Raw genomic sequence first — 288,358 nt, 5'->3', positions numbered from 1 at the left:
GGTTAAGGAAGACGACAGCAGACAGTTTGTACTGAAGTTGTATAAGCATCGATAAGCAGCGGGAGCAAATTGTTTGAAAAGAGAGGCGTCTAAAGCAGATGGTTAAAAGCTCTGTAGAGCAGCCTGGGCAGACTTTGTCATACCTAAAAGGTGACTGAGAACTGTGGATGATTACTGAGACGCTAGTAGAAAGCAAGTTGTTTCAGGGAATACTAGTCATGAAAGAAGGAACGTGCTGTGAATCACACTGAAGGACAGGAATACATAGAGCTTTCAAGGTGTTGTAAAGGCTGACACTGAATACAGCAGTAGAGCCAGCTAAAGGATACTTGGAAAAGGAGACTGACATCCATCAAGGAAATGGGAAAGGCCTTGGCTGCATTTTTGCATGGCTTTCAGAAAAGAATGGGGGATCTGAAAAGCCAGAAGCTGTTCCAGTTACTAAAGCTGAGGATAATGAGTCCAAACAAGGAGCTTAGAGGTAATGACACAAAGGAAATAAATGAATTCCAGAAATAATTAAGGAGCAAGTAATTCAGGCTTTGAATTCGGTATGGGTATGAAAAACACAGGAAGAGGAGGCTAAGCCTTCAGGAAAATGTTGTTGGGGTGCAGTGTAATGATACAGTTAATTTGATCTAACTGCTGTACTTCATTGGCCCTGGTGCTTGTCTGGTGGTGCTGGAATCTGGTTCAGAAAGCTAAATAGGTAGAAAATGAATGCTATGAGAAAAAAAAAGCATGGTTTCCTGCTGGTTTTGCGTCCTCAACTGACTCAGCGCAGAGTCAGCAGCAAGAGCCTGAGAGAGCAGGCCCACAGCTTTTAGCTGAATTTGGCCATTACTACAAGCGCAGGGCTGGTGGGGGAGAAATGCATTGTCAACAGTGAACCCAGGAGGAAGTAGAATGAAGTTTGAAAGACAAGATTAAGAGATCTGTTTCGACCCTGACAGCTTTTGCTGATGGTAAGATAACAAAAAATAGATAGATGGAGACGAACTGATCAAGATGAATGCTTATTAACAGATTCTGAGATCTGGGGATTGAGTTGAGGTGACAGTTATGCAGAAGAGAACAACAAAAGAAGAACTTACAAGAAATCTTGCATAAAATTAAATGAGCTAAGAGGATTATCCAGTAGCTAGATGTAAAGGGAGAAGAGCAAGGAATCAAATACAGTTTCAGAGAATCCTTAAAGAGAAATTGAGGGGCACCCAAAAAAGGACAAAAGGCAGAGAGGAGTATCTCAAAAACCTAGTGAGACCACCATATCAAGAAACCCTAGAAGAAAGCGTACAAAAGTAGTAAAGATAAAAAATATAGAGGCTGTGATGCAAAGTGGCTGTGAATGTGGTTATGAACTGAAAGTAGTTTTGCATATTGAGAAGTCTGAAACAGTCTTTTCTGAAGCTGACAGTTAAAAGTGAATATTGGAGAATGTAGTTTGATATCCTATGTAGCGCAGGCCATTAAAAGTTGTTTATTTAACCGTGTACTGAGCCCCGTAATTTGTGTTCGACTAAAGCACATCTTCTTGAAGAGCATCTGCCATTGCTTAGAGATTTCAGTATCAGTTCTTTTTCAGTAAGTTATACTATGTGTGATTATCCTGAACGTTTAGTACGTGGTACCCAAATTCTAATTTGAATTTTTCTGGCTTCAGCTTACACCCACTTGTTTTTTGTATGCTCTTATCTACCAAAGGAGATTACGCAGTGGCTGTACACAGCTGGATCAAGAAGTTTAAGATATGAACTGTCTGGTCTATTTGCCCCATTGCCATGAGGCGGCCAGCAGAACATATGATCGCAGCTAATTTCCCTTCACTCATCAGTACTTTGGGATGAAAAAAGATACGTGCACAACAGCAAGGCTATGTAAATGTCCTAAATGATAGACAATAAATGGGTTTCCATTCGTTTTTCTCATGTGAGTTATCTGTCTAAGAGAAGTAAAAATGAAGAAGCAACAAAAAAGCGGTAGCATGCAAGGGAAGTGTAGGCATCAGACAGGAAAGTATCTTCCTTTCTAAATTATATTAGGGTATTTTTATATTTTGAATCACTGTTCAACGAGTATGTGAAGACTGTTAAGCTGAAAAATCTTACTCTCATTTCCACAGAAAACAAACCTCCAATAGTTCATTCCATAAAGATCCTTTTTTTTTTTTTCCTTTTTAGTATGAGCATAAAGAAAATTTCAGCTAAAAATGCACTTTCATGAAAGTTATTCCTTTTAGGAACTCTACCAAATAACAAGCTTGACACAGAGTCTAGGGGGGGGGAGAAAAAAAAATAAAAATCAATACAAAGACTCCTAATGACTTCACTGAGCTATTGCTCGGGCCTTAAAACCATTAGAGAAACACACGAGAGGAGTTATAATAATGGTGTACAGACAAGTGCTGCTGGCAATATATATTACCAGTATATACATATATGTTATATATAAATACACAAAGCTCTCCCAGCCTCCAGAAGGAAAAAATTTATGAGGTGAAAAAAAGTATAGCAGTAGTTCAGTTAACTAAGTTTGAAGTTTATAACAGATTTTAACTGAAAATAATAGAAGACTTATTTAATGTTTTATTTTTTGGTTCACCTGAGTGCTAATAGAAAACACTTCCCTGATACTGCTGTATCTGAGTTTCTCAAAGATGCTTTCAGATTTGAAATGTTTAATCACTTCGGAATGAACTAAGTCTATATGCACACAAAGAACAAATGCATCTCCTCACTACTGGGTTGGGATTCGAATGCCTGCTTTTACGGCTATGTTAAGATCCCATTTACTTGTCTCTGACATTACTACAAGTGTCTCAAGGGGCTCTGGTGAACTCCAGGAAGTATAGTGAAAGTGGAAACAAGTATTTCAAAGTTCTCTTAGTCTTTTACTGATTAAGAAAACTTCACAAAAAAGCCTGAAAGGAACAGTAGCGGGTTCGGGGGGGGGGGGGGGGGGGGGGAAGGGGACAGGCAAAGTAGAAGAGATGCTTCAAGTAAAAGCGATGAGATGACTGATGGGATTTATTGTCTTTTTTCAAAGATTATGTTTGATCAGTAGGTAAGGTTCATCCACAGTGTAACCCCGTTAGCTTCAATGGACTTCACAAAGCTACTTGCTTAAATCCTGATTCAGCAGTATCCTAGAATGAGTGTTTGTGTTTATTCAGCTAAGATCTTCCCTGGCTCATGATACCATGTAGACATGAGGAGTAATTACACATGCTTATCTTCTTTTAAAATTCAGAAGTTAGTATCAGTCACCCAAATGATACTATTCCTGACAAAACAGTAAATAAAATCTAAGCTACTTCAAATTTTCCCTAAGATTACTGAAGTAAATCTTTGTACCAGGCTGAGGAAAGGGATTTTTAAGTTATTTGCTTTCCATTAATACCTGGCTTCCACATAGAGGGAGATCATAACTAACTTTATGGCAGCATGTCTTCCTTCTTTTCACCTGTACTCTGTACAGAGTATTTTCTGGGCAGACCAGCATCTGTGCTACAGAAGCAGCTGCAGGCTGGACACACAAATGAAGAAGTGGATATACTAGGTAATGGGACGAGGAAAGCATAGTTTCTTTCTAAGAAAATTCTGAATGCAGCCATAACTACCACCAGACCATCACAATCCAGGCTTTGCTCTGAATAACACAGTTCAGTCCTTATATAATGTCCCAGATAAGAAAACACATATTCTCAAATTTCTTTAAAAATACAAATACATAAGGAAGTCATTTCCATGCAAACATGAATGCTTGGAGAACTTTGTAATAGAAAGAGACATTAAGTGTCTGGCAGCATGCTTAACATTTCCCTTCACCATGTTTCCCATGCCTTAATGCTCTAGTGCACTCAGTAAACTTGGGTAGCGTTCTCAAAAATATACGAAAGTCACGGGAAAAGACTTCATTTTCCTGTAAACCTGAACTGTTCAATAGACAACATTTTTCCTTGTCCACCTGTCTTCAGAGTGCCTATGCCAAATTTGAGAACAGAGCATGGACTCTTGAGTAGCCCAGCTCAAATGCGTTTGTGTTAAATGGTGACAAGAATTGCACGAGATGCCTGCTCTTGTGGTCTTCTCTTCTGCTTCTGGGAATCTTGTGATGTACTTACGTGATACAGAGTCTGAGGCCTGTTCAAGCAGGAGAAGACCCAGGCAAACTAAGAACTAAGCAAAATGCTGTTCTGAGCTTTTTTTAAGACTGTGGACATTCACGAGCTACGTGAAATTTTATGGATCTGCTCCATTATTGAACAGTCATGATAAATTTTGGAATCTCTGGTGGTGATTATTGTCGTTATGGAGTGCAAATTAGCACAAATCTAGAATGATGGCTAAACCTAAGCCTGAATGCATGGGGATCTTCTTAAAGTCTCACACTCTAAATCTGCTGGAGAATTTAGGATCTGTACCAACTTGCAGTTTAACCTTATTTCCAGTATCACTATACTGGTAAGTTTCCCTATCTGTAAGGGTTTTTTGGCTCATTGTGATCTGGGCTATAACCTGGACCTACCACCACTATTCTGTCTTGCTGCACCAAGTGAAAGCACATTAAACTCTGACTTTCTTAACCTGATCAAATAAGGGTTTCATGCTTCAGTTACCTTGTTATTCAACCTCACAAATTACAGGAAGGTACAGATGGATTTAATCAAATAGTACCTGGCTGCAAGATCTATATAAACACAGAACTATGTGGATTCTTGTAAAGAGCACAGCAAAACACACAGAAAATTACAATAGATTGCCGTTTTTATTGAGGCCTTTGAAACAAATTAAAATTGCCAAAGCTAATAATCAGTACAGATGTATTGCAGCTACTTAATGATAATATGAACATACCTGTAAATAAAATGTTCCCTTAGGTTGGGCATATAGCATTAAAAAGCTATAATCCAAATTCTGTTTAGTTCTCCACCTAAACATAAGCAGCAAATTCTCATAAGCTTTTTGAGGGGGTTGCAAGAGTTATTTCTATAATAAAAGCATTTCTAATGCTCTGCAGTTTTTTCTCTACAGTAAAATTGTAAGGTTGCATATTCTAACTCATTGTTAAGTGAATAAAAATTCCTCTATAATCAGTGTAAACATTTGTAAATAATTTGACTTTCCTATAAAAGTTAATATTAACTAAGCAAAAAAATTTGATCTCTATCAATGCAGCCTGAAACAAAATGTTTAACAAGTATATTCATGTCAAATGACTTAAAGATTCTACTCATTGTATTATGAACAGTACAGATCAACACACAATGATTATTTAAAGATCAAAAATTAAGTGCTTTTACTGATGAACAGCACAGAAGCAGGTTGATAAACTTCATTTTCAGGTTTAAATGTAAACATGGATTTTTCTCTACAAAGTACAGTCTCTTATTTTACCAGAAGGTGAAGCTGATGTTTGATAATCAATGTTAAAAGACTAGAGAGTAATTTATCAGTATTTAATTAACATAAAAGTGTATCTGATTCAAATCTAATCATATCTGAAACTTAAGTATAAGTATGTAAACATGTTCATGCTCTGAAAAATATAAGGTTTATCTATAAACCCAATATACATGCATACATACACTTGCTGATTTCCTCCAACCTAAGCTCTCATACTGCAGCTCTCTTGCTGCATTGTTGGGGTAGCTTCTGATACATTAGTTACTGTTGATCGAAAGAAAATTACTTTCCTCCAATAAATCAATTTTGTGAGGTTATAGTCTCTGTCTCAGTGAATTTGGAGCACACGAGCGACTGAAATCACCAGTTAGGATATATTATTAACAGTAGTATAAAAAGTCCATGATCACCAGAAGTTACGTCATTAATTAAACCCACAGTAGTTGTTACTAGTTAGCTAAGGGGCCACATGGGGTTTCCTCTGTGTGTTCACAGAGCCTCTCCCTTATCTGTCACATAAATGATTTTCCTATTTTTTCCTTTACGACCAGATCATCTAGCCTATCACCTCTTGCCATTATCCATCTGGTTTAAAACCTGTGGGATGCCTAGAGTCAAGACCCAAAGGAGAAGCCTTGGCTCTCACCCTGAAGCTGATGTGCAGCATAGCTTCTCTCAAGATCCCCCTGTGCAATAATTTTTTTAAAAAGTACACTTGAAGTCCATTAGCTCTGAAATACAAAAACATTATCAGCTCAAACAATGTTGATTTTTGCAGCATTTTCCATTTTATACTCTCAGCAAAAGTTCTTAGGTTCTATACAGCTATCTTACCTTATTCTGTCCTCCGAATCCCCAAGTGTTTTCTTCAGGTTGGAAAGATCTGGATAATAAGAAGCAGGAGGAGAAATAACCTCCAGGACTCCAGACTGGATTTCTCTGGGGAAGCTGTGAAGAGAAGCTTAGTGAGACCCCATTCCTCAAAAAGACTTTTGAGGGCAACCATGGACAGCCGCTCCCCAGAGTTAGGTCTGCTCCTCCATAAGCGGAATTCACAACTCTAGCAAAGAAACCAAGTCACATAGATTGTAAACTAGGAACCAAGAAGGGGTCTTTGACAACCGTCAGAACAGGCAGGACTGTAACTCATCAAAGTCACAGAAAACACTGAAGAGAAGTGTGTCTCAGAAATCCTGCCCCTCCTGCATCTATAGATGCTTACTCGTAATCCTGAGATAGTTGCCAAAATGCAGCAGTGATTCACAATCACATCCACCAGCTAGAACTACACACAACTGTTTCCCCTTGCATGAGAGCTCCTAGCTTCCTTACACTTGCTCTAACTCTAATTCCACATTCTAGCCAAAATAATGCTGTCCTGGAGTGGGGGTTTGGTATGGGGAGTCAGGGTCTAGTCTCTGCTCCAAGGATTAAATTTTCCATTTAAAAAGTCATTGAAAAAATATGCAATCGACTTTGGGAGCCAAACCTGGAAGTCAAATCTCCCCCTTCCTCCAGAATATGGTGTAAAAAAAAAAAAAAAAAAAAAAAAAAAGAATTCTTCAGTTTTTAATAGGTAGGATCACTGAAATAAGGAGTTTTCAGAACTGAGTTCCCCATTTCCTATGATTAATGAAAAAAAGCTAACATTAAAAATTAAGCACATCACAGTACAAGCATGCTTATGCAAAAGAATCTCAATCTTACTGTGTAACGCTGACAAAGTAATTTTTTCAAAAACCATAAAGAAATCATAAAAATTATCTAAGTGCTTAAGTGGCTGTACATATTGTACCTTGGTGGTGCTCGACAGTACCGAGGAGGCTGCCTCTTCACCTTGTTCTAGCTGCAGTACTCCCAACTGAGCTAAACCCTCTGGAGGCAGGAAGCTATTGCTATTACTTAGCTAGCAGGCTTAGCTTGGGGAGCCTTCTGGGGGAAACCTGCACCCTAAACACAGTCTGGGAAACCCCTGAGTGGAGCAGAATGTGCAGAAAAGCCTCAAAAGTGAAGGAAAAGGGCAACCTCTCCAGGGATCTTGTTCAATTTTTTTTTTGTGTTTGTTTTTGGGTTGTTTTGTTTTGGGTGGGTGTCCATCTCTTTTCCCAAGTAACAAGTGATAGGACAAGAGGAAACAGCCTCAAGTTGTGCCACAGGAGGTTTAGATTGGGTATTAGGAAAAATTTCTTCACTGAAAGGCTTATCAAGCATTGGAACAGGCTCCCCAGGGAAGCGGTTAGGTCACCATCCCTGGAGGTATTTAAAAGACACGTAGATATGGCACTTAGGGACATGATTTAGTGGTGGACTTGGCAGTGTTAGCTTAATGGTTGGACTTGATGATCTTAAGGGTCTTTTCCAACCTAAATGATTCTATAATTCTAATAAAACATTGATACAACGATCGAGAACTCTCTTGTAGTCATTTTAAAGAAGGAGAGAGGGGAAAGTTTGTTTCACTTCAAATACTGGCCAAAGCAGGGTTCTGTCAGAGTAACTAATTCACGAATAAGCTTGTGCGTCAAATAAACCAGCAACACCAGTACTGCAGCACAATGCAGATTTCATCTCTTGCTTCTTTCAGTCAGCTGCACTTCAGGGCCTTTAGCCTTACCTGTTTTGTGACTGTTAGCTACACTATACCATTTCTTAGAAAGCAGCTTTTGTAGGACAGATCTACCAATGAGTGTATTTTTTTGCCCAAACATTTTAATTTAGTAGTTGTTCCTCTCAAGCTGCTCTAAGGTTTTTAACATGCATGTGATGCTGTAAACGTCTATGGGAAAGAATGATAAGAGCAAGCAAAACTGCAGCGGGAACCAAGCCTTCATTTGATAGCTCTTCCATTAACCTGGAATGGCAAACAATACCCATCTCACGTTACCCATCATATAATAGTATTTAACATTATAAATAGAATCTCATTGCTGTCCAAAGTCCATTGCCTTCATGAAGAAGAGGCAAACGAGGAAACAAAGACACCTAGAAAACATGAAAGACATCAGAATACGTTGCAGGGCTGTGAAGTCAGTGGGGACATAATACATGTAGCCTCGGGTGCCTTGAATTGCATCATTAATTTCATGGGGAAAAGACTTAGGTTCAAGTAAATATTTATCAGAGGCTTAAGCTGAGACCTTGCCTGATTAGTTAAAGCATATTTATGAAATAAGAAAAGGAAAATAAACTGATATACATCCTTCTGTTCTGAATTGCACAGTGTGTTATGATATACATACTAAGAGTGCCCCTTTGCTCATTTCTTAGCAGTTCCGTTTCAGTATGGTAGAGTTGTAATTTATTGCTGAAATGCTCTAATTCTTTCCATAAAAGCTCAAAATGTATTCACTAGCTGTTGAGTGTCACACTCGATAGGACTTACCTGGCTTTAACACTTTCTGCAACACTGTTAACATACTCTGCATTCACCTAAAGAAAAGAACGGGGGTTTCATTTCAAGTCACCCATTTTTGTATTAAGCAACATTTTGTAGGGAATATTAATATGCAAACACTTCATTTTTATTCTCTAATTCTTGTCATTCCAAACAAAAGCAATATGTTATAGCAGCATTTCTACTAAAGGACAGTATGGGGTTTTCAAGCCAACTGAACTTTCAATGTAGTTGAAACTAGAACTGAACTATCTCCAGCTACCGTTTCTGCATTTTGTTTTTTCACTGCGTCTGCAGGAGGCCAAGCCATTTTCTGCATAAAATTCTGTTCTACAGCTTTCAGTTATGCCAGAAAAGCACAGTCATATAACTGTCAGTAAGAAGAGCCGTTTCAGGTTAATCATCCAAAAATCACAAAAGAGGCCTGAGGCTGTTGAGAAAAGTCACCTAAGCAAAATTTTCTAAAGCTAGCAATACTTAAAATTTTTATTTAGAGTTTCTTCTGAATATAACAAACTTATGGGTCTTAGTCTGGAAATTTTGAGGACATACTTATTCATTGCTGCTGTTTCATAAAAGTAACAGTTTTAGTGTGCAAAACACATCTGTTAACTATATTAAAGAGAGCTAAGTTTTATGGATGTGATTTCCAAAGCAATACCTGTCTTAGCAGTTCAGATTTTTTTTTAAATACACAAATAATCGTTATGAGCTATATATTAACTTTGTAATAAGTAAAAATGATGTGAAGTGGTAAGTGAAGAACTGTGATAAGAAGAAAGTACCAACAACTTTGCAACTCCCTTTCAGTCAATAAGTTACTCTGACTTAACCCACGATGTAAACATTTAACTTGATCTTCTGTAACTTTCTGGGAAAAAGGAAGGTGTGGATTCATGATCAGTGAACACACCTGCCCTCCTCTCATAATTAAATGTTCTTATCACCTCTCGTATCAGCACGATCAACCTGCTCTAATTTACTGCATGGCTGAAAAATGGAAGCTGCAAGAACATGACTTTGGGGGCGGGAGAAAGGGGAGAGACTGATTCTTACAACGGCAGTTTAATCCTACATAGGCTGAAACGGACTATTACTACAACCAAAGCTACTGTTTGGTAGAAGTGCCACCTTAGGACTGGCCACAGTGGGAAACTGTACTATTCAGAATTTAACCTTTAAAAACTCAAAGAACTCTCTGAACCCCTGTAACAGAAGGTTTATCTGAATTGCAGCTAGGCAAAGCTCGTCATTGCCAGGGCTCTTCACTGGGAAACAGCAACTGTAAAATAAGTTCATCTCCTGAAAATTACGCTGAAGAGGAACTACAGCCAGTAAAGTTGGGCCTATCTACTTATTGTTGTGATCCAAACAGAAAAGTGGAAGTCATGACCTAACTTAATAAAGTGAACTATGTTCTGTTTGACAGTATTACAGTTGCAAAAGCTGCTCTAAGTGGTGACTGAACTAAAAAAACAAACTTTAACTGTTAATGAATACATGTATGAAATTTAATGTTGTTTATGGAAGGACAAAGCAATATGAAGAATAAATATGAAGTCTGAATAATTGCACAGTCTTTTTACCTGCAAGTAACTATCACTAGCTAATTCCCTTCTGTAGCTTTTTTCCAATGTGATCAAGACATTTTGGAACAAGAAAAAAAAATTCATTTGCACCCAATATTTTACCTTGAGCACTGTTTACTTTCCCAAACATGGAACCATTCAAGTCTCTGAACAGTTTTCTTTTTCACAAGAAGCGCCAATACACATGCAGAGGGCAAAGCTCCAGCATGTCAAGGTACTTTGCAAGATATGTGATATCAAAACAGCAGATAAATAATCTGAACTTTGTTAGACTGAGTATGTTTACTTTTTTCAGGTTCTACGGAACTTTTCTGTGGAGGATTTACATTTCATTCTTGAAGTAGAATACTTTCAGAGATAAATGATGAGTTCTTATGGTTTTATTCAAAAAGCTGACTACAACTGTGTTTGTAAATGTAGTATGACTTTTTACCCTTCGAACATGAGTTACAGGGTTTTTTCCACATACGAACACTGAGGCACTAACTGCTCACTATATCCTCCAGCGCTGAAGAAATCCCTCCCAAAGGCCTAGCTAACAGTATTTTGCAGCCTCTCTTACACTATTACACTAAGACATAAATCTCCATACTGTCTTTCTATCAGCATACTGCACCTTGCCATGCAAACTTACCTCTGCTACAAAGATGATTATTACGCAGTCGTTCTTTTGCTCTTCAGAAAGTTCGTACAGTAGGGAATGCAGTGTATTAATCAGATAATGTTGTTTTTCCCTTTTCACAGTAGGAATACCCATCACCAGTGAGACTGCAAAGAAAGAAGTCCACAAGCCACCTAATTTTAAGTCAGGTAAAGGGAAACTGAAATTACATTTTAATTTTGATTTGATGTGACCACGAGACTTGGTGACAGTTAATATTGCTATAGCACTGCGACAGCATTTGCTTTACTACCTGGAAGGAGAGATAACCTCCAGCTAAGTTTAGGTTAGAGATACCTCTGTCTGTGTTACAAGCACCAGGTCTACACTGTATAGACTGTCAACATTTGAGAACTTGGAGATATTACTACCTCTGGCAAACACATAGGTATCTGCTATTGAGTTTCAAAAGTGGGTATTGCAAAGTAAATGCTAGCTCTTGGTATGGAGTTGGAGATCTGACTAGTAAGAGTTAAACCAACACTGCTTTAGTGAACGAGTTCTCACAGGAGGTGAGCGCTGTGCATCTCAGAAAGGAATCCAACTCAAAAATCTTTCTGAGCAGCTTAATTGATATGACTCAATGGCTTTGACATAATCAATAATAAGAAGAAAGGAACTTAGATGTTATCGTTATTCAGAAGAAACAAAGTGAAATTGTCTCTGGCAAAGACTCCACGAGTAGCAAACCTGTGCTGTATTACATCATTAGATTGTAAGCAGGACATCTCTTTTTTCATTGGTATGGGCATTACCTAAATCAGTGACCTAATATACCTCAGTAAAGCTGTGGAATTCTTAGTCCTTGTAGACGATTCCTATTCACCAAAACCTCGTGAGGCTGGTAAGGAAGCAGCAGATTTTCATGGAAAGGAGTTGGTGCAGTTAGTGACTTGCTCCAGACTTCATCATTCATGCCAGTGTCAGCTCAAAAAAGGCGAAGTTCCAGCGTTCCTTCCCAGCACATAACCTGCTAAACTGTTGGGGTTTTGTTTGGTTTTACATGCTGAAGGTCAACCTGCACTTGTTAAACTGCGGTCTTGCTATTGTGATTTTCGTGTACAAACAGATGAAAATTAAACATGGAGCATTCTTTTATTACTTTTCTTCCTTTTATTTTTTTCCTCGCTTGTGAATGTATCTGGTTTTCTGAGGGTCTTTTGCAAATCATTTTGCTGACAACCCCTGGTCTTTGCAAAAGACTATGGGCACTATGATCTATGGGCACTCCAGTGAGAACTACAGCACTAGATCACACTGCTACAACTACACCTACTACTGAGAAGACTGTAGAAAGTTATCCATTGTCATGGGCATGGCCGAGTTGTTTTTTTAGTTAAAGCAAAAGTGCTGCCAATGTTTCTTTATATAAAATCACCCTAGAGAAAAGTCAAAATTTCAACAAAATACAAAACCCAGCAACATGGTTGACTAGTTCCTTGTTTGCTTACTGCTTTTGAATGTTCTTTTTTACCTATCACATGACAGTTAGGGGAAGATGTAACTTGATAGTTTGTATTCTAGTTCACTGGAATTCATTATGACTGTGCAAGTGTCAGCTGATTTCTCATGTGGATGAAAAAGTTACACTGAAGATTTATTAATATCCTTCAAATGATCACATCACCTTTCCATTTGCTTCTAACTTAGCAAACTGTGTGAATTTTAAATTGTCCCTGGCTTCCTTACTCATACTAATTTTGTGGGGGAAAAAACGTCAGCTAATGCATCTTTGCCACATGAATCCATGACTAAGAACAAAAATAATACTGCTTTTCAGTTATGACTATTTTTTGTTGATATTTGAAAAGGTTTATCAGAATACTTTGGGGAAGACTTGAAATTGGGATGGGAGTGGTAAAAGTGCTTTTGCCATCCCCATTAAAATTTATTCAGTTTGGCAACACTATACAGTTTAGGGAGAAAACCCCCTCCGAACTTTGAGTATGCTTCATTGCTAGAACTTAATATAAAATATAAACATATAGAAAATATAAGCCAAACTTTATTTCCTACCTCCAGTTCTCTGTTGCCCAAAAATAACATTTGGGAAAATGGCATCTTCATATTCTCGAAGGTGAGGTAGATAGTAGTACATGTTTATAAGATGCACGGGGAGTCTTCTGCTGAGGTTTAGCACTTTCCACTTCATATCATCTTAAAGAAACAACAAACCCACATATACACATAAAATAAAAAGCCAGCAGTAAAGCTTATTATTTCAACTGTTTTCCTCAACTGAATACTGGCAGATTCCCACACACAAGGTTATTCAATCAGAACTATTCCTCAGAAGTGATTATATGTCATATATATTACCCTCCTGCGGTAACAAACTGAGAATCACCCAGTACAACCCCCCCACCCAGGCGATGGTGCAGAGCTCCAAGCCTGAACAACCTGGGAGCTCCGCTTGCATTCCCCTGTGCCTGAACAGTTGCAGGACTGAGCTGTCTTAAAACACAATAAACAGTTGTTTTAAAAGCAGCAGGAAAAAAACCTGGTTTGTTTTTCGCACAGTTGGCAAGCAACTTTTTAAATTAAAACAAACACAGATTCTGATTAACAACTTTCTTAATTACTTAACAAACTTAAATGCTTTCCCCAAAATGTAACACATGGTGGTTTTCAGGGCTCAAATGGAAGTTCTCAGGTTATAAAAAGTCCTGTGGCAAAAAAGGACAACCAGATCCAGGCCTTTAGAAATTATTCGAGAAACAAAAGACTGTAGTAGTTAAGAAACAAGTAGGGAATATTTATTTTTTCTTTACTAGTTTAAAATAAAGATGAAAATAATTAGCATATTTATTCATGTTGAAATAACTCAAGTGTGACCTTACAAAAATAATCCTATTTTTTTTAAATAAGCCGTATAAAAACCAGATACCATTAAGTTACTAATTTATATTCCTTGATATAAACATTCGTGAATGTTCCAGTGGTGGTAAAAATTCTTTAAAATAAATTTAATAAAAACTTGAACAACTTAATTCTAAAATCATTATAAAATCAATCATAAGCTTGCAAAAAAAAATTGTGCTTAATGTAAGGTACCCATGGACGCAGAGACGATATGCACCATACAATTTTTAAAAAGGTATTTGAATGAATTAAAATGAAGATTATATTTACAAATAATAGCAAATGGTCTTTCCAATATTTAAGAAAACTGCTTGGAAACAAAACTGAAGATCACTCCAGACTTTATTTACCAGTTGTCTAAAGGCTTAAATCTTGCTTTCCTGACACAGGCAGCACATGGCTCTCATACTTGAATTTTGTCTGTCATTCTCTGTTGCTGAATTTTTCTATACCCTACTAGCTACCTACAACGTGTATATCTTTTTGCCCTGAAAGAAAAATAAAGCTCCTATGAATTTATCTAAGGTAATTCATGCTTCAGTGGGTGCCTCCTCCAGACACTTTATCAGTTGTGCGAAGAGGCTGGTGCTAGGACACTTCGTGATATCAGAACACCACATCAATTAGTTTTAGCCAATAAAATCACGTTAACAGCCTTCCAAGCTGCAGAAAACTTGAAAACTCAGTTTCACAATCAGCAAAGCAACAGAAGTTTTATTGACTTAGATGGAAAGTTATTTTTCCTAAGAAACGCATCTAAGATCACTCCCCAAAATTACCACCCTTCAAAGTTACTTAAAACAAGTCTTAGAAACGACCATCATCAGCTTTATTCACTCAGCTTAGATCAATGAATACAGAGGCTTACTAAATGGGCAATATTTGTTTGAAGCTTTTCAACTTCCAAAAGATATTCCCACTGAAAATTAGGACTTGACAGAGATTCCCCACTCTACAGAAAACAGTTCTTAAAAAAAACCCAAACAAACCCCCATATATGTTTGTACGTCCAGACATTTGTGTATGAGACCCGTAACTCCTCCCACTCTGCTTTGCCATTAAATATACTGGTATTTTGCTGCACAGAAACTTTTTTTTTTTTTAAACCACCTTCATAACTTTTCAAGGACTTTCCATTTTTATTTGGAAATAGTACCTATCAGGGGTTGGGCAAGCGACTTTAGTTTTATTGCGTACAATAAACCTTTTCATTTTTGTTGTACAATAAAACTTGGCTGGAATGGGAAGCAGAAGAGTAAGTAAAAATAAAAGGAAAACTATTCAGTGATTTTAAGAAATTTCTGCTTTGAATCCTGTGAATTGACAGCTTTAATACTTTCTGATATTCAGCTGGCTCCAATAAGAATGAAGAGCAGAGGGAAGGGGAACTTGCACTCTCCTCTCCTGCTATTATGTGCATTAGGCAATAACTCTTTGTTCACAGTATGTGGGGCTACTGGTAGCTGACAACATGGTCTCTATTCTAAAGCTTGTAAGGCCACAACCCTGCCAACACTCACGCATTTGTTTAAATGCATCTGAACAGTCCCACTGAATTAATATTGAATAAACAGACAAAAAGAGGCAGGGAAGAACAGGGTAAGAAATGAAGCTGACTACACAAAGCAGGAAGGCACCTTGCTCCTTCTTCCCCTGTAACAGTCCTGGTTAACTCCCTATTTTAATCTGATACCAGCCCGCTGTACTGAATGCAAATAAGGATTTTTAAAAAGTAGTTTTCAGTAGCATCCAGACTCTTTTTGAAGTCAGGGTGTGTTGTGGAATGCCTCCAGCGCAGAGATGTCCCTTCTAGTTTTCCTTCTCTCTCCCCGCGGCAGAGAGAAGTAGCTCCTCCAATCTGAACAGGGAGGAAGGCAGATCCTACACTACTACATCATTTCTTTTAGGGGACAGAATCAAACTGTCTAATCTATTGTATGCCACTACAGTGTGCAGATACATGGGGATCTACAACAGTCTGTAAGGCACGGATCTAATATATTTTTAAATAAATAAGTAGTTTAATTAAACAATCGGAAGAAGCCAGATCACCAGAGTAAACTTAATTGCACGTTGGTGTCCCTCAAAAAAAAAAAAAAAAAAAAAAAGGCAGAGGAAACCCCCCTCAAAGGTTTTCTTTTAATTGTCATCACTTACAAGCATTCACATTTCCTTCAGATTATTAACAAACTACTTGCAAGACAAAAATAAATTATAGAGGGAACATTCTTAGGCTGTATCCAGCCAGCAAGACCTCACGGGCCTTCTCAGCTCCTGGGTTCAGGCAAGCACCCAGCTGCACGTGGTCTGCCTGCTGAGATGAGACTGCGTGCTCACCACGCACACCTCGGTGCCTGGGGTCCGCTGGCAGAGCACTCGTGGCCAAAAAGTCCCCCCAAAAAGTCACTCCACCTGGACAGGAGCGGGACCAGGACTGTGGAACATCTGAGGAGGCGTACCTGCCTTCCAGGTTAGACACAGTCCTAGTATTTATCAGGGTGTAGTGGCATAGTAAAAGCTGGTAAAAATAGCTTATTCAGTGCTCTGTAGCAGGCACCAAGAGAGGGATAAGCACTGTAAGAAACTCGATTAGCAATATGTACAGCTTTGCCACTATGACACCACTGCAGTCTGTTGTGTCCCCTTTTTTTCCTCTCCTTATTTGTTTAGTTACTAACCCATCCTATTTAAAGAGGGGCTACAGGTTACTTCCCCACCCTTTTTTTAAAGTAGAAACTTCTACCTAATGCTAATATAATCAAATCAATGATTTTTCTCCCCACACCAGTCATAAAGAAACATGAGCACACAAAACTTTGAACCATTAACACAGTACATTTTTGTACATACAAACCTGTATGATCTATTGTCAAGTTCATTCTTTGTGCAACCACACGTTTAATTTCATCTAGGGCACTGCTCAGTTCGTGTGATCTTTTTTTATTTTCCTTTTCAGCATACAATAGTCTTTGCCGAAGTTCCAGAAGCTGCCTTTGGTACACTTCTAAGTCATTTCCTGCAATGAGGACATAATTTCTTTTCAAAGAGGTGAATTATATGATGGAATAAAGAGAAAGTTTGAGAATAGGAGACGGTCCAGAAGAAGACATGACCAGAAGTGTATAAACAATAATAAAAGAGGCTGCTCAAAGTTTATTCATGGAATGAAGAAGTCTCGAAGAGTATTAAGAAGCAGAATTTAGGGAGCACAGCTGGGTAAAGGCTTGCAATTGAAAACAAGAATATGACATCAATAATAACGAAAAAGTCAGTGAAAGACTATGAGTTGCAGAGGAAGGTGCTATCCAGTAAAGCCAACAACATTTTTCACTAAGTGACAAATCGTTATGACCCTTGTCACATTGAAGAGTGTAATTATGCAATGGCTTGTCTTTTGTATAAAACACTATTAAGATTAAAATACAGATATTAAGGGACTCAGTCTTCTTCTACGAGTTAAAAAATGCCTGGAGTATATAAAGAACTATTAGTAAAGATGGTTATTTGAACTCCTGGATATATTTAATTAGATAACAACTGAAACTGTGCTCTGGATTGGAGGATACCTTCATAATATACAGCCCACCTTTGATGAAATACTCTACAATCATATCGATATCAGAAACACTGTACTCTCAGTCATGGTTATCAGACACCTCTGCTGTTCTGCACAGTATTTTAAGATGATGTCCATGTTATGTTTACAGAAGATCCACTTTCCTAAGAAGCAAGTACTGTCAGAACTTCTCAGTTATCACAGATGATATACAAGACTCATACCTGTCAGTGCCTCCACTGCCTCATTGCCACATGAATAAAGATTGTTAGACTTACTAAAATTAATATAAGGCAACACTTCAATAATGTCACTCACTTTGCAATAGGAAGTAAAGAAAGTAGAGGGCAGAAGGGGACTTCTACTGCATTTAAAAATGCTTTGTAATGCTGCCTTTTTTTTTTTTTTTTAGTTAAATGCTGTTATTTAGACACTTCTCCCATTCTATTTGTGGACAGTGCTGAGTCCCATCCTTGGCAGAACTCATTTTCTAGGACCCACCATTGTCTCTCAGCAAAACTGAATTCCTGGGGATTCTAGCCTGTGAAAGACTAAGAGCAAAATGCGCAGGTAATACAAATCTGTGAGGATTTGCAGAGGCATTTCAAATTGGAATTAATTTGCATTTTTGATAAACGGGTTTTTTTATTTGCAGTAAACACAAGTCCTTAATTTAATCAATAAACGTATGATTGGAAGACCCCAAAGTTTAAAACATCTAGGAAGAAAGTAGTTAGAAAAAAGAAGTAAACATGTGATCTGTATTATTATTATTGGTCTCATTAAAAATTTAAAGTATTTTTAGTAAAATGCCCATAAAATGAATGCTTCCTAAAATTTTCTGACAGCCTTAAAAATGTTTTGACTTGCAAGAAAGGCATTCATATCTAGGAGTATTCTGTACTATGCAGCTACGAATGTAAATTTAGCGTTGTTGAAGGGAGGGGAAAACTGGATTATTTCAGCTGCGTGCAACAAGAAAGTTCTACCTTACTGAAGTAGGATTCCCGAAAAAATAATCGGAGAATAAATAAATAAACAAACAAGTGGAAGGTCAAATGAGGAAACAGATGGAGAGTCCATCTTTTAACAACTGCAGGGGAAAGCTTAAAATAGATTTCCAATACGAATCTGTCGTGAGACATCAGGCTACAGAACTGGAACCCCAAACGAGCTAAGCTATTGGAGCACCTAAGGAAGATCCCTTTCATCAACTACTATGTAGGAACACACTTTCGTGTTTTATGCTTTTCTTTGCAGCTGTGTTTCCAATGCCATAATCCAACCGTTAGCTTTTTGCTTTAGAATGTATACAAACAAACAGAAACAGAAGGTTTGAGCTGATTTAGGTGACTGACAGACATTAACCATACTGTTTTCATAGCACGATAGTGATTCCAAATAGAGCATCAATACATGGAAACACGGTAGAGATTTATCTTGCAATTCCAAGACAAATTCAGAGGTATAAACTAAAGATACGGTAATGGATGTGCATTTTTCTTTAAATTCCAATTGCCTTTATTAGGAGTTAGATAGCATCAAGCGCCAAGAAAAAGTGAAGGTTTAACCTGCAGTAAAGTTCCACGTGCTCCTGGGAAGATGCAAACAACAAAAAGCAAGCCCACAATCTTAGGATAAATAGACGTTATCACAGGATGCAACTTACTGCTTCTGAAAAGGGACTACATCATTTCGTAATGGAGATGTATCGTAATTAAATGCTGGAAAGTGTTGTTCCATTGACATTTCCAGTGCTGTAATAGCATAAGATTCTGCTAAACCAAATGAAAATTCCCCTCAGTACAACTATATTATAGGAGGAATCAGTAAAGAAATTGCAGATGAATAATAACATTGTAGTCCCTCTCTTTACAATTCTTTCAGCTATCCAGTGTCAGTGTAACTCAAAACTACTGATGTCACTACCGGGCTGACATTTTGGCAAGCACCAAGTAATTGTGGTTTTATCTGCTTACTTACAGGTGAGCCTACCAAAATGTCATAGATGCCTCTGGCAAATAAAAGGTCAATACTCAGCTATCACTGAGTGCACCCAAAGAAGCTGGCATTTGTAATTGGCCTTATCTGTTTCTTCAGGCCAGAAGAGGGAAACCACATTTTTGAGTCTTTCAGAATTGAAGCCTCTGCTCAGTTAGTAGAACAAGACTCTTAGTAATTGCTTATCTCATTTGATTTTGACTGCTGGGGAAGCAAGAGTTTGACAAAAGGAACGTAGTATTCACTCACCCTTAGCAAAGAATGAGTTTGTTATTATAAACATACAAAGTTCAAAATAGAACATGAAATGTTCTAAGTGTTATTAGAGCATATGTAAATGAGCAATATTAACTATTAGTAAACCTTTGGCAAAAAATGTGTTTGGAAAGCAGTACTGAACTTTTTGTATTTTGCTGTGCAGTAAGGTACTGTCATGAACAGTATTTATTACTGATGTAATTGTAGCAAGCTAAGAAGATAAAATTAGAAGCATTATGAAGCTAAACACTCTATTTAAACGGTCATTAAGTTTAAATGGATTTTAGTGTGTGTGTGTGTGGAAGGCGTTGCTCTTTAAATATCTAAGGATCTACACAGAACTAAAACAGCTGCTTGCAGTAGCTTGCGTGGAAAGAAGCAGACAGGGCATTTTCACAAACATAGCTCACTCTGGCAAGGAGGGCCAAGAGAAAGGAGCTCCAGCTGTATCACGAAACACTGTCTGTCCCCAGCAATAGCCTGACTTGGCAACACCTTGTCTACCAATGGTTCTATCGGCAACGGGGAGTGTCAGGATAAAACCGGGAAATAGCAAGATGAGGACCTATGGCAAAACTACAAAAAGTAAATGAAGGTAAAGGCTTCTTTTCCCTTTGGTGAGCTGAAGATGAATCACTCTGCTGGGCTAAGGAAACCCTACTAGGAAATTTCAGAGGGGTTACGCTGGCTACAAGCCAGCGGAGAAAAAAACCAAACCAAACCAACCAACCAGACGCAGTGATAGCACTCAAAGCTTTTGCAACGCATTTTCAGCTCTATTACAGCATTTCCTCTGACTGTTTACTACACATTGTGTCATATACTTGTGGCTACTGTAATTCTAAGATGGCAATACTTAAAATGGTTTTAAATGCAATCTTGTGCTATCTCCCAACAGATACATATACATAACTTTCTGCAGCAGAAACTGAAAACTGTTTAGAAACAATACTAATCTCTAAAGCAAATACTTATTCTGAAAGTCAACCAAATATTTCTCTTAGCTCCACACACACATACTTCCTATTATCATAAATGCTTCCAGTTTAATTAACAATTGATTTCTGGCAATATCTAAGAGCTGTGGAACAATTCATCACTATCTCCTCCTAGCATTCAAAGAAAAAAGAAAATAAAAGGAAAATTGGGATTGGCAGAAAGGAGGGAAGAAAACACCCCATGGTCTAGCAGTGACTCGTTCCTATTTCTTGATTACAAGCTACGCTGCTTAGCGTACCTGAAGACACTTTCATTTAGAAACTGAATTTTGGTTAATGCCCTCTTTAAAAGAAAACTATATAAGCACACTAACTGCAAAAGATCTTGTCATACTCCACACTTGGAACCACTGCTCGCTGTTCAGGTTAACGAAGCATATTAAACCACTGAGGCATGCATAGCACTAATAACTGTGGCAGTTGGTTATCTTCCTGTAACTGATCTAAAATAGAGAGACCTTTCTAAATCCTGTTACATGCTTTGCAAGCTTGGGTTTTGTTCTCTCAGAGTAAAGAGGGAAAAAAAAATCTCCCAAACAATGCGTTTGTCTTAGTTCGGAACAGCCAGTTCTTACACAAACAAATTCAACAATGTGCTAACGTCTAAGGGTATTTAAGCACCTTTCCAGGTAAGGACGCCTTCCTGAATTTGTGCACGAACTTTAAATATTTTGTTTATAGCATTACGGCACAGAACTATTTGTGTCTCCCAACAGGTTAGAGACAGCCAAGAAAAACTACCATAAAGTCAGAAGCCACTTCACCTGCGCTGGGTACTTTCACCCATTATGTTTAATGTTTGTCAGAACTAGGGTAGCTTCGATTGTTGAGCTTTAAGCATAGGACACAGCATGTCTTAATGCGTATCTTAAATCTTCAGGAGCCTCTGAAGGCAGTCAGTGCTGAGGTTGGTTTATTTTACACAGTTGAAAAGGGAAGGTTAAGTGAGCAGGTTAAGAAGGTTCTAATTGTTTCCACTCATCTGTCCTGTCCATGCTCTGATGGCAACTGGGCTATTGCTATGGTGGATGATGGAGGCTACCAGTAGGAGGAGAAAGATTAAATCCAGCCAGGCACAATTCTCAGGCAACTGGCTGAAACCTTTGCCCGGCTGTGATGCAGCAGTATCAAATGTGCAGGCTTGGTAAACCAAAGCACGGGGCTTAACATGCAGCAAGGACTCTCTCACCATGGTTTTATAGCTCTCTATGCAGGCGTCTAAGCAAGCAGAGGAACCAGGCAGCAGTATGTTCTGCCAGTGCATCTACTCCTCTTTGACAGTATCCACATCAGGAGCTTCAAGACAGCGGAGGCCAGCGGAGGGACGCTGCATTAACCCAGTGACATCAAAGAAAAGCAGTGTGCCAGCAATTTCAGGGGGAAGTTAGGGTTCCTCTGTGCCCATACAGAGGATACACTAGGAAGAGAATCAGAATCGCTTTCCAGTATTAAAATGAACAAACAAACACCTTACAAAGTTAAAGGCAAATCAAAGCTAATAACTGAATTTTAAAAACACATTCAATTGTATAATGAACATGGACTTGCTATTGGGTTTGGCACAGAATACTTTTTACTGAACCATTTACATACTGTATCTAACTGAAAATAGATAAGCAAACTTGTTTCAAAGAAAATATAACTTAAGTTCTAATAATATTTTCTTACATGTTGGCAAACAATCATCATTTTAGATCTGAGTCTTTTCCTACATTAGAATGTAGTGAAAAGTGATCTTAAAACATTCAGTCAGAATATCACTATATAGGAAAGCAATAGTATTAAAATAAGTGGAAAAATATGAATGGATATTGCATGGGTTTTGCTCATAAGCGGTATACTTTGGTTTTAACATAGTAATGTTAGTAACACGATACAGGTTCTTAATAGCAGTGGAAAATTCTGATTTGAATATGGCCTTTATCAGATAAAGTGCTCATTCACTTCAAGCAATGGTTATTGCTTCACTCTGGTTAGTATTTTAAATATTTTTACTGTTCTGCCTGATGTAGCAACAATCACTCATTTATACACACATTTAATTAAATGCCTAGCCACTAACTAAAGTATTTCTGGATACAACTGTGTTCTCCAAGACTCAGTGTGCAACATCAGGAAAGCGTGAAGGTTGTATGTTTACACTTGTTTAAGTACAGGTTGTGATGAGACACTGCACAGCAAACAAAGAGAGGTCTGAAATGTTCCCTATCCTTTTCTCTATGAAAACCAACAGTAACTAGTCTCATTTTGTACCTGAATCTTTATAGGATTTATGACTCAGTTCCTCTACTTTTGAGGACAAGGCAGCCACTATTCTGCCTGAAGTAACTGCAAGAAGCAGCAGACTCTTAGTTCAGTAAATTACACATTTAGAAGCCAGTAAAACTATACAGCTTTTGTAAGTCTTGGATATGAATTTTGATATAAAATTTGGGATCAGTAAATACTAAGTCTTAAGTCCCATTTGAGGTTGTTGTATGGGGTTTTTTTTAATACCTACAAGCAGAACTATGCAAAGAAACTGAATAAGCAATCAGTGGACCGGAGAAACTCTTCCCTTACCGCACTGTGCATTTCAGCCACGTCCTGACTCCATGTTGGGGCAAAACCTGGATGTGCAATAACCTCTGTATGCTCTCAATTCCACTGGAAGGAAACATATGCATGAAGGCAAGGAGGGGAGATGCAGGCTACCAGTCAGCTGGGACAACTGGGGAAAATGGTTAAACACAGCCTAACAGGCCTAGAGAAGGCAGGAAAATTGGCTTCTGCACGTTCATAAATCTGGATAAGCTGTATTGGCTGAAATGAGAATGGTGTAATTCAAGACTCCTTATCAAATCTGTCAATTTGCCACTATTTAATTGAAGCTTTGAGCCAGAGTATGCCAGTTGGGTCTGGACAGGAAACCTGCAAAGAACCCCATCACATATGACAGAATCTCCTGGGGACCTGCACGTGGGTGCACAGCAGGACCAGGGGCTGGCCAGCCAAAGCAAAGCATCACACCGTGGGCAGAAGATTACTGGAAATAAAAGAAATGTGTAATCAGCTGTTTGGGCTAGCACATACATTACTATATTTCAACTGCAAAAAAATTACTTTCATCAGAAATACCTTTTTAACCCTTTGTACCCCTTTTCCTGGAGAAAAGTTTTCTGAAATAATGAAAAATGCAATACATTAAACAATTTGATGAACCTTAAGTATACTTCTGTGAATGCAATTAAGTACAGTTTCTCTCTTCTTCACCCCACCTGAAAGGAATAACTAAAGAAATCCAGGTTTCACAATGTTTCACCCAACATGTATATATTAACATGCTTAGGTCCTTGTGACATCGTATTTTAGCATCACTTTTTCCTAACTTCCAGACAAAGCTTAGTTTTAATTTACTTGGATAAAGTATCCCACAAATTTAGGTGAAGAGGGCAGCAACATATTACAAATCAATTCAAAGAGATCTAATCTTGTAACCCTTGTATGAAGAAGCGCTGCCATGTGAGATGATCTGATTTACCTCATTGCTGTGACTTCTAAAAAATTCATTGTTATTCAGCCGAGACACCAAAGTTTCTTTTTATTCAGGAATAGTCTTTCCTCTGAAGAAACTTTAAGTAAGTTCATAATGAGTTTAAAATGCATTCTTGCCTTCTCCTTTACTGTTTTTCAAGGGGGGGGGGGGGGGGGAGGGAGAAGATTTGCTACCTCCTTACGGTTTTTGTATACGTGTGATATTTCTTGTTGATTAATATTTACATGGAAAACAGCAGCTACAACTGTGTGAGAAAATCACTACATATATTGTAAGTTGTATACCGCTTTCCATAACTACAAATCTATATGAAGAATATTTATATGAGAGCAAATACTTTTGGTCAGGTGAATTAACAAGTGGATTGTAACTCGGTTTCACAACAGTAGGAACATCTGCATCATCCTGACAGCAGCCTTTCCTATCCTCAGATGCAACCTGTTTGCTTCAGACAGGTTTTGCTTGGGGCCTGGGGAGGGACCAAAAGCTCACAGCAAAACCATGCAGGACGTGGAACAGGTATTGCTACAGCAGTCCATCTGATTACTCGCTAATAGCAGCCTGTGTTCGCAAGCACTCTAGAGGATGTTGAAGGAATCACCGTGCAAGTTTAGACAGACAGTATCAGGTTTTGCTGAAGATCTGGTGATTACCAACTGTCTCCGTAATTACATTTATCTCTTTTTTTTTGGCCACAAAAATATCAGCCTATTTAAAATGAAACCTCTGTTTATATTTATAAAGCAATGGAAAAAATGACTATGAAAACATCTTTCTAAGGATAGTTAAAATGTATATAATACTATCCACAATAGCTGAAGTCCAGTGACTTTGGTAGATTCTGAACTTTCATTTTTAAGTACATGAGTGATGCAGGAGCATGTTCCCTGCCATGGCAGTTCAAGCTACCCGTACTCGAGTTAAGTCTCACAACTGCTAGGTAACACTCAGGCTGCACTGAGTAGTTTGAAGCCGTACCAAAAATTCAATTATTTACTGCTGTCATTGACAGCAAACACATTTCAACTCAAATCTCTCAAGCTAGCTAGCTAGCCCCTTAGTTCAAGGCATTTAAAGGTCGCTGGCTTAAGCTATTGATTTTTTTTTGCACAGAAATCGGGACAGGGCCAATACCCGATTTACACTTCCAGCTAATACCTAAGGGCTGAAAGGCTTTGAGACTGCAGACAAACGGAACAATATTTTATAGGGCTATTATACACTTCTCATATTATGTAAGTACTTAAGACCACTAGTCTTGAGCTAGGATGCCCTGTCCTAGTTGTACAACAAACAGAAAAGATTATTTGCTATCCCAACATCACTACAATCCAAGAAACAACAACTGGATAGAAACCGGAGGTAATACTACAGACTACTACTGCTTAGTGCGATATGCTGTAGTCAAAGAGCAAGAGCAGCCTAAACGTTTTAATGGGCAAAGCAGAGAAGGAAACTGAAGTAAGTGGAGAAAACATGTGGAAGAAAATGAGCCAGAGAAGAACATTTGACAAATGAGTGAAAGAGATGGGAGCTGACAAGCTGAGACAGTACTTGACCTCTCAGTAACAGGCGGGATAAGTGAAAAGGGCATTAGAAAAGAAAACAAACATCACAGTTTGAGATGCGAGAAAAGCGGGAACTCCTGTATTGCTCTAGGCATGTCAGTGGAGAGGCAAGTTCAGCAGCATGGAAGGGAAGAAGAGAGGTTTACAATATCTAAGCAGAGGTATCTGCCTGTTTTCAGAGAAAAAGATTGATTTAAACCACCTTCTTAAATAGATACTCTGTGATGACAACAGAGCATTAGTTGGTTTGCTCCCAATGCTTCTCCCTCTATAGAAAAAGGTAATAACATATGGCTGTTCTTGGGGTTTTTTGATGGGTAGAAGGCTTCTGTCTTCTAATACCACTCAGGAGCGAAGACTATCTTTCCAGCAAAATAAACTTAATACAAAGTCATTCACCACCTGCTGTTACCTCCTCCTTTAGTTACTAGTATCTACTCTTTTATTTACACATTTGTGAGATTTACCAAGCTTAAGAAAGAATGTGTCTCTGAACACTACACATTTGTATTTGTAATGGTTAAAAGTTTGTTAAGAAAACAGGTGCTAATAATAATTAGGAAAATGATACCATCTGAGGGGAATTAGTTACTCTGTTTACTGTGGAGGAGGATTCAACTGTAGAAAGAGAAAAGTTAAAACAACACATATACATATATACCACAACACATATTACCCCTCCCCCCCCCCCCAAAACGCAACAAAAAAACCCCAAAGCAAAACACCCCAGCACGGAATGCCAGCAGAGAAAGCCCCAAAAGAAAGCAGAATGAAAATGGAATTTCAATAACGAGGAGTCACAAAATATGAGGCACAAGATAACACGGTGACGGGGTTCGTAACTGCAGATGGGACAAAATGCTCTCATTCTATCATCTCTTGGATCTTAGTTTCTTAAGACACACCCTGCTTTTACTTCTGTTTCTCCTTCCCCACTCCTAGCAGGACTGCCGCTGAGAAAAGTGTCAAGTGTTGTAAGATAAACACCCATACAGTTGACAAGAAATGATAAAGGCAGGAGGATCAGCACTGCCTCGACTCTATTCCATATTCTGTTGTGGGGCCAAGATCTCTACTGCCACTTCTATTTGTTACAGAAACAATTAATATAAATAAATGAACAGCTAGTCGGAGTTCTGTGTTCATCCCAGAAATTACTAATTGGCTTATTCTAATTCTTCTGCATCTATAAAACCAGACCTTTTGTAAAGGTGTATATAGGAAAATCCATTCTCTCTGCCTCACGCCGAACAAACTGTCACATAACAAGCCACGACTGCAGGTCTCAGAGGTACTATTTGGAGAGATCTTCTAATGTATTTTCAGAAAATGCCATCAGTTTTATGTTTCCTATGTAGGCTCAGAGAATCTTAGACATGGCTTTCTGTAGATCTATCCAACATGTGCCACCTACATAATCTATTAAAAAGACATTATGTAATTTTAAAGTTTATAAATAAGAATATAAAAACTCAGGTGTTTTTTGTCTGGATTCAACATTGTGTTCTGGTGCTAGAAACATGCACATGGAAAAGTGACTGTACATGAGGCACAAATACAACTGCAGAATGGATAACGCTACTTTGTCCTCCCTGAGTAACAGTCAAAACAAAAACACTTAAAAAGTGACATCCACGGCAATCACCTTTAGACTTGCTCTTTCCATCCTAATGCAGGATGCTTGTTAGTAACTTTTATTAAAATTTTTAAATTTGGGGTTTTTTTTAATCGGACAGGTTTGACCCAAGGATCCAGTCCTGGAAGCTGTTACGCAAGCTTGTAACTCGGTGCGCCTAAGCCATGACCCTAGGGAACAGGCGAGACCTGCACGCTTAACCTTACGCGGGGCCGAGCCTCCCAGTCGCGCCCGGTTACTCTTTTCCCCAACACACCCGCTGCCATGAGAGCCGAGCGGGGCGCCGAGCCGAGGGCCGGTGGGGCGCTTGCGGAGCGGGCTGTGGGGCAGCCCCCCCATCCCAGACTAACGTCCCGACCCGGGAGGCTGAGCCGCGGAGCGCGGGCACCGGCTCTGCAACCCACGACGGCAGCGCAGCTGCTACCGGTCCTGCTTCCGCGGGGGGGCCGGAGCTCCGGGAGGGGACGGGACGGGAGGGGGCGACCCGACGCTTCCCGCGCCCCGACCTCCTCGCTGCGCCCCCACCGCCGGCCCTGCCCTCACTCGCTGCCGCTCGCCGGGACGGCCCCGCTCCCCGCGGAGCCGCCGCCCCGCCGTCAGGCGGCCGTTACCGGCGGGCGGACCCCGGCCTTCGGGCGCAGCGGGGGAAGAGAGCCCAGCGCCGCGGTGGCCCCGACGGCCCGGCGAGAGGGAGTCAGCAGGTGCCGCCGGGCCGGCCGCCCTTCGCGCTCCGGCGGCCCTCGCCTCGCCTCACCCGCCGCGGCCGGTGCCCGCTCTCACCTTGGCTCCCCTGCCACGCCGCGTACCACAGCAGGGGGAAGGCGGCGCCGAGGCACAGCGCCGTCAGGAGCGGGCCCTGCCGCAGCCGCATCTCCCGGCGGGGCGCTGCCCGCACGCCCCCCGCGGCGCCTCCTCGCCCAGCCGCGACTTCGCCGCCCGGGCAACTGCCGGCCGGGCGTGTCCGCGCCGCGCTAACCTGCTCGCCCGCCCCCTGCGCGGAAAGGGGCCGGGGCAGCGTGGGGAGGGCATGCCCCGGCCTCCCCCCGCCACCGCACCCCACTTCCCCGCGAGGCAGAACCGCCGTGCCCGCCCGCTTCACAGCGGCGTTGCCCGGGGAGCGGGCGCCCGTCGGGAGGGACTCGCAGGGTGCAGCGGTGGCACCCGCTCCTCCCGCCGCCGGGCGTTCCCACTGGAGACATGAGTCTCGTGAACGAGTGCCCACGCAGATTCCCGGTGCAAAGCCGACAGCGTGGGCAGAGCCCTCCCCTGACGCTAGCCCTCCCGATGCTAGGACCCAAACTGAAAAAACCTCCCGACTGCGGCAAGTATAGGCTGTATTTTTACAGCAAAAACCCCCTCGGCTCGGCACTTTGGCAGGTACTGTTGCGCCAAGTCACAACATCCTAATGGTTATCAGTATTTTGTTCATTTAAAGCCAATGGCGCGTTTGTTTGCATATTGCTTCTAAGATTGTATCAGGAAGCCAAGCTGCAGTGTACAATTAATACATGCGTTTAGCACAGTCAGATAAAGAAACAAAGCTTTTTCAGTTCATCTTTAAAGAAAAAGTAGGGAAAGCAGCTGCAAAATCTAACCTGATGAAATTCTAACGTGCACTGGTAAAGGTACTTCACTTCGGCCATCGTTCCCTGCTTCACACATCTGCCTTCCCATTATGGCAGGCACACACCTCGCTTCCTTTTTAGGTCCTCAGCAATCCATAAGCAAACGAAAGATTAGTCACTGTTTAGAATACATCTTCTATAACATAGTTTATAAAGGGAAGGGGTACCTTATTTACCAGGCTTCCCAGAAGCTGTTACAGTGACACAGTTCTAACAGAACCACCTATGTTTCATAAGAAAAAAGGCCCTCCTTTTTATACCTGATCAGCGGGTAGTCGGGGGCTTTCACTTTGACATGTTCTCCACCTGCTCACAAATCTACCCCCCATTCCACACCTACAACAAAGAAAATACAGTTTCCCGTTCTGTGTCTCAAAGATCTAAAGAACAACTTCAGAAATCATACCGGACTTTGTCAGCTGATAAAAGCAGTAAGCTGTTTGCTATCTAATCTGTTACCTACTTCCTTATTACTAGCATATATAATTTATTACCTTATTTACCCAAAGGATATAGTATTTTATATAATTTGGTTTATAACAATATGCTTGTATTAATACAATATCTCTTCCCCCCTTTTCGCTATTTGTTTACTTAACGACTGCATCTAATCTTACACCAAAACCCCAAATCATTTGGAATAGCGTTGTGTAAAGCGAACCAAAAACCTACACCGCTGGTGTCCAGACGCAAGCATGCTGGAGTCCTAGTGTGAATGCTGCCTTTATGTGCCACTCTCTATACTCCCAGCAGTGTAACTACATCCTTTTTTGAAAGTTAATCTTAGACTCCCCAAATTGTACATTGCTGCTCTTGCGAGGTTAGTGTAACCTTCCTGTGTTTGAATGATGATATGGATGGGTTTACTTCTCTGTTTACCAATTACTTTGAATTATAAATGTTATTACTCATTAATAATGCAGGAGACTGCTAGTAGCCTGCATCAGTATACAAATGGAGAACTAAAAATCTGAATATGGCTCCATGAATCACTGTGCAACCTCGAGTTAGACCTCACTATGCCCGATCTGTACTCATTCACCCTAAACTTCCCTCTTCCTTCTGTTTCTGACTGTATCTTTTGTTATTTTTACTGACGAATCTTCTTTAAGCTACACTTTGAATATGTATTTTTAATTGTTCATATTAACCAATGTGATTACGACTCAATCCTCTTATGCTATTGCCTCCCCATCACCATGTCCCTCTCCAAGTTAACAAACTAAAAGCTCAAGGTACTACTTTTAATGGAGGATCAACGTAGATTTTGGCACATTTGCAGTAAAACAGATTTAGAACTAAGAGGAACGAATAAACACTAAATATGTCACATGTAATGACTAAAATGCCTTTTAATTGACTGGCTGGTGTTTTATCTGTTACAAAGCCAAAGTGAACATGTAAATGATGTGGTCAAGCAGGACGGCTACTGAAGATAAGAATAACAGAAATCTAACACACACTTAATTTTAGCTTATTTTCAGAGCCAGTAAGGAAAAAAAAAACCCCATCACATATTTCCAGAAACTAATAACAAACCTACACACTGTACAAGGAACATCTGTGGAGACTGCCACTGAATGCATTAGATGTTATTTATTAAGGCTGACTCTAAAGCAGACGCAGTTACTGAGCCATGCCGAGCTGTGGTGATCATTTACTTAATACTGACTTCTTAGACTAGCGCATTAACTTACGATGAGGTAGTGCATTAACTGTTCCTCAAAAAAAATCAAAATACCTAATCACCGAAAATGTCATGAACTTCCACTGCCTTGGGACCTACTTGCAAATAGGCCCTCTTACTTGCTTCATGCTTTCCCAGTATCTCCCTCCCAGCGCTCTCTTCATATGCAATTTCATATGCTCAAGAACTATGTACAACTGGAATAAGATGCGCAGGTTGGGGGGGGGGGGAGGTTAAATGTTTCAGACCAGTTTTACCTCCCAGCAGCAGACTTTCTGCATTTTTGGCAAACTGATCGTCTTTAAAAATACTGTATAGAACATGTTGCTGAGTAACCTCTAATGCTTACACTAAGCAAGTCATTCAATGGACTAGTTCCATTGAGGTGGCTTACCTGCAAGAAAGAGTTTCTAGGCTTGTCCTCATGCTTTGTAACTGTCTTTTCTTGCGAAGATGATTGTCTCACATTTTCGATACCGTTTTCACACATCTGTGTGTAAGCAAGAGTAGAGATAAGAACGATTAAAATAAATATTTGACAAAATACAGGCTCATGGGTGAAAAAAGTAATGGATTATTTTGCATGTGGGTTGCAGCTGTCCTTCATCTACAACGGTACACGAACAAAGAATAACTACCAGTAACTATAGGTAATAGTTGTGACATGGAAAATTTTCTGACTGCGTAGAGATCCAACTGATATTGCTGGTTAAAGTCCCCTTTTATTTGCCCTGCTGTCACCTAAGAAATGTGATTTTAAAAGGTAAACAGTAGGTCATTGTCTTTCCTTCAGCCAAAGTCTCTGTGAAGGTAACAATGGAAGGCAACGATGGAACACAGAAAGAGGAAGCTAGAACTTTTTTTCTTCAGCTACCGCGTTATATTTTTGACTGTCCTAATATAATTTATGAATTGACTGGACATGATGATACAGAAGCATCTTGCATGATTCAAGTACTAACATTTGTGTAAAATCAAACATGCTCACTGCTGGATCACTCGGTTCTGTAAAGAACCCCATGAAGCTCTAAGTCAAGTGTTTACCAAGTTTGGTATAATCACCTTTATCTCCTGCCTTATTTACAGTAGATAAACTCTATATCTTTTTACTAACAAGTTATAAAAAGCTGTGAAAAAACTGTCAAAAATGCATGCTTTAATATTTTTAAATAAATAAATGTAATTGGTTACAGATTTTACTTTAAAATACAGATTGAAATAAAGAAAACATTGTATGAGAAAAAAAAAGTATAGGCTAGATTAAAACTTGCATCTTTTAAACTCTTACATTTCAGAAGTGCTTTAAAACAAGACCTTAAAAATTTTCAAGCTTACCTCAACAAGTCTAATTATAACACAGAGAAGTATGGTGCAATGTATTGTCAACACCGGATACTCTACACATCAGTCCTGGAGACTGGAAGCAAAGAGCACTGACTGAGAAAACAACAATCACGTACTGTGTGTATTTATTGTTACAGTAAAGTGTAAGACTGTCATAAATCAAAATAGGAAGTGGAACAAATTCCAAAACCTGCAGTAGAAGAAGTTGCTTTGGTTCTTAACAATCCATACAAAAAGGAATTTCTATTTAAGTATAAATATCAGAAAAAAATATTCATATTGATATGAAGCTATTTAATCCATTAAAAGACACAATGGAAAGTGACTCTTGAAGCAGTTGGAAGGTTTTATTTTGGTATACATCAACAAAAGTCTCATCAGCTACAAATTTCTCTCAGTGTTGTTTGCACAGACCCACACTTTAAGGGTGCACCTGCTGGACTTTCTAAGTAATTCCGATAGCTCATGCTCCTCATGAGCTACCTCAGAGCAATCCATGCGTGGGCATAAAGACTGACAGTAAGGACCTGACCACCCTTCCATTCCTTCATGTTGTTACAACTCCTCCGCCTTCCCAACATCAAACTGTTACACCCCACTGCTGCTGAAGCCAGGATTCTCCTGACGACAAGCTTTCAGCCTAGCTGTGTTTAAATACCGCAGCAGCAGCGCTCTGCCAAACCGTCAGATGGGAGGTGCAGCGCAATCTTTTTTTCCTAACCTGGATTATTTGCTCGCAGTTGTTTCCCATACAAGCTAGGTGCGAGCTGTAAGTTACCCAGGTCCTGCAATGCAGACAAATTTCTTTCTTCCACTTTCATTTATCAGTTCTTAGGCATTGGATCTCTGATATTTTTTCAAGATATTTTCTGGTTTTTGGCTACCTTGGACCAACTTATGTGTAGGTAATGTGATAGAACCATCATGCCATCCTGTCAGCAAGTAAGAATACTTTGTAATAGAGAGAAAGATTTTTTAGTTTATTTTTGTCCAGTAGCACTCCAATGCTTTAAAAGTCAGATTACTCTCTTAAGAAGTTACACTGAAAAAAAATGACCACCTGCTGCCTCTTAACATGCACCATCTCTCCTCATAGTTTTTAAGAGTAGGAATCAGATCTGCAAACAATTGAAGTTCACATAGCAATGATTACCCCATATGAAGCACCCCTACGAGTGGAAAAATCCAAAGGGAGGATGCCAAATGCGTTGGTCCACCCTCTGAAATCCTCTGTGGGACACAGGCCACCAGACCTGCTGTGTGGCTTTTGATTCTGTGTAAAAGGTACTTCAATTTCCTCACATGAAAAAATATATCAGAATGTGGTCAAGCTAGTCTGTCGGCTCTCTTTCAACCCTCCAAATTTTGCATACAATTTAGAGGAACAGGAATTCCTTCTGCTATCCTCAAGGGAACTGTTCAACCCATGTTTACTGAAATACTCCTTAATTATAATACAATGGAAGTACTGACCGGAACTAAATGAGACACTTAGGCTGAAACTCCGTTCAGCAAAGGCAAAGCAGGATCCATGGCAAAGCACCCCTCCTTAAAAGCATCCAGCCCAACTAAATTCGTAACATCTGATTAGCGTTGCCTTCAGCTATAGCGGAGGCAAGCAACATGTCCTCGAGCACAGTTTCGTAAACACTTAAACAAGGACAAGCGATCCCCAACTGTATTTTGTAAGGCATCACGAACGAGTTGAAGGTGTTAACCAGCGAGGCGGTGCCCTGATTTTTGGCCCAGGTACGAGCTGGGCTGCCCGTGCCAATTTCCCGGTTGGTGCTGGGGTCAGCCCTGAAGCCAGAGTGGTGTGTCCCGGCTGGCAGGCCTTACGCAGGGCATAACTGATGCACTAACATGTCGGGCGAGGGCTTCTGCGCCACGACCTAGGGAGGCACGCCCGTCACCTCGGCCTGCGCCTCTGACACCGGACTAGCAGCCAAAGCCTCTGGCCTCTTGGGGCAGGAGGTCGATTTACCCGAGCTAGGCCGCCCGCTCGCACACGGCGCAGCTCTTGGCTGCCTGCGCTCCGATCGCCCTTTGCCCGGAGCCAAGCGCGCCTGGAAAGGAAAGGCGCTTGCAGCTACACCCGCCAGCGGCTGCCCCGTCCGGGGCTCCCTCCGGCTCCCAGCGGGGCAGGCAGCCGCGCCGTGAGGGGAAGTGCTCCTCCGCCCCGGAGCGGCGGCAGCGGGCTGCGCCGGCGGGGCCGGAGCCTCAGCCGCCAAGGCGGGGCAGCGGGCGGCGGCCGCCGCCGGCTGAGGGAGTAGAACCGGGCGTCCGGCGCCCCGTGCCCTCCGAAGAGCGCGCAGCACGGCCGGTAACGGCCAGCGGGACGGGGAAGGACCCTGCCAGCCGACACTTCCGCCCCGTCCGTCCCCCGCGATCAACTTCCAGGTCGGGGAAGGCGGGAGGCGGCTTCCGGCGGGAGGATGTGGGGGCCGGCCGGGCGCCGCTAGGTCGCCGCCACGGTGGGCGCGGGGCGCTGACCGTTAACGGCTCATGAGGGCGGCGCGGGGCTGAGGGAGACCCGGCCTGGGGTGGGTGGTGATGGTGCCGGGGCGTGGGGGAGAAGCTGCCCGCCGGAGGGAGGGTGTTTTCGGCCGGCGATGGCGGCCGGCGGTGTCGGGGCGGGGAGGCCGGTCGGTCGCGCAAGGGGGCTGCCGTCGCCGTGAGCCTCCCCTGCTAACGCGGGGCTTTCTTCACGCAGAAGATGTTGGTGTACTTCTGGGGGTTCCTGTACAGCAACTACTTTCGGTTCTGGCTGAAGTGGATCTTGCGGCTGCTGACTCGGAAATGCGAATTGCAGCGTGTCTTTGATGGCTCGAAGGCAGGTGCGCAGCGGACGCTGAGCATAGGTAATGAAGGATGCCAGACCAGGGGACTGCTTTGGATCTTTAGAAACGTCGTGAAAAGCAGTACTTGGAAACCAGTAGCTGTCCCGAGTGCAGTGGGCATCCCCTGGATCATGTTTTCACTGTTCCCTTCTTCCTCATTCTTCCATGAGAATTTTAAGTCAGAATGCCAGATCTAGTTTCTTTGCCTGCTTGCTGAGGTAATGCCAGTTAGCTTCAAAAAGTGAATCAGAAATCATATATTTTTCCCCAGAGTCTTCCCATCAGTATGTTTTTACCTTCCTGTTATTAAAAAAGCCACACAGAAGAGACATGAATGCATTTGGGAGGGGGGAGGAAGAGTGATTAGATGCACAATTCTGCTTGATGCAGAATTTTGATCTAAAAATAGTAGTTTAAGAAACTACTTATGATTTTTGCCATTTTAAAAGTAGCTCAAGGAAATGACTTTGCTTCCTTATTCTTCAGTAATAAACAGAAAAACATTTCTAAGTATGGAAAAATATAAAGAGACATATTTTTGTCTTGACACATTTTCCAATTTGACTTTGTTTTTGTACATGTAATTGATCGATGTTTTAAAAAATCTGAGTCTGTTTTCAGCATTGTACTTGAGGATTATAAAAAAAAAATCTATGTAAATTAAGACTTGCAGTTACCTGATACCTGTTGATTTTAAAATTGAGTAATTTTTGATTAATTACATGTGTAAAAGGGATGCAAAATTTTATAATAGTTACATGCCACAAGAACACCTATTGTCAATTATGTAAAACAATTCAGTTCAATTTAACTGTGACATTTACTTCTTTTGTATTGCAGAACATTCACTGGAATCATCAAAGAATAAGGTAAAAGATACTAGAGATTAAACTGTAATAAAACCTTCTTTCAGAGACAAATCCCAGAAAAGAACATGTGCATTTACTTCTTGAGCGTGGAGGAAAGTAGAGGAATAAAAGGCAGAGAGGAGAGAACAGTGTTTTGGGTTCTGTATGCTAGGGTTAGTCAAGGATTCTCAAAAATGACCCCATGTCCCTTCAAATGTTTGTTTCCGTCTCTCTGAAAGATTACCTGCTCTTCAGTAGCAAGTCAGACAAGTCGTTACACAGCGCTTCTGTTCTTGGAGAGGGTCAGTTCTCCCTGTCACAACGATCTCTTTTGCTGTTTTTGTAGAAACCAGAAGTGTGATATAGGTAAATGATACGGATAAAGCAATTAAATGCAGTGTATACAGTAGTGTCTTGAATTCTTGAAAAAAACATAATGCAAGGTTGCAGGTAGATGTTTAACTGACAAGCTCATTCCAATTGTTCTGTGGCAGTTAGACATAAGCTAACGCTTTAAACCCTCAAATTTGTATATCTTGAACAAAACTTTTCCTCTTTAGGCAGTGAGGTGACTGCATTCTCCCTTTTTCTAGCTGATCGCTGCAGTGTGATGTTGAGAGAGAATTAGTAACTGCCACAAGCATCTTTGTTGCAGTAGAGCACGGTATGGGCGGGTCTTTTAGCATCTCTTAACTAAATGATTATATCAAATATATTAATGTTCAGTTTTAAAAGAGTTAACCTTTTGCTTTACTGAAATGAAGCTGCTTTGGTGTTAGCATGAATTGTATTAAAGAATGCATTGTGACCATAAAAAGTTTAGAAGGTGAAGTTAAATAGTTGTGAAGTGATTTTAGGTGGGCAGTGTGTAAGTATCATTACTAGTATTCGCCTTTTACTCTAGAAGACTGCAGTATCTTACATTAAGTTCTTTTGTTTCACCCCAGCATTGAAACCTCAACTTCATTAGTTCACTGTCTCCTAATTCAGAAGCATTATTTCCTTATTGGAGTTTTATCACTTGCTCCTCGATAGCTGCGTTTGTTTCAATTGGATTAGGAAGAACATGTCACAGTTTAGCATTTGAAAGCAAACGAGAACCTAGACTAAGCAACTCTTGAGCTTTTTATTTATTCTTTATGGGACTCCTGTGTAAACATTGTTTACAGTCTGACAAAGTTTCAGATTATGCTTTTATGTAATTATTGCAGATCTTTTCTATGCAATTTGAGCCCATTTATTGTAAACATTTGCAATAAATTGACTGTTCTCCTTTTATAGTAAAGAATATGTACATGGTAGGTATACAGAAGCTGAGAAATAAGAATAAAATAGATGATAGATTTCTGCATTCCTCATGAAGTCTTTTACTGTGTTAACTTCCTAGGTTTTAAGAAATGCTGTACATGTTGAGGAAGCTGAAGTGGAGAAGTGTGTCAGAGATGTAATGAAAGAAAAGAAAATTGAACAGAAGGATACAGGGTACGTTTGGAACCCCAACATAAGTTCTTCACGGCAGATAATTCTGACTTCTTGGCGTGTTCTTGCAGTTGCTTAGTCTGATACAATATTTAGGCCATGCAGTGCAAATCTTTAGAATGAAATTAGAAAATAAGGTATGGTTATGTCTTCTTCAGTTCTAGAAAATAAATTGCAAAGTTTTAATTGACATGGATTTGGGATGACTGCATCTCTGTCTTGCAAGTCCCTTCTGTTACTCCTTACTTCTAAGTAATATGATTATTGCATAGGTGGATTACATGAACTATGTAGTTGCTTAGATATATTTGAGAAAGTATAGTGATGCCTGATTAATGTTTGCATTCATCTGCATAAGTAATTATGAGCGATTGAGAGGAAAAATTATGAATAGTCAAAATTTTAAAGTTTAATGAAATGCTTATTTGAAGCTATAAGTATTTCTGACAATGTTTCACTTTAAGACTTACAGAAGGTTTGGGGGTAGGTGAAGGTACAGGAGTCAGGATGATTATGTAGAGTTTTCTTGTGTCATCACAGATTTTAGCTAAGTTATTTTTTTCTTCCGTAATTTAAGTGAATAGAGCCTGACTCCGCAGCACTGGAATTGGCTAGGTTTTTTTAAGTAGAAATAAGATCCGTATAGCAGTATAATTAACCAATGTACTGTAGTTTGAAAGATAAACATAAAGCACTTCATGATTCTAGTGTTTACATTGTATTAACATAAGAAAGGTCTTATCTGGTAGTTCAAGCAAGAATTTATGGCTAACTATGCCTCTAATAGCTTCTGTGTCGTGTTTTATTATTATTTCAGGTTTAAGACAAATCTGCATATAGCCTTATTGCAGATATCAGGTTATAAAAAACTTTATTTGAATGTGGAAGATCTGAGGAAGGTTCCGTATGATTCAGATAACGAAGAACATGAGGAACAGTTAATTGAGGTGAAAATAATCTTTTAAATACAAAAGGTGTTTGTTTTTTCCTTCCAAGTCCAACAGCTTGAATGAACTTAATTTATTGTTAGTATTCCTACCAGCTGGCCTATTTAAAGCTCTTTTCTACTTGTGAACTGTTAAGCCATTATAGAAGTGACACATGAAAATACAACATCAAAACAAATTAGTAAACTAGAGTTACTTGCCCTGGGATTATTTTGTGTGAAATCACACATAACAACAACACATAAGTAGCAAAATAATTTTGTAACGGGTCACTGAAGGATCGTAACTAAAAAGATATTTAACGTTATGCACATGTCTAACTTTGTAAACCAATAATTAATAAATAAAAAAGACACGAGTGTTTTCTTATTACGGCATCCCAGTAGTTTAATGCCGGAAGATAAAAACCATCAGTAAGGTATTTTAGGTAACAATAAGTAATAGCAAGCAAGTAATATAATACTGCTTGAGGCTTTTTAAAATAACTTCTACTGTGCAAATACATTAGCATGTCATTTTCTTAGCATGTCATAATTATCTCAACTTGCTATGCAAGTTCCAACTTTGACGTGTTAAGTAAGCATTCATTGAGAATTTGTATTTCAGTTTATAGCTGTCCTGTCAGAAAATGATGCATAAATTAATTTTGAAAGTGAAACAAGTCTTTGTTTCTTTAGTATTGATACAGTGGCTTTGTCTGTGAAGGGAAATTACCGCATTTAATGTTAAATGTAATCATTTTCATAATTGCTGAAATAAGCCATTGTAGCATGACTCCAGATTGCCACTAACAGAAAAGAACAGCATGCAGATTGTGTCCTATTCCTTGGTGAATGGTTTCTAATGTGCAGCAGCAAGTGTTCTGAATTATGTGACTTGGAATACTTTAGCAGCTGTGCATAACATGGAAGCATATTTGTGCAGCTTTGGAATTTGCTGATGCCTCATGAGAATCTGAAGGCCAGAATCACCAAGCAGTGGTGTGACATTGGCTTCCAAGGTGATGATCCCAAAACAGACTTCAGAGGAATGGGCCTGCTGGGGTTAGTGAATCTGGTGTAAGTGAAAAGAAGTATTTAATTTCTGTTGTAACTAAGTTTCAATATCTATGTATTTTCTCTACTTAGTGCTATTTCTAATAAAGACTGAATAGCAGCAAATAGAAATGGTGGCTTCTGTACAGTGAAAAACAGTATTTTCTAAATAAGTCAACGTTTCTAGCGGCTGCACATCTGTAAACGTGTGGTTGGGTAGAGGCCAATGAGTGAGGGGAGGAACAGAAAGTTGCCCAAGACACCTTATTTTTTTTGTTGTCATATGATAGATTTGATGGGTTATAACTTAGAAAGTAACTTGTCAAAAGCTTTTAAAATTCCTGAATTAATTACTGTAATGAAAAATAAACAGGTTTGCATAACATTGCTGTGCTAACTTGTGGACTTGGGTGAACTTCATATTTGATGTTCGGATCACAATGATTTTTTTACTGTATTAGTTCATGCTGAATATAATTTAATTTGCTACCTTTTCCTTGGTTTTCATTTTGTGCCATTTTTCAGTACAGAGTAGTATTCAGCTTTAGTTTAAAGCTACATATTTTGATGTTGAACACATTAATATTGTTTTATATGAACTTAAAAATAATGGAAGATCCTGTTTTACACTAACAGGTATTTTAGTAAGCATTACACCGACGAAGCTCGTCAGATCCTTTCTCGTTCAAATCACCCAAAGCTGGGGTAAGTCACTATATGACTTTTTCTGGCTTGTTCTGTGTAAGAGCTCACGTGAAGACTGCCAAGTATGTGTCCCGAAAATATAGAGGAAAATATTTGTGTTTTTTTCCATTAAAGGATGGAAAAAGGGCCAAAGGCGTGAGAAACCAAACACAGAAACCAATTTCAGGCTGGGAACTATATGCAGCTTTTTTTTTTTTTTTTTCAGAATGGACTTGTTGGGACAAAAATGTTGCAAAACGCTGGCTTTGGTTAGCACAGTGAACACCTTTAACATCACAGTTAGCCTTATTTGTAATAGGCTTAGATTAGATTTAGAAATGAGTACTTATTTTTCGCCTTCTTACTGATCCTGCATTGGGATGGTATAGATTATTTCTTAAGGTCCCTTTTTTTGCTAGGTTTCTGTTCTGTAGTAAGTATACACAAATAGATGTTTTGTTGTTGTTCAACTTTAACTTCATTTTTGAAAAATGTGCATATTAAAACATTTAGCTCATTTTACAGGGAAATATACTCTAAAACCAGTTAGATACAGAGGAAAGCTGGTAAACCTGTGCATATGATCTGATCCATCTAGTCCCCTGTTAACTCAATCACCTACCAAGAATAGGAGGCTTTCATGACTTCAGTTGTAAATAATATTACCTTGTGGAACTAGGTCATGAATAGGATATTCAAGACATTTAGATCAATTAAATACCCATATCATTGACACAAATTAATCTTTTTTTTTTTTTTTCCTTCCCCCAGAAACACCTGTTTTAACAGTCCTTTAAGAATTTCTGTTGTGGTGCTTTCTATACCATGCAACAGAAAACCAGATATTTTTCAGCTTGAAGAACAGATTGAGATAGCCATTCCATTTATACCGTAACAACATTTTTGATGTCTTATTTTTAATATTCCAACAGATTTAATGATTTCAAATGAGCAAATTGAGGTCAGTGTTGATTAGCCTTACCATCTCATTATTGCCTAATGGAGGCATTTGCCATACTATTGTATAGGAAACTAGCATTTTTAAATAACTTTTACACGGTTGGATGCACCAGGGAATGGAAAGAGTGGTCTGTAGGCCGGAGTCAGCTTGTCAACAAGTATCGTAGGAAAAATTGACTCTTACAATTATCCTAATGCAGACTGTTTCAAGGAAGCTTTTAAGTCCTTCGATCTATAAGGTAAAATGTGACCTATGATTGGTGTTGCAGATACTCTTATGCAATAGTTGGAATCAATCTGACAGAAATGGCATACAGCTTACTTAAGAATGGTGCTTTAAAGTCTCATCTGTACAACATAGTCTCTGGATTGCCACAGATGGAGCACTTCCATCAGTTTTACTGTAAGTATCTGTAGCTTCTTTAGTACAGACTACCGGGGGTAGGCCTACAACAGAGTTTAGGTTTTCTGGAGTGCGTTTCCACTCTTCTCATTAGCCAGAGCAAACTGTTTATCTTCTGGATCAGGTGTTGGAAATGCACTTGATGCTTAAACATTGTGCTACAGAAATGTACATTTAAGAGATAAATTTTGGGTGGCTTTCTATATATTAGACTGCAGCCTGAAAACTCAGTATTTGCAGATTTATTTTTTTATTCATTATTACAGTGTCCAAAAGCTTGCTGTTGACCAGGATGGGACAGTCCCTATTTTAAGGGACTGAATAGAGTCTAAAGGATCATTCTAGGTCTAGCTAGATCAAGGCAGAAAATTGTGGAGGCCATTTTTGCAGATCTGTATTTTATTTTCTTCACAGGTTATCTGGTTTATGAGTTTGACAAGTTCTGGTTTGAAGAAGAACCAGAAAGCATTATGCACTTCAACCAGTACAGAGAGAAATTCCATGAAAAAATTAAGGGACTTCTACTGGATTGTGATGCGATACTAACCTTACAAAATACAAAGAAACCTTAACTCCTCTGCAGTCTATGAGGTTCTGCATCAAAAATGGAATTATGCATTTGGATGGAGGTTTTGCATGTTTCACCAAAAACTGTTTAACAATAGAACTTTTTTTTTATGTTTAAAAAAAAAATCAAAATTCAGTTAAGAAAGCTTGGACAATCAATCAACCTCTGTTTACAGGTCTTTATATGCTATTCTCCAAAGGACAGCTTTAAAAAAAAAAAAAAAAACAACAAAAAACAACCAACAAACCAACACAAAAACCAACCCACAAATCTCAAGAGCCTCTGGATCACTTGCTTTCATAATTTCTTTTATACTTCTTGGTGCAGGAACATGAAGCAGGTATTTATGCTGCATCGTGTTTTCCATGAATAGGTTTGATTGTTAATTGTCTTTTAAAAACTTCTTTTAGTTGAAATTACTCTGGTTTTAGACTTTTTATGTTCTTGTTCTGTAGATGTCGATCATTCACTCATCAATGTTAAATTTCTCTGTGATGAAGAGGTCCACAAAGGGGATGTATTAGTCGCTTATGATTTTGGAGAAGAGGCTTAATCCATCAACATACTGACGTACTTACTAGAAATGACTTCTGGCTAAGGAAGTTTTTTTATCTGTGGATTTGTACCAGCAGATTTCTATGCTTGGAAAAAGCTTAGTTTGCAAACAAACAAAAAGAACCAGAAATCATCAGTGTGAGCATCAGATCCTCAGACTAAAGCTACTCCTACTAAAAATATTCCTACTGTAAAAATTTTCAGTTCTTTCTAATCTGACTTCAGCTGCTCAGGCTGCTTGACTTTGTATGTTGTCAGCCCTTTCTTTTAGCAGCTAATGGGGTATTCTCAGTGGGAAGTACAAGAGAGTTAGTTTAGCCCTTTTATAAAGTTCACTCATTAAAAACCTTTATTGCAGCTGCAGTCCCTATTTTGTGAAAATAAATTCACACCTGAGTACAAGTCTCTAACAAAGATATATTTTCCATGGAAGGGACGCAACCGCGACGTGTTCCTTAATCTTGGCATCCTCAGACAATCTAGTCAATAAGACTTCATGTCTATATTGTGACTAATTATTGCTTAAAGCAACTTTAAACAGATTTGGTATGACCATCACTTCATTTTCTAAAACCTACTATTAAATAAGTGCCTTCTGCTTTATTCAATCAGTGTTTTATTTTGATTCTGTAACCAGATCATAGCCTTAGAAACTTGAGTTATTTGGGAAAGACTCTTTCAGTATATACCTAAATAGCACACAGTGGCACAAAATTTGTATGCTAATAGAAGCTTTCATGCCTTTTTTTTTTTTTTTTTTTTTTTTTAAATCATCTCAGGTAAATTAGTTAACTTCTAGTCAATGACTAATCATGAAGCGATTCCTGAAGAATACAAATATTGAACACGAGAAGAAAAAAAAAAAAGACAACCCCCTTTTTGTAATAAGTGATGTTACACTACATAAGTATTAGATGTATTATATTATAATATGTAACACTACATCTCCTTGGAGATAATCAAAACCTAACTGGACATGGTCCTAAGCAGCCTGCTTTAGGTGACCCTGCTTTGGGCAGGGGGGTTGGACTAGGTGATCTCCAGAGGTGCCTTCCCACCTCAGTAATTCCGTGAGTCTGTATTGTGTAACTAGTGACTTCTTGCACTACATCCACCCAATTGCTCTTGATCCCTTAAATGTTGGTGATCTCTTACTTGTGGGAAAGCTCCTGATCAGGGTAGACAGTATGTATGTAGGAGGTAACGCAGTTCTGTTTTCTTTTTATGATACCTTAGGTATAGACAAGAGTTAAACAATTCTCAAGTTTAACATGTGCAGGGTGGAGAAGGGTTCATCTCATCTGTGTTGGGTTGATGCTATTCTACTAAAAAAAAAAAAGTAATGTGAAGATGCTTGTAGGGAGAGTATTTATGGTTATGCCATGGCTTGTAAGCTGAACAGCTGTTCAGCTGACTAGAACTGACTAGATGGGATACAAAACTGACGGCAGGAAGCCTAGTTCTTTTGCTGCTCCCAGGTACTTGGGTCCTGTAATTCTCGCCACTGAAAAAGCTGAGATCCTGTGGAGTGTGTGCCGGGATTCAAGTCCTGCGGTGGAGCTCTGTTTCTCTGACCCTTGTAGATACTGGACATTGCTAAAATCTGAGGAGGGAAGTGGAAAGCGGACTCTTTCGCAGTGGCTGAGAGGTTAATTGTCTGTTACTTTCTAGCCCCAGCTTCTGTCGTGTTTGTCTTCATGAATAATTTTTGCTATTGCTTGTAGATCTCCTTTGCAAGCAACACGAGACTGACTTTTTGAATTTCAGAAGTGACGCCAATATGTTTAGCAGCAGCGGGAAAGGAGATACCATTCTTTATTTTCATCTGCTGCTTGCTAGCAAGTAACAAAATTGCTTGAGCCATCGCTCTAAAACACTCCCCTGTGCTAGAGTCTGCAGCCTTTTTTTTCCTTTTGGCAACAGCTGCAAAAATAATCTACACCCTTTCCAGCCTTGAAACTTTCACTCAGGTCCTTGTTCACTAGGAGACTGACATTTAACTACTGCTGAGGCTTTTAAAGCCCAGCCATCAAGTTTCAGACTTCCTACCATCACACACCCAAGACATTTTGGTGTAGAATGTAGGCTGAGCCTGATGTGAGATGCAGCTTCATTAGCCTTTTTTTTTTTTTTAAATCAAAGTGTGAGCTGGGAGTAAACTGTGGCAGTATACAAGGGAAAAAAGTAAACCCAACCATCATCAAATGAGTGAGATATATGGGAATGCATTAGTTTGCATGTAGTAATAAAGGTGAATGTTTATGTTAGGCTCCAATACACCTTCCCAGTGAACAGTTAGAATTTGCATGTAGTTTTGCACGATCACGTAGCCCAGTCCTTCCGTCTAGGAGCCGCTCACTATATGTAGACTAGTACTGGGTGTCCCTGTTTTGCACCAGTGGTAGGCTAATTGTATTATGGTGGTAGCTAGAAAATATACGGAAAAAGGTAAAATTGTGTGTAGGGAAGGGAAGAACAATGTGTTACTAGTCAGTGGTATTTTATACTAACTCAGTTGTAGGGTGACAATCCTAAGGTTATGGGAGATTGAAAATGGAGGTAGGCCACCTTTCTGCAAGTTGATATAATCAATTTGTTTAACACCAGAATTTGTTGCTCATGGTTTATTCTAAGAGTCTTAAAACCTTGGTAAATTCTCTTGTTATTTATTAACTGTCATGTTTTAAAGTATGTATTATCTTATTAGAATTTGCAAGTACTGTTAGTTTTCTAACTTGCTGCCTCTTTAAAGCATTCACTATGTGAAAGCTTATATGCAATAGTAATTTTAGAAGAAAAATCTAAAACTGAAGACAACAAGGTGGTTCTCTAAATTTTTTTGTTATTCCTGTAGCAACTGTTTAACAAACTACCTCCACTTTTGTTGTTTAGTGTATGCTTGAAACATGGTGCCACTCCATGAACAAATGAATCTGAAGATAAGTAGAAGTTTACCACAAGCAGAAGTAAAATCTAGGCTTTCAATAAGTAAACACATTGCTTCGTAAGTAACCAATTTGATTGGAAAGCGATTTGAGGACAGTGGTACTTAGGAAGAAAGAAACTGAGAATGTTTTTAAACTGGTTGTGCTTCTGTCATCCGATACAGCGGTGTAAAGAATAGGGCATTTTGTCCTGAAGGACAAGAGGAAAAGGGGCCAATTTAAGCACCTCAGATAAATAGTGAAAATCCAAAACTCTTTGAAAAACAGAACAACAAAAAAATGCAAACAAAAAATTAAACACACGCAAAGCCCCAAGCATTCATTTTGCAGATTTTCCATCCTAGTTTAAATAACAAACGTTTTAAAAAAAAAAAAAATATTGGTTAGCCTTGTTTTAAGAATTATAGTGATGAAAAAGTTTGTATTTAGTTAGGTGGGAGTTCAGCAGTCAGTATTCTTGAAAATACTGCTAGTGAATGCGTGGTAGAGATTGTAACCTGCTGTTTCTTTCTGTCATACTTGTTTTGTGTTGCTGTAGTACAATGGTGATCCATCTTTGGACTGATGTTTCTTGTGCCAGTCTATATATATTGTCTTTCTCTAGGGAAGAAGAAAAAAACCAAACAGCCCAAGACAGCTTGTGGGCAGTTTCTTCTTATCACACTGTGCTTTGGTAGCTGCATACTAATAGAAATTTCTGTTTACCACAATATAAAAGCAATAATGTAAACTGTGATGTCTGTGTAATAGAAAGAGATGTTTACAACGGTAGCAAATAAAGAACGAGTTATTCCAAAACATTGTCAACATTAGTGTGTTATGGCCTGCTAGAAAACGTAACACTTTCCAGTTAGCCATCCTCTCAGTTCGTGCACTGTGATATGAGAGAAAGCTTTATCTTCTCTTTTTGTGGGTTTTTTGGGTTTGTGGGTTTTTTTTTTTCCCCTCCAACTCCAAGAACTTGTTTAGAGGTCTCTGTGGTGCTTGTAGTGGGGCTTGTGTTTGTGCCTAGGAAAGGCATTATTAGGAAATACCCCTCTAGCACAAACTGTTGAAACGGTAGGCAGCAGAACATCTGTATGTATGGAAGCTGAGTGGGAAAACACAACAACAGCTGGAACAAAGGCTAGCTGGCTTACATACGTTTTCTAGTTTTTAAATCATCATCCAAGATAAGGTACCTTAAACACCAGAAGAAAGGAATAAGATTTAAATCTGACTCTGAGAGCCATACAAAAAGTGTTTGTTTTTAACTCTCAAGATCAGTCCTATACCATAGAAAAACATGCTTACGTGCAAGTCCACTCGAAGTATTCTATCTGTTGTAACAGGAAATTGTGCAATGGGAAAGTCCGAGTTCGACACGCATTATGAATTTGGGTGTATTACGGCCCTCAACACTCCCTCGACCTTCGTCAGCCTGTTACTCCGAACCGAAGGCAGAGCGAGGGTGCATTGCCCAGACCGATGGCGTTAGCGCGAGGTGAGAGGGAAGGCTTCCTGCTTTGCTAGCCGAGGGGCTCCTCCAGCCATCGCCTCGCTTTGTTCTACACCTGACCTGAAAGGTGGCGGCATCCCTTTTTTCAAATTCTTTTGGTCCGTACCACAGAAAGTAGACCTCACTTCCTTGACGTATAACATATAGGAAAAGCGTATTGGGTTGGAAGGAGGCAGAGAGCAGCTGTGCTGAGGTTCTTTCGCTAGAGCACTACACTGCTCTCTTTAGGGATGCACCAGAATTTTGAGTATGGGATGTAAAAGACTATTACACAGGTAGGCTGCCATACTCTGCTGCAAGTGGTAGAGATTTATTACTGCTTTATTTCAGTTGCTCTTGAAATCCTCACTTTAAAAGAAGCTCTGTTTTAAGCTTTAAAAAAACCCACCCAAACCAACACAAAAAACCAACCAAACCCAAACCAAACCTAACCCAACCAAAACCCAGAAAACCACAACAAGGATTTTGTTTGAAGGACCTGGAAGTTAACTCTTGGAGTTAACTCGAAGCGCAAGTGTTTTTGTTCAGGAGAGCAAAACTCCAGGAACAAAACTGAGAGTTGGAGAAGAACTCTGGAGAACTTTTCTGGAGAAAGAAATGTTTTATGGAGAAAGAATATGTTTTAATGTCTTTTTTTTTTTTTTTTAAAAACAAGAAAGTATTTTGACCTCTGTATCTTCCACCATGCCTTCATCTCCATACAAGCTACGTTAAATAATTTACTTGGTTTTTCAGTTCCATTTGTATTTCTCAGGTAGCCTTTGTTTCTACTCCAGAATTTTGGAGACCAAACGCTTCTATTAACATACTGAAGTGCCACTACCTGAGAACTACAAGATCTCACCTGTAGCAATTTTTATTTCTTCAGAAGCATAGAACAGGCCCTGCACTATAGAAACATCCCATTCCTCAAACCCCAGGTGTCAGGTTGGTCAGTGTCGTGGTTTAACCCCAGCCAGCAACCAAGCACCACGCAGCTGCTCCCCCCTCCCAGTGGGATGGGGAGGAGAATCAGGGGAAAAAAGTAAAACTCTTGGATTGAGATAAGAACGGTTTAATAACTAAAATAAAATAAAATGTAATACCAACAATAATAATAAAAAAATATAATAATAATAGTAATGAAAGGGAATATAAAAAAAAAAAGAGAAATAAAACCCAAGAAAAGACAAGTGATGCACAATGCAATTGCTCACCACCCGCTGACCGATGCCTGAGCAGCGATCCGCCCCTCCCAGCCATCTGCCCCCCATTTATATACTGGGCATGACGTTCTATGGTATGGAATATATCCCTTTGGCTAGTTCGGGTCAGCTGCCCTGGCCATGCTCCCTCCCAGCTTCTTGCACACCTGCTTGCTGGCAGAGCATGGGAAACTGAAAAGTCCTTGGCTTAAGATAAGCGCTACTTAGCAACAACTAAAACAGTGCGTTATCAACATCATTCTCACACTGAATCCAAAACACAGCACTGTACCAGCTAATAAGAAGAGAATTAACTCTATCCCCGCCGAAACCAGGACAGTCAGTTATGCAAATACCACTTATTTTAGAAAATGGAATGAGGAAGCGGCTATTCAGGAAATTTAAATTGAGATATCGAGTACTGCAGAAAAGAGAAGAACCAGACTTAAATTATCTTCTGATGTGACATGCTTTGAGACGTTATCTGCCACCATTTATTGGGAGCATCTTGCACTGCAGTTAAGGCTAACTTCCTGTACTTCATCCCTTGTATTCCCAGCACTGAAACACTCTTATCCAGCAACGCTGCTGATACCAGCATGTGTCACACATTTCTATTATTAGCCATATTCCAATGTAATGTTCACTGCCACAGTTTTGTTCTAATTATTTGCTGGCAGGCTAATTTATGTTTTCACTATTGAATAAATCAGCATTTTAAATAAGCATTAAAAGTCACAATTGCCACTTGAAGTACATAACATTGGACTCAAGACTATCTTCTAGTGGAAAGAAATAGAAATAGCATAAATGTTTTATTCCAACCAGAGGATAAGGCTTCAGTAATAGATGCGACTGCTTCTCTTTCATTCTTGCTATAGCGTTACGCCTCGGCACATGTCTAAACTGGTGAGCTCTAGTCACGGACCAGCCTTCTCCCACAGGATCAGATGTTGATGCCAAGGTCTGAAGGAAGGCCCCGGGCGCTGGAAGCTCATGCTCTAGCTAAGCAAAAGGCCAGGATACTAAGGCACGCTCCACCATAGGCTGAGCTAACCTACCCACCCGTACGCTGTTCCTCAGGATTTTCTCATTTTTTCCAGATGTTTTAGTCTAAGCCTGACCAGTCAATTTTTCTTACAAAAATGGATACAACAGCATCAAGTAGGTTTTTTTACAGTTAATATTTCATTTCTGATAAACGGCATCTTCTAGCTACAGCACACCTCATTATTACTGAATTACCAAGAACTGGAACAGACAAGAGATTACGGTTAAGTCACTCACAGGGATGCCAGAAGTTTGGAGAGTAAACAGCACCGGAACTGATCAACGTGGACACAGCCCAAATTGGCGGGGACTTGGCGAGCCCTGCTCCCTACCTGTAATGCACTGGTGCAGCCACAGGTGCCTTCTCTGACCTATCGCTTTTCCACTCAGGCAGGTTGTAGGCTTACAGTGCTGACGCACCAGCTTCCTTTTGTTGCTCTAAGTATCCTGATGGAATTCAGACTCTTCCCAACAGTTTCTTGTTGGTTTCTGTATCGCACCTACTGTCGAGAGACCCAATTACCACAGTTTCAAAGCGCTGCTGCGAGATTAAAGATTAGCAATGAAGACCCTGTGACAGGAGGGATCCGGAAGCTCGGAGAGTACCCAGCTGAGGAACCAGACCCAGCTGCGCAGCTTTCCAAGCAAAAGCACCATCTCTTTGCTTCACCAACTGCTTTAAGGCTATTCCCTTTCTCTCCCACAGCCCCCTTACATACCACACCATTATATACCATACCAGCCTCTGCCATCTTAATTTATGATGTGACATATGACATATACTATAACAGAAGCTCCAGCATCACTGTATAAGAACCCCTACGGTGCTTTTCTCTTTACAACAGTTTTGATGTCAAATTTTCAGTAGGTTTAATACATCACATAACGAGCTTTCTGTCTGCTTGCCCAAAACTCACGTAACACAAACCTTTACAAGTCTCAAAACACAACCCTCAGCTCCAACGTCTAGAATTCAAGAGCCGTAAGATGCTACAATGAAGGAAATAAGTACCATTGAACTTTCATACGCTATCAGCATCTGGGTAAGTTGAAAGACAGATTGGAAGAAAACTTGAGAAGAATGTTTCTTTGTGGCTTTTTTTTTTTTAATATAGAGAAAGCTCTAGACAATAACCTCCCACTCCTCCATCATCTGCTGTCTGTCCCTTAGCAGGCAGGCAGGCAGCACCCTGTTGCCACAGGCTCCTACCAAGCTAGAAGAGCTGCACATGCCAGTGTCCAGTCACGGATTTCAGCTCTGAAGAGGAAAAAGATCTTCCTTTTTTTTTCCCCCAGCTGTGAGTCTAACAGCCCTAACTAAACTCCACAGTTCACAGATTCAAGAGACTCTATCTTAAAGTATACAAAGCACAAGACATAGGCACTTCTAAAGCCATACCAACTTGCTTGTGTTGCATGCCTACGCATACGGATAAGACTTCAAAAATATTCACTCACGTTTTCTCCAAGGTTTCACATCACTGTATGCTGGTCAGTTGAACTCTTCTGTAGCTTTCCTCTCATCAGCTCCCACTCAGCTACTAAAGAACAGGTCACAGCAGATCGTGTCATCAAATAGGCAACTGCTGGGTGGCCATTTGGTGTGGCCCTAATCAGGTGAGCAGCCTCATCCAAAAAAATCTGGAGAAAATCAGCTCACCTGGCTGCTACCTATAGCAAGGCCATCCTTAAAGATGACCTAGCTTACACTTAGGAGCTTTGTTGACATGATAAGGAAGGCAAGGAAGGCTACTGGAGCAAAACAAAAAGAAGTTGCCTTGTAAAACGGCTCCTGTTACACCAGAGATCCGCTTGTGGATGCCTCCTCTTCTTACAGGAGTTGTAAGAACAAAATAATTTTCACGATACGTCGTACCCCCAGCCCTGTGGGTGGGGTGTGGAGCAAAGCTGGCAAGCCCTTTTAAGATGAAGAAATGTTTTTCATGTGTGGTCTGTGCATCTCTAGGGGTGTGTGGAAGATTGCCGATAGGCTTTAAATTCACTTTACCATGACAGACACCTAAAAGAGAAATATTTTAGGGATCTGCAAACTTAAAAAGGTCAACAGTCTGCTTAAGGATGTTAACCCTTAGTGCTGAAGACTTCTGTGATAACTTATTCAGCTGCCAGGCATTACGATAAAGCACTCTGCTCTGGCCTTGGCATCTTAAGTTAAAACAAAATCATATTCTTCAAAATGGTGATTATGGATTCAAATTAATATCATTATTTGATACACATGTAAACCAATCCGCATAGTCTCATATGCAGAAAGACCATATTGCTTTTTCATACAGTTATATGTAGTCTACCTATGGCTAAATTATAAAAGAGAGAACTCTACTCCCAACAAAAGAAAAAAAAAAATCAACAGTAAACTGACTGAGACAAGGGATATATGAGCAGTGCTCAGAAATTTACAGCTGTGTTTTGCAAATTAACTTTATATACACACAAATAGATGGTAAGTTTCAAAAATATAATTCATTGAACAGAGCACATCCATGTCTGTTCTGTCACTGCCATGGTTTTGAGGCTGACATCTCAGCTTACCAGTACCCTGTAAAAAACATTCTAATATTTAAAGCCTTAAAAGCATGCCTAGTGAGCTACAGCAAAGCATAGATGGGTCATAAAATATCTGGGGGTCTTAAAAAGTAGTAACAACTGTTGTCACCAAATGTGAGCATAGCAGGGAAAACTGTTTAATGAAATTGGGTAGTGTGAGAGAAGCTTGCATGGGTTGCTTGTTGCAGATGGAATTAAACACATTCAAGTGTTAAACAAAACCAGGCACAGAAACAACAAATGTTTTTGTCCTGAAACCTGGTGTTGAAGATCCAAACTCATTTGTCTGTGTAATAAAACACAATCAACCTACTCTTCCCTCTAGCATGACTTTAATAGTTAAAAATCAAATCTGTGCAGAGTGTACTTTATTTGTTCACATTACCTATTTGTGGTTAAAAACCACTTCATCTGACAATTTAAAAGCATTGTTTTAAAACAAAAGAATTAAACATAGCTTCTGCTAAAAAATCTTCAAGTTACATGGATGCAATATACAGGAGTATAAAAAAATCAACAGTATTCTACAGAAAATATTCTCAAAACAGCAAATAAAGATTAGGCATGTAGGCATGATCCTGAACAAATACGAATTAAAAAACAGCTAACAAAATTTAAAAAAAAATCCTGAATATCTGTATAAAAGAAGCAAGGATTCAAAGTGCAGGTGCTCCAGTTTTCATTTTAACATATTATTCAGTAAGTTGATACAGGATACTATTCATTTTATATAAAGTGTTCTCAGTAAGACTTAAACATTCAGTTACATTATCTTGCAGATTTTTTTTCATTACTGCTACTTTACACTGTTGTAAATGAAGACTTATGCAATACAGGTTTTTATTTTCTTAATCTAACAAGGATATAATAGGTTGGTGGTAAAGGTTAGTTTTAAGAGCTAAGCTACATATGCTGTAGATCCAGCCTTAGAAGTATATATATTTTTTTTTTTTTTAACTTTTAAAAACAGCTTTCAATTTTTAAAAAGAGACTCTACCAATCTGTTCTGGGATCTGCATACACTGTCTTTGGAGCACACCAGCAAAGCTTCCAAGTCCACTGGTTAGGAATACAGCTCCAGGCAGGGTCACGCCGGAGATCTTTCCTTGGTGGCCGCAGCTGGGAAAGGGCTTTCTCTCTGCTGGGTTAGGCTGCTGAACCCAGGGAAAGGCAAATGGGCTCTGCCTTCTGTCGGAGCAGAAATCATCACGTTTAACCGCATTCGCCTGACGTGCCAGCTAGGCTTGGGATGGTTCTCTCACTTTTATTTGAGCGTGCCAGTCTCAAGCAGAGGAAGTTAGGAGCCAGGCAGGTGTCACTGAAGTGATCTTTCATATAGTCAAAAAGATAAAATTGAAGCACGCGTTAAAACCCACTATCCTCTTTGAAAAAAAAGTTATATGAAATAAAATTATCCTTCAGGGATGTTGCCTGGAACTTAATTTCACCTGAGGTCCTATTCAGGTTGACAGTGTCCCTTTAAATTTTAGATACTTCCTGTTTTGTTCATTTTTTTCCCCAAGAATCAGATCTCTATATATGTCTATTTTAAAAATGCACATAAATATCGGCATTAAGTTTACATTTAGAAATTAAAAACTAATCTTTACCATTTTATATTGACAGCAAGGTTAATAATACACACACTTCACTGACAACTGCTATTTTTTTTCTGTATTTTGAATAAAATTTGCATTTGTGTAACATTTCCCACAGAAAGAGTGATTATACTTCAAGATAGTTAAGTTTGCACCCCAACATTTTCACATTAGTGAAAACAATCATGTTTTGAAAATACCAGGGCCTGTGCCAGGTACTAATAAATACAGAATAAAAAAAATAAATAAAAAACCCGACTGCCTTTTATCCCGACATAGTAGAGATTTCATAGTCACTGGCTGAGGTTATTGGTTTACCCATCATCCTTACGTTTTTAGCATTAGTAATCCTAGCCATCATGGACACAGGCTTGTCAAAGTACCTAACCAGCGCTGGCTCAGTCAAAAGGGAGGCTAAAAATTGTTCAAAGGTAATGGCCCAGTCTCTGTCAATGCTAGTGCTTCTACGAAGAGAAGTGGCGTGGTTGCTCCGTACCAAAACGGTGTCTTCACTGATGTCCTCGCAGTGCAGCTTTTCTTCTTCATGCGAACCTGCACTCAGTACTGAGTAGGAGGACATGGAACTATCATCTTTTGTGTCATCATCGGAAATGAGCATGGAAGAACAGGCTCCGTTGTCCCTGGGAGAAGAGTCTTCGAGCTTTATGTCTTCCATCTGCATGCCCAGGCTGCTGTCGGTGCAAACGGCCTCCTCATCGTTGGTGACAAGGCTGCTTTGGAACGGCTTGTGCTGTTCGAGGGGGTACTGCTGGTGCTCTTTCTTCTGAAACAGCTCGCTCTGAATAGTTTTGCTGCAATTGTTACTGCTGCCGTCTGTCTCTTTTGTGGGCTGCACACTGAAGAGCTTACCAACCTCACCTATCTCCAAAAGCAAGCTTGTCACAGCAGCCGTAGCGTGGTACAGATCTTGCTCGTTGGGGTCTTCACTGAACATATTGTACATCGTCTTGCACAGTTCAATGAACTGTCCCTAAACACAGAGGGAGGAAACATTAATGAGAGAGCAGGAAACAAATCAGACTGAGATCTACTAAATCAGTTTAAAAAGTCTGGAATGGAGGTATGACACAATAGTTTATGTGATTAAACTGAAATTGGAAATAATCTAGGTGCAGTCTAGAAAGCATTTTCTATGACTGGGCAGCCAGATGTGTTGCCTCTCTCAAAGCTATTTCGAATAAACTGTTGGATGTTTCTTCCAACATATGACAAATTTATTTCTCTGCAGCCACAGGAGGGCAACAGAGGGTGAGCAGTGACACACTTAGCATTCATTTTGGTGGATTTTCTTGTAGGAATGATGCTAAGTATAACTAGGGGTCTGATAAAACTAATGAGAAGTAATGAAAAATGAAATAAGAGACCGGCAGCACTCTTCTAAGTGACAGTGGTAACTTAGTTGGATGCGAGCCTTTCGGAATTCAAAACTCACAAATAGGAAGGAGATTTGCTTAGGGCTACCTGAAGTAAGAAGCATTGTTCTACATGGAATAAACCTTCCCTATATGCTCCGGAGGAAACAGCTGTCCCAATGGGTCTCCTCCTCCTTAGCAGCTATGGATATAAGGGGAATGAGACTGACAGTATAAATTACAAAACACAAAATGCTTCTTTCAGGTAATGTGTATTGGACATTATGAGCTAGCTGGTGATATTCAGTGTCATACCATCCTTTGTCTAGAGATCAAAATAATATGTTACCATTCCTATATGTATGTATCTCATTTTTAGGACGTTTTGGGAGCTGAATGCCAGTTACAGTATGTTGAAAACAACTAACTTCTGTAATCAGCTGACTGCTGCTCTGGTAAAAAAGTATCTGCCTCAAAATAAAACCTTTATTCAGTGTTAATGTATCGAATATTTATAGGTATGCGAATAAAGTTTAAAGTTAATGAAACATAAGTAAGTGTCAGCAGAAGTACCTGATTCAGTTTGGGCAAGTCTTTTGTGTTTTTTGCTTTGGATTTATTCTCTTGGCTCCACATTCTCAGATAATTTCGATTCTCTTGCGAGCTCTTCTTGCCTATTGTCAACAAATTACCCAGAGACGCAGGAAAAGTCCATGAAGAAACCTTAAATTAATACTTTTTTTTCCATTTTCAAAAGGAGCATCTTTACAAGAAATGAAAGACGTAATTCAAATGGAGACACGATGCATACCTTTGTCTGTTTTCAGACTCACTGTAACGAACCCATCATCTACTCCTTGTTTGTTCCTGCTGTCTAGGCCAACAACTGGGAAGTGGAGGGGCAGGGGGAGAGAGAGATCAGTGTGGTTTTAGATACATACATACTTTTCCTGTGTACAGTGCAAAGTAAAGAAAATGTTTGCACTGCAGAAAATGCAGAGTAAAAACATAGGACTAAATGATGATTTTTGCTTATTCTTAAATCTGCTGACAAATTCCATATAATTAATAATATAAATACTAAGACAGGGACTATCTTAGGTTTTGTTTGTGTAGTACAACGATTAGCCTGTGTTACCACAACACATACAGCTTCTAGCATGATATATGTTTGGTGATTATATTAGTGCATCCTCTACATCAAATATCTCAAGAAGGAGAATGCCATTTAAGACAACAGCGATGAGACCCAGGTTCTCATTAGGGCACAAAAAGATTTCAAAATGCTGAACTACATTTTGATATATCTTTTGGCTTCAGTTTTTTAGAATATTTTAAATTCTGATCCAAATGTATTTTGAAAGCCAATATATTTATTCTTATTCTCCATCAAGGCATATATGGTGCACTTATCACAAAATTACTTCTATTGCAACACACTGATGACATTATTCTGAGAGTACTTCTGCAACGCACAATCCAGGGAAGTTCTTAGTGTACACACGCCTGTACCTCTAAGGATATCAAAAGATATACAAAGACTACATACTTCTTTTTACAGAGAATACTTCACTTACAAAGTTTAATCCAATAAAAAACTAGGTTCCTAAAAAGACATGTTGTTTGAAATGCATTACCTCATCTTTTCATGCCCGAGACAAAAGATGCCTACCGTGTGTACATTCTGGTGTGATGTCTTCAAAAAAGTACTGAGTAGCTTCAAAAGCAGAGTCTGGCTCTTCTTGCTCAGGGGATGGATCTAAGCAATATAATAAAATTCTTTCATTAAAAATTCCATCCTTTAATTAAAAGCTAGAACTTATTTCCATTGATAAATTTAGAATGTCAGTTTCTAGAAGTAAAAGTGTGAGGATGTGATGGGTTAGGAATCATCTCTCTTCAGTTCACAGGAGATGAACAACTGGCCCTGTACTGTCTCCTCCCCGATCTCCAATACTGTCTGACAAACAAGTAGCTGTTTGCCTTCAGAGGCTGGCTTGCCCATCTTCCCATGTCTACTTCTATTACTTTCTTCTGTGCAGCTCAGCATGTCCCAAGCAGGGTATGAACCCTCTCCTAGCTGGAAGTCTGTCATGATTTGGTATGAGCTCACCAGTCCCCGAATACCAGAAGCTGCATTCTTAAAAATTGATCTCTTTGCTATAGTTCAATAAAACTGTATTTTTTTCCAGTTAAATTACTGAATCACTCAAGCCTACCTCTGGCAAAGCCAGCTGGGAGCAATCAGGGACACATGTTCAAAGCACACGAAGGTGAATGTCCTCTAAAAGCTTATAGATATCTTTACCAGAGGATGTAAACGAGCACAAGAATTAAACTACCCACACAGCTGCAACATACTTAAATCGCAGATTCAGTGAGGATAGCAATAGGCTCTTTATAGCACACGTGTGACAAGCCAGAGAGGATATAGTTCCAGGACATCATTTTCTTCAGGGGCAAAACTGTTTTGAGATGTTTCCATCCCCTCTCCTCCCTAAACTGCCTTTCTCACTTAGCCGAGTCCAACAGTTTGTACAGCCCCCTGGAAAACACATCTATGAAATGATATGGAGCTTCCCTCTGCAAACAGTTGTATCAGCCCAGAGGGGAAACCAAGAAACAAGCCTGGGGACAGAAATGAGTAGCCAGGGCATGCAGGAACATTTTAAACTAGATTCACTGTTAAACAGAGTACATTATGGTAACAAATGCTGAAGAACACTGTATTTGTTATGCAGGGGGGAAGTCACCAACCCCAGCCAAACAGGCAAGAGACACATATAAATGGCCTCTTTGTGGCCGGAGCAATAGAGGGCTGCATGGGTGCTTTCAGACTTTCCAAATCCATGTCTGGTTATGGTAGAAGCTCTTATTTTACTGCTATATAAACAGCTACAATAATTCCCATGAACGAATTTTTAATTGGGAAAGCTAGTCATAAACAACTCTGCTCCAAATTTCTGTTCTCAACAAGACAACAGCTATTTTAACATCATTTACTTACCAGGCAAAACATGCATTTTATACAGTAGCTTCAGCTTCTCTGTAAGATCTCCATGGCATGCTGCACCTAAACAGCATTATATACAGTATGTTAATACTCAGCATTGAATGCCATTCTATTTACTATCGCTACAATATTTTGTTTTAGAAGCTGCTACATTCACTCTGGGAAGCACTGTACTCCCTTTACAGCCTGAGATCATAAGGCAGTCACTTGACCTCTAAGATCATATGGTCTGCAGCAGAAATAGCAAGAGAACACAGACCACCTTACCCTGAATTTTGTACTTCAACCTTGGGTCCTTCATTAAATGTCTATTTTATAATGCTCAAAAATAATCTATGATCATCACATCACCACTCAGAAAGGCCTCCAGCTGAAAGTTAAGAAGACCTGTGTGGACTTCAAACTTTCTGATCTGAGGATCCAATAATAACATCACATGATTTAGAACAATAAGATATTTCCCAAAAAAAGAGAGAGAAATTCAAGTAAACAGCATTTATCACAGCTTAGCCACGGGCTAAACTGATGTTCAGGCAACACTTTCTAGTGATTTATCCACCTCAACCCCTATTTCTTTCTGGTCGACGCTACAATTAGCTGTATGAAATCCAAGTGGTCTACTGTAGCCCCTCCTTCCAATTAATTAAATGGATATTAGTTAAAGTACTGAAATAACTGATAATCAGACGTCTTCATAAATCTTACTTTTTATGACATGTAATTCATAAATAAATTAATTAACCTTCATTAATTAGGTTACACACAGATTTATTTTACCTTAGAGGCTACCATGTCAACTTACCTCTGCTATGCAAACTACAAAGTGTGGTTTGGCAAATACTAACAATCACAGTCTACTGTAGAGCTTAAGACTACAATAAATACAGATGTTAGGCCAAAGAACTGAGTATAGATGTACATTAGCCATTCTGCTTTCAACTTGGTCCTTGTTAAGCACAAAACCTCCTTATGTTCCTATCTGGTGTACCACACTGTGTAGATAATGCTTTCTCTTCTGGTGAAACTATGTCTTACGTTACGCACCCAGGTACCACGTGAAGTGCCCCACTGCTAAAGGCAACATGAAGTAACCACAGCACAGAATGGGCTGCAGTTCTGCATCCTGCAGCAATGGCTAGGGATGCATTCACCAAAATAGGACTCAGGGCACAGGACATCTGGTGACACACGTAGGCTTGTTCCTCTCCCTGTCCCCAGACGTGAAGAGAACTGAAAAAACTCAGCTGCTACTGCTTTTTGCCCGAGATGAATCTGTGTGTGCTTCCTAATGCCAGGCCCTTTTTCCCCTGAAAATGAATGAAGACAACACAATGCGGGACAAGTCTACCAAAGATGTTATCTGGACTCTCTCAGAGACAACCCTCTGGGTCTCCCCCAGGAGAGGTCAGAAAGTTTTACAAAGGGAAGAACTGCCTACTGGTAATTTGCAGGAACTGCCTGACAGTTAGGTGCAGTGGGCTACCCAAGATCTGAGGACTGATGCTGTATTAAACAATAAAAAAAAATTAGGCTACATTCATAAAGACAACAGAAGAGGAATGGACCTCTGGTAGATGTGCCCCTATTATGGAGAGTTAGGGGAGACCTTTGTATGGGTGGATACCTCAGCTCAGGCCACCATTTTGACCTGCATGCTGCCGTACAGGGATAATTTCACAGGAGAGACCAGAGAATTCAGTGGCCTCCTGCACGGCCCCTGCATCCCTGAACAGCAAAGTAGATGACTCTGCTGAGGGCCTGTGAACAGCACTGGGGAGGTGGTAAGACCATTCTTAGTCCCAAACAGAAATACTTCCTTCCTGGCACTCTGGAGTCACAGGTCTTAAAGCCTTCAACAACTTTCAACAAGTCTTGTCTTTTTGCAGTACAAGTCTCAGATGATGCATCACCAGTTTTTATCCAGAAGTTTTAAATTTACGTTGTGGTGAGAGAAGAAACTGTGCTTGGAAGAGAGCATGACTACACTCTTTGAACATTTCTGCCTGAAACAGCAACAGTGAAAGCTGTCACCTTCACACTGCAACCAATGTCCTCACACACACCTGCTCTTACCCCTCTCAGGGCTTGACTACCTCACCCCTTTTCATGGCATGACTAGGAACAACCTTCACTGAGTCCCCTTTCTGACTGTTCTCCTTCTGTCAACACTGCAGGCATCAAGTCTTTTCTGGGCATAATGTCCTATGTGCACAGTTTTCCCCCTGCCTTCTTTGAGGCCATTTACAAAGTAATTAAACAGGTTAGAACTTTATTCTGTTAATATAAAACTTAGTAGCAACATAAAAGTGTTGGCTTCAGTTGCCCCTCTCTTGAACACAGGTGGTTGGGTGCAGAGTGTTTGTACAGCATTTGGCTCCCTGAAAGGATCAGAGGAGTGGTGAGGTTAAGACTCTGCTTTCTGAACATACTCCTGCAACCTGTGCTTGGAGAAAAGCTGTTTTCAGAAAAAAAAAACCCCAAACCACTCAGGTACTCCTTGAGACACAGTTTTCATGGTGCCGACTTTTGCACGAAGCTGTGGCGAGTGCTGCAGTCACCAGCAGTCACTGGAGAGGTGGAAGAGCTGCATGCTCTGAGAAGGGAGTATTGCAAAAACACGATGGGAGGCAGGGGGCCACTTTGAGTGTATGTGGAAATCTCTGTAGCTTACTAGGATCCTGAGTCAGCTACTGACATGCTCTAATCCAGCGTGGTACGGGGGTGCAGGTGAGCTTCTTCACGAGTGAATACCCCAAATAGCTCATAATGAAGGCTGACAACCCTTTCTGAGAAGCACAACTCCTAGATCAAACTAATCAAGATCATCCCTTTATTTGAACTTGCAGTAACACGACACAGAGTAAATGTACAGAAGAATATGCCAGGTTGTCCCATCTTTGCTCAGCTGAGGCCCTAGAGCCACCTGAAGTAGGAGGTTCTTGAGCTATTTGCTGCAGGGGCTATGAAAAGGAAATGGAGACTCCCAGTTGCAATTACAGTGCTCTCATATCCCAAGGATTTCATGCTGACACAGAAGAAAGGGCCATGAGCCCATGCTGGGACACACAGCACCCCTTTTTACCTCCTCTTCATGGAGCTCCTAGAAGGAGTCAGTGGCATCAGAGAGAGGCTTCGAGGGAACAAATCCTTATGGCTCCATGGAATAAGGCCATTGAAAGAGAGAGTTGTGAAAGGGAAATGCTTCAGGTGCCATGGCTGCTTCAGCCGTCAACAAGCACCCTCTGAGATGGGCCATGCCTAGGAAGTACTTGAATAGGATGCTTCCTTTAGGAAAGACAGACTTGAGTAACCAGGGCCAGAGTCCAATACTGCTGTTTGGACACAGTAAGGAGAGAGAGGATGGTGCCCACAGGTCACCTCCAGAATGCCCATCCTCTGACCATGCTTTCCGGGACAGCCACAAGGAAAAGGTGATAGCCCCCTGTTGGGCAAATGTGTCTTGCTCCAACAGAAGACATTCCTCGTTTTCCTAGCCAAGGCATACTGGGTTGGTGAGGCAGACTGAAGCAGTTTTGTTTGTGGAAGTTTTAAAAGTCCTGGGGCATGGTGAAATATGCTCAAACAAATTCCATGTTGTTTTTGTTGACTGTGTTGTCCTTGCTACCATTCATGTACTACTAAAACAAAAAAGGGGTCATGGCGGTTGACTTTTAAAAAAAAAAAGTTTTCAAGCTATGCCACATTGGGCTTAGTTTCTGAAAAAATGTGGTTTTGCAGAATGAGCAGTTTTGATTCTTTAGCCCATTTAGTTCAGTCATGTTGGCTTATAGCCACACTTGTGCATTTTCCATTCATTTCTGTTCACAGTGCTCAACACTGTTCCCTGTTCTTATTACTCACTGTTGGTTCTAAAAAATGCTGTCTCAACCAATAACTGGTTGATTGTTATTAACAGCATCCTGTAAGCAGCAAGAATAGTTAACCCATGGGTCATGTCTCAAAAGGCCATTAAGTGTTACCTGGCAAACAGTCCCTCAAATACAATTGAGAACTGCATCGTAGGAAGCACTGGTTTTTTGGGTGGTGTGAAGGGGAGGTGTGCAGTCAGTTTTACTGTCACATAGCTATTTTGCACCTGCGAGAGAACAGGTGTTACCATTGCCGTACAGAGGTTTTAATGCAAGGCTGCATTTGGAGCCCTAATGCTTAAAAATACTATTACAAAGAGTTGCTGAAAGCTAGATTGGGAAACCTTTTCTCTCTCAAAAAGGATCAAAATGTAAAGCTGGAGGAAATGTCAGGTTGCCATGAAATAACACGATAGGTGGTGAAGTGTTGGTCACTTACAGAGAATAATTCCTGCTGTATTCAAAAAAGGGTGGCCAGCTCCTGCCTCATCTTTGCTTCTTCATGTCAATCCTGGGGCTTGCACGTTCTCTTTGTTGCAATATTGACTTTCATGTCTTTAACTCTTGCTTCTTCAAGACTTGCATGGGCTGTAATTTCCATTAATGACATTCAGCCTCCCTATCTGATCTGCACCTCCACTTTCTCCTTTTCAGGTGACTTCCATCCTGCTCTCTCTCTCTGTCTGCAGTCTTGGTTATTGATTTCAGAAGTAATATAGGTAGTACCTCTCACTGCATATACTGTGAGGTGCAATACCTTCCCCTCACACAGGGACACATGTATGTGGGGTGTCAGCAGACTTCTAAAGAGAAGCACTTCTATTCAAGGGCAAACAAAACTAGCATCCTCACTCTATCCTTCCCCTACCCCTTAATATGTGCACATAAATTTCTCAAAAGTCTTCTTCCTGAACAACCAAGGGAGCAAATGCTGCCTCTCTCCCCTTTCCAGAGCTGGTAGCACTGACAAAAGGTATAAATTCCCCACTTTCAGGGAAAGTTTAAGGAGCAGATAACACAATGCAGTACCACTGAGAGAGGAACACTGCAGAAGAACATATAAAAGACTTTCCCAAAGGAAATACTTTGATTAGAAGTAATCACACCATTAAGCACACAAGTTGCAGGTCATTTCCGTGTTGAGAGTTAGCGGTCAGGGAAATCCTCAGACCCTAAAGGACGTGTAGTTCATGCGTGGTCCTTCTCCCATTGTGATACACCACTGGCTAATGTAGATGCACCTACTGAGACCAGCCTAAACCCCAGTGGGAACCACTGTCACAGGCATGATAAAATGAACTGAACAGTAGCATGAACAGCTCTTAAAACAAAGGTGACATACAAATTGGCATACGTCAAACAAACTCGTTATCTGATAGCTAATATAACATCTGTGTTTCTGAAGGACTGGATTCCCTTTAGAAACAAACTGTTTTGGTTGGATTATTTTGAGAGTGTTGTGAATTCTCCTTACTTAGCCCAGAGACAAATTCACGGAAGTTGATGAGCAAGTCTCCATTTTCATCAAGAAGCCTGAATAAGCGCGCAGCTAATACATCTGAATGAGTTCCACATGCCCAAGGAAAGAGGAGAGCGAACATCCCCTTGAACTGCTCAAAGTCAATCCGGTACTGCTCCAGATAAGGCAGGCTGGGATCATGCCGGTCAATAGCATTGCTGTTTCCTCCCCAGTAGCAGCTAGTCAGATGTTCTGCCTGAACAGAAGGCAAATGCTGTGAGATCGTCATCACCTCTGTAAACAACTCATCGCGACCAATGATAAAAAAAAAAAATCCAAACAACTCATACACACACATTCTTAAAATAACACAAGACCAGCAGATACATTTCATCTACCTAGCCCTTGCACTTCTGCAAGAGGTTTCTCCTCTAACCAGCACAAAAAGACATCCCTCTACAAAAAAAGATGATAAAGCAAAACTTTTTCTGCCTCCCAGGCAGATGAAACATGAAATACCTGTTTTGAACAGAGCAGTAAGCAGCTGTGACTTGCATATATACACAGGCTTGTTGTGCTTAGTCACCCCCTTCAACCTCACCACACAGTCAAGTCAGAAAGCGGATGCTCATGAAATCTTTAATTTCAGAGCATATGAAAATAGCTGTTTATTTGAAATACTTTTTGTTGAACTGTATCGTCTCAAAAATACTGTATAAAGTCCTGCTTTTTCAGTCTCACTGAAGTCAGTGAAAGTTCTGGTGCTGATTTTGGTGGAATCTAATTCAAAATGATTCAGAAGCTTAGAGAAAGAGATCCTAGCACTGCACAGTGATCAACGGGGGTGGACTGTCTGACTTGGTCTCACTGATTCCATGGAAGACTGAAAGAAGGCACTGCAGGATTTGGACAAATTGTAAGACCTAACATTACAGATGGGAAATTGAAAGGAAAGAAATTCTTCATGGTATACCAAAAAAATCTCTGTTATAACAAAACAGAGAAAGAAAGTATCTTGTTTTAAGACACTGTGTATGAAGGTGAAGCTAAAGCATTTTAACTGCTCACCTTTAAATTTGTGGATCTAATGGTATTGCTGTACAATCACCTTACAAAGACACATCACTTTGTGACACTAAATTTCCATGTAATACAGTATACATTAAAGCATTAACAATGGCAAAAATCAGCTATTGTGATATGGAAGTATTAACTGTTGAGATAATAGAATAAAGGTATTTCTGTGCTAAATTCCAAAACTTAGGTCAGGTAAAGAGAGAGAGACCTAAGTTTCTAAAGACTGATCAAAAGCCTCTATCTATTCACTTTTTCATTATAATAGTTTTCACCAGTATATTCATTTTTTCCACGGACAAATCATTTAGTGAATTACTTATTTCCTGAGCTTTTAAAAACTGATTGGGTTTTTTTGTATATTCAATAATACAGCAGCTAATTCAAGTTTGTATTAAGATACCTGATAGTAAGTAACTCACAGACTCAACCTAGTCTTTAGAAAAGACACAGTTCCATATCAAAAATAAACGTTTGCATTTCCTGCAGGCACATGATCTTATCTTTGCTTAGCTTTACCTTGAAAAGAGCATACAGTTCCTCCAGTTCATCGATAGTAAAAGAAGTCTCTGTCACAATAGTTCGTACCTTTTGAAACATAACATTAACAGTTACGGATCTGAAATCCATGTCTCATTGAAAAGCTGATTTAAATTTCAGAAACTGACTGACCTTAATCTTTGCAAAGAACATTATTTCAGTACTTACCACATTGCGCTTTGTAGTATCTTCAAGGGTTTGGATAACTTTCAGCCTTTGTTTGAATCTCATTTGTTCAATTAAATCTGCTCGGATACTTCCAAATTTCTTAAAAGAGAAAAAGTAGTACAGGATAGTCTGTGTATTAATATTCGGAATACTTAGCTTGCCTTTAATGTATTTGAGAAATTAATTTAATTATGTGATATACCACAAATGGTATATTTAAAAAAACTGCTGTTAAGGCATTTTTCTAACACATGACAAAGTTACGAAGACTTTAGGAATACATTTTTCCCAATAACTTATTTTCATTTAATTTGAAAAGGTCTTTATTAAATTACAAATCCTCACATTTCAAACCATAATCTCAGTAGTTAGAAAGTTCTTGCTTGGCAAATCTCTATGAATAGATTGTTTCGTAACTCCTTCTGCAGGGTTTTATTTCAGTTTGTCCTGGAATACCTCTTAATTGCTACAGAGAGAGAAGATATTTAGACTAACTGGATCTCTAATGGCCGAGACAGTATAGCAGTCCTTATGTCCATGAGGATCTGAAACCAAGCATCAAGAATGCAACTTCCATTAGGAAGAAGATTCTCTAAAGTACCCAAGTCTTATTTTCAGAAGTTTTTTTCACAGTGGACTTAACAGTCTCAGGGAGCCCCTGCATATACTACAGAAGCATCCTCGAGAAAAACCTATTAGGAATAATATTCCATGTTTTCATATGTAGAGGAATGCCTAATCCCTAAGAATTATTTTTTGTGAACTATAAGTAGAAGTTTTTGCCATCAAGAACACTTGTAACGTACTTAGAAATGCACAGATGACCAGCAGGAACAATAATGCCAGACATCGAGTATGCCACATGTAAAACTAAAAGGGGGTGACGATACGCTTTCATACAGGATGGATTTGTATTTCCAGTGCCAGTGCATCTACATAAGCAGATCATAATTTGCTAGCCCATTCTTGTGTGATCAAATTAATGCTAAAGCTGCGTTTATCTGTGAAGCTGTGCACCTTTATCATGTACCTTGGGAGTAAAAAGATATTTCATGGACTTGGAGTATTCTGCCAATAAAGAAGTCTTTTGAGAAAATGGAATCTAAATAAACATCCATGAACATCAAGCATCACAGAGGTCACAAAACCTTGAAAAGAGAGGTCTTTTGTGGCTCTGAGGCCACCTCTATTCCAGTAATCAGGGCTTATTCTCTGGGCTGGAGGCCAAATGAGATGGTCTGTTCACATCCATACAACTAAAACTCATGTAGCCTACAAGGAAGGTTGCATGCAATTACCTTCTGCGAATGGTCCCTTGCCCATGTTAACTTTCAAATCATACAAGGAATTGTTGGAAGCATGTCACTTGTTCTAGGTCAAAACTGTACCAAACCTTTCAACAGCATAAACCTTTGAGTGTCAGTTGTTTAGTTAAAATGGCCAAGATCCAGATACTACTATAGATGTAGCTTAAGTGTTTAAGGTCTACTTTTTTCCAAATTAACTAACACACAAATCAAAGGAGTTAAGCACATAACAGCTCTGAATATCTGAGTCTACACTCCATTGAGCTATGCAAAGGCTTTTAAAGCTGTAGTGATTATGCATTATTTCAGTCACTTCTATTGTAATTATTATAATGCCATGCTCTATGGCTTCTGAATTAATTGCAAAATTGAATGAAAAGATAAGAGATTTCTCACTAAAAAGTATTTTCAGTAAATGAAAAAATTACTGGCAGGGTAAAATGTACTTGTTATGTATACTCTCTTATTTCAAGAATGTTTCTCTTTTAAAAGTAGAAAGTCAGTTCAATATCATCACGAAGAGCGGTGCTAGTCACTTAATTACCAAAAAATTCTTCCACATCACTTTAGTTTTCACTGGAGACTTCTCATATATGCACCTGACATGATTACCTAAGAGCTGGACAGGATCAGAGCATGATGGAAAGTAGCTCTTCATAAAACAATCCAAATATTGTGCTTTTGCCAGTGCTACACCTTCACCAAGTTCTCAGACTCATCACGCTCCCATGACAAATATCATAGGACACTCTGCAAGGGACAAGGTTTTCCCCGACTTAGAGGTGGCATGTGTTTGAGGGAGGGCAAAGGACTCCAAGAAAAAGCATTTTTTTCAGTTGTAGGTCTTCCTATTTTTTCGTAAACAATAAATGTCTAGAAGATTAAGGATAGATGGTTACCCAACAAGTACTTTTAACAGCTTAAATTCTAAAAATAGCAAAGGTATGCTCATTTACTTGATGTTTCACTTTTTGTAGCTGCAACAAAGCTAACAGTGAGGTCCCAGCCCTGACTGCACACAACTAATCGAGGAACGTAACAGTCATTGAGTAACAGATGCCTTGAAGTTTTTTTATCTTGATAGTTTACAGTTTATCAGTTAAACTTTATCAGTTTTATCTTGATAGAATTGTTGGGGTTTTTTTAATAATCAAATCAACCAACAACAACTCTCCTGAAACTAATTCTCCCTTTGCAACCAACTCCTGCTTTCCTCACAGTTCTTCACTCCCCATGCTATTTGTTTTTCCTAATTATACTGGGGTACAGCTGGTTCTTTATCTAGAAGGAGCTACAAGGTTCTGTGCTGCATAAGCCCCAAAAAGACAGACTGGCTCTGCATGGAGTCAGGTTATTCATCTAAAAGCAGCTTGCATTGGCTTAACTGTCTTCATGATGAGGAAATCAGAAAAATACAAGGGAAACAGAATTTCAGGAAAAAAGGAAATTAAGGAGAATAACTCTTTAAAGTTATTCTTTAATTTTTATAAAAAATTAATATGTCAGTGTAATCATCAGGGGTATTTTAACTGATGGCTTATTTTTAAAATCTAAGGACAATGAAACTGGCTTGCAAATTTTAGCTTTTTTGCAGGCTTTGTCCTGTGCTTTACAGATATTAGTTACTACCAGCTCCTTTCACTTGAAATTTCTTTAGCTTTGGTGATAATACAGAAGCTAGTGGCCCATGGTCATAACCAGCACTTGCTGGAAAAAAAGGTAAAAGAAACAAAGTTCCACTGATAATAGAAAGGTCTTCTGAAATCATACAGATTTCACTAATATTTCAGTTTGGAAAAGCATGGAAAAGCTTAGATGAGAATTAACCTTTTTTGAATTACAAGTTCAGCCTTTTGTTTGTAAATTACTTTTTGGTTGTGGGCTGCTCTCCTTTGATGCTGCAGGCTTCTATGCAAAACAGCTCCAATTAAAAGTTTTGGTTAAAAGAAAAAGAAAGACTAACCCCTCTCCCCAGCCCCATTTCTTTTATGTTCTTTGCGTTCCAAGCAAAGACAAACTATAGAGTATCAAATTCCTCTGTAAAGCAGAACTAGTGTGGGTTGGCAAGTTCCTGTTAAGAAATCCTATCCTACCTCATAGGAACACCTGATTAGTCTGAAGATATCCACCTCAGGATAAGGCTCTACATCATCACTGAGCAGTGAGTGAAGATGAGGAATAGGTGGAAGAGTGCTGTCCTTATTAGTTACGCTGTCCAAATATCTGGTGGGGGGAAAAAGAAAAAAAAAAAAAAAAGAAATGAGAAACCCAAGATTCATTTGTACTCTCTCCCTTCTGAGGGTTAATAGAATAAGGGTTACATATAGATTATTAAATGTAAAAATGATCAAGCCACTCTCTACTAATGAACTACATGATTTTTGACATCAGTAATTTGGCAAATCCTAACACTGCTTTTTCTCAAAGAGAGCTAAGGTAACCCTGGTAATTCATTATCCTTATCAATAAATAGCTCAAATATAGCTAGTCACAAACAAGTGGCTTACTGAACAGGTTTGTTGCTTCTGGCTGTTTAAATATGCTAAGGGAATTATGACACCATGGGAACAAGGGTCAGCGTGCTTCAGTCTGCATACCCGCCCTGTCCTACTACTGCCCAACCTCACTGCAAGGGGCTTTAAGGGCTTCTTCCTCCCACCGGTGCAGCTGCTGTCGATCATCTGTCTTCTACCCTGCAGCTGCAGAACGCTTAAATCCTCAGCAAGCACTGGGGTTTACTTCAGAGAAAACACAACCACAGTTGTCTTTAATCCCAAAGAAATTAAAAACAGACTTCAGTAAGGCTATACTAATGAAACTTATTAGGAAAAAAAATTGCAAAGTTTCAGCAGCATCTTGAAAACTAAATGCTACTACCAAACACGAGGAAATCAGAGGTTACACTCAGCAGCACTAGTTTGTATTAAATGACTCAATCCAGTCTATTTATCAGCCTCCTGTTTCACTGAAATCTATTCATTCAAGAGCCTACCTAATTCTTCTGAGTTCTGTTTAGTCCATTCCCAAAACAATTTCCTTTGAGATCAAGGCTTTTTCCTAGCAGCATTTAAAAGGTAGCAGGCAAAAGACAAAGTAACAAAACCCGTGTAATCAACTAAAATAATCAACCAAAATAAGTTTCTATAATCAGGTTTGGGAAGTTTATTTGAATGCCTTGAAAGAAGAATTTATATCTTATTGGTCACTTAATATTATTTTAAGATAATATAAAGAGTACCTTATATGCATGAAAGGGGACTATAAGTGTGTAAAGGATTTACATATATCGTACTAGTTTAAATTGAGTATTTCAACATAGAAGAACACAAATCATAAAAGTAAGCAAAAAGAAAAATAAAATGAAGAGACTTTATTTTCTGTAATAAATACCTGCCCAAGACTGTCATGGCTTCTCCATCATCTTTACAGTTAAGCAGCTTGTCTACATTAGCATCGAGGACAGCAAGCGCTAACTGAAATATCACCTTTATTCCTTCACAGAAGAAACAATCCACAACCACCACCGCACTTTCAAATGGCATTACACTGAGGAAAAGAGTGAGGAACCAGGACAGGGAAATGGTGGATATTACACCCAAGTCCTGCATGCAGTCATAAAGCTGTGGAACATAGTCACGAGCCAACTCTTCAAAGACACCCTGATCCACCAATGCTCCTGTTGAAAATAAGGTTGGATGTCCATTAATTCGGGAGCAACTGACCACATCAACATTTAGGGGAGAAAAATATATATACATGTATTCTATATCTATAAATACAAAACCTAAGAATATTCTACATGATGCTTACAGATATTTTCTCACTTTCAGATAAATAACAGATTCTATTCCACTACTGAGCTGTACATACAAATTGAACTGTAATAAATTTTTTTTTGTTTTAATTATATACTTTATAAGAGCTAACAAAGGATCATTTGGTGTAGCACCTACAGAAGATATATAATGGCTTAATACTTACCATTACTCATTAGAATAAGACTTCTCAGCATCACCTGTTGGAGGGCCAGGGTGACTGTCTGTGAGGGTTTGGATTTATTTCAAGAGAACCCTGTGTTATATGTATCTATGTCGTAACATCAGTGTCTTAAGCAGGCCAGGAAGAATCATTTCTAAGGCTGAATGAGTATCTCAAGCATTTGTGAGCTACAGTAAAGACAGTTTCCATGATAAACTGAAAAGCCATTCACTTCCACATACACAAGGAAACTGTCATCTGACAACAATAGCTTTCAGATACTTGTGCCCTTTCAATCAGAGGTAAACAGGCACAAAGACTTCTACTGTAAATTGCCAAAGCTCCTGTTTCCACCTTACCTTAATTAGATAACTGGATCATCTAAAATTCAAATTTTAGCCTCCCATCTCTTTTTAGTTTACTTTCTTTAAGCCCACTTTAGAATGCCATCTAATCCTAGGTAAGTGAAAAACAATAATTAGCTATCACAGTATCTGTTTAGGGAATTGCTTCTATGCTCCTGAGCAAGCTGTCTTGCCACTAGCATTCACAGTTGTACCTATGCTACACATACATCTACACATATGCTTGTTTCAGTACAAATAATAGCAATTAATTTGGTTAATTTTTGTACTGTCATTTTAGAAATTTTTCCCATAACATACCAACAACTCTTGTGTTGTAGTAGTCAGGTAGCATACGTTCACACAGAGCCACCAGCAGCCAGAAAGCTTCCTCCTCTTTTGCATAAAGGAGGAGTACTGATGTGACAATATTCATAGCCTAAAAGAAAGAAAAATACGAATTGCTAGACCCATTTATTCAATATCTAGCACAGTAACTAGGCAGATAAGTGGTTACTATGGTTTGGAAGTCAGCTACATCTTCCCCTGGAGACCCCAAACTTTTCAAGTATTTTCCTGCAAAACCAGCAGGCAGTGTTTTCCCAGTGCTCAAAGGAAGGCTTAAGAAAGCCTCAAATAAACCACAAAAAACTGTTAGGTTTTTTTTAAGAAAAAAATAAATCAAGATTTCTTTTCATAATCAAGGGCCTACTCAGGTCTGCAAGCATCCAGCTACACTGCCACTGATATTCTGCCAATAGGTGCTCTTGGGGAATCTGGGTTTGATGCAGACAAAATGCCTCCTACAGGACTAACGATGGCCGCTGCTGTACCACTCCTTGCAGAGGCAGTCTGCACTCCCCGTGCTTTCTGCTCCTATGAAAAGGTCAAGACACAGCATCTGTGAGCTGAGGCAAATGCCTGCAATAGTGTCAGTCCTGAACAACCAGAGCATAGTGAAACAAAAGTCTCTTGCTGTTGCTCACTCTCCATGTTTGAATGTGTACACAGCAGTTTTTTATGGCCTGTTTCACTCCATTTCAAATATCACAGCATTGTACAATGACCTCTGAATCGTTTGCTTACAGCCTTTGACTAGACTTCTGTTAGTCTGAAGAAATGAAGTCTTTCGGTACCATTTTCTTCTCAGTTTGCCTCCTAAGGAATTAGCTGCTCATTTCAGATCCTGCAACATTTTAAGACTCCAGCTTGACCACTACCTGTTTGAAACAGCAACTAAGGTTTCAACTGAAACTCAGAACAATGTTACAACTCTGTCAAAGTCTATGCTATTCCTTTTTATCTTGTCTACCATGTATGAAATACTTCAGTGCCTGAATTCTCACTGTAACTGTGAATCAGCATTCTGAATGCCATGGACCAAGTCCCAAGGCTATTAACAATTACTGTGACAGCTTTAGAAACCAGAATCACAGTGTCTTTCTACTGTTCCTCTGTTAAACAAGCTTTACAAAAAGTTATTGTAGCTATTACTCAGTATTATATTTGTTATTAAATAATTTAGGATGGTATCTGTTAGAATTGCTTGCACTTTCACTTAACTTGTGTTGTACCTAGGAGTCTTAACAGTCAGACATTAATTAGGCTTCTTAATACTCATGAATTCAAGTTTCCTTTTTGCAAAAATAGGTAGGAAGGCAAAAAAAGGGGCCAGGTGATAAGTCAAAGTTACATAGCAAAAAAGAATGATTTGGGACCAGAAACTAAAGTGACCTGAATCACAGGCATAAGAACTCCAAAACCATGCACTGGTCAGCATTAACTCTACCAACACATGGTTGTGATGCACAGTGATAAGATATCTTCTAGGGTGCTTTATTTTTGGGGTTTTTTTTAGTTTTGTTTTGAATGATTGAATGGCATCATTGAAGAAAAAGTAAAGGAGGTTCTGGAGAATTATTACAACTAATACATTGAATAAGCAGGTAAAAATTTAAGGCTGAACAATTAAAGTTTGGTTGTTTTTTTTTCCTGCTTAAAAGAAAAGAACCCTTCTTCAGGGTCCATTTGTCATTTTCTGTAGATGCACTTCAGGACAGCTCTGTTGTTATCCTCTGTCCAGTCTCTAGATTTATGGCCAGAAAATATGCTTACAGAAAACTATGCATGTCTCTCAGCATGCGCTGCTAATACTTCTGTTGAGTAGGTCCTTGTGTCAAATCCCTCTGACCTCAGCATTACTGTAATTCTTCAGCATTGAGGCTTTACCTCACAGCATTATACATGTATTGGTGTACTTTACACAGCCAAACACTCGTGTAGATGACTGAAGAAATAGGAGTATAAGGAAATAACTGGAATTCCAGAAATTGAAGGAGTGCCAAGGTATTTAAATTACCTGACAATATCCTATGTTTGGATTTCTAAAAGCATAAGCTGTCAAGACTCTCCTTAGAGCAGCAATACCCATCTCATTCTGGAATGCAGGGTGTTCCGGAAGGGAGCGGTGCAGATCCCTCTCTATCTCTTCTGTAGCAAGATTATACTTCCCCATCGATTTCTCCACTAGGTCCTCATAATAGCCAGGATGAGTGGCCATTTCATTAATGGCTCCTGGGAGTGGGACAACAGTATTAAAACCAGAAGAAAAAAGCAAGGGTTAGCAGATACAGTATCCCAACACGATGATCTTCCGCTACCCTTTCATCTTGAATGTCACCAACAAGCACTTTGAAAGCAAATATGAAATATTATTTTTGTAAAGGTGATTAAAAAAAAAAAAAAAAAGGATGTGCTCAGGTGATTGAGGTATCACCCCCTCCTGTCTTCTCCTCTAGAGGCATTTTGTAATGAAGTTAAAAAAAAAAAAAAAAAAAAGGAAGATGATAAAGCCTCTCTCTTTCAGCCAGGATGAAACAGGAGGCTTGAAGAACAAACGAGCTCTGCAGTCACCTGGTGTCATGAGCTCTCTCTGCAGCTGGCTGTGGGTTTGATTATCCTAAATAACTTAAAACATGCCTCTGAGAAAGCTACTTGCCCTGAGGAGGGAGCAGATTAATGCTTGGTTGCAGAAAGTGTGATATATCAGCCAAAAGCAAGAGACAGGAACTCCTGAGCTCTATTCCTGCTTCTGAAAATGACTCTGTCATCTTGGGCAGGGCACTTAGCCTGTCTTAGGGATACTATCGCATGCTCACAGAGTTGCCATGAGATTTCACTGCTGACTTTAAAACTCCTCTGGAAATTAAAATCTCAGCAGCAAAGGAAATCAAGCATCACTAGCACAAAGTAATGCACATGGAAAATACTAATTATATATACGCCATGAAAATTGGTCCAAACTAGCTATTAATCAGACACAGGACAGATCTGTGCATTCCTGTGTATATTTTCTGAAAACATTTGTTTAATGCTCAGCAGCAAAGAGAAGATGTACAAGATTAAGCATTATTAGGGAAGAAATAGAAAACAAACCAGAAAGCATCATTAGGTCATCATATAAAGTCCCTGGTGTGCTCATATCCTAAATGGTGTGGGTAGCTGTAGTAACTATCTCAGGGAGGGGCAGAGCTAGAGAAGGCATACAGTAAGTGAAAGGTTACGAAGAAAGCCTGCGGTATGGACTAATTTCCATATAACTAGTAATAAAATGAATAAAATTCTTCAACTTTGAAAAAAGCCTAAGAGGACACAGATCTAGAGAAACCTTGATGGCACAGAAGATGGACAGAAATATTTTCTCACCATTTTTCACATACTGGGGGCACCTAATAAAGTGATAAAGTAACTTTTTTTAATTATTTTAAAAAAAAAAAAAGATAGTGGTTCCATGCAACATGCTTAAACTTTGGAATCCCTTGCAACAACTTGCTGTAAAGGCCAAAAGCCTAATTGGATTCAGAAATGATTAAACAAATGGGAAGTAGGCCTGCTGATGGTTGTTGAACATCTAGAAGCCCCTAGACTGTTGGCTTCTGGTAACAGAGTGTGCATTCTGCTTTTTTATATTCTTCCCTAATTATTGGAGCCTGTTTGAGAAAGGGTATTTACTGGTCTAAACGGAACTCTTGTCTAAACCAGTCTGGCGCCTGCTAACAATCACAGCCTTACTTGCTCCAAATATTTTTAGATGCTTCATATCTGCACCTTTAAACGTCTTTGAAATCCTTTCTTCCCTCATGCTTTTGCTTATATCCCACAGTCACGTTCAAATGAATACCTACCTGAAAATAGTAGCCAAAGTTCCCCTCTCATGCTTTCTGGAATGCCCTTCAGCACAAGGTCTCTGGTTTTCTCTGTACGATACATACAGACTCCTTGGCCATATTCAGCAAAGTGAATCTTCCAGGCCTGTTCCTTCAAAAACTCTTTAGCCTAAAAGCAAAGAAAGGCAGGCATAAAGATGCAGCTCCTCTTTCTAACACTCCGCCCCACTGAAATGCTAAGTGCTAAAAAGCCTGCAACGTCCTAACTTTCCAAGTGAGCAAGAAATAACTTGGCTGCAGTCCAATCCTCTTCTTAATGGGCTGCCTCCTCTTGTTTCTTAAGTTTCTGTCCCGGTAGACCTTGCTGTTAAAAGAATATTATTGAAGCAGTTGTACTTAAGAGCAGGCATACAACCTCTCCTTGATTTACATCCAACTTTGCTTTTTTATGTAGTGAAGTTGTTTGTATTGGTAAAATGACAGCATGTTCAACGCTTTATTTCTGTGAAAAATACTGCTTCTTAACTGTCTGTGGTAGAATGAAACTATTCTGGGTCAGAAACACGGATTTTAAAGAAAACATAATTTAACAGCTTTTTCAGTCAGGTACAGCACTCCAAGGTGTATTTTACCAGCTTGGGGTTGAACTCCTCAGGTGACCTCCGCCGATACATTGTCATTAAAGCTTGAGTTGCTGTGGGAATGCCATTGTCATTGAGATTGAACTGTCGCTCTCCTTCGGACTCAGAGCTGAGGCTTTTATGAGGGCTGGCAGAAATTAAACTACTTGATCTTGTAAACACCTGTAGAAAGCAGTCACAAGCAATACAGACATGGGGCTGAGCCAGAGTATGGACTTTTTACCTCATTTTACTTCAAAATTTATACACACTAACAGCTAACAAAAACTGAGTAAATTAAATCACCCAGGTACATTCACAGGCTGAGCATATGACAGCAGAAATTAAACCAGTATAGAATAATGAAATTGTTTCCAGTTTCTCAAGAGCTCCCCCCTCTGAAAAGTAATCAAATCCTACAATTAGAATTGCTAAGGTAGTGTTAACTTTAAGTAGCCCTGGGCAATTAAACCAGCTCCCTTGGTCTCCTGCCAAGATCACAGGACTGTTGACTCCCCAGGTGGCTCCTTGACTGTCCAGAATGTAAGATTTATATATAACATATATTTATATGTGTGTGTACACATACACACACGTTTATATCTGTATATATGTTTATATGGACATACACAAAATAAATTATTTTGTTCCCCTCACTTAAAAAAAAGAAGTTCTACAGAAAATTCAACACTGTCAGATTGTGATTTGGAAGTAAAGTATTTTGAAGGAAAAGGATTTTCTGACTTCTCAAACAGCTTTGAAAATTTATCAGTGAGATCTCATATAGCAGTTCACACCAAACACCTGAAATTGAAATTCATAGTCATGCATTTCTACATATGTAGTCATATTACTAAATGTAATAATAATGCTTGCAATCATTAATTTGTGTTTATAATTCAGTAGGTAAAATATGTAGATCCATTTAGGGCAAAATGCAAGACAAAGTTTCAGCATTATACATATATGCATATGTGCTCTGGTATACAACTACAACACCACACTAATTATACTTCACCATCAACAAAGCAAGTAAAAAACTGACTTCTAAGATTTACATGGCAAACAGTGTAGGGCTACTCAGCGCAATACTAAGGTATGGCTTAGTACAGACTTGGAATGTGAGATCTACCTACATAACACCAAAATGATATACCACAAAAACCTTTTATGCTTTGAGATCTGAACCGCTAAACTTTGCTGGGTTTAACAGATCTGATAAGGTTGTGATATGAAGCACCTAAATTTCATACATAAAACCTAGGAATTCAGCAGAAGCCTTGATATTCAAAGTGCCCGAGAAAAGCTTATCTAATCATATCTTTTAAGAACCATTTACTTTGCATAGGTAAATAGGGCTGTGGTTCAGAATAGGGCTGTCTGATGTCCAGGACAGGATTTGGGTTTTGTTTGTTTTTTTGTTTTTTTTGTTTTTTTTTTTTGTTAGTTCAAATGTTCCAAAGTTCACTAGCAGTGCACATGCAAACTTGCTCAGCTCAGACATCATTTTCTGAAGAATGAAAGGATGAGATTCAGCAGCTAAAGTCTTGAATAAAAAGTTCCATATAAACTGATCTCTTCAAATTATTAAAATTCCACAATTACATTTTGACTTGGACAAGTCGATACTAAATACTAATAGTAATTGAATACTAAACAGTAGTATTCAATTAACCAGTTAGTTAACTATGACACTTTCCAACAAGATACACTGTAATTTCAGATTGTGGCAGCAGGAGTTAGAGTAGCTCTTCCACAGCAATGGTGATTTCTCTTAGGTCTAACATGAAAAAAATAGATACCCTAATCGTAACATTTTAACTGTTCAGCTTAAGGAAGCTAAAGGCATTAACATAAAAGAGGTAACATTTCTGTGTACAAAGGTTTAGCTTTACAAAAACGTAAAGGTTTTTCCCGGCTTCTCTCTCCCCACACCAGTTAAAATCCCCTTCTTCTAGTAAACGATTCATGTTCCTCCACATACCTCATCATCTGAGCTGATATAGCTTCCAGAAATATTTTTTTCCAAGTATATTTTTGAAGTGGTTTGTTGCAGAAAGTCCGAGATCCTCTGTACAAGAAAGTCTCTGTCTTTCAAGTTGGCAAAGAGGAATGTCATTCTGTTTTTCGTGCTGATTGATAATGGGCTGGGCAACACACTGGAGCTGTCTGCCTTTTCCACTATGGTCACCTAGGGAGAAACAGTAGCTACAGCTTAAGATCTTGAATTAATCAAGTTGCTTGGTCTAAGAAACCATCTTAATACAATAAACCCATGCCCCTTCCCCCCTTATATCGAATCACTGTGGACATCCCTCTGCAGGAAAACAGGATTTGGATACAAGGACTTACAAGTCTGAAAGATGAAGACTGTCATCCCTCAAACAACTGGCTTCAGTACATTTGCCAGCAAAACTCCTTTGCATTGCTTAGTTTATTTTCCTCAGGCTTTATTTTAAAAGAGTCAGCAAAACAAAATTTCTTCTGTGGGATGCAGATCTATGGGCTTTTTTGTAGGACCTCCGAATCCCTCTCCCGCTCCCCAACACCAGTACAGGCTGAATCAATAGAGACTTTTTCTTACTTTTTATTGCCAATATATGTGAATAAGCCATTTTTGGGATAACACTCCTGTTCTTCTGTATTATAGTTGCATACTGTGATAACAACTGTTATTGCAACTGTGTTTTCATGGTACACAGAAACCTGCAACAAAGGGAAACTAACCCCATGTCTTCCCTTACAAAGGAAAACATCTAACCCTGTGAGGTAGAGGCTTCTGTTTGGCCTTCCATTGTTAGTGAAATGGTCACTAGTCTAACTGAACTCCAACCTGTAAACAGTACTGACACCACAATCTACTGAGTACAGGGCACTAGTTCCCTGAGCTTTCGGTAAAGCATGTTAACACAAAGAAATCTCAGGGATAAGTCATACGCTGTGGATAAATTACGTAACAGCTGTGTGTTCTAAACATTACCAATTATTAGCCTTCAAAACAAATAAACCAATCAATCAAGTTTGTGCAGTTCATACATTGAACAAAACACAAATCACAATTGTAAGTACTTTTAACCACTACTTTTATGACTTTAAACAATTTCCTAGGTAATGAAAACTGTCTTACTGCCTTCAGAATAGAAGCAGGCACATTTCACTTTACTAGGACCTTTACTTTTGCTCTTTTTTTAACCTTTTTTAAAATAGAGATCAATGGTAAGCCATTAGTGCTATAATATTAATATCTTTACAGCTAAAAGGATAGGATAACCATTTTTCACACAATGTTTCTTTGAAGATGTATTTAAAGACTGCAATGCACAGCTCAGGTGCTAAATCACTTCTCTATCCTTCCAACTTCCTTTTATTTTTCTGTTAACTACAAATCTATTAGTTATTCATTAACTTAAAGGACCTTCACTAATAGCATATTGAAATTAGCTAAAAAGCGTTCCTATGTCATTTTTGTGTTCCGCTTAAAAACTGTTTGAACGTAATCACCACAAAAGACAGGCAAGTTCTAGAGGCACAGGACAGACATTATAGCAAGCATGCTCTGCTACAATGAGAGCCGATACCCACTTATTTCCTATTCATGTAGACACACACACATATCTGAAGTCCTGATCTTGGAGACTGCACCTACTGAGTGCAGCGAGCAGTACAGTCAGCCACTGAAAATCATCTTTCCTGATCATCATTTCTGAATCAATGCTTTGTTATTGCCTCCTCTGTCAAAACATCTCCACGGTATCACAGAATACTAGAATTAGGTTAGGGTCTGACCCAAAGCTTTAATTAGATAGAAAGCTTCCCTTTAATTATTAAGGGTACTGATCAGTTGTTCTGAGGACTGGCACTACCCAGTGTGTTACTGTTCTCCTTGCTGGTGCCAAGACTTAACCTGTTCAAACAAAAGCACTTAGTCCTTCAGCTATTTCTTTCTCTTAAAGCTTTACAGCTGCTTTGAATCCCATGCTGCTGCAGCTGTGGTTATCAAAAGCAGTTGCTGAATCTGCATCCAGGAAAAGAGGTCCTGTTAAATGCAGACTTTGTTCTCCTCCTCCACCACTTTACCTCAAGGACCGTTGTTCCCTTGGAGTTCCAGACAAACAGTGCAACCATAATCGAATGTCTCTTCTCAAATAACCAAAGTCATTGCAACACACTGTGGAGAAGCTGTACTTCAAAGTTTCCAAACAAATACCATTTGTTTTTACTCTTAATGATTTGTGGGGGAAAACAGTGCCTTGAAATATTCCATGGTTCTTCAGTCAAGCCAAGCTGTCCTTGGTTACATCACCTTTGCTACTATTTCTAAGACTTACTTTACACATTTTTCCATTAACCCACAAATCAAATCAATCATGAAAAACATCCCCAACAATTTTTTTTATTGCATCAAACTTAAATTCTTTTTGCTGAACATCTGCTTTAAGCAGCCACCTTTAAAAAGGGAAGCACACCAATGTGTAAAATGCTGACGTATTTTCCATATACAGGAATAAATGATCGCAAGTCTGTGTGAAGAGACAATTGAAATCTTTAGGGTTATGAATCTTTTTACATCTGACAAAAGCAAATCTTATCTGACAGATTCTTTAATAGAAGTTCCACTCATCAATCTAGGAAGTTTTATCGTCCGTCCCTCCCTATGAGGCACAAAAAATGTACTGTGGTGCTGTAAATCAAAATATAAATTATGGGAGAGGAAGGACTCACGAGGGTTGTAAAAACTGACAGAGAAAACTCCCTGTGAATTTTAGTAGTAGGAACTTTGAACTAAGATACACAGTCATTAAATAGTACTTAGAACACATCAGAATAGTATGCTCACAAGAAATTAACAGGATGAAGAGAGGTTTTTCTCCAATAATGAAAAAAACATAAAGCTAGGATGCAATTTCCAACAGGGTATTGCTTTATTATTTGCCCTATAAATTTACATATACAAGTATTTACCTCTCGAAGAGGGATGATAAGGCTGCACAAGTTCTCTTCTTTACTAGTAAAGCAAATGTAGTTTGTAGAAACAAACATCTGACCCAAAATATGCATTTTGTTGAATGGAGTCCAGAGAGTACAGTCTGTGTGTCCATCTAATTTCTCATCCTTGGGAAGTCGGAACAATGCACGGTATCTCTCACTTTTTGCTCTGGCATCGAGATCCCTAAAAAAAAAAAAACCACAGAAAGCTTTTTTTGTTTTAAGAAATACATAATACATTAAGATATATTTTCTACAAATCATTGCAAGTTACCTGCAACATACAACTCAGTTAAGCACTGAGTGTACAGCAAAACAGTGGAAATAGTTTGCATATGGGGGATGTATAGTCTCTGCTGCTGGAAGATTCTAAAACTACATGAAAAAAAAATTCTGCCATGAATGACTTAGATACATTGATCCTGACTTCTCAGAGGGGACAGGCTGGGTGATCTTTTCACATTCAGCCCTACTTTCTGAGAATATATACAGTGAATCCATTTATTGTTAAATAACATGTGACCCCATGTAATATTCACCAAAAATGCTTCTTTGAGGCTTATTTATTAACATGATGGAATCCTTAGGGCTAGAGTTTGCTAACGATTTCAAGACTTAGTCTTGATAATGCATTCAGTGCAAAACACTGAATAGTTAGAAAGACAAACTTAAGTGATACAATGCATGTCAGATGTCACTAAGTAATGAGAAATATAAACAAGCACTGGTTACAATTGTGTATGGTTCACTAACATGATCAACATATAAAATAATGAAAAGATTAACAAGAAACTACCAAATTGCAGTATGCTATCTATAAATGCAGCAGAAATATTTTCCAGATAATTTTTCATCCCTTAGAATTTTATGTCATTTTTTAATCTCTGTTACCTAAAATAAGTTCTAGATAGAATTCATCATCTAGAGTCATTTTCCAATTCCAGTTATAGGACCAAGTATGAATGTTAGGCACATTTCTTAATAACACTTAAATTGCTTTATTTCCTGGTAACATAGAAGGGCCTTACAACAGATACCTAACACAGCCAGTGTCAAGAGATACGTTAAAGAGCTTCTGAACAAACGAGAATTTGGCTCAAATATGTTGCTTTTATTTTTGCAACATGTTCATATTCAAATGTTTCCCCTTTCCTATTTCAACAGGAGACCAAGGAATTATATTTAAATAATCATTCACATTTTGCCACTGCTGGAATCAATCATTCCTTTTGGAGTAACAGTAAATGGCAGCAACATTAGAAAACTTTTGGACAAAATGCTGCAAGTAAAAGGATTGAGGAGAAACAAATGACTAAGAGCCAGTGCTACCTACCGTTTTAGTGCAGATACTTTTTTGGGGGATTTCTTTTTCAGTTTGGGTAATGACCTGTCTTGTTCAAATCCTTCGTTGTCCAAAAGCTGTCGCATAGCTATATTGGCAAGCTGTTCCATTAGTTTAAATGTCTCACTGATATTAAGGAATACTGAGAAGAAATGTTCACTTGACCTTGTGCTCACTTTGATCATATCAGGGAAGAGTAGTGTAGCATTTTTCTCAAGTTGAGTGATATCAACCCAGCGGATAACTAACTTTGCTGAACAGAAGCAAACAAAAAAATGATTCAGTACAAAAATCAACATATTCAAAAGCATTTCTCTTCCTATAAAATATATTCAGCTGAAATTTTCTAGCATCTTGAGAAGTTGGGACGACAGCAAAAATAGACCCAGCTTGTACAAACAATGATCACCTGACAAACAGCAGATAAAAGAGTTTAAATATCATTTACTTCTGTACAGAACACCACACAAAAGCATTACAAAGATAGGTGGGCTAACATAATTTATCATTGTCACAGCACTTGCTCAGACTCTGATGTCCTCTTTTCCTATGGAAGCAAAGAAACGTAATCTAAACGCATCAGACAGCCTTGTGTTATTTTTATACATTAAAAAGTTTTAAATATTACAGTAATGATAGATCCTTGGCTTTTCTTCCAACACCGCTACAGGTTAGGATATTGTCCTTAAAACAGGGACTAAATCTACATTTATTTTTGTCAAAAAAAAAAAAAAAAAAAAAAATCCAGTCATTCACTAGGGTATGTCTACACAGCTAAAGAGAAAGACTTGGGACTGATCCAGTGCCCATAACCAAGTACTGCAGACGTGCTCACCTCCACACTGCTTAGAATTAATTCCCTATAGAGCAGACTGGTTGCATCCACACTATGTAGTTCTCGATCCTGGGTCTCCTCTGAGCCCTTTGTGATGCTCTGGTGTTGTACAAAAGTAAATGTGGCATTTGAGGTTGCAAAGTCTGCCAGAGTAGTACTGGAGGACTGTATTAGAGCAGAAGGAGCCAAAACTGGTGTGATCTCCTCCCTATTCCCTTTTAGGCACAGTTCCTGAAGTGACCCATGCCTCTAAACGATGCCCAGGTATTGTTTTACAGAGAACTACTTTGAGAAATACAAAACAAACAAGGGAACAAGCGCACAGTTAAGCAATGTGACAATCAGGGAATTGCTCCCTGCTCCTCTTTTCCTCAGCAGTGTCTTTGCACCCCCAGCGGTTCAGCAGGCGAACAGTAACAAACTACAGAAGATTCCCTAACAATTCTTAGATGCCCAAACCACCGTTCCACTGTAATACATACCTTCCCTGCCCATGAGGAAAGAGTAAAAGCAAAGGTGATTAATGCTGAGATATACCCAGCCCTGTCGGGGAACCTTCCCCTTCCAGTAACTGCAGGAGTAATAGTTCACTAATTTCTCTTCTTCCGGCATCCCAAATAGCTTGTGAAATTTCACTATGGCTTCCTTAAATTTTTCTGTATCGTCATCCTCCTTGATGCCATTGATTTTGTTGTATTCAGCGATGATGCCCTAGTAGGGAGTGAAAGAAGTACGTAGCATGTTAGTTGCCATGGGGTATCAGATATCCTTATTACCATTGCTGTCTGGGCCAGAGGCCACAACAGTTACTGCAATGTCAAGAAAGTCTTTTGGTTATCTCTTATTCTTTTGCATATATAGTTATTTACTTTATTGAAAGCTGTCTTTCTGATGACCTTGCTCCCTACCATGCCTATGTCAAAAGCAACCGAATACCAACAACTTGCCTATACCCTGGTTTAAACTAACCAACCTATCTCAAATACTCCTAACAACTCTGTAAAGCACCTATGATTTGTAGTATTTTCCCCTTCCACGTAAATAAGCTCCTTGAGGAGACAGGGATAGGATTTCACCAGAAAATTTCCTTCTAAAAAGAAGGAAAAAAGTAAAAGGAAAAAAGGATCTGTTATTCATTAGGTAAAATATCAAACGACTTTTATGACCCCTCTTAGTGGACCTTGAGCAAAAGCAAAGAGTAAGAGGAAAAAAAGAAATATCTCCTATTAGATTAACTGGCAGGATGGAAAAATCATTCAGACTTTCAGGTGCAGAAGACCTTCATCAAATTTGAAGTGCCAACAGTCTGGTGGAAAGCTGCTTTTTGATACCTCAAAGACTATGGGTCCTTCTGTTCTATACTGAAGTTCCGGTCTATTCACTTATTTTCTCAATCTCTTTTACAAATCTTCTCTATCGCCGTCTATATTAAAGTTATAAAAAGGAAAGTGACTTCTGGCCTTCAAATTGCTCCATATTTACATGGAAAGCAGAGTATAAGACAGTGAGCCATCATTCACATTTAATATTTGTCCAACTCTAAAAAGTAACAATTTCCTTAAAGAATTATATTTCACAAGACAGATGTCTTCTCGCATAAGGTGCTTCCATGATCATCTGTAGCCCTCATACCCGATTCACTAGTAAAACACAAACAACTAGGGGATTCTTAAGACAGTTGACTTACTACATGAAATATTAAAAGAGGAATGAGACAAAGCTAATGCTTAGAATACACACCAAGTACAGTAATTTTGCTTACAATCAATCTTTTACCAAAATATTTATTTTTAGATAATTCTTAGCATTGATAAAGTACTTTTTACCAGTATAGCTACTATCTCTCTTATAAGGAGAAAAAGAAATTCTGGTAAAACCAACAAAAAAAAATCCCCCAAAACAAACAAACAACAAACAAAAATCAATCAACCAGCAACCTCTAACACCTATACAAAGTGTACATGCCAACACTACAGGATTTAACTACACAGAAGAGGGCAAAGAGACATACAATGAGTGCATGAAAAAAAATTTAAGACTTTGCACTGGAAAAGCAGTTACCTAGAAAACTGTCAAAGTTTAAGACAGAAGCAGCAGTGCAATTAATTTTAGAACATACAATGTTTGAAGCCCTGTCTATATATTTATACATTTTTTTTTTTAATCATACTGATGTGCGCTAATCCCAGTTTCCCTAATTTTTACACACATGTTGCTACTTAGAATCTGGTTTTCCTTCAAAAAGGTGGAGCAGCCTGGGGAATACCAGGTCAAATTTGTTTAGGATTCACATCAGTTTTCCTTCCACAGTCACATTTATCATTAACAACATTTATAATAATATATTTAACTACCTGTATTTTTCCTCTGACAAATGTATTTATGTCATTCTCATTTTCAAAGATTGAAAGAGTTTGCAACAAATTCTGTTCAAGCCATTCCCAGTGTTCAGTGATTTCCTTCCTTGAGCAACCTGTATATTAAAAAAAAAAAAAAACAACCCCAAAGAGTCACAAAATAAATAATTCACCAATGTCAATGTCCTCCTAATCATAAACAAAAGACTGTAATAAAACTCGCCAGTAACTGGAGATACAATATTTCACCAGATACTGTGTCCCTGGAAATTCCAAAATTTTCTCCCATAGTCTTTAATTTCGTAATAAATAGGTAGCAATCTTGAAGATTATTCTGAGAAGCACAAGCTACTTATGTCAGTATAACGAGCAAAACCCCCCTATACTTAGAATTCTAACCACAATAACGACACCAAGCTGCCCAACATCACATTACAGAGTTAGCAAAGGTATTACCCACATCTGTTAGGAACCGACAAAAAACCCCAACAGTTGTATATTCTACCATTGGTTCCTAATTCTTCACCGTTATATATATCTATAAATGATGAAACAATGATAACATTTCAAGAGTAAAAGCTGAAAAGGATCATTTTCCTGACAAGTCTATTACAATGTCTCTTCCTCAAAAGAATAGTGCTGAAAGACCTCTACGAAAGCTGTATCTTTTTAGGCAAAGAGGGTTGTCAGAGGTGGTTTACTTTTAACGATGAAAGAATAAACTAAACTTCGATGACCCTAGTTTGCTTACGAGACCAAAAGGGGTCAAGTGAGATAGGTCAAATGAGATATCTTTGATACTGAGGAATCAGCATACATGTAGTCTGTAAAGTAGTACAGAACAGGGATGAAAAAGCTTCTTGTATGAACTAGAGTTTATATATGCAAATTTTTGCTTCTATTTTACTTGAGATGGATTGTAATAAATATAACTTCCATTTTGACCCCGTTCTCAACATCTTGCACAATAAACTTGTTGGTGCTCTTCAGGATCTCTCTGTGCCCACCCTGAAGGAAGAATAAATTCAAGCACTCACAAAAAAAATTGTTCCCCCAAAAAAGGACATTGAGGGAATTATGTCAAAACCAGGACTTTTAAGTAAGTATTCTCAGAAAACAAACATTACATGTTCACATGGGAACATCTGTACCTGAAGCTTAATTAAAAGTATCTCAATCCAGGTAGGAAATAGCATCAATACTATGTAATCTTTTTGTTCAAATCACAGATTTGGCTCATTTTACTCAGAACTAGGAAGTAAATGTACCTACCTGCTAACTAATGCCTACAGAACCCAACAAAGTGAAGGAGCTCATGTGAAGTAACCATTAGAAAGAGGTTCAATTACAACAAGCTGTTGCTAATAACTTCTTCAGTTTCACTACAGGGACAAATTGTCACGTCTGCGCATAAGCGTTTTCATGGTTTGTAGAAGAACTCAATGCAGCCATCCTGAATACATACCAAACAATCGTTTTCCTTGTTGTTCAGCAACAAATGATGGGGAAAAATATTCTTTTTATGGTATACAATCAGAGCTTCACACAGAACGCAACATTCTGTGCAACTTTAGGGGAATCTCACAATTCTAGTTGCAATACGGATACATAAATCATGTTGCAGAATAGCCTGCATGTGTAACCAATGTTTCAGAACCACAAGTGATGGTCGCTGCTGCTTCTCCTTAAAACTACTGGATGCAACCAGACCTTTCTGGAACTCAGGAGGTGCTCTGAAGAGCAATTTATTTCTTCTTGTCTTTTACACTGCTGTACAAAGCAATGATGAAATACATAAGCTATGTATATAAAACTAGACTGTCATCAGAAAAATCACTCATCTCTTGAAGAGCAGTGACAAGCAGTGCAGACACACTATCATGATGAACTATTTCTTAAAGCTCTCTATTTCTTGTTTGCGGTTCATCAATTATTTTTCATCACTTCTTATGAATCAGCTTTGGTTAATTATTCTCAACCTGTAACAACCCATCTCATTGTTTCCACTGCTTTTTATCTCCACTATCTTACTGTTTACTCTCCCAATCTCATCTACAGTAGATCATGCAATCAGGCCAAAACCCACACCCCAGTTCTCATCAATTTATCGTCACAGTCTAGATCTTTCTCTTTGCTTTGTTCACTCAGGATTAAAAAACACTTTTGCTGTGATGTTTTAAACTACAGGTCTATTTTAACTCTGCTACTGGCAAGTCTTTGCCTATCTTAGCATATTAGACACATTCACCATTTATGCCATCATTGGTCTTTTAGGTAAATTAAGCAATATCTCTAATTCTCAGGGAAGGCAAAAAAAAAATCATTTAACAGTTAAACCACTGCACTTTGGAATACAGAGCCCTCAGACTGGCAGGAAGTAAAACGGAAAATAGCTACAACGCATACAGTAGGCTACTAATCACTCCTACCCCTCCTCTAAATGGTACGCTCAGCTTATGTCGTGCTCCATGGCTGAAATGGTGTAATGTTGGCCAGCATCTCTGGTAGACTGAGCCATTCTCCTCAGTCTTCAGGGAGGAAACTAATAAGTGTGTTAAACAGAAGTTGGACAGCTAAGGGAGGTCCAGACCAGACGAGGCAGATGGAGGAAGGATGCATGGAGAGAGGATGAGAAGGGGCAATTGCCTGGCAGGTGGGGATGAGCAAAATGGGAACATCTCTGGGTGTCGGGGTTAGGTTTCTAGCATCTACGTTGGTTTGTCTAAGGTAAGAGGTGAAGGTACAGAGGGAATGTGACTGAGTTCAGGACTGAGAAGAAAATTAACAAGTCATATAAACATGCTTTCAAACACACTCAGAAGTATAAACTCAGCATTGTTTCAGTTGGTGACTGAGGAATAGGAATGGCTTAACTTGAGACAGCTGATGAGGCTGTCATGTCCGGTCTTCTCTTCCAACTTGACACTTACCTGAGATGCTTATTAGTCAACCTGAACTGCTGCCATTAACAGAATGCACTGCCTGTAACACTTCAGGGAGCCTAAAATTGTTCTTGCCAGTAATGGCAGGTTCAGGAGTGGACTGGCAAAACCTCAATTTGCACAGAGATGGAGGAGAAAATAGTTACGGCTGGTGAACTCAACAGCACTCTAACTAAAACTTTGATAACCAAAGCATGTGGGCTTTTCTGAAAACCTTTTCCAAGGCATGTAATAAAATTCCAAGGTTGGTGCTTTTAAATAATCCGTAATTCTTTTTTTTCACATGTGAAATGCAGATTTAGAAACTTCTATGGAAATGCATATAATACCTTTACCACAAAAAACCTACAGCAATGGTTCTATACCTGAAAAATACCCAAAGCCATAGTAAGAATGACTGATTTTATAGGTGGAAAAGATTCTAAAAAAGTTGTTCATTTCCAAACAGAGTTTACATATACCATCATTTTTCCCCCTAAATTGAGCTCTAGCAGACTGGGGAGGGACACTGACACGGGACACAGAAGGGCTATTACAATATGCGAGGCTGATCACGTACAACATTTTGGATTTCTAGACCATTACAAAATTAATATGCTTAAAACTGTTCTTGAAAAGTTACTAATAACATCTTTCCACTATAGTTCAACAGACAGAACTCTAATCCATGACATCTTCAACACAACACTGCACCAGAGAAAGTGCTGTTAACAAGCCTCCTTTACAGAGCTATAAAGCCTTAGATCTACTAGCCAGCATTCTCATACAGCCTAGATCAGTAGAGTTAATACCCACGAAAATTCACATCCAAAATGAATTATAAACAAATCTAGGGTCTAAACATAACTTAAATAGTCATTTTAGAGCAAACAAACTCCCTTGGATTATTTTTTACCCTCGGAATAGTCTTGTACAGAACAAGACCAAATGTCATGCAGCATGAATGAACCAGGAAACAATCACATTTCTTCCAGTCACTCTGTATAGCTACTTACTGAAGATGGAGATTATTGCTTTACGGAAGGCAGAGGAGAATATGACAAATTTCTGTAAAAATAAGAGATTACAAGTACCAAACAACCAGCAGTCTACCCCTAGGCAACAGGGAGGGACAGCTGTACAATGCAGGACAAATCAGAGTTGCATAGCCAAATGCAGCCAAACCCCTTAGCAACCTGTATAATGGTAACAGCCCTTGATCAGTTCAGAAGGAATTGCTTTAGTTGCAAATTCATAAAACAACCACAGTGCAGAGCCTTAGGCAACACTGGGCTGCTCAGCTTCAACGTTGCGTAGATAAATAATTTGCTCTCTGTAAAATTTTACCTCCCTGTAAGAGTCACACTATTCCCCTCAGGTGACGAGACTAAGCTAGTACAGCCTTATAATTTAACAAAAATAACTAGGCCAATCAACCAGTTAGATATTAGGAGACTAAAAATTCAAGCAACACTCCACAAAATGGAAGCACAGATATATACATTAACTACTTCAGCTTTTTTAGCAATTTCAATTAGGGTTAAGATTCATAATTGAAAAGCATGTTTATTAAAACTAGCTTAAATGTAAACAGAGTACCGTATTTCTACATAAATCTGCAATATCTGTCACAGAAGAGAAACAAAACCCTCACAGTTCAGCAGCAGCATAAATTTCTACATTATGGTACATTTGCTTATTCTGGGGCCATAACTCATCTGCCTTCAATTTTGTGCCCCTGCTTATCTGAGGACATACACTGCAGGTATAAAATTATAGTAATTACCTATAGATGTCATGCAAAAAACCTGCAAATGCACTTAAACAAAAGTCCCATGGCCTCTTTCCAAAGTCTTAAAAATTCATTTCTGAATATGTGCACAGTACGAGTGTCTATGAAGAAACACTATTTTGTTGAGAGCTTTGTGATACATTATTTTCTTTGGAAGGGAGTCTGCAAACAGCAAGAAAATTTGTGCCCTCAGTTGCTCCCTTTCAAGTTTATGGGACAGAGGTGCTTACTAATTGCTGCGCACTGACATTTGGATGAAGGGAAGAAGGGATTGTATGTGCACTTGCAACTACCTCTGCTTGTGCACAAATAGTGTGAATAAACATACTGGCAAGTACTTTTACCCTTCTTTCTCATGACTGAGATCCATGGAAAGGACATGCAAGGTCCCATTACTTACGGTCACAGCAGAGTAGCTGACAGTACAAAGCAAGCAGTCAAATGAAGATTTGGAAACGACTTTCATAATACTGACCATTTAATTAATATCTGTTTTTACTATTAGCTGTCACTAAAGGTAAATTATGTTACATGAATTTTAAAATCTTCAGCGAGTTGGTACTAACAGGTGTAGAGGGAAAAACGGCTGTTTAAATCGATGCCTTCTTTCAGGTCTGATACCACCAAAAGTAGCAAGAAATACTTGTGCTAAGATAAGCTATTAAAAAACTTCCCACTGGATTCAGAACATGACACAGCTTTGATATCACCTTTGCCAGACACACAGATCATATGCTCATAAGAATAAAGCCTTCTTTGAACTGCTAAAATTATTAGATCTATGGCAAACCTTCACCCGTTCCTCCTCCTCTTCCCTTCCCAAGACAAAGGATTTGTCTGGAGGAAAAGTCATCCAAATAATCTAAATGTCAGATTTTATTGGGAGAACGGGCACAGATGAGAGGGCACTGTTAGGCCAGAAGTTGTCTACAGCTTCATTAACTAGTATTTTTGAATGTCACGCAGCATTGGGGGTGCTGGAAGTTACCAGTCTGTTAAAGAGATGATAGGCATGTATGCACTTCTCATTTGTCCTCTTTCTCCATTTTCTTTCAAATGAACAGAGTCCTGGCTGCTGCCTAAAACAGTGTTTGAAACCTTAGAGCTAGAGGAGTTGCATTCAAAAGTTTCCGTTTGCTAAGACTGAAAAGCAATACTATCAAACTGAGGATCTGACCTTACAAGCTTGGCCAATCAAAGCTAATAACCTCGACCTTCTGCATTCAGCTTCAGACACTATTTTCAGAGCTGGCAAACAGAACCAGAGACTAACTACATACTGCTTTATGCTACTTGCAATACGTACCTGACCACAGAAATAAGCATTTACTATTTACAGGATCTGATGCATGCAAAATTCCTATTTAATGTACCAAAATATCAACTTCATCGATTTCACCAACTACTATAATGACAGAATAAACAGTCTCACAGTTAGATCTGTTGAAGTTTGAGCCTTAAAGACTAAAACTCCTAAGAGTTGATGCATCTATGTAAGAACATACACTTCTGTATTTAACTCTAAGCTAGCTACCATCTTGCTGAATTTCTAAGTACATCATATTTAAAAGGACAACACACTGTCTGAAATAAACATCCAGGAGGTGGGCATCCCTGGGATCTAGATGGTATTTATCCTGGAGGAGACTGAGCTCACTATCCAGGAAATGCCATACTGATATTCAGTACTCAGGTGAGAGCTAGGGTTGCACTATCTTCCCAGTTTCCATTTCAAGGGAAGCCAGGTGCCCTGTCTTTGCCAAACGTCTAATTTGGGGGCTATAACCCAGGTACTCCTCCTACCATACCCTTTAGAGATACCCTATCACCCAGGAATGATGCACTTTAGAAGTGCTGCAGGAGTGAGCCATGGGCATGCAGAAGAACATGCAAGGAGGAGGGATGGATACTAGACTGTTTGTCTGGGAACATCTTTGGGAGATGAAGGGTGGGAAATAACAGAGGCTTCTGTCCCTGCTCCATGGCCTTTTCTGGTTTTACTCAGTCACTATGTGTAACACATACACACATGCTGGCATTCAAAGTCTGAATATTAGAAGCTCTGGAGCTTCTTAATTTAACCACTAGAGCAGGTTTTCATCCTGACCCATTTATTTGTCCTGAAATGACTGTGCTCAGCAGGCAGGATGCTCTATTAGCTATGTGGCACAGTATCCAGGAAGAATAAAAATCCACATGTCAGTATGTGTGTCCTTACCACAGGCAATAGTCCAATAGACCAAGGAGTCTGGTGCTTGGTAGAGGATTCGATATGGTGCCACTCTGGCACTGGAGTCCAACACGACATCAAGAGTACCCACAAGGAGACCTACGGAACAGGAAATTCTGATGAATACACAGTGATGGATCATCCAAGATCCCACAGGAGGGGGCTCCGCAGCCCGCCCCCCCCCCCCTTCCATTTCACCCTCCACAGCAAAATGCAGACATATGTGTTCATCTCCACACTTGTTGCCTCACATTGTAAAGAGGGAAAGTGACTCAACAGGGAAAAATCTTCAGTTTCAACAAGACTTTATCTTTTAAAAATACATCGATTCTAGCATAAAGGCAGATGAACTGAAGCAAAGCAGAAGGTAGCTGTTTTATAAACCATGTTATTTAGTTCTTTCCTGTGTTTCATATACTGTTGGAGCCCTGGGGGGAAAAAAAAAACCACCAAAAACACAACAAAAAACCCCCACCACAACACCAACAAAAACCCCCAGACAATACAGCCTAGAAGGGTTCAAAACTGAAATGTCAGCTAGGAAAAACTAAGACTTCCAGCAAAAATAATTATGCTACTTAATGGTCTGATTCTTTAGGGTAGAAAGGATCAAAATGCCTAACAGTCAAGCTGTTTTTCAGCTGAAAGGATACTGATGAAAGACAAAGCCATACTGTTTTCCTGAAGTAGTTTTGAAAATTCTTTGCTACTGGGGGGGGAGGGGGGGGCATCAACAGTTGTATACCAAATGCTACCAATAATTCGTAACTATATTTCCACAAATTCTAGATCGTATTTTAATAAGAAATTACATACAAAACTCTAACCCCCCAAAGCCTCTCGCACAAGAAGCCCTATTTATTTTTAAGAGATGTAAAAGTTTTCCCCCTTTTCACCTCCACAAAGAATTTTCACCTCCCCTGCAGAGAGATGTCAGACTTAAATTCTCATGTTGAAGTTCTCAGCAAATTCACATATTGAAAACAGATGGATGAACTTTCAAACATTTTTTTTCTGCGAATATTTATTGGAGTAGAAATTAGGGGTTTTTTTTAAACAGCTGAAATAAACTGCATGCACCAAAAAAACATTCTAAAACACTCCTGCTAAAATCCTCTTCTCCTTTCAAGTGGCTGTTTTCATCTTTTACTGTCATTAGTTCCTCATTCTGCACTGTCATAACTGGTACAGAAGTATGCTTCCCTCGCTCTTCTTCTTTCAGATTTGCTTTATGCATCACAAACATATAAAAGCACTACCCATTTTCCATCTTAGTAGATCCCTTAAATCCGAACTGAAACTGATATTTGGAAATACCCCACCCATCAGTGATTTCGTATTCCCCCATTCTATAGTTTTTATTCATATTTTGTTTTATACAGATCTTCACAGGTGTGGTGGGTTAACCCTAGCTGGATGCCAGGCACCCACCAAAGCCGCTCTGTCATTCCCCTCCTCAGCTGGACAGGGGAGAGAAAAGATAACGAAAGGCTTGTGGGTCGAGATGAGGACTGGGAGAGATCACTCACCAATTACCGTCACGGGCAAAACAGACTCAACTTGGGGAAAAAAATTAATTTAATTAATGACTAGTCAAATCAGAGTAGGATAATGAGAAATGAAACCAAATCTTAAAAAAAAACACCTTCCCCCCACCATTCCCTTCTTCCCAGCCTTAACTTTACTCCCGAATGCTCTACACCTCCTCCCCCCTAGCAGCACAGGGGGATGGGGAATGGGGATTTGGGTCAGTTCATCACACGCTGTTTCTGCCACTCCTTCCTCCTCAGGGGGAGGACTCCTCACACTCTTCCCCTGCTCCAGCGTGGGGTCCCTCCCACGGGAGACAGTCCTCCACAAACTTCTCCAACATGAGTCCTTCCCACGGGCTACAGTTCTTCACAAACTGCTCCAGCGTGGGTCCCTTCCACGGGGCGCAGTCCTTCAGGAACAGACTGCTCCAGCGTGGGTCCCCCACAGGGTCACAAGTCCTGCCAGCAAACCTGCTCCCGTGTGGGCTCCTCTCTCCACGGGGCCACAGGTCCTGCCAGGAGCCTGCTCCAGCACAGGCTTCCCGCAGGGTCACAGCCTCCTTCGGGCATCCACCTGCTCTGGCATAGGGTCCTCCACGGGCTGCAGGTGGATATCTGCTCCACCATTAACCTCCATGGGCTGCAGGGGGACAGCCTGCCTCACCATGGTCTTCACCACGGGCTGCAGGGGAATCTCTGCTCCGGCGCCTGGAGCACCTCCTCCCCCTCCTTCTTCCCTGACCTTGGTGTCTGCAGAGTTGTTCCTCTCACATATTCTCACTCCTCTCTCTGGCTGCTTTTTCACAGAGGTTTTTTTCCCCCTTTTTAAATATGTTATCCCAGAGGTGCTACCACCATCACTGATGGGCTCGGCCTTGGCCAGCAGTGGGTCCATCTTGGAGCTGGCTGGCATTGGCACTATCGGACATAGGGGAAGCTTCTAGCAGCTTCTCACAGAACCCACCCCTGTAGCCCCCCTGCTACCAAAACCTTGCCACACAAACCCAATACAACAGGCCAGATCAAATGTAATCTCTTCCTGCCCGATGCATTAATATCCACCACTTTTTAATCCAAGAATTCTGAAATACACGAGAAACAAGCCTGAACACAACATCAGGTCATTAGTAAGCAGCGTTAGAGGGCTATCTGCTGATTATAGGATATGAACACAAAATATTAATGTAAAATATCCCAATGTTCATTAGTCTAAATAGCTTTAGTTGTTCCTATTGCCATCTTAACCCCTCATCTCTCATATATTTTGATTACTGGTGTACACTGACAAGCTGTCTCTGACCCATCCTCCACCAGCCCCCCTAGATATACCTTGACTCCTTTGAAACTCAGGAGACTGAAGTAGGTTATAATGTTCCTTTAAACTTTTTTTTTTTCCTGTTAAATGTACTCTCCATTCTAGCTTCACAAAAATCAGTATAGCCCTGGTCCAGAAAGCACATGTGTGCTTCAGCCATGGGCAAAGATCCCCAAATGCTTAAAGCTGCCAGTGAGCTCAAGAGTATTGTTCAACTGGAGTGCAGACCAAGCCAGACACTACACTACGTTAATCATCTGGGTTTGCTGCAAACATGTAGCAGGGCTTATGTCAAAGATTCTTCATGCTTTGCAGCTTCACATGTCTACTGACAGTACTAAATATGCAATAGGCATGATGTAATATCTAAATAAAGTTGTATGCTGGCCAAATGTAATCTTCTCTGAGGTACAGATATACTGTTAAGTCCCTGTAATCTTTAAAAATATGCTTATTTCTTTCCTCCTGCTGTATTTCCAAATCTGTTGGTGTGTGGGTGGTCCTGTCAACCAATTCTGCCACTAGTTCTAGGAGGGCCCTGCAGCTGTAAAAACTGGGATACACAGGTAAGGTCAGGGAGCCAGAACAAATCTACTGACTTGTGCAGCAACATCAAGCTAAGAGGAGCTTCCCATCCTACCTCCTTCTCCCTGAGATATGTGAGATAGGAGAGGAACATCCCCCTGTCCCACCAAACAGAAATAATGTAAGATAGAGCAGTGTATTCAAGAAACAATAATATTCAATAATAATACATAATAATATTCAATTAAAAAAACAAAACCAAAAGAGACTAGCCAGCACTGAAACAACAGACAGGAGGTACGTAAGGAAAAGAAAAGAAAGAATACTTTCCACTGGTTCAGTAAGTGGGAGTTGCCCAGTGCCTTTTCAGCAGTGGAAACAAGTTGTAGATATATCCATGCAGTGAGATTAAAGGAAGAAAATTCACAGAACTCCAGAAGACCCCATGGAAATTCAAAGTCTAGCTTACCAAGATAACTGCAACAGACAGTTTATCAGTAAAATTTTACTTATATAATGAAATAGCCGTTTTGATAGATGATACATGTGATATTTAAAAAATAATTGATGTGTTCTTATATACATTAAAGCCAATTAATATTTACTCTTGCAATCATGCAACTACCCCTGATTGCTGTCCTTCAGGAACTGTTCCATTTTGCATTGTAGGTCAGCGTTGGTTTTTTGGGTTTGGGTGTTTGTTGGTTTTTTTTTTGTAATGCAGACATGTGATGCAACCAGAATGAAATCACAACAGTTCAAACTGATAATCTCTCTGAGGAATTTCTACATAAAGTGATCATAATAAATAAATTAAAAAAAAGAACAACAATTTATTTTAACACTGTTCATTAATTCTTCATATAGCAAGTACCTTTTGAGACATGATTAAGAAATAAGTAACCGAAAGTTTCTATAGAAACAGAACAGGCAACAAAGAATCATGTTGCTTAGATTAGACTGGTCCTTGGGCAAGAGCCAGTGAATTATGCAGGCATCAAATCACGTGACTATACCGATTGCAAATTTTTTTCCCATTATTTCATCAGGTTTCTGACTACATAGTGAAATAAGGGAAGGAATTCCCCATGTAAGAATACTGAATCTGCAAGCCCTTGTTCACGAGCAAAGTTTTAAAGCACGTGTTAAAGTTTGTGGGATTAGCGTCTAGCTAACTGATGACAGCCCCAATACTGAAGGCACTCAAGCACAAGCAACCTTATATCGAGGAACAGTCCCATCAAACACACGTACCAAACATCTAGAGCAATCATACCTATATATGTGGGCAGGAGGGGAAAAGGGAAGGATAATGCCATCATTTTGTTTGATACAACTTTTTGCATAAAGTCAGCTTCCTCTTTTGCAAGCTTGAATTCTAAAGCAAAGGTCCAGAAAATTGTTCAATATTTTCTTTCTTTTCTGTAAAATATAGGTATTAGCAGAGGAAAAGCAGTGAAATGTAGTACTTGAAACCAGGGAATACAAAGCCACAACTGGCTAGGGAGCCTGGGCAATTGCTCTTGCATCATGTTACTGGAAGGACATACAATGCACTACAGGGTATTAACCTCCAGTACGGGGTTCCGTTACCTGATACAATTTCTGCTGAAGGAAGAAATCATACTACATTTTACTTATCTGACCACTGTGCCTCACATTTAGTTGTAAACTGGAGAGGGAGCCTATAATCATTGCACAAAGTATACAGATTAATAGTCTGTATTCATGCATTAAATTATGATGTACTGTACTTGTATCCTTACACTAGCAACCAATGTTCAGACTAGTTTTTTGCTAGAAGGGATTATGACCACATGAAGCCTGACCTCCTGCATAACACAGACCCCCTTTAAGCCAAATAATTTCTATCTGACCAAAGGATATTTTCCAGAAAGGTAGGTCATCTTGATTTGAAAACTAAGCCAATTGATTCAGCCAATTAAGACTCTTCCAAGCACCCCTGCACTCTCTGCTCTTTGGAGACCAGCATTCCAGATGGCTTACAGTCCAGACTGATTACAAATTGCCCACAAACAGTACTGAAATCAAGGGATGACCTGCAGTACAATCAACTTGGTACATAGTAAGTTACCACCACTGAAAACACACACACTTTAGAGTATATGGACTCAAATACCTGTAATAAGTCACAGTGTGTTCAGCTGTTTGGATATCCGTAGCACAGATCTTTGCTGCAGGAATATTTCTCCCTCTTTCTTTTCTTTCTTTTAAAATATAACTACTGACTTTTTTTTTTTAATCTTCCATAAGAATTTGCAAGTTTCTTTGCAAAACACCAATTACTGGTGTTTTTAAAGGAAAAGCAAGTTTATGCACCTTACACATGAACAATCTTTTTTTATTACAAAAGGATTTTCTTACTGACAAACAGTAACCCTCGTTCACAAAAAGTCACGCTTTGATTTAGAACACACACAAAGATCAAGTAGTCTTTATCACCTTTCTATAGTCCCCCTGACAGCAATCTTATAATTATGTTTGTGAGCCTGCAGTGTTTCTACCTGCTAAAATAGACAGGGTTCTCAAACTAAATTGGATTACATATTCAAGAGTGAAGACCTGGATTATATATTACCTCTAGTGCACCTTATTAAAACACCGAAGCCAATTTATTTACTGTTTATGAATGATATCAGACCTTAAAAATTACCAGCAGCCGTGGCTTTGTTACACAGGAAACACTATCAAAAAGCTCAGGATAAAATCAGAGAGTGACACTTCCCATTCAGCTTTAACCACGCAGTCCTCAGACACGAGGTGCTTTCAGCACAACCAGTGACCTGTGATACATCCATTCTTCGCTGTCACAGGAAACTTGCATCAGACCTTGCCTAGAGCTGGAAGGAGGTCACTCCGCAGTTGGTGCCCCTGTTGTGCCTGATACTGCCACCCAGGGACACCCTCCCCTCCTCCCGTTTGCCAGACAACAAGCATGTGTTTTTTACCTGGCTCCTGAAAGCGGAGCCCTGCCCTGCCCCATCCTTCTCCCAGCTCTACACTAATATAAGCTACAGCCTGACAGTCTCTCAAGACACCTTCTGTTAAGAGATTTTTATCTTTAAAATGCCTAAACAAACAGCATACATCTTTTTAGCGTGTAGAGCAAATACAGAAGTATATCTGCCAAAAGAGCTAAGATTTAATACAGGTCAGACTGTGACTCTTGGAGTCATGCTCATGAGCTATCACTCAAATAGTCCCATGGATGTCAGCAGCCTATTTGTGTATGAGCTCAACACTGCAACTAGGAAAACTTGCCATGTCACATGTGTCATTAGTAAGAATTTTTCAAAACAGACATCGTGACATTCCAACACTGAATGAAACGCATGCTGCTTAAACGGTTCCCAATATTTAGAGTGTGCTGATGACCCCTTCTCTTTCCACTAAAGTAATATGGACACATAATGAGCTCTGCTCATAAACCTGAAACATCCAAGCAACCTATTTGGATTGTACACGTCAGCTGATTTCTGAGAAAGCCTCAATCAATAGGGTTGACTTAAGTCATATTTGCATCTTGAGCATTCAGTTTTATATTGATTTCATGGACAATGAATAAACTCTTCCTAAAGTTTAAGTGTTTACTTCCTGGACTATAAAAACAATAACTCATAACAACACACAGCTAAAATGTGCAGTGCAAGCTACTGTTTTTCCTAGCAACTATAATGACTCACTACTCTTCCATTCTTTCTCAAGGCAGTCCATGTGTTTATGTGATTAGCTCTCTCATTTGTTATTAAAGAATGAGGTCATCCGATTGCTTGTCTGTCAAAACTCAACGTAGAGCAACAATCTGAACTCCATGGGTAATACTATGGGCAAATCCTTTTAAAGGGGAGGGTCAATGCTATTTGATTTCATTTCATGGGAGAGCCTAAATGAACAGTAAATATTATACACCACTCAAAAATAATTACAATGTTAAACTTCCAATCCTGGTAATAGTATCCACAAAAGTATGAAAATAACCTCTTCATTGTGAACACCGCCCTCGGAACTTTATGAAGGGTTATACAGTTTTGTTTTATAGGTGTTCATTCATATAAATGAAAGCAAAATAACCTCTACTTATTTGACAACTGTCTTCCCATGTGGGTTATATAGCATTGGCTTATATCAACATGTAATGTGGTATCAAGAAAAACAAATTCTTCCTCTGATATTAAGGCCTAAGATTTGTTAAGTCTTCCCCAATGCCTGCCTTTGTTGCTCTCTCTTTCTACTAATGCAGTTTTAGAAAGCACTGATTTGCCCAGCCACCGTTTCCTTTGCACACAAGTTTTCAAACATGTTCAGTGAAACTGACTTTGAGGATGTACTGTCACTCTACTGACATTTAACAAGACAAGCAGCAAAAACAGTACTTGCTTTTTCTGTCTTCAGGCTGCTGAATACAAATGAGAGAAGATTGAAAACCTAACCACTAATCTTTAAAAAAAAGCTCAGGAAGGGCCAATGTGATGATCTGGCTTGACTACTGCAGGATAAAGTAGTAACAAAGGATAAAGCTTTCATCCGCCCTTCAAGTTTAACAATTGTGATTGAATTAGATTATCTTCCAAATATCTTAATTTAAAAACGATCAGGAATTGAATGTCTACTACAGTACTTGTCAAGGTGTCCAAACAACTCATGACCAGCCCCGTAAAAAGCTGTATCTTAACTTGAACCTAAATCTGTCTGGGTTTAGATTTTCAGCTTTTAGAACTTCTTGTAACTTTGTCTGCTAAGCTGAAGGGCCCTAATCGTTGTAAGATGTAACCACATTTGTCAGTGTTATCTACTAAGCAACATTTAAAATAGTTTAGGGTTGTAAAACTTTGCTGTTTTTCCTCTTCAACAGAGAGGAAACCAGAATGTGCATTACAATCTATATCTATCGCTACATATAGACATACACACACAGCAAAAGAATTGCTTTTATTTCCGCTGAGGCCCAGTTTGCACATGATGAAACGTCCAGGCAAAGAAACTCACACAGTAATACATCCAAACAATAAGTTCCCAGAAAGAAACCCACTAGACTTGACCTGAAACAAAAACCTAACAGAAGAAGAAAAAGGCTGAGTAGAGAGATGAGCACTGACAGGACATGCTAGACAGTTACAGGTATGTGAAGGCTTACAACACAGAGGAAATTGGTATTTGGACAAACCCCCAAACAAATAACCTCATACATCTGAAGAAAATAAATTCTATACTACATGTCAATCACACCAGACTATATGAAATGATGGAGAAACAATGAGAAGAATACAGATAGCATTAACAAATACCTTCAAGGTACGATATAAATATTTACTCATAAGTTTGTAAGAAAAACACTTGGGAAAAGCATGATCAAGTACCACTGACCAAACCAGCAGGGAAGTCACTGAATTTCATTCAAAACAATTCTTTTTTAAGTATCCCATTCTCTCAGAGTAACATAAGCAAATTAAACAGATTTCATCCAAGAGCAAAATTTAAATCAACTACATCTGCACCAACATAAGATTCATATAAACTATATAAGATTAAAGAACAAATCAAGTGAAGAAAAACAAAACAAAACCCAACAAAAGTTTTTGAAGAGAAGCAATAGTTTCAGAAAAAAATTATTCACATTCTAACTGTTCTGACTGAATACCTGCAGACAGATCAGATTTCAATAAGCTATCAGAGGAGGCACTTTGCCAGGGAAAGGAACGATGCTGAACAGAAAATCCCAAGAACTCTGGCTGATAAAATACTGGAAAACGCAGAGGGGAAGCACAAGACAGGACCATGAGGAAAGAACCAAAAACACATTAAGAGCTTACTAGCTGAAACCAAGACTGCTGCTGTAGTAGGAATTCATACACCCCTATCTGGAAACTGCAGAAAAAAGAAAAAAAGAAAATCAGAAATCGGGCCTAGAAAACACTTACAACCTTTCTTTTGAAAAGAAAACAAATGGAAAGATTTTGAAGTCGTCCTCCAGAACCTTAGCCCACCTCAACACCAGATTTAAAGGCAAAATGCAAATGCAGATTACTGAATATCAACATTGATCAGACATCAGAAGTATGATTAGCGATCAAAGAGCAAAAGAAAAGCAAGATTTCAGTCAAATGCGTACAGCCCTTTAAGCACCTTGTATCGTCATACTTTAGCAAAGTTAGTGGCAGCAACAACTCCTGCCTATTACAGGAAAAAGTATCACACTGTGTATGGCTATGAAGGATAAAAAAAAGTAAAGGTCGCAAATCTTAGGGAAGAACAGAGCAAGCTGAATGGATTCTGCCTATACCAAATATTTACAAGAAGAACAATCATATGAGAATACATATTTTTTAATTATCTTTCAAAAGCATTTGAGGGTATATACTGGCATACCTTGTGGAACCTTTTTTAATTCTACAGAACTCTAACTGAAACTGTCAAGGGCCCAAACCTCTGTGAAATATGATATATTCTTCCAAGGATGCGTAATGGGACAGTGGAGTGATGGAAATAGGGAAACTGATGTGAAGAAGTGCTGCTTTCTCTATACCTTTCAGTGTGGGACCAGAGAGTAATACCAAGAACCCTGCAGGCAATACAAACTTTGGTATAATGCAGAAAATTACTAAGAAGCCTAGACATTTATTGCTTACTATATTGTGATCCTCTGTGACATTTCCAATAGGGTTTCATACAAACAGAGATCTCAGGAGAAATAGCAGGCCATCCTTGAATTCTGTGTGTCAAGCAATAACGTTATGTCAGAAGGCAAAAATGGCAAATGACAGCTCAGCTCAGAGGCCTTGATGGGTCACACTACTCAAAGTGTGAAAGATGAAGTAACATCAAGGAAAATCTTTGACCAAGAAGCATTACAGTACAGAAACCAGAGCTACACAAAGCCACATCTCAGGCACTGTATCTGTGCAAACAGTGCATCGCCTGTAAGAACCGGAGATCAAGAAAAGCATTAGGCAGGAAATGAGACACCTTCCAATTAAGCACCCGTGAAAGCATCTGGGAATTCAACAGAAAGACTGGTGAGTCAATCTGGAGAATCAAACAGCAGTTCAACCCTAGACATCTGCATGTCCTCTTGAAGTGGAAATCCACTAGTGTGAAGAAGCACACACACCCACAGCAGATCCTAACGAGAAGCTCAGCAGCATCGGAGCAGATTTGGTATAACACCAAATGACAGAGCTGAGCAGAAGAGACTGTTTTCCACCCCATGAGCCAAAACGAACACGGAAAGCTGATGGATAGGCTGACCACTCATGTCAGTTATACTAATTGCATGCATTTTGATAAGTGCTATATTTCAAGTATCAGAAAGCACATGCTTTCTATTCAAGTGTACTAAGTTTGACAAGCAAAATCCTAACTGCTTGAGTCAACAAGGGCAGAAAGTGTCAAGTTTGTTAAAGCATGTACCATCCTTTCATCAAGCAGATGATATACTGGCCAAAAGCTTTTCTAAATCTTACATATAAACAGGTTTTCAAGCAACCTCTTCCCCAACCCTCTGAATCGAGAGGTTGAGAGCAAGATAGAATGTTATCTCCAAATTTGAGCTACTAATTGTGTTGTCCAGCAGAAAAATGTTCTGAGTTAGAACACTGTCACAGTAATAAAAATTGTTTTAGATTTGACATTGAAGGCTTGCATGAGCCAGCCAAGCTCAGAACCTCTCCTTTCTGCCTTTCCAATGTGGAAATTACATGATAACCCCTTCTGCAAAAATATCTGGGGAGAAAGACAGTACTTCATCAACTTCTTTTATCACCAGAAGTCAGCAAATTTCCATCTGCTCTCTTCTGCTTAAGCATTTGAATCATCTTTGGCAACATCTCATGGGCTTACAAACTCGTACTGAACCTCTCACACATGCACTGTCCCAGCTGTAAGCATAAATACCCTAAATGCAAAATAATTCACTCCTAAAAACAGTTCTTGCAAACTAAGAACAATTTATTTGCCTTGGGATTCAAAGAGATCTTACAATAACATTTTAAACAAAACTACTTAGAATTTCATCTCCACTTCACACACAAATGTACACACGCAAGAGGAGCACAACAGTCACAAGCTAATCGTACCACACCCTCAATCTCTCTTCCTGTAAGCTCTAAGTGAATACATTGCTCTGCCATCAACTATTAGTCGCACTAACTCCTTGCAATATTGTTTCCAAACAAAAGACTTTAGCAAGCATTACCACAGTATAGCAGAAAGCAGTTGGAGACATTTTTTAACCTATTTGTTGCATCAGAACGCAAGATATACTTAATAACACAAAACCACAAGCTTTTTAGTTATTTATAAACTATATGACATGTTCATGATCCTTACAGCCATGAAAGTAGTATGGTCATACAGGGCACAGTGCCCAAATGATGGGAGAGATCTGGGTTCATGTTCTCTCCAAATGCCTCTGCTTCAGCTGATGTGGGTTGCTGTGTAACACACAGGATCCCGCTGGAGAAGGAAGTATTTCATACAGGCCAAACTACCAGGCTGCCCAGGGAAGGGAGCTGACAAGCAGGAAGCAGAATAGGTGTGAAGGAGAGAGGGTTGAAAGCATCCAGCACCCCTGCAAAAACTAATAAGAGGAAAGAAAATACTTTTTCCCCTGTTGGTGAACAAAAGGAAGATGAAACTCTTGAGTGAGGGTCACACAGAAGCAAAATACAGGCGTGGCATTATCTGCAAGGCACGAAACAATTTCATTATGGAGAAAGCTCATCAACCCTCAAATACTTTTAAAGCAGAAAACTACTTTTTTTGGTCTTGCATGCAGTGATGCAAGATAATGTGAGTTTGCAGAACAGCTATGAAAATCCAATTTAAAATCCAATTTACAAGTCTTTCCCATTTTTCTTTTGTTGAAAAGGAAAACAAAACCCAAACAACCCTTCAATTAAGGCATGCTTACAAAGGGAAGTTGCATTGATGTGACTGGTACTGACATAGACACAATCATTTAAGAGTCCAGGACTGAATTCAGTATAAAAATGGATCCACATTGCTCAGTAGAAAAGCAGTATTTCTTAAGTAAACTATAAATCAGATACATTTTGTTAGCAGAGATGACTTCTAGGGACTCACTAATTAGGCACTGCCCTAACACATAACAACAAGATCATCATGCTTCTAACTTGTTACAATCCAATATCAAAATAAGTGCAGAAAATGTCTCCAACGTCCAAATGAGTATTTAAATAAGAGGGTTTTCTCTGTTCAACTAAGTTACATAAATCGAGGCCAAGAGAAGACAATCAGTGCAGAAAGGGCTGATTTTTCACCCCTTCCCCCAAAGTGACTGATACTCCTTTTCCTGCAAAGGGTTGCTGCACTCAGAGTGGATCCACGAGAACAGGTAACACGAGTACTGCTCTTCTGCTTCAACATAAAGCCACCGAGCATTACATTCACCCACCCCCAAGGCTATATAAACTACTTGGTTTTAGACAAAGAAGATTTGCTTCTTTGTCTGGACTTTGCTCTGGTGATGGTAACCTCCGACCACAGGACGGTAGTAAGCAAGCGATGGAGGACAGGTAACACGGAGACCCTGGCAGCCACTTCAAGGGTAATCATCAGCCTTCAGCCACGTTTTCACAGTCACAGCATCCAGCCACAGTGCTGTCTGAAGAGGTCTGTCCCCAGCCTTCCCCCCTCATTCCCATTCACCCACGGGAAAGCACTCTACCTCTTCCTTCAGCCATGCCAACACAACCGCATTACAGTGCGGACCCAACTAAAGTTCTTCAAAGTCTGATGTGTTTGCAGATGGAGAGAAGGGCATTACGCTTAACCCTGATCAGTTTGCTGACTGGTTAGTTTCACAGCAAACCTAGATTCGAGGGCAATGCCAGAGAATCAATGCTTCTCATTGTCCAACTACTGCTTAAGTTACATAGTAAAGCCATCTCGTGTCATCAAGCCCATAGTCTCATCAATTTGAAAGTCAATTGTCATTTTACAATTTAAGACAAATGACTTCAAGAGTCAATAATGAGGAAGTACAAGTCAGCAGAAGTTAGATCACAAAAAAAAGTGACAGCTGTATTTACATCCTCTCTGGCATATATAAATTCAGACCACTCCCACCACAGTGAAAAATCTTGCATACAATATTTCTAGTCAACTACAAGGACACAGAATCTGGTTCCCCACAGAGCAACCAGGCCAAATTTTATACCACATTCATAGGTGGATAACTTTTTAGATTATATCTGAGCAAATTTCAGCATTATGTCACTACAGAAAGGGCAATTAAGGAAAAAAAACCCCAAACCGAAACCGAAAAAACCACAAAAGGTTTTTTTTTGTTTCTTTACTTTCGACCAGATAACCTCCACCTCTGTCACGAGAGCTGTATCATTATCACCTACAGAACTTCCACAGGGTCATCCTAAAGGCTATCATTATTGCAAATGAGGTACCCTGTTGACCGTTTCAGCAGATTTATTTATTCTGAACCCTCAGGATCAGCTACGTCCCTCAATACCTTGCTTTTAACCAGTCTTACCTACCAAGAATAATCCATTGGCCTCCTTCACCCGCCTTGGCCCTCAACGGGCAGACCACAGCTGTTAGAACTACTGGTGTAAAATTCCTGTATTTCCAGGAAAAACAATTAATCATAAGTTCCACTTACTACTGTGCCTACCAAGCTGGGAGTGGCCTGGACACTCTACATCTCTTTCTTTCTTTCTTCCTCTCCCACCTTTTGTTGACCACTGTGTCAAAAACCCATGTGCTAAAATGGCAAGGTCTGACAAGTTCCCATATAGCCCTTTAAATACTGCCAGCACTAATAACTTTCTGCATCCTAGTAATGGGTGTTCAGTTACGGTTCTGGCAACACACTGAAAAAAACTACAACTTTTTTCCAGCCCTTCCCCATACAAACAAACAAAACCCCTAGAAATTGTTTAGCTACTTGTTGCTACTACCTCAATGCCACAGCAGCTGCAATTCCAGGCAAAGCACAGACACTAATAAAAGCTACATGGAAAGCAGTTTTCAAAATACACACAGAACTTTTGCATTCTAAATCATATGCACTATACAGACTGCATTCACATACTTAAATAATGGATACAGTGCACAAAAACTTAAATTCCAAGGGGTAAAAAAAAAATATATGCAGAAACAAAGACACAACTATTTCTGTATTATGAACTCCTACCAAATGCTGCTGGCTTATCTGACCTTCACAAAGAAAGGAGTGCACATTTATGCATCCTGCTCCCACTCAAGGCCTAAATCTTCAAAAGCGATCTCTCCATCTGTACAGTGGTATCATCAATCAGACTGTTATACATACAACTGCAAGAAGGCTTAGATATACACGCACTGCGCAAAAAGGTTGAAGAGAAAACCCCAAATTCTCAAAATGTTTCCCCAATAACTGAGAAATATTTGGAAAATTGACTGGGTATTTCAAACGCACTCTAATTCAAAGATGATAAAGTCAGAAAGGTACAAGAATGCCTTGTCAGACCACCTACAGTAAGACAGGGGAAGAAATCCTTAAGAGGCCAGGGGGTAATCCATGAAAGGAGAGTCTGCAAAGAATTTCTCAGTAAATACAGCAGGGGTGAACTTTTGAGGCAAGACATGCTTTTTATGGATTTGCCAACACTGTCCATAATTCAAAAGATTAAAAAAAAAAAATAAAAAAAAAATCTACAGCCAATGTGGAGTGGCTGCTGGTCACTTTCCATGCAAGAATGAGGTGGTTTATCAACATACAACACTGAAGAAGACTGAAGCTCTCAAGAGCCTACACGAAAACACACTTTACAGTGGTGTGTTAGTTTAGATTAGAAATTGTTTACAAGTCCATAGACCATTCAAAGGCTGAAGAAACACTTAATCTCCTAGTAAATACGCACAGGACCTTGAACCAAACATAGATGTAGTCCATATGTTTATTTTTATTAGCCTGAAGAACTGGCTGCAATGCAAGCGGGTAAGGAAGACACCACAGCTTTTCAGAGAACGAGTTTGACTATTTTGTGCCAATTCGAGAAGGACCAGTGGTAACACCATCAGGTTCTGCATCTCCAATTTCATAGAAATGCATATACGTTGCCTAAAAATGATGAAAGGTCTTGACAAGTGTATATGCACAGTATTATAGAGGCCAAGATATGTATGACCCAAACATTCACAAAAGTGTCTCCATTTGCCAGCAGTCACAAACAAAGCATTCAGGGAACATACTTTACAAGGACGTCCCGAAGAATACGGAGAAGCCGAAGCAAACCTGTTCTCATAGTACGCGTTTGTGAATTACAGCTTGGTCTTATTTTAAACAACACGTACTAGAGGCTCAAAAAGAAAATCCTCCGAGAACCCGGGCAAGTCACACCTTGATGCATGAAGGCATCGGACACCGGTGATCACCCGCACAAACCTTCACAGCGCGTAGATCCTCAGGGAAACCTCGGCGTGTTCCACACGGCCGAGCACCTGAACGCCAACAAGGCGCCCAAGGCCCCCGCCGCCTTCCAGCGGCGTGCGAGGCACCAGCCGCCGCCCTCAGCCGCGGCAGGGACCCCGGGTTTCCCCCGGCACGGCGCGGGGGCCCCGCACCGCCCGGGAAGGTGGCGAGGAGCGGGGAGGGTCCCCTGCAGCCCCGCACGGCGACGCCTCGCCCCACGGCGGCTGCGCGGGTGTCGCTCCCCGAGGGCCGTTATCCCGCCCGGCCGGCGGGGACCCACCGCCACCCCCGGGGGAGCCGCTGAGGGAGACGGCGCGAAACGCGGCCCCGCCCTGCCCTCCCCGGGACACCGGCCGCCGCCGCCGCCGCCCTTACCCGCCAGTCCCCCGCCGCCGCCGCCATCGCCTCCGTGCCCCTTCCTCCTCTGGAGGATGAAGTAGGGGTTGGCCCGCTCCGTCACCCACAGGGCGTTCGCCAGCAGCACCTCCTCGGGGTTCACCCACATGCTCCCAGCGCAGACAAAGGCCGGCCCGGCCGGCTGGCTGGCTGCGGGGCGCGGTGACTCACGCACGCACCGTCCGCATCAGACGCCACCATGCCCGGCCGCCGCGGCGGACGGCGCAGCCCCGCGGGCACCGGCGGGCGCAGGGCGGACGGGCGGCAGCCGCATGCCCCCGCCGCCTACCCGCCCACCGCCGGGCGCGGAGGGGCGGCCGCAGCGGCCAGGGGCGGCGGCGGCGGCAGCACCCGCCGCAGCGCCGAGGGCAGCAGTGACATCAGCGGCCGGCCCGGCCCCGGCCCCGGCCCCGCCGCCCGCTCGCCTAGCCCGCACAAAGCCGGCGGGAGCCGCCGGGCACCCCCGCCGCCGCCGCCGTCGCCCCCGGCTCTGCCTGTCGGGTCGGGGGGCGCGCTCCGCGCTCGCCGCACCTGCGCGCACGGTGGGGCGGGGCCGCCGCGCGCCAGGGAGGGGGGCGGGGCTGCGGCGTGCGCGCGGCGGCGGCCGTTTAGCGGCGCGGAGGCCGTTTCTCTCAGTGCGGCCGTTTTCCCTCAGCCGGTCCTGCGGGCGGATGGCGGGGGCACGGCCGCCCCGCGTCGCCTCCTTCCCCCCGCATGCCTCGGGGCGCCCAAGGGACATTAAACTGCAGGGTCACTAAACTGCAGGGTCACTGCGGAGGAGATAGCCACCTCCCGTTCTCAAGTGCCTGCCTTGAAAGATTTGGCCTTTTCATCCCGTGGCTCAGGGAAGTTTGTAAAATTGGGTGGCGACAGGAAGAGAGGGCTCTGCCCTCCACTGAAGGAAGCCATCCACAGGAGGCGATGGGCCTGCCCTCTTGCTGCAGGCCCTGTTGACGTACCCCGTCTCTGCCATGCCCAACGCCACATTTGAAGTTCACCTCTGCTGCGGAAGACCACACTGTGCCTGCTGCCTAAGATTGGGTGGAATTTTTGAGGGCCTGAAAAGCCCTAAAATAAACCAGTATATTTGGCAGGTATGCCAAGCACACTCGGAGGGTGTAGTAGTATATATAGATAACATACATTTTGTACCCTTGCAGCTCTGAACACTATTTCATTTCCAAGTTGTCAGGAAAGGACTAGACTCGCTGGCCTCCCTTTAGTCAGAAAACTGTTACTATCCAATCAGATACTTATCTTTGGTTTATTAAAGATGCTGAGAAGAGTAAATTGAACCCCAAAGAAAATCTTAAAACCGTGTTCCAAGCACCAACTTTTCATGCGCAGGCCGTAGCTTTACAGCAGAGCGTAGCCTTTCATCAACTGGTGCTGGCATGGAGCTGGTACCCAGCGCGCATCATGTGGAGATGGACACATGGTCATGGGAGAAATGACTCCTCGTCTGAGGTAGCAGTCATGCGGCTCTTACTGTGTAGGTAAAAAGTTCAGGAGAAGGAAGTGACCGTCTCTGATGAACGCTTAAAAATTGACGGTACTGCTGTTGGTCCCGCTGCACCATGGGGAACATTTGTCATTGTCACTAAGGTGGGCAACTGCAATCCGAATGGGAATGCACAAGAGCTTCTTCACCCTTTCCAATTTTATCACAGAATGAGATTATGTTGAATTTTAGTATTGTTGAAATGACCTCGCCCTTTTAACTGGAAGGGGTTTTTTAGGGGTAGTATTTTTAAAGAAAAATTCTGAACAAGCAAGTTTCTTATAGCTTTGAGAAGAAATTTCAGGGTTTTGGTTTTTGGTTTGTTTTGGGGGTTTTGTTGTTTTGGTTTTTTTTTTTTCTAACCAGCTCTAGTTAAAACCTACTTGCCAAGTAGCTCGAAAGTTAAATTCTAGCCTGGCTAAAAGTAGTGGCAAAAATTCCTAGTAACTTCCTTTAGTAAAGGCAGGATGTCACACACACAAGGCTCGTCAATGCTCCTGTGTTGTCATAGGAGTACTGATGGCATTACATACTAGTCATGTCATCACTGCCAACAACCTGCAGTAGAACTACTAAAGCCACACCGGCATTTTAGGAAAGAATAACCAAATGATACTCTGCTGCAGTCGGAGCCGGTGGTGAAGTTAATTTTCTTTGTGAACAGTGCAGTCGACCTCAAGAAGGAAAAGAGCATTATCAGAGGCTGGGAACTCCTCCTGCTTCCCATTCCTAACTTGGTTTTCAACAGTGGGCGCAGACAGTTACGCATGCAAAACTGTAAGCACTGGAAACAGCTGCCAGGCCTTATTAGTGCCAATTAGTCAGTTTTAGATGCAAGTAGGGTGACATATATTACTGACATAAAGAACACCAAAAGTGTAATTTCTAACATCCTTCCCATTTATTTTCCATTAAGCGTTCTAGAACATTTGAATAAAACTGGAAAGAAATGAAGTATCATCACTCAAGTAAATGGCATTTAAAATGAGATTATATTGTGTCCTTTTGCTGCTGCGTTGTAGATAGAATCAAGGCATTTTTAAGTGGAAACCTGATCTGCTTTCACAGTAATGAAAAATAGGTGTTGTGCTATCATGGCTGACCTTTTTGTTGAAGCCATTGCAAATATTTTCTCCTGCATGCCCGTCACATATTTTTATCCCTCATGTAAAATGCTTCTCTATGTGTATTTTTTTCAGATCTTAATGCTCCATTATAAAGTTTCAAAAGTTTCTTTTTCATCATGTGGTTTCGGAACAAAATACAGAACTTCTGGCCCCTCCTGTGAATTATAATAGGAATTTTAAAAAATCTGAAATGGAAATAAAGGAATAATTGCCCCAGCTTGTTTTGTAATATTTTGTTGAAAAAACTGTATCAGGTTGGAACCTCAGTGTGGTTTTAAAACTGAATGGGACTGTTTAAAGATCTCTATGCCATTAGATTTAAAACTTCAGCATATGCCATTCAATTTTGAAAAATGAATTAAAGAAATCAAGAGCAGATATCAATACAAACTAATGAGTTATTTCTTGTAATGCTATATTATAAACCTCTCAGGGTAGACAATAAACATGATTCTAGAAGGACAACCATTCTGTGCAGTGTCATCAGACTAATGGACAATAACTGTACTCAAGCAGGAAAAAGATTAAATAAAGCAGACATTTTACCATATATTCCCTGAAAGACCTTCTTACAACGGACCTCTGTTTTAGATGCAGGCAACTAGCATTTTCTAGTGGTTCAGGACAGCCATTCAGTTGGCTAGGAGCAAAGATAAAAGATCAGGATGTCAACAATTGTCTTTGAGAAGTGCACACATTGTTCAGGTTGGAGCAGTAGCTGTATAGGTCCTATGTGAGGACTTACCTTAGCATGGAGAAGCACCTAGCCATCATTATCTAGAAGCTTAGAGCCTTCAACTGCTATAAATCAATACCTTATTTGTACATGGAGAGGTAGGTGTTTAGATTTTTGGGAGAACTGTTTTATTTCATAGACAGTACTAAAGCTTTAAAAGACTGGAGGACATTGCTTTAGGTGTGATGTGGGATGAAACAGAAAGTGGGGGGAAAAAAAGTATCTGAGATTTCTTAGTGTGTGGTCAACTCAAGTGCCACAAACCTTAGTGTTTATATGCCCATGACACCCTGTATTGAAGAAACTCAAAGCATTCAAAAATAATGTCACTTTTATCATGCTCCTGCAAGTACGTGTCGTGAGCGCTTTTACAGATGAGCAAACCGAATCATACAAAGTAATTCGTGCTTTGGGTCGTCCAGCAAGCCTGCGAGTAAAAGTAATCAAATCACAGCATCCGCTACCCGCAATTCCCCACTTCCCAGCTGTGATCACAGTATCCTTTGAAGGCAGGACCAGAGTTAGTCACTCTCAAGCCCTTTATCATCCCAGAATAATTTTATACGCCTTGGGTCTAGTCTCAAAAGCCGTTAATGGATTGGTTGCATACATGAGTCCCGTTTGTGTCAAGTGCCTGCTGTAAGATGTACATTTTGTATGAAGTATAAGATTCAACGCGTGACAAGTCTTTACTCCAAAGTGGAACACGACCTGCCTGATAGGAAGGAGTTAATTTCTGTAGGATTGAGGCAGCTGTTCAGTGCCAGGCCACCAGAAATATCATTTACTATCCCAGGAGGACAATGTCAAAATGTCTCCCAAGGGAATCTGGAAACAAAATATTTCAAGGTCAAGGAGCGAGAAGGAATCAGAAAGGATCCCAAACAAGCCCCAGGAGTTTGCAACAGGAGGTGGGGGCATGTTTGCCAGTATGAAAGCAATTTGAGAGGACAAAGTGTGCCCTAACTGCATAGGCTAGATAAGCATCTGCACCTCATTAAAAGGATGCTGACAAAAGATTTTTGGATTTGCTGCTTTGCAGAAGAACAAACCTCACTTTTTTTTTTTTTACCATTTTCCTTTCTGTAACCTTTCTTGCCTGTCTTGTATGCCATAAATGAAAACATTCATTGGCTTCTGCATTAATTTAGCTCGAGTGAAAGGTGATTTCCAAATAACAGGCTAGCAGCACGGCATCCTGTTCCTATCGATGTGGTGATTCTTAGAAGGGAAATGTCCGGCATTTCTTCCAGGTACCTATGGAGCAGCAGGGTGGATCTTCACGGAGCTGTAGCGGCTCATTTTGGAGCTTGGCACACCAGAGGTGGCACAGAAGAGCAGTGTTTGAATGGTCTCAGGCATGCAGCAATGCAGCAGGGAGAGCACTTGACCCTCTGGCAGGAGCTTTCGACAGTGACTCTCTAATTTACCCATATTCAACAAGAGGCTTTTACTAAAGCTACCTACCTACCGGGAGGTCTGGTACAGCTGAATTCTTTTATGTTTGCATATCTGACAGGAAACATCAACTTTAAAGATGATACCCAATTGTCTGTTTCTCCTCCCAGAACATTTTTGTTGCCTGGGAAGACTGTCAAATTCAGGACAAGCAAACGGACTGCAAGCTTTCAGTCTGGATGAGGAACCTACATTTCCAAGGAAGGTTAAATAAAACAGTTTCATATTCTGCGATGCATTTTTTGCACTTCCCTGTAATTATGACAGCTCTTCTTAAATATGCCACGTACTACTTTTTCTCTCATTGTGAATGACAGCTTTTTTAGGCCAGGCTTTGGTGAGATTCTGCCAGTCTCCCATGGCAAAGGGACAACTTGTTGCAAGTTGATAAAAAGCGGTTCCCTACTTTCTGGCAAGACGTTATATTTAACTACCCTTAGGTATCATAATGACTACTCTTGATAAAGCACTGTTGGTGTACCAGGCTCTCCACAGGTAAGGCAGCTGCCTGCCCACAAGCCACACATCCGTTCGTGGCCTACCTTGCTTCATGAGGTGTGTCAGATAAGACTCACAATTTCCAGCTCTCCTGTCATGTCTATACTATCCTTTGAACTTTGATAATTCCTGAAGTGTAGGTATCAGAATTGGACACAGTATTTTAGCAGAGCTTTACAAATTTTTGTTTTGTTTTGTTTAGACAGAAGCAAGGTCTTTGCTACTTTGGAGACATTCTGTCTGAATCATCCTTTTTTGACACAGCACTGCACTGGGAACACATGGAGCACTTTATCCAATATCTTCATGCAGGAAGAGCTTTCCAAAGCAGCCACCCGTATTTTGGATATAACTGGCACTCTTTGCCTTGTATCTGGTTTATGGACATAAGCACTGGGCTGTAGTAGAATGATCTGCGTCCTGATACAGCAGTGACCTTACATCACTATTTATTATCTTGTCGATCCCTATGTCATTTAGAAACATTGTCATTAAAGATCCTTTAGCACAGTATTGATCATGTAGAATATTAAAATTATATATGGGCTGCTACAATCCATCCCAGTCACTATTACCCCCTTGTTCTGAAATGTCTCTGTGGGTTTGTTTTGTACCCAGCTGTTATGACCAAGGTAATTCCGTATATGATCCGTCTTTACAATTAAAATTGCTTTGGCAAAGTCCAGACATATGATACCAACTCAACTATCTCTACTGATCAAAGCTTTCACCCTGCCAAAAAAGAAACAAGCTCTGTTTGACAGGACCTACTTCCATGAGACCCTATATTGACTGTTCAATATAAAATACAATTATATTCTCGTCTTGGAACTATTTGTTAACATTGTGGTGGATTAATCATTCTGTTATTGTAACAAAGTTCAGCAATAGACTAACTAGTCCATAGTTTGTTAGGTCTAACTAACTGATTAACAAAGCTTGTTGTTTTTAAATGTGGGAACAGTATAAAGATGAATGTATAAAAATTTCAACATCTGCTATCTTCCAGTGGAATGAAAATAGAAAAAGCTTAAGAATTAAAACTCCAGAGAAGTTACTTAAATTTCCTACAACAAAACAAAGCTGACATAATCATAAAACTGAGAAGAAAAACAACAGCCCTTTGAATGTGCCTTAGGAGGCTACACACAGCTGAGCTAATGTTACTAACATAAGTGGAAAGCCAACAAACATTTGATGGCAGCTGATATTTTAAATGCAACAGTGCCCTGAAAAAGGCACTGTTATCATACTTCAGCAAGACGGTAGGAAAAAAGGGAGGTATACCTCTTGGTATACAGCACGATCTGCCCCTTTCTCTCAGATTCAGTGATCCAACTTCATCTTGCACCTTCCTGTTAGCGCCTTCAGGAGCCACCAGCAATCAGACAGATGAGAAGTCACTGAACCAGTTCAGCAAGCAGCTTCATTGGCACTGCTTCTCCAGCATGACAGGAGGGAGAAAGTTTAAAGAAAAACGCTGGCAAGGAACGAGGTTTCTTTTAAAGATTTTGATGGTTTCATTACATGCTCTTATAATTAATAACTTGAACCAGTTGGTGATGATAGATTTCTTGAGGGACAACATAAATTATGTTGGACAACAGAGAAATGCTGGACTTAATTTGGCTTTAAGAGTGTTAATACTCAGTAATTACTTACCCCAGAACCTCTTCATTAATTACTTATGCTAAGTACCTAAATTTAAATACTTTATTATGTGTCATAAGACTTAGTTAACTTTGCCTATTCATAAACTGGTTAGGTTTGTTTATCCTTAAATTCAGAATAAATTTTGTTTAGCCTCCGATGACATTCCTTACTTTTCTATGCATTGTTTTTGTTATTTGTGTTATGCTAAAACAGAGTGCACGTCTGATCTGAAATTATTTAGAGAAACAACTTTCCATTGAAGATGAGGAACAAACTTACATTAGACCTATGGAGACACAGGGAAAAGCCAGGGTACTGGTCTGTCTGTTTACTCATTTGTGTATTGAATGATTTACAAAGTTAGTTTAATTTGCAGTTGGTTTACTGTAGTGCTTTCCTCACCGTTAGTCTGGGGTCTCCAGCAACGTTGCTGGTTGCTGAAACCAGAAACCTGAAAACTGGTTCAGAAATCTCCAAAGCATAACTGGGCAGGTAGACATCATGAAACAGAATACAGAATTTTCCTCCCTGGTTTGGCTTACAAACTCAGTTAATAAATAAGAGTCATAGTAATGCATTATAATAATTGCAATTTTTCTGTTTAATTGTGATGTCCCTTACCTTTTACCAAATAATCCAATGCAATTATGGAGGGAGTTGACAAAGATGTTGATTTGGCAAGTGCTGGCGTAGAGATGGTAACATAATTTGTGGGTGTGGACGTGTCTGTTCAGATAGAGTCTCTAAGTGGGAGTGGGGTTTTGTTTATTTGTGGTGGGGGTTTTTTTGGTGTTTTTTTTTTTTTTAATAAAGAAGAAGTTAATAAAAATCTGTGCTTTGGGTTCTACTAATGTCTCTTTTGTTGTACAGGCTCTTCAGAAAACCAATTATCTTTGATACTTGTTTCTGATGCAGTGCCACAGGTACGATAGTCTTTTGAACATGGGTCAAACTGGGGGCATCATTTTTAGATTAAACTCCTTGATGATCCTACCAGGGCCCTTTTTAAAAAAACAGTTGGGGCAAATAGGGTATAGTTGAGCAATCACTACCTTAAGTACTTCACAAATTATTGTGCAGTGTATTTTTGTTTCATTTTACCTTTTTTATTTTTGTCTTTAAGTGTCTCTGAGATGTCCTCTACTTACTTACAAAATGTAAGAATATGTGGCATGCACCAAATAAATTCCTAATACAACTCCAGTGCAATCAGTGAAGACACATCAAGAAGGAATCTTGCTTTATGTGACCAAATGCTTAAAAATTTATTATGTGGCAGCTGGTATCTGAATTGCTACTTAAAAATTTCTATTATGTGTTCTTGAAGGAACTAGATGATTCCTGAAATGCTGGTAAAATATGCTTGATTTGACATCTAAATGATGGATAATAAACTGTTTACCAGTTACTTGCCTGCTTATTGAAAATACCATAGACAATGCCAAGATGAGTTAAGATACTGAAATTTGAAGAGCTGACTTTCTTTGAAAACATCACATTCGTTCCAGTTGAACACATTAAAATCCCCCGTAAATAATGTCATCGTACTTGGTGTAACCCAGGAGGCCAGGTTTGCCATAGCAGTTGGTCCACATAGCCTCGCACAACCAAATACATGAATTGGTTTGTGCTAATTTTCTGAATGAACCACGTAAAGAAACACCGACCTGGATAACGTTGAGATATTTTTCAGTTTCTTAGAGCACTGTTGCCTGTATGTAATCATGGGCTTACAAGGCTACGGTGTGTGTTTAGCTCTCTGAAACCTAAAAGAAGAAGAAAGCATGCAAGTTTTTATCATTGTTATTATTATTATTGGCTTTGTAACTCGAAAAAGAAAACATACATTTCAGTGTTCACCAAAAAGGCATGGCCAAAGGAGGCTTTGAAATGCATGCCTGTAACTTTGGGATAAGGTGGTCCTCAGTGTAAGACAATGTGATGCCAACTGGACTCTTAATAAATCTTTAATTCTTAGGAAATTTGGAAGAGGATATCTAGGTGGAGGGAGATAAGTTTTTCAGTACCACAGGAAGAGAAAAGGTCTGAGACAATTTTGTGAAGAAGCATGGAAGGCCTACTCTGAGTCCTCTCCAAACAAACAAACAAACAAACCCAACTGCCCCCCTTCACTTGCCTGGAGTTCAGACCTACCCCAGCTCCATTCAACGACTGGATTTAACCTCCCTCCCTCCAAGGCAGGAGCTGAGGGGAAATGAGTTGAGATACGCCTGGCCACAGGCATGATGCTTCAGCAACTTAGCACCGGCAGCTGGCTCCTGAGCTATCTGGAGTTGCAGAGGTCACTACAGGGGGCCGTTAGCACGCTTCGGTGAATGTTAGGGAGGGGATCTACTCACGACTCACCCCTCAGCCTTTTTGTTTAATCTGGTCATTCTCACCTCTCTAGTCCCAGCCTGGAAAATTTGGTATTTCTTCCTTAGGATCCTCTTTACTTTCTTCCAACCACCTCTTCTCCCTGTAGGCAGAAGAGAGTGGCAGTTTATTTTGGTATTACAATACATCCATAGCGAACAGGTCAAATAAGGGTGTCTACCCAAATGCATGTAGAAACCAGCACAGTTGATGCCATTTCTGCACAGCTCCCTGCTGGCCAAGGAACACATTGCCAGCATGCGCATTTCGTTGTGCAAGTTATGGAGAAATACAGAAGTTGATTGCTTGAAAATAAAAATGCAAAACTAGTGGTATATTGCAGAATGCAACAACTCACAGCCCCCCTCCCCCCCCGGAAGAAATTGCTGTTGTGGGCTGGGCGATTACGTCATGTGTTTGCTCGTGATGATGTCTTGCCCTAATGGCTCCTATGGAAGGAGCTGCTCTCTACTCCCTGTGCTGATGGAGCTGTATGGGAAGAATTTGGAGTGAGGGAATAAGGGCCCAGTAGGTGCTGGTAAGAATAAGCTGCCCCTCAGGAATACTTAAAAATGATTCTCCAGTCATTTATAACAATTTCCCTTCCATGCCACTGCCTAGGAAAAACTGTCTACAATAAATCAAATGTTGTAGTTGACTGCGTGTATTAGCAGTAGCTTTCTCTAGAAAAGTACAGTTCGGATTGTTTTCAGGTGAATATTCCCAGTGGTGCAGACCTCAAACACCAAGAAGTGGAATTTCTTCAAGTTTTCCTCTTTTGCTTGAAAACAGCCACTGAGAGCAGTCGTGGAAAAGATCAGCTCTAAAAGAAATCGGTTGAGAAAGTCACACATCTGACAAGTCATGAACATGCAGAGCTATGGCAATTGGATTACAACCTGAACGACAACATGGACTACGCCAAGAGCTTTCAGTACAATCAATATTTTATTTTGCCGTTCATTTGATTTGCAATCCACATGGACTGTTATGTCCAAGATGGTCTTGACAACAGCATTCGTAGTGATTTGTGTAGTTTTGTTAAATGTCCTGTAGTAATTCTGACATCTTTTTTACTCTTCTCTGCTCACTTACCCTGATGTAGCAGAAAGGATATATAGAAGTTGATCTGTATCAGAAATGAAACTTCTATCTGTTAAACATGTCAGAAGTTTTAAAATTGTTTTTGTTCCAAAAACCCAGTACATTTTTACTATAGTTTAGACAGTGACATATAAGAGAGATGTTAGAAATCAGTAGTCAGGAAGAAGTATGTCTGTATGAAGAACCTTCCAGTTTTTTGGGGGTGGAAATTTGTGTTAGAGAAGGCCTTTAGGACATCATAGAAATTAAATCTGCTGTGGCAGAGAGGATCATGCCTGTGCTTTCTACCACACATACCCAAATCTGTTCTTAACCCTTTCAGAAATCTAGTACTCTCAGCTAAACTGCCAGCCTGCTTGCCACTGCAAGTTAAGCTATATCTGTAGAACCTTACATATTGATTTAAACTTTAATTTTACACATTACACTTCGGGGGGGGGGGACGGGGGACACCCCCAAACAGCCCTGTTTGCGGTAAGGATTTTGAGCTCATAAAAATTGTAATAACTTATGCAAAGGAAAAACCACTGAAATAATGTGAATATTTGTAAATATATAGATACACATTTTATTAATCTATATGCCTGTATTTATATATAATGTATAAGATGCATTTGCCAATAATAAAGAGTGGCAGTCAATATCTAGTGAATCATTTGCTATTTTTATTTTCAAAGGAGTTTGTCAGTATACATACTACGGTCACATTCCCATGACAGAATTTCCAACAGTCCTGAATTGCAACACTTTGGAGAAACTTGCAGTTTTAGATGTCTCAGAAAACTGAGACAAACAGGAAGGTCAAAGTTCAGATGTAAGAAAGAAAGAATTGGGAGACTTCTGAGCCACGTATGGTACTGATGTAGCTGAGGTACCTCCAAGGTAAAATTAAAGCTCTCATTTTAAGGTAATATTCAATTAAAAGGCTAATATCTGTCATTTAGTTCTGCTTATAACCAGCACAGCTTTAGTCTTTGCTACCTTACCCTGCCACCCCAGGAAAAAACGGCTCCCGCTATTGTTTCTCATGATGGAGAGGGCCTGTTGATGCGGCCCAGCTGCTGCATGGTGAAAGCTACAGGGAGCTCGTCTTCGTTTGGGTTTCTTTGTTAATTAAGCCACAGTAAGTCACACACAATTTTAGCAGTGCAGACAAAAGCAGCTCTTTGGCAGGCTCCTGGCTGCTGCTTTCCCTCCGTCCCGCTCCTCCTGGCTGCCCACCAAGCAGCTGCTGAGAATCTGGGATCAGGGTTCCTGTCTCCGCACAAAATGCCTACTTTTACTGGCTGCAGTGCTAGCCCGGGTGCTCGGCCAGCTTCTCCACCAGTCTCCTCACCATCACACAGCCAGCCTCTGGTACAAGAGGTGTTCTGAGCTAGAGCTAGCCTAGCCTAAGTGGCTGTAAGCTGCATAGGCTCCAGGTTACTTCAGCTCAGTACTTGCCTGCTTTCCAGGCATCCATAAGGGTCCTAATGTCTTCCCACAGTTCCCCCCCCGAGGCAAAGACAGGCTTTCCCTTATTTGTGGCACTGGATCAAAACACATTAGTATCAAGCACCAGGGTACCTACTCTCATACATGTATGCAGAAACAGCAAAAGCACCGTTAAAGCCAACAAAAATGTGCTTGATGGAGGCTCATACCCTGTCTGGCTGCAAGTATGCAAAATATTTGCTGTCACTGGTGACATCCTCATAAGTCGTTGCTTGGTAACATCAGAGCTCAGGGCAAAACTGTGCCTTTGAGCCATTCGGGTAATCTCTGCTAGGGGCTGAGAGGGGAAAAGGCATCATTCTTCAATCCATTCTTGGCTATTGTCAAACGGAAGTGAAAGAAAAGGATGAGAGAAATGGAAGAAGGAGAATGCAGAAGGAAAAGGTTTAAGGTTGAAGGAAAAAAGAAGAGAAAATGATCTGTAAATATAGAAATAAAAAGCGGAGAAAGAGAAAAGCAACTAATAAAAGTGTATGGAAGAAGGGGTGGAGAAGAACTGAAAGACAAAAAGGAGGAAATAAAAGTAAGGACTGAGGCAGCACGTCAAACTATCACAGTGTTTTAACATTGGCAGATTCTTTCAGTGCTTTGGTACCTGCTTTCTTGCATCACGGGAGAATTCAGTCAACAAAAACATCATGGCAATTCATGCCAAGGTGTATGCGAAGCCAACTCTGCCGGATCCTGGCAAGCGCTACCAGAGCGATGTGCCCTGTGCTTTGCAGTGCTAGTGCCTCACTCTCTGCTCAAACTGTCTCCTTTTCTAGCTCCTCTAGGCAACTCCCTTTTGTCAAGGGGTGGTTTCTTTCCAGTTGAAGGCAAATCTCTTGGTACTTTGGCTGGTGATCGCATAGGCCCACAGCATCCTAGGAGTGCTACTGTCTTCTCAATCACTGCATTCTTTTCCACCTTCTCCATCACGATTGGATGTGTACACGCACAAACAGGAACAAAAAGGAATTAAAACTCTTCACGTAACTCATTAACTTGTTTTTTTAGTTTGCAATGCATGTATCAGTTAACCCTCTAATGAAGGCACGGAAGCAAACCATGTACCCATAGCATCTCGAACAACACTTCTGCACACAAAATTAAAAGACATGCAAATTAAGAGATTTTCTCAGTTTTCTGGGCCAATTTACTCTTGCTCCTGCATGAGTATGCACGGCATAGCCTGACCTCGCTTTGCCTTCCTATACAACTAGAAGACATTGAAACAGCACTCAGAAGCATCAAAAATCCTCTGCCCAGTTCAGGAGCTGTTTCTCCACGTGGCAGACTGGGGGGCTGTACCCCATGGAAACCCAACGCTGTTCACAGGCAGCTACCTCCATGCGGAGCATCTTTTGCGAAGATGGAGCTTGCAATTAATGTGAGCCTAACCCAGGAGCTGCACTCGCCAGATCAGTAATTCTGGGTCCAGCACTACCAACCCACCCAGCGATATCAGTCTGATCCACACCAGATCACATTGCCATCAAATTAGTCAGAGCATGGTAGTAATGCCAGGCCTGTGCTGGCTCCAAAGAACTAAATATGTGATCCAGCCCCAAGCCTGTCACAAAGTTAATCAGTCACAGCTTTTGGACAAGATTTGAAGAATCAGATGTTCCAAAGGATCTGATCCAGTACAGAGCCCTAAGTTACAAGTACCATATTGTTGAACCGCATCCCCAAAGACAGCATTTACTTGTGGTTATTTGAGGTGATGAATGGGGATTCTGAAAATTGCCTATGGAGACACAAGTGCGACAAACTTCACCTGTGGTCCTGGTTTTGGACACCTTTTCATATAGGGGCTGGAGGTAATGTGGAAAGGAGTGTTAAGTAATAAGAAAAATAGTAATTTATCATAGAAAAATCATAAAACAATGTGTTTGTTCTTAGACAAGGTTCCTGTTGATGCCAATACAGCTGTGGATCACCCAACTTTGTTTTGTGCCTGTACAAGCCATGTACCAGTCCTAGGTAAGTATGAGGGCTGAATTATCTGGATTTATACCAGCGAGGTATCCAAATACTGTACTGTCCTGGGAGTGCCACCGAAATCAGGGGCACAGCCTCTGATATAAGCTGGCTGCTCAGCTGCCTGTTAAGCAGGGTCAGGCTCACTCCACCACAGCAGAATTAAATTGCCTACTTTTCATGCACAATTGCAAGGTAAAAAAAAGAAAACCAAAAAACCCCAAACAGCTTCTGAGGAGAGATCACTTCACACAAAGAAAGCCTTATCCCCATTAATCCTGCTGCTTAGCATCAGCCCAATTTGAGCAGCATAATCATTTACCCATTACAGAGAAAAGAATAAGAGACATGCTACTGGCTGAGGGAAAAGCAAACCAACCCACCAAGAACGGTAAAACCAATGTGATGAGAACATAAACAATTCAGAAGTTGAAGGAGGAGTCATTGGATTAAAGTGGGAAAGGAAAATAGATTAGATGAAGGCTTAAGTATGACTGAACGTGGTGATGAGGCACCAGAAGAACAAAGAATTAAAGGAACCAGTGCAGAAAGGGTTTCATATCAGGAGGGACAAAAGTATCGCTAGAAAGAAAAGAGGAAAACAGTTAACAGACCAAAGAAGACAGAGAATAAATGAAAGATGACAACAACAACGAAAAAGGAAGGGAATAAAATATGCCGGTACCTAAGATTGATAGTGGAAGAATTTACTTAGACTCATGGAGAAAAGTCATTATCTCACAGCTAGTAAGTATATCAACATGCACACCATGGCTGTCTTACTGAAATTAATTATTCTTGAAATCTCTATCTTGTCATGTAAAGAAAAAAAAAAAGAAAAAGGAGGGATGTGTTGAATGAATCTTTCAAAATAATTTGTCAAGAAATACACATTTAAAGCAGTATTATATGCTCCATTAAAACACAAAAAAGGCTGCTTCTGTGTTTGTTTTTTTTTTTTCTTCTATGCAGCATCCTGGAAGCAGAGTTGTTAGTGGCACATAACCACAACAGGAAACCACTTTCATTAATTTTTGTAGGTATGACTAAGTATGAAATTGTTTCACAACAGGTAGAGCACCAGAGGCATTACTTAGTCTTCAGCTATGCTGAGTAGTTAAGTGTATTTTTTAAAATACAACATCTTTTTTGGAAACACTATCCCATAAAATATCAGCTGTGAATTATACAGAGCAGTCCATAAACATATCAACATACAAAAATATAAAACTCTTTCCTAAGTAACTCATAATCTATCTTAAACCAATTCCAAGGCTGAAACAAGTTTAGGTACAAAACATTAAAATTTGCTATTAACAACAGCCCACAGCCTTTTAACGAGTGAACATGTTTACCAGTTAGAAACTCTGAAATAACTCTCTATACTATTCTAAAGGTCTCCCACTGATAAACTCCATTAGTTTCTCTGTAGAATTAATTTATTATGTATTATTATATATATTGTATGCATATACATTATTAACAGCTTTGTAAACCCATGCTAATGACTTTGGTATTGTCCCCTTCCAGAAGCTGCCAAACGCCAATGAAATACCTGATGACCTGTGGATTCCTCCCCGCCCCCCCCCCCCCAAAAAAAAGAACTTATGCAATCCTTTAGCTAGAAGCAGTGGATAACCTGGAGGAGTTCCTGTCCCCTTCTTCTATATGCTGGGAGTGAAAGGGCAGGTGGTGTCACCAGGAGGACGGTGACACTGCCCGTACCGCACACGGATGATCCCTGGAGCCCGCGGGAGGGCTGGGAGGCCGCAGCACGCTGCCCTTTGCACGCTTGCTGGTAAGGATGGAAGGTCGGCCTCTGCACCCCCAGCTGGTGGGACTTGCGTGGCTGGCTCAGTCTATTCTCCTGTGATAAAAAAAAGAAGGCATCACTCGGATGCATGTTTTAAAATAAAAACAAAAGATGATACTAAAAAAACCCAAAAAGTCACAAACATGACTAATGCACAACGCCTGCATTCAGTTTTCTTTCTAAAGCATTTTTGTTGTCTGTGACTCCGATCCTCAGAGCTGTTGGTGGTGCTGCTTATATCTCAGCCTGTGTAATGAGCCTGGTGTTTGTGTGGGCAGGGAAGTGGACAACACCTCTCTTCCCCGCTCAAAAGCATTCACGTGCAGCAACTATCTCAAAAATCCACAGCTCGTAGCTCTTTACAAATCATCAACTGCAGGCAACAGAAAATTAGGGTTGAAATTAATGACCATAAAATACTGTGCTTTTTTTTCCCCCCCTATGGAAGAACAGATGGTTTCCACATAAAGATCAAAGTCTGTGTCATTGCATATATCGGTTTTGTGGTGTGGGATGGAGGCTTGAGCATTCAATCTCCAAAATTTCATGACAAGTAATTTAGAAGAAATAACTATTTTTTATCTCAGAACTCAGTTGTTCTGACAGCTTATCTATGCACAGAAGTGATATTTCTGTAGCCATGAAAACCAGTTGTGGGAAACCAAGCAAGTTAGTCAGACAACTTTGGGTTGAAAAGTATTGAAGGTAATCTGGCACAACAACTTCAGAAAATAAAAGGTTGATTCCATTTTACATAAAATAATCATTAAAGTAGTTACAGTCCAAACATATTTCAAAATGCATGTGTGTATATATATACACACAGAATCGGAAAACCTCAGAAGTCAATTTGTTGAAATCTGACAGAGAAGCAGCCATGAATACTTCTCATTCTCTGTACAGCTTCATGACTTACTTTATTTGTGGTTTGCTCTGAAAAGATGAAGTGTAATTGCTCTGAAGGCAAGAGCAGACACAGAGCTTTTCAGAGACTGGAAAGTCATGTGTGGCTTGATCAGACTGATTATTTTTTTTTTCTTCCTTAAAAAAGCAAGGAAAAAAAAAAAGGAAGCAAACTCTTGAGACAGAAGGAAATTGCTATAGAAGATGAAGACAGGCTCACACAAACGCGTACACAGATGAATTTTGGGTAACCGAAGGTGCTGTTGTTGCATGCATGTTTCAGCAAAGCAGTCACGGGCTTTCTTGCCTATTTACATTTTTATAGTGTTTTCTTCTCATTCGGATTGTTTTTGTAAAAACTGATGATGTAGTCAAAAATGCCTTTTGGAGCCAACCCTGCAAGTTTCAACAGTTTAGCTGTCTGTAACACTAAATGCACTATCTGTTGAACATGGCTTTGCCACTTGCTTTAGAACCCAACACTCCGATTGTGCCTGCAAAAGTATGTGACACCCTTGGTTCAAATCTGTGAGAGTGTTAAGTGTCCCCAAAAATATAAAGGGAACTTCTCACGTCTTCAGACATCAAACACAAACCAGGGCAAGAACAATGCTGAAGGGATCTATGAATTACCACCACCCTCGATAGTAATTTCCCATAATAGGTGATCATCACAAGGTAAATTCTGTTCAAACTTAGAGGTGTCTCTTGCTTGGCTCAGAAGATGCAGAAATGTGCCTTCCTAATGCAGAAGGACCTCAAGAGCGCTCTTCTGTGCAGGCCCTCATCAGGATAACGAGAGGGTAAATGTCCCGGTTTTGGCTGAGACAAAAGACTCTGAGAAGAGACTCTGAGAAGAGTTAATTCTCTTCTTCGTAGCTGGTACACTGCTGTGTTTTGGATTTAGTGTGAGAATACTGTTGATAACACGCTGATGTTTTAGTTGTTGCTGAGTAGCGCTTATCTTAAGCCAAGGACTTTTCAGTTTCCCATGCTCTGCCAGCAAGCAGGTGTGCACAAGAAGCTGGGAGGGAGCATGGCCAGGGCAGCTGACCTGAACTAGCCAAAGGGGTATTCCATACCATAAGACGTCATGCTCAGTATATAAATGGGGAGGAGTTGGCCGGGAGGGGCGGATTGCAGCTCGGGCATTGGTCAACGGGTGGTGAGCAACTGCATTGTGCATCCCTGGGTTTGGGTTTTTTTGTTTTTTTTTTTTCTTCCCTTTTCCCCCCCCCCTTCTTTTGTTACATTCCTTTTCATTACTATTATTATATTTCATTATTATTATTGTTAGTACTATATTTTACTTTAGTTATTAAACCGTTCTTATCTCAACCCATGAGTTTTACCTTCTTTCCCGATTCTCCTCCCCATCCCACTGGGAGCGGGGTGGGGGAGTGAGGGAGCGGCTGTGCGGTGCTTGGCTGCTGCCTGGGGTTAAACCACGATAGTAACATAGTCAGTCCCTGACTTCTAACGTATGCAAGAAACAGGCGGTCCAGTTATAGGTGGAGAACATACAAAAGAGTTACACACCTGTTTCCTCTACCTTTCCGGTAAAAAACCCCAAAAACAAAAAAACAAAAAACCACCCAACCCAGCTGATTTGTAGAGAGGCGTTTACCCTCAGGTAGTCTTGATAATAAAGTGCCAGTACTAGTTTCAAAAAGGAGGAAATAAACAGTGCTAAAGAAAAATTGTTCTGAGCTGGTGAGGTTTTCATGGGCTGGCTGCCAGCTGTAAGTCAGTCTCTCAGCATTTCCCGTGTGCTCTTTAGTAGCTGAGTATCGAAGTAATTGGAGAAGGAGGAGGAGAAAAATAGGTGGTGGTGGTGGGAAATTAAATCAGTGGAATCTGGGTAATCTGTTCAAAGAAAAAAACTCCAATGTAATGAATAACCTGTGTAATCATTCCAAAATAACTCCATGTTCAGACACATTTATTTAAGAATAATTTTGCTTTCATCAAGCATAAGTCTGAAAGTGGATTATACTGATCTGGATTAAGGGACTCCTTTTTTTTTTCCCCCCAGAATAAGATTATGCTCCAAGGAATCATCCAGATACAAATATTGCAGTGTAAATCCACAACCTCCCATAACCTACATTAATTTTCATATGTAGACCTGTGCTTTGTGGAAGGACAAAATTAAAAGTGATCGCTATATAAATATTTTCAAATGATGCTTTAGTGGCTGCATCTCAGTTAATGAACATGGCAGCGGGGATAATTTGGAGGCTTGGGGATTTTCCATCGATTGCCAGTCGTCGCTTAGTTCACCAGACCCAGACCAGGGTGAAACTGGAGTGACACCGTGGGGAAGACTACAGCGGCTTTCACCTGGTGCAAATCAACATGTCAACAGACTTATGCCGATGTATTTCGGATATGTCTCTGGACTATCGGGATCTATATTTAATGACCTTGGTATTTTGTTTCCCTGCATCCCAACTTGGCCAATCACCCTTTATGCTGATGGCCTGGGTAGCCAGGGGTGCCCACATGTTTGTTTCCAGGTGTTCACCCACATGTTCAGCTAGAAGGTGGTCTGGTAATGGCCAGAATAGCGAGGCCCATCATGGCGATTTTCTTTCCCCCTGCCTCTCTCCGCTTTATTATTTGTGCCCCTGAAATATTTATTTGATAAAGCTGCACTGCCTGCTTACGCAATCACATCTTTCAAACTTATTTATGAGGGATGACAGATGGGGTTACAGTGCAGGGGAAGACTGATAGATGGTGAGAGCATATTAGCACATCAAGATGGCATGAAAAGTTATTCTTTGATTATTGAGAAGGAAGAGGCTCTCCTAGCATAGATAAACATACCCCGCTGTCTGCTGCTCCTCCGTTGTCCTCGGTGCAAGAGGAAGGACTGCCAAATCAGGGAAAGATTATTGCTAATTTGCATTTATTCAGCTTATAAAAGTGCATCTGCTAAAGCTCAGAGGTCATGGAAGAATACTTATTTACAAGTCACTTGGCAGAAATATTTTCTTTTTCTTAGCATACATTTCAGTAGTAAGCAGCATCAGTGAAAGATTTAAACATTTCATGCCTTTGAACGTTTAAACCTCTTTCTAATAATTACATTAGTTCAGATATGAGCCGGGTCACTTCCACGGGCTTTCCTGTACTGCTCGATCCAGATCCCCAGCCTTGCCCTTGCTCCAGCAGATCTGGATTTCAGAGTGCATCAAGCAATCCACCCACCCCCATCTCCACATTCTCTTGGTGAAGCATATAGCTGTTCTCTCACCTCTCTTAATCTCCAATAGCAGCTAGGCCTGGATAGGAGCTGGAAAAGGGGGCCATTCCACTTATCATGAAAATATACCTTTCTATGGCACTGTGAACAAGAGGTACAGATTTAAAATCCCAGACCAAGGTCAACCAAGCTCTGCCACCTTCCCTCACTGGGGCACACGAAGCTTTTTGCGGTGCACTGGGAGGGAGGTGCTTTTGGAGAGGAGTGAGGCTTCCTCTGCAAGAAATGGAAACCTTTACCTGGCAAAGGAGGGACCCGCGAGAGCCAAGTTGCACATCCTCACTGTTTCGCATGCCATGCAGCTGAGCATCAGCCTTGGAGGCAGTGCTGGTTCGTCCATGAGGCTCAGCAAGCTGACAAGAAGGTAGCTCCTCCATGTGTCACTGACCTTAAATTTGAAAGCAGTGAGGCAGTGAGCTCAGGAGGAACAAGAAGCTCCCATGGTGGAGGCAGAGGATGTCCCTGCAGAGCCATCAGCTCAAAGGATGGACTGGCACTTGCAGCCCAGCCATTGTGGCCTTGCCGGGACACCCCTGCAGCACCATGGGGTGCAAATGTGACCCACTCCCTGATGGGTGCAGCCCAGCCCTCCCACCCACTGGCTCAGACAGGCAATGCCATGGGTTCATCTTTAAAGGGCGAGCACTGGGAGTGATGCCCAGGGGTGTCAGCAGCTCTCCCACCAGCCTCTGCTTGGCTGGATGCAGAGGCACATCCATGCCATGGAGGCACCAGGCCCCTCACAGGGTGATCCCACTCCAGCGCTGTTTCTTTTGTGTGGTTTCACCCTCATGGGCCCGCCAGAGCTGTGGTGTGCGGGGGGAAGGTGATGACTCCTGAGGTGGAAAAGCTATTTGCAGCGTGTGCCTGCAGAGAGCATCCTGCTGTGCTGCATCAAGCGTGATGAGGTCTGGCGGGGAGTTGCATCTTCCTCCTCTTTTGAAGGAAAGCTTCTCAGAAATATCAGGTTAAAAGCTTCCCCCCTCCCTTCCTTGCCATTAATGGCAATTTTGTTCAGCTGTTCACCCTAGGTAGACATCTTTTCGTGTAACTTAACATACCCACTGCCTGAAAATAAAGCTGTAGAAAAGCTCATTTACTTGACAGGATGACTTAAGGACTGTATGCAGGGCAGTGGGCCCATTCATACTTTTGTTGTTATGGTCCTGACTCCCATTAACTAGCCTGGGCACTGTACTGGTGATGAGCTCACGGGGGAATGTGATAGGACTGCCAAAGCTGCAGTAAAATAGTGCTCCCTCCCTGGCACACAAGGCAGACCAGTTACTGGACAGGGTGTCAGTGCCACCAGCCTTGTCCTTCCCCTTCCAACAGCTTGGTTATGTCTGAGCATCCCTCCTCTTCTCCCCTTGACCATATGGGCAGCAGCCTTTGATTGAGCCCCCGTGTAAGAAATCAGCAACCCTGAGCAAAGACTTTTCCAGAATTAATAGAGGAACAGGTAACTCAGCCAGCAAAGCATTCACTATCTGGCAATAGCTGTCAGGCACCAGTGCCCAATCTGCTCGCTGTTGATTCATTCCCTTGTTTCTCCAGGTGAGGTATTTCAGCTCCTTTCCCCAGGGTCTCTGTCCATTCCACGTTTGGACTGCGAGCCATTTGGTGTGCCTGGCCCAAGAGACACGTGGCCATCACAAGATGCTGCTGCAGTGTTGCAGCCCCTGCACTGGCACCACGTTAGCTTTTAGAGCAATTAGTTTCATCTTATTTATTTTTCAAGGCTCTTGAAGGAGCTATTGCCAGATGCTCTTTCAGATATGCCCTCAGCCCTTGCAGCAGACAGACGTTTCTGGCGCTGGGGTGTTCTCTCCTGCCTCCATCAGCACCTCTGGCCGAGCTCCCGTGTCTAACTGCAGCTCAGAGACCGGCTGCCTGCCCGCAGGCACCACAATGACACTGCACACCAGTGCTGGAGGGAGACTAACTGGATCGGTCTTTGTAAAGCAGAGCTGCCCCCTTGGGCAAGCTCAGCTCCTCCTGAGGAGGGGGCTTCTCACCCGCCTGTGCCTGGCCAGCTCCCAGGGCTGGGGACAGGCACGATGGCTGCACCTCCACCGTGTCCCAGAACCTGGCCTCTGGTTGTCCACAGACCATCTCAGACCATCTCCTGCTCCCATGGGAGGCCATGGCCACAGTACCACATTGCCTCCAAGGACCGAAGATTTGCTTCATCTTCAGTGCTGTCCAGTTTTTAATTTCTTTCTCATTCTTCTTGCTAGAAGGGACATGCTGCGCTTCCAGCCGGACAGTCCCTCTCACCCTTTGCTACCTAATCACTGTGTTAATCATGTACCTTCCTGGTGAGGATAGGAAAAGCTGTTTCTGCATTACCTCTAACATTTTTTTTTCTTTAAATATAAAGTCCCTACCCCCCCCCCCTTTTTTTTTTTTTTTTATAAATGAAGCTCGGCTATATAGTTAAGGTCAGGAATGTACCTGGAGGTAGCTGGAATCATGAAACTTCATTGTTAATCAGCTGATGACTTTGGCTGGGCTGACATTTTCCCAGCTATTTTTAGAGTATGACTCAGACACTGCACTACGGAGCCTGCAAAATCCCTGTGGGCTGATACCGGAGCCTCATTCAAAGCTGTGCTGAAGCATCATGCGAGAGGGAAAGGGAGTCAAAGCGGGCAAAGGCTTTTGTTCACCCGCCTTTGGGACTCTCTTTACAAAAGCATGGGAAACAAGGTGTTATGGCAACGTAGTGGGATATTAGGAACTGGAAGGGAAATGCCCTTACCTGGCTCTCACAGGAACATTTCCATCACGCATTATTGGGCTGGTGGAAACAAAACCGGAGCCTTGCGAGTGCCCACTCCTAGATGTGCAACTGAAAATCCAGAAGAGAAATTTTGAGGGCTTTTTTCACAGCTAGTCCTATGGGTAATCGAAGCCCCTACTTCCCTGCCTGTATGAAAGTCCATTGCTCGAGTCTCAGCTCTCACATGCTCTCCCTACGAGTTGTTATCATGAAGAAAAGACTCACAGACCCAATTAGTGGCTCTGCTTGGTAGGGTCCAAGGATACAGGAGCTATTGGGGCTGAGGGCAGGGGGGCAAGGCATCAGTCTTTTGTGAACTGCCTTGTTCTCATGCATAACGTTGTTATGCATCACTTCAGAGAGGGCTGATGGGGATATTCTTGGAGGCTAGACTTTGCAAATGTTTAAATCCCTGTGTGGTCTTTGAGACCTGCCTGTTGAAGCAGCACATCACTGGAGAAGCTATTCCTGTGAGCTGGGTTTCTCTTAAGAAGGATGATGCAACCTGAGCCCCCATCGATCAGCTTTAGTGCAAGTCAAAAGTAGTCAAAAATTTCCAAGAACCAAATCCCTGGTTCCTGCAGTCCTTGGGTTTTATTTTTAATTATTTTTTTTCCTTTCTGATAGCAGAAAGTATATTCTGTCTGAAGTGCAATGGAAACTCTGGCTGCGTACTGAAAAGAAATCATCTAAGCAGTTACCTACTGCGTGGCCTGAATGCCCTCAAGTACATGTCTGACCTGAGTGCAAGCAGGCAGCAAGGTCTCTCTGTACCCGCTCTGGATGTGAGTAGCCAGGAAGCTCCGTGGGGGCGGCGAGGCCAGGAGCCCACTCCCCAGCTCCTGAAGAGCCTGACCCTCTCTCTACTCCGAAAAAGGAAGAAATAAAAGCTATTGTACCGACATCCACAACGCCAAGCTGTTATAACGCACACAGAAACGGTGCTTAGGGAAAGGTTGAGCTCTCTCCTTCCCGTCCCCCAGCTCTCATGCTCGCTCAGCCTGCTAATATCCATCATCTGGGTTTGCTGGGCTAGTTATTACAGCAAGGTGTTAACGAGGGCTTGAAATTAAGAAAAATGCTTTCAACTACAGCTCTGTAACACACCATCATTAAAATTAATCATTTATTTAGTGCCATGGTGATTACCCCCTGAGTGCAAATGGGTGTCACCTGTACAAATCCAGGCAGCTACTAAGCCATTGCAGCCATCCTGCCGCATCGAGGGGTAGAGGCACTGGCAGGAGTGGGGCTGTTAAAAATGCCATCCCTCCTGCTGCCTTCCCAGCCTGCACAGCCAGGCACTGCACCTTCCCCGCTACCTTGTGCTATCCAAGTCTCTAGTGCCTGCTCAGAGATGCCAGTCTGTTGCTTTTCCCCCTAGCAGAAGCAGGGTTCTCCTTAATTTCTTACCCTGTTTCTTGGACATCTGGTTTTATTGCATGCGTGAGATCCCTACCAGTGCTGGGCTGGGAGGGAGCTGGCTGAGCCCGTGGCAGGGGCAGCCTGCCTCCGAAGTCAGTGGTGCTACATGGATTTCTATCAGCCGAGGGCCTGGCGCTCAGCTTTCCCGAGGAGATGTTACGAGCGACTCTGGAGCGAGACATAAAACATTCATAGCATGTGTAACTGGGCACCGCAGTAATATGCATGGATGGTAGAAAGCCTTTCTTCTGCACCCCACCAGCCAACAAGCGAGCAGTAGAAAGCTTTAAGCCCAAAGAGCTTGTGTTTTGGTTTGCTTCCATCCTATAATTATTTTAATTCTAGTTAGTACAACTACAAATGTTACTTGTGGCACCATCATCTTAAGCAGCAGCAAATCCCACAGATCAATAGGACATTGCATTATGGTATTACCTTTCATTGCTTTTAGGTTTTGTATCTTTCATGCCTGTATCTCAGGCAGGAGTAAATAACTACGTGATTGTTTTCTGCAATGGTATTTTACACATCCCTTAAGCTTCCTATACAAACCAAGTAACACACATGTCGATATTCATCTTTAATGGGGGTAGAAAGTGCTTTGTATCCTACAAAATTTACGACTCTGGGTGCTTCTTATGGCAGATGGCAGTTTTCTGAGAACTGACTAAAAGTGCCCAAAGCACTGCAGACGCAGGACTGAACACCAGCTAACACAAACCCCGGTGTGATTTCCAGCTCCCCCCTGCCCCCCCCAGCAGCCAGCTCGGCAGGCAGCCGTCGCTCCCCTGCCCACAGCAGCTCCCAAGGATGGGCTGCAAGAGGCACAGCCCTCCATACACAGCGAGTGACTTCCCTTGCTAACGCGCATCGCCAATGCGGGGTTTGTATTGCATCCCTGTAGGGCAAACCTCCCCACCATCACGTTGCCCAGGAACCCGGGCTTGGGATGCTCTGAGCGTGCAGGCAAGCAGATGATGAGTGAAGGTGGATGATGACCATCACTGTGAGAGGCAGGTGGCTGCTGGGCCTGAATTTCTGTAGATACAAACTGTAGAGAGATTATAGACTCCCCGCAGCCAAAGAGCAAAGCTTTTCTGTGGAAAAAAAAAATAATCCCAAACCAAAAAACACCCACCATACTTCAAGCTCATTAATATACACCCCAAACACAGAGAACCACCTTCTCCTCTGCCTTTTTTATGATGAGCAAAAACCAGGCCAGTGTTGCATGAGCACAGCCAACACAGGAAGGTGTTGCTGCAGAAAATAGCTCCTCCTGTGTGATCAGAATATGAACAGCTGAAAACTTGCACTAAAAGGATAGAAGAAAAAGCAAAACGCACTGCAAAATACATCAAAGCAACCACACTGCCTTTTACCGGCAGTTTGCTGCTAGCTCCTGGCCAGGATACCCAGAGGGACACCACAGAGAGGACTCCTGCCCCCTCCCCTTCATGTACCGACTGAAACGCTTTTGAGGGATTGCTTCCTGCAAAGGAAAAGGGACTGGGAAAGGTGTTGGGAGGCCCGTACAGTGCCTGACATGCCGTGTTGGACTGGTTTGGGTGATGCTTCCGTTTATCTGGTTTCCCAGATGTGGGCATCATTAGCAGGAGGCCTGACTGATGGGAGACATCTTCCCTCAGGCTGGGACATGGGGAGGAAGATGAACCCTTCCACATGGCAGCCCCAGGCTTCGAGCGTCCCCAAGGGTGGTGAAAGACCTACAGCAGCTATTCAGGGCTCAGCCCTGACCACTAGCCAGGGCATATTCCCTGCTGAAGCCGTTGTGCACACATAACTATTGCTGGGGTGTACAGAAACAAGGAGGCTGTGTTGTCTGGTATGCCCAGGACCTGTGTGGAGGAGGTGGCTCTCCCCTTCCAGCTTCAGTGGGTACATATGTACGTACATATGCTGAAGCAGCATCAGCAGAGATCGAGGGAGCCCACCTTTACGTGCCCCATCTCGGAGGACCGGCATCTGCTGCACCCGTCAGCACTGCCACAAAGGGAGAGGGGTGTCCCCAAACCACAGCGGCCATGTCCTGGGTGATGCCACTGGGCTCTTTGGTACACAGCCTCCTTGCTCCATGGTGCATGGGAAGAGGGGTTTGCCTTCTCCCAGCACCGCAGGGGGTCACTGACGCCTGGGGGCTTCCCCCCCTGCCCTGGGGCAGGGCTGAGGTCACTGGTTGAGCATCCCGGCTTTCATAGCCGTTGCTCCCTGGCGCCGAGCTCTCCCTCCACACCGACTCCAGCCCCTGGGTCGGGCTGGAGCTGGGTCCCCCTGTGCCAGCCCCAGGCCCAGCAGTGCCACTCCTCTGCAGCACAGGGCAGAAGCTGGGCAGCTTCCCGGGATGTGGCGCTTGCTAGCGTGGGTGCCATAAAGCTGTGGCCATTCACTTACATTTTCTAAGCTCCTTTCCTAATTTTCTTTTCATAACTGTCCCATGAACCCCCGCACCCAGAAACTCTCTAGAGTCCCTTGCACACACGAAGCCAAACACTTGCAGGAGACGAGCACGTGGCTCCGCTACTACTGCGGGCTTGACTCACCGTCGCCTGGGCTTTCTGCACCTGCCCCTTATCCAAACCACTGCCCCCAATGTACAGCTCTGCAGCCCCTTTTCCCTCCCCAGTCAGTTCACATGCAAGAGCATCACCTCTCTGCCATTTGCACATCCTGTCCCTTTCTTTCCTCCTCATTTCTTCTGCTTTGCAAGCTGGACTACATCAGAAAAGGCAGTGCATATATCAGGTTTTTCTGAATATCCTGCTCCATTGTAGCTATTTTTAAGAGGCATTTCTTTAAGGCGTAACTCATTTGCAGCTGTTTCCACGCGATAATTTGTTGCCACATGACAAGCTCAAAGTCAGGTCAGCACAAAGAATTACAGCAGTAATGGAGAAAAGGCAGGGAAGGAGGGGAAATGCTCCTGAGCGTCAAGACTTCTGCAGAAGTGAGTGATAAAGGAAATATAAGCATAACCTGAGGAATGGGAGGCTTGATTGCAACCTCACTGAATGGGAGTCAGGAATAAAGCCATCAGTGCCTGTGGGGTTGTAACAGCAAACTGGGTCTGACCAAGAGGCTCCAGGTTGAAAAAATCATACAAAGGAAGGGAAATTTAGGGGACTCCATCTATTGTCATGTCTTACACTTGAGGGAAACAAAGGCACTCAGCAGGTCTGCAAGCAGCTTGTTCATCTGGCTCCTGCTGCCTGCTCCTCCATCAAACTCAAAATATCCTGTCCTGTGGGTCTCTCCCACCCAGATGCTGCCCCCAGCCCAAGCTACTGGTCTTCTCCTTCAGCATCCCTCCAGCAAGAAAGTCCCAAACAGCACCTCCCACACAGCCCTGCTGAGCTTGTGCTCTCATAGCTCACATCAGCGGTCCAAGACCATCAATTCCCAGCTCCAATGGTTTCCATAAAAAACACCCTGAAACAAACACCTCTTCCTCAATCCCTGCCCGCCATGCACAACACTGAATCCTCCCTCCAGCCAGCTGAACCCCTGAGATCTTTATAAAAAAAATGAAGTATTTTAACATGTTGCTTTCAAAAGGTTTTTTTTTTTGTTTCTTTTTTGGAAATAAAAGGAGGGTCAGCAGTGTCACCTCCTTCTGAAGGGCAGAAAACGGAAGCATGGATACTGTTTGAGCTTTAAACACGTTAATACAAGCTCTCAGTCAGGTCATTGGAATAACTGCAGTTTCTGCACCCCCTGTTTGGTGTCAGAGGACCACAGTCCTTTGAAAGGGGGTAACAAAGTTAGTGAGAAAGGAGCAACAAGAATGACCACATTTACAGTAAAGTAAAGCATTTGACTCCCTGGCTATCAGCAAGCATTACGTAAACCAAAAGGCAGGAGTAATCTCTGTTTCCATCCAAATTAGAAAATAAACAAGACAGATAATGTTTCTTAACACCAGCAAGAGTAACGGTATTTAGGAAGGTTTCTGGCATTACAATCAAGGGCAAACCAAAGCAAGCTGACACTCCTCTGGTAGAAAGTCAAAATCATATTTATGGTCCACGCGCAGTTTGTATTTAATGTGTCACTTGTGTGGAGTCAGACTTCACGTCTCGGAGATGGTCGAATGCATTTCTGAATTGCTCCATTTAACATCTCAAATGTCTGAGGAGTGAGATTCAGTAGCATGCATTTGCTCCTTCACTGGCAAGGTTTCATCTCAAGGGAGATGATCTCACCACTGCATAAGATTATCGTCTTCAACACAGCAGAGAGAAACTCTCGTGGTCAGAGTGAAGCTACTTTGCCATCGATGGAGTCTGGCTGCCAACAAAACACACGATGGAGTCTGGCTGCCAACAAAACACACGTATGGCACTCAAGCAATAACTGTCACCCCCCCAGGCCATTTGCTGTTTCTAGGCTCTTTATCTGAGGATGCACTCAGTCAGTTCGCTCAACGCTCCGTCAGCAATTTGCCCAAATTAAGCCTATACTATGCAAGGATCGTGAGAGATCCTACAGACCCCAAATTGAGATGGGTTTGATGTCTTCAGGGCCTTTTAACACCAATCTGCCTGTGAAAAGCAATGTTGTGACTCTCGCCCCTGTCCACACAGCCCTCCCACGTTGCCCACCCATAGCAGGAGCGTTGCTCCCAAGGGCATTTAAGACATCATCGCCCCTGAGCGGATGTTTCTGCTGTGGACTGCATCAGCCCGACCACCTTCAGTGGTGGATGCCTCCCTCTTGGTGAGCAGGAGGGCTTGGGGGAATCATGAGGCTTAGCAGAAGCACGAGTGAAACCCACCTGCCTCCTTACTGCCTGCTCGACCCCCCCGAGCCCTCCTCCGCAGGGGATCTGGGAGGCACAGCTCAGCTCTGCAGCTGGCCCGGAGCAGTCACGCTGCTGAGTGGGACCCCAGCTCAGACTAACGCTCCCTCCTCACCCTGACAAGGAGCCGGCCACCAGGGAGTCCCCTACCCCAAGTTATTTTGGGGAAAAAAAATTGCCTTTTAATAAGGGGTGCGTGACAAACCCAAGTGAAGTGAGGTCCCAGGTAGCAATGCACGAGGTGCACTCAAGGAGCATTTTAGACCGTGAGCTGGGCAGACCACTCCAGCAAGGGACAACCAGCTTCAGGGAAAAAAAAATACATTTTCCTACCAGTCAAAGCACAGGCAAGTCTTTCCTTCACACCCTGAAGAACAGCTCCCCAGCGTTGCTCTGAGCCCTTTTCTTCCACCAAAAAGAAGACAAAGAAAGCCCCCAAGGCACAGCAAGCAAAAGGAAAACAAACAAGCAGCACTTTCCTTTCACAGGCTCAGTGGGTTTACTTTATGCCACCAGCCCCCCCAGGTACTGCGGTTGCCTTCCCAGCCTGGGGGGCATCCCCCCTCCCGGGCTCAGCAGGAATGACCGAGGCTGGTCATTGCTAAGGAGGATCACATGCATCCGGGGAATTTTGGCAGCTGCTTGTATTTAGGACTTCACTGAGCATAAGCAAATGGAGAAGTTTTTTTCCTTGGCACTGACGATCCTTTTTCAGAACAGCTTCACAGCTGAAAGTCAGTCAGGGTCAATTTTCCGTAAGAAGATTGTCCTTTAGGACAATTATTTTAAAAACACCACCCTCATGGAAACAGCGTTGTAAGTAACACACCTATGTGCGACTCTCCTCATCCACTCTTTGGTATTTTCTGACTCTCACACCCAAGCCAGGCTGAAAGCAAAACTGCTCTCCTGCCTCCCCGGAGCTCCTCCGGAGCTGCCTGGCTGGGAACAACCTCCCCTGCTCCCGGCCAGCGCTGCTGGGAGAAGAGGGCCGCTGCCAAGCGTCTCTTTGCAGGTGACTGCACGCTGGGGTTGCGGGGACGAAGCGATTCACACCTTGAAGCTGTAACACCAGCCTGTGTTGCACCTCTCAGGGCATGAAACCCAGCCTGGACAGGGGAGGACGTTGGCCGAGGTGATGAACGGTACTGAAGCAGATCTGGATTTCGGTTGAATTGTGTCCAGTTAAAGGTGTCTGCGTACAACTGGGGGTTTCTCATGGTTGGGCTGGAATAGGACGTGGGATCCAGCACCCTACAATGGGCATCACGCTCCCATTTGGGATTTTTCCCCCGGCAAAGTCCCACTCCCGTTCGAGTGCCATTCCCCGTGCAGGGTGACTCTGGCAATTCACGCCTGGGTTTGTTCCTCCACAGACCGATCCGCAGCCGAAGCCATGCCAAAATCCCCCGCCGCCGTCAAACGCTGTAAGTGCGTGCACAAACAGAAAGCAATCCCGCCGGCCGGGGACACGACCGGGCCGGGTGCGGGAGGGGCCGCCGCACGCCCACGGGTGTCCGCCACGCCCACGGGTGTCCGCCCGGGGCTGAGCCACGCATTTGCGAGGCGGGGGAGCCTCCTGCTGGAGAGACACGGTGAAGGGAAGGCGCGGGATGCAGGCGGCTGCCTCCGCCCCGCTGCTCCCCCACCAGCAGTGATAAACGCTCTTTATCGCTCATTTTTTTAAACCCTTTCTTCTCAGCCATCGAGGCTGCAACCCTCCCTCGCCCGCCCTCCCCTCTAACCCTCGCTCCTTTGCCTCCAGAAGCTGAGGCTTGGCAGAAAACACCAAATATCACAACCGTCGTAACAGAGAGCACGTGGGCTGGCGTCTCCGGGCACCCCTGGCCTTTGGGGGAGCCCCAGGGTGCCTGGCTGGGGTGCACCGCTTGCGCTCTGGGACGGTGCATGCAGGGAACATCCGAAAGCCCTGGGAGCTGGGAGCGTTTACCGTCACGGCGCTGGGTGATACCTTGGCTGCGGTCCCCACCACAGGGCTTGTCTCCATCCTCCCTTCCTGGTGTAGTCCTCTGGCCAGGACCCCCCACGCCGCGCAGTTAAGGAAAGGGCAGTGGGGTCTGGAGAAAGGCAGCGAGGACATGCCGAGGCACGGAGCGGTGTCCCACAAAACATGACTGAGCGAGCTCGGCCCCTGCAGCCGGGAAGTGTTGACACCACAGGGATATATTAGACCTCTGCAAAACCAGGAGCGACGTGGAGGGGGGCGACTGCCCTGGTGTCACTCCTTTGTGGGCGTCTGCTCCTGGCCTTGGTTGAGTCAGATGCGGGCTAGGTGGGCTGCTAGTCTGAGCCTGCACGGCTGCCCCAAGCAGGGACAGAGGAACAACTTCATCTGAGCTATGGGCTCTGCCAGACGAGCTCTGGGGCTCTGCCAACACATCTAAGGCGTTACCGCTCCCAGATGGCTGTTCTGTCCCTCTGCCAGGAGCTACCATGCTTCCTAGCTGGAGCAGGAGGAGGGACATCTGCCTGAGCTTCAGCCACCACAAGTTGCTGCCGGGCTCTCAGGTGAGAGGATGGACCCTAACGCCAAGCTGCTGAGATGCAGATGTCCAGGAGGATGTCCAGAGGAGCAATGTGGTAGCCTGGAGCAGAAGGTGGCCCAGGCAGATGAGGGTGGCGACACTTTGGCCGCTTCTGCTGCTGCCAGGGCTTGCCGGCAGCTTGTCTGCACGGGTACCAAAGGCTGAGGAATGAGTGTGTTGCAAAATTACACCCTCACTTACTGAACACTGATTTCCTACGGCTTATCTATGATAAATGCACCAACCCATTAGATTTCTTTTGGGCCGTGAAGTCCTCTTATTCCCTCTGGGATGCCCCCAGACCCAATATCCCCGTGTTACAGAACTACCTTCTCAGAGTGGTTTTTCCAGAGTGGCTCCCCAAGACCTGGCGCAGATGACTGCAGCTCCCCTTTGGGCACCCTCAAGGATGCAGCACAAAACTTGCTTTCTTTCCTAGCATGGTTTGGGTATCACGGGACAGAAGGGACCCTGAGTCAGACAAATCGTTGCACAGTGCAAATCTGGATAAATTCCCTTTGAATCCCGAGTCCTCTCCGTTGACTGTGACGGGTCTGAGGGTCACCTCCTTGAATCACAGGAGTGAGTACAATTTGCCTTATTCCTTCTGGAGAAAAAAAAACCCAACAAAGCGTAGAGCAGCACAGCTTTATTTCTGTATTTTGACCAGAAATGAATCCCATATACAGTAGAGAAGAGAGTGATGTAACACAAGCCCTAATGTGTATGTGCTTGCATCCTGGAATTAATTGCCTTACACCCCTTGTTATTTATAGCCCTGATGCCATTCCCAGCAGCTCCGTGCTGCGTTACTTCTGCTGCGCTACTCGAGCGCGCTGCCTCCTGCCAGATCTGCAGCACCGGCAGCAGCTGTGTTGTGTGTGCAGATCACATAGCAACTGCGCACAGCTGCCTGCCAAGGAAAACCGGCCTCGCTCGCTTGCTCCCCTGGCCAGTTATTAAACGAAGGCAGAGAACAAAGCAGCGGGCAGGGAGGGAGACACGTGGGGAAGGGCGAGACCAGATTCCTTGGCTAGCAATACCAAAAATCTCCCCCCGAAGGCAGCCCAGGGTTTGTTTCGGCGCAGAGGGCTTCTGCCCTTGGAGCAGGGCTGGTGGAACGGGGAGCTCCAAGCTGTGCCGCCGACTGGCTGACATGGGTTGGGAGGGGAAAAATAATTCCCAGCGTTGCTGATAAAGCCACGTTGAATCACAGGCAGTTTTCCTGCTCTGAGCCAGCTTGCGGCCCCTCCGTCGTGAACAGCAAGACCAAAGCCCAGCGGGAGGCTGGGTGCCTGGAAGCAAGGAGGCACAGGGGGCTGGGGGAGCCGGGTGTGATCTAGCCCATGGCTGCTGCCTTCCTCACTCGTGGGTGAAATCCAAGTTAGGGCCCCAACTGATTTGGCACATTGATACCTTGAATGCACCGCTGCGGCTGGGAGAGAGGCATCCGCGCTGGTGGCACCGGCCAGCAAGCACAAAATGTGGGCCTGGGCGCAGGCTGGGCCCCCACGGCAGGGCTGCGGCTTGAGCCAGGATTTGGCCCTCCCTCAGGGACTTCTGTCTGCCTTCTTTTGCATCTACTGGAAAACTTTTCTTCAAGTCTCTTGAATTCCTGTTAGGCAGGATTTTTACTGCGCTTCAAAACTCTTGTGAGCAGCACCCCTATGCTGGATGGCATGACAACCCCTGGGGCTCTCCCACGGCCCCCCGCTCCCAGGGATGCGGAACGGCGGCCGATCGGGCGAGGGAAGAGCAGCCGGACGAGCCCTCACAACAGCGGTGCAATTCCCACTGAGGCATGGCAGAGCCGTCACCTTTTAAAGCTATTTTAACACATCATGCCCAGTGTCTGGGGGGAGGCTGCAGCTCTCCCTTGGGGAAGCGGAGGCATTTATCTCCCACACAGCCGCTGCTTTCTGATGAAAAGAAGCTGAAGGACAGGGGGGACCAGAGCAGTGACTGCGGCTGGAGCGGTGTCACGGAGGCCAGCCTGCCACTCGGGTCCCTTCCTGCTATAGCTTCTGCCTCCTGTGAATGCCAAAGTCTGCAGCGGCAGAGTTCAGGAAGAAACACTCCACAAGTTTCACGCGTCAGGAAATGCCAGTTTTACATAGTCTGTTAGAAAATATGTACAACACAGTAATCAGATTCGTTTTATTAAAAAACTTGCAATAAAATTCCTTGGAATTCACCATCTTGACTTTGAGAGTTGCAATAGTTTACTAGTACATAATAACACAGTCTCACATATTTACATTATAATCCTCTATATAACAAAAATAGCCGTGTTGTACTACTGAATAATGCTTCCAAGTATTAGCCTCAACATTTCGGTACTTCCCCCAGCTGAGTCACTGTCCATGCTCTTTAGCATTTACAGTATATAACAAAGCGAGAAGGAAAAAAAAATAAAAAGTGTGTGCCTCATGATTTCAGGCAAATCCCTTTAAGATGGTAGTTCTCCGACTCCCACATTTTTCAAGAGAGATAAAGTGCATTGGAGGGGAAGAAGTATACGTTATAAAATATCAGCAAAGAGTTAAAGTATATTTGCAATACTGTACAGAAAGTAATGCTAGAAAAAAAGGCTTGCTTCACAAACTGCTACTGCACTGTTTTGGCAGCAAGTCACAGGTAGCGGGGGGGGGGGGGGGGGGAAGCTAACTACAAGAAAAAGAACCGCCTATGCAAATGCCACTGTGTGATTTTGCCATGGTCCTTCGCTAGGTGTTTCACAAGCCAAAGCGCAGCTGTCTGGAGAAAGGAACTTTTTTTTTTTTCTTTTTTTTTTGACGTGGAGATGAAGGGTCGTTTCCACAGTCCAAAGAAACACAACGTGTGGTCAGCCTGCAGAAACCAGCTGCCTTACCAGCAAACCAACTTCGGTCAAAAATAGGCTCCCATCCCGAGGGAGCCGCGGCACGAGCAGAGATGCAGTGCGTGAGTGTGACAGCCCCGTCACCCCCCAGCTTGCTAGGGCTGGCAGCCCTGCCGGGCAGGGCAGGGGGAGAGGCAGGGCTGAAGGCCTCCCAGTAAATCCACTCCTTCTGTCCAGAGCAGATTACCTTGGAGAATTTCACTGGGACAGGCCATTGTGTCTGAACTGGAAGTAACTTCGGTAAGCTGTGCACTGATCCATACGGTATTTATTTTGTTCGGGATTTGTCTTCCCTTTTTAACATTGGCATTTGCTGGTATGGCTCTGCAGCGTGTGAGAAGAGACATGGCTGGAAAAAGCTTTGGAGCCATCACTGAAAACCAGGATACTTCTGTTCACGAACTGCCTACAAATGGGACGCCACATTTTTTTGGTTTGCTTAGAAACTACTCTAAATAAAAATAATTCTCTTCTGGAAATGGATGGAATGTGTATTTTGACAAGTACAAAACCATTTTAAATGTTCACTAAATACAAGGAACATCTTGCTATAAAAATAACAGACCCTCCCACCCACTGTCCCCTCTTTACATTTCTAATTATAAAATGGTACAGTCATTTCAGGTTTCTAATATGAAACAAGAAGTAAGGATGGTATTACGTACACATACAAAACATTTAGATATTTGACATCTGAAATAACTGTATACATTCAGAGCAAACAAGCATCTTGATCTTGCTATTGTTTTTAATGCTACACAGGACTGAAGAATCAAGAAATAAACAAGAAAGGGAAAATGCTATTTCTTTTTTTCTTTCTCTCCCCCCCTTCTTTTTTTTGCATTCACTCCAGAAAGAAATGACAACACTCCAGTTCACAATTAAAATAGTTGAGACAAGATTAATTTCAGATGGGAAATCCATCCGTTGGCTTTTCATTCAAAATCCACAACATCTTTCATTCATCTCTCTTCTCTATTTCTCCCTTTGAAATATAGCTCCTGCTCAGAAGGTTTTTTTCCCTTAGAAAAAGAAGTGCCAAAGAAGAGAAAGGGAAGCCGAGCGGGTTTCCAGCCCGGCGGGGGAAGCTGCGCGGCAGAGGGCAGCCTTCTCCCTCGCTCGCCGTCCCAGCCCGCAGCTGCCATCTGCTACACAAACAAATCCAGCCTAAAAAGTCCATCTGGCGTTCCTCTTTCAACTGCGAAACTATCAATTAGTTCAGGTAACAGCTTGGTAAAATAAAAGAAGTGCTTGTGTTGGATCAATTGTCCCTGTTTAAAAAGTCTGCGAAGACAACGCCTCCGCCCTCATTTTCCCTCGCCCCTAAAACGTTTCATGACATTGTTTTTCACTGCTTGCGTTAACCAAGCCGATTCATTTCTGCCACGCTGGTTGCCCCATATACGCTCGCGCATTTTGCATCTATAAAACAAATGAGTCAATACTCAGTGTTCTTCAATGAAGCAGCAATCCCGGTCGGCACTGGTTATGAGGAAGCTCGGCTGCCCTGAATCTGCCAAAACCCCTGGGCCTATCTTCCACTAAGCCCTTAAGCTAAACTTAGGCTGGCTCCTTCCCCCCGTGCTGAACCAGAGCAGTCCAACCTGCTACAAGAGATACAGGCAGCACAAAATGCAAGAGAGGGAGCGGCACAGCGTTAGTTTGATCCCACGATCTCTTTCCCCTGCAACAAAGGCTCACACTAGAGCAAAGATTTGTGAGAGGGGCTGGGAAGGAACAGGCTGGATTTCTCAGCCATTTCAGTCCTGCAACATGGATGCATCCCAACAGCAAACCAAGCCCTCCCTCTTCTGTTTAGAGAGTCAGCTTGTCCTGGCCCCTATTCCTAGCAGACTGGTAACTTTGGCCTTACAACAGGGACCTACAAGAACAACAAATGGTTAAAAAAAGGCCATTATTGCTAACAAATAGAAATCAATAAATGACTCCTGGTTTTCTTGGTTTGCACAGCCTATAAATTCCTATTCCTGGCTTATTGCAAACTATATGCTTAGTCATGAGCTTTTCTACAGACACAGACCGTGAAGGAACGAGCCTCTTACAAAGCAAGCCTGGGAGATTCCCAGCTGCCTGGCCTGAAAGGCATTTCCCGCTGTTACGCATAACCTCTATCGTCATTTCAGTACAGACCAATTGTCACAACAAGGAGACGCAGTCCAGAGATTTATATATAAAGACTCGTGCCCTGATCTTTGTCTTGTAATCACAGAATCCGCTCAAAGGGCTGTGGCATATATTCAAAGGAAAAAGTTTGTAAGGCAAAACTCTGGAAAATCTATACGACGACTGCATTCCAGGTTTAACAAGAACGGCAAATAAAACACGCTTCATGGAAAATCTGTAACTGTATTGTACTGATGACTAGAAGTACATAGAAGTGTTAAGTGATCCGCAGACACCTGCCTGGGCAACCCGTCCATATGCAAAGGTCTTCTGAGCTAGACATTTTTCAAATTGGACAAGCATTTCTTTTTATTCAGCAAAGGGGAAAAGAGGGTGGGTTAACAGGTTTGACAACAAAAACTGTGGATCACAAAATGCATATTCTTTGAGAAAGATTAAATTCAGAGCTGGATCCGTCTCTGGTGCTTGGGTTCACTTTGTTAACAAAATAAGAATGTAGCCCAAATGAGTCATTCAACAAGAGACGAAGTACTGCCCTCCTTCCAATGACTTCCTCTGGATCTGATCCAGCGGTCATTAAAGTAGTGAGATCCGAGGGACCTCTTATCATAGGTGATTTCAAGAATTTTTTTTTTCAAATTGTCTCTGTAAAGCCTTTTTCTTTAGTGCCACAATCTCCCTCATATAAGAAGTCTAAAAATGGCAGCTGCTTCTGTTTTCACTACAATACAGTTTCCATAGTCATATCAATGTACTTTTATATGCAAACATGGCAATTTAATTCTATAGAATGCTTAAAGAATGAACTCCAGTACTATGATCGTCCTGATCCCGGTTTTGAGGCTCTAAAGCAGTCAGAAAATGAAAAAAACCCCAAACCCTCAGCAAGTGCCAGATCTGCATCCCCACCAGAATGGGTCAGCCGTGGGGAAGGGAAGCAGAGCTGGTGCCTTGCACGTCGGCATGCACACATTGGGTCGTCTGTGAGTGCAAAATTCTGCCCATATAACTTTTTATGTGTCCTACCTATTGAACAGACCTTTGGGAAGGCAGTTCAGTGAAGCTCATGAAAATCAAAGGATACTCAGAGCGCAGTCTCTCATCCTGCAACCCAGCCTGAGTGAAGATGAGCCTCGCTGAGGCGCATGCTTCTCCCACCTACTGCTCGCTCACGGAAAAGAAAAGAGCCTCAGAGGAGAGGACAGGAAGAGCTCGGAGAGACACAAGATCAGCGTAATGACAAGGGCGCGTTTCTCAGAGAGCTGCACCGTCCTCTGGCCCCTGGCCCTGAGCAGGAGATGCCCCGCCGCCGGCGGGCAGTCACGGCGCGAGCCTGCAGAATTACGTGCCTGAGCACTTGTTCGTCAGAGGGCACCAGAGGATTTTTGGTTTTTCCTGGCTGCACGCTAAAGGCTGCTTTCCCTTCTGAACAGGCAGTGCTGTGTCCCCGGCATCTGAATCCCACGTATTTAATGCCGGAGCCCGAGCTTAGCGGGCAGCAGTACCGAGGACTCACACAATACTCAGGATGGGACGAGTCTTGCCCAAAGCTGCAAATCGGGAGGTTTAATTCTACCCTGTGAGGAATCTCAGCGGAGAGACTCATGTAAGCAAAAATGTGCATGGGCATGCAGATCTGCAGAATTAAGGCTTTCATATGTGTTACAAACACACATCTGGGGGGTCTTAATATTTATGAAGTACCTCAAATTCCCAAGGCATTTCACAGGTTATATATACAAAGAATATTGTCAGCCAGGTCCTGCTTTAGGAAAACATTTCCATTTGACACAGAGGCTTAATTATGCTCATAGAAGACCTGTTGAAAATAATGTCATTTTGGTACAAGTCCAAAACTAGTCATAAGTGCTTTTCTGAAGAAGGACGGAACAAAACATTTACTTAAGTGCTTTCCTAAGTTCTGGCTTCAGTGATGTGTAACCTGGCTTTGCACTCGTTATCGCTTAACAGTGCTCAGAGCTGTAGAATACCTGAGGACAGGGACGGAAAAACATCTTTCCTGAGCGAAACTGCAGGTAGAACTTGGAAAACAAAAGCAGAAAGACTCCCGACCCAGATTTGCTAGGATGCCTCTTTTGAAAGATCACAGTACGGTGATAGGTAAAAACGCCTCACCCAGCCTAGCACCCTGCCTCTGCCAGTGGCCAGCTGTGGACCCCGAGGGACCACATCTAGTATGGGATACTTAGGAAAAGAGCACGCACAGTGCGATCCCTCTCCGAAATCCTTCACTAACTCCTAGAAATACGGGCAGGGTCTCAGTTACCATCTACGTGACGCCCCTTTGAGCACAGCTCCCTTTAATGATTTTGCTGGGCAAAGAACCCAGTTAGGTATCAGCTGGGAGTTTCACCTCCTGCCTTGCTTTTCCACAGACCTCGCTTGCTCTGCTGTGCTGTGGGTGACTCCGCTATGGCAACAGATAATTGGTCAATCGATCCATTGGGATTAACTTAATTAAGTCTGTGAAATAAAATGAAGACTTTGCGACAGCTCCTCTGAAACCCAAACAGTTCGGCCAGGAGTTTTTTGTCTGTGCGCTGGGCTGCAGCGGGCGGATGTTAAAGGATCACTGACAACTCGGACATCGTGTTCGTGATGTTCCTGTGACGTGCAGCACCCAGGCTCCAGCGCTAGAGAAGAAATTGTACCAGTGTGTGTACTTTCCATAGGGAGACCTGACTGTGTATAACCAGCTTCACTCTTTCCCCTGCAGTCATTTCAGATGAATTTCATTCCTGTGTGAAGGGCCAGTATTTGGTGTAAGCACCACTTAAATCCCATTTCAGCATTATCTCCAGAGCTTAAGTGGAGCTGATGCAGTACCTTGTGTAAACTCTCTTGCGTAGGGGTGCATTTCAGCATTGACTCCCCTAATGCTGTGGGCCTTTCCCACAGCAGCAAGGAATAGAGAAGACTTTAAAGAATAAGGAAAATATGATTACAGAACCACAAATATTGGCAAGACTGACCTAGCTCTGCCCTCTGGAACGATCTCTAACTTTCTTTTTAAACCAAGCAGATTTCCAGCTGCCTGTATCTCTTTAATTAAAAAGAGATGTCCCTTCAAATGGCTTATAAAAATGTAACGGCACATTTCCGGATCATGGTTTTGAAGGATGATTAGGCTGTGCTTCTTTGCCTCAAAGTTACCCTGCAATTTAGAGACTAAGGACATCAAAAAAATTAAGCTATAAAATGAACTGAGTTCTAACTGGACTGAAAAGCATGGATTATAATTTTTTCTTCTTCCTGTACTGAAGAAGGAAGTTGGCCAAAATTTTAGGGATAGGTCTAAACACATTTGTTCCTGAATAAGATCTGACAAACTGAATTTTGGCTGGAAGTTGTTTTCCACATCTAATGAGTAAATCCACAAGGAGATTAAATGCAGCAAGAACCCTAACAGTTGCATTCTGAGATGCTGCCATGACACCATCAAGTCAAAATGTTTGACCTCTCCATGAAATTTCGATGTAAGATGAATTGTTGATTCTATGGACCTACTCAGGAGGCAGTAATGTGATTCAAATCATCTGACTGTCAACAGAAACTACTTACTCTTGTATAACAGTAAGCTAAAAATGCTTCTTCACAGTTGCGTATTTTGACTGAAAAACAAAATTGTACACTGAACAAGTAATGATAAGCTTTTCCCTGCAAAGCAGAGCTCAGGATTGACTAAATAATCATCACAGGTCATTATTATTTAGGTGTTTTGATTTATGTTAGTTCTGTTTATTTTCAAATTCCCTCCCCTCTACACAAGATATTTTGGTATATATATATCTGTGTACAAATTGCAAGTATTCCATTATGCTTGCGACAATGTTGATAGGGACTCTGGAGGGCAAGGAACCACCTGAACTCTTGTGTTTGATAACAAGCAGGCAAAAACTGCCGTCAAAACATAAGAAGTGAAACGCGCTAAGAAAAAGAACCCCAAACAAACCAAGAAGTAAACATTGCAAGCAGCTGCCTCCTGCTTCATTAGCAATTTCTGACACTGATATCAGCATCTCCAAACCCTTTCTAAGAATATTCTTGTCATCCACGTAATGCACAGCTGTTAACAAGCAGCCTCTGGAAACCTCTCAGACACTCCTTTAGCCTACTGGTCAGATGCTGGTCTGTAAAATTAAGAAAAGACATGATGTTATACTAGATCTTTTTTTCCAGCTACTGAATTGTGACTTGAAGGAAGGCCATTAATGTACTGACAACTGCTAATAGCATAAAACGTAGCAAAGGACTACAAGGACGGAGCAAAGCTTTAAGCTTTTCTTTCTCTCCTTCACACTGTGCGATACTTGTCTAGAACAGAGCTCTAAGTAAAAGCCAACATAATGCAGTTTCAACCCAAATCTCAGCAATCTCTGTTAATTCAGAGCTCTCTTACAAATAAAGGCCTTCAGAACATACCATTTCCAAGGCTCCCACTTAACGAAAGCAGGCTTCACATTAATGCAGGGTGCCGGTGCACCATCCTTCTGAAGCCATGTGTACTTCATGCAGAGACAACAAGGCAATGATAAATCCTGGAGTCAGATCATGAAGTGACCAGTGAATGGGAATTCAGATTTCTGGATTGAACTCTTGAAAAAGCTGGGGTCAGTCAACAGAAACAAAGTGTCCATCCATAACAAACTATAAACAAACAAACAAACAAACATAACACATGTCTTTTCAAAAAAAAAAGAAACAAAACCCCAATCGAACAAGTGTAGAAAACACTCAAGCTGTCATTTCAGTTACGTATTTGTGAGCCGCTGAAGAGTTACATGACTGCTCTCAAGCACGTGGGTAAACTGGAAGCGTTCATCTCCCATGTGAACAAAATGAACGTACGTAGATGATGAAACCGCATCCAGGCAGACACAACTGTTGCTATTGCTTTTCGTGACCATCTCAGAATGGAGTGTGCAGGAGTGACAGTGCTCTGGAGGCATGTGCATGACTGGTCCAAATCCTAGAAAGCTGACTCGGTCCCTCCCTGTGACCCTCCCCTGTAGTTTAGTGTTGGTTCTCTGTTTGTTTTTCAAGACTTCACCTCTTCGCAGTCTTGATCAGTGGAAAGCTCCACATCGGACAGTCCAACCTCCATTGCCATAATCAATGAAATATCTGAATCACTGCTGACTGCTGGCTCCTGTTCGTCTGTGAGGGTAGAAAAGAGAGGAAAAGGGCATTATGGTCACGTCTTTCTGTCAACATATTACTATTTTTTAGTTCTGCAGATGGGACCCAGAGGTTTCTCCACCACTGAGGTTGTGCTTAGATTCCAAACTTTGCTCTTATTCAACATCCGCCTAAAGCATTTCAAAAAATATCAGAAAGTTCAAGCCATCAGTAGTGAGAAACACAATGACAAGGAGCCTGGATGGGTAACACTTTCTTCTCCTAATCCTCCCAGGGCTCTCCATCCAGACCCTTCATCTCCATGACCTTCCTCCCACCGCCTGAGCACTTTCCTCCCTGTCCCCTTTCACTTCCTCAACCTAGCATCATCCTACTCTTCCCACAAAGGCAGCAAGTTAAGGACAAAGTCACAAGTACCTGGTGGAGCGAGTCGGCCATCAGGAAAACATTTCTAACAGAAAAAAAATCTGCCCAACCTCCTATTAGGTGACAGAATCTCTGTTAGCGGAGACTTTTAAGAGGGCACTAGGCTAATGTTTGGAAGGAGTAACATGGGTGTCGTTAGTTCTGCCCCAGGACTCAGGACCAGGCTACCTGCCTTCTCAGGTGCCTCTCCCATCCTTTTCCGGTCTCTTTTCTATTCACCCTTTCCTCTGATTTGAAGGTACCTTGCAGGTTCTTGATCCAGGCCGAAGGGATCTACGTTAATCCACCACGATCCCAAATATAGTAAGAGTCAGATTATTGACTTTTGCCGAACTGCAAATCCCATCAGAACTACACGCGTAGGAGGAATAACTTGGTTTTGATTTGATCCCACAGCACTTACTATGTGTGTATTTAGTAGCAGATAAAGCCAACAGATTTTAAAGGACTGAAAGCTAATTTTATTTCAAGAACAATCAGGAGAAGCAAAGCACACTGGATCTCTGGGGAGATTTTCAAAGGCACAAAAATCCCATATGTGGCTGAGTCCCTGAGAGAAAAAGTTGATGGTTCATATTTTCAAGTGGTTTAATTACAATGACGATATTTATACTGTAACAATACAATGTATTTAAATCTGTGGCAGTTTTTCCTTTACGTATTTTATTTTTCAGACAATAGAAGCAGAGCTTGATTGATGCTAAAAAGTCTAAAAGTTGAATATCTAAGAATTAATAAGTAAGAAACATTACAGAGGAGCCAGGAAAATAACAACTCCTCACAGTTTAATTATTCACTTGAAGCTAAGTGAGCACAATTAGTCTCCTCTCAAGAGCCGCATGATTTTTAAATCTGTTTTAGAGAAAAAACATGTATTTACTTGTGCTGGGATTAGATCTCATGTTCTGCGGAGAAAGCTTGAGTGGGGACTGCATTATTCAAACTGAAAGAGCCAGTGCTTTCCTTTACAACCCTTCCCAATTTTCACCCTTGGATTATTTTTATACTTTCTTGATTGCAAGATAAATAATTAATGCACACAACCTCTTTATATCTGTATATTTTTTTTCCTATCAATATGACAGTAGTAAAACATTTCAAGGTATTGCTTCTGACTATAAATGTTTCCACTGGAGGTGGAGGAAGTACTTACAAACTGAATGATATCTCCTGCAGACTTCAGTGGGCTTCAATTACATTGAACCATTAGGTGAACTGCTAGAAAAAGTGCATCACACACACCTCCAAGACCTAAAGCATCATCTGTAGTGGTAACAGCTCCCTGAGCCAGAACGATGTGGTTCCAGACCACTGGATTATTTATCATTCCTCTCTAACTAATAGGATTCTTAAAAACAATGAAAACGATGCTTTAAATGTTGACCTAAGAGCAAGTTTGTATTTGCATGACAGAGTTCCTGAGGCTTAGCCATGTTAAACAGCTGCTTGGAGCACTCTTGAGAGAAAGGTGATTTTCATCTGAACTAGCTGTGCAGGGAAGGAGGACTGGCTGAATGGTGACAGCCACACGCATGCTGAAGACGCAGGCTGAGCTGCCAACATCAAATGTCAGAGCGTCAAATGAGAAGTGTTTATGGTGCTGAAATGTTATTTCAAGAATTGGTGTTTCTTCTAGGGTTGCACAGCAGAAAAAGATCTCACCTGAGTTCAAGACAGGCAGATAGAACAGAAGGAGATTCACAGCTCACCTACCAACTATCTAACCTATGCACAGGAACACCTGCTTTCCAAACCAGCAAGCTTGAGTTTTACATTAAAAATCCTATACAATTATTCAAATCCTTGGATCTTAGTCTTTCCAAAGTGTGGGCTTTGTAGTTTGTTGTCTTTGGCACTGAAGTGCAGGTCAGTAGGAACAATGAACAAAGGATCCTAAAAATGCCCATGCCTGTGCCCTGGCATTGCTTTTCCAGCGCTGTGAAACTGCCTAGAAACACGAATGCTCCATCTTCCTTGCTTGCTAACGGTGCAGCGGGGTTCAAAATCCTAAAGCTACAGCCTACTGCTTCAGCAGAGTGGGGAGAAAAACTCAGACATCACCATCCCTTACACCTTCCCTTTCAGGGAAGGGGTCAGCACTGACGTTTCTTTGGAAGACGCAGACAACACAGGGAAATTAATGCATCCCTCAGCATTACATGCTTGCTCTTGTAAACAGGAGTCCTACTACTGACCCTAGCATGCACTGGATGAAACTCTGGGAGGCTGCAGAAGTTACACCAGATACGGATCAGCTGTAGGTAACTCTGGCTGCAAGGTCTACAAACTGCCTCACCGTGGCTCCCCCACACAACACAGGCTTTCTGGACTGTGGTGGTTTGGGTTGGGTTTTTTTTTTTTGGCCGGCTGTTCAATAACGTGAGCCAGCACAGTTAGTGACATTTTAAAGGTAAGCAAACCTCAACTAAACTGCAAGTGCCAGGAGCTTAGCCTGCATTTTGCATCCCTGGTTTTTAGATCCTATTTACAATGACAAAGCTTATGCAACCACACAGCTTCTACAGAAGATGCCTGACTCACTGTTAAGAACTTTTATGACCTTTTTGTAAGTTTTTTGAAATTTCATGTTTTTCTTAAAGCCCTGAAGTCAGGTGAGGATCTCAACTTTCAGTGAAGATCTCAGCTTTCACTTAAAAATAAATGCATCTTAAGAAGTAAAAAGGAAATAAAGAGTTTAAAAAAAACCCCATATCCCTAATTTCTAGACAGATTTTATGGTGGAATATCTGACTTGTGATTTTAGATGTTTGAGATTGGCAATCCTGCCTAACAACATACACTATAATACTTCCACCATGTTTTATAGCACTTCATGCCACAGGCATAAAGCCTTTTGCTTAATGAAGCAAAAGGCACATCCCAAGCTGCTTTTCAGCCCGAGTGCTAGTGCCTACAGCAGGCAACTGTAGACTTCACTGCCATACTCCTCTCATGTCAGCGAAATGCAATACACCACAGCACGCTGCCTGCTTCCAGACAGACTTTTTCCACTCACATTCCCTGACACACATTCGTTTGAGAGGTGCAATAAAACAAACTCCTCCTCTAGCCAACATTACTTTAAATTTAATTATGCTAATGCAGGAAGAATATCACCACGTAGATATGGAACTGCCCTACATAATAGTGGTACAGCCCTTACTTGTTGCAAAGTTCATTACGTGTTTATATTTGAGTATAATTGCAATCAAACAAGGATGAAAATAGCTAATTACTCTGGTGCTTTAAAAACACTAAGACTGCACACTAGTAATAGTCATCTACTTCTGCTTCTACTTGTAACACTTTGAGTAAGTCTGTAACTGTTGTACACTAATAAATATTCCAAAAGAAAAAGGTCAGACGATGGATTTCTAAGAATTTGATACTGTTTGCAAAAGTCTTGGGAGGGACCTAAGCGTTCAACAGTAAATGAAAAGTGCATTTACAAAAACGTTCATCTGCCACGTATAGGTAAGCATACAGGCATGGGCACAAATTGAGATATACTTGTAATGACCCACTCAAGGATGAGGAACAAGCTGATGTAACTGTGGTGGGTTTTGCACTCATGGAGGCCTCACTCCTGCTCACCACTGTGCTCCTCCCAAGGAGGCCACATCCGACACTGTGCTCTGATGTCCCCAGGACATGGGCAGTGCCACGGGGCTCTCCCAAAATGGCTCCTGCTTGCCCCAGAGGCTGAGATTTCCCCCAGGCTCACGGAGCTGGAAGACCTGCAGAACGCCATGACTGGGCTAAAAGGTCCACAAGCCATTTGCATCCAGGAAATTAGCAGAAAAATAAGAATACACTAAAACGTTACACAGCAAAAGCTTCGCAGCATTGAATGCATATAGGGTTTGGCTAAGATAACAGACTTTTTTCCTTCTCTGGACCTTCAGGTAGCTCTCTGCTATTACACCCGTTTGTGAGTAAGCAGAGAAGTATCGATTATTACATGTCAAATGAGAGCTGCCACCAAGCGTGTAATTCATCTACTGAAAGTGTAACTAAAGCCAGCAATCTCCTCTTCTTGTGGATTAAAAACATGGGCCACAGCAATAAACTATTCCGTTGGGAGTCAGTCTCCCTTCCCTCATTTATTATCAGCTCTCTGTGAACTAATTCAGCATCCTCGGTCCTGCTCCACACGCAATTAAACCGCTGCACAGAGCTGTGCAGCCGCTAGTAGTTTTCTTCATCTTATGACAGTCACGGGAATCAGAGAGTAAGAAAAAGCTGCTACCGTGCTACTGACTTAGGTGTAACCTATTTGCCTAGCTATGAAGTTGAGCATTTAGCAGCAGAAACAAGTCTTGTTTTGCACAGATCTTCTGTTCTTGATGGTAGACGCCCAGCTTTGAGGAGAAATGAATAATTATTGATTTCTGCATCTAATGAAATGCTGTGAAAAATTTATCAGTTATTATCCCATCCTTAGCTGGCAGAAATTGTACTGCAGACAATGGGACTCTGTCTAAAACCTCATTTGGACCATAAATATACAGCAAAACTTGGACTTGATTTCACTATTCATTTCACATTCTCACTACTGTGAAATATACCTTTTTTCAGAACTCTTCATTTTCTGAAGATAGAACTAAGCCAAAACATGAAATCCCTCGTGACAGGTATGCTCTCAGATCTAGACAAATATCTAAAATTTATGTCATAAGCATGAACCTTATTCCAGTCTGGGGCTCACTTCTGCTAAACAAACATTGCCCCCAGTCAGATGTGTCTAGAAGCATTTTGCTCCAGAAGAAACTGGAAATGTGACCATCTCCTGGAGCTCTGAGGACCTGAGAAGAAAATACATCCAGGGTCATTAGAAGCATTGATATGGGACCTTTATCAAAACGGATTCTGTTCAGCATGAAGCCACAGTGAACTGCCAATGCAAGCAGTGTTACTCAGATTTTGTTTCCAGTATCAGAACAACCAGAACAGTATTTATCACATTTGATTTATGACAGGGAGAGACAGACATTTCTAGAGCCCTCTATTTTTCTTTGTCTGCCCAAGAATGCGCTTTCCCGTTACAGGGCTTATTGCTCCCTCCTATTGCAGCCTTGCCACAGCATCACTTTGCTGCTTGTAGTCTAAGAAGAGGAGCACGGTCCTATGAAGTTAGTACCTCAAATGGCAACTCCTTCCACAACAGTACCAGTCAAATTTATTTTATCGCTAAGACCGTCTTCTTTAAAAACACTACCGATTCTTAAAATTATTCTCAAATTAATCATCCAATACTTCTTATTGGATCATTTTATAAGCAAGTCTCAAATTCCTTCCATATCATCTTGATAATCGTAATGCTTTAGAACAGGCCGTAACTGCACTACCAAAACAACTGAAATAAAACACATGGAAAAAAATGCCTATAAAATCTCTAATGCAAAACAAGCAGTGGGAATACGTTTGAGGAGAAAGAGTTATAAAAAGCCTGTTACTAATGCAGTCCTTTTGTACACAGAGGCTAATAAAATGGATGAAGAAGTCTGGCTGGCTACAATTGAGAACAAAGTATTGGGGAAATATTTTATTGCTGTTCCCTAGCATCAGAGAGACTTATCTGAGCAGCAAGGGGAAAAAGTACTCGAGCACGGTAACTGCTTTTGGAAGAAAAGGTTAGAGTCTTTTCCATAAATAACAAGCCAGAGCTCTGTGAATGTACTAACAGCGACAGGGCTTCATCCAGAGGATAAAACAGATGACGTCTGAAACATATTGCAAAGAATACCCAAACATCAGCACACCAGGAAGAACCAAATGCCATGACCTAGCAAGATTAATTCAAGATAACATTTAAAAAATGCGTTTAACTGGATCAAACCCCTAAGCGGTTGAGAGACTTAATAGATGGGCCTGGATATGACATAAAACACTGGAGTCCCTCCCAAAGCAAACTTGTTTTTTTCTTCTCATTGAGTGAAAAGGCAACAAACTTTCTTCCCTTAATCATTCTCTAGGATATATGTTTTGGGAGAACATACAGCATCTTTTAATGGAAAACAGCCAAAGACATAGTTCCCTGTCTTCAAACATCTTGCAATACGAAGGGGTAACATCATCATCATTCTAGACACAAGCTACTAAGATAGAGAGTCACGACTCTTCAAGGCATTCACTGATTCTGAGTGCCCAGTTAAGACACCATAAACCTGATTTTTCAGTTACAGCATTAACCTGCACATTGTATGCCCCAAGCATATCTTCTGGTAACTTCAGCTACAGCTGTAAGTACTCAGCACTTCTGGAAATCATATCCCAGTATCTCAAGTCAAGCATCAAAAATGAAGGGGAAATTATTAGTAATACAACCAATTTTCTGAAGCCTAAATTTGGAACATGTTGTACTTAAGCAATAAACTTTAACACCAGTTACCTAAGAAGACATTTTGTGTGTTGGCAAGACCAATAAACTCATTTTCATAAACAGCGTAGAAAGTATCAGCACCCGAATGCTCTCTCCACAAAAAAGGGGGGGGGGGGATCTGTCCAAATAAGGACATATGATATAAAACACATGGAGCAGATAGCAAACACATTTGCAGAAAGCTGAGCAAAAGGGGAAGAACACATACCAGATGTTATTGCATGGAGAGAGTTGGACCTGATCGGCTGGAAAAGCAAAGCATTTTTTTTCATTTTGTATATCTATCTATATTATTTTTAATGAACATATACTAGCTCCTTGGGATTTTGTCCATGAATCAGAACACAAGGCCTTTGAAATTCACAGCATGTATTAACATTATTTTAGGAGTCAACACTTTGGAGATCTGTCTTCTCTCTATGAAAGTCTGGCTGATGTTTTGGGAACTCTTGATCAGCTGTCTTAGTGGGGAGCTGCCAAGCCTCTCTGTGATACAATGAACATGCCTCTGCCAAGTATGACACAAGAAAACCTAGTATTTTCTGCTTTCAGTATACTTTCCTCTCTCTCCTTACTCTTATGGGTCATGCTCATCACGTTCCTGCCCTGGGACCAGCAAAGAAACTCCTTCTGTGGCCTAGATACGGCAATATCATTTTCTCTTCCCATGACTAGTCTTTCCTCTTTCCTATTGGAAACTCAGTCAAAATATGATCAGAAAGATTACCTGAACAGTCAATGGAGTCATCACACCAAGGTCTCTTGCACTGACCTCTGTGCTCTCATATCAGCTAATCCCCATATTCAAGGTCCTTCACAGTTTATCTGCGCATCGGGTCTTATTCACTACAAAGTATTTTCTTCCATCTTTGACTGATCCCATTCTTCAGTCCCACACTCTCCCCTTGTTAGACTGCCAGACAAGAACGACCCTACTTCCTTCACAACAGGGCATCCAGCCTCTTAAACCTTTGCAAAGCGACTTTTCCTTTCTCCCTCCAAGCCTTCCCACTGTCTGGAAGTGGAGAGTGGCAGTGGGATGCCGCTGCACACCCTCCTTACCGTTCACCACTGGCCATCCTCAGTGCCCAAATACTGCACCAGATGCACTTCTGGTCAGGACAGCACGTTCTTGTGATGCCCAGAGTAAGTTTCAGAAATAAATCTGAATGCATTTCCTTCAATGTACAGCCTGTTAGAAATTATTATTATTTAGAACATGCAAAACTATTCATGTATTTGATTGAAAATCAGAAAATGAGATCTCCCATAAAAAGGGAAAAGATTAAAAGATACTGAAGCACAGGACTGTAATTACATGACAGTTTTGATTCTCAAGTACCTTAGCTGCCTTTGGTAATATATTAAATAGTCAAAGATCTTTAATTCTAAAGAATTTAGCTACTTTTGGTAACATCCTGCCATTTTCTACACCACTCTAAGAATCCTAAGAAACATTAAGTGTTCCATTTCATGTTAAAAAAAAAAAGTTTAATTCAAGTCTTCACCAAATTCACTCACAAAAAAGTTTCTTAGGCCCAGACTGAACTAAAATCGGTATTATCGTGCAGTCCCAAGCACTGCTAGAAACACTTCATGTGCAGGTATTATTCTCTGATCATTTCTATTATTCTTCCATTTAATTTCTTTGTATGCAGACCAAGTTTCTGACGTAGCTGAAGTGTAGTTCCATGTACCAGCCGCATGACAGAGCCAAGAAGTGGAAGTCCAACTCTCCTGCCCTACCTCACCCTCCTGCCACCTACCCTGAATCAGCTCTGCTATTCCTTTGATCGGCCAGGGAGTTGACTTAATTTAAAAAAATGTCTGCAAACTACCTTGGAAACATTTTTTGCTAGGCTAGCAGCTGAACAGGCTGGCTCAGTCACAGGCGAGTCAGGAAAGCAGCATACAGAAAGAGAGAAAGGAAGGGAAGGGACCCCCCTTGCATTTAACATCTGCAAGCTGTCCCTGCGGTACCATGATAAGTCTAAAACGTCAGGTGTGGCATGGGGACTAGTTTTTTTACTTGGTTTTCTTAGCAGCTGCTAAATGACCAGGGCTCCTTGGTGTTACTGCAAAACAAATAGCATTAAGTGACAAAGTTAAAAATAATCATGCTTCGTCATGTTAATGGTGTGTTAGGGATATTGCAAGGATTCTTCCAGTAGCCAAGGTGAGAAGCATGGAGACATACACCCTTTGAGCAGTGAGCAAACATCTTTAATCACACTGCCAGCCATTTAAAAATCTGAAGAGATAGCAGGTATGTGACAAAAGTAGAGTTAAATGCCATATGTACTAGTATGTGTTGTAGGCTATATGGCCTATTGGCAGGCTGTCATAATAAAGAGACTTTTACATCCAAGAAGTATAATTGCACAATTTAATCGTGTGCATCTCAGCTTCCATGGGCTATACTGGTGACTGCTAGTGTGACTGAACTTTCTTATTTATATTTTAAAAACCCATGTCAGCAGTGTGCTCTGCTTCCTGCAAGCCTGAAAGAAGAAGGAAATCACAGCCTGACTCAGACACATAATGCGCTGGATTGAACGAGCGAGAGTGTAATGGTAAGGGAAACTTCAGTTCTGTTCTGTTCTTAAGGAACATAAGGAAGAAACATCCTTTCATGGGGTGATTGAGAGATGTACTGGCCAACACCACACAAATCCCTCCGAGCAGTCACACCGGAGAGGTATCGCAATACTCCCAAGCATGATACAATATTAAACCAGAAGACTCAATGTAAGCTAGTAGTTTCCAAAACCTTTTTCTCTGGTCTGATCATGCTGCAGAGCTGTGACCTCTCCTTGGGGGACTCCATGGCAGAAGCAGCTGGACAAAGCCACCTGAGATCGCTCCTTCTCAGGACTGCAGATCCCTGCTGACCCCACCTGCACAGCACCTCGGCTTTGCCCTGCTGCTTTGCACCCTGCTCCTGGCCGGGAGGAATGAGAAAAGGATGCTCAACCCTCAGGCACCCTCCTTCCCATTGCGGCAACAGAAGAGCCCATCCCAGAGCTCCTGCGGCTGGGTGGTGGCCGAGGCTCAGCAGGGTCTGCTGGCACACGGCAGGGCCTGGAGGAAATTGCAACCCATTGCTATGATCTCTGCCTAACAGCTTCAGCACTGTTGGATCCTGCAAAGGCACCCAGGACTGCAGCCCTCCTGGGAAGCGGGAATGCCACCTCTGGCACTCAGGGGAACGCAGGAAGGGGCATTTGGTGCTTGGAAGAGCAACCCACCAAGGGCAGACAAGGAGACTAGGACATGAAAGTGGACCTGCAGAGCCAGGCCTGGCTAGGCTGTTGTAAGAGACCTCAAATTACTGCAGCTTTTCTTCAGGGATGTTAGAAGCTTCTCACTCCTACTTCAGCTCATGTACAAGGTGGCTACTAGCCAGTGAAAATCTGCACGGGGGCAATTAATTCTGAGAAGCTGATGTGAAAGGCAGGCTGCTATGACAAGCAGAAAAACAACCATTTCTGCCTAATCACTATGAACGGCTTCCTCAATTACAAGTATGCACACAGCTGTAACAAAACAACAGCTTGCTTTAAAGACAACTCCTGTTAATTTTTGAATGAGGGGATTAGAAAAGCTCATCTTAGTCTGGCTGAGTTTGTCTGTCATGGCAGCATGTGCATGATTTTCAAATCTGTCTCTTTAAATATCTTTTACTGTATAAGCTCTCAAAAAACCTAGGTCACTAGCTAAGCACAGTACTGAGGAACCAAATACTGAACTTTCAAGAGCAGTTACAACAAACATCCTTGTGCAAAGACATCACAAAAATGCCTGTGCATATATTAGAGGATTTAATGAGAAAATGCACAAGGAGGTGGCTGAAAAGCTCAACAGTGGTGGAATCCCTTGAATAAAGTGCATGTGTATCTTCTCTCCCTCTCTCTCACACACAGTCCTGCCTTCCTTTCCAATGCTGCTAACACCGGGCTCCACCTGAGATCTCCAGGACATTTCCAGGATAAAGGGGCAAGTCATTAGCCCAGCACTTCCTCGGCTCTTGAATTTTGCGCATGTCTCTAGGAACCCCTTCCTCACCATGCATGTTGGTGATGGTGGTGCTTGGCTGAAATTTAATTCCATTAGAAATGTCTGTAATAAAAATTTCGCCCAGGGATGTCGTCTCATTAGATATGAAAAAAACCGCACACAGTACTGAAGCCAAAAGAGAAAAATCCCACAGTGGTGGTGGAGGAACCCGCGTATCGGGTATGTCATTTTTACTGCTGTCAGAAGGAAAATACAACTTTTAACAGTGTAACTTTTACCTTAAGGGGAAAACAGTCTTCCTTTTTGTTCAGTATAAGGAAACAACATGCCTGAGAATGGGCCTGGCTCTGTTGCAGCAACAGCTCCAACGCCTGAAGCAGGGCACAGCTGTGGGACCACCATGCCTGCCAAGTCTGGGCAGATTAGTACGGCATTCAGTGGTCATCCATCCACACAGCTTCAGCATGCTCTGCGCTACCCAAGGGCTGCCCACAAACAACAGACATGTGCAGAGACCATAACACTGTGTGTCACACTTCCCCCCCCCCCGACATCTCGCAGCGAAATCAGTGTCTTGCCTCCCACCAGCCACACGTGGACTTGCAGGATTTGACCATTTCCAGTCTCCTGTCACATGCTCACGCTCCTACAGGACTGTCAGGTACATGCCCCCAAAAAACTGGGAGACGTTTGACCAAAGTACGCTGCTTAGGTTAAAGATCAATTGTCACAAGTCCATAAAAACAGAGATTACATGACAGAAACAGCACAACAACCCAGAGAAACTATGTTCTTGAACTTTACAGGATTGTCTAACCTGATTCGAATTGGACAGCTTAATTACGTATTTTGTCATAGGCCATGGCTTATCTACTTACTGTAGTTCAAAAGATAAAGATTGATTTCAGTGCAATTCAGCTGCAGAAAAATCTCTTGTAACAAAAAAACCCCAAACAGCAGAATCATGGAGCCTCAGCTGTACAGTGTCTCAGCGACTCTGTAAGAAATCCCCTGTTTAAAAGCAAAGCACATGATTTTCAGTCTCACAAACTCCACCAGGTACTGGAAGATGTAGTCGTTCTTGATGGTGTGGCATCAGCAACGGTACAATATTCTGCAGACAGGTCTGATGCATGTATTGGAACAAAGTAAGAACCTGAACAGATGACTACAGCCATACCCTATAGCTATACTATTTCTGCTATGGTAAGATGGGCACGTAGGTAAATAGACATTTTTCTGAATACATGGAGGGGACAGTTCAATTGGTTAGTCAGGCATTTTTTATGTCTACACAAAACATTTAAGAATTAATAGAATGATCAATTAAATAAAATAAGAACATCCAGTTTTCCATACAGAAGAAAATTTCAGCCATTTATATGTACATTAGCAATGAAGAAAAATAACGTGACAAGCTGAAGTGTCACTCCTTAATTTCATTAGAATTGCAGCAGTTTTTTAAAATAAATTCTAGATGCTTTCAAAGTAACATATTCTACTAATTTGAATCTCCTTCCTACGGGCTTCTTACAACATTCATACACTTCTCTTTTGAGGCCCCTAGGATAATTTAAAAATTCTGCTAGGAAGCTTTCTTTAATATCCAGTTTCGCAGAATCTTTACATAAGGAAGTTTTACCCTAATTGAAACAGTGTACACTTCATTTCTAGTGCCCTGTGTTCAGATGCACTCTTGGTAGGTACTTGTGTCTGATTCTCCCTCATACACACACAGAAAGGACAGCCCTGACCTTCACTGAGCACTGGCAAACACTTAAAATGAGTCACTACCAACTGCTGGAGCTACCATAAATGTCTCCTTTAAAATAAGTAACCTGAAATACTTCACTGTTTTCAGATTTTTCATCTTCTCTGGAGTCTAAGTGATGATGTTGTTTTAAAACAATAGCAAGAAAGGGCGGATAGTGCAGAAGCCACACTTCAAAATAGCTTCAGTAGAACAATTTCTTTAACACATGGGGTATTTCTCTTTGCTTAAAGAGGAAGCCTTAGGAGACTTGCACTGGAAGGGATGTCCTGGGTAGTTGAGCCTACTCTCCACTATTGTAGTGGCTGCACGATATAATCCCTTTCAGATTTGCTAGCAATTAGCATCATTCACTGTACAAGCTCCCCAGCTACTCAGTTCATCTCTTTGCCAGTGCAGAACCGCAGCCGGATGTCAGTTAAAAGCTATAATACCTGGTTTTCAAAAGAACCCATCATGCAACACCAACCCACAGAGATTTAAATTTTTTTTTTACATCCTACGATGACAGATGAGTTCAGCTGCTAATGCTCCTTTCTCTTAAACCTCACAAGCCTATCAAACCTTGCAACACGTTTTACATTCCAGTGTAATTATGCAGTTTTTGAACAGGAATTATTCCAGCTCTGATCTTCCCTGCAGCCTACTCAATAGTTTCACTATCAGTAACATTTTCTACCTACGGTTGTCGCCGGTTCTCTGATTGAGAAGTGAATCTGACCATGGCCACAAACGGAAATCTCCCTATCAAAATGCAAACTTTTGTACTTAAGACTTCCTAAAATGAGAGCTTCCCACTATTTGGATGGTCTATGTCCCAGGAAGGTCCTTGTGTGCCACTGGGCAGTTGTAAGCAGAACGTGCCTTGTGCCAGGCTGTGGGTCGGCGTTTTGCACAGGGTGCAAAATGACTCAAAACTGCTGCTGACATTTATGGATTGGCAGGTGGGATATGACATTGTCAGCGCTGGTATAATCTATAAATCTTGTATAACTGTGACTGAGTACTAGCAGGAAGAGTAAAGTAGATCTATGCAGCCAAAAACAGCCCACAGTGTCCAGCAGGAACATTTCCCAGGACTTCCTGCAAACTTAAGCAAAAAACCTGATTTAATCTGTCTATGCATAGTTGTTTTTATGAGAAATGTGGCTCTTTTCATTAGTTTAGAAATCAGGAAAAAAAACCCCACAACACCCAAACAGAGACTGTATCAAAACCTTTTCTTTCTGGAAAAGTAAAACCTCTTAAATGTCCTTTGGATCTCCTTTAGGTTGCTTTCACAGTTTGCTTAAAGGATTTAGCAATATTTTTGATGGAACCAAAAGCATTCTATAGGAAAGAAAAATAAGCACATTTAAAACTCATCACAAGCACATGAAATGAGGATTAAAATATGACTAGGAGGTATACAGAACCACTGTCTATTTGGAACAGAAATGTCCAAATTGTTATTGTTTCTTGCAGCAGGGCTAGTGCACCAGATAAAATTCTAACAAGCTAGGCTGTGTGTATTAACGCACATTCACAGAGAAACACGTGAGTACAGAACAACAATCGAGAAAAGCATTCATAAAGAAAAAAGTCAACAGTTTATCTCTTGTTATGTTCATTTAAGAAATTTTAAATCAGTTGATGCCAATCTCCTTTTAATTGGAACATTTCTTTGACAATGCTGCAATAGCTCAACATCTTTGGTTTTTTCCCATTAAAAAATAATCTTTGATCTGCCAGGCCTCCTACATTCAAATCTTGTCTGAAAACACATTTATAAAAATGACTTATGTAAAGAAGAAAAAAATCAGCCTTTACAAAACCTGAAACCAAACTAACAAGCATTTTGAGTATTAATTTAATGCGAGTCTCCCTCTGATCCCGTCTCCTTCCTGCCTGTCTCCCTTTCTGCCCAAAATGAGACTTTATGAAAAAGAACATAGCACAGTTTTACTTGACCTGACTCCTTGACCCGAGATGTGAAACCAACAGTTTTGTCTCACCAGCCTAAAGCAAGAGTGCAAGCATGCTCCCTCCTTATTTAACTAGCTCCTCTTGCTTTCCTTCCTCGTGGTTCACACAAGTAACATCACCAAAAAAGTGAGCTCCATTTACTTGCTTACAAAATGCTAGATGTGACAATTAAAACCCAGAGAGGGGCAACAAGCAGCAAGGCTAACACTACAGAGGGAACTCAATCTCACCTAAAGGGCACCTCAGTCCTAGCACCCAGGATAATTTCTCACTGGCCAAGTGCCCTTGAAGGCCTGGGTCTGGCTGGTAGGAAACCCAATAGGGACATCAATAGGAACTGGTCTTAGGCTACAGAAATCCAGGGCCATTTAGCATTTCCTTTCAAATAAGCTTGCAGTCACAATCTAGTTTCAAGTGAACAACTTCTGGCATCACAAAATCCCCTCCAAGCCACTCCTTTTATCAGGGACTCTTGCTGAAATGCTCACGAGAACATGAGAAAGGCCAAGACCAAGACATCCGTTTTCAGAGTTTCTTCTCGGACCAGTGGAGGGGAAAGGTCAATTTAAGTTTCAACAAATTACAGCTGGAATTTTACTAGAAAATAGGTTCATTAGATCACTTGGACACCACCGCTACCATCAAGACCTCCCTAACACTCTACAAGCAAAACTCCAATTGGAACAGAGTAATTTCAAAACACTGTTTCTCTGCATTAAAACATTTTGTCTCTGTTTCAATCTTTTCAGTGAATACTTACTCCCATTCCACCTTCATTTGAGTTCTGAGCATTCACACTCTTCAGAGAGGCACAAGAAAGAGATATTACCCTACGCACCAATACGTACCTGGACAAGTAAAAACAACAAAAGCTTTCTGGAAACCAACCATATAACTTCAAAACTTGTAAATGCCTTTGCACTGCTTCATTATTAATTCCCTTGGGAACACTACTGTAAAATTAGAGTAAAAATTTTGTGACATTAAGTTCAGTTTTAACCCCTTCTGCCTTTCCTTTTCCATTCAAGTTCTTCACTTCCAACTCCTCTCATTGAAAAGTTTTCAGAAGGTTCCCAGGCAGTTCCAGAAGAATATTTAGACCTCAGGAGCTTTTAGAAAAAATTAAAGATTAAAATATTGTTACATTATTTATCTAGTCTGGAAAGAGGGCTTTTAGAAGCTGAATATAAATTTACACTAAACTTTCAGTTTTTACAAAGGAAGTGGACTTGCATCTTTCAGTCATAATCAAGCAAAACCTGAAGGATTAATTTAAAAAAAAAAAAAAAAAAAAAAGAGACAGAAGGAATGAATTACTGCAAACAAATGTAATTGTTTCCACCCTGTGGAATATGCAGCCCTTACAGTTGTTTAACAAGGTACTTTTGAGGGTGAACAACTGAAAATATAATCTTTCTATCATAGCTTTTCTTCAAAACTGTTTCCTTTGAAGTGTATCTTTAGGCTGCAGGTTACTCAGCAGCTGGGAGCACACGTTACATCTCCCAGCGCAGGTTGGCAGAGGGTCACTTTTCTAAAATCTCCTACTCTGAGACTATTTTGGTCTTACAGACTGATAGCTTTTCATGCACAGAAAGACAATTTGCTGGTGCCACTACCTTTTCAAAAAGCAATTATAAAGAAGTAATAAAGTTTAGCAACATCTCAGTTGAATTCAACATCCCATGCGCATGGGAGCAAAATCTGAAGCAAGGTTTGTCATATATAACTGACATACCACATTTGGCGGCCGTCTCCCAAAGAAATGTTAGCAGCTGAAAACATTGCGTTATTTAACTACCTGCATAAGGAACTGGCAGATTTTAAACCCCCTTGGTGTGATTTCCCCCCCCCCACTCCCCCTGAGATGCTATGATTTAATAAAGCTATTTTAGCTAAGTGCTTTTCATATTCTGACTTTGCCAGTGATATCTTTGTTCTATACATTTTCTATGCATTTTTCCTGTAGGAGTATGGTTTTTCATTGTCTTACAGCACTATGCTACCTAGACAGTGGCAAATAGAGCAGAAATTCACCACAAAGATCTCCAGGTAAGTTGTTTTGCGCATTAATATGTGTATTAACACAGGGTTTAATTATTGCCACAACAGAGCATATGTTCTTGCCTACTCTCTGAGTGCCTCAGATATGTTAACATGAGTTAAAGTGAAAAGAACAGTCAAAAGTATTGGCACTTGCAAAAGATAGTCACAATAAAAGGCCAAGTTGGGTGGATATTCCATCACATATCTCCTGGGCGCTTGGGAAGCCCAGATATTCATTAATGCAACTCTGATGCTACTGTGCACTGTGCTGAGTACAGCCTGAGTATATTCCTCAGGATATCAGCCTTGTCACTGGAGTGGCAAAGACGGCATTTAGTTGGGCTAGTATATAACCACGTGGGTCTTATTTTCATCATCCCTAAATGTGAGGGCTTACCCACCTCTCCCATCCCCCATGGGCTCTGAGGCAGGAGAAAATCCTCTCCTAACACTCCTGCCAGTAGCTGGATATTTCCTCTCGGATGTTGGGCTTGACCTGTTACCTACTTTTCTTCTGATCATTCATGTTTTCTATAAACACTCATAAGCCAGTTTCTCCATCTGGCCTATCAGTTTCAAAGCATCAGTTTCAGGCACTACCTTCACTTAAAATTGGCCACATCCAGAACAATAAAGATATAAGTCCAATTACTAAAGATTTAGTGAGAACTCTCACTTCTAGGTGAAGCGACCTGGTTACTGTGGTAACCCTAAAGGAACTCTGAAGCACTTTAATTTCTGCTGGAGTTGGAGGTAAGTAACAAAAGAAAAGCTGTTTCAAAAACACACTAGGACTTGACTGGTAGTTTATGAGCAAATACCAAATTTTTTTTTTGTCCAGGCTGAAATCATAAGTACTAGAAACTGTATGTAGAAATCTGAGCTGAAAGATTCTGATCTGAGCTACAAGAATCTGGAGAAAACTTAAAGTAGAGCAGTTTTGGATGCTTCTTGCAGGCCAAACATCTCCTGCAAGACTATTTATCTATCATACAAAAAACATCACACAGGTACACGCACACACACCTCTCTCACTTTATCTGCTTCTAAATGCAATACTCTCATGCTTTTTGAGAAATCAAAACTGCTGGTTACAACACAAGAAGTACAGGTGCAAGCACGCACGTGATCCTTTAAAAGCCTGTGAGAAACCAGATGGCTTCCATGTGCAAATGATTCTCTTGCATGTTCACAGACTCAAAGCCTAGATGAATAAGGAGAAAAACGTATATACCAATGAGTGGAAACAGTACATCAGCAGAGCTTTTGCCTGGCTTACTTTTTTCATTTGAGTTACCTTCAAAGTGGTCATGACACTATGGGAGCACTAAGGCAAATGTACATGCCATTATGAAGCAATGCAACCAGAACAAAATACATGCAAGCAGAATCAAGAGTGACTGCTGCAGAAATGACACTACTTCCTACAAGTGCCTCCTGCATCTCAGCCTTGTGTTTTTACTCTCCCATAGGCACAGCTGCTTTTTCACTGTCTTTCTTTTCCCACTAAATGTATTAATTAGATTTTTTTTGCTTCCTATAATCTGCTCTTACCTGTGAATTTTTCAGAAGTGGGCCCATCCGTTACTATCTGTGTATATAACGACTGGTACAGCAGAGCCTGACCCTAGTAGGGGTTTCTGGGGTCTGCGCAGTACGGGTGAGCATTACTTTTGCATTGCTTATCTGTCTGAAATAATGGCAGCAACCAGCAGCACTGACCCTGGAATCCTGCCCTTCCTCTGCCTGGCTGGCTAGAGAGCTGTTGCTCAGTCTTACTTCTTAATTTTTACTTTCAGGTGCTGATCCAAGCTGGATCCTTGTGTCTCCCATTTGTCTTTGTTCCTGAATTGGTCAGAAAAAGATTCAGAATCACAGTAGCACATTGTATCTTAAACAGCACTTCCTGACAATTTCAGTGGAGGCTTTTGTGTAAAAACTGATGAGAATAAAAACTCCACAGACATCAGAGATGTGAGAATGAGTCCTAACTAATCAAGTAGATTGTATGCAAGATGCTGAACATCTCTTGCAAGGCAAGGCTTTCATTCTCAAGTGTAAATCAAAGAGATCAGCTAGTATTAAGTCATCTGGTCTCTCTGCAGTTCAGATTTGTATCTAACTCTACGTTGTTTGTCCGCTTTAAAAGCCTTCTTGTTCAATGTTTTATCTAGCTGTCTGCTTAAGACAGCAAAGTATAAAGAAAGATATAAGCTATGTTATCACTGATCCCAGTCCTCAGATCCCCTTTTCCCCTGCACGCATGCAATGCATATTCAGAGCAATGGGGACTGACGTATCTAAGGACACGCTTGTGTGCCATTGCAGTTTTTACAATGGCACTTTTCCTTACTGAGTTTCATCGTCATAGATAATAAATCCCTTATGTCTCTCACATTCGCGGACCGTGAATAAAATGCCTGTATTCTCAGATATGAGCATTCAAATGAGATTTGAAACTTCATGCTTGCTTTACCTATTTGTTTATCCTGATTTCTGGGCAAAACAGACAGCTGTGTGGGGTCTAGTTGTGCTTGAGATAGTGTGCTTGCTTTTGGCAATAGTATGAAAGCTGGCTTATATCTCCCTCTCTTCTTTTCCACTCTACATTTCTTTCCTCCTGTTGTACTGGCACAACTACTTCTGGGTCAAGGAACTGATCCAAATGAAAAAAAAAAAACAAACAACGCAGGAAGAAATTGGTTAGCTTCTGGATTGGGCTCACAAGGTAGCTGTATGACAGAAGGGCAACATGGAGGCAGGAACAAGTAATCTGGGACAGAGAGAGGCAAGCTGGTAACTGCCACAGCATTTATACGTAGAGACAGACTTATAAATGGAGCTTCCACTACTGAAGGAGAACGCTTTCTTCTAAATCTCTCCCTTGAGTCAATTATTAAGCAAGTTTCTTAAGATCTGCAGCCTTTTTGGCACCCAGGTTAGGCCAGACTACCGTGTATACCTACCGTGCCCCTCGACTGGGCCATAGACACAGCTCAGTGTGTCTGCAGGGAAGAGGGGAGATTCAGGAACCAATGGTTTCATCCTTGCTGTGTACACAATGTCAATGTACATAGCAGATGGGAAACAGGAAAAAAAAAAAATTAGACTTTAAATTTGTTCCTTGTTTCACCGCATTTTTGTACATCCCTTTTTGCAATTTGCTGTACAGAAACACTTTGTCTGTATTTCACATCTTAACATATGGAAAGGAAGAGCAGTTTTATAACAGGAAAACTTCATTGTCCATTCACAGAGCCTGGCAGCAGTCTTGTAGGTGTATGTAATAATCCAGAGCACGTTTTTAGTGTCAGTTAGGTTTCACTTGGTGACTCTTTCAAACCACTGCTGGCCTTTCAAACCACCAATGCTATGCTGGCACTGGTGTGAGTCTCAAAACGAATCTAGGACCTCAGCTCACGGGAATTTTCAGTCCGTGATAACTATTTAGTGCAACATCCGCACAGGCTTTTAATAGAGCCACCAGGGCTTATGTCATACTCCAGGCACATGGGACCCAATCTGCTCAGTCTTTAACTAGGTCCCATCAGTATTCTGTCTCCAGGACCGTGTTAGGTGCTAATGCAAGTGTTAATAACTTTCCGTATTAACTACTGTCTAGGGAGCTTTTCCACCTTTTCCTCCCCCTTTACATTCTGCCTAAAACCTCCCCTATTTATAGCAAGTAGGAACAGTCAAGTGGTTGCAAGACAACAGTGGATCAGATTCCTATCATGCACTTTCATCCACTTCCAAAGGCTGATTATTCTTCACAAAGACATTTTAGACATACACAGATCAAAATAATTACTTGAGAAGTTATATTAATAGATTTAATGAAGAGCTATCAAAGAGACTTGAAAGTGTCCTAACAGTCACGATGAGCTATACGTTGGCAGGGTTTTATGGAAAGAACAAAACGAGAGGCAGAAAAGGAACTGTGGGTATTCTCTAGACTGCCCACACTGCTGTACAGCCCGCCAAACTCGGTGGACTTTGCAGGTGATATCCTTTGCAGGTGACTTTCCCCTCCCCTTGGGGTTTTTCATACTAAAACTCCTGCCCATGTTTGCAGTATAATTATTTATGGATCTTCCTCCAACTACAGAGACAGTGCTGGTGGGATTTCTGAGGCCTTATGCAGTGGGACGAGACATCCTGCTGAAGAGAATATAAAAGCTTGTCTAAACTGAAAAACTAGAGGTATTTACCAACAGAGAGCAAAGACTCAGGCAGTGCACATTATCTACTGCAGAAGTTAGCAAGTGCCACATGGGTTGAGGGAGTTGAATGACCATGGGTGCTATAAAAGATGAAAAAAATTAGTAACTACTTTTTCCCCTGCAAGTGTCACTATACAACCTTTAAAGTATCTAGATGCTACTTTCCCAGCGAACTACCTTTTTTAACCATATCATTCAATCCCAGCTGAGCCTGACCCAAAGAATATTGCAATGTCCTCCTCAAATCCCAAATCCACCTTCCACTCCTCCAAAGCTGGTGTAGCTCAGAGCTTCTTCAAGTTCAGATCTTAGCCAAGTCCCGCTCATGCTCACATCATCTGTAGAGCAGGCAATTCCACCTGCACTGAAATTGCCAAAGATGTTAGCATTTTGCATAACTCACTACTAAAAATTAGGCGACACAGATTGCTATGATGCATTATTGTGGAAAAAGATCCTTATCTTATCTTCTTTCATACCCTCTGGAGAGCTGAAAAGCAATAGGGTCAAAGCAGGAAACTCAGCTGAGAGTAACTCATGTATTTCACACAATTTTTTCACCCTCCTCCCCCTTTTTTTCCTTCCAACTCCAGTTTTTTAATTTTTCCATCCGTCCATTTTCAGCAACTGATTACAGAAATACCACATTACAAGATACTATCCCAGGATCCTGCACAAAATCCCACCACAGAGAGCAAACAGTCACTAAGACTAAATACTGAACAGACTTTGGGCTGTAGATACGCCCAAGGGACTTGATGAAGGCTTGGATCTTGGTAGAAGACAGCTGAGAGAAACTGCTGGTCCATTTTTAAGTGCTCAACGCTACTACACTGGAGATGCTTGGTTTAGCAAGGAACCCTAGGGACGGGGCCCCAAATGAAGTCCCATCCAGATGTTCATAGTACACTACATCACCCAGGGTCCCATGGAAGACATTATCTATTCAGGAGCATGGGGAGAAAAAGGGAGGGAGAGAAGAGGAAATGTCTGCTGAGCACACACAGAAATAAAAAGAAAAGCACTGGCCGAGTTCCAGAAATGAAAATCTGGCCCCACTGAAGTAGGTGGGAGCTTTGCCACCAGATTTCAATGGAGACAGAATTTCACCCGATGTGAACAGTACTCTGGAAATATTCTCCCTCCAGACACACTGTGGGAGCTCTTCTGGCTCTGAATACTCACTGGAAACACAGAAAGGGAAATTAAACCCAAAACAAGACAACAATACCAGAATGATTAATCAACAACCAAAAAGGATGCAACAACAATAAAGCAAAAAGTATTGCAGAAGTGGGTGGAAAGAAGGCGGCAAGTCCTTTACCTCCTGGACCACTGAACTTTGCCAGGAATAAGGAGGGGTGCAAGGACTCGTGGTGCTGGGTACGGGGTGCCACGTCAAGACTGCACTGGAGGCAGTCTGCACAGATTCAGTAAGAAGAGGAAGAAAAACTTCTAGGGCAGATTCAGCCTTGGAGTATGCTCCCGTCACTAATGCTATATAAAGAGGCCAGAACCTAGCAACTTCAGCAAAGATTCCTAGGAGCAACCAGCGTCATCACTTACAAATTCCCAGGCAGGCTAGTTCACAGAAAGGGCATGCTCAGCAAGCTCTGCAGTTGTGTAACTATGAGGATTCTGGAAATGAGAAATACAATGCCTGAATACAATAAACAGACACAATGCCTATAAAGCCCCATCTATTTAGCCTACAGTTGCCCTCTGATTTAGTTAGCATTTGGTTTCATACCACAACTATACAGCGGTCCTGGATGTTCCTCTTTCACGGGCTTAAGAGTTCAGGTGCCTAAGATGCTAAGTTCTGCCTTTCAGAGTGCCTGAACACCCCAAATCCACATAAGGCAGCTGGAGGGACAAATTCCCATCACTGCTGGAGCTCAGCCCCTAACTCCCAACCAAAGACCTCTTCTTTGCTCCAGCTCTGCTGCAAAAAGGGACCAAACGGCTCTGTTTCTGGGAACTACTGCAAATTGCACCACTTTGGATGTGGTGATGACAGCATGTAAACTTGCACACCTACCACTGACTAATATTCAAGTATTGTATTCCACTTTGAGATGAGAAATTCAGATGAAGATTCATGTCTACGTATCAATGATGGGTGAGGAGCAATAGCTAACCAAGCATTAAACCAGAGTTCCCTGAGTGACTGTGTGTGACAGGCGCAGCATAGGCAGGCACACACCAGGGTTTGGAAGCTCCCAAGGTCCTTTGAGCTTTCCTCAGGGCTCCTCTTTCCTCACAAAACAACTGGAAATGTCTGTTTTTAGCAGTGGGTCCCCAGCCACCCCTGTGATGGCCTGAGGCTCACAACCTTTGCAGAGCTCAGGCCATCTGCCAGTTTCCCCTCCCTGCTCTCTTCTCCCTCTCTCTCTCAAATAACCAGAGAAAAACTCTTTTCACAGTCCTTCCCCAGACCACATGGCCAGCCTCTTCAGGTGATGGAGATCTCCTGAAGCTCCATGGTTTGCTGCCTCATTACCCATGTGCCTGGACAGACCACTGGTCTTGGTGCGAGTTCCTTGTCCATGGGCTCTGCCGTCAGCCCTCAGGATTGCCCAGTGTTAGTGGCTATTGCCCAATGTTATTAAAGGCGAGGGGAAAAACAGAGGGCACCAAGGCAAAATAAAGCATCTCTGCAGGCCCTGCAGTATTCTGCTGGCTCAGAGCAAGTTTTTCACCCAGTTACTTAGCTGGCAACTTGGAAAATGAAGAACAAATGTGTTTGGACTGACATTGATCATTCCGCAGACTCTGGAAACAAAGCTGGAGGGGAAGAGAGTGGCTGGAGAGTTACTGAGCTCTTGTGCTCCCTGGCTGCCTCAACACCATTGTTACCCCTGATGACAAACCAGAAGAACTGCTTCTCGGTGTGCCAAGATCCTGGGATGAAAAACATGGACTACCCCTAGTGCTGGGCTTTGCACCAGGCTGCCGGCTCTTCTCAGCATGTGCCATGCAGCTGTGGGTGTAAAGGGCACACCACGGCCCTCCTTCCCAACTTCAATAGCGGACCTTGTAAAGAACAGCGGGACAAGGATAATTATCTGCCAGAGGAGCTACTCATTTCAGGAGTGTTAAGAGGGTACAGCTGAGACCAGCGTCTAGCCCAGTCTTTAGTTACATTGTGGTGCCATGAAGTAAAATCGTTCCTTCATGGTTTAAATCAGCCTCAAATGCATTTAAAAACAATTACTGGAAGGAACAAAATAACATCTCATTTTGAACAGCTCTTGCCAGCACTCAAGGAGGCTTGAGAAGGTTGTATGCCACCAGCTGACAGGCTGGCCATGGATGACAGCTGGGCCTATAACCTTGCTGGATCCAGGACTTAGACCATAAAAGGACCAAACCTGAAACCAGTACCTAATCCACAAAGGGAGAACTTAAAAATCCACTTCTGGGTCACTTCTGGCTAAGGTCGCAAGTCCAGCGTTTCCAGAAATTATTTTCACTACCATGACACTGGCTGCAATATGAGGGAAAACATGATTATCAGGTCTCTCCACAGATTAAGGAGACTAATGTAAAATCATTTCAGCCTAGTCTCCTCATCTCTCTCCTACCTTTTACACATCATATTATTACTTGCCTTCTTTTTCACACCCAGGCCCATAGTAGTAGCTAGAAATGGTTGAAAATGTATAATTTTTTCCAGGACCTATGCTGACTCCATACACAAACCTGTATTTTATCACATTCTTCTACCTCCCTTCAAGTATATCTCATGATTTTCTACAATGGTCTTGTCAATACTAATATACCAACTGGTATCAAACAGATATGTATTTTCTACTGATCTGCTATTTTACCTAAAAATGAGAATTTTAGACTAGTACAATCCTCACTCAAAACAGCTGACAACATTCTTTTTAAACTGTCAGAAGCAGATTTTCAACAAAGAACATCATTTTTAGGAACAGAGAGAGATGCAGACATTTTGAGAGTTACTGGTTCAAATGGTGCCCCTTAAAGAAGTGAAAACTAAACACATTGAAAACATCCAGAATTCTCCTTTTTTTGTACAAATTGGCAGCGCTATTTCACTACGCTCAGGTTTTCAAGTACAGGAACTCTGACCATCAGTCCTTCTGAAAAGAGAAGTTCAAGTATGAATAAATAACCAGACGAGCTTCAGTTGATGTAAGAAGATAAAGAAAAGGCAAAACCAGAAATCAACACTCTTTTTCCTTGATCGAAGGCAGTAAAAGTGATCGCTGCGTTCACTATTTATTTTACGATATGCAGGTAAGAGTAACTTCCACATAGTAACATGTAGCCCAGTGAGGAAAGGCAGGCCGAAGGACGTGCACCAATCTGTTTCACAAGGAAGCCAGGTGATACATGGCGGGTTATCATGGTGAATGGGATCACTTACTATAAACAATATCTGAAGATGCCCATAAGTTTATATTGTTTCGTGTTGACTGAAGATAGCTTGTTCTGTCCATGCAGGGGACTCCAATTAGCGTTTGCTATTCAACACACTGATTTGCACACAGGCTGGAAGTGTTTGCAGTACAGCAGAACAACATGATATTTAAATTTACTTACCCTGTAGATTTCCGCTGGGCTTAAAGTAAGGCCATTGCTCCAGTGAAAAAGCCCTCAAAGGCCATTTTTCCCGCACTAGAGATTGGTTTGTGATTCGAGTTTCTAAACATTTATTTCAGTGCAAATTCTGCCAGAAAGAGGAACTTACTGCTTGTTGTGAAGTTACCCTCCCCAACCTGGGGAAAGGAGTCTACGTCTTGGATGACTTGTAGTACTCCCACAGTCCGCACCGGGGGATCCAGGGCTACAGAGCTTTCGTTCACTGTTACATCGCTGGCTCCCGTTGTCTGGTTGGTTGGCGGTCCTCCTATGGATGCTTCCAAGTCTGGAGGTATATCATCCATGCAATCTGCATTTGGCTAATGGGAAGAGAAAGAAGAAAATTGAGCTTTTACCTGATAAAAAGATTTCATTTACCTGTTCCCACTTCTTTAGGGTTTTTCACCTTCTTTCAGCACTGAAAATGGCAACATATGATGAATAAACACGCACAGTTTGTTTGTTTTCATGTACTTAAAACTTCTTAATACAATCTGTTGCAAGAGAGACCCAAAGTATGCATCGGAAACATTCAGTATTAAACTGTGTCACCTGCAATCTCTAAATATTCTTTATACTTTTTAAAGGGTTTGGGAGAGTGCACGTTAAAAAAGTAACTCACTTATTGATATGATCTGTTCAACATAGGCAGATTGCTGAGTCAGATTACAAATGTAAACAGAGACAGTAGCTGAAGGGGAATGATTATCTTTTCCCTAAATATACGTTTTATAGAGCTGATATCAGAGCTTTCAGAAATAGGAACTCAAGGAAACTGCCTGTGGGCGCATCTATGTGTGGGGTGCAAAAATAGAAGCTAAAGCTGTTTATAAGACAAGTTTTTTAACATCAAAAGATCTTTTCCTTTGCTAATGCTATATTTCCTACAAAATAAAACTATGAGAAAAGAAATAAACAAGCAATAATGGGTATTTGAATAGTATTATTCTATCCATAGTCTTTCTTGCTTTCTGATTCAGAGAGACCAAGGATGGAACCCAGTTCTGGGGAATTTAGACACTTCTCTCTTGCAGTTACATAGTGAATGCACCAACACCTCCAGAACGAGCCAAGCTCTTCAAGTCAAGTGTCTGCCTTTCCATTGACCTTTCAGGGAAGCAATAAGAGAGGTTGTGGTGCCCACTTTTTGCACAGTATCCTTAGCATTGAGTGCGTGTTCACGAAGAGCACTGAGACTTCAAGTGGGCACTGGGCGGCAAAGAGGATCGTTTGTCCAGAGACACTATGTCCAAGACTAGTTTCTATCCTTGATTTCTCTGGGCCTGTTATAAGCCTGATGCTCCCATTCATACAGCAATGATTTCTATGAAGGTCCCCATAAACACTAGTGACAAACATATGAGTAAAAAAGCTCCTTTTCCTCTAAGTGGAAACAGATTCTTGCGCCATTTGCCCATAGAACCAGGTCTAGTTCTCCCCAAGGCATGGAGACAAATTGTTTGCATAACTATTTCAAGAACTGAGTTTTGAAGTTTCAACATATTGTAAGAAAAACACGACTAATTCAGAAATGAGGATGCTGTGTGTCATGGTGCAAAGCTTCCAAAGTGACAGAGGGACATAGCAAGGTTGAGCTGCAATTGTGCAGATACCTTGTTAAGTTAGGAAACGTAAAGTTAAGTTGTTCCCATTTATCTTTATTGCCCAGGAGTCAGACAGCTAATCTGGATCAGTCACTTAGGTTTCCTCTAACTTCAATGGTTTGAGACAATTTCGCTGTGTGATTCATCCCACCCGAAGGTAAGTGGTATGAATTGCCCCTTCTGCCTTCCCACTGCTCAGCACTAAGCAGAGATGGGGCTTAAGCTGCTAGACTGGAAATCCAACATCTGGATGGCTAAAGTCAGAGGAGATGTACTGTGCTCTGTGGATCTGATTTTTGCTACGCTTAGTTGTCTCACTTGCTAAGGCATTTTTGAAAATCTCTCCACCTGCCTATCTCCAACAGCAGGCACCTAGAAACTAAGCAAAATATGATACAGCAAAGATTTAAACAGAGGCTTAGCTTTAAGCACAAGAGTAATCCCTTTGAACTCAGGCATAGAAGGTTACCATATACATACATTTTTTGCAGAACCAGGAACTTAGCATGTTTTCTTTTTTCCCATACATTCCCTGTCTGATTGTTGCCACCTCATAAATATTTTTTCACAAATGTTCCTAACGAAAAAGGCAGGCATTTTAAACAATCCTCAGGTGACTTGTATCCACAAACTGAAGATTGGGATAAAAATTAGAATTGTCGTTGTCTGGCTCCAGTCTAATCCACAAGCAGCAAGAGCTCCTCAGAACTGTGATAAAGGCACATTCAGCTATACCAGGTTTTAATGAAACTCATTGAACCTGTGCTTTTCTAAGTGAAATACCAATCATTTATCTGTAGGACTTGGATCCAAAATTATTCCTTAGATCTATCACTCTTTCCCTCACTCTTAGCTGTTATAACAAATGCTTTCAGAATTTCATTTTTAACTTAAATTTCGCTTTGATGGCAGCGTATCTTAAAGAAAAAAAAAGCCTGTTTTTTTCTTTTCTACTCTAGGAAGAACTATTTCAATTTTTTTTCAGGGGATCAGTTGTCTGTCCTTTGCTCTGATTCCAGTTATTCCTAGAATGGGGTTTTATCACTAACTTTTAAACATTTAAAAATGGGGGATTATAATTGAAAGCCAAACCAAACATTAAAGATGCAAAAATAGTATTGCTCGATGTAATTAATCCCTTTACTCCTGAATCATTTTAGTTGGAAAAAATACCCCAAACTAAGCAGCATACTATAAAACTAACGATATGAAGTACTGATCGAAAAAAATGCATTATGGCTTCTGCTGTCAGAGTGACCCAGATACATTTGCTAAGTTTAATTACATTGGTTTCACTCATTCCCTGCATGTAAGTGCTTTGAGGGCACAATTCCACTAAAGTCAAGGGAAGGCTTTGTATTGACTTCTGAGGGCTTGGCTAAGGCTCTTAGTGAGTAGCTTCAAGTCATCCAATCTGCTGCCAAAAATGCAGCTGTCTGCATATCCAGCAGATATTTGCAGAAAAGGAGGAGAAGCAGAGGGAAACTATTTTATGTGATATGATCATCCCAATAGCAATGTAGCTCTTCGAAAGTGAAAGGCACTTTCTCTGATAATTCACCTCAAATATTACAGCCAGAAGAGGTATAGTCTGAGCTGAATTCACCAGCAAAGAGACAGTAGAAAAGGTTATGCCAACCGTTTGCTGATAGATAGTTAGTTAATAATCCTCTGGAGCTACAGAGAGCCACGGTGAAATGCGGAGATGTTAGGGTGCTCAGCTACCGTGAAAATGAGCGCAGTCATTTTGGTGCCTCACAGCAGTCTCGGGAATCCGGTTTCAGGGCAGATAATATTTGAAGCCTCTGTTACAAAGTAAATGGAGAGTTTAGATGTGAACTGAATCGAAACATCTAGATATTCGGGTTTTAACCAATTATTTCCTGGAAAATCCCGAGTCTTCCTGCTAAATGAAGCACAATATATCCACAGTCATGCAAGCCAGCTTTTTAATAACAGCCATAGGACAAACACGCAGCTGGCAGGAAAAATAAACATATTAGCCCTGCCTATGGTAAGATTTCCTCATTCCTCCCATTGTAAAAGCCTGCAAAAGGACTTCGGCAAATTTGCGCTCAAGTCTCCCATTAGGGACTGCGGCCTGCCTAAGGCTGCTTTTCTGTGTGTGGAAATTTCAGCTAAGATGGCTCAGCAAGACTCAAGAATGTGGTTAGGGAATGGCATTTTGCTTTATCCACTCTACAGAAATGTTTGCCACCTCTCACTGAGAAGCCCTAGAGCTTTACAGCTTCTTCCAGGGATACGTCCTTTCCCACAACAGCCTACTGACATCTGGCTAAGTTACGAGCCTCTGAAAATATCAGTTCATGTGCGCTGGTAGAGACTGGTGGCTCATTCGGGACCGACAACTACACTCTCCAAAGAGAAGAGGGCTTTGCACGGGGCCTGCAAGCTCACGGTGGCACCAGAAAGCACCCCACAGGACTGATGCCCACCCCGGGCTGCCCTCAGCCGGTGCCAGGCAGCGAGAAGGGTGAGGACGCACAATTTCTGTGTGGGTTTCTCCTGCGAGCTGAGCAGGGAGCACGAGCAGCAACACCAGGGCAGGAGCTCAAAAGGATAAATGTTGGGCAGGAGGGGTTATGCAGAGGAGAAGTGGGAAAGGGCACGAGGTAGGACAGGGGGAGGCATATTTTAGAAAGAGAAGGCAGAGAAAACAGAGGAAAAGGAGCAACTGATAGCAGTATAGGAATTTTTAACCCCCAGGCTACCAGATGCTCTTAGACTCCCACTTCCTTTGCTGTCAGCCAGAGGACACCCTGACACGAAGGCTACCATCTACTCCCAGTTCCCATGGACAACAGCTCCTACTGTAAGTCACCTTGAGGGGTAAGGCTCTAGCATGCAGCTCTCCCTTCATGAACCTAACCCATGACCTATGCGGGCGGGAGCCAGTACGCTTCCTCCAAATGATGGAGCGGGCTGTTTTCAGTTTGTTGTCTTAGAACAACCTAGGGAAATTTTTACAGAAATTCATACAATAAAATCCTCTAAACAAACTTTGCTAGTGGAACATTAACATCCAACTGCGTGATTTTTAGTGTTAAGACAGACCAGCACTAAGGCTGACTCTGAAATCTTAATTTGACCCAGTTGTTTATGTTGGTTACAGCAGTATCTTTAATTACATGCCCAGTACAATTATTTCCACAGAAGCTCCATGCGGAAAGCTCTCAGTGAGGGGAGCAGGATGGATCCCACTTCTGCTACGCAGTAGAGAGAGAACGAGACAGGGAGCTGTGAGAAGAGAAACGATGGCTGAGGAACCTGAATGGCGCTTTTAATTATTCCTAGCAATTAGGTTCTATACCTGCCACTACAGAGCTGTTCATATGTAGTAAAAGCCAGTCATGTAAACCAAAACCTTTACACACGGCCTCTGGGCGTGTTTTCCCTTCCCCTCGATGTACCCAGCCTCAGACAGCCTGCGGACACGCTTAGCCTTTAGCAGCTGTCAGTGAAGTCAGTGAGAGCCATAATCTGGATGTAAATGCTAACGGTGCTAAACTTTCTGGAAAGACCTTAACATCTCAGGGCAGGCCTCCAACAAAGTGGAGGTCTGATTTGTCTGTATCCCCTGATTGTGAAGCTGGATGAAGAGCATGTTAAATGAAATGCTTGGGCAAAAATGTGAACGGACCAGTGTGAGAGCAGAAATCATGTGGTCCTGCACGGTGCAGAAGAAAGCCATGGAACAACATATTGGGTACGGAGAAGAGGTGTCAAAATCCTGGGTAACTGCTCACTGGCAGGCCTGTGAACTGAGACAGTGAGCCTAGGGAAAAATTTCTGTATTTAAACCTAGGCACAGAGATGCTGAATGGCAGAGCCAGCCTTCATTCTGGCCTTTTCTGACATCTCAAATACTGATTTAACAGTTGTATCATCTTCTAATATTCTAAAGATAATATACATGCTTAGCAGAAAAAGTAGCCCAACTGTAATGACATGTTACCCTAACTACAATGCTCTACTTCATTTTTCCCGCTGCATGCTTTTAGCTTTGATTATATTAGGTTGATTAACATATCTGCCTACTTCAGTAAAACATACTTCATCACTTGCTGTGGAACCTCTTCTGCAGCAACCTGCTTGGCTTCCTAGTCTCCATGAAAACGAACTCGTGGGGTATGGCTGCATCAGCTCACCTAATATGTTCACATGAGCTATTTTACTTTATATAGCTCTCTCATATGTGAGCTGGCATGTCATCCTCTGTAACTGGGGAGGGTATTTGCAGCACCTGTTAACGCACCGACCGGTGGTGTTTCAGTATTGAACTTCACTATCATGTGGCAAGCCTCGCATGGTGTGACAAAATGACTCACTTCTTCCTAGAGAAGCCCCTGATCTCTGTGATAACTGCGGTTAGGAAACTGTATGGCAGACAGGACATGCACTATCTGAATGTAAACATGCAACCCAAAAAGATCAATTGCTTTGGCAGCTTCTAACCACATCTGAATGTTCCAAATAACAAAGAGCTTAACAATTTCTTGTATGTCATGTGGTCCGCCACATGCTTAGTTACTGGGAGAAATGCTCCCTAATTGGAATTAGGAGTACAGAGCTTGCTACAGATAGACTTTAAGAGAAATCTGACAGAAAAAAGATTTGACTCCCCAGAATAAGCAATTAGTTGTCCTTGACTAGTATAGCAGGGAAAATTTTATTTGCAGACCTTCTGCTTTGAGATTTGAACTGAGAGCATAATTAAAAAAAATAAATCCAGTCCTTATTTAAAACACAAACAAAAGCTATGTGAAAGAATCTATAAATCCACCAAAACACCAGTAAACAATCCTCTGCTCCACAAAGCAGGCAACCACAGACACACAAATCCCAACACCCAACCAACGCCCATACGCACACTCTTCCTTGCTAATAGAAGTGGGGCGCAGGAGAGAGGTAGAGTCAGACATTTCAGCTTGTACTCCCCTTAATAAATCAATTAATAAATCAGTAACATGGCAAGAAGAGTAGGATGGGAACAGACAGGCAAAGGGCTAGGGATATACCAAGTAGCTGGTGTTTCCCTTCTGCCCCGATCGGCTGCTCTGTGACGTGCTTACCGGGATCCCTAGAGCTTTTAGAATATTCATTTTACACATCGGGCAGGTGCGATGGTCTAGCAGCCAGGGGTCTACACAAGACTTGTGGAAAAGATGCCTGCAATGAAAAACAGGATATTTTAATTCAAATCCACCATAGCACAATTTACCACTTAGTACCAGACGCTTCTCCTGAATTCAGTAAAGTGAGAGTATTTCAAATGGTGTGGTTTGTGACCTCTGCAAGGACTGCAAAACTATATCCTACGCACACAAGACTAAAATTATTTCTGCAGCAGCTCAAGCACATGTGCACAGTGTTGCTCAACTGAGTTTGGAAAAGATGACATGTACATAATTAAAGGATTAGGAAAAATACACAAAATGCATCAGCAAAACCCGTATTCTTTAAATGTTAAAGGCTGTCAATGTCAACAAAACCTGCTTGCTGGTAAAGATAAAAATCACATCAGTATTTCTTGACGGTTCTACAGACAAACCTGATTACACATAATTTAAATGTGAAGCCATCGGGGGTCTGGTATTTTTTAGGATGCAGGCATAAGGAAATAAAGTGAATTAAAAAAAAAAAAATGCTACTTTTCATTTAAACAGAAAAAACAGGATGATGCTTTTTAAAACATTCTCCCTGACTTTCCGGCTCTTTAGAAGTTGCCCATCAGAGTAAGCTCCCAAACAATTCCAGCCCTGAAGGGGTTGTTGCTAATCCTGTGCTCGGTCTGAAGTGACCACTAAGCAACTACCTGAGCCCTGTGGCTGCTGGGAGCCACTTTTCTTAGACATTATCCAGGTGAAGGAACTGAAAGCTTCTTGTCTAGCTTTGCCTGACACAAACTGAGATTGAATACGGAGATATTTAGTGCGTGTACCTGACTGACAGATTGTATTTTCTCTTGCAAGCACGTTCTGTTACCCTGTGGTTATAAAGAACAAATGTTATAAAACGCAGGAACGTGGGGCTCGGGATTTAAGAAACGCTGTTGAGCAGGCCAAGTAGAGGAGTCGGGGCTCAGCCCAAGGCAGTGAAGTTTGTTCAGCCTCACTCCTTCTGAAGAAAAGGAGGAAAGTTTCCTACCATGCACATAGCCTCAGAAATTACACTGGCACGTAGGAAACTGAAAAGTGACTTGCCTTCCTAAAAATTTTTGAATCAATTAATTGAATAGAATAGTTCTGTTGGAAGGGACCTTAGTCCAACTGCCCAATATAACTTAATAATAATAACTTAAGCAAAACTGAAAGAGGGTATTTTATTCTGAAATATGAGGTTCGATATACATACACAGTCTTGCTCCAAAAGGTGCAAACTAAGACTAATTTGCTTGTTTTGAAACACCATCTAGATCAGCTCTGAATTTCCTTTCTAAGGCTTGCAACAGGTGTCCCGCATTTTATTTGGCAGAGCCTGAAAGTCACGTTTCAGTCTGCTTGAACTTTTACATTCCAGCAGTCCCCAGCCTGTGTTTCCCTGTGCTGCCGCTGCCCCGTGCGCACCGCTCGTACAGCGCAGTCGTACCAACCCAGCAGGTAACCGCAGGCGGACACAACTCGGAGCTGCCCAAGGCTCCGCCTGGAGCAGGGCACACGCCAGCCTCCATGAGGAAATGCAATCTCTGAGAAAGCCAGAATCACTTAACGCACCAAAATAATTTTAAATATTTAAGCGGTAGGTATTCAGCTGAATGGGTCGGCTGCTGTATCATGTCGCGGCCTCTCTCGCACAACAAGATACACACGGCCTTTCAACTTGATGGAAGATATTGAGGTGCACTTTCACCAGTATCGATTTGCAACCCTGGCTCTTACTAACACAATATCGGCCCACATACTAGCTGGCTGGCTTACTAGCTGGCTTCAGTCCTAAATAACACTAGAAATTCAAAGCCAAAACTGTGTGAAATCTCAGAATCTTATTCTTTTCACTGCGATTTTTTTTCTCGCTACTTCTAGAATAAACGGGTCCTTTGTAAAACAAACCTACATGGCAAATTATCACATTCCTGTACTCGGTCTGACTTCACACAACTATGGGAAAGGGCAAATCTGTTCTTGGAAGTTCGACCTAGTCTAATTATATCAGTTGGCTGCAATACCAAACTCTGTCAAACCTCATCTGATCCTGTATGTCAACATGATTAACACAAATGAAGTATCGTGATACTTGAAGTTTAAACAACTACTTTATTAAGGCTACTAAAGTTCACAACCCTCCTTCCAAACAAGACTTGCTTTACTGGGTAAAAACACAGTCCACCAAATTTCGGTCTCTGTCCTGTGTAACTCTTCCTTCCTTCCTTCCATCTCAGGAGGGACATATTCAGCACATCATCAGGCAGGCATTCTGAATAGGTGAAAGCATAAAGGTACAGTCCTCAGGCATGTGTAATCTTACATTTAGAAGTCTAACCAACAGAATTACTTGGGCGTGTTAATTCACGGAGAGTACTGAAAGTCAATGTCTTGCTTTTCAGCTATTTGAAATAACTATGAAATTCTTGATAGTGATTGGTTTTCTTTAATTATATACTCAAATTCATAAACAAGTATGTTTAACTGCAAACATCCGAGGCACATTTGTGCCACAATAATCAGTACATTTACAAAATCTGAGATATTTATTATTCTCTTGGAAAAAAAAACAGATTTCCAAAATCTGTTTCGGATAAAAAAAATATGTAACTTTGATCAAGCCATTTTACTATAGACTAGAAAGTCTCCTTTTGTTTTCAAGTTCAAGCTTTGCAAGCTTCAGTCAAGCTGTGGTTCATATTACAGCATTTCATAATGTTTGTTAATCACCAAAAGCTTGGAACTTTCATGCCTTAAAGACTTTAAAAACTGAAGCTCAGTGTTCCTAAACTTGGCTTCAAAGAACAATATTCTAAGAGAAATCCTACCAATGCCGAGTAATTTAAATACATGACAGATCACGTCACTTTGCACTTCTCAATACTAAATTAGCACAGTGTATTATGGCTCTATTAATTTCAGATTTAATACGTACAACAGAAGGAACTTGATTATTTGACAGAAATCTACAGAAAAATGGCATGTTATTGAAAATCAGATAAAGATTTGCATTTTTAAATTTTTGTACCGCATTAGATAATTAGAGCGCTCGCAATATCTATTTTTGAACACGTAAACATTTGTGCAGAGAAGTGAGGTGCCAGGCTTTGCAGATTTGGATTTGAAAGTTTATTTTATCTGTTATTAGCTACAGCACTATATACATGCTTAAGGCTTTCAACAAATTGTGAATTGTTTGATGTCCTGATAAGTTTATCATCCAAATTCAGGCAAAATAAGGGTCAGCACAAAGTAAGATGAGAGCGCAACCGCAATATTTTGTTGTCACATGGTGAGACAAAGATGTAAAAAGATCAGCTGCAACAAAAATCCCTCTCCAGTTGTGACTGATGCAAGTTTTAAAAGGAAGGAGAGGGTAGAGGCATTATAGATGAGTTCAGAAGTAATGACCCATACAGGGAGACAGTAAGAGAGGTGTGTCAAGCACAGGCTCGGGACATGGCTTTGACAATCAAAGTCAGAGCTAGAAAAAAAATACATTTTTTTTTTTCTGCTGTGTGCAACCATATGCATTGCAAAACTATATTGATTTGGACGGGTTGAAAAGTTTCTCAAAAGAACTGTAATTGATGAGTTGAGACAGAGGAAGGCGAGAGGAGAGGAGATGTCGTAACAATGCTCATACAAAACAAAGGCTGCCATAAGGAGAAAGGAAACAACTGTTCTTCGCCTCTCCTAGGGATAAGAGACATCAAGTTTTGGTCACATTTCAGATGTGTTTGAACTGCAGCAAGTGAGACCCAGGTTATACAATAGGAAAAGCTTCACCACAGTCAGGGTATCGAAGCACTGCAATAAGTTATCAGGGGAATTTGCAGAGTCTTTATCCCAGGAGACTGCAGAGTGTGTTGGAAAAAACTCCCAAGAACGACACACGCACGGCCAGTGCCTCTGCGCCGTTCCAGAGGTGGTGGCCTCCTGGGATCCCTCCTGCACTCTTCTGCGACTGCACACGGCTGTGTAAAGCTCACAGAGCACAAAAAGAAAAAGAACCTCAAAATCCCAGAGCATTTCATTTACTATCATCTAAATAGCACTTCATATTTTTTAACTGGAGATTACTTTTGTTTGAAAGGTATTTAAATTTTCTTTAAAGCTGCAATTTTAATCATACAAGAAAAATAAATTTCATTTTGGGCTCGGCCTAACATTATAATAATAATTTGACTGTTGTAAAACTATTGTAAAGCTTTCAGCTTGCCAGCAATTTTAAGAAGCTTTTTTTCCAGGTTAAGGGAAACTGTTCTCCTCCCACCTTCTACTCCTAGTCCCAACTTTCCAAACTGCATCCAAACAAACCTAGCAGTCACGTAATTTTTCTCAGAAGAAAAGCATGAGCTAAGAGAAAAGGAGGCAAAAGCAGAAAGAGAGGTACATCCCTAGGGACTCTGAGTAAGAGCATCAATTGCCTGGATTAGACATAGGGCTGAAGCAGAGGATTGAGAAGGGTTTTGGTGAGAGACTGAGCAGCACTGTAGTATCCAACGAGAAGGTTTGGGCTTTTGGGGGTGCATGTACTGTATTATTTGTTTATTTTTGAGGAAGAAGGAAGGACAAAAGGAGATGATGATGATGAGGGTGAGAGGAAGGAATCAAAGGGAACAATGTGTGTGATGAAATAATTTTCACAGGAAGCTAAAAAGAGAAAGGAGTGAAGCAGTCTCTGAAATCACAGTTGTTCATGGAGTGAAGGTTCAGGGGAAGGGAACGAGCTGGAACGGGGTCAGAAAGTGCATTTATTGGTGACAGAAATGAAACAACCAAAAAAAGAGCTTATGAAGAACTCAGTAGAGACGAGCTTGAAAGAATTGTCTTGCCTCTCTATAGAAGTTTAGTAAAGTTAGTAAAAGTTTAGTAAAAGGCACACACTGGGAACAGCAGCACCAGTAACTTCTCCAAAGCCAGAGCAGAAAAGACGAAGGCGTTTTGAAGCTAGAGATGGAGGACAAGCAGAAGGAACTAGGGCTATGACAAGAGATGCCACTCTGGGAACAATGAACTTGGTTACATTTGATGTTGTGTCAGTGCCCTCAAAGATAACTTCAGTGATGCTTGCTACCATTAAACATAAAACCAGCTGCAAGCCAACATTTTTTTTTTTTTTTAATCAACTGTCAGTCCTTATCTATTTAATACATTCTGTAGAGTGAAGTTTATTAATATAGTCAGCTGTGGGAGCTGGCTAAAGAGGACAGAGAGGAAGAAGCACAAGTTAACTGGAATTCTCCTCCTAGCTCTCCAGAGTGGGATACGCAACAACAGGCTATCCCAGCGCCAGATCTCTGCCAGCAGAAAAGAGAGGACATTTGGGGAAACAGCATAAATACTAGTAAACATGTATCTATATAACTTCAGAGGTCATCCACTGCAATATTGGCTGGTGGATTTTTGGTACCAATTTCTTAGGAGATTCAGGCTCCACCAGCCTTAAAAAGAACTCTCAAGATATACAGGGCTTAATACAGAGTGTGCATGCTAGCAGTGGTTTTCCCAGTACTGCCTGCAGTACAAAGCAGCATCTTTCATGTGCAGCTCTTGGGGCGTATTTAGCTTTGCAGGTAAAAAGTTCTACATCTTGAGCACCTCCTGGATAGAAACTCTAAGCACTGGTGTCATATGGTGCTGGCTTCTGTAAGGCTTGGTGAAATGCCAGCCTCTTATTAAACAGCAGTCTAATGAGGTTCCCATACTAGAAACTGCACACAGTTTAACTGAGGATGCTGGAGGAAGAAACCTACGGAGTCTGTAGGTCTTTATCAAGATATAACACTCTCCTACTCACTTAACAGAGACAGAAATTAATCCACTTTTTTTTTTTTTTTTTTTTTTGGATGAGGAGACGAGACTGACAACAGCAGAATCATGACTACTATTTCCTGTTTTGGAAGTCTAAACCCATGCGAATGTGTAAAATACTGCCCTCACAATTCGTGTAGCAGGAAAGCCAGGGTTTGTGAAGTAGCTGCTTGAGAAAGATCTTTGAGTTTTTATAATTCAAAACTGCTGAGGCTCAGACTGTGAGTATTTTACAAGACAGTTCTGCTGCTGCTACCCTTTTAGCATGAGTCATTTTCTAGGCGACCTTTTAAGTCAGCCAAGAACTGAACATCACCTGTTAACTATGTGTTTCCTATTCACTCTGCTTGACTCAACACTGTGGATGACAAAGTCTGACTGAAGCCTCACTGAATTATGAGGCAAGACACAAGCGAAAGCTAGAGCTTAGACATATTTTTTTGCTGTTGTATAGCTACCTCCAAAAACTGCCTGTCTCTATCATGCAAAATTTCCAAGCTTTATTATGCTTCTCTGAAACCAAGGTCCACATTTTCTGGTAATTTCTCATTTTTCTGTATTTCTGCTTCATGAAGTGATGCATTTGTGTCTGTTCATGGAAAAAAAAAGAGTTCACATGCAATTTGTCATTGTGAGGGATTTACAGTCGGTCAAATTTATGATTAATCTGTTGCTTTTTGTTTGCCATTTAGTGATGGTAGTAAACAGATTTAACAAGTCACATGAACGAACAGAAATGGACAGCTTGTAACATTCAAGTATCTACTAGGGAACAACAGCAGGAAAAGAAACGAATATTTCAGTTTCTCAAGCCAGTTAACATGTCTGCAGGAGAAGAAAAACTCTATTAAAAAAAAAAAATCTCTGCTCTGTATGTACAGCACTTGAGATTCCTATTTCTAGGGAAATCAAACGCTTGCTCTTGCTCTCCTAGGGGAACCACTGTTCCTAGGAAATTTCCTAAGAAATTGATTTCCTTAGAGAAATCCTTCATTAGCTAACACTCCTCAGATGAAAATACAATGGCACAGAGATGAATATCACTGTTACCAGTGGTAAGAGGCTGCACTCCTGTGTCACATCACTGCGAGTGTAAATGCTGCACAGGGCACGTTCATGTGAGGGGAAGAAAAGAGAAAGAACAAGCCCAAAAGCTCTTCTTGTCACCTCCATGTCCCACATGCCTGAGAATATTTTCACTGGCAGCAATAGATAACATGGTCTTTGTCACATTCCCTTTTTGCTTTACAGTTGCTACTCAGCATCTCTCTTTTGATGGCTGGTTTTTTTTTTTTTGATGGAAGTCATCCCTTTCTCAGCACCCGGACATGGCCCAGGACAGCAAAAGAAGTAGCTCCATGGGGAGCAGGAGCCTACTCTATCCCTGGCTGCTGTGCCCAGGGCTCACCTTGAAGTCAGGGGCAAATTCTTCTAAGGCACTTATTCTGGACTGATATAAAACCAGTGAGGAAAATAGAGGAATCAAAACCTTTAGTCTAAAAATCCCACTGAAGACTTTGTAATAGGTCCAGATCGGACAAAATTTCTGACTACCATGCTAAACTCAGGTTCTCACCACCGTTAATACTACTTCAAGCTGAATAAAGAGGCATTTCAGATATCTTTACCAACAGATTTTGACTAAATCAAAATGCTAAACTCACCCTTCCCTCCCCAAGCTCTCAGGTAATCTCATCAGCGTGATACTGTGAGAACAGAGCCTGTCTTGAAGTAGAGACTATCAGAGCTAAAAGCACCTTCAACCTTCAACTTACCTGCAAGGCAAAATTCTGACAACATCATTGGGCTTGTAGCCTTCAATACAAACAGCACAGTTATCGAAGTCTGGCTCAGTTTCCTACAGGAAAGAGAACATTAATAATTTTCATTTTTTGATTTTGTCAGCTAATCTCTTCATACAAGAGCCTATGTGACAAAGTAAAACTGTCACTCATACATGCGGCAAATCCAATAATGCATTTCAAGACAAGCAAGTCAGATTTTCCAACATGTTTCCAGTTGGAAACTTGCCCTGGGAAGCATGCAGATTTAGTTAGCATGTTTTAACTTTCAGGATTTTCTGCGTCTTCACAGAATCACCTCTTCTCTCTACTCCGTTCCATCCGTAAATTGCTTACCAGTATTCCGCCCTCGCCTGAAGGACACATAGTAGCTAAATAAGCAATTGCCATTTCTGTTCTGCCTCATTGTCCCAGTGGTCTGAAGGAATCCTCAGCACAGAGTTTCATTTGGTAATGAGCAATTTGAAAAATTACCTTATCGCCTTTCCTGATTGTTCTGACTTGTAGCTTGCTGATTGCTTTCTTTGCAGCATCTCCAAGCCGGCGCTGTAATACAAAATTTGCTCTTAAGCAAAGAGTATCTTTTCATGCAGAAATCATCACCTTTTCTCCCTAGGCTTCTTAATAATCTGAAGTGACTGTACATGAAACAGGACAGTGCTGTATAAATATAAACAGATGAGGTCAGTCATACTGTTATTCACAATAAGGGCACAGTAGGTATTCTAGGCTCGCTGGTAACCCATGGCTGATGAGGCAAAGCTACTCTAATGGAGTTCCAGTGGAGACTCCATGTGAGCCCATCATGATGCTACACTACAGCACCTGTACTATTCCAGTGAGTAGCAATGTATGTAACAAGTCCACTATTTGGGTATCCTACTTCTTCCCTCTCTTTTTTTAATGACACTTGTAAAACATACATTATTAAATGAGGCCTGGGCTAGTAAGCAGAGTGAACACTGGACTTAAGATTCAGAAGGTCTTCATTCTTACGTTGTTCCAGAACTAGTTCATGATCTTCAGCAAGATGTAAGTGCTGAAAGTGAGCTGTTAATTTGTTAACCATGAAAAACATGAATAATCTTCTCTGTTGCTCTCTTTTCCTGCAATACAGTTGCCTACTTCATAAGAGCAATGCAAGGTATAAAAATGAGGTGAAAGCATCTGCAGTTTCTTACAGGTAAAGCACTACATAGTCCTGCAGTAACATCCTATCCATACATAACCATTTGCTTGTTCTTTGCCTTTCTATCTTTCCCTCCAGCAGACCATGAATTACTTAACTACGTGATGTTTCTGACTGTTCTCCCATATTTCCAAAACACTGTTACTGTGCTGGCAGGGTCACAGCCACTCAGGATTAAAGTACGTAATAACAGCCTGATGCAAATCACCCTGTTCTCAAACGCTGAAGATGGAGATGCCTGCCTCTTGCAAGAGGCTGAGAACATTATGAGGCAGTTCATACAATCACTGCTCGGCAGAGCTACCTCTGCACCCTGTGCTATTGAGCTGGTGCCTGTATCAGTGCTCCAAGGACTTGGCTGCTCACTTGTGCTAACCCATCAATGAGGTGATCTGGAGACAGACTCACAGGCTGCAAAGGGCTTTGAGAGGTCATGTACTCCCACCTCCTGCTCAAGGCTGGGTCAGCTTCAAAGTCAGAGCTGTGTCCAGTCAAGTTTTGAATATCTCCAGGAAGGGAGATTTCACAACCTCTGTGGATAATTTGTTCCAGTGCTTAACCACTCTCACAGTCTTTTTTTTTTTTTTTTAAACATACGAATGGAATTTCCCTTGTCGTAATTTGTGACCATTACCCTTGTCCTTTCCCTGTGCACCTCCGAGAAGTCTGACTCTGCCTCCTCTCCAACCACTCGTTATGCAGCTGAAGGCTGCAAGCAGAGCCCTTCCTCCTCCTCTGCGCCCCTCCCGCCTTAGCAAGCTGAGCTCCCTCTGCCTCTCCTCAGATGTCAGGTGCTCCTGTCCCCAGACCATACTGGTGACCCTCCTCCGGGCTCTCTTCACGATACAGTGCATCCCAATTTGCCACCAATAAATGACTTAAACTCTTCTCTTCACCTCCCCTTCCCCATCCATGTTTCCAGCCACGTGTTGTTAGATAGGAGGGAGACTTAGGAGCTTTGGTGATTCAGAAGACATTCAACTTTTCGGGCTGGGAACACAGCCTGTGCCGGAGTTCAGAGGGGCCTGTCAGCGGGAAGGGTTTCCAGCTGGAGGGGGTGAGAGCATGAAGCCAAAAATGGAAGGAAGTTGGATGTAGTTTGTAAATTGAGACCTAATCGCTATACAGATATGATTAATAAATTACCACTTTGTTCTTCAGATTCAATTAAAATCACTGAATTAGATTTAGAGAGTAAGCTTATTGGATTGGACAGACATGGAAGACTGACAAAATGCATACAATACTGAAAGCAGAGAACAACTTCAGATCTGGCTAAAGAGGTGAAAATGATCTTGGCTATCATATGAGATTTACATATGAGCTTTCCAGCATAACTAATTATTACACATGAGGGAGTACCTTGTAGTTATACAACATCTTTTCTGTGGCACATTTTTCTCACAGTCTCCCTTAAATAAAGGGATCAGATGAGAGTTGGAAACATTTCTTGCCAGCTATTTGTTTCTTTAATGTAAATCAAAGACAGACTGATAACATACAGCAAGACAAGAGCCATTATGTCCTGCTTCAGGAATTGCTTGTGATTCCTTTTTATCATTATTATTACTTAAACTAATGAAATGTCTCAGTTCTTTTTTGCACGTTCTTCAAGGGGAAAGGACAAGATTAAAGACTCATGTACATCTTTGATCTGCTTGTTTTCATGTTTGCTTTCTCTTATCTATCTCAAATAGACAAGTTCATGACTTACATGCAAATGAGAATAATTTAGTTTTTGAAAGAACAGAAATATCTTGGAGTAACGTCATACCTTCAAAGGATTCTTCCATTTGAACAAAAGGCATGCTATCACTAATCATTGATTTCCCCTAAATGACAAGAGGCATTACAATAGTTTAAGGGTTTAAAGTGAGGCTTAGAGATTTACAATCATAAATCTCATAATCTCATTAGCAAGGCTGCAACACTCAGTACTGGACTGGAAGGAGTTAAGCATATCAGATGCAGTGGTCTTGTGGAGATGGTGATACTAGTTAAAAAGAAAGGACAGTAGCACAGAAAGCATCACTTGTCTGTTCCTGAGGAAGAAAATGACTGTAGATGCTGTGGAAGAGAAATTATGGTAAGTGCTTCTCTCTTAATGGCCTTACGAAACTATCACCTTTGCAGGGAGGAGATAATCTTGTGCCTTGCGCAGAAGGAAGCGCACCATCAGGATGAGGTATCAGACATCTCCTGCACCAAAGATAAAGTTTGCGGACTCCATCATTGGAAGCATTTTCCCAAGGTGGCTTCAAAGACTGATGTGTCTATTCAATGGCCCAAAACTCTCATTCAAAGCCACAGCCAGCAGTCTTCCTTCTCAGATAATTGCTTGACCCTTCACATGCTGCCAGTCACATACTAAAGTAGATCCTTCACTGGAGATTAACTCAGGGTGCACAGGACCCTCCTCAGCCCCCGCGCGATCACTGCCTGCTTTGGCTTTCACTATCCTACAAAACTCACGGAGCCCACCTGGTTTCAAAATGACTTTACAGAAAACTTCTTCTTGACGAGAAACCAATGGGAAGAAATGACATGAAAGAAATATGGTCAACAGGTCTGGCACTTAAACATCTTCCCCTCGCCATCTTCCCATCTCACGTCTCACAGATGACAAAAAGAGAACTCTGCTATTACTGGTGAAATATGAAATCTGACACACTGACAGGGTTGGGTTTTGGGTTTTTTTAAGCCTGTGTCCTGGCTGTTACAGGGCTGAGACAGCAAGTCACATTTTGCTGAATTATCTGCAGGACTTAACTTGTCATGTAATTCCAAACTGCTTTCAATTAGCTCTGCAACCTGATGTCTCTTGATGCAAACAATTCCCAGAGTCTTTCACAGAGAAACTCTCTCATCTTCAGGAGGGCTCCAGGAACAACAGATAGAGTTAATTTTCTTCATAGTAGCTAGTATGGGGCTATGTTTTGGATTTGTGCTGGAAACAGTGTTGATAATGCAGAGATGTTTTCATTATTGCTGAGCAGTGCTTACACACAGTCAAGGCCTTTTCTGCTCCTCACCCCACCCCACCAGCGAGGAGGCTGGGGGTGCACAAGAAGCTGGGAGGGGACACAGCCGGGACAGCTGACCCCAACTGACCAAAGGGATGTTCCATACCATTTGATGTCATGCTCAGCATATAAAGCTGGGGGAAGAAGAAGGAAGGGGGGGACATACGGAGTGATGGCGTTTGTCTTCCCAAGTAACCGTTTACGCATGATGGTGCCCTGCTTTCCTGGAGATGGCTGAACACCTGCTTGCCGATGGGAAGTGGTGAATGAATTCCTTGTTTTGCTTTGCTTGCACGCGCGGCTTTTGCTTTACCTATTAAGCTGTCTTTATCTCAAGCCATGAGTTTTCTCACTTTTTACTCTTCCGATTCTCTCCCCCATCCCACGTGGGGGAGTGAGTGAGCGGCTGTGTGGTGCTGAGTTGCCAGCTGGGGTTAAACCACAACACAGGGCAACCACCTACTTCCTGGACACCTTGTTAGGTGGGAAAAAAAAGAGAAGGCCTTGGATTTTCATCAGTGTGAATATCACTACCTATCTTCTGCTTCCACATGTACCATACAGTCATCTGTGCTAGCAATACTCTCAAAAATTAAATGTATTAAAATCAAAATTGAAATCTAACCATATTTGTAGCTGACACCCTCCCTGCAGGTGCACAAACCCATAAAGGAAGACAGTTTTGCACTCCACTGCATGAATTCCCAGCCAAGTTGGGACGAACAGGCCAGGGCATTCAGCGAGAATCCTTGAAGTCCTGATTCTCCGCTCATCAAAATCAGGCACCTAACTGGAATGAACTGTGTCTTCCTTCTGGCACATGAACCTGGATTTTGCACACATGGTGAGGAAGAGTGGTGGCTGAAGATGTACATGCTGTATGTCCAGGTTTCATCTCACTGGGGAGTCACAGGAAATGATTCCAGGAGATTCTTCAGTCTTTCTAGCTGCCTCTCTCACTAGCTGGACTCATTGCTTTCTTGATGGATAATTAAATCAGTTCCTTTTGGGTTTACTGCTTGATCAGCAACTTATGCCGTGTGCAAGAAGGGAAATGGACCGGGAAAGGAGGACAAGGAGGCAAAGGTGGTTATGAGGCTTGACAAAAGGACACACAATGTCTTTCATGAAAGGAAGACATAGTTACAATGGGTCAGCTTGGAAGAGGCAAAAAGAAGATGACTTAGGAAGACTTGGAGTGACCAAGGAAAGATATTCAGAAATCTTGCTTTCATGTAACAGTGCAACACCCCTCCTGCTTGGAGATAACGGCTTTTTCTGCCAATCATATTTTGCAGTCAGCCACATTGTCCCATTCCCTCAGCACAGTGCCCAGACTACCAATCCAGAAGAGGCGGAACTGCTTCTGGTAGCAACTCCAGTATCAGCCAAACCTAGGAAGGGCACGCATGACAGAGGTTAACAAAGAGGTAGGCATAGTTTCTTATTTGACACAGAAAACATAGGCCCTCACAAGACCTTGTTTTAAAATGGTGGGATTTTAAATCATTCATATGTCAAAATAAATTTAAGCTTTTTAATTTTTTTTTTTTTTATTTTAACTGAAGTCTAATAAATGAGTCACAGTTTTTCGCACTTTCAGAACAGGGCAGTCAGTCCACACAGTTAGATTTTATCGCATTGCGGCGTAGGAACTGATAGCACAACTTTCTCCGAATAGAGAGCCCGCTGGCTCCCCCTTCATCTGATGCTCTGTTTATCCAAACATTTCAGCCTTTGGATAAACTTTAGCCTGAGTACATCAAATACAAATAGAAGGAAGCATCTTTCCTAAAGTTGGCCAGCAATGAAGGTGCTTACAACACATGCAAGGCTTTCCAACAAGTAAGCACAATACCTTCATACAGACACACGCAAGTTATAATGGCAAAAGCTTTTGAGCGCAATGACAAAAGAATCTTGCTCCACCAAAGCAACACAAACAGTTTTTCTTGTATATATCTGAATTATATCTTGTTCTATCCAAGATATTAACATAGAACTTTGTGATCCCATCCTTGTGCTACAAGAAAATGTGTCAAAGAAAAAAAAACCAAACAAGCAGAACTTTAGGGGAAACAGAGAGGAACCCTCACGGAAAGGGCAAGAGCAAGACGAGCTCTTCTGAACTACCTACATCATTATATTCCATAGCCAAGACTAAAAGACAAAAAACAAACCACAGCAACTCATTAACACAAATGGTCGAGCTTTGTCTGTGTATCACTATCATCTTTCATATGAAAAGAGCTAATAAAGAGATTAGAGGAGATGTCAGGCAAAACTGGATGAAGAAAGTACATGAAGAAATTCTAGTTTGCCCCATATAATTACTACAGCTTCAGCAAAAAATTAATAATAAATAATTGCTTAGGAGGCATACTTTCTTATTCTTCTGAAGAACAGAACTAGTGTAACAACAAAGTTATTAAAACCTCTGCACAGGACAACTGCTTATGCACACGTTAGTCTCGTTCAAACTTTGGAAAGAAAATACTGGAAAGGAAATCTGCTTGAACATACAAACCTATCAGGTCCAAACTATAGCATATTACCTGAATGACCTTCTTATTTTGCTGGGTTTCATGTTTATGTACGTCTATTTACACTGCTAATCTGCCTGTATAATTACTTGATTGAAAGCACACTTACACTACTCAGATACATAAATTAGGCACACATGTGCTTTTGCAGCCAAAGCATCTAAAAATTATCACAGCCGTTACAGTCACAGTGAATCTGCTGCCAGTGATGTTCAAATTCCAGCTGGGATAGTCTCATTCTTGCTATCCAAAATTTCATACTGTACATTTAAAAGGAAAATATATTCTTTCTGTCTGTAAATACAGAGCAGCTGCTCTCTCTCTCAGAGGATGCCTGACTTTCAGTGGGGGAGGGTGAGGGATCCCTTTATGTTAAGTGTACGTTGCAGAGTGTCGCAGTACTTTTCTCTACAAGATGATTATTAACACTCTCAGTTTTACTTTTTCTGCAGAGCAAGCAAGGCAAGCCTCCCCCTGCCCCGACAGTAATTTATTAAGGGTCCAGAAACATCTCTGAATTACAGTGCATTTTTTTCCCTGCAGTAAAATGGTTATCTCCTCAGATTTCATACATTGATAACATTTTCTACTGTACCATTGGAATGAAATGGAGAAGCCTCAGCTTCACTGTTCTGCTGATGCCAAGACAGTTGCATCCAGACAAGAAAATATTAAATTTATTATTATCATTGCTATTATTATTCATTGCTGAACTACCATAAAGATGCACAGTGCTTTATAAATTCAGAGGGCCTCAGGACCTAGGGCTCATTCCCACTGCTGTTGACTTCTCTCCAGCTATATAGGTTTTGGATCTCTTTCAGGGGGTTTGGACAAGATGCCAAAACCAAAAGCAATGGTTTAATAATATTGGTGGTTATCACTACAGCACTTATATGTTCAGTGATCACTGTCAAACGAACAGGGACATGTTTGCCTTTCAAGCCCAAGACTCTTCTAAAGAAGTATTAAGATGAAAACACTCTCAGTTCTTTTTTTCTTTCTTCACTTATCGTGAGCCCTTGTTTCACACACAGACATTCACATACCTCGCTATATTTTAGTCATCATTTTGATCTCAAGGGTTGTTAGTCATATACATTTCTATGTCACTTGGCTATATGTACCAAGGCAATCTTTTCACTAATAAACATTATCAACTTTGTCTATTTCTTGTGTGTTTCGCATGGGAGAAAAACCCCATAATATATATACAAATATTTATTATTTTTTTTTTCCTGAATCCCATCTATATTGACAGAAGTCTTGGCTTTTCCCAAACACAGGCATTTTTATATCCCCGTTCTTTTCACTTTCTTGTTTTTTTGTTTTGGTTTGTCTTTTTTACCACACATTCACAATTTCTTCAACTTTTACTTTTAAGCTGAATCCCATGGTGATTTTTTGGAAACACAAACAGCCATTCCAGCACTGCTCACCTGATTTCTGTCTCTGGCATTTGCGTAGCGGAATCGCTGGATGTAATAGAAGACCAGCCACGCCAGCGAGATGATCATCAGCACAATGAAGGAGATGGAGACGAACACCACAGAGGTCCGGCTGACGTACTTCTGCAAGTTGCGTGTCCCGATGGTTATGTACATCATCACAGTAATGTTCCTCTCCAGGAGGCTCACTATCTCTTTTCCTTTGGGTTCAGGAATCATTATTGCTACAACATCTTCTAGGCCTATCAGACAGGAGAGAGAGAAAAGAAACCTTAAGTAAAACAAGTGATCGCCAAAAGGGATAACAGTAACAAAAAAGCTCCCCTTTCTCCTGTTCTTCCCTCCTGCTTAGCAAGAGGTCACTCAGACAGATCTGGCAAAGGTTTCAACTGGAACCAGTTACACAGTGTGTTTCTATAAACTAATCTCAGTGAGATACGTAAAATGTGTTTCATGAGTTAACATTTCCAGCACTACCGAGGCTCATCTAGACGATATTGCTGTAAGCACTGCAGAAAGGGAGACATGCTGCAGCTAGCATCCTTCCATCCAACACTCCATATACATTTATCATAGCCCATTTTGCAGGGTCACAAGTCTGTCAGAGAAGCCCCTCCAAACTCTGCATTCAGATCAGAAATACTTTCAATTACAGATCCCCACATGGTTTCACAACCTGAACGCACCAAAGCATCGCTGCCCTCGCCCGAGGCTGGCAACAGGAGAAGCCTGCAGGGACAAGAGCAGCTCGACATGTTCCCAGCTGACCTGCTGCCCCGTGCCACCGGAGGCTCCCCACAGCCCGAGCCCATGCAGACGTTTGGGAGCCCCTGCTGGGAGCTGGGCTCACCAAGTGATGCAAGTTTAAAGTCAAGAGCACTGTTTTATTCCACAAAAAATGGTACCGCAGCCCAGATCAGCCCCCGACACAGTTTGCAGCATGGCCCCACAAGGACGCGAGTCAGCACAGCCAAGGCGGCAAAGAGGTGTCCACTAATGGGATGGGGCAGGGACTTCCTACAGTCCTGTCAATCTTTCTGAAGCCACGACCCTGTAAAATGGGCCCTCCACGGATCTATCAAGCCTCAACTCTGCACCAGCTTTCCTTTCTGTACAGTACTGTTTCATTTTACTTGCATCACATGCTGCTGAAACTATTTTCCTTTCAAAATTTTATGTCCCCCATGTACATGACAAATATAGTCTGAAATTATCTGGGATTGGGCAGCTTGTTAAATGCCTTTTCTGGCTTTATAAATAAACTATCACTGCTTTATGGTTTAATATTAGGAATATTCTGTTCTTCCATTTCACAAAACAAGTATGTAGACAATTTTTACACCTAAGCTATGTTTTGCAATAGTCACATCCTGAATTGTACTAAGTGGCTAAGGACAAACAGGATGTATTTTAATGTAGACATGTGCTAGAAACAACAGCATATGAAATGATCACAAACTGGCATTTAGAAAGAAAGGTATAAACTGGGGGTGTCTGAAGTCTGAGAGATGATGCTGGGTGGGGTTTCAGAATTTCAGCTAAAATCCCAGGAAATCAGCCAGCATGTTGTTAACGCCACAGCTACCTGTATTTTGACTGTGGCAGGAGGACAAAGTGCTGCCTGCCTCAGGACATTCGTGCAGGTGGGAAGGGATCGCTCAGCTGCAAATAGAGACATGAGAGGGCGAGTTGCGTTTCCAACAGCATCTCCCTCCAAGCTGATATCCAACCCGAGCTTCACCGGTGCAGCACTGTGCCCTGGTCCTCATGGTCCTGCTCAGACATTTCTCCACCAAAAACCCCTGGGAGGTATAAACCAGGTTTTCAAAGGTATTTAGACGCTAAAGACCAGGAGGTGTCTAGCAGAATTTCGGATAGACTAAAGCAGACAGGTGGGTGGTGTTCAATGGAAAACATGGTGGAAACTTTATCAAATTCTGCTGTGTGTCTGGATCAATTGGAGGTACTGAAATAGCTGTGACAGACTGTTGCTACTCACACACGAAATCTGCTGCAAAACCGGGAACTGAACCCTCCTCTCTCAAGTCTTGGAGTAGAAGTGCAAACACCACCACTCTTCCTCTTGTGAGACTTTCCATCATAACACTCTCCTGATTATGAACAGGCCAGTCAATGAATAAGGGGAAATCAATAGTTTGGCTGAGTCAAGAGTTTTAGATATTCATGATAGGAAACTTAACCTTTCTGTTGATACTCTTCCATAAAGCATTAATTATTTTCAGCAATTTCCCTTTATTTGTCTAGTAAGAGCCCACTTACTAGCAGCCAAGATAAATCTACCTTTGCAACTCTTCTGATACCTGTTTATTACAAAAGGCTAATGCAAACATTACCCTAACAGCCTAGGGAGAATTTGCCAAGTCTCAAAGTGGCTGAGAAGGGCACTGGTGCCATGCCAGTAATTTTCCTGCAGTCAATAAGACAAATTGTCTGGAGCAGTGCTTAGCTGTCCACATGCCTTCCTTTGTTCTCTTCCCTTTCGTTAAAGAAATTAAAAACTTTAAAATCACTCTACAAGAAAACCAAAGCAACCACCTCACATATAGCCAAAAAAGAACCCAGAGTGAAAAATCCCACAGCCAAAAATACTGAAATGAATTTCATCTGCTCCTCTCAAAAGCCACCATTCTGACCCACTTGCTTGTCCAGTACGGACCTGTAACATCATCTTCAGTACAATCTGGGACACTGTATGAATTGTTACCTGAAAGCCTATAAAAATGGAAGATACAAACAAAAACATTTTCAGTAGAAAACATAGGTAGTGTCTTAACTGTTTAATTATCTTGAATCTTAAATTTCTTTAAAAACTTTAACAACATGTTTAATTATGTTTAATTCAGCGGAATATAGTATATTTCTGGAGAACTGTAAATAATGGGCACAGGCCAGATATGACATGTTGCAAATAAGGAATCACATTCAATTGTTCAATTATGAAATTAATATTTTTGTAATAATAAAACAAGCACCCCATAGTAATGTCCTATCTTTCTTTAACAGTAATGAAAAAGAGGGAGAAAAAACCCCTGTGATCTCCTACATAAATTTAACCTCATTCCTGTTTTTCATCACCTGCCCTTCCTGATTAAGCTACAGTGCAGCTTTCTGGCTTCAATTCATGGTGGAAACATAACTGGTTTGAATAGGAGTGCAGCCACACGCCTCCCTTCTCTGCTCTCTCCTCCTTACATCTCTCTGCCAGGATGGTCTACTGCCACCTTGGGCCTTTTAAGATACTTTAAAAAACACAAGATACTAAGTAAATTGCCATGGATATATGCCAAGTAAAATTGCATTTAGAAATGCAAAGTAGAAGACACAGCTATTCCAAGAGGAAAGCAGCTGCTTTTATTTATTCAAACCCTTAATATATTCAAATTTCAGGCTATCTGGTTATTTTCTTGGAAAACATTACCATTTGTAATGAAGCATTCTTGGAAAAAAATAACCAAATCAGCAACAAATAATAATCAGGATTTTTTTTTTTTAATTTTATTGAGTTTATAATAATTTCTCCAAGGCACTATAGAGAATGCTATTTGATCAATCAAGTAATTAAGTTAAGTTTTTAATCTCAAATACGCTCAGTATTGGGAAGAAAATAAAAAAAAAAAGAAAGAGAAAGCAATTTATTTCCCTTTCCTCCCTTATACAACAAAATGTTTGTATTATCTCAGTTTTGGTATCTAATGACACACGAGCAGCTCTGACATACATGAAAACTATACACATTAAAGAAGGGAAATAATGTAATGAGACATCAATGTTGGAGATGCATTTCTACGCCCAAGTACGCATTTGTTCAACAGACTTCAAAAAGGAGAAAGTATCTGGTAGGTAATACGTACTGATGCTTCTCTGGTGAGTTAAATGCTGACGATGCCTTTCATTAAACACATCCACAATGGTAACTGTATTTTGTGGCACTCTTGTTACCTAACACATTTCTTTTCTTTTTCTGGCCAAGATTAATGCAGAGTTTGACATGAATTTCTAAGTAGCTGTCAGGATGAATCAGAGATTCATAAATCAAAGGTATTCAGGCTGCAGTGAATGGATTTTTTTTTCTTCTTTTTTGGCTTAGGAAACATTTAACATATCAATGCTCTCTCCTTATGAGCCAATAACAAAACAAGTAAGGTAGAACTTACAGGCATTTGGGATGATTTAAGTCACTTTAACTTGCTGAAGTGTATTCGCCTAATCAAATATTTCTGGGTGGAGAAATGTGCTGCTGGTCTTCAGGCAGCTGTTCTGCTTCTGGGCTCTGCATCCCATGGCATTACGCAGGAGGGCCATCGGCATGGTTATCGGCGGGCATTGGACAGGCCCGGGCATTGCTGGCTCCTGAGGGGCCACGCTGAAGAGCTGTGGACAGGCTCAGCTTGTTTCCCAGTCACTGGGCCAAACATGTAGCCCTGTGGCTAATCCATCGATGGCACAACAGCCGCACCAAGCTGTGGCTACTTTGTTCACTTACAAAGAGTTGCTCTGGAATTAACAGTTCTTGATATACTGCATCTCCCAATCTCTGCCTTTCCGTGTGGGTCATTCTGGGCTCTTCCTCACCCCAGCCTGCAGGAGAAGGAGTCCCATTACCTAACGAACTGCTAGCAGCAGGAGGAACCGTGAGCGAGGGGAGATGGAGAGCGAGTCTGCAGTAGGCGCCAGCCGCCCTCCAACACCTACACATGGCAGCGGACGACAGAGTTGTGAAGCAGCGATGAAGTCGGAGAGTGTTTTCAACAGCAAGATGAGCACTTCAGAAAAAGAGCTGGAAGACCCTCTCCAAACCTTCCTCCTCCACACAGTACTTGGCTATGGAAATACATTTCAGCTGGGATGCTTTTATGCAAAACTGCAAACTTTTTCCAAGTGTAACAATCTATTCACTGGTGACAGAAGAAAAGAAAGACTTCAGTTCTGTAACAGCAGCTTTTGTAGAAGAAATGAACAGATTTTATGGCCAGAAGATGTACGTAAATTCTCCACCTTGGCCACAGTCTGTGCTGACAAACCTGTGATATTTCTTGATTCTACTCTAGGAGCTTCAGGGGTGATACTGAAAACGGTCCTCTGTGCTCCTAATTAGCAGCCAGGCGCAGCAGTGGCAGGCTGCTGTTCTAATGCTTTGTCAATTTTTATGGAGGCTCTAAAAAGTGGTATGTTTCTGACACATCTTAGAAGAGACGATTTAATTCTTCATGCTTGGCAACTGCCAGAAGTCAGTCAGAGAAATAATTTATTGAATTATTTGAATAGAATTCCAATTTGGGAGGCATATAGAGTCTTCTCCAAGATATCCTATCAAGATAGAAATAAGGATTTCTCTTATGTTGTATGTCAAAATCAAGTACTACAGTATTTCCTTTTACAGGTTTTGTAACTGAAAACTCAAACACTATTTTAGAGTTCAGAAATTGCCCTGATAAAACAGTGTTCAGTCCGGAATAGAAACCTCGCAGGAGGGTGCAAGAACCTAAGCAACTCTTCCTTTACTTCTTGAAGAAATAATTTCATTTTTAGGAGTCAATTACAGCAACTAGCAGCTATTGGAAAAAAGCAAACCAAACGCAGATCTAAACGACTGGACAGCCTGCCTGTGCCCAGCTCTGGAGTACCCTGCCCGGGCTCAGCCCGTGGTCTGTGGGTCCTGCCAGCCCCACGCAGCGTGAGCCAATTCAGCGGTGGTGCTTCCTGCGAGCTCAGCAGCGCTCGCGCTGCACAAGGACTTACTGTGCTGCCAACCATGCGAGGGCTCTCCCGCCGTAGCTCCTGCTGCTGCCTGCGCCTGTGTGAATGGATTTTACGGTATGATCTGGATGATGTGTAACATTTTAAAGCAAATTTGGAGCAAAGCACAGACGTTATTTTTTTAAAAGAATACTATCTTTTTTTCCCCCTCCAGAACAGCAGCTCAGCTGAAAAATTAGTACTGAAGAGAATGAAAAGGAATCCATGGTGATGGTGCTGTAGTTGTGATTGTCTAAGCTACAGCCAAGAATGGTGTGTTGGGCTATTAGAAGATACTCCCTTTTGCTACAGACCTTGTTCTCTTTGAAAATACTATTGCTTTATAATTGCGTTTGGTTTCTTTACAATGAAATTACATGGGAAATGGTATATAGGTTAATCAGATGGCATTTCAATTGAATTTTAATGCCATGTAAATTGTTCTAATATTTTCACAGTTGCAACAAGGATTCCAAGTATTTAAGACCATCCAATGAGAGTTCAATCTCAGTTCTTCTGTTATGTATGGTGCAATTATAAATTGACAAGAATGTCAGCTGTTACCTGTTTTTCTCCTTTAAAAATAATCATAGGCTTAAATTACACTTTTGTGAACTCAAAAATTACTTTTGGAAACCAAAGCAATATTTTAGAAAAGCTGATTTCTGGGCTTCACCCATTTCAGAGAAGAAGCAGTGTAATACTGTTCAAATAACGTCCTGGACTCTTACATAGGCCAACTGGGAAGCATTACCGGTAAGAAATCAAACTGGGTAAAAGGACTGTTCCCTGCAGGAACTCTCCTTTATGGGGCATTCATGGCATTGGTCTCAAATTGAAGTATCAGTAAATGAGACTATAGAAAAAATTGGCAAAGAGAAGAGTAATATATGCTAAGTAACAGTAATACATAGTCAATACATCATATATCATAGGTGAAATGACTACAAACTGTCATCTATAATCTCTTGCCTAAACTATCTCAATGCAGAGGACTAGAAAGGACACCAGTTTCTAATAAGGTTTCATAATAGATATGGGCAACTACAGATCTGATTGTCCGAAGTTATTCAGTGAGGTTCCTCACCAATAATAATGGCAGCTCTGAATAAAATAGGAAGGGCCTCACATGAGCAAATAAGGGGATAAAAGACAGGATCTTGGTGTTCAAAACATCAGAGCGCCACCAAGTACAGAAGACACCCAGGGACCACAAACTGCTGGAGGCTGGGAGAGCAATTCTGGGGAGACGGGACGAAACGTTCACCCCGCGCTTATACTCTTCCCCAAGGAGCTGCTGTTTGCCATTACAAGAAACACAATGCTGGAACAGATGGACCATTGGTCTCAAACCATAGACTTGCTTTTACGTTAACTGGGAACTGAAAGTTGTATCTCCCCTGGAGAGAAGAAAGATTAAGTCAAGTCATGACAGCTAAACAACAGCACCAAAGTCAGAGGTCTGATTATGCCAAAAAGTCCCTCTCTGAGCCGGAGTGGGGAAACCATACCTGTTTCTGCGACTGGTGATGAAGAAGAAAGGACTGGGGCCGAGACAGTTGGTGCCTCTTGCTTCTCAAAGCCCCAGTTAAGGCTTGACGCAAGGCAGAAGGATGTGTTTCCGATGTGGAGGCAGGAGGGTGGGTTGGTGGCTCAGAGCTGTGCACCACATATGTGAGCAGCAAGTGTTCAGCTGCCACCACGGGGGTATGAACACAGGCGCAAAGCAGAGGAAAGCAGTAGCAAGACGGGAGATGCACCTGCTGGCCCAGAGACACGGACTGCATCATCCCCTATGCTGAACATCACACCTTGGTCCTGCAGATGGGCCCATCCACCTCTTCTCTCAGTGCCCATCCCAGAAAGGCATCACTGTCACCAAGGGCAAGGGATTGGTGAGGTTTTGGGCAGGATTTCACCCTACAGTGAGGGAAGGTTGCAGAGCGGGATGCAGAAGTCTTTGCCTACCCACTTCTGGGGCCCGCAGGCACTGCCTGCCCCTAGGTGCCCCCCACGCAGCAGCCCTACGCTGCCCTCGCACCCTGCCGGGTAGAGGAGGAAAGCTGCCAGCCCGTAAAGGAAAGGAGGAGCGTGACCATTCTGTGTCCCCATTGCTAAAACTAAGACACACCAGGCAGGCAGAGCTAACCCCCTTCTGGGGTGCCCAGCCTGAGAGGCAAAAAAATGCAGGGGAAGGCCAGAAGCAAAGACAGCATAGCAGCACGTAGCCCCGTTTTGGTGGATATCAAGCTACTGAAGTTATCAGAACACGAGTTTTCACCATATAATCTTTTTTCTTTTTTACTCTAGAGCCCTTGCTTTGCAATAACGTAGGTGCTCTCATCTCCCCCCCGCTCACATTTCCAATTTGTTTTCCTTCTCTGTTTAAAAGCAGAGAGATATTTCCTTCAACTTATCCTCTCCCTCATTTCCCGCTTCTCCTTGGCGTTGTTAGCACTCGCCTTGGTCCTTTGCCCATCTTCCAAAACATTTAACTGTAAATCAGGTTTCCTTAAAAGGCAAATGCAGCAACCACAGAGAGAGGAGCAACACCTTTTCCCTACAGCACTTTTCCCATTTGTAAGAGAAGGAAACTCTTTTACGCAAACTATTTTTTTTTTCTTAGACAACCTTATTGTCACGAAACACTTTTCATTGCAGAAGCACAAATATCTAGTAGGATAATTAAGTGACCTGTAAAGAAAAAAGATCTACTGATGTTAATGACCGGCTACAGTATTTAAGTAAGGGATACGAAAGTTTTCTATTTGGTGCCGAAGGGAACAACAATAACCTCCAGCAGAGCTGTTCTCGGTTCATTTCTTTCGATGCTAAAACCAGGAGAGGCAAGATGCTTCTGGCTGTGATCTTTCCTGCGAAAAGCAGTCTCAGCCACTGTTTATTACTGTTTAGGGACAAAGAAATTTCTGTTCATGTTTTTGTAATCAATGCTGATCTTGCCAAGGCTGTAAGAGCTCAGAATATATTGACTTCCTCTGATTTTATGCAGAAACTGCAGCAAAGAAAAAAGAAGTAAAAAGCTACAAAACTCACAAAATCAAATTCAGCATGATAGCTGCATTTTTCCTGGGCTTGATTCCCACAGTGTCAGCTCATCAAGTCTGCTGAACTAACCAATGCTAATGAATCAACATGGTATTACTTATTCACACTTAATTACAGAAAATGGGCGGTTCTCTGAGAGGTTTCCTCAGACCCCAACCCAAGGCACAAATTTTTGAGACTCTTATCTTAACCAGGATAGTACATCGTCGTAACTGGTAATCATTTGTACTGAAGACCTCTCTAGAAATATCCCTTGGTTTCTAAACAATATATAGCGTTAATGGCATATGCCACTTGTTATAAGTTCTCTGTTCTGGAATTTGCACTGCAATGCTTTATGATTTTTTTTTCATGTACAAGGTGGCCAGACAGACTCCTTCATGCAGGCCTTACAGCTAGGATATGCTCCAACTCATAGCAAAATATGCTACAGGGATAATTTATTAGTAAAATACAACCTTTTCAGAGTTGTGGCAAAACACACCCACTGTCTAAAGCAGAAGCTGCTTTGCTATTTTCAGTGGAACTGTGCCAAAAGAAAATATGTCTTAAATAGCATCTTACGTAGCCAGGGTAGAGTACAATGCAAACACAAGCTAGTTACTGTGCCTGGCGCTCTTAGAACAGGTATAAATATATTTTCATTTACAAATGGGGAAACTAGAGCAAGTGTGTTGAACGACTCCATAAAGGTTCTTGAAAGATAAGAGCAGAGCATCTAAATCCCAGCCTCATCCCTGACAGGAAAGCAGCACCCATACTCCTCCAAAAAGGGAGGATGAATAAGCAGAACGGCTGGAGCTGCTCACATCTTCCCTGGAAACAGAGGCAGGGTTCAGCACAGCCCTGCCGGCCTGAGGTGCCCCTCCCTCTGCTAGCAGGGCAATTCGGCAAGAGCTGGGAGATGCTGTCGTTGCCCACTCCCTGCATGGGGACACGCATGCCAAGTTTGTCACTGTACCCCTGCTTTAAACCCTCCTCCCTTCAAACTGTGGATCCCTCCCCAAGTAAGCCTGTATTTGGGTGAATCAGGATGCTTGCACAGAATATGGCATAAAAAAAAAAACAACAAAACAGTCGGCTGATCATATTTGAATGGTTTAGGAAGGCAGTACCCCTCGCTGTTTGTGACTGCTCCCACAGCACACCGCACGGGGAAGTGCCAGCGGCCAGGAGGGGCGTGAGCTGGTGAACCCTGGCAAGAAGCACAGCTTCCCGCTGCAAACACCAGGCCAGCTACCTCTAGCACAGCTAACTGCAGCAGGGACCTGGAATTCCTCCTTCCAAACTTTAATCCCATACCTCGACAATACATGAACACATTCGGTAGAAATGCAACATACAGGTGCGCAAAGATGCATGGAATACTCAAAGATAAAACGAGGGAAACATATCAACGACACTGGAAGTAACTGAAGCTGTTGTTTGCATAATTAAATAACCTATATGGAATTATGTCCTCCTCAGAGTTATGTCCTGTTCGTGTTTTGCAAACTTCATGAACAAAGAATATTGAAAACACACAGAAAATTAGGAAGTAAGCATGAGACTACACACAGAAAAAAAAATGTAGCCATTATTATGCAGATGAATTACAGCTTTTAATCTAAATTTAGAGACAGAATCAGTGATTTTTTTGATGTAGTGACAAATCCTGCCCATTTACTCAAAACGTCAGAGAAAGTGTTAAAAAAAATATTAGTGCCATACGCAAAAAAAACAACATTTGACCCTGGAGAGTAAAGTATCACTAGGAACTTTCTAAGCCATTAAAAAAGGAAAAAAGAGAGGGAGAGAAAGACATGCACGCAAAAATTTCGTTTCAACTGAAATGCCTGAGTTCTAAAATGATGTTTCAAACACTTCTAACACAGCTGAAAATACCTCTTAAACCCATGAAGCTTCATCTACAACTTTGGCTGAAAACTATTCATTAAAGGAAGTAGATGGGGACCAGATGAGGGTTTCTTAATCACCGGTTCTCATCACTGGTCCCCACGACTGCGACTACATCAGTTCCCAGCGCAAGTCCGAGCAGCTTCAAAGGCACTGCAGCACCTGCGGGCTGGTGAGGACGCCCAAAGGGCACTGCAGAGCCCCCGCCGCAGTGCTGCTCTGACCCTTGATTTCTCCTGCACCTTCCCCATCTCCCCCAACACCTCCTAGGTGCAGCAGGTCACCCCACCAGTTAGCAGAGCTCCTGCTGAAGGTCTTCCACCTCGGCACCCAAATTATTACGCAGGGACAGCTCGAGGCTGCCTTAGCTTCCCCGCAACCCCTTCTCCCCAGCTTTCACACTGACCCAAGGACTGGGCGCCACGGGCTGCCGGCTGGAGGAAAGGGGACGTGGCGACACATGCCGGGCATGTTCCAGTTCAAGTGACCCTGAATTAGCTGGGCGAGAAACAGGTTTGGAGCAGCAATCCAGGAACTTTGTAAAATTACTTCAGGGGATTTCCTCCTTCCTCACTGAGATAAAACTTCCCCAGAGGTGCAAAAACACTGACTGTTTTTATCACTCTGTGCAGGGGGATGGGACTAAAAATAACTGATAAGAATAAGGAATTAAAATGGAGCAAAAGAAAGAAAATAGTGAAAATAAACGGTAGAAACAAACCAAAAGGACAAATAAGCCAAATCTCAGGCAGAGGGCCAGGAACACATCAGCAGAATGAAACAAGACAAATTCGAGGCAGAGTATCACTGACACATTGCCAAACCCTCCAAAACTGCTGGACATCCCTCAGTGCCATTAGATTATGGGAGTTTTCTAGACCTCTACAATATGTGCCCTTAGTCGTCTCTTTTCCAAGTTGAATGATCCCCGTCTTACCCAGCCGCTCCTCATATGGAAGCCATTCCATACTTTTGAACATACTTTTCCATATAGGGGATGGATAGGTTTGATTAAGTGGCACGTTTGCCAACACTTTTTCTAGTTGCTGCCATCTTAAAGACTTTCCCAGGAAGGAAAAAGGCTTCAGTCATTATGCTCAGTGTAAGTTGTAGCCACAAGCCTGAACCTTCTTCTTTGTCACCTCACATTAGCGTCACAGGGATGACTGATGCCACAAGTCTTTGTACCTTCTGCAAAAGCGGCAGTCTAGCTTTCATGTAGAATTAGCCCTCATTTGTTTTTAATCAGTGATAACAAAATCATTCAGAAAAGTACAAAGAAATATTGAAATGTCCTTATTCCTCAGCAAAAGTAACCCTTCTTTTTATGCCTTCCCAACTCTTGGAAAAACACACACTCCGACGGGTCCAGCAACAGCCTCACATCTTGTCTGCAAAGCAACCTTCTGCCCGCCAGCAAGGCGGACGCCCAGCACCACACATCTCTCAGGTCTGGGGGAACGGGAAAGAAGTCACCCTCTGCATGCTGAGGCAAGAAGAGCAGAGGATGGAAAGGAGGGGAAACATGCAGCGCAGTGTCAGCTGCTTCCCTCAAAATGTCACCCAACCTAGTTGCAGAAGGTTTCTTCACTGCCCCCACCCCAGTCAAGGCCATACACCAGTTAGGGGGGAACATTTGTAGCCTCTGTCTGTTTATGAGCTATTAAAAACACAAATGCCAGTGACTTCCTGAATTAAATAAAGAAACAAAAATCAAGCAAACGCCTCGAAATAGAGGGGGACATGTCTTGCTTCGTTTTACCTCCGACATAAAAAGGAATAATAAAGTCTCTCTTGTTTTTGCTGGAGAGATCTTGTTTGCTCAAGAACCTCGCGAGGGAGACCTTCCATCCTGAGGATGAGGCTGCTGAATCTTTGGCCTTCATTTTCAGGTAGTGTGGTTAAAAGCCACTTAAAACTGGGGACCTGTTACACATGCTGAAATCAAAAAGGTAAAACCAGTATAAATCAGACAAAAATCAGGGCAAAAACATATTATTGAGATAATAAAATTCACCTCCTTTCTCAAGAAATCAAGTTTTATTTCATTAGTCTCTAACACTGTTAGTTTTGCAATTCTCCAGCTGTCCCTACAATCCCTTAGGGTAAACAACACTAAAAATGTCTAATAAAAAGAAAAAAAAAAAAATCAAGCAGAAGATAAATGTTAGGTCTTTCCTACATTATGAACAGACATAAGCTTAACTAAAACTGGATTTCAGACTGATATAGTTACATTACCTACACCAATGCAAACCAGGTTAAAATCATTTTTAAGAACATCAACTTCAGAGAATGAGAGCACTTTTAGAGTAACATACAACTCCCAGGGCCTCTTTGTACATCATGGAAAAGGTCTGGGAGGCAACAAACTCCTTTTTAACTATGGTGTCAGGGTTTTCTAAGGACAAAATTCAGTAACAGTTTGGTTTACATGATTAAAAAAAGACAGAATAACAGGAATAGAGACATAATTAAGAACAATTGAGACAAAATTGAGAACAAGCCACCTAAAAATGCTGTTTTGGGGCAGTGGAGGGTTTGCTTAAGTAGACTCCTAGATTTTTGTTTTGTTTGGGGCTTTTTTTGCCCAAGTGAGCTATCTTGGTGTTGGCTAATATTTCTCTGACTGATTCAACTGTCAGCTCCGTAGGCAGGGGTAGGGATGATTTATCCTTGTCTGCTACTGTTCAGTCTAAGGAAATAACCAGCCTGAGCCCTGACTCACATAGCAAAAGAATGTGTGGAAGCAGCTAAAATTCTCTCTTTACCATCACAGCCACTGAGCTCTCTCTATGCCAGTCTTTAGCAGTACCAGCAAGTTGAACTAACCTGGCTAGCACCATGATTCTGCTTTTCTGCATTTCACCCTGTCTAGAAATGATTGCTTCTGATCCCACCAAAAGGTTGGATGTTATTCTATGCAGCTGTAACACCATCATCTTCTCTCTCCAGTGGCTGTAATGCAGAGGGTAAATATTATCAGCTGAGAGTGGGGCAAGATGTCCAAGTCACTGAGAAAATCAATAGCAGAGCTGAGAATGCAGCTCTGGTTTCCCCAACTCACCCATGCTCTAGTCTGCAAGTCCTGCTTTCTGGCTCCACTAAAGCACAGGACAGCAATCCAACTCACTAATGACTCAATGCAGAATAAGGAATATCTTCTGATACATTAGTTCTTACGTGTAACTCCCAACACATACCTAGTAATGTTCCTGAGGAAAACCCAGCCCAACCTTATACCGCAACAGAGCCTGTTTCTTATATGAAATAGTGTAACAAAGCCGACCGAATGGCAGGGGAGCATTGCCAGGGATCACCTGGCCCCCTGCGGCAACCCACATTTCCTAATGCATGCCTACAAGCAAGGTGGTGTTTCTAGGAACCAGGAAGCCAGACTGGGCACACAAATAATGGGGGGAAAAAAGAAAAGAGGGGGAAAAAAAAAAGAAAAAAAATAATAAACAAAGAGACTGAAAACTGGAAAACAGTTATTCTGGCAGAAGAGCCAACCAAACAAAAAAGTGCCACATCAGGACGGAGTTCAAGGGTAACCTTCTGGCACAAAAAAGTACAATCCTGGGATTTATAAACAGGAAACAGCGAGCAGAAGCAAAGAGCAACTGAGAGGAACAGCAGAATAACACAACTGCTCGCGGCTGCAGAGAAAGTGTTTCGGGGAGACCTGAAGAATGCCAGGAGCTTGATTTATTGAAAACAGGACCAGCAGTTGACTTGATTATATGTATACACATATATATCTATATCTACATATATATGCACGCACATGCTCTGAATGAAAGAAAATAATGGTTAGTAAGAGGGCCTTTGTCTACCTGGAAAAAGGCATAGCTAGAATCAGTAGCTGGAGTCTTAAGGTAGTCTTTTCAAATCAGAAATGAATCACAAATAAATCACAAATTTTTAAACTGTGAGGGTTATTAGACAGGGGAAAAAAGTATTTTTTGGGTGGTGCATATAATTTGAGCTGAATAACCTATTCAGGCAGTGCAGGAGAAACTGACTGAAACTTGATTATCTGTAGTAAACAGATTGGATTAGAAAAATGTAAAAATCACTCCACGATTTCTTAGATGCGCACCCCGGCTTCTCAGAAGCTTTGAAACTTAGTGATGGTAAATCTACCTGGTCTAATTTCAAATACACTCAGCTATTAGGAGAACAAAGTTGGACAAAACATGAACTTTACTGGGTTTCTTTCCACATGGACAGAAGTCCAAACAAGCGTTCAGCAAGGACGTGTACGTGCATGTGTTTATTCAGTGAAGTCCCCAATACCTGCCATGTCAACTGTAACTCTCATGTGCATTTGGGCTTAAAGTAACCCGCGTGCTGAAGTGAGATTGTTCGATGGGAAGTTCAAGATCGCCAGACATTGCAGTTCACATGCGACAGTCTCACTAAAGAATTCCTTAATATTTGTTACTGAGCTGGTCATCTGTGGCTCCAGGAGCAAGACCGGAGAGGCACCGCAAGCTGCACATTACAAAACACAATCTTTCGTAAGGTGATGTTCCAACTCGAGCACAGAGCAGAAATCCTAATTCAAAACAAGAAACAAAAACAAACTCAAAAGAGGAAAAACTCCACAAATGAAACACAGGAGAAGTGTTTTTTCAGGCTTCAACTAGACGAATGAACCGTGTGAACCCAGAAATAGTTGGCAGTGTTAACCAAACCTCAAGCTCTGCAAGATACACCCACCCTTAGCTAAAACTACACATCAAGCCTGAAAATGTTTTGAATATGCAGGCCTTCTCACAGCAGAAAAAAAGAAAAACAACCCTCAACAGCATGTCAAAGTCTAAATGTCTTGGAGAAAAATATTTATACTTCTATAGAGGCACACTGTTTACCTCTCCTGATTTCACATGGAGAAAGTCGATGGAATGCTTTCTAATGCAATCCAGAGAAACAATTATGCTCTGGGACCTTATGATTATTAAATCTATGCGGAGCTTGGATACGCAGCTTCTTTTAAAAAATCTTTATAATGCACACCTTGCTATGACAGTAATATAAACACCTCAAAAGCACATTTATAATATATGAAAAGCAAGTGTCTTATAAACCTTGTTTTCCCACCTTACAATCAGGGAAGAAAGGTATGTGTTTCCATTCAGAAGTCATGCATCTTTTCTCTGTAAGGCCAGTTTTTCCCACAATGAAATGAAAGTTAAATCCCCACTGGCTTAAAATGATGCAGAACCAGACCTTACTAAAGGTCTGGTAAGGCCAACTATGTCTACATAAGAGAAGGAAAAACATGTACTACCACTGAAAAACCTGATGGTTTTTATACACTGCTCCTCAGACAACAGGTTTTAAAAGACTAGCTCACAGGCCTTATTTTCCTAGAACAGGATATGAGCAATTCCTATTGATTATATATGGAAGTTACAGACATCCTGGAGAAAGGGAACAGGGCCCCAAATGTCCTGGCAGGTGTAAGGGCAAAACATTTTCTTAAAATGCTACAGTACGTCCCAGCATTTTACGGGTTGTCATTGTCAGAAAAGTAGAACTGCAGACTTCATGAAAAGCCATTTTAAACAGTGTCTGAATGAGTCACTGCCAGATATATGCCCTGGCTAAAGCAACTCCACAATCTCATTTCAGAGATGTTATTTCCAAAGAGTTACTTAAAAGGAGTTATAATTATTGAAGAACGTTCCCCCTGCAGACAAAGAAATCCCTCTTCATCTGCTCAGCGCATCCTTCTTCCACTGTCAAATGCATGCGGGCATGATGAGAAGAAAAGGATTATAGCTCTGATGTGCCTTTCAGATATAACATCTCTGTATTTCTTTAAAGATACCATTATTTTTATGTCACCGTTATCAAATCCTATAGAGCTGTATGCTTCATAATTGAATGATACAGAGAAATTAATCTTCTTTATGCTTACATGCAATGCTTCTTAGCCTTTTAAGTATTCTCACTGGAAATGCAGACTTAAGAAAACACACAATTCAAATCAAGTTATCTCCGACCACACTAGGATATGCAGGATATACACACAACTGCATATTTCTGTTGGTATATGCTACATTGGGCAAAGAAAATCTTGTGTTTCTTAAAGCCACTATTTATAACACCAGGGCAGCTACGAGTAATCGCCTTCAGTGAAAACAGCAGCCAACAATTTTATTTCAAGCATTTTTCTTTGCAAACACTTTTAGTACATTTCTCCTGGAATTACCTTTATTCGGAGGCTCTCAAGACATTTACTAAGCAAAGGCTGGAAACGAAGTCAAGAAATAAAACAGTATTTCCTGCCCCATGGGGAGGTACTCTGGACTATGCGGGCAATTACTGTATCACTCCTGTCTGCTACCCAGGGATTAGCCTGGTTTCACGAGAAGAGTCACCACCACATGGAGGAAACACCTAGTCCTCACGTAGTACTGGAAGACATACAAGGTTCTCCAAGAGTATAGATGTTTCTTCCATGCTTCATTTGGAAATGTAGAACAAAGTCTGCAATAATCCTCTGCAAAAACCTTGGTGTTATTCCAACAGTTAACGTAAAAGCCTCAAAAATATGGTTCTGCGGCTTTTATGGCATCATTCCGCGCCTGCACAAGGCATGGGAGCACAGAGTGACTGCCACATAGGCAGAACTGATCAGGTACCACTGGCGCAAGCAGCAACGCAAGGCAAGGGCAGCAGAAACCAAGGAGCATGTGGTCACTTTCCATCAAAGTTGCACCTGCGTGAGGTGCCAAAGCTCATGGAAAGCAAAACTGATTTCCTGAGAGCCCACATTCCTAAAGGATGATAATTCCAAGAATACAAGGATATGGATTTTTTTAATGCAGAGTTACTGTATTATATACACATTTAACACTGATAACGCTGCTGTCTCTGTACTTGGGTGTTTAAATCTCTGTGTCATGAGGCAGCAGCACTGTTAACCTTTGGTCTTTCCTGCTAATTTTTCTGATTCTGCTTAAGTTCAGGATGGCTTTAAAGTACATCAGTTCTGTAATTCTTGTAAATGTTTTGGGGTTCTTAGGATTTAGGGCAGTGCCTCAAAGTGTCACTTGCTCACATTAATGTCAACTTTGAATAAATCCTCTCTCACTTCCCTTTTTGTTTCTGTTCACCCAGTCTTGAAGCAATTCATGGGCAGCGATTCAGCAAGTTCAGCGTTACTTATGACATGAAATGAAGGAACTTCAGAAATAAAAGAGGGAAATACCAAGGACTTTAAAGGAATTTAGTCAAAAAGCAACACACTTTATGTGATGCTCCAGTTATATAAAATTTCCCCAGAAGTCGAGCCTGGCAGTCTCAAATGTTGGTACATACAAGTCTTCTACACCAAAAATATACTCCAGACACTTAAACCTGGACAGCCACTTCCAGAAGCCAAAAGAGAGAGTAAAAAAGACCCCAAATTGAATGAAATTCTTCTCTTATCCAGACTTCCGGTGGTAATTTTTTAATGTTCTTTCAACACAGCACTGAGATGCAAACAAAGCATATCAACAAAGATTTCAGGTTTGTTAGTGAATTCTTTTAGACCTTCTTTTCTCCCTGCAGACTGACTACTGCTTTGCTCTATGAAGCACTGTCAGGTTACTAACAATAAAAGATGGAGTCCCACGCATATGGTGCAGCTGTTTCAGACAGTATTTATCCCATCTACAAACAAAATAAAGTAAAATGCACCTAGCTTAATAAAAGATGTGCCTTTTATAAAATCCTGGTGCACTGTGAAAAACATCTAAGCCAGTACAGAAAGGGCACCAGTGAGCAAGAGCACTCAGGTTAATAAAGATGCACACCAAACCTTTGTGCCCTGTAAGAACAGTTGCTTCTACCTTGAAGTATAGAGAGATGGCCTAAATGACTTTTTGAGGTCCCTTCCAATGCTATTTTTACATGATTCTCTCAGTTACTAGTTTGTAGCACTTACAGGCATCATGGTAGTTCCTAAAAATATTTGTGGAAATGTACTTGCCAAAAAAAAAAAAAAAAAAAAGATAGGGGAAAAAACCATAGAAACAATGCATTCTGCTTGAGACACTTCTGTAGATCAGTTGTGTGTGAGTTTCATCTCAAAACCTGAATATGGCAAGCTAAATGTTAGAGGAAAGATAAGAAAAACACAGAAAAGTTAAACCTAATACTCTAAACATGGGATGCCTCAGGTTGGATGAGTCAGTGCCCAGAAAACAAAATGAAAGGGTGCTCAGGTGTGCTTCCATCATAACCAATGAGTGGTCTGATTTAAAATCATAACATGGAATTAATGTCACCTCAGCTCAGTTGGTAACAAGTTAGCTACCTCGAGGCTCTTCCTACAGTCACAAAAGATGAGATATTCACCCTCTGCAGATGCCTAGCTCTCCTCTTCAACAATAAATGGAGCCCACCTGACTCATTCAGATTAGTGGCCTCACTTTTAGATAACTTTGGTTAAAAAAAAAAAAAAAAAAAAAAAAAAAAAGGGTGAATGCCCTCCAAAGCAATCCACCCACTGTCATTAAACAAAATCTGTGGGAGACCAAGGAACTCAATCGCCGCACGCCGAAGGCTGTCCTGAACCACAAAGCTGTTCATCTCAGTATAGACTTATTTGAAAAGTGGTCACAGACAGCCCTCAGGGAATAATGACCACACTAGTCAACACCTATTTGTTTACAAGAAGTGAAAGACCAAGAACGGAATACTTTTTTTATATCCGTAATCAGAAGTCATAGCAGAAGTATGTGTTGTTAAAAATACAGGCTTTGTCAAGGATCCAAGAGGGAGGTCACTAGGCAATTACCACAGTGAGCCACGCTGACCTAGAGGTTTGAAATCTATGTCAGTCCATTATATTTTCATTCCCCATATGTGTGGGGGGTACGCAGCCACCCAGAAATACACAAAAAAAAAAGTATGCAAAAATTTAAGGTTTTCTTCAGTCTGATTTCTTCAGACGTCGTTCTAGCAGGAAATATTGTGGGCAGCTTTTAAATCAGTTCTCCTACGTCAGGCAGATTAGACAGTAGAAAGCAGAGCACAGAAAACCAAACAAAAGCTGACTTTCACCTAGCCCCATAGAAACTGGGCAGAGCAGTCATCCCAAGGCAGGGAGTCCTGCTTCTGACTGGAAGCTGTAGCCTATGCAAGTTGGTGATAGCTGCTACATAAAGCTTGACTGAGAGTGCTACCAAGAATGCTAAAGGGCAGTAGGACCCTTCAAAAAAGAAAGCAGTTCAGCCATCACATTGAAGATCTACATCAGTGCCTTTTGCTGGGATGGTGAATCCCATCTCAGATTTAGCTGTGAAAAAAAGTAACATCTGGGCCAAATGATGCAAAGTAACTTCCACGGATCAATGACATTACCCTTTAACTTGGAGCAAAGTTTGGTTCACTGGAGCTTTGATTACAACGTGAAGTTTTTAAGAGCTCTCCATTTTGTCAAGATCCTGGGAAGAAGTTATCACAGAAGGAACCGAAACTCTCATATCACTATTATGTGATATCTACAATGCTGGTTGAAAATAAGCCAAATGCTGCCAGGTTGTCTATTGGTAATGGCTTCTGTAGTGACTAACACATAATACTGCTGGAGTATAGCGAGTTCAGATGTTCAGTTTAGAAATTCTTGTATCACTACTCCTGACTGGGAAAGTGAATCCCAAAAGGTTTCAGAGGTTTGATAACATTTTCTTGCGTTTTAGGAATAGAGAGCTGTATTACTCTAATGTGCTTAACCACGGTGGTATTATCAATTCCCTGTCTTGTTTCTCACTCAGATACACTTCAGTGTTAAATACAGTGTTTTTCGCTTGGCTGCAAATACCTGTATGCATTAACAAGATGTCTGGATTACAGCAAACGCTGCCCTTTTCAGTTCCCTTGTTTATTAAACCACTCAACAGTTCATGTACATTATGTGAACTCTTCCTGGGGGATCTGGTTTTGAATTATACATGACTCTTCACATTTCTAGTCAATAATACAATGCTTTTTACATCTTTCAGTAGTTGCTTCGTTCATTAACTCCCTAAACCCAACTTGTTTACATTAAAAAGTATTGTTTCTGCTCTTGCTAGCCTATATTTTCTTCATTTTTAGAAAGAAACAGTTGGCAAAATTGAACTGTAGCTGTCAAAAGTCACCACTTAAAAGAACCTGTTACATAAGCAAATAATAGTAAGTATTTACATACTCGTGACATGCAGATAGTTAATCTTCAAAATGTCTTTGTTTGGCATACAATATTAGCCAAATGCTCTGATAGCAAAACCTTACCAGTTTTATTTGAGTTACACAAGTCTAATTAGAAGGAACTGGAGAAACTGACGCAAAAGGGGCAGAAATCTGGAACTGTAAAGAAAAAAAGACTTTTGTGGTCCTGTATCTCAGGCCAAGGTAGACGGATGCTGGGCTTTGAAATGAAATAAAATGGTGCCTGAACCACATAGGGCCAAACGGGCACTTTGTTTCAGTGGGTTTTTCAGAGCAGCTTGCTGAATCGGAGGGAACGAGAGCTGGGGCTGGATACCATGTGGCACTGTACAAGATGTCTCTCCACGTCGAACCCTTCAGAATGACAGATGCTGGCTTAGAAACAGACTGATTGACTATGATAATCAAAGAAGAGTGAAAGGGTTACATTTACAAGAGGGCTAAGGGTTGGGGCACGAGTCAAGAGTCATACATAGGGCAGACCTGAAAAATAGCATGGGGAAAAAAGCAAGCTCAGAGAGGACAAAGAGAAGATTCAAGAACCTGGGCTGCTCCAGTCACCGCTGTTTGCCATCCTTTGGAAATGGAATGGAGAGGAGATGGCGGACCACCACCTTTGACCACAAACAGAGAAGGCTTATTCGTGACCCTTCTAGCTATTTGTCTAAAAGCTAAAAATCCACCTGTATCGATCCAGTAGCCCAAGGGGACTCTTTCCTGACCATGGTGGTTCCCAGATTACTCACAGCCCCGGACATCCCCTGAAGCCATCACATTCATACATGGACACTACGCCCTCTCACCAGAATCAGAGCTTCTCCCAGCATTTTGCGCTGCTGAGCCCTTTCAAAAGGCCACTTGGCATCTCTCAATCTATTGCCTTCAGGATCTTCTAAACACCATGGTGAGAAGTATCATGCAATTTATACATTCTCCATGGACAGAAATATCAAGATACAAATAACATAAGTATATAATGAGACAGGATGCTTCCCTACAGTGGTTAGGACAAGTTTAGTAGGTCCAGCTAAGCAAACACAGCATTCCCAAATAAAATACACACACTGTGACCCTGTGACTCCACGCTGAGGTTTCCTGTTATCCTGGCAAGATTGTCTAGTTCTTGGCTTGTCCCCTACGCTGTTATTAGTTCAGCTCTGTCTGTACTGGCTGAAATCTTGTCTCTGTGATGTCAAAATATGTTTTACACCATTTACACATAGCCTAAAGTGAAATGCAGTTCTGGAAAAGGCAAGGTATCTGTAGTTTTAGTGCCTATTACGAGGCTCTGATTATCTCTCAGCTTCCCCATAGCACTTGCTGCAACCTGTGAGAACTGCATATTGTCTTAATTTCATTAGGCTTTTACCTCCTGACAGTTGCTACATGTTAGCTAACATAATTTGTTTTCCCCTTGTGAAGAGGCTTTGTGAAAGCTGAAGCTGCAGAGTCTGGATTCACCCTGCACGAACACACTGCAGTAATCTATACAGATAAAGCACTCGGGGTCCACACCAGGGTGCCCTTGTGATGTGCTCCTCAGCTGCGACAGTAATATGGATAAGAGACAGCAAAGCCTCTGAGCAGCACGTACAAGGCACAGATTCATTCACTCTAATTAGACTCAGGTCTTCCCTGCCCTCCTTTCTGTCTGAAAAGGGAGAAAGATGACTGCAAGAGGCTTCACCATTCAGACATTATACAAACTACCAAGCACTCTATAAACTGGTACTCAGGAGCCATATCAAGATCTACAGACTAATGGACTTAACTGAAACAAAAGAAAGATAGTGCAATAAATGTTGATAAAACAAGACATGTATTCCCACCTTTCGTCTAGGTGAGGAGGAAATAGGCTCGCTACATAGCTTGAATATGGACGGTTACATACACACATATGCTGAGAAATAATAATCATCTCTCTAGAAAGGAAGGAGGCTAACAGTAGCATAGATCAATTCCAGCTCATTTCAGAACTATTCTGTATATGCTGAAAAGAAACACACACAGACACAAAGAAAAAAGGTGATGGGATTGTGAATTTAACCACGTTGGTTTTGGTCAGTATTAAAAGGTGATGAAAAAGGGTAATCACAGCCTTATAAGCTGGTCAAGGGAGACCGATGGTGATAAACTACAGCTCTTTTTTTTTTTTTTTCCATAAGGGAAGCTGAGGAGAAAAGCTAACGTGATGAACGTGTTGGCTGTTAATGCCAAGTTCCATAGGCAACAGCCTGAAATTTAATCCTACGAATCACTAAAAGGAAAATGTTTGGTTGAAACAGCTTGCTTTCAGAAGTGCTCCCCCCTCCCGCCCCAAGTCTGTTCCTGAATGAGCTGCTGTCGCTCAGCACATCAACAAAACAGATTAACTGTTAGATAATCTGATTTGGGGGGTGGGGTACCCACTAGCTGTGCCACACTCTGCTAAAAGCACATGGCATAAAGAGTCACAAGTATAAGGCTGTACAGTCTGGTCCTCTTCTTGCCTTTGCACTGAGTTTGGAAGCATTTCTTCTCCAGCCAAAAAAGGGAAAAGGATTTCATGTGGTGACAGTCAGCTCTTTGCTTAAAATGCCCACATAGCACATGGATGCTGCTTTCTGATTTAAGAGATTATTCTAGACCTGTAAGTAATGCATATTATAAAAGCTTGCCTTAAAAAAAAACCAAAACCAACCAAACAACACTTTACTTCTAAATGCATAAAACTGCGTGTATGCTTTTTATGTTCTGAAGTAGAGAGTTAAATCCCGGTAGTATGTCTTCTTTTTTTTATTTTGCTTTCAGCAGCTTTTTATTAGTTAAGCCTATTCTTCTCTATCCTTGCAGTGATCCTTTTCAATTGGTTTTATTTCTTGGTGTCAACTCAATGTAAACGGCTGCTGCTGAATTAGAGATCTGCTTTTCTCCACCCAAAGAAGCGATTTAAATCATAAAGCACCTTCCAGGAAAGAAGCAGTCAATGAAGCACCGCAGCTGCTGCTTTTCCAGAGCAGCTGGACAGCAACAAGCTAAAAACATCACAGCAATACGTTGGCTTTTCAAAATTAGGACCTGAGTTTGCTTTTCATAATTTATCACATTTACACAGGTGCTAAGAATCTTGATTTGTTTTGTCTGAGCTTCAGAAACAAACCATTATTCTGTGTGACTTTATTTTGTCAGTATTATAAAGTACAGTAAGGTCTATATTCTTAAGTGCAAAAGGGAAAGGAGACGTGCACAAAGGTACTGCGAAGTACCTGATTCTGAAAGTCATACTCCAGACTATCCCATACCACATTTCACAACAGAGGAAGTTTTTATGGATTTAAGCAGTCATTACAGACTTATTTAAGTGAAAGTTTCACCTTATTGATTTTTAGTTCAACAACTCATTTATTGTAATCCTAAACTGAGGATAAGGGCCACTACTTTTAGCTCACCAAATGCCCCATTTATTAGTTTCCTTACTGGCATGCGACTTGCCCATAGGCTGTCCTTTCTAGACTTCTTTGTTTCACTTTTATCTCTCTGGCATACCTGCATTTATAATATTAAAGCCAAACATTTTCACAGGACTGCCTTCCTGTTACTGTGCACCTGAAGAAAGCTGTCAGTAAGAGGTCCTGCCCTACTTTATCTCTGTCCTGAGGACTCAAGCAGTGATGTCTTCACAACCCTGTATTGTGGGGCTCCATCTCTGAAGATCCCTACAGCCATGCAGGTGCACGGGAGTCTACATTGCAAGTGTGGGGTGATACTCAGCTCTCTCTGTACAGTGACACTCACCGCATATGTGCATATGTAGGTTCTCCGTGCAGCAAATCTGCATGCTTGCTGGAAGTCTCGCAAACACCTAGGAAGGCCCTGGCCTAAACTGGTCCATAGGGACTACGCAGATGAGGGATTTTCACTCTGTAAGCCTGTTTAGCACCTTGAGGGCAAAGGCACAGCTTAGCACAGGTACCTCAGTGCAGGTTAGAGGAGTGAGATCTGCACTGACTGGGCTTGGAAGGGGTATTTGAGGCCTATTCTCTGCAAATTTCATTGCCGGACACGGACTGTGATTTGTAGAGCACCTCCTCCCTGAGCTCACTTCCCTGCAGTGGCATTAAATCCATCTAAAACTAGGAAAGTAGTGATCCAGACCCTAAATCATCCGTGCAGCCTGTTTTGCCTTTGTTTAGGCTGTAATGTTATGTGCTGGAGGGCACAGAAGGCATCTCAGAACAGAATCACTGAAATTCTGAAGAACTGACAAATACTGACAAAATAGTTGACTACGTTGTCTAATACAGAGCAGTAAGTACAAGAAGAATTTTTAAGTACAGCCTAAGGAACTGATTTAGTGCATATATAGGGCCACCAGATTACAGCTGAATAACAGCGCTGACATCCTGTTGTGTGCATGATGTGCCCAGATGTGTGAAATTAAACGGAGTTGCAGGAAAAATGACCTTCAAGCTACAGTACAAAACAACCGCCCATCAGAACATCATCCATGCAACATATTTATGGAGGGGCTAGAGGGAGAGGCGAACAGGTCCACATTTGGCACTCATTAGTTAGTTAGTGCCTGCAATTAGTCAGAATCCTTGACCATTAATCCCAGAAATTCCCTGTTACAAAAGATGTTCAGTCATTTGGCCAGATGTTTCTTACACAGCCTTTAAAAGGAACTGCCCTATGTCTGCATCGCAAATATTTGACTGTCTTAGTCATTCAACAATGGAAATTTATTTAGCCAACAGCTTGTTAATAAGAAGACAAACAAACATACAGCTTCCTAGGGATGTTTTGGTTCTTTGCCACACAAAAATTACAGGCAACATTCAATGAAACAATACAGTTTCAGATTTTTTTGTAGGGGAGCCATGAATTTATACTGTCATAAAACCAGCTCTGAAATCACAAAAACATTCTCTTTAGTTCTAGCTAAAGTTGTGTAAATAATTTTCTGTCTGATGCCTTCAGTGATACAGAAATGTACTCTTGCAATTATGTCAGGCAACTAAATGGCTCTTTAAAAATTAACCACCACCCCACCCAATGTAGCATATATATTTTTTCTAACAATGCCAATAATCATTTTGAACAAACAAACAAAAAGATTCAGGAAGTGGAAGGAGACATTATACTAAATGGAAAAAAATCTCTAACAATGCTTCATAGAGTTCAAAAATCTGTGAGGCACTCATTTCCGACGTTGAAAGGAAAAACAAAACAGATCCTATTCTTCTTGGAATGAAAATGCCTTGACTTCAATGGAAACAGAGTCAAGTTCCACGTATGCAACTTTTCTTCCACCACAGTTTAACTTGCGGGACCCTGGCTGATTTCTCCGTAAGTATATAGTTCAGTTGTTCCTGGCTGCAAAGAACCTGCAAAGTTCCTGCACTTTTGCATCATTAACATACAAAACGGGTTCTGAGCCAAATCCTTGGATCTGAACACAATCAGCCTCTGAGGATTAAGTCCTTATCTAAGCAGAAAGGAAAGATACCACCTACAGGGCCTCATTTCCAAAGATCCCCCAAACCGATTTTAAAAGTTAGTCCAAAACAGTCTTTCTTATGATCAAATGTTTTCTGTAGTCAAGATGTTCTTACGTCATTTTAGACATATCTGTAGACCCCCAAAATTTTAGCTGGGGTTCTAGTCCAACCTCTTCTTGGTCAAGAAAGATTTTTATGCTAATTTCAGTCTAAGCTAGGAGAAATCCTGCTACACATCTGCCATGTCACATGTCATGCCTCAGGCATGAGGGCTCAGGCATTCTGCATTTGAGGATCCATGTTTAAGTCACCACTGTCAAAAAGCACAAGTTGCTGTTTGACTCCCCCACTTCTGCGTGTGTATGTGTGTGGCCTTCAAGGATTTTCTATAGTAGTTTTTCTTCAAAACATTTGCATGCAACTTCTCAGATACCTCAAATCTGGTTAAGGCATTGCATTTTTTTTTCTGTTTATAAAGTGATTAACCAGCCAAAACACTCACAATGAAATCAGGACCACCACAGGCAGAAAAACTGCCATCCTCCTCCCTTCTAAGCTGAAGAGATTCATCACACGGGATTCTTTATCCCCATATAAAAGTTACCTTTCCTCTATAACACACTATAAAAATCTTTTCAGTGCTAAGGCTCCTTGTGGGGAGATGCAAAACGTAATACCAAAGAAGCATGTCCCTTTAATGAGGTCTCAGGGAAAGTGTTTAAGTCCCTCACTCTCAGGGCACTGGTTCAACAGAACAGAAAATTGGGAGCAGCCCGCTCAGCTTCTCAACCTAATTCTTCAGTTGTCTCTCCTGTCTGAACAGCCTAGTAGGTAATTAGACTGGAGGCAGCTGGACTGAAAAAGGATTTGGATCACACCTTGTACACAATGTCTTACATGTTCATCTTTTTTGGATCCTCTTCATAATGCATTTCAAATAAGTAAATGCATGAGGCAGGAGAAAAAAAAAGAAGTTGTTGCTTCTGTGCCCACTACCTCCACACAGAAGTTTGATGTCAATAAATGAAGTTTTGTTAAAGTCAGGAAAAGGAAGGCTGACAGAAGTTCTGAGATAGAAAGGGTATATTTTATGGAAGATTTACAAGAGATATATTCAATGACATTTTTCATCACATTGTACTCCATTGTGTTACACTATGCTCTCTAAAAACATCCACTGTAAATATGGTGTGTTTTCTGTGTTTTACTTTTTGAAGCTTCTTACAGTGCTGATTAGGAATCTGGGGTTTAGTAGGTCCAGCGTTCCCTAGAGTGCAAAAAGCCAAAGCTCTATGCACAGCAAAGACTTCCCCAACTTCTGCTAAGTTGCATTTGATAGATGACCTTGATGTCATGTCACTTTGGTCACTGTTAATAGACTTGTTCTCCTCCATAACTATGTAAGTATTTGGCGCAGTTTTCAATTTCAATACCCTATATTAAAGTAGACAGTCTAATTATTCTCTCTCATAACAAACAGTTTTCAAGAACGAGCTTTTGATGTAGGATGAAAATACCAGATGGATCAACTTCCATTTAAACCATAATGTTGCAGCTAAACAGAGCATAAGGTTGTCATTCAAATTTTGGGCCTAATCCTGCCACCTCTGCTGTGCTCCAGGAGGAACCTGACTGACTGAATAACGATTGAGCATGAAGCAGGTGGTAAAATATGACATTTTATGACTAATAAGTAAGAATTTATCCTACCTTTGTGTTTATCTGTCTGCTACGCTATTGTTAACTGAGTAACGGAAGGTAGTTCTGTACGCATTTGTTTTCCTAGATTTACTACACAAACAACAGAAATCAGCTTTCCAATGTCCAATAAACAGTGAACAAAGAAAACCTGTATAATTCCCATTTCTCTGCCTACTTTCTTCCCACAATCCTGTTATTAGTAAGACAGACTTAAAAGGTCAGTTTTCTCTGTTGGGACAAAGCACAAACCAAACATTTCTGCACCATCCAGGCATTTTTGCTGTAGTCCATTTATAAACCAAGGCTGCTTTGCAAGGTTACAGCTTATTGCATCCATAAAAGAGTATGGGAGAAAGAAAAGCATCATTTTGTGGGCCTTATTATACTAACAAACTGGCAACAAGCAACCCCTAACCCAGCTACTGGTAAACATGTAGCAAATTACATTATATTAGCTTACATTAGATTAGAATCACATTCCATATTTATGGAAAATATAGGTATATTTAAGTAAAAACTTTCTTTTTTCACTCCTAAACAGATTTCAAGTATTAGTATATTTACTTCTCTTTGATATCTATTCTCATACTGCATTTAGACATGAGTAAATTTGTTACAGCCCATCTCAGAAAATTGGTTAGAACTTGTATCATCATCATTACAGTTTTTTTTTTTCTCAGAACAGTATTCTTCATTCTTCTCTAACTAAAAAGTGGCTAGAATCTAGGAGCAGAAACAACTGGTATGAGGATTCATGGATCTGATGACAGATCAGAAAACTAAAAAAATTGTTCCCTGTAGAATGAATCATCCATGCCAATATAGATTGAAAAAAAAATTTTAATTTCTCTTAAAAATATTCATAAAATAGTGCTGGAAAATGAAAAATGAAACTTTCTGTGAAAATTTCTACGAAATGTTCTGCCATTTCCATGCATTTTCCTATCCAAATCAATCCACATTTGACGTATACTGTTTTTTTACTTCAAAAAAAAAATCTGAAACAAAATGTTTTCCATGGTCTAGATTAAAAGAACATTAGTCCATCTTTCCTAAATCATTTAGCCTTCAAAATAAGATGCAGTAGAACTTGGCCTTTTAATACCAGCTTAGATCAGGCTTTTCAGAGTGGAGGGCAGACAAACAAGGCGTGGATCCAGACAAAGAAAATAATTATGGGAACTGTACTATAATTCTAATTACAAAGATCACTGCTCACAACGGACATATTGTGAACCACATTAAATATACAAATTAATATTATAATGGTTCATCACATTATGCTCTAATGGCAGATCTCTCCTGAATTTTGAGTCTTGTAACTGAAGTACTCTGAAAACACTGAGCCAAAAAAATTCATGAGGTAAATGAGAAGAAAAAGCATTAATTGTAAAATTACACTAAGAAGGAAAATAACTTTCTGCATTGTCTAGAACCAAGTCCTCTACCAATATTTTCACATCTACCACAGGGCACTTTTTCAGCGGGGGGGGGGGGGGGGGGGGGGGGGGGGGGGGGGGGAAGCAAGGCAATGTAACTTGCAGTAGCATTCAATAGCAACAGGACTCCCTCTCAGATACTAGAAATTTTCTTCACGATCACCTTGAATAATAGTTAAGGGCCATAAAATTGAAAAGGCCAAATGTATCATTTATGAGCTGAGAGGATTTCAGGGTTTTTTTGCTAGGAGAAATAAAATTCTCCATGCCTTTATTTTAATTTCTGAAGCACACCAAAAAAAAAAACCAACCCCAAAAAGCAGGGTGGTACAAATGCTGACAACTTCCTAAAGCATCACATTTGAACCTTGAGACTAATTTATATGCAAATGCAAAAAAACTTGCACCAAGACAAAAACTTCACAATTTATTTTTTCAGTTATGACTTTTCTTCCACAATAGCTCTTTAGACTAAGAGAAGTCAGGCTGCCACCAGAAATGACATTTTAAATCAAGATGAGAAAAATCTTTAAGTTCCTTCCCCCCCGCCCCCGATTTCCTAAGACTTTGTTAAAACAGGAGAATTAAAAACATTAGGCATCATGTGACACAACCAAACATAAAGTCTCAAAGTAAATATTCTAGGAGACTTCTCCATCATCAAGCAAGCTCTTTTGAAATTAATGCTGTATTGGAAATGTTGGTCCCAGCAGAACAACAGAGATTTCAAGTATGCATAGTTATTGGCTTTCTCTCTATTACCATCATTAACTATCACAGGTTTCTACGTGCAAGCACCACAAAGCAAGGAATAACGAAAAAATGAAGACAAATAAGGGAATAAATCAAGAGAAAAGACAACTATAGGTTGGCAAAATAAAAGAGCCCAGCTTTTTTCCACAGAATTGGCTCTTTTATATTCAACGTATGAGGCTTCATATAGAATGCTTATTACCAGTAGCTGTGTTTTTGAAGTCAATGGCTCCTGCACTTAAAGCACACATGGATCTTCCCAGGATCATATATTATATATTTGATAGCGCTTCAGTCCGCAGTTTGCAGACCTGGATGTATGTATCGCTTCAATATTTCTTTTAGTGAAAAGCAGTACAAAATGAAAATCTCGGGGAATTCAGATACTCTTCCTTTTTATGCCTTGTCTTCTGAGAGTTTTGGATGAATAATTCATTAATACTCCACTGGGGGAGAAAAAGAAGAAAGGGAAAATGTACAAGAGCTTTTTCCTAGCACATACAAAGTGGGAAAGAGTGAGTTTTCAGAGTAAAAACATCAGCTCATCTTTCAAAGAACATGTATATCCATAACGCAGCAGAACTGTAATAAGTTATTTGTTGACAAAGGGACTATTTACTATTTCACACTTAATTTGGAAGTTTCATTTCCTCAATGTAAAAGATGGTTTAAAAAAGAAAGGCTTCAAAGAAACAGATTAAATGACTGAGAGGGAAAAGACAAGGCTGACAACACAGTACAGTTAGCGTCTTAAATTTCTGTTGGGATTCTGTAACAGGCATAGTTAAGCTTATGACCTGGAATCATATTGTGGAAAAGCACTGAAAATCTTGAATGTACCCAGAAATTCCACGTATTGGGCTCAATTAACTTCTCATAAACATAACTGGAAAACCTGACTGTGATGGAAGGTCTGATTAGGGTTGGAAAACTCATGAAAGTATTTAGCAAGTTGGTGGTTTTGCTTTCTCCCTCTTTGATACGGCCCATCCCTCCCACCTGCAAATGTCACTACAAAGCAGACTGGAGGATACACAACTGCAAGTCTTTCCTGAAATAAAACCTCACCTGTTTAGTATCCTGCCTCAGAAGCTGTACACCTTCATACCTTGTTGAAGCTCTGGGTAGTGCCTGTGGGATGGATGACAAAGCACTCAACGGCTGTGGGATGCTCCAGCAACCTCTTAAAACAGTGAGGGTGCTGAGCTTGTCCAAAGACAGTGACAGGGCTGAGGGGAAGCCATCCATTTTTTCTCCAAAAACAAGTCCTCAGATAAAAGATGATCTGAATGTCAAGCAGCTAGATAGAAGTGCTAAGGGGATGAGAGGACACTGTGGAGGAAGGAAAAATTAAGTAATTATGTATGAACCTCAACTTTCCTTAGAAAGTGTTTCTGGACCTCAGAGCTTTTTCTGGGGGAAAAAGGAAAAAAAAAAAGCCTTAAGAAAAAAAGCAAAAGCTTAAAATGACTACACTTTCAAGTCTCACAAGAAAGTGACAAAGAAAAAACCTACAGCACTTTTTTGTCTCAGTTTGGGGGTTGGAAAGCAGAACTTAACTGATGAAATTTGAATGCTGAGGACTGAAAACACTGCATTTTCAAAGGGTTGAAGGCCTGAATGAAATATGTGAGGATGGGCTACATCAGTGTAGGTAAAAGAATATTTTGAAATGGATACTTACAATAAAATTCATAGCAGGGGGCTGAAATACTCACAGTGGGTAAGGAAGGGAGAGGAACATTAAAAAAATTGTTTTCAACTTTTCTCCTTTTACTTTCTGACATTCCTGCAGTCATTCTCCAGGTATAAGCAATGCTACATAAACAGATTCATGTACATACAAATAAGAATAAGAATCTTACTCATATTTAATTAAAATTGTATCTCTTCACTTTTTTCTTTATTTAAAGAAACTTAACTACATAAGAATCAGAGCTCTTTATGTATTTTAAGGAGGATTAATTAGCATCACTACTTCTTCCATTTGGGGAGATAATTCAACACTCAAAATTCAGAGGACTATTGCAACAGCTTTGTCCTCTGCAACACTGATCCTAGTTTCTAAAAAGGTCACATTATAGCAGCTTCCCTTAGCAGTGCCTAGGGTGAAAAAAGGCTTCTGTAAAGCACTGAAATGGAAAGTTCACAACTAGTGTGAACAGAACAAGAAAATAGCTTATTTAAAAAAAAACATTAACTAAAAAACCAAAAGGAAAACAAAAGCAAAACATCCTCTGTGCAAATACTTATGTTTCTGCTAGTGGAAACTGGAGAGCTCAATGTTTAGTTAACCTGTCTTCATACCTGCCTACCATTTGTATTCATGGTTTGTTTTTTTTCCTTCCTATGTTTAATTGCAACATGAACTTCTGGCAGGTGTATGTCTTCCTCCTCCTTCCAGCTCAGACTAATGCTGATTAAGATTCATGTGAATAAATTCTTAGATGACGAAATAGGAAAATGTATCAGGTCTTCTCACCTGACAGCAATGATCAGTAACAAGTAGACAGATATACTAATGTTTTAGTAGCGCTAGACTTCATCTCCAGACATCTTCTCTTACAGGCTGTAAATGAGTCTTAATAACTTCACCTTGTCAAGGACAGGATCAGAATTTGTAAGTGATATTTATCCATGACTGTAATAGTAGCAAAAAAAAAGAAAAAGAACTTCACAAATGACACGTCAGAGAGGCAGTGGCTGCAGCAATGAGCTCTTCTGCAAGAGTTTCTCAAAGCAGGGATAGGGTAACCGCTAGAAAGAATATGCATGAATATAATGTGTGTGTTTAATGGGGGAAAAAAGGGAAAACTGGACAAGAGAAGGTAATCAAATCAGTGCAACATCTATGGCCATCTAAGGATATTAAAGATTTATCTCAATATATACCTGGAGCAAACAAAATGCTTAAATACCAGGCAAAGAGGGTAACAAATGATGCAGAAAAGGCATAAGTATCAAAATTAACAAAGTCGAGTAAATTTAAATGATCATTTAGAAAGGATAAAATACTGTATAGTCAGCTTCATACTGATCCTCTGCAAGTTTAGGAAAAAAGGTATATGGAATGTATTAATAAAAAATGAAATAACAGTATAACAAATTTAAAGAAACATCGTTTTCTTTTTCAAAAGTGGTTACATTAAGCAGATCTAATTTTTGTGATACCACAAGGTTAGTAATGCCACTGATACACAAATATTTGACACTAATACACTTTTTGTCAAGAAACAATAGCACTCAGCAATATCAAAACTTGCAAAAGCAAATTTAAAACTCAGTCATAGAGTCTTTATATTCCCAAGCAGTATTCCCAACAATATTTTTTTCCTGCAATCTACAATAAGCATAAGTTTTGTCACATACTTATTTATGGATCTTGACTGAATGCTGATTTAATGTGCTAAGCAACTAATTTGATTAATTGCAAAAGTTTTAATCCACCTTTCTTCCTCATGGCAAAGTCTTAATTATTCTTCAGCCATGATACCTTGCTAATACCAGCCTTTGTACCACCTGTTTCAAGTATATAAGTGTGTCCCATATACTTTGCCATTTAGAGCTAGGAAAAGAAAAAAGACGACCCTGGAGCCTTGTACAAGCATATACTGCACTGTCTTCAGCCAAAATGACTGATATTTTTGACAAGAGCTACCAAGGACACTGGCTGCAAAGAGTTGGACCTAAATGCAGACTTGGAGAGACTTTGAGTACTCCTGCTCCCCGTCACTCGGCAACCTCCTCTCCAGCTGCCCTGTGCCCGCTCACCGTGTCGGCACAGCAACTCACTGCACACGCCTGTACAAGATTTGATGCTTCTCCAGGCACGGAGACGCCTGCTCCTGGGCATATCCCCCAGCGCCTGAACGCCAGGGGCCACTCACAAAACAAAATGAGCCTGTTTTCTTTTTCACTTCCAGATGCCGGAGCAGGAGGAGTCAGTTCCTAGTGCAATGGCCTCCCTTGGCGAAAGAAATCACCATCTTATCATTGTGTAAAAAGCTGCAAAACTTTAAGACACTATTTTGTAATTGATGCTATAACTAAAAAAATACCAAAGAGGTAAAGGAGGACATTAAGGGATGTGGCAGTGCTAAAAAGGAAATTTCTTTTTACCGCCAGAAGAAACACAAACAATATATTCAACAGTCTTCTTTCTTTACAAAGTTAAAAGCAATAATTCAAATGTACTGACCACATATTGCTGGCTAAGATCTGAGCTAACCTAGCTCTCGACAACTCATTAAGAACAACAGTGAGTAATTCACTGGGTAACTTGGAGCCAGCTCTAGGCTTAGACAAATCAGGCAGATGCCTGAGACAGGGTTAGGTCAGGGGAGGGCAGAGCCAGGCCAGCTGCCGGTGCTGCAGCAGGGCTGGGAGCACGTGGCTCAGAGGCCACCATGGAGGTGCAGCCAAGCACTGCACAAGCACCGGCCTTCTGCAGCTACGATCCTGCAAAACCCTCTCTTCTGGGGTCCTCACCTTTTAGTTTTCACCTGCTCCCTCCTTGCCTCTTCCTTTGGGGAGGCCCTTGCCCAGGCTGGGCTGCCACAAAGTGCAGTTTTGCCCGGCACGCTGAGCAGCGCTGAATTGGCTCAACTCTGTCCGGAGCAGGGCTCGCATTCAGCTTCTGGCCATGAAGCTGACTTGCTCCCAAGTCATTCTGTCTACAGCCAGATTTTTAAATGCATGAACTTTTTGTTTAAATTCATAAACCTGGCACTCGCTTCTCAGTAGCTTATCCAGATATTACTTCCCGCTGCAGCATACATATGCTAGATTTCTTCCCATTTGGATTTTTTTTAAAGTGTGGCCTAGTTAGTGACATCATTGCTAATGACTCTCCAGTCATGGCTCTGCTGCATATATTTTCTTTACCTCTATTTTTGGCTTTATTCTTCCTTGAAAATATCTCTTTATGCCAAGACCAATCTACTTGAAAACAATTTTGAACCATCAATTTGGTTCATATTAGTCATGTACAGTATTGACAAATCAGTGAGTTTGCAGACTGCAAACCCTTTGGAGAGGAATTTTGTCAACAAACCTAACCCACAGAACAGCAACATATTATACACAGGAAAAGATCTACGGAAAGACAAATCCAGCCTGAACTACTTTTCTGTTACTGCAGAAGGAAAGTAGCTAACGTGATTTTCTGTCAAGAAACATATGTCAATGTATAAAAATCAGGCTCCTATATTTTAAGTTTCTTTAGTTATCTGCCTGCTCCTCAGCACCTACACTCTTTATTTGCTTCACTCACACCCCCCTTATCATGTGCTCTGGCTGTGGTTTCATTGCTGCCCAGCTCCTGGCATTTCTTCCAGTAGCCCCCCCAGCCACTTGGTTCTGCCACCAAATTCAATGGTCTGAAGAGAGGTGCCCAGTGCCACTTTGCACTCCTTAGGGTATGACAGAAACCTGCACAGGGCCGGCAGGTACGATGCAGGACCTCCGGGAGCCCAGTGGGCAGCAGGATATGCTACAGTGCCTACAAGGGTGCTAGAAATCTCTGTTTAAGTGACTGAATCCCACTCCCAGAGTCAGGTAACACTTAAGTGACCCTGGTGGCATGCTTCCCATCTGAGGCTGCATGCATATAACCCACTTTGTGGCAGTACAATGCCCTTTTAATGGTTTGTCACCTGTTTTTTCAAGATCTGTGCCTTTTCAACACTAAGGAATCATACCTCCAGTAAAGGTTTAAATGCCGGCTTTGATGCATAAATAGCAAAGCAAAGCCTGGCAGAGCAGAAAAGCAGGTCCTTTTGGTTCAGTGAACAGATGCTGTCCCATCTCATTGGGATCTCTTTTTCAGGTACGTATTGCACAATCATGCTTAACTCTGGGATTTACATCTGGAACTTCTGGTCTGTATCTTTAAACTAGTCTCCTTCTTGCTTTTGTCTAAAGCACACCAATTGCAAAACACTTTTAATTATTTTAAACTTACCTATTAAAATGCAGCATTTCCAGATTTGAAGCCTCCTAATTGTCACTCGAGAACATAAATTAGCACACAAATATACAGAGATCCAAGAGACAGAATGCTAGGAAACAGAAGAATGTTGGAGTCTTCCTATTAGTTACTAATTATCATTCTCTTAAGAACTACAGAAAAAATACTCATCAAAATGTGTCTGTCGGTGTTAAGCCCTGGGACCGTGGCGGAGACACACTGCTCACTGAATGGGGGTCTGAGAGACAGTTTCCCTCAGCACGCTGCTGCAATACTAACATCTTCGGAGGCAGTAGTAACTGTGAGCAAAGAAACACTGCTTTGTGGGATTCTTGTCTGGGACAAGAAATGGAAAGATGGAAATAGAGGCAAAAGAGGAAAGAGAAATCCTGAGGATCCTCTCATCTTCCTGCCTCTCTGAAAGAAAATGATGGAGCTGTGGAACTTGGAAATTTCTCAACATTCTTCTGTGAAGTGTGTATGCACTTGTGTGTATGCGTGCACAAGGAGGGAACAAAGTTACAAGGAAAGCACAAAGACACGAAGAGAATTCAGATAGCAGAAAACTAAAAGAGCAAGAAAAAAAAAGGTATCTGTTAATCTTCAAATGAAACAGAACAGTAAAATCAATTTTCAACCAGAGACATCTCGTTGGTCCCAGGTAATGCATTATTCAGCTTAGACTCAATTATTTTTCAAAACACCAGTACTTTGGTGTGACACAACAGCAAAACAACCTGATTCTTCCAGTCACACACCTATGAAGTTCATCCTTTCTGACCTTCACGGACTTCATCAGCACATCAGTCTGTCCACGAGATCAGTTTCTGCTTAAGCATGAGATGAAGAGTATGACTAATTTGCAAAGGAGGCTCAATGAGAACTCAGTTACAAAAGCAATCAGGAAAATACATGTAAATAAACATGACTCCTGTTGGAAAGGAGAGGCGAATCGCTGTGTGCACAACATGACTCTAATTTTCTGTTTGTACCAACTCCCACTGCCATCTTCCTCCAAATGGGAAGTGGCAAATAGTGTGGCCCAGAAACCAGCAAGACACGGCGAGCGTTACCTAGAAGAGCTGCGTTTCATTTCCAAAAGGCTGCAGGCATATTCCTCATAGAGCTGTCTAAGTATATCTAAAGCTGAAACATGGAACATGAGACCAAATTCTGGGACTGAGACCTACCTCATTAGTGGAGCTATATATCAAACCACAGAAAAAGCAGTCTCATAGACAAGCGCATCAATTATATAATTATCCTCCTGGCAGCAGTTCAGCCTCTTCTGCTTCCACTGAATTTATATTCAGTTTATTTAAAAACTTCCTGTACATCTATGTATATTTCTCCATGCATTTCTTATGCATAATTGCTGTTTGCTTTATGTTTGTTAACTTTTGCACTCTCTCACCCATGACCTGTTTGTTATTTAAAAAAACAAAACAAAACAACAAACAACTTGCAGAGTGTTTAAAGGAAAAACATCTATTCAGGGAAGGGAGAAAACTACCACGTGTGCAAAACACTGCGGTGACAAATACATGAAATTGCTAGGTATTCATATTCTGTCCTGTAACTACCGTTGTATCTAGCTTTTGAACAAGGGAAGCAAAATAGAAAGGTGATCATTCTAAAGATCACTCCCAACAAGAATAAAAATTAAACAAAACAGCTTTTGCAGCCAGATTTTTCTTATCAAATCCTTTTCTTCCACTAGCTTTGCCACATCACTACTGAACATGCACATCTCTTGCTAAGACTCCAGGCAGAGGGCATGAAGTCTCTCCACGGTGTTCAGATTTAGCTGGGAACGGTGACGAACCGGCATCTCTCTTCTCTGCCCCTTCATTCCCACTACATTGCATCCGAGCAGATTATTCTTTCAGTGGATGTTTTTCAGACAGTCTTTCCCCGCAACGCTTTTTTCTGGCAGAGGCAGCGACTGGTCTATCCAAGCGCCAGGAAACAAACCAGCAGTTAGGCAAAAACGTGATTGCAGCTGGCAGAGAGCAGCAAACAAAGCAGGCTCATGGCATGCTGTTTGGAAGACAGTTCTCACAGCTTATGCTACTGTCATATTTAGATTAATGATGCATTTTATTTTCTAAACAAGCTAAAATCCCTCCCTCCTTCCCCTCTCACTTGTACACACATACAGATGCTTCCATCACACAACGCCCTGTCTCATTACGTACAATTTAGCTACAGCTCACTACAAGCTGATCAAGTCATCTTTTACACTGTACTGAGGAATTCGATCTGAAATAGGCTTTCAGAGAAAGGAAGAGTACTGTGCCTTTATACCTGACTAATCAATCTTTGCTCGTTAAGCAGTACTAAATAATCTCTGTTTAATTCCATCAACTCAGATTAAACCTTCACCCAGAGAGAATGCCTTTCTGAAAGAAAGGCAACATCTTCTTTGACCAAATACACCTTCATAAGAATTTAAAAGCCAGACGTGTTAAAAATATTTTATCTGCTTTTAGAACAGGAGAAGGGGAGATTGAAAAAAAGGTTTTTAAAGGGTGGTTAATGAAACATTCCAGTAACTATACTATTCAATTGCTGAATAGACAATGAAATTCAAACGTTTCCCAACTGCACTGAAATCACAGCACAGACACGGAGAAAAAACCACAGCCAGTATTTGAATCTGTTGTCCCAGTTCCACCTTATGATCTGCTAGGAAAGCCTCTTGATTGTACCAGAAGCTCTGTGGAAGTCTGTGAGCTCTGACGTGAAAACAGAGGTCCAGTATGAGAGATCCTACTTTAACAACATTACCCAAATTGGATTTTTGGACTGCAAATCTGTGTAGTTCCTAAAACTACAGCCTGAAATCTCCCGTTTTCGTTGTGCATCCTCCTGAAGTACTTAGTTCCCACGAGCAAAGCAGCACTTAGGTCTTCAGACTGATCTGTATGCAGCATATTTCCCAATAATACAAATAATTGAGTGACTTTTTTTTTTTTTAAACTTAAGTGTTAATAAATAAAAATAATATCTCTGATTTTCCTCCCAGTCATCACCACTGGCAACTGTACACTCACCCCGGCAACTGGGGAGTGTGTGGAGTACAACTCGAAATGGGGAATACCAGCTCTCCTGAGTCCACATCTCCCTGACTTTTGGTGCTCTGTGAGCTACTGATTACAGGCTACTGCCGTATTGCCCAAACTTTTCAGAGGAATTATGAAAGTGCAGAAGGAATGGGTATCAAGGATCCATCACTACCGTCAGACAAATTACCCACCAGTAAAAACCTGATAGCATGTCTTCGATGTTTTCAGAGGAGAAGGCTAGATCGTTTACCTCTATCTGCCTATTTTTCCATTTTAATCCTGTTTAAAGGGTGTTATAAAAACAGATTCTTAATACACAAAAGATATTTATTCCTGACCATCAATATATTGTACATCTCTTGGCCAAGCTCTGGTCTCATCTGCATCCTGTCCTGTTGATAATCTTTACCAGATTCATCCTTACCATTTCAAAGTACAGGATATCTCATGAGGGAGCTCGGTCTTACAAGGTTTTAATTTTATCCCACTGGGGCTTGCAATCACTTAAGCATTTTACATGTTACTCAAATCCTCAGTATGCAACAGAAAGTACTCTGAAAATGGGACAAAGCTATTGCACTGGAAACTCTCCAAAACCAGATCAATAAGTATTGGGAAGCTCTTGGTATTTGCTCCACCCTGAAGGGAATGCAGGTCAATTCATTACGACTGCTATGATGTTACAAGTGTTCTTGGTACCTAGGCCTCCATACTAACGAGCCTTGTTGCATCTTAAGTAACAACTCTCACAGAAAGAATAAGCAATGCACATTCCTTGGACCTGCTAAAGGCTATTTGGTCAATGTTAACATTAAAGAAAAAGGACAACCCAAAGACGCAAAGAGTCCATAACTTGGTGATCTACAGAAACTCTTCCAACAATAACATGCACCTAGTTGAATTTGTTTTCCAGCTTTCCATCCCCATTCTGGTCTCCTGTTAACTGCACTCTTCTTTTTTTTATTATTTTCAATGTTCTGTGGAGCAGAATCTCATGAATTTGAGTAAACAAAACCATCTTTTGTCTGCTATCATCTACTTTCATTTGTATTTTTGGCTTTTACATGCCTCTGCAATGATAGATGAAGAAAATGAATTTTGCTTATTTATAGGTATTTGTATTCGCCTCTGAGTAAGTTCAAATGAAAATTATCCCATTGCTGTAACAACCTCCTTAATAGGCCTGAGTCACTGAGCACACCATTATAGATATGTAGTGCTAAGGAAAATATGCTCAGGGATGGGAAAAAGGAGCCATTCAATCCAAATGGTGCAAAGGACTAGCCAGAAAAACTTCCAGTTTAAAATGCTTTTGTTGCTCAAGGTTTGATATTATTAAACTTGAGGTGATGCTTGCTGGGAGAAGGCACCCTGGGGATGTATTTCAGGGTCAAAATCATTCTGATTGTTGAAACACTCAAAACTATGCCCTTAATTGTACACTGGAGCATTTGCACAGAGATAATCACCTTTACTTGGTTAATAGTTCTGAATTATGCCAAGAAATGGGTTTCCAAGGATCATTGCTATTTTTGAGTAGATCTGTGACGTACTTTTCAAAGGTCCTGAATAGGCACTCTTTCCACTAAAGAAAAAGACAAGTTGCAAGTGCTTAGCATCTCTCAAAAAAGACCATGTATGCAGCCAAAGTTAAATCACTGAACGTCATACCTGTTAACTATTTGCAACTTTCCATATCAAATTAGAGCATGCATAATAATGTAAATCTTCTCATTAAAATTGACACAATCTAGAGCAGTGATATGCAACAGAACAAACTTACAATGGCTCAATGTGGTTAAAGCAAGCAAATGAAGTTTCACACCTATGCAAAAGGACGTGCTTAAAATGTAAAGTTTGTTCCATTTATTTTTTTCTTTCATCCAGTATGGGGGGGGGGAGGACACAGAGAAAATTGGCAAACTTTTAACCTGAACTTGGCCACAGCAAAACCAAACTAATCCAAATACCTCATCACTAGATTTCCGTTCCATAGGACAGAGCAATTCAGCAAAAGAAAGCATTCCTGATGATTCAGTTCAGCACTGAACAAAAATAGTTTACCTATTATTAGTGTAAAAAGGTTCAGCCCCCAAAATGTGCCATTTTGTCACCTGTGGTGAGAGGCTGTGCTGCATGCATCTTACTGCATACCCCTTCTAAGCGATCACTGAAGAGCACTGCAGCATCCATTCCGAACAGCATGCCCTATCCAACTCTCCCCACTCCTTGTAAGAGATTCAACATTAAGTTCCTGCTTCAATGGCAATTGGTGAGGAATGGCATGTACAAAAACCTACTGCATAGCTAGAAAAAACACTCACATTTATGTCATACAGTACATGATACAGGTTTGGGGATTTTTTTTTTTTTCTTCCCCTCCTGAAGCTATCTGTGCTAAGATAACCAGCTATATTTTAGCAGTTCCTAAAAGACAGCATCAGTTACTCAGTGACACATTCTGCATTTGATTGGCTCTTACTTTAATATTTCTTGCTCAAATTCTCCAAGTGTGTCCATTTCTTAACTTGAGAGCCCCAGCTGGGGGTGGAAGGAGGAGTCTAAGTCTGCAGAAGTTTCTGCCCTCAACTCCACTTGCATTTTTCCTGGTAATTTTAGCCTGGATGTGAGCACAACATGGTCAAGCCAGGCATCAATTACTGTGGGACAAGTTAAACACTCATTCTGTGAAAAGCATACCCTGCTCTCGAACATATTTCTCTCTGAAGAAAATGAATATTGCCATTAAATAAACAAACAAACAAAACCCAAAAACAATCTTTCTGCCCCAAGCCCCATTTAAACGCCTAAAAGGATAATTGCTCAGAGACAGAAGTCACCATGCACTCCAAATTCTGACTGCACTAATCTGCATCACTTCATTTTGTAAATCACTCCATCAGCGAGCGTCTTCTCTACATTCCAGCAATCAACTAATGTGAAGAGACAGACAGGATCTTTTTATGGCAAGGAAGTGAGTGCACTGGCATTCAGACAGTGAAGCTTAATCTGGAATTAAAGTCTGCGAGCATGCCTTAAATGCTACTTCCACTGCTCATTCACATTATTTTCTCCAAAGTTTTTTCCTCTGAAGCAAATATAATATGATTTTGAATTGTCTACGAGCATGTCAGAGCTAGAGTTAAGTGCACTTGTTTTAGATCAGTTTTTTTGTTGCTGTTAAGATGTGTTCCGATCATTCCAGAGCTAACTAGTGAAACCATCCTAAAATAGCACTGTCAAGAGCTTACAAGGGCAGACGGTCATCTCTGCAATAAAAAGGACTTGTTGAAGAGCATTTCTGATTGAAGCAGAATTCTCAATTTATGCTAGACAAGGCACTTACAGTTTGATTTGGAGCCACAGGTGCTTAGCACCTAAAAAATTATTCCAGTTAAACATGGGGGGGTTGGGGGAAGATACTGTGTCTTTTATTACCAGATTAAATGGCATTCAGAAATAGATCAACAGTGTTGACAGACTGCTGAATTTCATTTTAGTTCGTGATCAAAATATATCCCACTGTTATTTTTATCACAGAGCCCAAATATGGATTATTTTTTCAGGTCTGAATTTGATGAAATGTCTCATAAACAATACTCTTACATACTTTAATCTATTATAGCTATGTATTATTTTATAGGTATTGCATTTCATGTATTTTTTAAAAAGTTAGATCATGAAATAGATATATATGTAATAAACTGTGTTGATATTATATGTATTTTTTAAAAATAAACCCTCTGCAAACCAACCACAGACCTACACAAACACACCAAGGCTGCTAGCTATACAAATGACAACGCCGTAGTAGGTACATGGATTTTGTAAGCAAATTGCTTTCTTTTGCTGTTACAACAGAAATATATACTAATGCTAATACTAACATTTCAGATTGCACTAACAGACTACTTTTTACAGACAGTTCTATTCTGCAAGGAATTTCAGAGAAAAGAGGCACATGAAGTTTTAACCAGTTCTTTTCAATAACTTGCATATCAAATGGTCTTAATCCACAAGTAAAATTATATCTTACATTTAGTAAATAAGCAAACGAGTGAGTCAGGCTTTGTTCTAGCTGTTAAGTCCTGGTATACCTTCAGTACTCTCCAGTCTTTACATGGGGCTTCAAAGGACAACTGTTCACCACCACAGTAATAGACACGGGCTTAAGCATACAGGCAGCCGCAAGTGAACTTACTACTGACAGACAATTGTTATCTGCTATGTTAACTTTTCAAAGCCATACAGAGAACTACTATAAGCATGAATTAATTTGACTGTATACAGAGAAGATGTCTTTAGTAGAAGAAGATATCGCACCAAAGCTACTTTACACAATAGAGGCTCCCTTTGAAAAGCAGAATGGAATACTTTTCCTGCCTGTCTTGTCTCAGACACCAGCCTTTTCACTCTAGGCACCTGGGTGTTTCCAGGACTGAGCCACAGTCTGTAAAACTCAGGACAGTGATTAAATGGAGATAGAAACTTGGTATCTCAAAATTGCACAGATTTCGAGATACAAACTTAATATCTTAAAATTGCATAATTTGAATGTAACAAATTAGCCCGTCTTGCTAAAAAGCAATGTTGTTTTTACACAGGTAGTACAGGAAGTTGCATCAGGTTGTAAGTATAAATTTATAATAAACTTTAATTGTGATTCCAAACTATCACAAAAGGGAATTAAAATGGAAAAGCTTTCTTTTTAGTAACTGAATTCTTTAAAATATTTGACTTGTGATTTTTGTCTCAATATGCAAATGGATATGTAAAACCCAGGCAGAGTTTTTTTTAACTTCAATGCATGAACATTCTCTTGTGAGGACCTGTTTGCAAAACAGCTTTTTCAGGGTCACATATACAACTTAGGAAACAGTTTACTGACTTTGCTACCAATTACATCATTTTTTCAGCAAAGCAATTGCCTTCAGAAATACAATGAAAATGCCAAATGAAATTTTATGCTTACAATTATGGATATCACAATTCTTTCATGAGATTAAGTACTCTAGTCTCGCGTATTTCAGAAATGTTAAAACACGGAATGAGACTATTTTTCTTCAGCTAATCATAAACCTCCATTTTTAAAAACCAGGAGAGCTCTAAATTAGCCAGGTGGGACTTTCAGCAATTATCAAGAGAAACTGAGTTCTGGACTAAGAATAAGAGTGACAACTTGAAGCTTAAAAGACACATTAAAAAAATTTACAAAAACAAAATACAGGGGGGTTACTGGAAGTGCCTTGTCTACCCTATTGTATGGATAGCATGATGTTGTAACAAGCACTGTAATTCCAGCCAACGTGCAAAGGACTTTTTTTGTGCCGTATACTGAATTGCTGTTAAACACATTCATCCAGAGTACAGTAACTGGAATTGTAAGAGGTTATAATTGGAGTTCTTGTTCATCTAAAATGAAAACCTATTTCACCCTATTATATTCTGACAGTACGACATTTGCATGTACAGAGAGGCTGACAGCTGTAGCATTAGAACACATCTCAGAGCCCTCCATCTCTGAAGTATTGTGTGATTACCTTCTTTTCATATTTCACAGGGAAATTCAAACTCATTTTCTTCTTATTAACAAACGTACAATGTTATATTTACAAGCACTGCAGAAAATGAGGAGTTTGTGATTGGCCTACACTGATATTTTGCACGGAGGAGATAGGAAATAACCTGAAGAGGCTGCTGTTTAGGATTCTGCTTTAGCTTTATGGAAATGCAACTTGCAGCATTTTCTTCCTCACTGACAACAATGCACGCCTTCTGAAGGTTTCTGCATTGGAGAACCTATCTGCACTGCAGCCCTTAATGAAGGCTTCAGTGGGTGCTAGAGAGGGTTCTCTAACTGGCATGAAAAGTACAGACAGGACAGAAGGAAAAATACTAAAGACAGCATTCACGACGCATACAGTTGCATTACTTGTGCTTTGCCTTGCTCAGGGTTAAATCACGACCCGAGAGACCTTTTCATAGCATGAAGCAACAGCGTGAAGGTATGGGAAAAGAACAGGATGGCTAACAGATACCTGTGCTCTCTGGCAATCCTCGGCTGCTGCAATGACCTCCTTTTGTCACCTCCCAGCTGGGCAAGTCACAAAGTTTGTCTAGAAGTATGTCTATATAGCAACATGAAGCTGCCTACTTGTCACGCTTTACTCCAGCTAGCACAAATAACAGTAACACTGAAGATACGGAGAGTAGGCGTTAGTGTGCATTAGTAAACAGAGTAGGAGAGGCCGGGAGTAGAGAGTCTTGCTGCTAATGAAGGCACTACTGATGCTCTTGAGCACTCACTGCTACTGTCATCAGCCCAGGATAACGTTGCTTGGCCTCAGGGGTTATAAACACACCCCTGTTTTCTAGGTGAGCATACCTTAAGCTGGCTTGTGGGACAAAGCTTGGCCCCGATTTGTCATTGTGTATTCATCATATTAGTGGTACATCTGCATATGTAGAGCAGAACTTAATTCCACAGATCTAGGGAAAAACAGGTACTTCTTTTCAGAATATTGATAAAAATTGCACTTAAAATACTTGTAGAAAATTACATTTCAAATACTCTAGACCATCTGCTTTCCTTTTCTATTGAATGTTATCAAACATTACAATAAGACAATCCTATATAGGGCTATAAACCTATGATATTTTTGCTAGCTCACAAGCATTCAGCTGGGAAAATGAGTATAAACAGAAGTAAAATCACCTTATCAAATATAATCAAATCACCAAACTGTGGTGAAACAGAAAAGACCTTAGGAAATGCCATAATCCACTCATGGTCTGGTGACGATTGCTATCTTGACAAATATTTCAGACCTTTTTCCTCCATAAGTATTTCTGCCACATCCCACACTCCTATATTTCTCTTCCACTTATTTTTGCTGTTATCTGTTCTTTCTTTGGCAGCTCCTGTGTTAGTCTTCTGGCTCTCCAAACATCTGTAGCTTTTTGTCATTTCTATTTCCTCTCTCTCAGCACTCATCCTGTTTGGAGCTCTGAATAGCTCCATAACATGCACGCCTGCCTTTTCACGAGATTGTTCTCCTGGCTGCAACAGATGAAGCACAACGTTGGCAACAAGCCTCTGATGAGTCAATGAAACTGTGTGAAATGATGGCACAGCACATGTAATTTGGAGACAATGTGCTACACAATAAGGAAACCTGGAAACTTGTTATTAGCCTCCTTCAGAAGGCTCCTTCTCATAGGCCCCGATACAACAGGGTACTTGACCATAAGCCCAACCTTAGAAACAAGTTGTCTCTGACTTCAGACAGGACTATTTCAGTGCTCAAAGTCTGCTGTGCCACAGCTAGCCTTACTGAGCTGCGGTATGTATTGGACAGTCAACTGTACTAGTGATTAAGTTTAAACAAACAAAATAAACAACTGCCTTGAGCCATAAACCGCTCTCCTACAAGTAGCTACCAGCGCTGCTAGCACTGTACATGATGCCTTTGGTACATACGACACTTAGAAAACTAATACTAGAAGCAGAAGCGGAATAAGATCACACAATACTATTTAATTATGCTCGCCTCTTATCTTTTAATGTGGTAACAAATTCTTTTTCTTCTAGAGCCAAAAGTAAAAAATGCATTCTTCTTGCATTAAAATATAATAATTGCAGCCTGAGTATGTGCTTCTTAACAAGATTTTGTGATGAAAGGTATTTTTACTAACACTGCTTTCTAGCCGGTGATGAACAGCCTGACAATAAGGCTATACTGATACTAGAATCCAGTACCAGCTTTTTAACCCCTCATCCATCCTCACTGACCTAGGAGGCAAAATATTTTTCTTCTAATCTGTACCTACTCATCATATTTGATGTGTTAAAACCAATATTTAATGAAGGCAGCTGTTATTCTCTGCTGTCTATCACAGACCTTTTGGTAAGTTTTCCTAATGCACAAAGACCCCATCTCAAATGCAATGCGAGCTCATATTTTAAACTATGTGCTGGACTCTGTGGGGGACCAAAACAGCCAAAAAATAACAATCCATATTTATGCAATACTGAGGCCAAGTACTCTGATGCTATAGAGATGATCTGCTTTGCTTGATGTCTATTCAAATGAGATGTGGAAGCATATTAAGTTGCATTTTTAGCATATTACACCTCCCACCTGCAAAATAAAACAAAACCCTTTTCATTTCCTGAGAAAAATGCTTTTCCACTCTTTACTGCAGTCAGTGAACACCTTCACCTTTTATCTCCCTTTTTCAATTGCTACAGTTTTCACCTTTGCCAGACCTGCTAACAAAATTACAGAGAAAGTCATGTTAATGAATTAATAGTACATCTGTGACAGGGAGACAGCACAGGATTAAAGGATTTTAATCATTTAAAATGCATTTTAAAATGTCCAGAATCTTAACCAAAGATAAGTTTATTCGCCAAGTCTTATTCAAAGCTGGATAACTGCTTCAGAACTAGATTTTCTATTTGTTTGCAATGATTTAATATAAATTCTGTTAACTTAGAAGAAAACTCACAAATAGAGATGTGAAGAACGATAATGAGAAGATGCTGTCCACTGCCTAGACAGTGTGATACAGACAGAAAATTCATCAGATAAGTCATTGCCATTAGCAAGAGATGTGCAGTTGGGTACTCATGTACTCGACTGATCAGATACATCTCCATAAAATAAGGTCTACCTTGATTTTAAAGACAGACTGAATTATACCTGTAACAGTTCAGGTCTATGCAGAAGAGAGCACCAACAACTCCAGGTCAGGAATGACCTGGACTTAGAGTTTCAGGCAGCTTTTCACAATCTTGACATGATTTGCAGTGTTCAGTTTTTGCTATTTAAGTGAACTTCTGGAAGGTCTGAAGAGCATCTGATGATCTATAGAGGCTGGTGACTATAGGAGGGTGGAGCAGGAAAATATAATGGTTCCCTGAAGCTACAACAAGGAAGTAAGTTATGTACATGAAAGAAATGTTGAAGGAAACTGTTTCTAATTTTTCATTTAAGTCCGAAAGGACAGAAGGAAGATGCATAGAGAGAAAGATGCAACTTGTAGCCTTGATCAGAAAAGCTTACGTGGGAAGAGTTGCGCTTACTATACGGCTTACTTATAGCTCCTCCACATCTGACTGGGGTATGGATAGGAGATGAACAGCCATCCAGCCATGTCATGTGAAGAATGAGCATGAACGCCGCATTTGTACATGCTATTGGGAATTATTAACATCCCACCACCACCAAGAAGCCACAGGCAGGTTTACCCAAGATGCATTCACAGATTTTCCAGCGTAAGTAACTACTCTTCCCTGACCTCAGCTACTTTTCTTTGAAAATCTCCCCCTGCCCCTTAAAATGTTTTGGATAGAAAGACAGACATTCTACATTTAGTTCTACTGCATGTCAGAATATTACAGCTGTTTCAACAAGCTGCAGCTACTGAAACTGTGCAAGAAGATTAGAGACCACCCTTAGGAAAAGCATTGATTAAACATGATCAGGCAAGCACACGGCTAAGAAAGAGAAAAAGCACGCCCCGTAACAGTGCGGCATGTGACAGGACTTGAAATCACAGTCAGAATAGAGAGGAAAGAGACTGAAAGTGAGGATGAAGTGCTAACGGGACAGGAGGTCATCAAGGACATGATAGATGTTCTACAGGAAGAGACGGCTCTGCTGGAACAGGGAATATCATCAAGCCAGCCAAACCACAGGGCATGCCAAGACCTAGGGAGTGGGAAGCTGCAGCTGGTGTGATAGAAGTGCTGTCAGAAAAAACCAACATGAACAGCCTAAGGACGTATGGCAGGGAAGGACTATGTCAGCAGTTTGAGGCTGGGAAGCTGGGGCGTAGACATTATATGGACAGTCCCACACCCACATATGACACGTAAGTTATTTACACTAATTGCAGTCCCTTGGTCCTCTAGCAAAGCTATCAGCTGTTTTTCTGTAGCCCAAACCACTTCAAATGACATTTGAATATACAGCAGACTTATGTACAGGGCCTTCCTCTAAGCTGCAAGTTGAATCCAGAAACAGGGGAATCCTTTCTCGACTGACCTCAGATTAGGAGGCTGCTAAGGGGCTTTTGAGCTTTGCCTGCACACTACTGCTCTATTTTGCAGACAGTGTAATAAACACAGCTGCACTTGATGCTCAACTCAAGGCGTAATCCATATGCAGTTCCACCATGCACTTTCTCTGGGAACAAAGCCACTTTACAAAGTGACTGGCCCTCCTCACCAACAGCTGCTTGTTCCTGCCGCAGCACCACCACTCACCTATCGTTCAGCTGGGCCAACATGGTACTAAGGGACTGCAGGGTAAATCAGGTCTGATATGATCTAAAACCAAGCAAGACTTTTAATTTTTAAAAATCTTTTTAAAGCCCAGCTCATTTTGGAACAGCTTAAAGGGCAGAAAACTGCAATATGGGAGCGGGAAACAAGTAGCTTGGAGAAAGACAAGGAAGGAAGAGAGCAAGGGAGAATGGGGAGAGGCTGCTAAGACATCTATGCTTCTGAAGAAAATACTCTGGGTCATTAACTCTCCTGTTGTCTCAGGCCTTCCACAGACAGCCTGCGGCATATTGCCTGCCTGGAGTCTTCAGGAACACAAGAAAGCAGAGACTGCCATGGACAGAAGAGCAAGAAAGACAGAGCAGACTAAGGCAAAACTTCTAACAGTATTAAAACCCATACTTATATATGAATGTCTTGAAAAAATTTAAAAGTTCATTAAAATGATTTTGCAGATTTTTTCCAAAGGACGTTTTCCATTTCAACTCTGTCCTTTCAGAACAGTGACAAAAAATGTTTTCTAAAAAATAAAGGTTTTATGCCAAATGTATAGACATTACAATAAAGACAGAGCCACTGCTGTGAGTGCTATGACTAAAGAGGCAGTATTCCCTTCTTCACTGCTTTCCCTGTAACTTTTAAAGTCTCCTAAGTTAGAACCAGTAAGTTACCATTAGCTTAAAACTGGCAATCAGCACCTCATAGCATCTGGCTACTTACAGAGTCAAGTTATATGTGGTGCACAAGAGGCTGTATTAAAACCTGAGATGGGTTTCATTCATGTTACAGAAATATACTAATCTCACCACCTTGAACTCAGTGTGCTGAATAGTTCTGATCAAGAAGCAGGTTTGTAATGCTAATAATCTTACAGTTCCTTTGATGTAATCTAGTAATTTATCCTGTTAAAAGTCATAGAACATACTTTGCAATCATTGCGCCCAAATAAATAATTACATTTGTATTTTCAAATGCTTTTAAAAGTAACAAACTGCACAAGGGAAGCCAGCCTCCTGACACTTGCCACACAGGAAAACAAAACAGACCGTACTTTTAGCCTGGACTCATAGTGAGCTTTCATTTGTAACCCTCCCAAAGACAGCTGCAGGCATCCTTACACACAGACATAATATCTGCCCCTCCGAGTGTTAAAATTAGCCATCTTAGGTGTGTTCATGTGTACCAGATACCTTTCACAAGTATCAGGATATCAGCAGATGAAACACCATTCAGTAGCTGGAGGTGTCCAAAAAAAAAGTGTATTATTCAAATTTTTTATTTAACATGAAATCTATTATTTCAATAGGAGAGGAGAGGCACAGGGAAATGCATTTGATCCCACTAAAGTTTAATGTAAGCATTCATTGCCTGGATTATGTTCCCCCTTCACAGTTATGTTTTTTTTGAGATTCACAAAACTATGAATTGGTGGATTGCAGTAGAATTTCAGAATAGATATTGAAATGATTTTTTTTTTTTAAATGGAATTACAAGAATAGCTTATGGAAGAAGTGAATACAAATGGACTTCAGTTAAGCATGGAGAAAAATTTCAGAGAGTCTTGCTTGTAAAAAATTCAAACCAACCTTGGTGGGAGTTCAGGCATATGGAAAGAGTAAACAGAGAACCAAAACTGGCAAAGAACAAGCTTGCAGAAGCAAGGTGCTGTGGGGATGGGAATGATCTATTACTACTGAAAGAAGGGGAATCTGGAAGGTTGGAATCTGCTCCTGACACACTGCAAGCTTTGGCTACTCCACCCTTTTTGTCAGTTTCTCCATTTTTAAAATTGAATGTTATTTATTCATCCTTGTAAAGAAAATTATTCAAAATTTTAAAAAAAGTAATTACATGCAATTTTGCAAGTTCTATCAGTTACAGATCCTTCTTGCAGAGACACACCAGTAAAAAACCTCATAAGTATTGTATTAACTAATTGTGAACATCTACTTAATTAAGTATATTTGTTTGCTACCTGGATTCTTGTCCTGCATTGTGATCTGTAGTGTGAACTGCTGCTCATACACACAGCCCAGTGAAATCTAAGGAGCACCATCTGGGTACAAACATACACTGAGTAAAGCTATAAATAGATCAAGCAAGTTCATTACATGCATGAGGTACTTGCCCGCATGAGTATTTTCAGCATGAGGGCCCAAGACTGTAAAACTAATCTCTACAGTTTTCCTACAACCAACCTTGTCTTTGTAGCTGAGGAGCTAAACACTTTAACAGAATTTTTTAATTTCATATCTGAGCTTATCATGGAGTATACATATCCAGATGGAGAAGAACAGAGACCACTCTCTGACTCATTTCTAATCAAGCAGTTGGAACAATATGGGAACAACATTTATTTCATTTTTGTACCCAGAAACTATGAGAAACTCATCTCCAGATGGAATCTCTTGCTTCTAGTACTCTGAAATGCTAATGAATAGAGGACAAATTTCTGTCCCCACTCTGTTACACCTATGCATATACAAGCTGCAGGATAGCATTATGAGTTGACTGTGTAACACATTTTCTTTAAATTCTAAGACCTGAAAGGTTAAGGACTAGAGCTGGCTGAGGCATAATTTTTCTTCCTCTCTCTCTTCTCAGTCCCCCCCAAATGAGAAAAGAGCACAGAAAAGGGTCGTCTTTAAAACTGTCTAGAAATTTTAAAAAGCTTTTTTTTTTTTTTCATTTTTTTCCATGTTCTGCACAACTGCAGTTGAAATGAACCCCAAAGTAACCAGCGAGAGTACTACCACCATGCCATGTGGACTCAAAATAGGGCTGTTTATGTCTACATAGATCATTCATTGGCAAAATAACTATATCGGATATCTACATGCCTTGGCTCATCTGTGAGTTCAAGACCAGATGCGCGTTATCTGCTGTAGCCCATGTCCCTGGATGAAGTTACTATTTTTATAGATATGTGTGTGTGATAAGGACACATAGACATACACTCATATCTGTATCTATGGGCAAAGGATTCATGCTATCTACTCCTAAAAAAAGGTATTTAGATGCCTAGATGGAAGTTATGTGCATAAATGGGTCCAAATCTGTTTTAAGCAGGCAGAGTCCTTCCGCTGTGCTGTTCCTTTTATAGGAACATGGCAATACAGACTTTGCTTCTGACTATTCAGTAAGAAATAAATTCCACTTAGCACATACTTCTCAGGCAAATTCATGATGCTCTACTGAAACGATCTCTTCAGAGTGTGTTGCATGTGCTCATATTTCTAAAACAAAGCATTTGTCAGAGTTACCTGTCAGTATTTGCAGGCTTCACATTTTTGCCCACACTACATTTTGTACAACTGTGACTGATGCTGTTACATGCTTCGTTACACGGTTTTCACCATTTCTCTGTGAGATTTAGGCAAGCTTTGAGGATGATGAAAACAAATGCACTTAACATAATGCTGATATCACAGTACATTGCTGATTAGATCCTTTATTTTTAATATTCAAATGAATACCAGTGCACATCTCTCTATAGTACCTGCTGATTGTAAGGGTTTTCCATGCTGGATCCATCTGCAACAGATGAGGTAAGGGCCGTATTCCCCCACTGAAATCTGATTATCTGAGCATGTACCAGAGCCAGAAATTTCAGATTAGAGTTCTAGATTGAACGTGAATTTCATAACTCTTTAAATGACTTGAAACAAGAATTCGATATGAAACACTTTGGATCTAAGATGTTCAGAAACTAAATCTTGCACCAAATTTAGCAAATTTTAGTACACAAGACACAGCTAAAGATGTGAAAGGGAGGTATTTAAGTTATACACTTGACTCCAAACCAAGATCTGTTTTAAGCCAATCTTCAGTTTAATGGTAACTTCTAGTTATTCCCTGAATATGCAACTCAGATGCTGTATCATGCTGTTTCAGACATTTACATGCTATTTTACATGCCTGTTTCCCCTCCCCTCCCTTCAAAAAACAAAAAAAAACCCCAAAACTCAACAACACACACACACACATATAGGCTTCCAGGGAGGAATACTAGTCATAACTATTGGAAATTTCCCTCTGCTGGTAATATTCCTGCTGCTCATATATTCCTATGTTTGGATTGCATCAGAGACCAATTCTGCCCATATGTGAGAGGACATGAAAGGAGGGTAATTCTATTTACCTTGGTTCTTGTATGACAGCTTATGTTCTCTCTCTTCGTTTAGCTTTTATGCCTTGGATGACTCAGTGCCTAAGTACAAGCAGATCAGAACTACCAGCTTAAATCACAAACTTCAGCTACCCTGTTATTTCTATGCTGAATCACCTATCTGGCTCTCTCCTTTGATTTCTGATACTTTTATGTAATTGTAACATTTCTGTTAAGCATAGCTGTGCATTTGATATTTCTGTCTGCATTTAGCCTCCTATAATTAATTTGGATCAAAGAGATCAAAAGGCAAAGTGTCTTTAGGATACAGCAAAGCCTACACTGAGACAGAGATTCTCTCATTAGCAAACATCTCGATTAGCAAAGAAATTCACTGTAATAAGGCATGCTGAAGACTTACAAAGGGGTTAAAGAGTCACAGATTTCCAAAATGAAGGTGTAGTGAAAACTGAAAATAAACCATTTGCAGTACAAATCGCTCCATTCAATATCTTGTCATCAGACCCTGAAAAGAGAGAGTGATCTGAAGCATGTTATAGGAGCCAAATGAGATTAACATAGCAGTGGTTTTGAAAATCCCACAAGCTCTCAAAACAGATCAGCATCACTCAAAACACAATATGCATGTTAGAACAAAGGCACGGAAATTGCCATGCAGTATTGCCTGCATTGTGGTCTCTTCAGCTGAACAGTATTTCCAGGAAAATTAAGAAAAAAGAAAAACATTCACCAACCAACCACATATTTCAAGATCTAATGATTAATCCTCTGTCTGGAACAAATTCAGCCTGTATTAAATGCTGCCTTAATTTGGTCAGACTGGAAACAGGTAAGGAATGACCTCTGCTAGGCTTAATGTAGATAGGCTTTGTTTCTATAACTATTTCTGTGACAACTGTTCATATTTATTTGGTATACAGATGGATGGCATAAAATGTAGATTCCACTCCTTCATTGGAGATTGCAAATACTAATTTTGAGCATTCTCCTAACAACCATCGCTGAAGCATTCCCCCCATGATAAGGCTGTCATCGTTGCCATTCCTTCTTAGCATACCAGTTAGTGAAGAAAGGTGTGAAAACCATACTGCTCTCACCCTCCAAATATAGAACAGGTCTTTTTGCAGTGCATGCAGCCAATACCTGCTCGAGATTTAGAAGCTTTTATCTCAACTATGACTTTTGTCAGGCAGCAACATCTCTTGCAGCTCTTGTGAGCCTGGCTGCTCCCTGTTCTTGGAGATGAGCTAGCAGGCACGTGCATCTTGCAAACCAAGCTTTTCAGCCTCTTCCTGCAACACAGCTCTAACACCCCGACACTCCCCCGATTCCTTTCATTTCACACAAAAGCCATAAGCCTTGCAAGAACTAAATTTTAGCTGTCAGTAGATTTCAGAAAAATTTGTTTTGAAGCCCACTGTCAGAAACACACGTAAGACATGACCTACTATTCTCAAGCACTTCAAAAGGTAAGAAAATTAACTTCTACCTATGTCATAAATGTAACAACGGCTACATAATTTATACAATCACTTGAGGCCAGGTGGACCTTTTATTAAATGCGCTGGAGAATTCATGCAAGTTAATACTTACAGCTTCAAGGCACTCACAGGCTGGTCCATAATTTTACTCAATTACAAAATGACCTTAATGAAGCCCTGGTGTTCTCTGTTGCGTTACTTGAATCTGATAGATGTGTGCAATTCATATGAAATGCAGACTGTTAATACTTCATTGAGATTGCTGGTGAAAGACTGGTATTATTTCTGTTGGGTTGCGATGAATGGGCCTTTTCTGTACTTGACAACAATGTGTTAAATATTATGGGGGCAGCAGAAGATACATAGTGAGTTCAGGTATTTATTTTCTTGCTTTAACTACTTGGCAATGAAATCCTTAGGAAGTTTTGGCATTGACTTCAGCAGGGTTAGGATTTCAGAAGTAGAGGTTACAAATTAACGGCATAGGTAAGTGCATTGCTGGCAATCAGCAAACTTATAATGCTTTTTCTAAAGGAAAGATTTGGGGGTTGGAATTTTAAAGGATGGTTATTGGTTTTCTCTTAATAATATTAAAAAAATGTAAATAAGTGAGATGGGGATTTGGGAGACTCTTAAAGTAATGGTGGCTAACCTGAAAGTTCAGAAATAGCATCTGAGCTGGCCTGAAAGCAGTCTGCATAAAGAAAATATGGCCTGTGAAAAGTCAGTTTAAAGCCCAGTCTAATCCCAATACCCCACATAAGAACTATGGAGACCATCATATTGGTGCTGGAGAGTATTTTTTCCTGTGAACTTCTTGTGACTTTTCCAGCCAAGTCATTTGTGTGCTTCTTCAAAGTAGCTAGAGAAGTGGATCTAAAATTCATCCGCCTATTTAAAACCTCATACATTCTTTCAGTTTCCATGACACCAAGTCTGCACAGCATAGCATGTTTCCCCAAGAAAAAGGTACAATCTCTTCATTGCTATAGCCTGAGGGTGCTTAAATGCTGTGTATATTATCCCTTTCAGTGATAGGGACATTGCCATTATTAAAGATGGAAAACAAAAATGAAATTGTAATTATTGTTTTTTGCAGCCGACTGAATATTGTGCACTTGAATAAAGACCTAATGCACTCTCGGGTCCTGAAACTCTTGCCAACAGGTGAAGACAACTGTTGGATAACAGCATGAACATCAGAGTTATTTTCAAATTAATCAAACCTGCAATAATCCTCTGATGGATGGATTCCAATTCTGTTTTATTAAACAAGGAGACACAGGAGAAGGCAAACTAAGGCCTAGGCCTGTGAAAAGCATAGCACCCACAAATGGATACTTATCACCTCCACTCCCACTGATGTCCGTTCACATTGAGATTATGGAGGACCTCTGAGGCTTGTGCTGATAAATACAGATTTGCAGAGCACTGAAGACGCTACTGAGTCACCTCAGGTATTCATTAATATTTGCATATTTTACATTAATATTTGCCTGGCCTGGCAAGTCTTACTGTGATTTTAACACAGTTGTCATGCGGCATGTGTACATACTTAAAGGTTATTAAAAATAAGTATTGTATTATTTCCAGACAGGTCTCTAAATATGGTAGTTAACTTGTTAGAAATGTCTAATGGAGGAATATCTATTAATTTTACGCTTCCCTCCTCCTTGGTTACTGTTTCCCATCCCCTCAACATACCCCCAACAACTGTCCAAGTCGCTGAAAGTTCTGTTCAAAATTGAAACCTACCATTGGGAACAGCAAGGAAGCCTCTCCTGAATTTCTCAAAGCAAAATGAAGCTGATAGACTGATAAGGCTACAAGGGAGGATGCAAAATTTTATCTACTGGAACCAAATCTGCAAAACATTACAATAATTATTCCCAAACTGGAATGGGCGTAAGGTGTGGAGCCTATCTAAGGCTGATAGGCCTTAGATATATGCAAGTGTTTCCAAATTAGGCAACTCCCTGATTAGCAAGAAATGCTGTGTCGCTATTCTAAATTATGTGAACTCCTCTAGCTCACCTAGCAAGTACAATTGACGGGTTGATATAAATCTCTAAGACATCTGCAAATAACTAACCAGCTGTCCACACTTCTCACAGCTATGATTGTTCCTCTGCATGCACTGGTAAAAGACATCAAACACAACACAGTTAAGGAGAGACAGCATCTGGGTTTTAAAAGGTTTGGGTGGTCAACTCTTCCTCAGATGGAAGGGGAACAGTGTTCACTGGAAGTTGAGAGAGGTACCTTTGCTTCTTAATGTGATGCAGACATGCCTGATAACCCAGAAAGCAGAAGCCAGTCTATGTGGAGAAATGTAAAATAATTAAAGCATCTCTTTTAATAGCGATTTATAAAGCACCTGTTTTATGAAATATATAAAGTATACATCTTATATTTACAATTATAAATAAAAGCGCCTTATTGTAAGGACCTTGACTATTCACAGTGCTACAGGAGGGCATAAGATCCCCCAAGATTACCACAGTAACATTCTCAGTAATAAACCTCTGGGCTACATCAGACACTTCTACCTCTTTCATAGATGACATTTTCTCATAAAACCACTTTCAATCACATTTAGTCAAGGTGCTCAACTTCTCACCCATTCTTAGCAAGAACTAAACATCAGCTTAACTATAACCATTTATGCAAACATCGTCCCGAACTGGGACATGAAGCATTCTCCAAATTACCTTAATGTAACGCAGACATTAGAAATAACGTCTAACCTAAATTTTAAAATACCTACTAGTGAGTTTTATGACAGCAAAATCACTACCTCAGTAAAGTGATAAGTGATTTTTAAGTATCAGTCTCATTTGCAAGTAAGAGATTTTAGGAGTTGCTGTATTGGTCTAGGTGAGACACCGTTATACTTGCCTCCCTGCTGTCATTACTACCAACAGTCTATTGCTTTACATATGCACAATAGCTCCTGTTTTGCAGGCTAATCCACAACAGATTTGGCTAGTCAGAGCCAAAGACAACAGCTTTGTGATAAAACTAACAGAGTTTTCTTTGCATTGGCAAAAAATATTTATGGTCTATGGACACAAAATAAATTGTCCAGAAAAGACCAACAGCGATCATACTCAACACAGTATTGGTTGAGAATTAAGAACAGATTCGACACATCAAGTGTACAAGATAATCAACAGAAGATATTCTATACTAAAAATTCAGTGCTTGCTTTGTTCTTTTTCATAAGTCTAATAGCAGAAACATGGTTATATAAATTAGTTAACGGCAATGAAGCCCTTAATTATTGGAGAAAGAAGTGACAGGTCATGCATATTTAGAAACCAGATAATATCAATTCTCTGTTACCAAAAATTTCCTTTAACTACCAACCATTAGAAATCATAAATTCAGAAAAAAATAGTTATACAGTCATATTTTTTCTCTTAAAAATAGGCTATGGACTCTCATAAATTGCATCTCAAGAAGTTCTGGTTAGTAGACTAGGATAGGGAAAAAAAAGAAAAAAAGAGACTGTCTGGGACTTAGATGGATAAAGAAAAGAGAATGTCTCTGGAGGAAAAAAAAAACATAGAAAAATGAAATTTTCCTATGTGGTTTCTTAAGCAGGGGTTAGCAGGCCAGGGGAGTGAAAAGGACAGATGAGTTCTCTGAAGAATCAATACGCACTAGAGGATCCCGACTGCCTTAGACATAGCTCATTACTTTCCCCTGCAGTTAAGCTGTTTGGTAGCTTTCTCTAATTCACCTATGGATCCAGCTGGGCAATATTCTGTGAGCAATACAATCCCCCATACTCAAACCACCAAGCAACATGCAAAACTGCTAAAGGCAACTAGAAAACGTACAGGCTCAAACCTGAGCACAAGGTGACCAAGATCCTCATCATCTCAGGGAATGTTCCCACCACCTGTAAAGGCAGCAAGGAAGGACTGGAACAAACAGCAACGAGGCAGCAAACAAGAAAATTTCAAAGATCATGAAAGTGGGTACCAGTGAGACATAGGAGTCAGTACAGAACTGAAATGGGGATTAAGATATATGGATTAGTCAAATAAGTTTCATAGTCTCTGAGAGGAAGAATGTCTCCCTGGTGATGATGCCACAGGGGTCACAAGCTACTTCCATGGCTATTATTTTCCCATCAACATGAATTCACCTCTCCAGGATTCAGGTTCATTCTCATGACATTCATTTAATGGCTATTTTAGCTGTTTCTCTGGCAAAGTGAATGATGGTACTATTGGCTTTTGAAGTATTTCATCCCCACCTGTGATACCTTTGCTGCTCTGGGTTACATTTAATCATTATATTCCCTTGTGCTGGCATTCAACATTTAAATAGAAGTTTTGGAAGAGAAAAGCTTTCAACTTCTTTTATGATGTGAGACACATGCTCCAGCAAATGCTTGTTTTGTGGAGGCTTATAGGCAGCTCTCTGCATTTGTTGGCTACCTTCAGACACAAAAAAATAGAAGTCACTCAGACTATGTTGTTCTTGCAAGCGCATTTTCTTGCGGCTTCCTCTTCTATAAGCAACAGTCACAAAGAAATAACGAACTGACATTGGTTCATCATTGTCACCCAGCTAAGTTCTTTCCAGGTGATAAAGGACATGCTATGCAGAGGTCCTGTCTTGAAAAGCTGATGCTTCAGGCCATAGGGTTTACCTCTGCACAGTGGGCAGAGGCGCCACAGAGCTTCTACTAGAGCTGTTTTGACAGTCTCCGAGTGTGGAAAAGAGCTGAGTGGTAGTTCCAGAGAGGTACAGTCCCTAAAACCATAAAGAACTACCATGATCACCTTCTGTAACCTTCCTTGTAGACATACTACCACAATTTTCCCAGAGAATGGGGTAATTTTTCCAGGATGGGACTTTTAGAGAGCTATCCAAGCCCATTCAAATAACATTAATTTATGGGCAACCATTTAGAAATTGCATCTTAACTACAAGCCTGAATTTGTCTCACTTCCACTGATAACTACTGATCCTTGTTATGTCTTTGTCTATGAGCGCAATCTTTATCTCATACCAAGTATCATTCCCACGTGTATCTAGACACAGTGCTAAAGTCATGTCTAGCCCACTGGTAAGGATATATACACACACAGCAAGGGCCAAAGATCTTATAGCTTAGGGACTGCACTATGGGAAGACAGAAAGCTGTTGGCACGCTATCACAAGGAAAAGAAATTCAGCATTGCAAACCTGAGTTCAATTTCTTTAAATAATACTTGTAATCAAATGCATGCATTGATTCCTGGAGAAGTGTAACATTTGAGTTGGGAAGAAGTCAGGTCTGTGCTCTGGGGTGGAACTAGTGTCTAAAGCTGGTAGAAGCTGATTAAAATGTAATATATCATCAAAAAAGGAAAGGGAAACCAAACTGTTCTGAACCTGAAATTCTGCGACATTAAATTTCTACTAAAATAAAATCTTTCTTCAAACTCAGAACTGTAAGATCTTTTCTGGAGAACAAAAACTTTCCAAAACAGTTTTTTGTTGAAAATCCATTTCACTACCAAAGAAAAACAGTTTTGATGGAAAAATTCCCGGTCAGTTTTTCTAGCACCTAGTGGGGGAAACATAACCTTCCCCTGCAAAAACATGCAAGAGCAGGATCTGCCTCTTTACATAGAGAGGACTATAATTTAGTCTTTTAAGAATTCATGAAAAAGACTTAGAAGTGTTCAGCACAAAGCCATTCTATGCATAGCAAATGTGCTATGCCTGATTGGCAGTCTTCTGTTCATAAACGGCACTGCCACGCTTCCCGATTGCTGGTGTCCCACTCCTCCAAGCTGACCCTGAGCAACAGACAGCAGTCAGCAGATGCTTTTTAAACCCGGAGTCAGCTGCAAAGCAAAAGCAACCAAAAGAGCATAATCCTGCTCTGCTTCCCCTTACAGTCAACTTTGTATGTAAAGCAACAGCCCTTCGCTATTTTTGTCAACCTGGTAAGGGGTGGGGAGAAAGGGAGAAAAAAAACAAAAAACCTAGAAAAGATGAAAAATAGGTGCAGAGCACATAAAAAGAGAAGTGAAGACGACAAAAAAAATGGGTGAGAAGTCCAAGGGAAAGATTTATCGGAAGTGTGGGAAGTAAAGAAATTATACCATCACCCCCCCCCCCCCAAAAACCAGAGAGAAAAAACTAAGTAGAAAATGAAGAGGATAGAGGATTGAAGGAATAATAAGGCAAGAGAAAGACATCAAAGGCAGTATTATAACAAGACATAATGGATTTTACTCAGATAGCTCCTTGCTTTCCAGCGTGAAAAGTCCTGATATAGTATTTAGTAAAGATATGAATTTCATGGACAACTAGATGGTACTTCAAACACATGGACATATAAAGAGCAAAAAGAGACCAGGCACAGAGATTACACAATCTTTCGAAAGCTGCCTCACTCAAGGAACATGATACTGGCAGGTAAAGCTAGGAGACAGTGAGCGTATAATAAAAGCTTAAAAAGGCACACGAGGGGAAAGCATATTCTGTACAAGTATAAGAAGCAATCATGAATGAGACTGCAGCATCAGACTGTTCTGGTTTAAAGTGGTTTGGTTTTTTTTTTTTTTTTGAGTACAAACACAGACATGCCCCTGAAATACGGCCAAAGATTTTAAGATTCTCTAATAGAGACTTCTGAAAGGGCAAAGGAAAAGCAGAAATATATTTCTGTCTTCTAACAGAAAATACTGAAATGGAAAAGGAAAAAGAATACTAACATTTTAGCTAGCATCACAGGATCTAAAACCAGAGAGATCTTTATCTGATACTGATACAGAACTCTTGCATAATTGGAAAATCCAAGAAATCTTTTCTAGTGAAACTTGTTAGACACCCAGAGCTTTGATCATGAGGAACTGGAATTGCTCTGCTAGCATGACAGTTAACAACTAGGTGCAAAAGCTTCTCAAGTGCTCCACAAATCAATTTAAGCAAAACAATAAAACCGTACATCTTATTGTGCTGGGTCTGAACCCAGCCAACCCACAACACATATTCAACTAAAGGTTGACACATTTTACAGTAATCTTAAGATTAGACATATATGTTAACTAAAGATGAACCTACTTACTAGGCTCTTGAGTCCATTCTTAGTGCTGCTGTGTAATGTCAGACACATTCAACACAATGTAACAGTGACCGTGCTAGAAATGAATTTTTTGACAAGGACTGCAAGATCAAGCAATAAATAGAAAAGTACAGTTTAATCATGTGTGATTTATAAAGCTGGAAGCCAGAGATTAATGTGATGCATCATTCTCTTTAAAATACGTATATTATCTGGTGAGATATTCTTACAATGACTTGCAAAAAAGAGATGCCTTGTAAGGAGAGATTTGAACAGTAAGAGGCAAATCAAAGAGCATATAGAAAGGGAGGAAGTCCAAGGTATGGAACAAATTATGAAGAAGAAGAAGATTATCCTATATAATTAAGCCAATGATTAGGGACAAACGATGATGGTTCATAGACAACTATGTCAGTAGTAGGGGGCTGTCTTGGTAGAAGAGCATACAGAGAACTGCTTTGTTATGGAGCATCCCAATGCCAGGGGTCCTCTCTCATGATAATGGCTTCAAGACACCATGGAATATAAATTAATTTTAAAAAGCTATGTCTCATTAAGTGTGTAGCACAAGGGAGCACTTGCCAACTCATCATATTCCATATATCCCTGGAGGAACTACATTCCTGTGCAGATTTAATGCTTCTATCCATGTTTAAGGAGCATACAAGATATACTCAAACCAGGACTCTATGGAGTTACATGGCAGTAATTTACGTTACTGTGTTTTGGGAAATAAAAAGATAAAAAATTTTTTTCCTCCAATTTTGTCTCAAACTGAAAATAAGGTTAAAATAAATGGGCTACCTTTCCAATTTACAGCAGGGAATATGACATACATAAACACAGTTAAACACATGAAATTTGAGATTGAAACACTGACAGACCCTTAGGTCTAGCAGTATAATTGAATATCACTGTGATTATACCATCAGAAGCAAATGAACAGGCACTTCACTTTATTGATGTTATTTATAAGTCACTCTTGAAAGGGAAAAGAAATGAACAATTATTTGAAAAAGCTATTATATCTTTAAGTAGCAAAGAATCAAAGATGCCAGCTGTTCATATTTCAATGTAGAACAGCAATAAAACAAACAGGTTAATCTTTTCATCATCTCGTTCAGTTCTCCTCAGTTCAGTTTTCTAAGGTTTATCTCAAATAATTTATTGAAGAGGAGCCGAAAAAATAAATAATGCCCTTGTTAAGCCTCTCTTGTAAAACACAGCTGCATAGTACTGTTGTTTCATAAGCAAACTAATCTTTACAACCTTTCTCCATCTACTAGAACTGGTGAAAGAAGAGGTGTTTCCATTCACCCATTTTTGAACTAAAAAACATTGTTCCTACCAGGGTTGTAAGTTCACCCAAATTAGTAATTTTCAAGCTATCCTGGCTGAAGGATTACTTCTAAGGCGTCCACAAAATGCACTGAAGAACAGTAAGCCTATTATTGATGAGCTTCAATTCACAGCAAATTCATTAGCAAACTTGTAGGTTTATAAAGCTTGGCATCCACCAATATGGGCAGTGGGTCAGACAGTAGATACAAAGCTGGTAGATTTAATACAGTAAATTTTAAAAGTTGAGGTTTCACCTAAGTGATCTGGGTTTTCTCCTCCAGGTAGCAGAAATTGTAGTTCTTAATAGAATTACCTTCTGAGATACTACATCTAAATGCACTCATGAACAAGCAGGGTACCCTAGGGGATCCTTGACCCCTGCTCATCCACATTCAGGACCTGGTCAAACTGTGTAGTGACTGACATGTGGCCTATCCATCTAGCTTTCTCTTCCAGAGAAACCAAAACACTATGGAGTGAAATGAGGAGAGAGCTGGGCACTAATGAAGTCCAGGGTCACATCCCACTATGGAATCAAGACACAGCAGAGTAAGCCTGTTGGCACATAACTGCTTACAAAATATGGATACAGTTGGTTTTAAACCTTATCCTTTAGCAGTTATGCCTCTGCCAAGATGACTTTGTGGAAGTTACGAGAATTAAATATTATTGCAAGATATAGCGTTACTATTTAATATCCTCCTACATTTTATATCTCTTGACTCAGCACCATTCTGCTGCTTACATAGACTGCATTTTGTTCTGAAGCACCCCAAAATCCTTTCCTTTGCAAGATGCTAAGCAAAAAGCACCGTGACGGTAGTAGATGGTAACACTGTAGGAAGCAGTCCTGCATCAGTAAGGTGACAGATTACATGGACTACTCAGTCTTTTCCATATCTGATTTCTATGAGTCAATGATTGTATTGTTTGCTCCCTTCCGTACCAAAGAAGTCACTAAGTGACTAGTACTCAAATGCAACTGAAAGGGCAGAAGTGGGGCTTGTCTTGAAATGAATGGTGTTTCTGTGCAGGTTAGCTATGCAGAAGTTATTGGGAAGTGGAGAAGTTGTTGGGCTATCCCTTCATAAAGATCTAACTTCATCAGCCTGGCTCATGCTGTAAGGAGGCAGAGGTCACTTGAAACTCAGTCATCTCACATGACAATGCACTATGAACTCCATCAAACAAGCGTGGCAAAATAATGGGTTCTTTTAGTCCTTTGCTTACATGAGAAAAGTAGAAAGTGTCCTCTTCTCTTACCAGGAAAAGAGACTCTTGAAGTGCCAACATCGAACTGACTGTAGGTTTCTCTCCCCTTTTGCTGAAAATGTTCCTGTGCTCTGTGACGTACCATGAAGGGGGGCAGCACGGAAATATATCTGCATGAATTAGTGAGCTACAATGGAGTTAACACACTAGCCAGTATTCTAATAACCCAAGTTAACGTATACCATTTTAAAGCCAAAATACCAATGGGACTAGAACAAACCATCACTTTATCAAAAGCAAGCCATTCTCCTAAGGACAGTATACGAAAAGGAGGTGCTCCAGATTAACAGGCAGCAGTTAGAATCAATGCTGATAACAGATTTGTTTCTGAGGGAGATTTTCTTCTTGCTGTGTCACTTCTTACTGCAGAGATCTGAAGACAGCGCTTGTATGAATATCATTGCAAACAAATGCTGCAGATAACCAAAGGGCATGCAGAAATCTAACTGCTTTTGCAATCAGTAAGCTTGGAGGATCAATGCAATCTTCAATGAATCAATACTTCACCACTTTGTAGGGAAAGCTGTACCTTAACGACTTGATCTAAAGCTCAGTGGACTCACTGTCTTTCCACTGATTGCAACGGGCTCTGAAGGAGATGCACAAGCCAGTTGTGAGGTTGAAAGAAGATGCGAGATTCAACAAGGCCAAAAGCGTCTCATCGAATGACAAAACTCGGTGCGCCACCGCTGAAGCGGCTGTCCCAAGTAGTGCCGGAGACCAAGATTATTTTGTTACTCTAGTCCTTCTAGGTCAAATTCATCTGTTTTAATTCGGTTAAAGCTAAACCAGTTACCTAACATCACAAAGTCCCCCCACCACTTGGCATAACTGAACACATCCGCAGTAGAGAAGTCTAGCACTGAACCACAGCAGAGCTAGTAGGCACAAGTGCGGCTCACTAGCAAACGCAGTGGGACAGCTTGTCGGCGCTACTGCTGGCTCTAGACAATGTCATAAATCCTTGATTTTGATAAATATTGAGAACTAGATTTTCAAAAACTACTGAAAGCCAGGCCTACATGATGGATCCAGGAGCTCCTCTGAGTTCCTAAGGATGGCAGCACACCCCAGCCATGCCTCAATTCGTGATGGATAAGGCTCAGAGATGCACTAATCTCCATCTCCCTCCCCCATTGAGTTGGTTTCTATTAGGAATGAATCCTGGGTGCCTGGAACAGAAAATAATTATAGCAGGCCCTGGAAGCCTGAAATCTCCAACCCTTGATTAATACACACTTATCCATATGTAAATTCAGTGTGAATGCTGTCAGCACATTTTCCTCATTAGAATTCAACAAGAGTTTAGGAAAACAATTGTTTTAGTAACGGAACAAATGTAGCTACAGTACTGAATTAACTCTGTAAAGAGAGAAATCTTCAACTTCAGTGTTTAATTTGCACATCAGTACAAATCTACAGGGGAGCCCAAAGCCAAAACTTTGGGCTACCAACACACACTACCAACACATCTTAAAATATGTAAAAGGCAAGACTAGTCATTGATTGTGGAACAAAAATCTGAGTACAAGGGAAGAAACTGTTACTGAACTGAATGCGCACAGATCAAGGCTGGCCGCATTCACAGTATGCGTGGAGGGACACACATGGTTTTGCAGTGGGATGGCCATGCCCTCCTCATGCAACCTGGTGCACACATGCTGCACTTGAGAGCCAAAGAGGGAGGGAAGCAGTCAGAGTCATCTTAGACCACATACGAGATTCACGTCTCAAAGATACAGTTGACAGTTGTTGACAGTTGCTGCCAGTGTGTACGAGGCATTACAAAAAATGAGGCATCTGCCTCTCATTGAAAATGGGCTGTCATACATGCAGCACGTGACTTAAAATTTGTGATGGCATGCACTGGAAAAGAAGAATACAGAGAATGCAAAACTGCCTGACTCACATATGCTTCCGGTGCAAAATACTTAGGATGCAATTTACTTCACACAATAATCATATCCATTCTGTGAGATATTCTGATACACCCCAGAATTCAAACTGAATGTTACAAACTCTATTGAATACTAAAGATTTGATTTTTACCCACATATGAGTCATGTATACAGTTGCAGTTAACATCCCTCCCTAGCCCCAAGCACCTGACAGGTGCCCAAGTTAGAAGTGGTCAGTCTAGGTTCCCTCAAATAAGAGCTGGAGAGAAGGAAGTTCTCACCTTGAATCATCTTCTGGAAGGCTCCCTTCCTGTAACTATTCAGAGCTCACAGGAAGCGTTAGGACACGTGCTACAACAGGTAGTAAGAATACTTCCAATTAATACTAAGTTATTAAATGTAAACACAGTGGCTAGAGCCTTTTCAGACCTAAGTAACAGCTAATTTGTTTTGAATAAGAAAAAATGCCAATCAGAAACCCTAGCCAACACCACGGATTATTCTTCTGGAGGAAAAAGAACATCCTCTATATTATTAGAGTACTTTTCTACTAGAAAAGTTGATTTAGGAGAAATAAAAAGCATCTAAAATATAAATTCTAGATGCTTTTGTTCCTGCTCTGGTTAAAACCTACTTAGTCAAAAAGCAAACAAGTTGGACTCACAGCTCCTATACCATACTTCAAGCCAATAAAAATAAACATGCCAGTTTGCAAAGGCTGTAGCAGATGATGCAAAAGCTAAGCGTGTCCTAGCGCGAGAACCACAGAGCTCTGCACTCCCTGTGAACGCAGATGTCACAACTCTACCTCACTCTTCTGGATGTGCAAGCAGTGACCTAAGTACAAGCTCCCTGACAGCAAAGGCTTTCAATACAGTGACTGAACTGTTTCAAATCGAACACTTGGTTTGTTCTGTCTGGTGCACTATAAATAAATAAATAAATCCTGGAAAGTTGTATTTGAAGATTTCCACAGCAAGCTTCGATATACTACCACCCTGGTTTTGATTGAGGGGGTGGAGGTGTCAGGGTGGGAGGGAGGTCTACCAACCCTCCTTCAAATTCAAGAATGGTATCTTGCTACAGTTGCCTATAGATTTTAAAATCAGGAGGCACCATGTTAGCAAAGGGTCATTGGCACACACTGTAGCAGAAAACAGGAAATATAATTAAACATACAGCTGTGAGGTAAGATCTTTGGCAGGAGAAAGAGAGCTTTGGGAAGAAAGTGGCAAGGGCAAAGCACTATGAAGTAGCCCAGTAAAGTGGTCAAGAGGAGGAATGAAGCACAGAGGCAGAGAGGAAGAAATGAGAGTGGGGGTGAGAGGAGCAGAAAAAGAAGCACAAAGAGATAAAATGACAGTAAAAGAAAGAAGGCAAAGCATACAGAAGAGAAGAACGTACATAAGGGAAAACATCTCTCTTAGGAGTCATAGTTATTTAGTAAGGGCAGGAGCCACATTGTTATGCAACAGGATATACTGTTTTCTGTATAGAAAGAGTTTATTTAAGCTTATATGAAACCACCCTCAAAAAAAAAAAAATCTGTGTGAGAAAAGGGAAAAAAAAAAAAAAGAGTAACATCATATTTCTTTCAACTTTTAAATTGCTTTTTAGGTCATATTTCACCCTCCCCTCCCACCCCCCAAGTATTTTCCAGGATGGAATTTTCTTCTTCCCACTCCAGGATTTGGCGTGGGCAGAGCACCGCAGATGCTGCTGAACTCAGAAACCAAGAACCTGATTCATTCTTCCCTTGAATCTTGTGCTATCATTTAGACTGGGACCAAGCAAACGTCAAAGGCTGCAAGTCAGAAAGATAATTTTACACAGCTTGTACATTCACTTTGTCCCAGTGTAACAGTGGTACAAGAGGAAGAGTAAAGATAAATCCAGTTCTGAATCCCTGCTAGTTTGTCAAATATTTGTTTAAGAATAGTTATTTTTCCTCCTGTTCCAGCAGACTTATGCTCTAAAACTCCTCCGAGTTTTGACTGTACGCAGAGGGCAGGTTTTCCCTAAGGTAAGACCAACAACCATTTTCAACTTCACAGAACAAAAATCCTTAAAATGAAGACAACCTCATACAATCAATCAAGCAAAGCCCTTCAGTCTCACTGACTGTGTTCAACAAGTCCAGATTATCTTCTGCAAGTTTCCTTTCATTTCAGCCTCTGGTACTGCACAATCACACTGCTGGGTATCAATTCAGTACTCAAAAAGGATTCTCAGAATAAACTGTCAGGAGTCATATGACATAAAAGAAGCTGCTCCCAAGATAAGTGATACAGTGTTCATATTTTTGAAAGCTGAGGCCAATTTCAGTAAAAAAGATTCCCTGCTTGCTTCATTTTAGACTTTAAAACAAACAAAAGCTCTAACATTTTAAAAGGTTAGACACATTTTTCACTCCCACTGTTTCTTAATAAAACACCATTTGTGTGGGAAACCAGCTTAGTGCATACTTTAAAAACAGGCAAACCATTAATTGATCCAACATGTTGGCAGTTTTAGAGAAACTCATTAGACAAGAGCAAGCGATGCATCTTAAGTTTTGAAACAGCCTGAGCTTCGCTTTAAGGGTGCGTAAGTATGCCAAGCTCCTACTACTTCCTACTGCTTAGTATATAATCTGTGATACTTAAAGTACCAAGAAGTATGATCTGAACAGCTACTAAACCATGTGCAGGTTATAAAGCATAGTTTTAAGAAGCTCAAGAGGTTATGAGTTGCTTGTCTCATAAAACCAAGAGAAAATACTAAAAAACGCCCATCTTCCACCAATCCTACCAAAGAAACATGAATTTGCCCAAAGAAACGGTTAATCTCTTAAAGAGGCTGCACACAAGAGGTTCCAAAAGCGCTACTTTTGCATCAGCAGTATTATAGCACTATAGTTAGGCAACAAATTGTTTTTCAGCACATCTATGCTACCTAGTTTACTGTAGAAATTTAACATGTCATTAGAATAACATCCTGTTTTGCAGCCTTTCTGTGTTTCAATTTACCCCTAACTCTGCTAAGATTCAACTGGCATGAAACAGCTGGGCATGATTAGTTACTGGATGCAAACCAAACTGAGATTTCACAATAGGTGGCATTTTAGTCTCCATGGCATAGGCTGCTGGTATAAAAGACCAGTGACCCCTGGCAGACAACACCGTTCCTAAATATAAATCTGGTGATCTGTTTTTAAAACAACATTATTTCAGATCAAACATTGTTACAAAACCAGCGTTTTTTGTGGGCATAACCCAAGGTTTGGGTTGTTTCCGATGACTGGATTTCTGCTCCGTTCTAGTTGACGAGCACATGTTGGGACCCGAGCACCCCTGTGCTGACACTGCAAGCACAAACTCCATCTGAGTGTTCACCTGGGAGAGTGAACCCCCCCCGCCCCAGCCCAGTCCTGGCCAAAATATCTCATGTTCTCACCAAATCAGATATTCGGCATTCCTACTCGATCTCACAGCTTTTACACGATCATAGGCAAGACCGTGGACACTGTGTTCCCTACTTTATTGCACCTCCTGATAAGCCTGCACCATAAACACTACGCTTCTCCTCCTCCGAAGGTCTCAATCACACCCAACCCCACACGGCACCTGCCAGAGGATCTTCAGGACACAACAAAACATCGGTGCCCCACAGTGGGCTCAGGGTCCCATCCATTCCTCCGACTAGACCCAAACTTTACATCTCCCAAACTTTTCAGCCCGGAGCACCAGCGTGCATTGCTGCTAGCAGCACATCGGTCCTTTGCCATGGCAGCACGGAGAGCTGCTCCGCGCCCCGAGGATGGGCACCCAATGCCCGGTGAGGCCCACAGCCTTGCCCTGCTCCCTGCCAGGAGGTGCAAGGACACCTTCCCCCCCCAGCAGCTCCCACCCCAAGGATGCGGGACAGCAGAGCGGGCTGCCACACACAGGAAAATGGGGCCCGTCCGCCCACCCAGCACAGCCCTCGGGGTGCGCCCACAGAGCGCGGGCAGGGTGCCGGGGCTCACCTGCGTGGGGCATGGTGATGGTCTCGTTGGCGTTGCTGGAGCCCACGTTGTAGATGACCACGGCGGAGGCGTTCTGGGCAGCGGCGTGGCGGATCTTGTCCTTGTAGGTGCAGTTGCCCCGCGGGATGAGGGCCACCCAGCTCTTGCCCGGCGCCGGGGCGTTGAAGCGGGTGCCGGGGTCGCAGGCGTAGCGGTCGGCGGGCGAGGCGGAGAGGGCCACCTGCCCGCGGGCGTCCTGCTTGGGCGACTGCTCGCCGTAGCGCCCGCACTCGCTCTTCTCGCTGCGGAGCTCGGCGCTGCCGGCCGCCGGGTCGGCGTAGGTGATGTTGACGAAGGCCGTGTACCACTCCTCCTTCTCGGCCACGGTGAAGTCCAGGCACAGCAGATGCACGAAACAAAAGGACAGCAGCCATGTTGAGAGAGCCAGGCTGCGGCACGCTTGGATCACAGACATTGCCATCTTCATCTGCCGGGCCCCCCCACCCCGGCCGGCCCGCCCCCGCCGCCGCCGCCGCCTGTCCGTGTGTGCGTGCGCGTGTGGCGTGCCCCGAGCAGCCGGCTCCGCGCGGGGCGGCGCTGCTCCCGCCAGGCGCCGTGCGGGAAAGGGAGGGGAGGGAAGGGGGAGGGGGGCCCTCCCCTCTGCAGCCCGCTGCCTAATTCATGTCGGGGCCGTTTGATTTCCTCGGGCTGGCCCCGTCTCCGCCCTCCCCTCCCCGCCGCCTAGGCTTCCTCCTGCCCCTTTCTCCCCTCCCTCGCCCTGCCCGCACAGCTGCCTCCCCCGCTGCTGGCAGCCCGGCCGGCCGCCGGGCGGGGAAGGCGCGGAGGAGGCGGGGGGGATTTCCACACGCAGAAACGCGCGGCGCCGCTCCCGCTCCGGCCCCGACGGACGGCCGGCGCGGCCCGCCGGAGGGGCTGCGCTCTCCCCGGGGTGCGGGGCGGCGGGGGGGGCCGCCGTGTGCGGGAGGAGCGGCGGCGGCGGCGCGGCAGCGGCACCTGCCGGCAGAGGGGGGCGGCGGGGCGGGGGGCCACGGCGGCGGGGGCCGAGGCGAACGGCCGTCTCTTCCCGGGGAGCCCGGATGCGGGGTGCTTCGCAATTAGCCGGTCACACCTCCCGATTCGTGGTTTTAACTTGGATTTTCTTTCCGCGCTCTTTCCCCGACTGCTGCAGGGTGAGTTGAAAAACCTGCAGATGTGAATGTTACAATGTAATTATGCCACACAGCTCAGAGGGATCATCGCTCGTCTATCAGGTTTTAAAATACAAACCGAATGAATGCCTTTCTTACTATACGTTTCTGCATGATAATGACAGGCGCGTTTACCAAAATGGGGTGTGCAACTGACAGGAACACAGAGAATGTGGAAGGTGAAACCTCAAAGAATGGCAGAGCTGCTCTCTGGAAACACTCGAACTCCACGGAGACGGACAGAAAAGAATAGTTTAATTTTGGCTCAGTGAAAGCCCAGATTTGGGGATTTTTAATGTATAAAACACCACAAAAGAATTTTGGCCAAGACTCAAATGCCTTTCAAAAGGATCAAAACACAACTGACTCTATGTTTGTCTATCCTAGTGCAAGTGAGCAGCAAAAATTCTGCTTTTCCATAACTATGTTTGGCAACAGAAGGATGTCTCACAAGATCACTAGATATTGCCTATTTTAGCCCTCTCGTTATTAAAATCTGCTGCTAGAAATACCATTTGCTTTCATTTAGATGGGACACCTGAGTATCTCGCTAGTGTCAATATTTGCTTGTTTCCAGTTTATGTTCATAGCTGCCATTGATCTAAGCAAACAGATGACAGCCTTAACCATATTTTACACGCATACACATGCCGCTTTGAAAAAGTTATTTCCCCAAAGCTGAAAAAAGTGAATTTGGGAGAAAAATGTACAGGCATATAGGGGAATGAAATAGAGAAGTTTACAGGGAAATATGGTAGGTTGCCAAAAAGTCTACCATCAAGCAAGAGGATAACTTTCCTTGAAAGCCCACTCCTGGAGAAGAGAAGTCAGCAACGGAGTAGAAAAAATTGCCATCTAGAAATAACATTGAGAAATGGAAGTAGATGGCAATCAACATTAATTAGAAAGTGTTGAGATTTCATAAGGGAAGCAAAAGCCGTAAGGGGAAAATCCACGCCTGGAAGGGCTATGGGCAATAAAGCATTTGTATATTTGGAAGAGTAAGAAGTATTATTAGAAGAGAAGGCAAAAAAGGCATAAATAATCAATAAATATTTCAGGTTTATATTTGAGAAGAAAGGGAGGACGTGTTTGCCAGATTATTGACTCATAAAAGAGAGATTAAGAAGCATCTCCTAAGAACATAAAAAACAAGCAGACCCGGAAAAATGGCACACATGAATCCCAAAAGAGTGGGCGGCAGGGCGGAGAGAATAACCAGCTCTCTGACACTACTTCAAGTAAATCTTGGCATAACAGGAAAATCTTGAAAGATTGAGTGTTCAGTTTCTTGATAAGATCCAGAAAAACTAACTATGATGACCAGGTAGTTACAGGCTGGTTAGCCTAATGTTAACCAACCCCAAGAAAAACGAGAGAGAAAAAATCCAATGTATGGATAAAGTTTGTTTTTATGGGAAGTGGCCTGCCAAGCAAACATGATTCATGTTTTTGTGAGGAAATTATCAGTGTGGTTATAATGTTACACAGCCACGGCCATAACAGTTTCTTGAAAAGTGTGTTATTCAATGATACATGACATTCTCATTACACGTGTAACCTATTAAGGACCAAATCAGATGAGCTTTGTTGAAACAGAATGTGTTTTAATAGAGCTCAATGCAAAAATACGACTCCAGGTGACCGAAACTGCCAGAAACTCTGGAGCAGAACTGGGGAGTGTGTGGTTTACTCTGCACACAGGGAAGGATTTGGGGGTCTTCTTTGATGGTGGTTCTTCCCATATTATTTGTTTCTGTTCAAAGGAACATCTGAGGTTCTCCCTTTGCCTGGCTCCCCAGAGCTCTGTTCTGGTCCTGGCACAAGAAGATCGTACTTTCAATGAACATCCAAGCAGCTGTAAATATGTTTTCTCTCAGGCCAGCAAGACATTTGCCACCACCTTACCCTAGCCTATGCTCCCTCCTTCAAAAAAAAACCAAACCCTGTGACTTTTGTCCCACTCCAGCCTCCACAGAAGCATACAAGGCACTCATCCAGCATGATCACAAATCACCTTGCCTGGATTACAGTGAAAAGCACAATCTCTACTTTTATATGCTATTGAAAATCATGTTACAGCGTCTGTAGCATTGGGGTGAAGGATGTATCTCTGAATTTTGGATGTTACATATTACTTTAATAACATATTACAAATTCTCCTCCCCATTTTCCATGTTTCTGAAGTGAGAATAATTCCAGCTGAACTATATCTTGTAGAAAGTTACAAGACCATCATATTCAAACTTGAGTGTGTGAAATGTGGTCAAATAAGTAGAAGAGAAGTGGCATGTGGGGAACTCCAGCTCCAGATTCTTGAAATACAGAAAGTCAGAAGCTGGATTTAGGTAACAGCTGATAATGAGCAAATGACACATTGAAATTCACTACATGATTACTTCTAGTTATGTGCCACAATACTTTGTTAGATTGCCCTTTCACAAGCTACAATTCATTAGTTTATACCTTTTTTGGTTTAAAAGGTAACTTGTTATGCTTAGATTGTGCTGGATTGAGCGTCTGTACCCAAAATTTCAAACGCTCTCAAAGGGAATGGCTAGAAATTGCTTCAGGTAAAGGTGAGGAATCTCCTCCAGGTTTCTAAGCCCCTCTGTTGTGGAATCCCTTGGTGTTTTGTGGACCTCTATCTCAGCCTGTTGGGACAATCATTGCCAAGAGGTAAAATGGCAAAAGGTTTAAAAGCTAATCTTTAAAAGACTAGGCTGCCTAAATTCTGCTGAAGTAGGGATTTACCTGGAAGTTAGGAATCTTAATCCAGAAGAATACTGAAGATGGCATTGCAGGGTATTGAAAAAGCCTAAATTAGGTGCGTTGGCTCCCTTCGCAATGAATGGAAAGATCCTCCAGCAAGAAACTCAGAGCATGCAAACTTGATGCTTTATTGTATACAGGACCTAGATACATCCAAAGGTCAGTGATCCTGTGTTGAGCTGTGCACAGGCAAAAGCAAACCTATGGAAAATATACACCACAGGGTAGGTGAGAAATCCCACCTCTCTCTCTGCTCTCAGGAGGTTTCGGTCTGCATTGAGTGTGATGAGTCCCCACAGGGGTAGGACCCCAGCAGGTGCTGGCTGGGGGAGACCTGGGGTTAGTGCTAAGTGCAGCCTGAAGGTTTCTTGATGCTGATGGACAGCGGGAAAAGTTGACTGAAATATGATCTCTCTGCAGGTGCTCAGGAAAATGAGTTCTTTTGCCTCCCCTAGCTATGAGACCAAAATTGATTCTTGTTTACAGCTGGAGAAGAACAGAGAGACGTTAACACCGGGAGACCACACAAAGGATAAAGCAATACCATCGCCTCATCCATTTGCTGCCAATACTGTGCTTTGAGTTAAAAAAAAGGAGTTTGTTCATTTAGAGAGTTAATTGAGCAATACATCTTTCCTTGACCTAACTGACATTGTTAATACTCCACCCATCTTTCTATTCATATGCTAATAGCTATATTGCCTGTCACTTTATTACAGAATCCTGCCTTAGATTGGAATACTGCTTCATTCTTCTGCAACATCGTTTGAATTACTATAGTTGCTACTGTAGTTCTGGTTTCATTTACTTAGGTCAATTTAATATTCTTGATAATGCTCTGATGCTCTAAAGAAATCTTCAGAGTAAAGTTCCAGAAAAAAAATTGCCTTGCAGCTAAGATAAACTCCTCACTGGAGCTATAGGAAAGGTTCAATAGAATTTATAGGGAAAGTGACATTTTCATTTAAAAATTATGAAAAGAGTTGAAAGGAGCTTTATCTTGTTTGATCCTTATTAAGTTTTCATAGTGAGGTGGTGCTCCCTGTGTCCCAGAGGCAAAAATTGCCATGTCTTATCATGTTTGTTTAGCATCTGCTTTTGTTATAGAGATTTTTTTGTAAACTACAAGAACCCAGGAGATTGCTGCTGATGAACATCTTTCTGCTTGTTCCTTCTTCTATTATAGCGTCTTAAAAATAAAGAACATTCGAAAGAAACAGGTCTCCTTTCTGCAATTTCTTTCTCTTCCGTAATAGCTCACTCAGCTCCCTTCAACTTTCAGCATTTTCCGCATTTCTCATTACTCACATGTAGAGGCTTACTAAGCCCTCCGTCAAAATATTGGCTTGTCCTTTGCAACGTAAAAATATTAAAAAGTTGGTTTTCTCCTGTAACTAGGTTATTTTCCTTGCTTTCCTAGAAAGGGAGTTATTCAAACACCTTACTTGGAGAAAAAGTGAACTGACAAAACCCAGCCCCAGCTCTGCAGGGTAGCCAAGGTGTCAGCACCGGGCCAGCATTTCCTGCCATCCCAACCAGGCGGTTTCTCCTGCAGTACACCAGTAACTTGATTACAAGTGCTCACCTTACTCACTGCTCCTTTCCTACCTGTCTCCTTCTAAGGCAGAGCATGTGTAACCAAATATATCAAAGGTCTACCAGGACCTAACAAGCTACTGTTATTAAGCTTACCATGTTCCATAGCCTACAGCGTGGGGGGAAGGGAGGGAACTACTGTCACTAGCATCAGATCCAGGTACCTCCATCTTCTTTCTTGAACGGTCAGCCAGACTAACTGGAGACAGCCTTTAGCTTAAGTGTGGGATAAGGCTCAAATTTGTATCTCTGCGTCTGTGCTAGCTGTTCTGGTGCTAGAGTGACGCACAGTCCTGCTGAGGCAGAATTTCTTAGCACAGAAGAATTCAAGCTCCAAAACAGTGCCAGTTCCTAGTGTTTTAATCATCTTCCAGGGGAAATATTGTGAAGAATCTAAAAGAAGCTGTAACTTATAACAGAGATTCTTTCCAAAAAACCAGACAAATTGGAAATGTATTAGCCAAGACTGTGTAAAGACTGGAACCTGCTGCAGAAGCTGCATAGAAATGTGTGATGAGAGATCATCTGTGCCTCATGCTGGAAGTTCATGTGATCTGGAATGAAGAGAGTCATGCTAAGTGCTAGTTAGGTGGCTCGTAACTTCTGTGGTGTAATGATAAATCTTGGAAGCAGAGGTTGCCAGCTACATGCCATTCTCTAATGCCTAAAAGAAATACAGAGTTCAGTCTCTGTGCAGAAAAACACAGTCTATTGTGGACAGCATATATCAAATATTACTGCAGTTCTCTAATTAGTGGCAGAATCCTGCTTCATACTGTTTTGGTTGAAACATATCAGTGAATATGCTGCAGAAGAGGTAGTGTTCACACAGACAAAGTTACTCGCTCAACAGACATCCTGCATCTTGCTCCTTAAGCAAGCACCAGCGGAAGAGGGCATAGAGCTACAAAATAAAATGTTCACCTCGCCAAGGCTACACCACAAGTTCTGAGTGGCCCGGTCACACTGCAAGATTTTCTAGCGGGAGGCTCAGCTTTTGAGAGGACGCCCCTAAAATACTTCCACCATTGCCGAAAGGAAGCTATTAATTGCCAGCATAGTAGGTGTGTAAGAGGTGACAAGCTACATGTGCACATCCTAGCTATGATTCAGAGATTGCTTACAAGTGACATTTCCTTTACAGTATTACACTTCCACAAAGCTACCACACTCAGATCAAAAGTTGAGCGTACCCAGTGACACTGAGATGCTAATGTTTGTCAAGACTTCCACCAACAAGCCTCTGAATGTAATAATGAAAAAATAGATATACCCAGGATAATGGTGGGAATGTTTATATGGCCCAATTCAGACATATGCAGAGATTCCTGCTTGAGAGACAGGAAGCATATACATGTCTTGCTTGAGAGACAGGAAGCATATACCTGAATTAATTGGGCATTTTCTTATACTAATACACCTTGCTGATGAACTTCAATAGAGCATTTATACAGTGCCACACAGGTGGCAAGTACAGACACTTGGCTAAATGGAAGACAGTAATACGTTCTGCTGAAAACATATGTGTGAGGTTACTAATGGAGGCTTTCCAAGAGAGATTCCTGGGATTGATCATATTTAACATGATCTAATGACCACAGTGCATACAAACAAAATGGGAAATTCATTGATGACACAAAATAACGTGCCACAGGCAACAGAGAGAAAGGCATGTATGGAATACAGGAGAACCTTATTGATCTGACCGAGAGAGATGTGATGAAATTCAATAGTACATAATGCCAGGTCATCAATTTACAGACTAAAAATACATATTTCTGCTCTCAACCGGAAGCTCATTGGTTGGGATACTGGTTCATGAGAATGTCAGTGTCACAAAGATCCTATTAACCGCCCCCTCCCCTTCAAATGTGGCCTTAAAATGCATTAGCAGACAGGATCAGCAGTGATGGGGGGCACACAAATCTTCTCACACGAGGCCTCAAGAAAGCCCGCCTGGAGTTGTGCGTAAGAGGAACTGCACTTGTAGAAGATGCAGAAAAGGGCAGCTAGGAGAGTGAGGGAATGAAGAATTATTTATGAAAAAGTTAAAAGCTTGGCAACAAGGGGAAGGCCGAAGGGGATGTGATTGCTCTCTGTTGGTACATCAGGAAGGCTAAATGCAGTGGAAGGAAAATTGTAATTTAGGATTCGGCACTTAAGAAAAAGACTGCAAGTTGATCATATATAAATGAACACACCAAAAATGGAGGAAAGTTTTTAATTAACAGAACTGTGAAATTTTCTAATTACCTAACTGGAAATAAAGAAGACATGATAAACTGATGTGAAGGAATTAAATGATTGCATGCAATAGCAAGGTTTGGACTAGATGATACAGGAAATCCCCTTTGTCTATATCCAAACTTAGCTTTAAAAGTTGACAGGATATCTCTTTCCTTTCCCTCCCCTAAAAATAGCATAAATAGTAATATTGGAAGACACCAGATGGTGCTGTCACAGACAATTTTATAAGCTCAGTACATCCAGACTTCCATTTTTACAGGTTATGGATGAAATGCTGTGTAGCTGTGTCACATTAAGCATATTTTATGATATTCCTGCATATGCTATTAGTTTGTTTGCTGCTCACATCTGTGACTGAACAGGTTATTACAAGCAGTGCTACTGCTCAAAGGAAGCACTTTCATATGTCGATATTAAAATTCCTCTTCAAATGGTATTTTTACCACTGGTTTGAATGAAAATTGCACTCAATCCTAGGGATGCCAAGCACATGAAAAAGATGAGAGCCCAGGATTTTGCTGTCTCATTTTCTTACTTCCTTCATTGGATCTTTCTTTAAATTAAGTGGAAGAATATTTGTTACCTGGACTGCGAGTCAGATTACGAAGACTTCGAACACAGAGTTAAAGGAAAAAGTACACATAGTTGTTACTTAAAAATTTGATAGAGCTCAGATGCTTTTTATTAATCTTGGGCTATTGCCACTTCTCATCCTCTTTATGCTTTAGATCTCTGTCCTCCTATAAGGCTAGTCTTTAAAAGTGAGTGTTCTGAACTCATCACTCAAATACTTCAGACATTGCATTCGGAGTTTAGATAATAGCCCTATCCTTTGTATTGTGTCCTCTTATCTCGTACATTTATAAACTGTTTACCACTACAATTAGAATGACAGAGAACTGGTCCATGCTAGAGCAACAGAGAAATGGTCCATGCAGGGTAAGAACTGATGAATGATTTATAAGTACTTTTAGCAAAAAAGTCGTTCAAGGAAGTTTGCTTATCAAGTTCTAGTTCTAATCGCTGATGTGGCCTTTTTTTTTCATATAGAATTGAGCACAGCAGTTTGCAATAACACTGCTGTTTGTCTGACAGTTAAACTCAAATTGCTCAAATTCCTTTACTACATTGCACCTTTATTTGGCATATACTTTAGTCAATATCTTGTCTAAAAGCTTATTTTTGTGAAGAGACTAAAAGTTTTGTTGTTATACAAGTCAATGTAATGGTTCATTATAACATCGTCTTGGGAGAAGAAAAGGCTTTTCTGGAGTCAGTATGGGTTGGTTTGTTTTTGTTACAGATTGCAAAGACTAATTAGGATTCCTGTAAGAGGGTCCATTATGATCACCTATTCTGATTTCCTACAACACTAATGATGTTATTAACATTTAAATTGTTACTATTGTTTTTAATATCTGATATCATTCCTAGGTCCATGTTGTATGAGACATTAAAAAAAAAGTAATTTTTCAACTTGTTAGTATTTCAAGAATTTATATAGGGTTTTATATTCCATTATACTTCTCAAACTTTACAAACTAATTTTTGATCTTCAAAGTAAGTTTGTGGAAATTCGTTAGTTCCTAAGCTACCCATGAATATAGGCAAAAGTTACTTCCACTATAAATCATTTTCCTCTTACTATCCAAACCGTCAATAAAAACTAGCAAAATGTTTCAATACGTGGTAAAGCTGCTCCGCTCATGTTGTAGATGACAAAAAGTACATATAAATTTAAAACATGCATTTAGAAAAAAACTAAGGTTCTTTTCTCTAGGCATAGCATAGCCTTGTTCTGGTTTCTTTCCTTGAATACTTCAGTCCTGAATGGAGTGCTTGGTTTAGTAATTGAATGCAACTACCTGTTCTGACACATATAACAAGAAGTTTTCCCCCCAAATGCCTGCTTGCTTCCAAATAGCCTGGAGAGGTCTAAGAGAAATATTTTATTATATTTATCAAATATCAAGCCTTCCACAGTCCAGCTTTTAGAAAATCAGCCTTTAGGCAAGTTTTTGAAAGACAAGAGGCTGAAATGATTTGTCAGGAAGTCCTCAACCCTTTAGTCTGTTAGGACCTCCAAAGTGGTCAGAGAAAGCAAACAGAGACTTTCTCTCCACCTTGAGGCCGGAGAAGCCTCACAGCCTTCTCTCCTCACCATGCGGGGGCAAGTTAGGGCTCTGCGCGGCAGGGGCAAAGGGAAGGGAAGGAAGGCTGTGAGTGAGAAACATTACTTTACACTCTTAAGAGCGGTGGAAGATCATATGATTGGCGATATGTGTGTGTGCAATTTTTACAGAGATAGCTATACTTGTGAGTTTTCTGCCCATGTTCTGCTTTTAAAAATATTATTATTATTATTATTACTATTATTATAATAATCTTTTAGGATCGGGGATTCATTTGGCACCTTTCATGTTGCTGAAAGGTCTTCTGGATGAGTGTCCTCTCTTTGAGCAGGAATCATCTGTATCTTCCTTCTCTATTTAAAGCAGAAGGAAAAGTGCACCAAAAAGAAAATGCTCCACTTCCTCTGTAAATATATTTAAAACTTTTAGGGCAATTATGTGGTACCTGGTAGCTAGCCAATTCCTCAGTACAAGGAGGCACTCGATAGGCATCCTCAGAGTTAATCTGTGCCTGTGGGTCAGCCCCCTGAGGAACTGCCTGCTCATATAAGTTACTTCAGGCTGCTCCTGTGTTTTTAGTGCTGACCCCAGAGATTTGACCAATGTTCCCTCATAGTATTTTAAACCAAGATGGGAGTTTACAAGCAGTAGCCACAGTGCAACATTTCTCTGCCTTTCAGAACTGGAGGGCTACTGACTCCTGGAAAAAAGAAAACCAAACCAAAAGAAGAAAATCCATCATTTATGTCTGTCGTGGTTTAACCCCAGCTGGCAAGTAAGCGCCACACAGCCGCTCACTCACTCCCCCCTGGTGGAATGGGGGAGAGAATCGGAAGAGTAAAAGTGAGAAAACTCGTGGGTTGAGATAAAGACAGCTTAATAGGTAAAGCAAAAGCCGCGCACGCAAGCAAAGCAAAACAAGGAATTCATTCACCACTTCCCATGGGCAGGCAGGTGTTCAGCCATCTCCAGGAAAGCAGGGCTCCATCATGCGTAACGGTTACTTGGGAGGACAAATGCCATCACTCCAAATGCTCCTCCCCCTTCCTTCTTCTTCCCTCACCTTTATATGCTGAGCATGATGTTCTATGGTATGGAATATCCCTTTGGTCAGTTGGGGTCAGCTGTCCCGGCTGTGTCCCCTCCCAGCTTCTTGTGCACCCCAGCCTGCTCACTGGTGGGGTGGGGTGAGGAGCAGAAAAGGCCTTGACTCTGTGTAAGCACTGCTCAGCAATAACAAAAACATCCCTGTGTTATCAACGTTATTCTCATACTAAATCCAAAGCATAACACTATACCAGCTACTAGGAAGAAAATTAACTCTGTCCCAGCCGAAACCAGGACAATGTCCCATGCCTGTTGGCCACCTGAGAGTGGGGACAATGGGCAGGTGTCTGTCACTGACACGGGTTAGGAGCAGACCATGACAATACTTGTGTGTAGGCACTGCTTCATGCCTGATTGACTGTGTAGTAATGTGCATGTGTGGTGGTTTCTAAATTTGGTTTTCTTGCAGACCTTCTGATGTCCTGTGGACACTGATTAGTCCTGGACAACAGGCCAGGTAACACCACTAGAATATTGTGCCCACTAACCATGGAGATACAGCAACCAGGGTAGGTGGTAAATAAACATATCACATACTTGGTGTGCTGCAATCCACAGGTAGTGGCAACATTTCCACACTATTTAGGAAATATTTGTGTTGCCTTCATGCATATCAAAGTGATTTGTGCGGAAAGAAAACTGCTTTCTTCTGGTGGTCTGTTTTTTCTGATACTCAACCTAGTGATTTATTCATAGGACCTTGGAAATGGATGTATTTTAGCAGACATACAATCTATGTGAATCAGCATCCCACCTCTGAATGGTCAAAAGAAGGAAACACTTTGGAAGGTACAAAAAGCCCTATGATAAGCTGATGTGAGGTGATTTGTCCTCTCATCATTGCCTCCAGCTTATGCTATACTGCCTTCCAGAAATGACTGTCTTAAATCTTGAAGCACAAGATCTTTGCTTTGTGCTAGCATCAACCACCAGAAAGATGCACCCTGAAATACCTCACAGTCCAGTCTCTGAGTTTTCCAATACTCTCAGTTACAATGACATCTCATGGTGATGAAGTCTGTCTGTATGTTCCTAATCAAGTCTTTCTTCCCAAGGTTATTGAGAAGTTTAGATGTTCTCCTTCACTGACATATTGAGATTAGAATTTTTTGTTATATTGACTTCCCAATCTTCAAGCTACAGATTTTACATTAACGTTGGCAACGCATAGCAAAAGAACAACAACATACCTTAGGTCTGTACACAGCCACTGAGGACTACTTACACATCACATTTCACAGCATACTGCACTACCTAGCAGAGGCAGAAAGGAAGTCTAGCAATAGATAGATGCTATATTTTGATGCTATACAAAAGAGAGATAGTTTCCTTCCTCAAACCCACTGGTGGTTTAAACCACATTTCAAGTCAGTCAAAAGATTTTTAACTTTCAGACCATGGTTGAACATAAACAATTTCAACTTAAATAATACAAGCTTTTTACATGATTGAAGGTAATTTTGTAACTCTAAGGGAACATTGTGAGCATGAAGTATCATTAAAAACACTAGCCTATCTGAATGTAAGTTAGATTATTTATAAGAAAGTAATTTTAGAAATACATTTTTCACCAGCTGTTGCAGAATGTTTAGTCTCTGTACTGCAGTCAGCATAAACAATGAAAATATGGTACTTTCCGGTATACTAGCACAGTGCCACAACTTTTGGGTTGCACACATTTAGACTACTAGGAACATTTACCTAGAAGGCTTTAAATGCACTAAGTTTATTTGCTTTTTTTGTTTCACTTCTATGGATTTAAAAAAAAAAGCCCATTTCAGCTTAGAACATTAATCTCAACATGAGTGAAATTCTAGCAAAGAGGCAAAACCGTACTCTCTGAGAGTAAGCTCGTACTCCCTGCTTAAATAAGGGACTTGTATAGGAATAGTTAGTGTTGCAGCCAATGTTGTGACTCTCCCTAATTTAATAAAAATTCTAACTCCTTTATACGTAGGACAAACCTGAAGCTCTACCAGACGACCACAAGAGGTCATCATTGCTCCATGAGAACAGTTGCTCTGCAGTCTAGTAAGAAAAACATTGATGTCTTCTCAAGTGTATTGGATTTACTCAATATTTACACGAGTTAAAGAACTAAACATAAAACTGGCACAACTGAGATTGTTTTGCCTTCTTCATTAAAAAAAAAAGTTTCTGCAATAAATTCGAAGCGATTTCTTAACATATGTACCTTTATCTTTAATACATCTTTTCTCACTTGCCTTAAATTTCTTTCTTGAACCTTTGCAGGCACTCATAGTTCAGCTTTAACACAAGGATCAAGGAAGGGGATATTATTTGGGACATTTTTCTTGTTAGGAGAAACAGTTACTTATCAGTCCAAAAGAATGGATGGTAAAAATCACAGCTCACGTCCTTCCTTAAGAGATCTTTTGACATTCTATAATCAACCCTGTCCCTTGTCCTGTTCTCAACTTTAAAAAACAGTTTAAATATTACAGAAATGCTTCTTCTCTACTTTGTTATCTGATAAAAGGCTGTCTCACTAGCATAAGGAGGTAGAAAAGTTTGAAACCTGTTTTATACTCTGAGCCCTCCAGAGATTCTCTTACCCTGATTACATCTAAAGCTTGCCAATTTCTTCTCACATAATCTCTTGAAAATTACAGACTTCCTTAACCACACTTGCACCTAAAAGTTCTTATCTAGGAACCCATCTCACGTCCTAACAGGAGCTTCACCCATCTCATGTATTTACAGGAGCTTCCTTTTGTCTTGTCCTGGCAAATGCAATCTTGCCATATTTAGGCCAATTCAGAGCACTGTTAAAATAAGATCATCATCTTATCTTGGCCCTTCCCCCCCCTTTCTTTATATTCCTCCACTAGCTCTTCCTTCCTGGTCACACCAAATTTTTGCTACCAACTTCACCTTGAGGGGCATCTCAATCTGTCTCGGGTTTGCCACTGCTGCATCCTCACCCACCTTGCCATCCCTCTGCCCATGCTGCCAGTCTCTGCTGCCCACTCAATTTCCAAAAAGCACTGCCACGCTTTCTTCCACCTGCTTCACACAAAAGAGCAAATCACTTTGTCTTCCTTCAAAAGCCTCCTTAACACCAATGTCAATTAGTCAAATGGCAAAATATCAAACCCAACGTAGTCAGGCAACTGATTTGCTTTGATCACTGCCAATTCTCCTTACCTCATTCTTTCCCAGTCTTTCTCATAAGCTCATCTGTATCCAGCTGTAAGCTCTTTGAAGGGGAACCATCTTCTGTATTTTTATGATCCTTTATGCAATATCGTCCCACTCCATTCTAAGGGCTTCTATGTAATGAAAACAAATAAGCACAGATTAAGGGTTTAAGTTATGAGGGAAATGGCTTGCATAACTTATTTAATGTGGAGACATGGTCAGTCTGGGAATGGGTTTGAATGTCAGCAAATTCCATCTGGTTTCGAGCAACACAGTGAACAGTTTGAAACAAAAGTATTATCTTGACTACAGACTGCCCTTGTTTGGGACCTATATGATTCCAGAGCATCTTTCCAAATCCAGTCATGATAGAGACTGTATCAAATTCACTGAAATCAACAGCAAACTCCCATTGATTTTCAGCAGAGCTGGGATTTCATCCTCAGCTAGGTAGAGAGTTCAGAAGCACATCAGCACAAAGAAATTGTTGTAGTGGCCATAGTCTCATCTGGTGATATCACCATGGAAACCTCATCACAGATCAAAGCTAACAATCCAGTAGCATTCAATTAGCACCAGTGTCAGGCTACTCTCATGAGCAGCTACAATTTATTGGAATATTAAAAGCTTGCAGGACAGATACTGCAAAAGGAAAGAAAACTAATTCATTAATTTCTTGGATATATTACAACATGCAAATTATCTAGCTATAGAGTATATTTGTTATTGTACTTTAAATTTTTTTTAAAATAAAGAATTCCACAATTAATATTTATTTCATATTTTATCCATGACTGTCCTTATCTCACTTTTTCTAACCAGCATTGCTGTTAACTAACATTAGAGAAACAGAGATTCAAACTGAAAAAGAATTATGTTGGGGAAATAAACGTACTGCTGATGTACGTTCAACTTGCAGTACAGACAAAATGTGTTAGATATTCTGAATAATTGTATACAACTAATGTATAAGAAAAGCACAGTGTTGTGGCTTACATTTGAAAGCTGTAATACACTGACTAGCCCTATCAAATAGATGACTTTCTCCTCATGTAGAGAATTGGTTGTTTTTTTACACTATATGAATCATAGTCTAGCATTCAACTACTCTGAATACTCTAACTAGATTACTAGACCTGACAAAACAAATTTTTATGTTACATCAAGAGGGATGTGATAAGAAATATACCGTCTAAAATTTTCTAACTTATTATCGCTACTTCCTGTAGTGTAACAAAACCAACTCCAATTGTTTTACATCTCTATTGTATTTCCCATGAAAATTGCAACATACTTTACGCAGGCAAAGTCCTCTTAATTCTTATACCAAATGTTAGCTTTAACGTAAGATTTCATATCTTCCACCTTCCATCAAATGAACATTGTCTGCTAAATCATATGCATATGCACAGATATTCTGTTAATTAATGCCCAAGCATTACAAAAGTATGCTAGCTTTCATTACTCTGCTAAATCAGTTATTTTATAGCCAGACACATGAATCCAGCACAGCTCTGCAATCAGTAGTGAATCCAGGCCCTTTTAGGTAGTTCAAAGTTCAATATCCCCTGCACATTTCATGAAATGAGGAAAAATTGATGACAGAGTTTTCAGTCCTTTTTATTCACGAATCCTGTACAAAACCTTGATTCCTTCTGTGTTCAAGGGAAGCCCCTACCCCCAAATTTCTCTGCTCATGGCTTCAATCCAGCATTTGACCCCAAACATCTCCTACCCAAAGTAACTGCCTTTCTTGTAGCTGTATCTAGTAATCCTTTGTCGAATCTTCTCTCAGCTTATCTGTTCTGTCTGCTGATTCCCTGCAGATGGCTAGATAAGGAGCCAAAGTGTAGCTGGGTTTATCTCTTAAAGCCACACAAGCTTTCCCTGCATTATCAAGTTTTACAGGCATAACTACACCAGGGAAGGTGGCAAAGAATCCCAAGTGACAAGGGAAGGGGGTGCTGTAGAGACTACACCATGCCCTGGTTTAGCTAGTGCCACTTTAAGAAATTGTGTTTCTTCTTCTCCTGCCTTACATTATGCCTGTTACAGGACTTGGCCAGTGCAGAGGTGCTACATGTGGCCACGCTGTACTCTAGCCTGCTACCACGTACCATGGTTTTAGGCTGTTGGGTCTGCTTTGACTGGTGCACCTGCTACATCAGCTACCTGTTACTCAGAAATATGACTTCATGAAGCCATTGCAAAGGGAGGGGTTGGAAGTCCGGCCACTATTGGTGGACTTTGGCACTATTAGTGCCAAAGATTTCATCCAATGTGTTTCAAAACAAAGGGAAAAGAAGTCTCCTGCTTTCTTCCTTTCTGGGTGATGACTTTCCACAGCTGGGATCTTTGCACATTCCCCAGCTTGAGATGACAGGGGACTACATATCTTGCCCTTTTCTCTCACAGTTTATGGAAGCATTCAAACACCTAGCATATTCTGGGGACTTCCTTCTCTCTCTCCTACAGTTTTACTTTGCTCAGTTTTATTGAATGAGTTACTATTTCAAAGCAAAAAAATATTAGTACAAGATATTTAGCAATTTGAATTTCTTGCATAAGAAGAACTGCAATTTTACTTTTCCTCCAGTTTGTAGGAATCAGCTCTGAAATCAGCATGAAAGGCATGAAAAGCTGCAACAGGAAAGGCAAACACAGCTAGGAGCTGAAAACACAGAAAAAGGATTAGGCATGCAGACCAACAAGCGACCAGGGATTTACCACTACAACCCTGTAACTGTGTGGGCTGAGAGGGGATTGAAGTGCCAACCTTACGCTGTGCAACCAATCTTGCCCACTTGTTAGGGCCAGGGGCTGCAGCAAGGTTATATTGCCCAGGACCCATGGCCAGAAACAGAAACCAAGATAACAGCCAAGTCCCACGAGCTCAGGACAGAAACCAGGATGTGAGCCAACAGACATGGCACAGCCACCACAAGCTCCAGCTGCTGCGCAGCCAGGAGACCTCTATCACCTGCCCTTTAACAGCAGAACCCCCCCAGCTGCCAGTCACAGCGGGGCACCCCTGGGATTACCCAGGGCTGGCCGAGAGGTTTTGCTCATCAGTCAACTGCCAACAAGCCTCAGCTAGGGAAAACCTCGCAGCCCTGTCAGTCAGTGATTCAGTAGGCAGTAAGGATGCTATCTTTCAGTCAATAATGAACAAAAGCTTTTGAGGGCTGCTAATGTGTATCAGGCTGTGGGAGGTGCCATCTTCTATCAGGGGATGAAAGTAGAAGGTGTGTTTCTGTAAAATTCCCCAAAGGAAAGGCAATAAGAATTGTGTGGCAACCAATTTCCAAGCTGAATAATTGTATTTTATGTTTATCTGCATTTATCTCTGCGTCCTTCTTTTCCAAGGATGTCTGTAGTATTCCCGCACCCTATTTATTAGCTGCAACTGCTCCACAAAAGATGTAGCTGCACAACAGAGATAGGGCAGCAAACTCTCTGCAGATAATATTAGACTAGCTTTCAATAACTGCTTTTATTTTAGCACCTCGGTTCCAGCTTTGTTCTTAGATGGGCTGTGTCACACAAAGTTCTCTGTAAGCCTCTAGCGTACACTGCTACATAGCAAGGATAAGAAAATCCCTCCAAACTTTACATCAGCTTCACCTCAGATGCAAACAATGCAATCTGCCAGCTACCCAAACATTTGCATGAGATCAGCACCAGGCTGAAGAGCAACTGTTGAAGTTGAATCCAAGGAAGTCTGATGTAATGTCAGATCGGGTTACTGAGATGAAAGAATGTACCATTTCTTTAGCTTTCTTTCAGGACACCCTCCCAGTGCTCTTTAAGAGATGCACGGCACAGGTGTTCACTGAGACTCCTTACGCTTGTGCCTACCCAATTACAAAATGAAAAAAATGACACCATTCTCTAACAAGTTCTGCTTCAAAACCTGCATCTTGCCTTCTCGGGGTCAAACTCAGACTCACTCACCAACTTTGTTACATCCACGGTGAAAAAAATAGCCTTTTAGAAAAGCTCGGGTAAGTTCATAGCAGAGGTCCATTTACTCAGACCTCAGCCTGCTGCAAGCGTACCACAGAAGTACCTGGTTCCCCTGGGAGCAGAGGGTGACTTCAGAGCTTCCCGCTGTGAAAGCCCTCCGTGGGAAAGGGCTGCGACAGAGAGGATCCCGCATGCCTCGCTGGTGGGCAGCCCGGCTGGCTGCAGTGCTCAGGCCTGCGTACAGCCTGCAAGAGCTGCAGCTGGGCTGGGCGCTCTGGCTCTCACCCTGCCACAGGACCTAACCGGCTCTGCTGATTCTGCAGATACCATGATATCTTGTGTTCGAAGACCACTGTATAAACCTTTCAGCCATTCATTTCTTCCTAACTTGACCTCTGTGGATAGCCTTCAGGTGTCTCAATTCTTTGTATTGTATTCATTCCTGGAATGTCTTTATAATCATCTACAGAACGGCCTACTCACGTCATTTAACTTCATTTGTGCCACACCATGGGGAGTGGGAGTGATGGCACCCGAGAGATTAAGATGAAATGGCAGGCCTGCAAGTGGCGGCGGCTGTGACACAAACGCGCCCCTGGGTCGCAGGGCGAGGCGGAGGTAAGGCAAAGCCGGGATGACAGCGGGGCCAGCGGGACGCAGGGGCAGACTGGGCGAGTGTCCCGCTGAAAGCGCCAGACTCGGTAGGCCTGTGTGAAAACCACAACTAGGTAAAGCGTAATGTTAACATATGCTCAGCGAGTGAGCTCTGAAATTCTCTCCCTTGCATTCTCCCAGTACCTTCAGTAAGTATTTGCAGGCTGTCACTCACATTTTACACGTATTCTCCTCATTGCCAAGTACCTCAAATCCCCAACCCACCAACGGATGAATGTTACAGTCAATGCCCGATACCGTGCAAAGCTAGACAGATCCACCAGTGACCGCGGAGACACTTGTTGAGCTTGAGAGCATCCCACAATAGGGGATATGTGCACAGGACTCTGAACACATCACTTCCACCTTTCACACAAGTGATCCCATTTTGGTTTTACATTTTAAAGGATCTTAATTAGGGGTCTTTCTTTGATCTTCCTGGGAACTTTAAAAGACCTGGGAGAAACTGCTGGGATGCTGAATTTACTTCAGTTCCCTGAAACCTCATGAATAAATTCACCAAGCTATGTTTTTTGACAATCCAGTTATTTGATAGCCTTGATTAAACCTTTTTAGAATGACTGCAGGCCCTGGATGTTATTTATTCATATCTGAGCACAGAAACACTCACTCATGCATAGAAATCCTCAGTGACTCATGAAATGACGTGCTTACTTATGCATAACAATCCTCAGTAACTCACACAGTGACACACTCCTGCCCAGACATCCTTGGTAACACGCACAGTGACAGACTGGCCCAGAGCACTTATTTTAGAAATCCTCGCAGGCTCCCACAAGGGCCTCCTCTCCCTTGAAGCTGAAAACAAAACTCCCCAGCGACTCCAGCCCACGCTGCCAAACACGCTCATCCACCTCATTCTCCGAGCTGAGCCTTTTCTCACCACTGTGGCATTTCCCTGCTGAGGGTTCCCCTAAGTTCGCTAATGCACTTATGAAAGGAAACCTCATTTTCACTACCTTCACGTTTTAATATCTTAATGCCAAAGAGCTGCTGTTCTGCTTTCCGGGTTTTATTTTGTTTTGTTTTATATGGAAATTTTACATTAAACAAACATTACATGACAGTCAAGGGGATGAGATGGCTCAGGGGATCGGTAATGGGCTGTGAAGC

General features: G+C 41.3%; 4 protein-coding genes and 1 long non-coding RNA gene across 9 annotated transcripts in view; 1 reads left to right on the top strand and 4 right to left on the bottom strand.

The window, feature by feature from the left end:
• MGAT4D (MGAT4 family member D) overlaps nucleotides 1-28,334 on the bottom strand; it is a 40,861-nt gene extending 12,527 nt beyond the window's left edge. The window contains exons 1-7 of the mRNA XM_050895978.1: nucleotides 28,244-28,334; nucleotides 16,766-16,927; nucleotides 13,066-13,206; nucleotides 11,023-11,156; nucleotides 8,788-8,834; nucleotides 6,240-6,353; nucleotides 4,857-4,932 (exon numbers count right to left, since the gene is read on the bottom strand). Of these exons, the coding sequence (XP_050751935.1) occupies nucleotides 4,857-4,932; nucleotides 6,240-6,353; nucleotides 8,788-8,834; nucleotides 11,023-11,156; nucleotides 13,066-13,206; nucleotides 16,766-16,927; nucleotides 28,244-28,334 (765 nt within the window). The remainder of the gene's footprint in view (nucleotides 1-4,856; nucleotides 4,933-6,239; nucleotides 6,354-8,787; nucleotides 8,835-11,022; nucleotides 11,157-13,065; nucleotides 13,207-16,765; nucleotides 16,928-28,243) is intronic.
• A 6,486-nt stretch (nucleotides 28,335-34,820) lies between these two features.
• On the bottom strand, nucleotides 34,821-50,623 carry LOC127015753 (uncharacterized). The gene is made up of 3 exons (XR_007766371.1): nucleotides 50,573-50,623; nucleotides 36,052-36,141; nucleotides 34,821-35,259 (listed from the first exon to the last, which is right to left on the bottom strand). It is a non-coding gene; the product is annotated as an uncharacterized LOC127015753 (long non-coding RNA).
• On the top strand, nucleotides 34,836-43,174 carry ELMOD2 (ELMO domain containing 2). 2 transcript variants are annotated; one of them, XR_007766370.1, is made up of 9 exons: nucleotides 34,836-34,980; nucleotides 35,800-35,828; nucleotides 37,195-37,289; nucleotides 38,104-38,233; nucleotides 39,158-39,291; nucleotides 39,904-39,972; nucleotides 41,181-41,314; nucleotides 41,729-42,222; nucleotides 42,338-43,174. XR_007766370.1 is itself a non-coding variant. In XM_050895901.1 (8 exons), exons 1-8 carry the CDS (start codon nucleotides 34,836-34,838, stop codon nucleotides 41,884-41,886), a joined length of 894 nt encoding a protein of 297 aa, XP_050751858.1. In that variant the 3' UTR covers nucleotides 41,887-43,174. The 2 variants fall into 2 exon arrangements, 1 of the variants encoding a protein (XP_050751858.1); XM_050895901.1 differs by having other exon boundaries at nucleotides 41,729-43,174.
• A 1,374-nt stretch (nucleotides 50,624-51,997) lies between the features above and the next one.
• Nucleotides 51,998-108,082, bottom strand: TBC1D9 (TBC1 domain family member 9). 4 transcript variants are annotated; one of them, XM_050896003.1, is made up of 21 exons: nucleotides 107,853-108,082; nucleotides 91,643-91,753; nucleotides 84,709-84,827; nucleotides 82,837-83,065; nucleotides 81,511-81,772; nucleotides 80,154-80,361; nucleotides 77,176-77,382; nucleotides 75,204-75,374; nucleotides 74,590-74,740; nucleotides 72,765-72,979; nucleotides 70,727-70,844; nucleotides 69,474-69,759; nucleotides 68,177-68,306; nucleotides 64,777-64,875; nucleotides 64,588-64,656; nucleotides 63,010-63,250; nucleotides 57,661-57,726; nucleotides 56,326-56,412; nucleotides 55,454-55,539; nucleotides 55,227-55,319; nucleotides 51,998-54,271 (listed from the first exon to the last, which is right to left on the bottom strand). In XM_050896003.1, the coding sequence occupies exons 1-21, from the start codon at nucleotides 107,980-107,982 to the stop codon at nucleotides 53,546-53,548; spliced, it is 3,804 nt and encodes a 1,267-aa protein (XP_050751960.1). In that variant the 5' UTR covers nucleotides 107,983-108,082; the 3' UTR covers nucleotides 51,998-53,545. The 4 variants fall into 4 exon arrangements, with proteins under 4 accessions (XP_050751960.1, XP_050751959.1, XP_050751961.1 ...); XM_050896002.1 differs by having other exon boundaries at nucleotides 55,227-55,327; nucleotides 55,465-55,539; XM_050896004.1 differs by lacking the exon at nucleotides 55,454-55,539 and having other exon boundaries at nucleotides 55,227-55,317; nucleotides 56,313-56,412.
• A 41,326-nt stretch (nucleotides 108,083-149,408) lies between these two features.
• Nucleotides 149,409-268,867, bottom strand: RNF150 (ring finger protein 150). The gene is made up of 7 exons (XM_050896170.1): nucleotides 268,402-268,867; nucleotides 197,554-197,804; nucleotides 189,834-189,905; nucleotides 189,333-189,415; nucleotides 181,672-181,768; nucleotides 175,084-175,294; nucleotides 149,409-149,548 (listed from the first exon to the last, which is right to left on the bottom strand). The coding sequence occupies exons 1-7, from the start codon at nucleotides 268,865-268,867 to the stop codon at nucleotides 149,430-149,432; spliced, it is 1,299 nt and encodes a 432-aa protein (XP_050752127.1). The 3' UTR covers nucleotides 149,409-149,429.
• Nucleotides 268,868-288,358: the final 19,491 nt, after the last annotated feature.

The sequence above is a fragment of the Gymnogyps californianus genome, chromosome 4 (genome assembly GCF_018139145.2).
Source record: "Gymnogyps californianus isolate 813 chromosome 4, ASM1813914v2, whole genome shotgun sequence".
NCBI classification, from domain to species: Eukaryota; Metazoa; Chordata; class Aves; order Accipitriformes; family Cathartidae; genus Gymnogyps; species Gymnogyps californianus.
The sequence above is the reverse complement of the archived record's forward strand: the minus strand, read 5'-3'. Positions and strand labels throughout refer to the sequence as shown.

Bases quoted from the DNA above. Each gene is read 5' to 3' on its own strand.
- ELMOD2 (XM_050895901.1), top strand. From the start codon at position 34,836: ATGTTGGTGTACTTCTGGGGGTTCCTGTACAGCAACTACTTTCGGTTC. The intron at 34,981-35,799 runs GTAATGAAGGAT...TTTGTATTGCAG, and splicing joins GCAGCGGACGCTGAGCATAG to AACATTCACTGGAATCATCA. The intron at 35,829-37,194 runs GTAAAAGATACT...TTAACTTCCTAG, and splicing joins TGGAATCATCAAAGAATAAG to GTTTTAAGAAATGCTGTACA.
- TBC1D9 (XM_050896003.1), bottom strand. From the start codon at position 107,982: ATGTGGGTGAACCCCGAGGAGGTGCTGCTGGCGAACGCCCTGTGGGTG. The intron at 69,760-70,726 runs GTATGTTATGGG...TATTTTCAACAG, and splicing joins CTACAACACAAGAGTTGTTG to GAGCATTGGTGGATCAGGGT. The intron at 63,251-64,587 runs GTAAAGCTAAGC...CCTTCTGTTCAG, and splicing joins AACTGTATGCTCTTTTCAAG to GCAGAACATCTGACTAGCTG.
- RNF150 (XM_050896170.1), bottom strand. From the start codon at position 268,867: ATGAAGATGGCAATGTCTGTGATCCAAGCGTGCCGCAGCCTGGCTCTC. The intron at 181,769-189,332 runs GTAAGTTGAAGG...TTTTCATTGCAG, and splicing joins GTCAGAATTTTGCCTTGCAG to GCATCTTTTCCACAAGTCTT. The intron at 175,295-181,671 runs GTAAGCACGTCA...TCTTCCCATTAG, and splicing joins TAAAAGCTCTAGGGATCCCG to CCAAATGCAGATTGCATGGA.